This window comes from Malus domestica, chromosome 13 (genome assembly GCF_042453785.1).
Source record: "Malus domestica chromosome 13, GDT2T_hap1".
Taxonomy (NCBI): Eukaryota; Viridiplantae; Streptophyta; class Magnoliopsida; order Rosales; family Rosaceae; genus Malus; species Malus domestica.
This window is the reverse complement of record NC_091673.1, coordinates 43,933,850-44,222,207: the sequence shown is the minus strand read 5'-3', so window position 1 is coordinate 44,222,207 and position 288,358 is coordinate 43,933,850. Positions and strand designations below refer to the sequence as shown.

Genomic DNA, 288,358 nt, shown 5'->3' with positions numbered 1-288,358 from the left:
ATCGAGGCTTAGCATCTTTTTTAGACAACAAATATTTCAAAGCTGCATGATCTGTATAAACAATCACTTTAGCCCCAACTAAATACGAACGAAATTTTTCCAATGCAAAAACAACTGCCAACAATTCTTTCTCTGTGGTTGCATAGTTTAGTTGTGCATCATTAAGGGTTCGACTAGCATAATAAATAACTTGGGGAAGCCTATCTTTCCGCTATCCAAGAACTGCTCCCACTGCATAATCTGATGCGTCACACATCAATTCAAAAGGTAGGCTCCAATTAGAAGCTGCAAGAATGGGTGTTGTAGTGAGGAGTGTCTTTAACTTCTTGAAGGCCTCCAAACAAGCCTCATAAAAAACGAAAAGAGCATCCTTAGCCAATAAATTACACAATGGTCGGCTAATCTTGGAGAAATCCTTGATGAACCGTCTGTAAAACCCGGCATGGCCAAGAAAAGATCGAACACTCTTAACAGTTGTTGGGGGTGGCAACTTCTCAATTGCATCAATTTTAGCCTTATCAACTTCAATACCCCTGTTAGAAATCAAGTGGCCTAGGACAATTCCCTGCTTAACCATGAAATGACACTTTTCCCAATTTAAAACTAGGTTGGTCTTAATGCACCTTTCAAGAACTAGAGATAAATTCTGCAAACATTGGTCAAAAGAATCCCCAAAAACAGAAAAGTCATCCATAAATACCTCAACTACATGTTCAACTGATCGGATCATATTTATACATATTTTTACTTCGAATTCACTCGTCTTTTCTTAGTTAGTTCCTTATATTTTTGAGCTATTTACGTTATTTTTGTGTTTATAGGATTTGTTATGCAAAGAAAATAAAAATAGAACAAGTGAAATTTTATGTAAAAAATTCGTCAAAACTGTCTGTGTAGATCAGCTTTTAAATAAAATTAAAAAAAAAAAGAAAAATAATCATGATTCATGTTTTGTAGAAGAAGAGAGCAACAAATACATTGAGAGCAAGGTAGAGTTGTGATGCAGCAGAACAAATGGAAAGGCCACAGACTGAAAAAGTAGTGGAGGAACGGCAAAGAAATAAAAGAATAAGGGAATAAAATAAAGTAAGGCAGGTGGAAGAAACAAAAGGCATGGGAGACACGGACTGGTGGCATAAAAAGATAAAAAGAAGAATAAGAAGAAGTGGATGGTGCACTGGCGGGGAGAGACTGACAGCGCAGTTTGAGTGGGGAAAGAAAGAAAAATAAGAAAGGAGGATAGAGGGAAGTTAGGTGGGATAGAAAAGAAATAAAATAGGGATAGAAAGGCACGGAAAGGGGGGAATAACGCTGCCCTTTGGCAGCGAGGCCAGGGGAGGTAGGCTGCTTTGGCAGCGAGGAGAAAGGGAAGGCAGCGAGGCTGCCAGAGAAAAAAAAAAGAAGAGAAAAAAAATATAGAAAGAAAGGAGAGGTGAGAGGGAGATAGAAGGGAAGGCGGAAAGGAAGGAGTCCAGGGGGGCAGATGGGTGAGAGAGACTGACGAGGAGCAGAAACCAGAGAAGGGACAGAGCACAGAGGGCAGAAGCACAGAAGCACGGCAAAGAGCAAAACTTCACTCCATTTTTCTTGGTTTTATCCTCTCAAACCCATGTTCTACTTTTGGTTTAATTTGATAATAATGTGTAACTAAATTTATTTTAGCTAGAGGTTAATTCAAAGCCATGAATATATTTGTAATATGAATTGATTACCTTCAGTTGTGATTTTTGAGTTGTGATTTAATTTGCTTAACTGCTTGATTGATAACTTATTTTTGTATGTCGATTAAGAATGCATACTTAATTTACATGTGTTGATGCACAAAATCAGCGAAGACTTTGGTACAACAGAAAGTGTCAGGTTTTGTGACCTTCGCTTGGTTGCTTCGGTCACTAGTGAGGATAAGTACGTAAATGAATAGAGACAGAGAAGCAAACACAGGATGTACGTGGTTCACCCAGATTGGCTACGTCCACGGAGTAGAGGAGTTCTTATTAGTAGTGAAGGGCTTACACAAGTACAAGGGATCAAGCTCTCAATTTAGTGAGTTCTTGTGAATGATTTAACACAAATGGCATTAGGCAATATTGTGGGGGAATGACCCCTATTTATAGAAAAACTTGTAGCTTTGTCACATTGACATGTGTCATGTTATGATTGGTTCTTGATGTCGACACGTGCTGCGCTCTGATTGGCTTCTAATCTTGACACGTGTCGAGTAGTGATTGGCCTCCTGGTCGGAGGGGAACTCTTCTGGGTCCTTGACAGTATAGCGTTGGCCGGTGCTCGGTAGTTTCGGGATTGGTCAAGTATGGTACAAACAGTGCTCCCCTAAGTTCCCGAGTGAGGGAAACTCCTCGGTTGGGGACTTGCAAGATCCAATCCCTTGAGTAATCACGAAACTTCTAAGTACCGAAGTGTGGTCTGATCTTCATCTGCCCTTCTCTGGAAGTACCTTTCCTCCATCCGGGAATGGTGTATTTAGCTGATGTTGACGCACAAGGTAATGTATCAATTTCACTTGAAGCTTAGTTGTAGTTTCGGGCTTAGTCAAGTGTGATACAAACCCTATAGTAGGAGTCCCCCAAGTCGCCGAGCTAGGAGATCTGCCGAAAGAGGTGACAGACAAGGTAAGCAGTCAAACTTCCAAGTAAGCAACCCAGGATCAGAGGTTTGACTTCGGCTTCCGGTTGATTGTTCTCCTTCTCCTTGTCTCTCATTCAACTGCCAGGATAAGGAGAAGCAAATGGATAAGAGATGATATGAGATACTTTTGCTTTTGAAGAAGTAACTTTCCACAGGCTTATTCTTGAACTGTGCTGGAGGGTTTTCTGGTGCCCTTCAGTGTATAAGGCCGACTCAAAAATTTGAGGGTCAAAACAAGTCCATCAAATCTAGAGTACGTTCAACCTTGATGATATGGGATACTTTTGCTGTTGACGGAATAATGAATGTGGTATGGAAAGGTGTCGTGCTGTAGTGATCTGTTTCAGCTCACCGTTGAACCTTCTGCTTCAATCTTTTGCATGGCAGAAGTGGTGTGCAACCTTTGCATTTAAATGGTCCTTCAGAACATTCCTTCATAGTGACTCATCCACGCTTGGCAGCTTCAGTGTAAAGAGCCAATATCTGATCAACTGTCATGAGGTATTTGCCGGTGGAATTCGTGACCTTGACAGCAGTTGAGGATGAGTACTCGAGAGCAATGCTAAGTAAGCAACCAGGCAAAGGCTCCAGGCAGTCAGTTCCAAATTGGAGGTTTGATTTCAGGTTCCGACTGACTGCTCTCTTTCTCCTTGTCCTGCAGGTGTGGACAAGGACAAAGACAAAGATAGGGAGAAAGCATGATATGGGATACTCTTGCTTTCGACCCTGATGATATGAGATACTCTTGTTCTTGGTGTGGCTTATTTGCTGAGGTATTATCGGGGGGAAATAAAGCTGAGTATTTCGAGAGGTTATGTTGAGGGTGCCTTTTCGAATGCGAGAAAGGGTTAAGCATTTTTGCAGGTTTGCCTGTCCGTTGAGGAGGGAGGTCAATGTATATAGGGATTTCCCAATAACAAGTAGTAATGATATTCCTTTACCCTTCTTGGTCACAGCAATGTAGTGGGAGCTGCCAGCTTCACGTGTTTTAATTTTGTCAGAGCACTTTGAAAAAGTGGTATGTGGTATCTGGAAAGCTGATGTTACGTGTGAAGATTACAGACAAGCTTTATCTAAGGAAATCTGGCTCTCGAAGTTCTGAGAGTTGTGCCTCTTCGGTTTTCGAACAAGCAATCCCGTCGATGATCTGACTCTCGAGATTCGGAAAGCGGTGCTACTCCGGTTTTTGAGAAAGTAATTATGTTGGGAGTCTTTTCTCGAATGTGAGTAAAGGTTGGACGTTCTTGCCAACCTGTCTTGCCGCAAAACACGGAGGTCGACACACATAGGGACTTTCCAGTTGTCAAGCAGTGGTGCTGTTCCTTTACCCTTATGGGTAATAGTAGGGTAGCTGGAACTTCGAAATTCTCGTGCCTAAACTTTGTCAGAGATCTTTGACAAAGTTATATGTGGTACCCGAGGAGTTGATGGTGCATATGGAGAGCGGTGATTGAACAGTAAGATTCACGTGCTTTTTACTTCACCAGAAATCTTCGACAGATTGCCCGTAATTTCCGCAAAGCTGATTGTGCATGTGACAGGTGCTGACGAGGCTGAAAAAGCAGGTGCTTCTTCGATTTCTGAGATCGGCCCTCGTGGTCTCTGAGCAGCCCAGCTTTTGAGAAAGCAAACGCCTCTTCGATTTCTGAAGCTCCGTCGAGTGCAGATTTTTATAGAGGCTGGCATTAAGCTCCACAGCACACCTGAATCTCTACCAGTAGAAGCTCATTTCTTGCACTTCTAAGATCTTGATTTGTCTGACCTCTTCCTTCTTCAACACATTTGAAAATGTCTGGACCCTCCGACCGTCGTTTTGACCTGAACCTTGGAGAAGAGACAGCCACGCCTTCTCCAGACAACATATGGCGTCCATCCTTCATATCCCCTACTGGTCCTCTTACCGTTGGGGATTCTGTGATGAAGAATGATATGACCGCTGCAGTGGTGGCCAGGAACCTTCTCACTCCCAAAGATAACAGACTACTTTCCAAACGGTCTGATGAGTTGGCTGTTAAGGACTCTCTGGCTCTTAGTGTTCAGTGTGCAGGTTCTGTGTCTAATATGGCCCAACGCCTATTTGCTAGAACCCGCCAAGTTGAATCATTGGCTGCTGAAGTGATGAGTCTCAAACAGGAGATTAGAGGGCTCAAGCATGAGAATAAGCAGTTGCACCGGCTCGCCCATGACTATGCTACAAACATGAAGAGGAAGCTTGACCAGATGAAGGAATCTGATGGTAAGGTTTTACTTGATCATCAGCGGTTTGTGGGTTTGTTCCAAAGGCATTTATTGCCTTCGTCCTCTGGGGCTGTACCTGGTAATGAAGCTTCAAATGATGAACCTCCAATGCCTCCTCCTTCTGGGGTTTTATCAAGTACTGAGGCTCCGGATAACCACCCTCCGGTGCTTTCTCTTTCTGGGGCTTTACCGACTGCTGAGACTTCCCCTAAGCAACCTTTGTGAAGACTCCCTTTTGTTTGTTTATTTTGACTCATGTATATGTACATATTTGCGGCTTATCGAAAATATTAATAAATAAACTTTGCTTCATTTCAACATATTGTGTTAAATACACCAAAGCCTTCTTCATAAAGTTCTTTGAATTTTTGCTTTTGTTGAAACCTGTATTGTTGAAGCTTTGTGAGTGAAGCATGTAGTTTGAGGTAGTGTTCCCTTAATTTCCCGAGTGAGGAAAACTTCTCGGTTGGAGACTTGAAAAATCCAAGTCACTGAGTAGTCACGAACTTTTGAGTACCAAGGCGTAGTAGCATATGGTGGGAGTCCCCCAAGTCTCTAGTCGAGGGAGTTGACGAATGAGGTGTCTTGCTAATAGTCCATGTCGTAAGTACCAAAACTTCATTCTTTTGTTTTCTAAGTGGTAGCCCCGGACTTTTTCTTCATATATTTTGTTTATGAAGGTTGCTAGGCCCGAATAAGTGGAATTGCAGAAGGTGTAACGGTTGGTAGCTGTTTTATGGAAAGCCATCTGACTACGATAGTCTTGCACATGATGACTATAGGGAGATACACACACATACTGCTATGATAGAGGGTGTAACCGTTGGTGCATTACAATCATAATGGAAGCATCACAATGATGGAAGCATCACAATGATGAAAGCATCATAATGATGAAAACACCATAATGATGAAACATCATAATGATGTTTCTTTGGTGGAATTGTTTTTCATTTCCCCTAACACCCTGAATTGGTTTTCAATATAAGACCATCATCTGTAGCAGGAATCACAAAGTTGTCTGCATGAAAGTTGTTCTTTAATTCCTTAACGACAACATATCCAAATTTGAGAGCCATCAGATCAGTACAACTCTAGAAATTCAGGTACGACGAGTGGTTGTTCATCATTTGTCTGTCAACACGTCAGACCTGTTGTGAGCTTCAAAAACTCCATTTTCTCTTGCTCAGATCAACATACTTGCTTCATCGAAGTTGTTCCTTAACTTGTGAACTACAACATATCCAAATTTGAGATCCCTCGGAGCAGTATAACTCCAGAAATCCAGGTATGATGAATGACTGGTTATTATTTTTCTGTCAACCCGTCAGATTTGTTGTGAGCTTTGAAACTCCATTTTCTCTTGCTCAGATCAGCATGCTTTCTTCATTGAAGTTGTTCCTCAGCTTGTGAACTACAACATATCCAAATTTGAGGTCCCTCGGAGCAGTATAACTCCAGAAATCCAGGTATGATGAGTGACTGGTTATTATTTTTCTGTCAACCCGTCAGATTTGTTGTGAGCTTTGAAACTCCATTTTCTCTTGCTCAGATCAGCATGCTTTCTTCATTGAAGTTGTTCCTCATCGTCTCTTTCATAACATATCAAAAATTCAGAATGAACTAATGGTTAAATATTTCCAGATCTTCGAAACATCACAGCAGCTTCGAAATCTGCAATAATCCGACTGTCATGCTTGGAGCTTCAACACTTTAATTTCCGTGGCTCAAACAGAAATGGTTCCTTCTTGAAAGTTGTTCATCTGCTCAAGAACTAGAGGGTGTCCAAAATTCAGCTCCATTGGAGAAAAGCAGCAGCTGCAAAAATTTGATAGAGAAAAGGAGGCAAAGCTTTGTTGGATTTCTAGGCTGGGGAAGATTCCAGTTTTTGTAGCAACTTCAGTACTGGTGAATTGCTTGTATTTTTGTCCATAACTAAATTTTGGACTTTGAATTATTGTTTGATCTATTATAATATGTTTGGGAACATATATAAGTGAATAAATAAGAAAGAAGATTTTGGGCCCTTGTGGGTGTAAAACAAAAAATGTTTATGTTTACCCAAGTGTTTTTGTACAAGTTCAAGGGCATCTTGGGTTTTGTGAACAAAATTTGTTTATTTGGAGCAAGGTTTTGTGTTGAAGCTTTCTAGGTGAAGCGTTGATGGTGAAGCTTTGTAGATGAAGCTTTGTAGATGAAGCTTCCTAGGTGAAGCTTTGATGGTGAAGCTTGGATGGTGAAAGTATGTAGAGGGAGCTTTCTAGGTGAAGCTTTTTTAGGTGAAGCTTTGTAGGTGAAGCTTTTTTAAGTGAAGCTTTTCGGGTGAAGTTTTTTGGGTGAAGCTTTGTGGGTGAAGCTTTTTAGGTGAAGCTTTGTGGGTGAAGCTTTGGAGGTGAAGCTTTGTAGGTGAAGCTTTTTTTTTAAGTGAAGCTTTTCGGGTGAATTTTTGTTTGGGTGAAGCTTTGTGGGTGAAGCTTTGGAGGTGAAGCTTTTCGGGTGAAGCTTTTCGGATGAAGCTGTTTTTTTTTTTTTTTTTTTTTTTTTTTTTTTTTGGCGCTTGACACGGTCTTCATTTGCTTGTTTTGTAGTGACTGTGGAAGACGGATTGCTTTCTGATTGAGAAGGGTTCCGGCCTCGCTTTGCACCATCTTCATGTGGGTAATATAGGAACTTCCTTATGTTTTGATCATGCATGTAGTGATAGAATTTGTTTCTTCTTATTGTAGATGTCAGAGCCTGGAAGTTCTAGTGATGAGGGCTCTTCTAGCTTTAGCTCTAAGTCTGAGTCTGCAATGTCGGAGTCTTCAGGGTCTTTGTTAGAGTCCGGTACTAGAGAAACATTGGATGATCTTCCCAACCGTCAAACTTTAGCCATTGCTAGTTCTTCCTCCATGGCGTTGGGTGAGGGGGTTGTTTTTTATGCCATACCCATAGTTCGCTCTGAGTTCACAGCAGACCATCTAAAGAATAACTTGTTAGATAATGAGAAGCAGGTTGAGGCGCTAAGGCAGTCATGTAATATCCCTCGTAGTGTAGGGATACGTTTGGTACATGATGAAGAATGGCCTTCTGAGCCTCCCCAGGGTCATGTTATGTTCTACACCCAGATATTACTGACTTTAGGGGTGAGACTACCTTTACATCCGTGGTTGCAAAAGATGTTATCTTTGATCGGATATGCACCTGGGCAACTCAATCCTGGTTTCTGGGATACTTTGATTGGATTTTATATCATTTGGATGGAGTGTGGGTTGTGTGAGCCTTCCTTCCATCAGTGGCGTTACTGTTACAAGATGCGCCCAGCAAAATCATGCACTGGTTATGCCGAGTGTGCATGTCGGAGTGAGAGAGAGCGTATTGTGTATGGTAAGAAAAAGGCATACTACACATGGAAAAACCGTTGGTGCTTTCTGTATAATGATTGGGAGTATGATAAGGGTGTCACGCCTGAGCGACGTGTGCTTACTCACTTCCAGACTGTAGGTTGTAACGTATCAACCGTTCGTACTATTTGCTATTTGTTGTGGTCTTTTCTTGCTTCTAACACTTTGCTTCATGTAGTGACGCGGGGCACCATCAAACTGTTTGGGCAGGAGCTATCTGACATAGAGAAGGTGTTGAGGGTGCCCAAAGAGGATAGACACTTAAGCAAGCTACGACCCTTATTTCGTCGGTACGGTTTCCAACCCTTAGTTTCCGAGAGCCAGGGACGATCGAGTAAGTTGTACCCTTCATGTAAACTTTGCTCTTTTCCTTACTTTATTTGGAAAGTTGTATTTCTTATTTTGATTTTCCTTATGCAGTGGAGAAGGTAAGCAAGAAAACAGGGACTAGCACCCATAAAAGGAAAGCACCAGTGTTAGTTCCTTCGGAAGACATCCTACCGCATAAGAAAATTCATAAGTTCCGAGGGGAACCATCCGTTAGACCTAAGTCCCAAGATGGGGTCCTTAAGGGGCCTGCCTTTAATAAGACTGGAGTCGAGGCCGTTGAAAATGCTGCTGCCGTAGTTGCAGGAGAAGGGAGTCGACTGTTGCCTCCTCCTCTTACTATGGAGCACACTGTCCAGGAAAGTGATCCTGGTTCCCGCCATGAGGGGAAAGGCAAGGAAAGAGCTGGCAGTGTCCCGTGGAAGGACTTGAGGGTTGCCACGCGGCCAAAGGATTTTGGGGATATCAACAATTGCTTGGCAGGGCGTCGATTCGCCTTCGATGAGCTCGGAGAGCCCTTAGCTAAGGATGAATCGGATTGTGACCGGATGTTGAAGCTGTCTTCATATGTGAGTGTTACTTTGTCATTTCCTTACTTTTTCCTCTTTATTATCATTATTTAGGTAGTGATAATCGTCTTGCCATGCAGGTCATGGCCGAGTATCACGACAGACTGCAAGAGGTTGAGCGGTACAAGGCAAAACTGAAGGAGAATAAGCAGCTTGTGGACGAGGCCCGAAGGAATAAGGGACTTTTGACTCAGGCTCTCCAACTGAAGGACGAAACCATGGAGAGCTTGAAAAGGCGAAATGGTGAGAACCTAAGGCTTAAGAAATTGTTTGAGGCAACTAAAAAACAGTTGGAGGTGGCTACCTTGGAGGTATCCAAGGTTAGGGGAGAATTGGATGGTGCCTTAGTTGAGATTTCTGAACTGGAGAAGAGCATTCCAACTGAAAGGGAGGCTGCTGTGCAAGAATACTTAAGTTCTTCGACCTTTCATCTTGCTATTAAACCCCACTGTGCTCAAGAAGCTCGCTTTGAAAAAAGGAAATGGATGGCCGTCCTTGATCGTTATGATGATGGGAGCATTCTTCGAAAATACCACGAAGATATAGATGAGCATCATCGAAAGGGCGAGACATTTGTCCTTGCTGTTGATCCTAGCAGCGAAGATGAGTCTGATAATGAAGGTAGTGCTGATGCACAGACTCAGCATGGTGAAGAGGGTCTTGGGGATGCAGAGGATGATGGTAGGACGCGGAGTGATACTGCCAGGGGGTCGGCTTCAGATGAGAATGAATAGCAGTGTCTTTACTATCTGCATGTATTCTGGATGTAGTAGTCTGATGTGTGTATAACATGTGCCCATGTTATAAGCTTGAGAGTTTTGGATTTTCGGTGTTTATGAGTGTTTGCACTATTATTAATGCATGTTTGGCTATGTATGAATAGATCTATTGTTTGGATATAAGCCCTTGTTTGGTTGTTCCTTTCTTTGTATAGTCTTGTCGATACATACTTAGATTTTGTTTCGTGTTGGATATATCTGCTTTGAGGTTTCAACACTTGAGTGTTCCATTGCTAGGAATGTAAAAGAGTGAGGGCTGAGTTGGCTAAATTACCTCTTTATTGAATTCATTGCCAAATGGCCTTCATTACATAGGATGCCGAACGGCTATAGCTCAACACTTGTACATCGTGAGTTTATTTGTAGTAGTACTTCAAGTGATCAGCGTTCCATGGATGGCCAAGGGTCTTGCCATCGGAGCTTCTAAGTGTGTAAGAGCCAGGGCAACTGATGCCAATAACTTCATACGGTCCATCCCAGTTTGGACTAAGTGTGCCTTCACTCGGGACTCTGTCGCAGAGTAATCTTTTCTTTAAGACCCAGTCTCCTATTTTGAAAGAACGAGGCTTGACCCTAGAGTCATAATAGTTGGAGATGCGCTGCTTGTAGGCGACATTCCTCAGTGAGCTTGGTTTCTGTGTTCCTCGACTAAATCCAAGTTGAGGGTGAGTTGTTTGTCATTTTCACTTTGAATGTAGTTCTGGACTCGGAATGTTGCTTGCTCGAGCTCAACAGGGACAACCGCCTCTGTGCCAAAGGCAAGTGAGAATGGAGTTTCTCCTGTTGAAGTCCGATATGAAGTGCGATATGACCAAAGAACTTGGGGTACAAATTCTGGCCAACAGCCTTTAGCTTTGTCCAAGCTGGTTTTCAAAGTGCGCTTGATTATTTTGTTGATGGCCTCAACTTGTCCATTAGACTGGGGATAAGCTGGAGAGGCAAAGCATAAGTTGATGTTGAACTTAGAGCAGAACAACCTGAACTTCTTGTTGTCAAACTGTCGCCCATTGTCAGTGACTATCACATTGGGAATGCCGAATCTACAAAGGATGTTCTTCCACACGAAGTCTTCTATCTTTGCCTCAGTAATGGTTGCCAAGGGTTCTACTTCGGCCCACTTTGTGAAGTAGTCCACTGCAACGACTGCGTAACAGACTTTGCCCTTCCCTGCCGGCATTGGGCCGATCAAATCAAGTCCCCACTGGGCGAAGGGCCAAGGGCTGATCATAGGAGTAAGAGGCTCTGGAGGGGAATGAGGAATAGTTGCATATCGTTGACATTTGTCACATGAGCGGGATACTTTGATGGCATCCTGGTGGAGTGTTGGCCAGTAATATCCTTGGCGAAAAGTCTTGTGTGCTAGGGACCGAGATCCAGCATGATCTCCACAGACTCCCTCATGTATTTCCCGAAGGACGATTTCCGCCTCGGCAGGCGTAAGACACCTTAAGTATGGCAGGCTAAAACCTCGCTTATAGAGTTGATCATTGATGATCAGGTAGCGGGTAGACTTGTATCGAATTTGCTTAGCCTGGACTTTATCATTTGGGAGGGTGCCATGAGCAAGGAAATTATAGATCGGGGTGATCCAACTATCCCCCTGTTGTAAGTTGCATACTTCTGCGGCCATGGTGCTTGGTGTTGCCAATAGTTCGACATGAATTTTTCTTCCAATCTTGTCTTCCACAGCTGAGGCGAGGCGAGCCAGGGCGTCTGCATGACTGTTTGCCGCTCGAGGAACTTGGGTGATCTGGTAGTGGAAATGCTTGAGCAAAAGTTGTGTTTGCGCAAGATATGCTGCCATGGAGCTGTCCTTAGCATCAAAGTTGTTGGTAACCTGGTTGACCACTAATTGGGAGTCACTGAAAATATCAATTTGTTTAACCCCGAGGTGTTTGGCCAAACGTAATCCTGCTAGAAGGGCTTCATACTCGGCCTCATTGTTTGATGCCTTGAATTTGAAACGAAGAGCATACTCCATTGCTACTTTGTCGGGCGTAGTCAAGACTAGTCCCGCTCCACAGCCCTGTTGGTTGGATGAGCCATCAACATACAAACTCCATGCTGAGGTCGTTGATTCTACTTTCTGAGCTTCCGATGGTAATGAAGCTACTGCTTCAGGTGTAGAAGCAATGTCAACAGGATATGTGAAGTCGGCTATGAAATCTGCTACTGCTTGACCTTTTTCAGCTGGTTTTGGTTGGTAGGAGATGTCAAACTCACCCAATGCTATCGCCCATTTGATCATTCGTCCAGACGTGTCAGGACTCTGGAGTATCTGTCGAAGAGGGTGATTGGTAAGCACGATGATGGCGTGTGCTTGGAAATAAGGGCGAAGTTTCCGAGCAGACATGACCAATGCTAGAGCTAATTTCTCAATGTTGGAGTATCGTGTCTCCGCATCTTGTAGGGCCTTGCTAGCGTAGTAGACGGGCCGTTCGACATCACTGTCCATTCGAATAAGGACAGAACTGACTGCTGAAGCCGAAACCGATAGATAGATGATGAGAGTGTTACCAACTTCTGGTTTGGAGAGCAGAGGGGCTTTACTCATGTACTCTTTGAGATTCCTGAATGCCTTGGCACATTCCTCCGTCCATGTAATGTACTTCTTATTTCCCTTGAGTGCTTTGAAGAAAGGAGCACATCTGTCTGTGGCCTTAGAGATGAATCTGGTTAAGGCTGCCACCTTGCCAGTAAGGCTTTGGATGTCTTTTGAAGTTATTGGCTCTTTCATGTCGAGGATTGCTTTGATCTTTTCAGGGTTAGCTTCAATGCCTCGTTGGCTAATCATGAAGCCTAAGAATTTGCCAGAGCCCACGCCGAAGGCACATTTGTTGGGGTTCAACCTCATTCGATACCTCTTTAGAATGGTGAAAGTTTCAGATAGGTTGGTGATGTGTTGGTCAGCATGTTTGCTCTTGACTAGCATATCATCAACGTAAACTTCCATGATTTTCCCAATCTGTTCGGCGAACATTGAATTGACCAGTCTCTGATAAGTTGCTCCTGCATTCTTTAGGCCGAAAGGCATGACCTTATAGCAATACAGTCCCCTGTCAGTAGTGAAAGCCGTATGTTCTTGGTCTGAGGGGTTCATGAGGATTTGGTTGTATCCTGAATAAGCGTCCATGAAGCTCAAGAGCTCACACCCTGCCGTAGAGTCTATAAGTCTATCAATGAGAGGAAGAGGGAAACTATCCTTCGGGCATCCTTTGTTTAGGTCGGTGTAGTCGACACACATTCTCCACAAGACCTTTTGAAGCAGGAGACTTTCCTTGGTCGGATTTTTCTTAACAAGGACAACATTTGCTACCCATGTTGGGTAATTGACTTCACGGACGAAGCCTATGTCCTTGAGTTTTTCAACTTCTGCTTTCATCGCCTCGTATCGCTCAACATCATAAGATCTTCGCCTCTGTTTTACTGGTTTGGTCTTGGGATCAATACTCAAGTGGTGACAGATGATATCGGGAGAGATGCCCGGCATATCTTTATATGACCAAGCGAAGACCTCGGCGTTCTCTTGCAAAAAGGAGATCAGCGACAACCGAAGGGGTGGTGACAAAGTAGTGCCAATCTTCACCATGCGGTCTGGATGGTCTTTGGAGATAGAGACATTCTCTAACTCTTCAGCGGGTTGTGCTTGCTGGGTGAAGGAGTCATCTCGAGGGTCGTCGGGTTGACTGTTGCTATCAGGAAGATCCAAGTTCGCTTCATCTAGGCTGGTCTTTACGACTTGGTTATGTATAGAGAGAGTCTCCTTGGGGACAGACAGGTGTTGTTGTTTGACTGAAGTGTTGTAACATGATCGTGCACTAAGCTGATCTCCTCTGATGTAGCCGTTGCCATGGGGGGTTGGAAATTTCATCAACAGCATATGCGTGGATACCATAGCCTTGAGATCATTGATGCCTGTGCGCCCAAAGATGACATTGTATGCCGTCGGGCAATTGACCACTAAGAAGTTAGTGGTAATAGTAGCTGTGTAGGGGCCTGTACCAATGGTGAAGGGTAAGTGTATACTCCCTAAAGGTTGCACGATATCGCCAGAGAAGCTTATCAGAGGAGAAATCGAGCGATCTAGCAAGTGTTCAGCTACATTAAGTGCCTTGAAAGCTTCAGCAAACATGATATTGACTGAAGCACCTGTGTCTATCAGGATTCGTTTCACATCAAAATTTGCTATGTGAGCTTCCACGATCAGCGGGTCATTGTGAGGGTAGATTATACCTCTTTCTTCCTCAGGGTAGAAACATATTAGATCCCAGTTAGGCTTTTGATACTTGCCTCCTCTGATGTCTTCCACGTGAAACACTTGATGGCCAGGTCTCAAAGTTCGTTCACTGCTTTTCATGGCCCTATTGGAAGATTCAGATATGGGTGTGCCGCCGCTTATGGAATATATGACATTCACCTGGCGTTGGTTACGGTTATCCCTTTGAGGGTGAAGAAGGAATTGATCAATTTTTCCTTCTCGTGCCAAAGCTTCAATACGATCACGGAGGATGATACATTTCTCGCTATCATGGCCGTTATGCTCATGGTAGCAACAAAACATGCTCGCGTTATTCGGGGGCGTGTAATCTGGGTGCCTCGGCTTTGGCTTTGGTATCAGGTGAGCTATGCTGGGGTAAATGGCCGCGCATGTGGCATTCAAGGGCGTGTATGTCTCATACCTTGGGGTAGGGGGTATCTTGACGCGGGTTTGACCCACTGCATTGACTGCCTGGGGGCGAGCGTTATTGTGGCGATACCCTTGGTTATCGGGATAGTGTCCCTTACTCTTTTTACTGAAAGGAGAGTGGTGAGGATGGAAATCCTTCCTCTTGCCTTGAAATTGATATGTCTGTTGATTCGGTGAAGCATTATGCAAGGCATGGAGAGGTGCCACTGCTGTTTGGGAAATCGAGGTCTTCTCATTTAGGTGAGTCTGGCTTCCACCTCCCACTTGTTGATAAAGGATGGTTGTAGGGGGTTTCTCCTGATATGTCTTTGCCTCGGCGGAGGCATGGTTATAAGCCTGCGCCATTACCTCAGAGTAAGTCTTCCAAGTATTGGCATTGATCATGTATTTAAAGAAACAATCACGTAGGCCTGCCGTGAAGGCTTTGAGGGCAGTCTTGTCGTCTGCCTCGGCACACCGGGAGTATTCATGGCTGAAGCGGCCAGCATACATACGTAATGACTCGTCTGGCTTCTGGCGGATAGTGTACAAGTCATCTGCAGAGTGCAAGCGATCGGTTTGGAAAATGTGTTGGGAAACAAATAGTTTCCTCAATTCCTCAAATGAGTCTACCGTCTCAGGTGTAAGACGACAATACCAATTTAGAGCTCCACCAGAGAGGGTGGAGGGGAAGAGAAGACATCGCTCGTCGTCGGTGTGCATCCGGTATGCCATGGTGGACTCAAAGAGGTTAAGGTGCTCAATCGGGTCCTCTTTTCCAGTATAAAGTTGCAAGCCAAGCTTCTGCTTTGTCTTTGCTTGAAGGGGGTGTTGAGGATCCTCCTTGTAAGAGGGCCAGGCCTGGGTTGGTTCCAGTCAGGTATTTCAGCCTGACGTTCAGCCTTCAACTTGTTTACTTCCTCAAGAAGTTGTAGGACAAGGGGGTCCTCAGCGGAGTTATGTGCCACTGGAGCTTTCTTTCGTAAATCTCCATCTCCTCTTGGAATTAGGAAGGTTTGATCAAGGGCATGTGATTTTTCCCTGGACTCGCTGTATTGGCTTCCAGGGTATGTCTGTCGGAACACCTCTGAGTCCCCTGTACCCTCATGTCTCTCTAGGACTTGTTGCCCCTTCCCCAAATTGGTGGCCGGCTTGGGCCGTGGCAGGGGACCGAGTCTCTCAGAAATCCTTGGGTCATTAATCTTTGAACTTATATGGATGGAATTCTCTCGACGTTGCTTCAGGAAATCCCGACAATCGCGAAAGACGGCTTTCGATCCTTCTGCCCCTTCAGCAAAGAGGTGTCTCCCTCCACTTCTCATGGTTTGGGTCGAAGCAACTGGGTTAAGAGAAGCCTCATGTTGATTATCAAGTCGAGGGGTAATCTGTTCCCTATCAGGGATATCTATGTCGAATGCATGTGACCCTCCATGTTGGAGGGCACCCAGTTGATGGTTGACTTCCACGGGGGCAACAAGCTCGCGTGTCTGAGCTTGCCTAGCTTCGTGGAGTGTCTCGAAGAGCTTCTCATATTGCTCCTGGAGGACCTCATTCCTCATTGTTATCTTGTTGTTCTGAGCTTCCAACTCATCGACTTTAGCTTGAAGAAGAACTCGTTTTCCTTCCTTCTTTCGTTGTTTCGCACTATGTGCAAGGGGGGTGTCATTCTGTGTGCTGTGGCTTCCTTCGCTTCCCATGTTGGAGAGGGATGCCTGATCAAAAGAAAGTGTACAAATGATAGAAACCAGCTTGACACAGCTGAAGAGAGTAGGAATAAGTGTCGCTTCCCACAGACGGCGCCAAATGTTGATGCACAAAATCAGCGAAGACTTTGGTACAACAGAAAGTGTCAGGTTTTGTGACCTTCGCTTGGTTGCTTCGGTCACTAGTGAGGATAAGTACGTAAATGAATAGAGACAGAGAAGCAAACACAGGATGTACGTGGTTCACCCAGATTGGCTACGTCCACGGAGTAGAGGAGTTCTTATTAGTAGTGAAGGGCTTACACAAGTACAAGGGATCAAGCTCTCAATTTAGTGAGTTCTTGTGAATGATTTAACACAAATGGCATTAGGCAATATTGTGGGGGAATGACCCCTATTTATAGAAAAACTTGTAGCTTTGTCACATTGACATGTGTCATGTTATGATTGGTTCTTGATGTCGACACGTGCTGCGCTCTGATTGGCTTCTAATCTTGACACGTGTCGAGTAGTGATTGGCCTCCTGGTCGGAGGGGAACTCTTCTGGGTCCTTGACAGTATAGCGTTGGCCGGTGCTCGGTAGTTTCGGGATTGGTCAAGTATGGTACAAACAACATGCATGAATTTGATGCTAGAATATAAGTGAATTTCACCTAATCGTTATGAACTTATATTCACAAGTAGTGAAGGTTGCTAGTCACAATCACATTAAGTAAATTCTTGGCATAAGTTTCATGCAAATCATAGTAACGAGTGCCTCGTCAATGCTTATGTTTTTCATAGAACTTAATGATTCTTGCTTGTATCTCTATTATGCAATTCATGTAGGGAACTTGTAGGGAATGTTTTGGGTTGTCGTATGCAATCATCCAACCCAATAACTTGTGGAAAAACTGAGGGTTAATTAGTGCAATTCACGGTTAATTTGGGGCGTTGAGATTTACAATTTATTGAAAGAACAACTGAAAATCAATTTAGGTTGCATATGTGTCATGTGTGGAGAAGAACCCTCTAGCTAGTCCGTCACCTATCCTTTCACCTTAATTCATGCTTTTGTCAATTCTGTAATTTATTTAAGTTTATTTTACTTCTCGTCAAAACCAAACCCTCCCCCCCCATTATTAAATTATATTATTTAGTTAGTTTTCATTGTTGCTAGTCTTTTAATTCAATTTCCATCCATTTCAGTTCCTAGTGTCTAATTTGATTGTTTTCATTATTTTGAGTCATTCTAAGTGTGTTTCGAGTTATTAGAGTTTTTAGCCTAGTTTTGTGTCCTTGAGTCTTGTTTAATATTTTTAAATTAATTTAGAATAGATTAGCAATCCCTCCTAATCCCCGGCCTAGAATGATACCCTACTTACATCTATACTACAATTGTCAAAAAGAGGGTTTAATTTGTGTGTCAAGTAATTCTCACATCAAATTTTGGCGCCGTTGCCGGGGATTAGCAACTTTGCTAATCCCTTTATTTTTGTTTTTGTTTATGTTTATATTGGTGTTTGTGTATTTTACTTTTGATATTTGATTTATTTTTCTTTCTTTGATTTTAGGTACAAATGGAGCGAGACATGGCACTTGCGACCATTCAAGCTCAATTGGCACAGCTCACTGCTCAATTGACTCATAATGCCGAACGGACCACAATGCCAAGTGTCCCTACACTTGATGTGCCCTATGGGCAAGGATATCAAAGTCCTCAATTTTCTGTCAATGAAGATGTTTGGGGATATCAAGGCCATAACCAATTAAGGGGCAACATGTTTTCCAACGCTTACAATTCGTATTGGAGAGGTAATTTAGATTATATGTGGGATGAACCTCAACAATTTCAACAAGATGGATATTGGCAGCAATCTGAGGAGTTTTATTTAACGCCTATGCAGCCACCACCGCATACCCCACAACAAATCCAATCAAATTCAAGTATGTCCATGGATAGTGATCAAATTCTTCAAGTACTAACCTCTTTGACGCAAGACCAACAAAATCAAGACAAGAAGTTGGATAAATTGATGAGTCAAATGGGAGATATTATGGAATTCATGGTACAAATTCAAGAGCAAAGTGAACTCTCCAGCTCAACTGTTGAAAATTCGAAGGAAGATTTTGAAATCCACGATGCTATCACTTTGGAAGGTGACATGAAGGATGAAGCTGTCCCAGAACCATCCAAACACAGCCCGAACATGGATGAATTGCTGCTGCAAGCAGAAGAGGAGGAGGACGACCTGGGCAGTTTAGAAGAATTCTTGCTGCAAGCTCCTCAAATCCCTATGTCATCCAACTCAGGTGAGGAAGTTCTAAATCCACTTCATTCTAACATTATTCCACCGAATGTCCTTTGTCCTTACAGGTTTTTGATTCCAAATATCAAAGAGAGTGAAAAAGACATTGTGGAAGCTCTTCCAAAGGTGCAAAGTGATATCCCAATTCTTGGTGCACCAAAACAAATTCCCGATGGTATTGAAACGTTCAAAGAACCTTGCACACCAAGAAAAGGGATTCAAGAGAATGAAGTGGTTGAAGCATATCAAGAGTACATCCAAGAGGCTGTGCATGAGACAATCAAGCCCAAAGCAGTTGAGTTTGATGACACGGGACAAGCCACAACCATCATAGTAAACCTGGCCAAGTTCAAAGTCCCGGAAATGTTCAAAAATGTGGTGTTTGTCATTGAGTTTGTGTCGGAAAAAGAAAGTAAGCCATCTTCTCCAATTTTAATTTTAATTTATACTAACATGTTTCTGATTTTGATGATTCAGGCACCCACTCTTGAATTTAAACCATTGCCGAATCATTTCAAGTATCACCTCCCATTAAAAGATAAATTCCATGCTTTGGAGCCGAGGGGAATTTAAAGGAAAGATTTGTCCGGCTAAAGACGTTAAATCAAGCGCTTCTTGGGAGGCAACCCAAGCATTCAACGAAGGGAGACTTTGGAATCGCTAACCCAATCAGATTTGCATTCTTACACCCTTATCTTTACTGCTTTCATTTTGTTTTGTTTAGTTAGTTGTGTTATTTGGTTGATTTCTGTGAGTTTGTGTTATTTAGTTTAAGTGTGGGGGAAGGTTAACCAAAGTCTTTTTACATTAATTTACATTTAAAACAAAAAAAAAAAAAAAAAAAAAAAAAAACATTAAAGTAAAAATATTTTACAATGATGTGTAAACTAATAGCATTCATTGGTCAGGTGGTGCTTCAGTAGTCGGCGGAGCTTCAGCAGTCGGCGGGGCCACGGAAGGAGGAGGTATCGGAGGTTGATCAGTTGGAGCTTCACTACGCGGTGCCGCCCCAGAAGACAAAGGCAGATGCGGTTGGAACAAACCCACAAACCTTCGGTGATCAAGTAAAATCTGACCATCATTTTCCTGCAGCTGGTCAATTTTCCTCTTCATGTTTGTGGCATAACTGTGTGCAAGCTTATGCAACTGTTTATTTTCATGCTTGAGTCCTCTAATCTCCTCTTTAAGACTCTGTATTTCAGCCACCAACGATTCAACGTGACGGGTTCGGGCAAATAGGCGTTGGGCCATGTTGGACACGGAACCGGCACACTGCACGCTAAGAGCCAGAGACTCTTTAACCGCCAATTCATCAGATCGTCTAGCGAGCAGTCTGTTATCTCTGGGGGTGACAAGGTTCCGGGCCACCACCGCAGCGGTCATGTCATTTTTCATCACCGAATCCCCAACGGTAAGAGGACCGGTAGGGGATATGAAGGATGGGCGCCATATCTTGTCTGGTGAAGGCGGAGCTGCCTCTTCACCAATGTTCAAGTCAAAACGACGATCGGAAAGGCCAGACATTTTTCAAAATGGTAAAGAAAGAAGAGATCAGACAGATTCAGATTTCGGAAGTGCAAGAAGGGAGTTTTTACAGGAGGGAGCTCAAGTGTGTTGTGGAACAAAATTAACGCCTCTATAAAAAGAAGAAGTCAAAGAGGCGCTCCTCAGAGAAGCGTCCTCTCGCAAATCGAAGAGTCGGGGCTCCTTTCTCAAAAGTCGAATTCTTTTCTCAAAAGAGGCGTTTCATTTCTTAAAGGCTGGGCTTGCTCAAAAACCACGAGCCGAACCCCGGATTTCAAAAGATCAAGTTGTCCAGACGTGTCGTCACTCGTCACATGCAACTGGTAGCTTTGCGGAAATTACGGGCAGCTTTGTCAGAAAGTGCGTAATTTATACTATTCATCCATCCACCGGCTGCCGACAATGAGTGAGGGAATAGTTCCGGTTGTGAAGAAAAGTCCTATAAGTATCTACCTTCGCCTTCCACAGCAAAGGCACACCCTCTCAGCACTTCTTCATCTCTGAAATGGCTTTCCAACAAACCTTCTCAAGTCACTCTGTATTTTTCATCCCCTGGGATACCCCTGCAAACAACCCATCCAAAGCAAAAGTATTTCATATCATGAAGGTTGAAAGCAAGAGTATCTCATATCATGCTTTCTCCCTGTCCTTTCTCCAGCCAGCCCTTGCTCTCGAGTACTCATCATCTTATGCTTTCTCTTTGTTTCTCACTTATAAGGGAAGTGAAGATGATACCTCGAAGCATGTGGAGACAACGTGCTGATTCATCCTCAACTAAGGACAAGGAGAAAGAGAGCAAGAGGTGGGCACTTGGAAAGATTGAAGAAAGAAACAGACCAACACCTCTCCCTCGTGCCTGCCCGTCGTGCAGAAGAAACAAGCAGAGAAGAATTGAGCCTGCACAATCATCCCAGCAGAAGGAGTCTGAGATGAAGAACTAGAGAAGCTGCCACATCTGCTTGGAGAACAAATAAGGAACTGCAACATTCCCAAAGAGCAAAGCATCGCCGTACAATATCATCAAATCATCACTTGCAAGTAAAAAGCTAAGTGTCACCCAGTTCAAGAGGAAAGTTGTGGAAAGTCAACAAGCACGACCAATGATCACTTATTAGTTCTATTCCTTGTCTTTTATCGTGATTTTCAATTTTTCGTTTGCAATTTTTTTTTTACATTTTCTTGCGTTACTTAACTGAATTATTTCTTTTCTTTGCAGGAATTTTTGGTTATTTCCACCCTTGAAGTTGATTGCAGAATTTTAGCTTGGGGGGGTCATCGCTTGGTTTTACTGCAAACTAGGGAAGTTTCCAGTCCAATTGCTTTATTTTGTTTCTTATTATTTATTTATTTTATTTTTATTTGCATTATAGTATTTTCTGACATTGGGGACAATGTCCAGTTTAAGTTTGGGGGTAAAGAGTATAAAAAATGACCAAATTGAAATTTTTTTGTACCTTCAACTACGAACGAGTTTCATTTGTTTCCATGTTGTTGCTTTTTGTTTTCTTAATTAGTTTTGTTTTCTTTTAAAAAAAAATAATTTAAAAAAAATCGGAAAATTTAAAAATCCAAAAATATTGTCTTGTTTTCCTTATTGTTTTTTTTATTAGTTTCCCGACCCAATGATATAATTGGATCAAATTTGAACCATGATCATCAAGAACTTAGTTAACATGTGTTTTGTGAAATTCCTAATTCTCTTGTTAGTTTTGTACATGTTTGACCATCTTTGAAAAACCAAATGCACATAGCCTTGTTAATGTGAAACTAAAGTATGAATTAAAGCTTCATATGTAAATTTAGTGACCATATATATCCTATGTGAGTTTTTGAGCCTATTGAAAGTGTGTGCATTTTTCATACACTCCTATTCTTTCATGTGTGATGAACTTATGTGAGATACATCTCTAGAACTTGCGTAACGATCTTTCGAAATGTTTGTCATTGATTGCATGAACTTGGAAATGATAGAGGCATTAGGTTTACCACTATGGCCCAAATAACCATGTTTCCCAAATAAAAATGATATCATTAGATTGCCAATTTGAGCCGTGTTTGTTGAGCCTTTTATTTCTTATCACCAGATATGTCTACCCTTATACCTGAAACATTTTTCCTTACCCTTTCCAAGCAAGCTAGTGAGCAATGTGAGATTGTCTTATAAGAAATGTTTGTGAAGTACTTTGAAGGTGTTTGGCAAAAGAATAAGTGTGGGGGTATTTCATGTTTGTATTTAAAAAAAAAAAAAAAAAAAAAAAAAAAGAAAAAGAAAAATTGTATACTAAGAAAATAAAAAAATTTTCAAGTTTCAGTTAAGGGTGTGGTTGGAGGTGCTAGAAGAATTGTTGGAGAGCTTGAGTTCTTATAAATCTAAAGAAAAGAATTGCTTGCAATGTAGCTTGGAATTTGTGTTTTCCTATTCCTTCGTTTCAATAACCCTATCCCTAAACCTCATTACATCCAATAAAAGTCCTCTTGATTTAAGTTTTGCAATTATGACTGTGGAGAAGTGATCTTTATGCAAGCTTATGGTAGAAATTTCACATTTGATTCTTTGAGCGAAACACATTAAAACTAAACACATGTGTGATTGAGTGCATATCCCGTGAGAAGGTTGCTAGTTTGCATATGATGATTTAAAAAAAAAAAAATATATAAAAATTTTGAAATTGCATTAGCATGGCTATCTCACACACTACACTTCAAGGATGATTCAAAGATTACTGCTAATATTTGAAATAGGAAGATGAACTTGAATTAGTTGGTTTGATGCTAGCTATGGTTCTTGATGATTTGTTTTCTTAAATGAAATTCTATGAGGGTCACATAGGGGGAAGCTAATGTTTTTCTTGTTACTTCTTTTTCTTGTTTTCTTTGTTTTGCTCGAGGACTAGCAAAAGTTAAGTGTGGGGGTATTTGATCGGATCATATTTATATATATTTTTACTTCGAATTCACTCGTCTTTTCTTAGTTAGTTCCTTATATTTTTGAGCTATTTACGTTATTTTTGTGTTTATAGGATTTGTTATGCAAAGAAAATAAAAATAGAACAAGTGAAATTTTATGTAATAAATTCGTCAAAACTGTCTGTGTAGATCAGCTTTTAAATAAAATTAAAAAAAAAAGAAAAATAATCATGATTCATGTTTTGTAGAAGAAGAGAGCAACAAATACATTGAGAGCAAGGTAGAGTTGTGATGCAGCAGAACAAATGGAAAGGCCACAGACTGAAAAAGTAGTGGAGGAACGGCAAAGAAATAAAAGAATAAGGGAATAAAATAAAGTAAGGCAGGTGGAAGAAACAAAAGGCATGGGAGACACGGACTGGTGGCATAAAAAGATAAAAAGAAGAATAAGAAGAAGTGGATGGTGCACTGGCGGGGAGAGACTGACAGCGCAGTTTGAGTGGGGAAAGAAAGAAAAATAAGAAAGGAGGATAGAGGGAAGTTAGGTGGGATAGAAAAGAAATAAAATAGGGATAGAAAGGCACGGAAAGGGGGGAATAACGCTGCCCTTTGGCAGCGAGGCCAGGGGAGGTAGGCTGCTTTGGCAGCGAGGAGAAAGGGAAGGCAGCGAGGCTGCCAGAGAAAAAAAAAAGAAGAGAAAAAAAATATAGAAAGAAAGGAGAGGTGAGAGGGAGATAGAGGGGAAGGCGGAAAGGAAGGAGTCCAGGGGGGCAGATGGGTGAGAGAGACTGACGAGGAGCAGAAACCAGAGAAGGGACAGAGCACAGAGGGCAGAAGCACAGAAGCACGGCAAAGAGCAAAACTTCACTCCATTTTTCTTGGTTTTATCCTCTCAAACCCATGTTCTACTTTTGGTTTAATTTGATAATAATGTGTAACTAAATTTATTTTAGCTAGAGGTTAATTCAAAGCCATGAATATATTTGTAATATGAATTGATTACCTTCAGTTGTGATTTCTGAGTTGTGATTTAATTTGCTTAACTGCTTGATTGATAACTTATTTTTGTATGTCGATTAAGAATGCATACTTAATTTACATGCATGAATTTGATGCTAGAATATAAGTGAATTTCACCTAATCGTTATGAACTTATATTCACAAGTAGTGAAGGTTGCTAGTCACAATCACGTTAAGTAAATTCTTGGCATAAGTTTCATGCAAATCATAGTAACGAGTGCCTCGTCAATGCTTATGTTTTTCATAGAACTTAATGATTCTTGCTTGTATCTCTATTATGCAATTCATGTAGGGAACTTGTAGGGAATGTTTTGGGTTGTCGTATGCAATCATCCAACCCAATAACTTGTGGAAAAACTGAGGGTTAATTAGTGCAATTCACGGTTAATTTGGGGCTTTGAGGTTTACAATTTATTGAAAGAACAACTGAAAATCAATTTAGGTTGCATATGTGTCATGTGTGGAGAAGAACCCTCTAGCTAGTCCGTCACCTATCCTTTCACCTTAATTCATGCTTTTGTCAATTCTGTAATTTATTTAAGTTTAATTTACTTCTCGTCAAAACCAAACCCTCCCCCCCCCCATTATTAAATTATATTATTTAGTTAGTTTTCATTGTTGCTAGTCTTTTAATTCAATTTCCATCCATTTCAGTTCCTAGTGTCTAATTTGATTGTTTTCATTATTTTGAGTCATTCTAAGTGTGTTTCGAGTTATTAGAGTTTTTAGCCTAGTTTTGTGTCCTTGAGTCTTGTTTAATATTTTTAAATTAATTTAGAATAGATTAGCAATCCCTCCTAATCCCCGGCCTAGAACGATACCCTACTTACATCTATACTACAATTGTCAAAAAGAGGGTTTAATTTGTGTGTCAAGTAATTCTCACATCATCAACTAACCCAATAAATATGCTCATCATGCAACGCTGAAACGTGGCAGGCGCATTGCACAAACCAAAAGGCATTCTTCTATATGCAAAAGTCCCAAAAAGACAAGTAAAGGTTGTCTTTTCTTGATCCTCAAGGGCAACTGGAATCTGGTTGTACCCTGAATAGCCATCCAAGAAACAATAGAAAGCACGACCAGCCAACCTTTCCAACATTTGATGAATGAATGGCAATGGAAAATGATCTTTTCTAGTACCTGCATTGATCTTTCTATAATCAACACACATACGCCACCTAATAGTCAAACGAGTAGGCACAAGTTCATTATTATCATTCTGCACAACTGTAATACCAGAACGCTTTGGCACCACTTGAGTTGGACTAATCCACTTACTATCTGAAATGGGATAGATCATCCCAGCATCTAAAAGCTTCATAACTTCATTACGAATAACTTATTTCATAATTGGATTCAAATGACGTTGAGCGTCAATAGCAGGTTTTACTCCATCCTCCATCAAAATTTTGTGCATACAAATTGTAGGGCTGATCCCTTTAATGTCAGCTATAGTCCAGCCAATTGCATCTTGATGACTCCTTAAAATGCGCAACAATTTATCTTCTTCTGTTGATGATAAATCAGCAGCTATAATAACTGGCAGCGAAGAATTTGCACCTAAATAAGCATATTTCAAGTGTTCTGGAAGCACCTTTAACTCCAGTTTAGGTGGCTGTACCTTAGAAGGCTGCAATAGCTTTTTGGGTTCCCCCAAATTCTCAAAAACATACCTCCAACGTGGGGGTTGAAAAGGAACACTTTCCAAAGTTGAAACATACTAAAAAACCTCTTCATCTTCTGTATTTTTATTCTCAAACCCATGCAACACATTTAACAGTGGATCAGATGTCAAACGTGGCATAATTTCAGCATGTAATATGCTGTCAAGCACATCAACACGCATACAGTCTTGCACATCACCTGGCCTTTTAGTAGCTTCAAATAAACTGAACATAACAGATTGATCTTGCACTCTAAGTGTAAGTGTTCCAGCCTCTACATCAATTAACGTTCTAGCTATTGCCATGAAGGGATGTCCAAAATAATCGGTGTTTGCATATGTTCATCCATATCCAAAATTACAAAATCTGTAGGGAGATAGAGATTATCCACTTTAATAATTAGGTCTTCAATAATTCCCCTAGGATAAGCAACTGATTGGTCCGCTAGTTATAGAATAACTGAGGTAGGCTTGATTTCTCCTTGTCCTAGTCTCTGAAAAACAGAAAAAGGCATTAAATTAATACTAGCACCTAAATCAATTAAAGCACATTTAAAATGAGAATTCCCAATTGTGCATGAAATTGTAAAACTCCCAGGATCTTGTTTCTTTGGGGGCAACTTGTGAAGCAGAACAGCGTTGCACTGTTCTGTAAGAATAACTTTCTCAAAATCAACGAGCTTCTTTTTCTTTGTACAAACATCCTTCAAAAACTTGGCATAAGACGGAATGTTCTTGATGGCATCAATTAACGGCAGATTAATCTGAACCTTAGACAAAGTCTTCATAAAATCTGTCAATTGTTGATCTTTAACTTTAGGCTTCAACCTTTCGGGATAAGGCATAGGTGGCTCATACATGCGATCCGCAACAATATTTGCACCATTTTCGGAACTGTTCAATGACTATTCAGAATCTTTCGAATTGGCAGATTTTTCAACATTCCCCGAATCTGTTTTTGGCTGTGAAGCCACCCGTTAATTTTGAACGCAATTTTCATCCCTGTTATCAAAACTTTTGCCAGAACGTAGAACTCTAACTGCCTTGCAATCTGCACCTCCCCTTGGATTTGGTTCGGTTTGGCTGGGAAATGTACCTGGTGCCCTTCCAGAAACCTGCAAAGCAATATGCCCCATCTGTTTTTCCATGTTTTTCATTGTTGCCTGTAGATTTTCAATTTCTTGAGTGGTAGTATTTGCCAATTTTTCAATTGCAACCTCCCAAGCAGCCTTAGGTGCAACAGGTTGCTGTACCTGCTGTTGAAATTGAGGCCTAGTGTGCTGTTCCTTGTCCCACCTTAGATTAGGATGATCTCTCCAACCTGGGTTGTAGAAATTAGAATATGGGTCATATCGGGGGGGCTGGAAATTTTTAAATGCATTAGCCTGCTCTGCTGTAAAATCTGGAGAAACATCTTTATGTGGGCAGCTCATAAAATCGTGAGTTATCATGTTGCAAATGCTGCAGGCAGCTTGTAAGGGCTGCTGTACAGCAACCTGGGAACTTGGTATTCTCTGTAATAACATGTCAAATTTTGCATCAAGCCTTTTCTCTATTTTTTCAATTTGTGCTGTAACATACGGAGAACCAGTAGACATCTCAAAAGCCGACCTAGATTGTGGCTGCTCAACTGCCCACTGCTGTGTATCTGCTGCCATTTTTTCAAATAACAAACAAGCCTCTTGTGCATTTTTGTCTTTGTACGAACCTCCGCATGAAGCGTTGACAAGAGTTTTTGTAGTCATATTCAACCCTCTGAAAAATATATGCATTTGATCAGTAGTGTTAATACCCGAATGTGGACATTTTCTAATCAACTCTTTAAACCGCTCCCACGCCTCATGAAACTCCTCATTTGGTTTTTGGGCAAAAGATAAAATTTGAGTTCTCATGTCAAGAGTCTTAGAAGCCGGATAATACTTGTTTAAAAAATTTTCACTGAGTTGGGCCCAAGTATTAATGCTGCCAGATGGGAGTGTGAGGAGCCATCTCTTTGCTTAATCTTTTAGTGTGTATGGAAAGAAACGCAGCTTAATAGATTCGGCTGAAAATCCCTTCACCAAAATGTTTTTGCACCCCATTAAAAATTCTGCAATGTGCATGTTAGGATCATCAGATGATAACCCATGAAACGTAAGTAGAATATTAAACATGTGCTGCTTTATTTCAAATGCAGACCCTTCCTCCACTGCCGGATAAGTAATGCAAATTGGTATATTTGTGGTATGAGCTGTCAGTGAATCACCCAGGGGCAGACCTGCCTCTGGAATTACAAATGCCATTTTTTCTTTGCTATGCAGGTCTTCAGAATTTAAAGATTGTAGAAAAGTTACCTGCAGAGGAGGAACCCTCTGCAAAGTTTGCTCCCTGTGTTTCCTCCTTAAATTCTGCTCAAGTTCTGGATCAAATGGAATCAATTTCTGCACTGTTGAACGGGTGCTGACCATGCACAGATTTCTGAAATCTGCACTGTTGTACTGTTGTAATCTGTAAAAATAAAATAAAAATAAAAATTAAATTTTTTTATTTATTTTTATATGTATGAACAACAATAACTAATTGAAAATCTGATTAGTAGGGATTATTTTAAATAATCCCCGACAACGGTGCCATTTTCTTGATAGGATTTTTACTACTCATGTGAACGGGCTTAAATCTCCTATTTAACTTGCAAGAATCACAAGGTTATTGTAGTATAAACGGATCTCGCAAGGTCGTCTCCACAGGGACTATTAAATAATTCGAAACTAATCAGATTCCATTTAATTATTGTAAAGTAGAAATTGAGGTGATTGATTTTATAACCTAATTAAAATAAAAATGAAATTAATGAATTAAAATAAACAATCTGCAATATTAGAGCTAGATAGAAAAGAAAACAGTTTTGGGAGAATAAAATTAAGAAAGCACTAGGGTTCCACCATCACCTAGCAATCCTATGAATTTTTACCCATTACTTATGATCTATACATGCCACTTTGAAGGTTAAATTTTCCTAATTCATATTCTACTTGGAACCTCCAATATAAAACGTATATCTAACATGCAACCTGTCCAAACGTTCGGATCAAATCTGAACATGAAAGACTCATTATGCTTTATGAAAATCCTTTGAAAAACCATGCAATCCTTAAGACGTGATATTCATCCTAAGTGAAATTACAATTATTAATCACAAGAAGCTAGCGTTAATTTCAGGGAACCTTCCGACCAAAATTGCATCAAATTACTTTTCTAAAGATCCTAATGGTGATCAGGCATTAAGACAATTAGATAGTTTTTATCCCGGTGATTAACAATTCAAAGTATGCATGCAATCAATCATAAGAAATTAAATAAAAATCACATATTCATGCTAAGGCTCAAGGTTTCGCCCTAGCAAAAGAAATTAGTTCCGTATATTCATAATTGAAATCATAGAAAATATATTCAAGAAAAGGATTGAAAGCACCTTCAAATAAAAAGTCTTCAAAACCCTAACAATTCTCTGTCTCCAAAATTTCATAAAAGAACCGTAAAGAAATATGGTAGACGGCCAAGCAATATATCTGCCAAGCCTCCCACACAAACCCTAGGAAACTAAAATTAATCCAAATCCCCCCAAAAACTTAGGAAACATAACCCTAAATTAAATGATAAAATTCGTCTAAAATCTGAACAGCCACGTTTTGACCCATAAGCTACTCCAAAACTGGCCCAATATAGCTGGATTTAATGTTTGGGATATTCTGAACACTTTTCCAGAAGGCCACGAACCCATCCGAGGTTATCTTGGGCTCCAAAAACGCAATTTAAGCCCAAAAACGTCATATTCCAGCACTGCGCACTGCTTCTTTATTTTATCGCTAGAAAATAACCGCTTGGTGGAAAAATCCCAAATTTTGATACAATCACGCTAAGTGACTAACGAACGTCCTCCAACTAGAATTACTCCAAAATTCGTCCATTTGGTCTTGTTTTGCTCCAGAGGAAGTCGAAAGTCCTATATTGAAAATACAATTCAAAGTATCAAAATTCTTCAAATATATTAACCAAAATATACTAAGATTAGGGTAAAATATATAATATAAAATCTACTCATCAATGTGCCTACCCGGGTGTTTGGAGGATATTGGGGTCGAGCATGTCACTAGAATCCACCAGAGTCCTTCAACTCCTAAATTCCTACAATTTCATTGAATTTTAAATATAACCAGATTTTGAAACATTTTAAAAAACTCGAGATTGAATACCACTAGATTTTGACAGACTCTTTAAAAATAAAGATTGAATACCACTACAGTTTGACATATTCATTTAAAATCTTAATTGAATACACTAGTGTTTGTTAAAGTTAAAAACATCCACAAATAACTGCATGAGATCAACAGGGCATATAAAATTTTCCACATTACTTGTTTACAAAGTTGAACATGATTATCAGATTCTTGCAAGTTATCCAGTTCACCAAACGAGAACTCTGGGATATCTATTTGGCCCTTGACCATCTTTTTCTCCTCTCCAATCATCCACTCCCCTGATTTCATGAAAATACAGATTAAATGTAGTGAAATGAGAATAGAAACTCTTGAAAGCCTGGCTTGAGCCATTTAGCATAGAAACTTTAGGTTGACTAAATGCTATACAGTTATACTGTATTTGGTCGACCTAGATTCATTGTTAAAGATGGCTTGAGCCATTTAGCATAGAAACATTAGGTCGATTGAATGCTATACTCCATAACTGTATTCGGTCGACTCATTGAGGGAAACCTGCAACAAGTCTTTTCACTGCTCTTCCTGCAGTCTTTTTGCAAGCATCATACCTCCTGCAATAGCATGCCGCTGCCCCTTGAAACTAGGGATTTTAGGTGACTTATTGATGTAAATCTTCTTAAATGAAGGAGTGCCTTGTAATCAGTAAAGACTTTTTGGTTTAGTCCTTAAATCAAAGAGAAAGTGGCGTGTCCCTTCTCTCTTGTGTTTTGTTTTGCTGCATTATATTGTGCTTGTTGTAAACACTTTCTATATCATTGAAAATATATCAAAACTCATTTTTCAACATGGTATAAGAGCAGTGTCCTTAGGCCTGACTCTTCAATTTTTTGCCTTGATTTTTTCACTCTTCTCAGCCAACAATATGGCAGAAGAAAATTCAGTCAATCAACAAGCTGAAATCTCTCTTGCCTCCCCGCTACGAATTTCTCTGAGGTTGATATCAACCCAAATCAAAGACTCAATTCAATTTTGCTGAATGAGTTTAATTATCTTCCTGTGTAAGGGCAGTCTCTTTGGCTCTTGGTGGAAGGGCCAAACTTGGCATCATCAATGGAGTCACTAAAGCACCAGAAATTTCGTCTCCAAATTATGAAGCATGGTTATGCAAATATCAGTTTGTTATGTTATGGTTGCTAAATTCTATGGAGAGGAAAATTGCTGAAATTTTCAGCTATTCTAATTCATCACAACATCTATGGAACCAAGTGAAGGAAATGTATGGAAATCAAAACAACTAGGCTCTTGTCTTTCAACTCAAGAGAGATGTTGTAGCTCTTCAAGAAGAAAAAAAGTCCTTCGTGCAACATCTCGGCAACCTTACCACTATGTGGAATGAGCTTGATATCTATCAACCTCACACCACAGATGTGACAGTTTGCTAAAAAGAGCCGAGGAGGACAAAAATTTTCAACTACTAGCAAGCTTGAGCTCGAAGTATGAAGACTTGAGAAGTCACATTTTGATGACTTCAGAGCTTCCATCTTTCTCGAGCATGTGTGCCACCATTCAACGTGAAGAGGTTTGAAGACGGGTCATGGGATTAGATACCAAAGTCGTCACACAAGAATCTTGAGCACATGCCTCGAATTACCAGTCACCTGAGGTGAAGGCTTACAAAGGTAAAGGCCCCGACTTGAAGTGTGATCACTGTCTTGGAATTGGCTATTGCGGGATTGGTCACACCAAGGATCGGTGCTGGATACTTCATCCCGAGCTGAAAACGAAGTTCAACAAAGATAGCAAAGGACCATACAAGGTCGCTGCTAGTTCACCATATAAAGTCAGTCATATGGCAAACCTAGTAGAGTCCACTTCAAATCATGTCGCTACTAATGGGCTATTGGATTTTACTTCAAGTCCAATTGCTCTAATAAATGAATTTGCGGCATTTCTTCAACAAAAGAAAGGGAATGGAAAGGTTGAAGAGGCAGCAGTGACTGAATCCGAGAACCATTTTGCGATGCTTGGCAAGTTTGCTGGGTTTCTAGCAGAGGCTAAAGGTGTACCACACGAAGGTGTCCCAGGTATTTTTCATGCCTTTTCCACTGCTCTAAATAATAGTTGTGTGCATGATTGTTGGATCATAGATTCAGGTGCCACTGATCACATGACAAACCAAAGAACAAACTTGCATGAATTTCAAAATGTGTCATCTCAAGTGTTTGTTGCTAACGGAAAATGAGTCTCCATTATGGGTAGAGGAAAAATTAGGTTAATTTCGAACCACGTTGAGTCCAATGCCCTATATGCCCCAACCTTCCCTTTTCAACTCCTTTCCATTGGAAAAATTACCAAAACTCTAAACTGTCTTGCAATTTTCTCACAAAAAAATGTGATTTTTCAAGATCTAGTCACCGAGAAGGCGATTGGTGAAGGTTTCTTTCTCAATTGTCTTTACTATTTGCCAAGAAACAGCTCTCTGTCCAAAGGTCTCCAAGTTAGTGCAGCCTCAAGTTCAAAACAACCCCAAGATCAACATTTATGGCACCAACGTCTAGCACATCCATCCACGCCTATTTTGTCAAAGTTATTTCCTACTATGTGTCAAACTCCTATCAAGTGTGACACTTGTAATTTCTCCAAATTCGCTAGATTACCTTTCAATTCTTCCTTGTCTAGAGCTAGTAAGCCTTTTGAAATTGTACACTCGGATATTTGGGGTCCAATTAATGAATCATTTGATGGCTACAAATATTTTTGTGGCATTTGTTGATGATTTCACAAGAATTACTTGGATATATTTCTTGAAATTCAAAAGTGAAGTGTTTACTATGTTTAAAGACTTTCACAATCTTATTACTACTCATTTTGAGTCCAACCTTCAAACATTAAGATCGGATAATGGCACCGAATACATGTCTAAAAACATGACACAATATTTGAGCATGCATGGCATATTTCATCAAACAAGTTGTGTTGGGACGCCCCAACAAAATGGTGTGGCCGAGAGGAAAAATAGAGACCTCCTAGAGAAGACACATTCCCTGATGCTTCATATGAACATTCCTAAGAAGTTTTGGTCACAAGGCGTGCTCATTGCCACATATTTGATAAACAGGCTTCCAAGTCAAATTTTGGCGTTTAAATCACCCTATGAAGTTCTTAAAAATCGGCCCATAGATCTGTCACATTAAAAAGTGTTTGGATGTACATGTTTTGTGCATATTCAAGCATCTCATCGTGATAAGTTGGATCCTTGATCTATTAACTGTGCATTTTTGGGCTAGTCTTCAACTCAGAAAGGGTATAAATGTTTTAATCCTGTTACTAACAATATTGTGGTGTCTCGAGATGTAAAATTTGAGGAGTCCATTCCTTATTTTCACAAAGGAACCACAGATTCAAGCAAGGGGGAGACTTGGGAGGATTTGATTCCGCTGCCTAATCATATTAGGGATATTAACTTGGACTATTTTCAAGTTGATGTCATTCATGCTCCTGCCTTTGATGCCTCTAATTCTCCTGATTCTTCAAGTCATCAAGAGGTTGATCAAGTTGATGGCTCTTATGCTCCTGCTTCTGATACATCTCCCAACCATCTAGAGGTTGATCCACTTTCAGTTAGAAGAAATCCTCCAAGAATACGCCAACCCCCACCCAAACTGCTGGATTATGTTACCTATGCAGCACAGCACCCAATCACTCTTGCATATCATCGCTACTCACCTTCCTATGCAGCCTTTCTCAATGTTATCTCAAACCACCATGAACCCAGTACATTTCAGGAAGCCAACCTTCATACCAAATGGAGACAAGCTATGGAAGAGGAACTGCGAGCTCTTAATGACAACCACACTTGGAGTCTTGTTTAACTCCCTTGTGGTAAGAAAGCCATGGGTAGTAGGTGGGTCTACAAGCTCAAATTCCATTCTGATGGCTCTATTGTTTGTTATAAAGCAAGATTGGTGGCTCGAGGTTTTACTCAAACGTATGGGGTGGACTACAAGGAGACTTTTGCGCCTGTGGCCAAGATGAATACAGTTTGGGTCCTTCTTTCTGTGGCAGTCAACCAAGGTTGGTTCTTATTCCAAATGGATGTTAAAAATGCATTCTTGCATGGAGAACTTGAAGAAGAAGTATACATGCAACTACCTCCTGGACATGCTCAAGCCTCCCAAAATGGCCTTGTTTGTAAGCTCCACAAGCCATTTATGGGTTAAAACAGTCCCCTCGAGCATGGTACGCTAAGTTAAGCTCGGTGTTGGAAGAGGTAGGATTCTCGAAGAGTAATGTAGATTCATCCTTGTTTGTTGGCATAGCTTCATTGGGTAAATTGGTGGTATTAATTTACGTCGATGATCTTATCATAACTGGAAACAATATGGACGAGATTGTGTCTCTCAAACAATCTCTTCATCAGAAGTTTGCTATCAAAGATCTTCGTAAGCTAAACTACTTTCTCGGCATTGAGATGGCAACTTCCCATAGTGGACTATTTTTTAACCAAAGAAAGTACGTGTTGTATCTTCTTCGAGAGGTCAATATGCTTGATTATAAACCAGTCACTACTCCCTTGGATTGCAAGCTCAAGTTAGACATGGCTGGGGAACTTCTCACTCACGTAAGTTACTATCAACGATTAGTTGGTAAACTCATTTATCTTACTATTACATGGTCTGATATTACTTATGCTGTGAGTCTTGTTAGCCAGTTTATGCATGCCCCCACTGTTACTCATCTACTTGTTGTAAGTGGATACTACGGTATCTCAAGGGGTCCATTAGGCGTGGTATTCTCATGAGAAATACTGGTTCCACCCAAATACAAGGCTATACGGACACAGGTTGAGCGGGAAATGCTCTCGATCCCAAGTCAACCACGAGTTATTGCACATTAGTGGGTGGAAATTTGGTCACTTGGAAAAGTAAAAATAAAATGTCATTGCTTGATCTAGTGCTGAGGCGGAATATCATGCAATGGCTTCCACTGCGTGTGAACTTATATGGCTCAAGAGTCTTCTTTTTGACTTGGGATTCCCTAGCAATGCACCAATGTCCCTCATGTGTGACAATCAAGCCGCAATGCACATTGCATCCAATCCAGTCTTCCATGAACGTATCAAGCATATTGAGGTGGATTGCCATTATGTGCGAGCTCAAGTTCAATCCAAAGTTATTCAAACTCTCTTTACTCGTAGCCATGATCAATTGCCTTATTTGTTTACCAAGGCGTTGCCAGCTACACATTTTCAGCACCTTCTTGGCAAGCTTGGCTCCATTAATCTTATGGATCTAGCTTGAAGGGGAGTCTTGAAAGCCTGGCTTGAGCTATTTAGCACATAAACTTTAGGTCGACTAAATCCTATACAGTTATACTGTATTTGGTCGACCTAGATTCATTGTTAAAGATGGCTTAAGCCATTTAGCACAGAAACATTAGGTCGACTGAATGCTATACTCCATAACTATATTCGGTCGACTCATTTAGGGAAACTTGCAGCAAGTCTTTTCATTGCTCTTCCTACTGTCTTTCTGCATGAAAGATAAATTTTGTCCTAGCTAAGAACATGTGAGAATATTTGAACACATATGCAAACTATTAAAACATTAAAGTAGGCATGCATTAAAAAACAATTCTAAAACCCATGACTTTCAAAGCCTAGTGAATGGTGAACCAAGAGACTCTTTAACAACATTAAAGAGAAAGAAGGTTTTAGAGATTCATCACCCTTGAAGCTCATACTTGTTTACACAAGGGATTCATCCAAGTGGAGGGCCTTCAAGTCACCTCCTAGCTCCTTGGATCTTCCTTGTGATTTCCTTCCTTTTGATGCTCCTTTGCTCCTTGAGGATGTAAGGAAAGGATCTCCAAAAACACCAAAGATTTGGTGTCTCTAAGTCTCCACACCAAGGATGAAGTGTGAAGATAAAATGGATGACTTAGAGAAGAAAAGATTGCTAGCTAAATCCTCTCTAAGTGGCCGGCCTCCTTGTAGAGAAAAAGAGAGAAAGTGTTTCACCTCTTTGCCTCAAGAAAACCCTAATGAGAAAATAGCTATAAAGTTAACTTTATACTACATTACATTTGAGTGGTAAACTTGTAATTAATTCAAGTTTGCATCCACTCACCCTTATGGCCGGCCTTGTCTTTGTTATTGGGCTAATTGCCCATTTTGTTTTAGTTGTCATACAACTTAAACGTAATGGGCTTTGTGGGCCAAAACACTTTTGGGCCCCGAAACCCAAAACCAACTTAAAAGCCCAATACGAACCTTTCGTAAAATTAATTAACTAATTAATTAATCTTGACCATTCTCAATTAAACCATTTAATTGCTTATCCATCTTATTTATATTTCTTCACTTTCATCCTTACTCGGTGTACGATCCATTAGGTTCCAATTAGCGAGGCAATGCGTGATTGTTACTCTTAACGATCGATTGTGAATTGAAACAACATTTCAATTCTCCCTTTGTTGAAGATTAGTGTTTGCTAATCTTCAGGGCTTCCACAAACGATGAGTGACACCTAGCAGCATGTCATGGCTACCCAAGCTAAATAGAATTGGTTGGAGAACCTATCCAGTTACAATTTCAATGCAATACGGTCCTTCTCTAATACAATACTCCTAATCACATTGTTTGAGTGATAGTTTGTTTCATGTCTACTATCCAATGTAATACTTATCTATATGATTCAATTGAATATGATTTGGAACATACTTCCTAAGTCATATTCGTATGCTTTAGCCAAAGACTCCCGAATCATATCTTAGAGTATTATCCTTCCACTATGGAACGTTAGAGATCCCTTGTTGTGCATTCATATGCCTACATGACTAGATAGCTTGACCCCAACAATGCCGTGGACACTCTCGATGGAATGCCTTTGACATGATCAAAGATCAAGGACCTAACCATTAGACATCTATGATGCCTTAGGTCAAAGGACTACTTTGCTTATTGCAACTTACGAGTTCTTACATGACATGTATGTTCGAACTCTCTTTTGATCGTTGTTCAGTGTACTCGATTACTTTTTCAAGCACCTATGTGTTTGTCTTAGTGTCCAACACTAAATGACTTGAGACTAGTCATACTCACGCTTGAGTTGACATAACACATACTAACCTTAGCGGATTGTCAATGCCCAATTGGCAATCCTAGGGCTAGGAACGTTTTAGGAATGAACATAAGAGAAAGGTCTCGTTAATCTAACTTACTTAAATCACTTCTCTCTTAGATCAAATACATTCCTTGGATTCCCTTATTGCTTAAACACATGATACAATAAATAGTGATTAACAATAAGCTTTGCCCTTCATTAAACATATAATAGTTTAATACATTAAGTATTCCAAAAGCTATTACATCAAATGAGTGGCTTTGTGGGCATACTTCCAACAATCTCCCACTTGCACTCAAAGCCACCTTCCCATGTATCTAATACCCATATTTTCCATATGGCGGTCAAGTTGGATTTCAGACATTGGTTTGTCAGTGGATCTGCTACGTTATCTGCTGAGGCAACCTTGAGGATGTTGACTTTCCCCTCGGCAGCATATCTTCTAATGATATTAAAGCGCCTGTCAAAATGTTTGTTCTTTTGATAAGCCCTGGGTTCCTTGGCTTGAGCTATCGCCCCACTATTATCACAGTACAAAGTTACTGGTGATGTAATGCTTGGAACCACTCCAAGTTCAGTAATGAACTTCTTCATCCATAACGCTTCTTTGTCGGCTTCAGCTGCAGCCACATATTCTGCCTCCGTCTTGGAATCAACAATTACATCTTGTTTCTTGCTTTTCCAGCTAACAGCCTCACCATTTAGAGTGAATACATATCCGGAGTTGCAACTTCTATCATCGACGTCAGATTGGCAATTTGCGTCTGTATAGGCTTCCACTCGCAACTCTGTTGCTCTTCCATAAACGAGGAACATGTCCTTAGTTCTTCTTAAATACTTAAGGACGGTCTTGACAGCTGCCCAGTGTTCTGATCCTGGGTTAGATTGATATTGACTAGTAATGCTCACAGCATATGCGATATCAGGCCTTGTGCATATCATGGCATACATGAGACTTCCTATGGTGGAAGCATAAGGAATAGCACTCATCTGCCGTATCTCTTTAGGAGTCTTAGGTCCCATGGACTTAGACATGTGAATTCCATGTCTCACAGGAAGAAGACCTTTCTTAGATTGTTCCATCTGGAACCTACTTAGCACCTTATCTATGTACATAGATTGGGATAATCCAATTAATTTTTTGGATCTATCGTGATAGAGCTTTATCCCAAGTACATAGGATGCATCTCCTAAATCTTTCATGTGGAAGGTTTTGGACAACCACACTTTTACAGAAGAAAGTACTGCAGTGTCATTCCCGAATAGTAATATGTCATCCACATATAACACTAGGAATACTACTACATCCCCAACGACTTTTTGATAAACACAATTGTTGTCTTCCTTTTGAGTAAAACCAAATGTTTTGATTTCAGTATCGAAACAAATGTTCCAGCTCCTGGAGGCTTGCTTAAGTCCATAAATGGACCTCTGAAGCTTGCATACTTTAGTCTTTTCAGACTTGGACACGAAACCTTCGGGTTGAGTCATATAGAGCTCTTCCTCTAGGTAACTGTTTAGAAAGGCCGTCTTCACGTCCATTTGCCATATCTCATAATCATGGTACGCAGCTATAGCAAGCAAAATCCAAATGGATTTAATCATGGCTATAGGAGAGAAGGTTTCTTCATAGTCAATCCCTTCTCATTGCCTATAACCCTTGGGTACTAGTCTAGCCTTATAAGTCTCCACGTTCCCATCAACGCCTATCTTCCTCTTGAAGACCCATTTGTTTCCAACAGGTATTATACCTTCTGGAGGGTCTACAAGAGTCCAGACCTGATTTTGAGACATGGAATCCATTTCAGATTTCATGGCCTCTTGCCATCTCTTTGAATCAATGTAGGACATTGCTTCAGTGTAGTCTCTAGGGTCTTCCTTTGTGTCATTGTTACCTAGAAGGTGGAATTCCCCAAAGTCATTATCTAAGCCATACCTCTTAGGTGGCTTGCGAACCCTTTCATATCTACGTGGAGCTAGGGGTTCAGGAACAGGGTTGTCAACTTATCGAGTGCTTGTTTGTGGTTCATCATTAATCTCATTAATTTCCATCGTTCTACTTATAGTTCCTTTGAGAACAAATTCGTCCTCTAGAAACTTAGCAGTTCTGGCGACAAAAACTTTTTGGTCGTCAGGATGGTAGAACTCATATCCCATAGTTTCTCTAGGATATCCCACAAAATAGCACCTAACTGATCTTGCTTCAAGCTTCTTAACATATGCTTCACAACCCCAAATCTTAATGTGATTAAGACTTGGCTTTCTTCCATGCCATATCTCATAGGGCGTTTGTGAAACTGACTTGGAAGGTACTCTATTAAGCAAGTAAGATGCTGTATATAGAGCGTATCCCCAGAATGTTACTGGTAGATCGGCAGAACTCATCATAGAACGAACCATGTTCATCAAGGTTCGATTTCTCCTTTCAGAAACTCCATTAAGTTGTGGAGTTCCTGGTGGAGTCCACTGTGATATTATTCCACACTCTTTGAGATAATCTAGGAACTCGCTACTTAGATACTCTCCCCCTCGATCTGATCTTAGGATCTTTATCTGTTTCCCGGTTCGCTTCTCAACTTCATTCTTGAATTCTTTGAACCTTTCAAAGGATTCTGACTTGTACTTCATAAGATACACATAGCCAAACCGAGAGTGATCATCGGTGAATGTGATATAGTAGGAGAAGCCTCCTCTCGACGTAGTAGACATAGATCCACATACGTCAGTGTGGATTAACCCTAGAATTTCAGTGGCACGCTCTCCTTTCCCCGTGAATGGAGATTTGGTCATCTTCCCTTTTAAGCAACACTCACAAGTACCCATTTGGTCATTACCTAATGGGTGGAAATATCTGTCTTTCGACATCTTGCGAATCTTATCAAGGTTCACATGTCCAAGTTTAAGATGCCACATCTTTTCTTGGTTAACTTCTTCTCTAGCCCTTTTGGGTTTTGAGGTATTCCCGCTTTCAATACAGTGCATCCCACTACTTGTCTCTAGGTGAAAAAGTCCCTCTATCATATTACCATGAGAGATAATACAACCGTTCAAGTATAAAGTGCAACTCATTTAGTCAAACAATACTGAGTGCCCATCTCGTAAAAGCTTAGAGATAGAAATCAAATTCTTATACATGAAGGAAAATATAAACAATTTTTAAGTTCCAAGACTTCCCCAAAGGGCAGTTTAAGCATGTAGGTATGATCGGATCATATTTATATATATTTTTACTTCGAATTCACTCGTCTTTTCTTGGTTAGTTCCTTATATTTTTGAGCTATTTACGTTATTTTTGTGTTTATAGGATCTGTTATGCAAATTTACCCTTTATTGTCAAATGATAATACTAATTTACATTTTATAAACAATGTTTGTCCCTCTCTATGTCTATATATTGAAAGAAAAGCAGAAAAAAAAAATAATAAGAAGTGAGGAGAAACGGTGGGAAAGTGAGGGTCAGAGAAATAAAGGGAGCTGCCCTTTTGGGCAGCGTGAAAGTGGAAAGGCAGAAGCAGGAAATAATGAGAAGTGGGGAAAATAATAGAACAAAGGTGAGGAAGGAGACACGGGACCCAGGGAGGACAACACGTGAAAGGATCCAAGAGAGAGACTGGTGAGCAGCTGGCGTGGGAAAGTCAGAAAGGAGAGACAAACCAGCGGAAAAATAATAGAAAATAGAGAAAGCAGAAGAGAGCGGGGGGGGGGAAGAGAGGGCGCTGCCCTTTGGGCAGCGTGAAGCTGCGGAGCGAAAAAGATAGAAAGCGCAGGGAGGATAGGACCGAGAGGAGGCGCTGCCTTTGGGCAGCGTGAGAGAAGAGAAGACAGAGTGAAGACGCGGGGAATTGGAAGGAGGGCAAGTCAGGGACTTGCTAGGCGCAGAAATAAGCACAGGGAAGAAGACTGGCGAGGAAAAAGAGGTCAGAGTGCGACAGCCAGGGAAGAAGAGGAGCACAGAGGCAGAGGGCTTCACTCCGTTCTTATTGGTGTTATCTTCTCAAACTCATGTTTTACGTTTGGTTTAATTTGTTAATAATATGTAACTAATTTATTTTGGCTAGAGGTTAATTCAAAGCCATGAATATATTTGTAATATGAATTGATTACCTTCAGTTGTGATTTCTGGGTTGTGATTTAATTTGCTTAACTGCTTGATTGATAACTTATTTTTGTATGTCGATTAAGGATGCATACTTAATTTACATGCATGAATTTGATGCTAGAATATAAGTGAATTTCACCTAATCGTTATGAACTTATATTCACAAGTAGTGAAGGTTGTTATCCACAATCGTGTTAAGTGAATTCTTGGCAAGAGTATCATGCTTTTCATAGTTACGAATGCCTCGTCAATGCTTATAGTTTTCACAAAGTCTAATGATCTTTGATTGTATCTCTATTGTGCTTTTCACGTAGGGGACTTTTGAAGAATGTTTTGAATTGTTGTATGCGTTTTCCCGTCCAATTCAATAACTTAAGGAAAACTTGAAGATTAAAAAAGTGTTGTTCACGGTTAATCTGAAGTGTTGAGATTCACAACTTATTGAAAGAACAACTGAAAATCAATTTAGGTTGCATATGTGTCATGTGTGGAGAAGAACCCTCTAGCTAATCCATCACCTATCCTTTCACCTTAATTTCATGCTTTTGTCAATTCTGTAATTTATTTAAGTTTAATTTACTTCTCATCAAAACCAAACCCCCCATTATTAAATTATTTTATTTAGTTAGTTTTCTTTGTTGTTAGTCTTTTAATTCAATTTCCGTCCATTGCAGTTCCTAGTGTCTAATTTGATTGTTTTCATTATTTTGAGTTATCCTAAGTGTGTTTCCAGTTATTAGAGTTTTTAGCCTAGTTTTGTGTCCTTGAGTCTTATTTAATATTTTTAAATTAATTTAGAATAGATTAGCAATCCCTCCTAATCCCCGGCCTAGAACGATACCCTACTTGCATCCATACTACAATTGTCAAAAAGAGGGTTTAATTTTGTGTGTCAAGTAATTCTCGCATCAAGGTACCTATTGCTTTAGCAGAGATCTTAGTGCCGTTCCCAACTCGCACAATCATCTCCCCATTGCGCAATGTCCTGCTCCCTGTTAGTCCCTGCAACGAATGGCAGATATGTTGACTAACGCCTGAATCAAATATCCAGGAATTGGAGCTCATTGTAGAAGCACTCTCTATGACAGAAATAGTCCCTTCAAAAGTTCTTGTCATAAGGCTCGCAATGCGCACCTTGTATTTCTTTTTCCAACGTTCATCCTTTCCACAATGAAAGCATGTTCCTTTGGATTTTCTTGCATTCTTCTTATGCAACCCTTTCCTTGTGATTGCATTCTCACTCCCACTGTCCTTTTTGAAACCTTGTTCAAACTTACAGCACATGTCAATCATCTCGGTAAAAGTATGATTGAATCTATTCACTTTATAGTTTACAATAAACTTGGTGAAATCATCCGATAGAGATGCAAGGAAAAAGTCTTGGGCCATTTTCCCATCGATGGAAGTTCCTAAACTTTCAAGATCTTGAAAGATCCTTTCCATCTTTTGTCCATGTTTATGAACCGATGCCCCCTTTGCCATTTTGGCATTCAATAGACTACAAACATTTGAGAATCGTACATTACTAGTCTCAATGTCATGCATCTTATGCAAACTATCAACCATGGCACAAGAAGTGTCCATGTGCTCATGTAGCTTTTTAAGCTCCTCACTAAGTGAAGTGAGGATTAAGCATTTGGCTTGTAAGTCATCCTCATGGTGTCTATCATAATTTTGACACTCATTTGAAGCTAGTTTCGTAGGAGGTACATGAGAAGGGGATTGCTTAAGCACATACAATATGTCTTTCACCTTTGAGACATTCTCAATGTGGTGATACCAAGCAAGGAAACGTTGGCCCCTAAGGCCCCTTTTGTCCAGTATAATGGTGGGTGTAATTTTAGGCATGTCGTTAACTACATAACATAACAGAAATCGTATTAGATTGTTGTTTTTAAAACTACTTGATTGGGTCTTAAATCAAATAGTACCACCCACTATTTTTGGCAAATTCCACCTCACGATGATACGATGTTGGTTAGCAAAAATAATGATGAGAGAATAACACTTTAATCATTTACAACTCTTGTAATTACCCATCTTGTTTGGCCTCTAGAGAATGATGCCTCACAATGATATGATGTTGGCACCATTGCACTTAGTTAAGTTATTCCCACCATGCTAGTTCGTGTAGGGGTTCAAGAATAGCTTCACAATGATATGATGTTAGCCATCCTCGTTGCCTACCTCACTACATCATGTATGTATATATGGACTCCTCCTAAATGTAAGCACATACTTTGAACTCCCCCATGATAGGGTGAAGCCGTTGTAGGAGTCACAAACGATTGGAGCCCATCATGGTGGAAGGCCTACGAAGAGATGTTCAAAACATCTCTCGCTTATCAACTTAATATTCGTTTTGTTGAGGGAGTAGTGTTGGGCTACATCAATTTTATTTTACTCTTATTAAAAGAACTTGGGCCTATCACAACCATTGGTCCAAGTTAATATGAATTAGTAGTATATAATACTCCCACTATTTCGATGAAACAAGCGAGACTATATGGAACTACTAACGAATGCTTTGCATCTTCATATGGACTATATAGTCATATTAGGTCTTAGGATGATTATGAACCGTTTGATTTGATCCAACACGAGCCTTGTGTTGGACCTTGGGTTTAAGGTAGATAGTTGTTGATTTTAGTTACGCGTTTAATCTAATTAAACCGTTATTTCCTATTGGGCGTTGGACCCAACTATTCCAATTTGCATACATATAAACAAAAAGGAATACATGAAATAAAGAGAAGGGCTTATGCCCTTTTACAACACATTTGATGGACTTATGTCCATTTACAACAAATTTGAACTAATCAAATTACATTCAAATCTAAACTACTAAACCCAAACATTCATAATGTAAAGCGGCCAATCACATAGCTCAATTATCGAGGTCTTTGGTTCATAATCATCCTTTTCTTAATCAATCACATTAACTAAGAAAGCAACTTAAACAATTGGTTTTCGGATTCATAGAATTGATTTAAATGGAACTAAATGAAATGAAAATCCAGTTCTCATTAAAGAGACAAAATCATTTTGTTCTCATCTTATTTGGGCCAAAAACAATGACCTCAGCAATTGGGCCATTATTCAATAAACATAAACTTTTGGGGTCACTTTGTAAAAACACAAGAGTCCACAACTTCATGTAATTACAACTAGAACCCAAAATTTTAACAATAATAAAAACAACATTAAAGGAGTAAAACAATTTGTCCTTTAGAGTTTTTTGGCCTTAACGTAAAAACGTAAACTTTTGGGCCAAAATACAAATACACAAAAGTATCAAAACTTTATGTAATTGCATAAAAGGCCCAAAATTACCCCCACTTGGGGTCGGCCGGTTTTAGAAGTGAAAAAGGAGTGTGAAAAGGTTTTGGTGAAAAATCAAAGTTTGAAAGTGTTTTATGCAAGTGGATTATGCAAGTGGAAAGTTAGGTGAGGATAAAGGTGATGGGTATAGGTTGTAAGAAAATGTTTTGTGAAACATTAATGGCATTTATCATCCCTCACCAATAATCCATCACCCATCAAAATTAAACCAAAACTTTATGAAAAACACCAAACATTTTGAATCAAAACTCCAAACCTTTTTGTTCTTGGTAAGAATATCAAGAACATTGAAGAACACACATGAAAACTCATAAGAGCTCCATGAATGTTTTCACTCATTAAAACTCAAATTTTCACAACACAAAAGAGGGTTAATATCCTAGGGTACTTAGGGGTTCCAAAAGTCAGTTTAAAACCATTTTAACAAGACAAACATGAACCCAAAAATCCACCCTTTGGATTTGGCCGAATTTCCCAACATACATGGCACCAAATTTTAGTTCCAATATTCATGCTTAAATGAACTACATCTACAACATTTGAGATGCTAAATTTTCAAGCAAAATTTATATTCAAAAGCAAGAACAAAGGTTGTAACATTTACAACATTTAAATAACAAATCATGAAAATCACAAAACCCAAAAGGATTCACCATAAACTAGACCTAGGCTCTGATACCACTTGAAGGATAAATTTTGTCCTAGCTAAGAACATGTGAGAATATTTGAACACATATGCAAACTATTAACACATTAAAGTAGGCATGCATTCAAAAACAATTCTAAAACCCATGACTTTCAAAGCCTAGTGAATGGTGAACCAAGAGACTCTTTAACAACATTAAAGAGAAAGAAGGTTTTAGAGATTCATTACCCTTGAAGCTCATCCTTGTTTACACAAGGGATTCACCCAAGTGGAGGGCCTTCAAGTCACCTCCTAGCTCCTTGGATCTTCCTTGTGATTTCCTTCCTTTTGATGCTCCTTTACTCCTTGAGGATGTGAGGAAAGGATCTCCAAAAACACCAAAGATTTGGTGTTTCTAAGTCTCCACACCAAGGATGAAGTGTGAAGATAAAATGGATGACTTAGAGAAGAAAAGATTGCTAGCTAAATCCTCTCTAAGTGGCCGGCCTCATTGTAGAGAAAAAGAGAGAAAGTGTTTCACCTCTTTGCCTCAAGAAAACCCTAATGAGAAAATAGCTATAAAGTTAACTTTATACTACATCACATTTGAGTGGCAATCTTGTAATTAATTCAAGTTTGCATCCACTCACCCTTATGGCCGGCCTTGTCTTTGTTATTGGGCTAATTGCCCATTTTGTTTTAGTTGCCATACAACTTAAACATAATGGGCTTTGTGGGCCAAAACACTTTTGGGCCCCGAAACCCAAAACCAACTTAAAAGCCCAATACGAACCTTTCGTAAAATTAATTAACTAATTAATTAATCTTGACCATTCTCAATTAAACAATTTAATTGCTTATCCATCTCATTTATATTTCTTCACTTTCATCCTTACTTGGTGTATGATCCATTAGGTTCCAATTAGTGAGGCAATGGGCGATTGTTACTCTTAACGATCGATTGTGAATTGAAACAACATTTCAATTCTCACTTTGTTGAAGATTAGTGTTTGCTAATCTTCAGGGCTTCCACAAACCATGAGTAACACCTAGCAGAATGTCATGGCTACCCAAGCTAAATAGAATTGGTTGGAGAACCTATCCAGTTACAATTTCAATGCAATACGGTCCGTCTCTAATACAATACTCCTAATCACATTGTTTGAGTGATAGTTTGTTTCATGTCTACTATCCAATGTAATACTTATCTATATGATTCAATTGAATATGATTTGGAACATACTTCCTAAGTCATATTCGTATGCTTTAGCCAAAGACTCCCGAATCATATCTTAGAGTATTCTCCTTCCACTATGGAACGTTAGAGATCCCTTGTTGTGCATTCATATGCCTACATGACTAGATAGCTTGACCCCAACAATGCCGTGGACACTCTCGATGGAATGCCTTTGACATGATCAAAGATCAAGGACCTAACCATTAGACATCTATGATGCCTCAGGTCAAAGGACTACTTTGCATATTGCAACTTACGAGTTCTTACATGACATGTATGTTCGAACTCTCTTTTGATCGTTGTTCAGTGTACTCGATTACTTTTTCAAGCACCTATGTGTTTGTCTTAGTGTCCAACACTAAATGACTTGAGACTAGTCTTACTCACGCTTGAGTTGACATAACACATACTAACCTTAGCGGATTGTCAATGCCCAATTGGCAATCCTATGGCTAGGAACGTTTTAGGAATGAACATAAGAGAAAGGTCTCGTTAATCTAACTTACTTAAATCACTTCTCTCTTAGATCAAATACATTCCTTGGATTCCCTTATTGCTTACAAGAAAAAGTTGTGCACAATTTGTAATCTTGACCAATACTCTTTTGTGTGAATGAAGTTGAAATTATATGAGGCCATGAGTTGTTGGGGAGAGTTTGAAATTTTCCTTCACTAGAGTGTCACAACAATCAATGAACCTTTTCAAATATGAAAGAGAGAAAACATTGGGCAACAAAAAGATAAAAGGCTCACATATCCTAGGCATTTGGAGATGAGGAATCCACTAATACAACTAACTCTTGCAATAGCCGGAGAAATATGGGAGTGTGCAATTGATAGAGAAAGAAGAAAACAAACCATTAATCTATCGGTTGCCCATTTATTCACATTCTTCTCCTCCCAAGTTCTAGCTTGGACAAATCAATCTCGCAACCAAAAAGAATCCTTAGTTAGTCCCAATCACTCAAGCTTCACCCAAATCATATATTATTAGTCTTACATACTTGAAATAAGTACTAGAATTTTTTATACCCGATTCCAGAGATAATCGAGGTCGGAAGGCTTGGATTTGCAAGAGAAAATGTCCTGAGGTGAAAGCTTCTGAGGAACTGGGAGAGGCGTTGCATCCTCCGTCACTTGCCTCACCCAATAGGTGTACGACGTTCCCATGTTGCTCTTCTTCTTTCCTGCTCAACGATGACAACGACGACAACATTGCTCCTATGCCCTCCATCCGGTCTTGCTTGTTATTATTCTTAAAAAAAACACACACGTATATAAGTAAACATAGAATACCAAACACCAAAGGCTCTCCCTTTTTTCTCTTGTCTTCTCTTTCTTCTTCCGGTTTCCACTCGATTGACTAATAAAAATACATCTATTTGATTTAAAACTGTTGTAGGCCTATGATAGACTCATATTTATACAAGTTTTTATTACCTTAGTACTTGGATTATGTATAGTTTTCATCCCTTATTAGTAGTTTACTTGTGGTTTTCTTATTTGTAGGATTAATTGCAAAGAAAGGGATTTTGAAGCAAATAAGAGGAGTTCTGAGAGCCTAAAAATAGTCCGTAAACATTCAAAGGAAGATCACAAGATATCAAAGCGATGCCTAAGACATGGAGGTTGCACAATTTGGAAAATCTAGGATATAGGAGTTTCTGTCCAGTGACTTTGATGGGTTGTCATTTATTCATCCAGATGAATCTTATTGCATACTATATATGGATGAAAGGATATGGAAGTCTTCTTTCAAATGGAGTTCAAATCATGTCAATCCGATATTCCTACAATGAATTATGATCGTCTTAGTGACTGCTATTTGGAATTCCAGGTTCGGTCAACTTTGCATTTTAAGTGATTTGGGCTAAATTTGTGCAGTTCATTTGAGTTGGAGTTTAAAGCCCAACAAGTAAATGAATCTAACCGTTAGAGAAATATAAGTTGCCCTTTTAGGCCCAATAATGCACTTAGTCCTCATCAAAATACAAGTGGAGGGTGGAGATGAAAAGCAAAAAAAATAAAAAAAATAGGGGGGATTGAACAGTTGGGATCGAAGAAGTTGTTGCGGCAGAGCAGGAGAGTAAAAGGGGGAAAATAGCTGGAGACTTGCAAGGCAGCAGAAAAGAAAAAAAATGCAAAAGAGGGGAAAGAAGGCATGCAAGAGTTGAGGAGCTTTTGGAGCGCAAACTTCTCCTTCGGTTCAAGGGTTTCCCATGTTTTTCTTATCTTTAATTATGTTTTTCATGACTATGGGGAGTCTGCAGTGATCGTTATGAGCGTGGGTTGGAGGTTTACCACCTCAACTTTTGTGCTAGACAGTTGGGGTTTAGACAAGCCATCTAGTGCTTTTCTTCGATTCTATGCACTATGGCACCTCCTTCCATGTTCGTTCTCCTTAAGAAACTACATTTCGGGCTGCCCGACACAGCTTGAAGTTATGAGCAAGATTGCCCGAAAGCCCATGACTCTTAACTTTGAGTGTGTTTCATGCTTGTCCACTTGGTGGGAGACCAAGTGGGCCAAGAAGTATGGAGGGGACCTTAGGGTGTCTCACGACCGCATTTTCGGGCAACTCACAATTAAGTCCTATCCCAAGCCTAGTGAGCTTGAAGGCTGGAAGGAGATGATTCACCAAAAGAACCAACTTCTCCTAATACGTACCTTTTACTCTTTTAACTTGTATTTTATCACATTTTATCCTCCTGCCCTCTTTTAATCTTTTCCTTGGTTATTTTGAACTTGCAGCCTAAGGCAACATTAAAGAGGTGGATGTCGGGCTAGATGCAGAGGCTGGGGATGCCTTTGTCCTCTAAGAAGCTGCAGCCAAGGCTGTAGGGCAAGAAGCTGGATCTAGCCATGCTGAAGACCTCTAAGAGCTATTTAGAGACTCTAAGGGCGAGGTTGAGCCTGCGGGGTAGACTTAGGCAACACGGCTGGTAAGGGTGTCAGTGGTAGAGTCTTCAGAGTTTGAGCTCGAAGAGCGACCTCGAGCTCAACCATACCAGGTAGGCGAGCAACCCCCACAAAAGCAAAAAAAAAAAAAAAAAAAAAAAAAAAAGAAAAAAAAAACTAGGGCTCAATCTTCCAGATCCTCCAAGTCTTCTGCTTCTGTGGCTAAAGCAGACATGAAAAAACAAAAAACTTCTAATAAGTTATCCCTTTTTTTCTGTTTAGTTGCAGTTTCAAATTCTCCTGAAGTATGAGCTGATATTTCCTTCTTTATCTTGTCACTAAAGCCTCAAGCAACAAAGAACCCTACTTTTGTATGAAGAGATGAGCCATTGGGTGCAGAGATGTATCAGAAAGACAAGCCTCTCCTTGATGCAATCATTGAGATGTTGGAGGTATGGCCTGCACCCTTTTGAGTTACCACTTCGAGGTTGTATCCTATCTTTCCTTTAGCATTAATTCTTTGCCCGATTGCCTGAAATAGGACATAAGGGAAGAAGGGATCTTTTAGCCCGAGGCCTCTTCTCCTCCAACTCGAACAGTACATACTTCTCCTTCTCGGGCTAAATCTTCAATGGTATACTTTCTCTTACTCTTGGGTTTAAACTTGCAACCTTATCACTTTTAAAATGTCCATTCTTTTATAGGACAAGGTTAGGGAACCTGCACCTTCAATCGGGCAAAGCTCTGCTCCTATCCCTTCGACTTCTTTTCCTGCTCTAGTGGTGACTCTCACTTCCTAGTTCAATCCTTCAACTGGGGAGATGCTACACTTTGTGGAAGACAATAGTAACTCGGTGAGCATTTTTATCTTAAACATTTGTACGTTTAGAGTCCTCTCCTTCTTTTATACTTATCTTCTTTTTTCTTTTCCCAGTCCTCCCCCAGCACAAGAGTCTCATCCACCACCAGTAATTGCATTTGGGAAGCCTATAGTCCCTGAGATCCCCATGGTCTCAGAGGCGACTCACCCGAAGGCATCTCAGGTTGCTGCTCAGGTCAATCTACCCACTTCTTCTCAAGTAACAACGACCACAGAGGTGCCTCTTCTTCCTACTCACTGTACTGCTAAGGTATAGAAGATTTTACACTTCTATTTCTCTTTTCTTCATAAGCTGGTCTGCTTATACTTGCCTTTTCTTGATGTTTATAGGCCTCTGGTGAGGGCTCAGGCATCATTCCTCATTCTCAAGTAAGTGAGAATGATCCCCCTCAGCCATTAAGGGAATCAACTCCTCATCCACCTCTTTCCAAGGCTTCAAGTTCAATTCAGGTATACCAACTCCCTTCTTTTGCTTTCTTTAACTTTATTTGAGGGCTACATTCTTGACTTGTTTTTTCTTGGCTTGTAATAGGGTCTTAGAGAAGATTCGGGCCAATCTCCTTTGCCCTTGGTGCCCAAGGCAGATCTTCCTAGCCTTCTTTAGCTTTTAGGGTCACTGGCATCCCTATCCCTCAGCGCAAGAAGGAAGCCAAGACTACTGCTCTTCCTACCCATTGCGCTTCTCCTTCTACTAAGACGGCTTCCACCATTGCACCCTTTGAAGGAGATGGAGCAATGCCCTATCCTCCGACGGCCATCTCTATAATAACATTTATGCTTGAGCTTTTCAAAGAGTTTAGGCAACTTAAGATAACAACATTTATGCTCGAGCTTTTCAAATAGTTTAGGCAACTTAAGATGAGGCTAAGGTCATTAAGGCACCAAGCCCTAAGGCTTTCACGATCAACGCTGAATCCTCTAAGAATGGTTTAGGATGGACTTCTTAGCCTTTTTCAACCTGAAGGCTCTCCACGATGTAGAGAAGGCGATTACTGAATTGTTCAAAGCTAATCATCTATCCAAAGTTCAGTATGAGTCATTCCTCTCCTACTTTGAGAACTTGAGGGCTCTAAGGGATCAACATCAGCGGGCTAAGAGGCAAGCCAATCGAGTAAGGTGCTTCAAGGAGAAATAATCTAGCACTTTAGCTCATATGCAATAATTGGTAGATAAGGGTTCATCTACAAAAGATAGGATCAAGGTGGTGACTTCTGAGATCCAGAAGTTAGAGGAGCAACTTGCTGTGTTGAAGGCTGAACAAGCAACTCTCTTTAGTAAACTTCAACAACAAATTGAACAAGCAACTCTCTTTAGTAAACTCTATTTTGCTGTGTTGAAGAGGATGTTGAGTCTCAATTTGCCAATAGCAATACTATTTTGGCTGAGCCTACCAGAATCTTTACAATTATGCAAACTTATTATTCCAGAATAATTACTTTGGGCGAAGATGTAAATTTGTTAGGTTAAGGCCATCGTAGTTTCCTTCTTATGAAATTAAATGAATCCTTTCCTTATCTTCACTTGTTTCACTCCTTGCTTTACATTGAAGCTTTTATTGCACCATATATCTTCAATTCTCTTTGAAAATAACTAACCCACCTTAATATAACAATCTTTGGCATCCCACAAAGTTGGATGATACTTCTTTAAAAACTTACCATTAACTGGATGCCTTTGCAAGTTTCCCTCCAAATCTACCAAGTAATATCCTTCATTACCCAGTACTTGGTTGATAATGAAAGAACCCTCCCAAGTAGGGCTCCACTTCCCAAAGCCTCTAACTTGAGCTCCCAAGGGCAAAATTACTTTCCACACTAATTCCCCTTCTTTGAAGGCTTTTAACTTTACCCTTTTATTATAAGCTTGGGCAACAACTCTCTTCCCTTCTTGAATCTTGTTTAAAGCTTCAATTAGGGCTACATCCAGATCTTCAACTCCTTGACACATAGCTTGAATATTCTTCACTATGTAGCCCAAATTGGCTTTGGACCCTAAGAGAACTCACATTAATCTCCATGGGAAGCACAACATCTTGCCGGAAGGTTAGGGCATAAGGAGTAGATCCAATTCCTACCCTCTTCGAGGTTTTATAAGCCCATAAAGTGTCTCCCAACTTCTCATGCCATTTCTCTGGACTATCTACCACCATTCTTTTAAAAATGCACACCAAGATCTTATTGCTGGCTTCTGCTTGACCATTTGTTTGGGGGTAGTAAGGACTAGATTGGATCATCTTTATCTTGAACTTACTTGCAAATTCCTCTACTTCCTTTGAAATAAAAGATGCCCGCGGTCTTATCTCGGGCATTCTATATCTATGTAAGATCTTGGTTTCAATGAATTTCTTGATAGCAGTTGAGGTGATAGTCTTCACAGTTGAAGCTTTTTACCACTTGGTGAAGTAATCTGTTGCCACGATTATGAATGTGTGTCACTTGCTAGATGCTGGGTAAATTTTCCCGATAAAGTCCATTGCCCATCCTCTGAATCGCCAAGGCTTAACCATAGGGTTTAAGGGTATTGAGGGCACATGTTGGAGAGGTCCACGCCTTTGACATTCTTCACAGCCTCAAGCATAAGCCTTGCAATCCTTCTCCATGTCGAGCCAAAAGTAACCATATCTTCTTAACAACCACCTCATCTTTGTTCTAGCTTGATGTGCTCCACAGATTCCTTTGTGTACCTCGGCCATGACTCTCATTGATTGTTCTTAGCCTAAGCATTTTAACAATATCCCATCTGGAGTTTTTCTTAGGATAGACTTATCCCATATGACATACTTAGTTGCTTGTTGTCTATTTTTCTTACTTGTGGGGAAGGAAGGATCCTTCAAGTACTTAGTAGGTGATCTCCAATCTTCTATCTCTAACTTTTTAGTCATTACATCCAGGGTGAATCCTCTTTCAAAGATAGAAGGTAGAGTTCTTCTTTGTACTTCCACATCTACCTCAACTCTTCTCTCTTGGATTTGTGCTCCAGATATCTAAGTGCCCCAATAGCTTAATATTTGTGTAGCTGCCAAATCATAACCAGCCATGGTGATATGTCTGCACTTGTATTCTCCATTCAATTGATTGATCACTAACTCTGAATTACCAAACACCTCAACTTCAGTTGCCCCCAACTCAATCAAGATCTCTAAGCCAATTATCAGTGCTTCGTACTTTGCCTAATCGTTGGTAGTATCTTGATAATCCAGATGGAATGAATAGTAGTGTTAAACCCCCTTGGGATCAATGACAACAATCCCAGCCCTAGTAGCATTTTGAGTACAAGAACCATCAAAATACAATATCCAAAGAGCGATCTAGAGGCCAGTTATCTTTTTTATCTCTTGCTGAATCCATTCTTCTTTGCCTGAGAAGGCTTTACTTGGTGGGATCCATGTACTGGCCACTTCTAGAGTTCTTGGGCTGTTGATAAGTTCATCCTGAGGCTCTTGGTGCTCAGCCCAGAAGTCTACAATTGCTTGACCTTTTATTGCTCTTTGAGGCACATATTGAAAAATGAACTCTAATAGTGCTACAATCCATTTTCCAATCCTTCTAGTTAGCATTGGTTTTGATAGCATGTACCTGATTACATATGTCTTAGCAATAATATGAATGTGGCTAGGCAACATGTTATGCCTTAGTTGGCAAGCAGTGAAGTACAGAGCCAAGCACAACTTCTCTATTGGGGTATATCTTATTTCTACCTCAGTAAAGATTATACTGAGGAAGTATATTGCTTGTTCTTTCCCACCTTCAATGTTTTGAGCCAGCAAGCTTCCCATTGACTTTTCCGAGGCAGAAATATAAAGCTTTAAAGGCTTCCCTCTTTAAGATGCCATAAGGACTGGTGGATAGGCTAAGTAAGTCTTTATTCTGTTAAAAGCCTCTTGGTATGATAGGCCCCACTCGAACTCTTCTTTATCTTTCAATCTTAACAGATGGTCAGTGGCAGAATCTTGCCTGCTAAGTTAGCAATAAATCTCCTCAGGAAGTTGATTTTTCCCAATACCCTCTGTAGTTTTACTTTGTTGGTGGGAGGATGTGATTCCATTATTGCCCGAGCTTTATTTTTGTCAACCTTCACCCCTTTTTTATGGACAAGGAACCCGAGAAATTACCCGACCTTACCCCAAAAGCATATTTCTTAGGATTCATTTTTAGCTTATGGATCCACATTCTTGTTAAGGATTGTCTGAGGTCTACTAGGTGTTGTTCTTCAATTTTAGACTTCACCACGATGTTATCAATGTATACTTCCATGCTATGGCCAATCAAGTCATGAAAAATGGCATTCATTGCTCTTTGATAGATTGCACCAGCATTTTTTAGCCTGGATGGCATGACTAAGTATTCATATGTTCCAACATGTCCTGGGCATCTGAAAGCTGTTTTACATATATCTTATTTAGCCATTTTTATCTGATTATAACCAACATTCCCATCCATGAAAGATAAAACTTTATGCTTTGCAACTACATCTATGGATAGGTCAACCATGGGCATAGGGTATTCATCTTTAGGCGTGGCTCCATTAATGTTTCTATACTTAACACAACATCGAACTACATTAGTTATGGCTTTTAATACAGGCACAATATTGGCCAACCACTCAACATATTTGGCAGGCCTAATAAATCTAGCCTTCAACAGCCTTTCAATCTCTTCTTTGACTTTTCCTTCAATCTCTTTTGACATTCTTCGTGGTGCTTGCTTTACAGGTTTATGTCCCTCCTTAATAGGCATATGTGTTCTACTAAGGTTGAATCTAAACATGGCATTTTAGTGTAATGCCAAGCAAAACAATCTTTAAACTCGTGTAGAAGGCTAACTATTTTTGCCCGATCTTCAGCGTCCAACAGGCCACTGATCTGTATAGGCCTTGGATCCTCCTTAGTTCCAAAATCAATGGTTTCTAAGGGGTCTTGTAGCTCTAACGTTGGTTTGTCAGGTTTTACACACAAAAATTCAACCAGCTTTGGACTCTTCGGCACTTCTTCTGGCCAATCTAAGTCATATATACATTCAGCCATTTGTATGGCTGCTTCTAACTCTTTTAAAAAAAAAAAAACTCTTATTCTCTTTTGTTCTAGCTATTGGAAGCTCATTTCTCCCATTCTTCTCCTTCCTTGGTTAAGCTATCATTTTTTTGTTCTTTCTCTCTCCTATACACCAGCAGTCTTTTGATTAAGGACCTAACTGCAACTACTTGGTCCTTCCTTCTTTCTTCTGACATTACTGGTGTTGGGGAGCTAGGATGATATGGGGTCTATCCCATTCCTCCATTATGAGAAACAATCCTTGCTCCAAGAGCTTTTGGGTTGTCACCTTAGTCAGGTGGCCATTCTCATCTACTCCTAGGCATTGGAGAATCCTAACACTGGATTATAAAAGTTAGCTTCTGCCACATTGGTTGTAGGGAGAAATGGTCGTAATTCGGCCTCTACCATCTCCCAAAATCTCGGTTCTTTGGTTTTGGCTTCATGATAAATTGCAATATGTTGATGTAGTGTAGATGGCACAAACAAAATTTGGTGAATCCAATCCCTGCCAAGTAAAGCTCCATAAGTGGAACTACTATCCACCACAAAGAAAGCTAGCATGATTTTCTTGGATCCCAAGTCAACTTCCAAGGGCAATATCCCATGAGTTCTAGTAATGGCTCTAAAGAAGCTAGAAATTGTCAAGTCAGTATGACTAAGATCTTCCTCACTTATTCCTAACTTCTTCATTTGCTTTAATGGTATTACATTGACCGCAGCTGCTCCATCAATCAAAACCCTCTTGAAAGGTACTCCCTCCAAATGAGCAGTTACATATATAGGCTTAAGATGGTTAGCTGGAGACATACTTAGGCAGCTGAAGACCATTCTATCATAATATACTCTCTCGGGCTCCTTCCTTGAGAGTTTGGGCAAACCTGTCTGGCTAGTTCTTCTTTTCCTGCTTCTTCAACACTAACATGTGCCATCATAGGTTATGCTGCCAAGTAATCACCCTCCATTGTGGCAGGTTGATCAAGCTTGACGCAAAACATGGCAGATAGAACATATGTCATGTTTACATGGAAGTTGCTAGGTTCAGGTAAATCCTCATTTTTTCCCCTAATATGGTCCATGAATTCTTCTAACTAGGCTTGTGCTTCTTTTGGCAACATTAGCTCGGGCAACCCTTCCTCCCGAATTATACCAAAGTTTGGCACTTGCGCTGGAACTTCACAAAGAGCATCAACTAGCAAAGGTGAGGGCATTCTCCTTTTAGGCGAGATAGTTCCAAAACATATTAGTTATGCCTCCATCTTGGGGTTGGCATCATTACCATATCCTCTTGAGCTCTCCTCAAGATTATGTACTTTCTAGGATGAAGGTTTTGTGGCACATGATCTCCCTCTCCTTCAGTCTTGCTATTAGCTATTTTGACATGCTTTTTGCTTCTCCATTTAAGTTGATTTCTTCTCCCATGAGGCACTTTTTCAAACTTCACATTTTCAGAGGTTTCTGATGTAGCAGGGACTTTTAGTGATTTCATATGGGGTTTATGCTACCTCTGGACTCTCCTAATCATAGAAGTTTGCATTTCCTTCACTGGTTTCCCATCCTTCCCTACTACGTACCATTTTTGCCCAAGTTGGGCATAATCTTTCTTAGTGACTAGGGATACTGGGTTCTTTGTTCTTCCTTTCATTTTGACATCATAATAACTTGGTTAGGGAGGCCTTACATCCATCCATTTTGGCATTTTGGCTATGCTCCACTTCCTTTGAGGCTTCATAATTTCTAAACACCTCGAACAACCCTTTTGGTTCAGAATCCTAATCTTTGGAAACCATTTTTGGAGGTCTCTTTCTTAGCTGCTTGCATGATGCTTCAGCGAGCTTCTTGCTCTTCTTTCTATCTTATTCTGATAAACTCTTGATCAATAATAGCTCCCGATGCTAGCACTTCTAATTCACATTCACCTTGACATTTGCTGCACAATACCAGCCCTTTAACTATATCTGCTTTGGGTTTCTCGGGCAACGTGATAACTTCTTCTGTAGGTCTGTCAACTGGCCTTCTTTCTGCATTTACTTCCCAAATGGTTTTTCCCTTCCCTTTCTCAGCCCAAGTCAGGTTGATCATGTTTATTGGGGCCTTTAGGAAAGGATTTGTGTCAATCATCATATTAGCCTGGGGTTTCTCTAAGAGCAACTTTCCCTTGACTATGAGGTCTTGTATCTAGTCCCTGAATTAGACACGATTAGTTATGGAATGGTTGAAGGTATATTGCATCTTGCAATACTTTTTTCCTCTTAATTCTTCTGGTTTCGGCATCTTCTTGGTGCTGTCGGGCACAATTACTCTTGCTCACACCAGTTCTTCATAGATTTATGAGGCTTTGGTTAAATCAAAAGAATAACTCTGGTATTTTAGGGGCTTCATAGGGAAAAATCCATCATCATTCATCACCACTTTCTGATCCTTGACTGGCTAAACTAAACCCTTCACTGTTAAAGGTTTGAATTGGGTGTTCATCTCTGCTGCACACATCTCAATTCCCTTTCTTCCATGACCATCATTTTCTTCTGGCTCTGCTCGTTCAAACTCTACTTGGTGAATTGCATCTTTATTTTTGTGGAAATGAGGCAACTTGGATGAGTGTTTTACTTGTTGTTCTTCAATCAACAGCTAAACATACTTTGTGGCAGCAATTACCAACTTTTATAGCTCATTGAACTGTACATCATAAAACTTTTTTCTCAAAGGCAGCCTCAATGCCTTCTGGGCGATGGATATAATTTGGGCATGATTGATAAGTAATTGACATCTCATCCTTATCTTTCTAAACCTCATCATGAAGTCTTTTGTAGACTCATGCTCATATTGCTTCACCTCTACTAGATCGTTGATTGTCATATCAGGCTCCACCCTATAAAACTGTTCATGGTAAGCCATCTCTATTTGCCCTAGTTAGCAATAAAATTAGGGGGTAACAGGGAGTACCACTGAGATGCTAAGCCAACCAACGAGTTCCCAAACAATCTTAACTTATAAATAGGATTGTCTTCAAATGCCACGTAATGGTTGGAAAACTTGAAGATGTGATCTCTATAAGACACACTGCCATCTTCTCCACTAAAAGTGGGAAACGCAGGCATCTTGAAGTTGAGGGGAAAAGGATTCTGCTTATCAATATACTCGGGATATGGCTTTTGGTAAGTGATCTTAAACAGCGGGTGAGCCTGAGGTTGAGCATCATGGACCCCCATCTTTCTTAGCTCGGCTAACTCTTCTCTAAATTGCTGGTTGGCTGTATTATTATGTGGAGAAAGTGGAGGTTCCCACTTCGGGCTACGATCATTGCCCGAGAAAGTTTCCTTTTTTGTTTTGGGCTTCCTCCATCTAGCCCCTCCTCCCTTATTAGCCAATGGTGGTGGCCTATAAGGGGGAGGTTTGTCTACAATTGTGAGCTCACATTTCCCACTGGATTCTCCAGTTAGTTGGGGCATCCCATACTTCTTTCTTTCTTACCCGCTCTGCCCCCTACTATCTAGTGAAAATAATAGATGGTCGGGCAATTCTGTTTCCAGGATCTCCTCCAATACTGGCTAACTAACTCCATATCCCTCCTTGTTCTTCCCTTTATCCTTATTTTCCTTGAGCAAAGGAAATAGGGGAATAACTGTTTCTTTCTAAGGACTTGCTTCTTTCATCATTTCCCTGGCATAACCATTTTTTGGAGTAGAGTACTCCAGATCTAATCTTCTTTATAGACTCTCTATTAACAAACAGAGTCTACTCACTTCTCCTCTGGTTTCCAAAGTAATCTTCTCCATACTTTTCAACACTTGCACCATAGTGGCTTGTAAGTTTTCATTGGTCACCTTTCCTCCTGTTTTTTTTTTAATCTTAATAGCTTGATCGTAGTGGAATTCAACCTAGCCCGATTGATTGTTTCAAAAAATTCCATGTGAGTAAGCGTAAGAGTGAAGGTGAAGAAACTTGGGCAAGTGAAAAGGCTAAAGAACTTTATGTATGTTATCATAATTTCAATCTTTTTTTTACATGATATTGTGTGTATTACCTATGCTTACATATTACAATTTTATTGAAGGAAAAAATGGACAACAAAAAGAATACTACTATGGAAGAACAAAATGAAGTAAATGATTGGGTTATATACAAGGAGGTGATTGGTGGCCCAAGTCATGGTTGTCTTCTTGGTGTAGGTGCTGGCTTTAGTACTAAAGATGCATATCCCTCAAATAGCCAAAGTTGTAATAAACGTATGTGCTTAGAACGTGAAGAAAGCCATGAGCAATTGAAGGACCAAGTCCACACTTTAACAGATAAGTTGAATTCTTTGCAAGAATTAGTTGAAAGATTGATGCCAAAGAACTCAAATAATTATGCGCGCTCAAGACCATTTGCTTCTATGGTAAATTGTTTTATTTCATTTTTATTGTTTGTCTTACTGTTGAATAATCTATTTTTTCTTTACTTACTCTCTTTATTGTTTGTTTGACAGGAGAATGTTGAAAGTTGGTCAGATGCTCAACATGAAGATTAGTAGTGCATCATACTTTCATTTTGATATTATCAAATATCTGAACTTGTTAGGTTTTATTCGTGGGATATTGTTCTTTTTATTTTTTCCAATTTAACTATTGTCCATTTTCTTTTTTAAATAATTTTATGAATAATCTTGCTTGGATTTGAGAAATTTAATACAATGGTTTGGTTAATTTATTAGTAACGATTACATACCTATTTTTATCATATTTTAATTTCAATATATAATTTAATTATAAATAGAATAATAGCTTTTTTTTATTGTAAATTCCTCTCGTTAATGTGCACATTTCTAACAAAGACGCTCATATAGGAAAAACCCATTTTCAACCAAATATTGGTTATGAAAAAATTTGCGACGACTAAATATGGTCAATAATATTTATTTCCAATGAAGCTTCACCGTCAAAAATATATATTACCGACAAAACTTTACCATTGCAAATATATATATTCGACGATGAAGCAAAGGAAAAGTCAGGGAAAAAGCATGATATGGGATACTTTTGCTTTTGACCCTTATGATATGAGATACTCTTGCTCTGGTGTGGCTGGTTTGCATAGGTATTATTAGGGGGGAAGAAAGCTGAGTATTTTGAGAGGCTTCATTAGGAATGGTTGAGCATTTTTGCCAGTATGCATTGCCACGAAGGATGGAGGACGTCATATATAGGAGTCTCCCTAACAACAAGTAGTAATGCTATTCTTTTACCCTTCTTGGTCGTAGCAATGTAGTGGGAGCTGCAATCTTCACGTATTTTAACTTTGTCAGAGCACTTGGAAAAAGTGGTATGTGGTATCTGGAAAGCTAAGGTTGCGTGTGAAGATTGCAGACAAGCTTTATCCAAGGAAATCTGGCTCTCGAAGTTCGGAGAACGATACCTCTTTAGTTTTCGAACAAGCAATCCTGTCGGGGATCTGGCTTTCGAGATTCGGAGAACAGTGCCTCTTCGATTTTTGAGAAAGCAATCCCGTTGGAAGTCTTGCTCTTGAGATTTGGAAAACGGTGCCTCTTCGATTTTTGAGAAAGTAATCCCGTTAGGAGTCTGGCTCTCAACATTCGGAGGGCGGTCCCTCTTCGATTTTTGAGCAAGTAATAGTGCTATTCCTTTACCTTTCTTGGTCATAGCAATGTAGTGGGAGCTATAAGCTTCACATGTTTTAACTTTGTCAGAGCACTTTGAAAAGTGGTATGTGGTATATGGAAAGCTAATGTTGCGTGTGAAGATTGCAGACAAGCTTTATCCAAGGAAATCTGGCTCTCGAAGTTTGGAGAACGGTGCCTCTTCAGTTTTCGAACAAGCAATCCTGTCGGGGATCTGGCTCTCGAGATTCAGAGAATGGTGCCTCTTCGATTTATGAGAAAGCAATCTTGTTGGGAGTCCGACTCTCAAGATTCAGAGAGCAGTGTCTCTTCGATTTTTGAGAAAGTAATCCTGTTGGGAGTCTACCTCCGAGATTCGGAGAGTGGTTCCTCTTCGATTTTTGAGCAAGCAATCTCGTTGGGAGTGTTTTCTCGAATGTGAGTAAAGGTTGGGCATTTTTGCCAGTCTGCCTTGCCATGGAGCATGGAGGTTGACACACATTGGGACTTTCTAGTTATCAAGCAGTGGTGTTGTTCCTTTACCATTATGGGTAATAGTAGGGTAGCTGGACCTTCAAAATTTATAAGTCTAAACTTTGTCAAAGATCTTTGGCAAAGTTATCTGCGGTACCCTAGGAGCTGATGTTGCGTGTGGAAAGTGGTGCCTCTTTGAAATCCAGAGAGTGGTGCCTCTTCGGAATCCGGAGAGTGTTGCCTCTTCGATTTTTGAATCAACAGCCCTACTGCCCTTTCTATTATAAGGGCACCAATTGTGTGCAAGGAGTACATTTAGAGAGTAATTGCTTGTAGGAATTTTCCCCTTACTTCAGAGATTTATTGCACCTCATTTCTCCTTCATCATTTCTGAGAATGTCTAGCCCATCCGACCATCGTTTTGACTTGAACTTTGGTGAAGAGGCAGCCATGCCTTCTCAAGACAACATATTGCGCCATCCTTCTTATTCTGTACTGGTCCTCTTATCGTTGGGGACTTATATAACCGCTGCGGTGGTGGCCAGGAACCTTCTCGCTCTCAAAGATAACAGACTACTTTCCAAACGGTCTAATGAGTTGGCTGTTAAGGATTATCTAGCTCTCAGTGTTCAGTGTGCAGGTTATGTGTCTAATATGGCCCAACGCCTATTTGCTCAAACCCGCCAAGTTGAATCATTGGCGGCTAAAGTGATAAGTCTCAAACAGGAGATCAGAGGGCTCAAGCATGAGAATAAATAGTTGCACAGGCTCCCACATGACTATTGGGGATGCAAATTTCCGCCTTCTTCTTCTTGGACAAAATTGCACCTACAAAACAATTAACACCTTTGGTCAAGGCCAAGAGCCTCACACGCCTACAATGAATAGGGGGGCTTTGGCCGAAGAACCTCCGATGCCAAAGTTAGAATTTAGAGAGAAAGAGTGTTTAGAGAATTTTGGGATTTTTTGCCAAAGTGTTGGAATTGGCTTTTTTGGTGAGAATGAGAGTATATTTATAGGGATAGGAGGTGGCTAGGGTTTTTTGGGTTTAATTTAAGTTTAATTAGGAGTTACAAAATTGATTATTTGTATAAATGGGGTAATAAAATGGAGAAAATAGTGGAAAGGGTGGAGAATAAGATGGTTTACTTTTCTTGATGGGATTGGCCGGCCACTTTAGTAATTTTAGGTTTGGATGGGTGTTTCAATTGATAATTAAGGGATTGATTAGGTAATTAATCCCTTAATTAGTCAATTATTATGATTTTAGGAAATATGAAAGGAATAAGTATATTATTTAGCTAATTGATTAGCTAAATAATGAAATGGGAAATATATGAATAAATTAGGTTTTAAGTTGATACCTATTTTGGACACTTTTGACTTGGTTGAGGGATAATTGCCTGCTGCTTGCATATAGGAATCCCGGTATGCCTCAACGGTAGTTTTGTCTTATTTTGTTAAAATCCACGTGTCTCCTTGTGATTATTTTTGGCTCTACAAATGCCCCCACACCTGTTGGGCTACTTGTAGGAAAAGGCAACAGGTGTAGAGATTTTCTTGCTTTAGGAAACTTAAGACTGCTTCCTATTTTGATGTTGATTCTCTCTTTAAATGGAAATTAGATTCTTCTAGGAAAGGGAAATAAAATTCTCTCAAAGCCTATTTAAGTCCACCTTAAGTGGGTTATTAAATCAACTTTGGAGAGCGATTTATTCTACCCAACAAGAGAGAGAAAGTTAGAGGATATGTGTTCCCCCTCCTCTAGCAATCTTCTACATCTTGCCCGTGCAAAGGATCGTCTTTTGTTGATTTCTTCGTCTTCTCTGTGCCACACCGATGTAAGAAAAATTTAATTTTTCTTGCCTTCTTCTTGGATAATGCTATTGCAAGGCAACCGTCGGGGTGGTGCGGCACGTCGGCTGGCAGGGGCCAGGAGTTGGCTCGGCATGGGCCGAGGAGATGTCATGGTAGGGACTACTACTTGGGCAGCTTGGCTTGGGTTGAGCCAAGGGCAGCTTGTGCCGCTGGGGTCGCAGATTGTGGCGTTGGGGCGCAGTGCTAGGCGAGTCGTATGGCTCATGTCCTTTGGGCTCTTGGACCTGACTCGGACCAGGCTGGCGATTGAAAGAAATGAGGAGATTGTGGGTCTCATGGGCTACTGGAATGTTGGGTTGAACTCCCCTGCTGGGTACCACGAATGGCGTTGGCTACTTTAACTCTCTTCGTCAGGAGAAACGTGGGCTGCTCCCAAAATAAGAGGTGAATAGGATCAAGGCGGACGCATTGGTTCGTCCAATCACCGTTGTGGATCCTGCTGCAAGTGAAGGTGGGAAAAGGGATCTTCCCTGCCTACTCAAGAGATGCCGGCTGAGCAAAAACCAAAGACTTCTTTCGCTACTTATGCAAAGGATGAAAAGTTGATTGCTGCTTATAATCAAGTGATCCACTTCTAGAGAATCATTGATAAGTTTGAACCCCAAGTGTTGGAACTTCAAAGTGTACTAAAGATCAACGAAAGTTTGAAAAAAGAAGTGGATGAGCTGCAGCACGTCCATGTTGGTATTGGTGAAGTAGTTGGAGAAGTTGGTGCCCAGGCTAGAGTAGTCGGGGGTGATGCTGCTGCTAAGAGCTTCCCGGCTGCTGAAGGTATGGCGACCGAATGGTCGTGGGATGTCCAGGCTGCTAAAGTGTAGTCATTTAGGTAGCCTTTAAGATTTTCTTTGTTTTTCCTTGTAGCTCTTGTTTTGCTTGAACTTATTCGGCCTTTGCTAGTTGTTTATAAACATGTTTTCCTTAGCTTTTCTTCATTTTTGCTTCTTTTGTTCATGCCCTAACCTTTAGACTTGATAGACCAGTGGCAAGCATGCTACTTTTTTATAAGCAGACAAGCTCGCGTATCATATGCAGCCGTAGGTGTTAGTGTAGAACTTTGCAAAGTTGTTAGCCATTAGGTTGGCAGCCGGATGCCTTATTTACAGAAGCAGACAAGTCCGCGTAACCATTAGGATGTTAACCTTGACTTTCTCCAATTCTGTAGGTTGCGTAGCAAGTACCACAACACTTTAGGACTTGGTGTAGGTTGTTCCACACTTGGCAGAGGTGAAGCTTATCGACCACGTAGCATGTTGGCAGTGGATAAAACTTCGTATATACGTGCTAACTTGTTTAACCTTTCATAAGAATGTGCGGTTGTATAAGTCTAGTGCGGCTTTACTGCTCGAGGGGCAAGCCGTAGGCAGTCTTCCGGAATCCGTAGGCTACCTTAGTGCACTCGGTAACAGCTTTAGGATTCCAGGGCAGCCGTCCATCAGATGTACTGCGTAATGTGCCCTCTCCGTCTCTAGGGCCCTGTTCCCCACGGATTAGGCTAAGAGACCAAAAATCTTTCAGTTAGCTAAGCCTTGAAAAAGACCATTGCGACTACTTCTAGGAATCCCGGCGCAAGCCATCATGCATCTAGTTATACTAGGGCAGCCCGGCTCATCCACGTCTGGATATTCGGAGTGTAGAGTTTATCCTCCCGTTCTTGGAGAGCTGACCCATGTGGGTGTCGGGGAATTGGTTTACCCTCTCGCATTGGAGAGCAATTAGTTTACCCTATCGCACTGGTAAGCATGGTTGGTCCCTCGGGGGGCGCAATTCCTGCGGTAAGTCCCTAAGAAGGGTGCGGTCTTCTTTTGAAGTGCAGGAGTGATCAGTTGTTGTAAGCATGCAGCCAAGCCAAGTCATGATTACTTCTAAATTCTTCATTGAAAAATGAGTTAAACGAACGAGAACTTAGATGTAAGGTAAGAACTACATAACAACTGGATAATCCTTGGCTGGTGAGGTAGTGCCCGTCGAGCTGCTTGAGTCTTCGGGCTTTGATGTAGCAAGAGGTCACACATGGTACTTCCTCAGATTGTAGGCGTTCAACTGTTTTTCGATCTTTTTGTCGTTTTATGGTGACGAGGGTGTAATTGTTCTTGCCACCTACTCTGCTGATCTTGTACGGACTTTCCCAAATGGGATCCATATTTTTGGAGCCTTTTCTGCTAGCAGTGATGAAGGTTTTTCTTATGACCAGATCTCCAGGCTGGAACTGCCAGATCTTGGCCCTTTTGTTGTAGCTGGAGAGGAGATGATACTGGTAGGCTGCGATACGAGTAATAGTCTGTTCGCACCTCTCTTCTGCCAGATCTAAGCTTATGGCCATCTCCTTTCGGTTGCTTGTCTTTTGGTTGTGCGATATGCCCATAGACATCCTTGGAGTTCATTTGGCCATTTTCTTTTCTTATTGGTGAAGTAGTCGGTTGCCACGATCACCATGCCTTTGCCCCTAGTAGTCTGGCTGGTGATTAGCTAGGACTCAGAATGAATTGAAAGCTTTTTCACCACCAAGTCTTTTGTCATTCGAAGGCCTGCTAGTGGGGCTTCGTACTCTACTTCGTTGTTAGATGCTTTGAAGCTTAGAGTGATCGCCTGCTTGAGCATTGAAACGTCTGGGGTGGCAAGAACCACGGCTGCTCATGAGCCTTCGTAGTTGGATGCGTCGTCGACATGCAAACGCCAGAAATCTCCACTGAGGGAGCAGGTGTGGCTAAAGTGTGCTTGGCTGCCTTCGGGGCATCGTTGGGTAGACTTGTTACGTTCGTCAAAAAACTTGCATCTGCCAGGGTCTACGCCTTTATCGTCGTTGGTTTGGATTCGGCAGAATAATGCGTCATGATGATGACTGCTTGCGTTTGAAGGTAAAACTTAAACTTTTGGTTACAACAATTATCGCCAAAGTTAGTTTTTGAATTTTTAATAGCATCGAGGAGAACTTTTGAACTGTAGAATACAGGTAGTCTGGCCCCCAACTCTTCTCGCATGATGGTAGAGCTTATTGCTACTTTAGATACCGTCAAACATGCGAATAAGTCCTCCGCTGCTTCTAGGGAGGTGATGTTGGGTACTTCTTCAAGTCCTTGAATGTGCATTGGTGAGCCTCATCCCGAAGTGCATGCTTATTTGCCAAAGCAAAAGAGTCTACCAGAGTTAGATCTTCTTTCATGATCAATTTTCCGAATGGAGGGTGGTCTGCTGGAAGTCCTTTTTAGAAGGCTGCTCTAGCTATCGAGTCGTTGCATCCGACTATTTTTACCTTCTCTACTTTGAACTTCCTCACATAGTCGTGAAGCGACTCCTTTGGGTTCTTCTTGACGTCGAACAAATGGTCAGACTTCTTTTTGATCGAGCGATAGGATGAATATTCTTTGGTGAAAACCAAAGAAAGTTCGTAGAAATTTTGGATGGATTGTGGCGGTAGGGTGTAGAACCAATCTTGCGCCTCGTCTTGTAGAGTGGTGGCGAATATCTTGCACATGAGATCATCGTTGTTTCAATAAAGGATCATTGAGCTTTGGTAGCGCTTTAGGTGTCTCTCCGGATCTTCATCCCCTTTGAAAGATGTGAAATGTGGCATGCTGAACTCGCGTGGAGGCTCTGCCTACTCGATCTAGTCCGTGAAGGGTGACCTGCCTATGTTGGTCATGTTCCGTCGTAGTGCCTCGTCGGTGACCTCGTTGCGTTGGAAATCATGCAATCGCTTGGTCAGAAGTCTCTCTACTTCTTCCTTAATTTGCCTTTATTGGGGTAGCGGAGCTCTCGGCTGCCCCTAACCATGACTTGCTGGTCTAGGCTGCTTTTTCATGTGTTTGGCTCGTCTATGTCGCGGATGTAATGCATGTGGTGCGTTCCTAGCAGGCGAACGAGTTCTTCGCAGGCTGCTGGTTGAACTTGAGTTGGATTAAGTGACTGCCTACTCCGATGTGAGGTGGATGATGCTCCTTGCGGGCTTAGCCACAAATGAAAACTTCGCCTAGAAGGCTGCTCATGTTGACTATCGAAGTGCGACCCTAACCGTGAATGTATGCTCGTCTGTGGGCCTAGTCGAGAGTGCACGCTCGTCCACGCTCTAAGACAGGAGTATACGCTATCACGGGGGCCCAATCGGTAGTGTATACTGCCTAAACGCTCCATTTGTGGCTGGTTGAGTGGCTGCTTACCAGGACGCTGCTGGAGAAGTTCTTTTTCTGGCCTTGTCCTACTTCGGAACACCTCGTCTGGGGCACGTTGCATCTCGGTGCGTTGCAAGAGTCGGTTCACCAAGGTCGTCTACTGTGCGAGGACGCTTGTCAACTCTATGACTTGTAGTGACAAGTGTTGTTCTCCATTTGGGTTGGAAGAGCTTGGAAGGAATGTGCCTCCTTGGGCAATGGAAGAGTGGTAGACTCCGGGCACGAGATTTGAGTTGGGAAATGTCAAATTCGTGAAAAAATATGGTGAGAATGCCCCCGGCTCGATGGTAGGTCTGGATGGTTGAGATAGTCTTGGGCCAACTTGGGCTGCTTGGAAAACCACTAGAGCAGGATGGGCCGTGAGAGTGGGCTGCTCGACGGAAGCAGGCTGGACCGCGGGAGTGCGCTGCTCGTCGGGAGCAGGCTGGGTCACGAGAGCAGGCTGGGCCACGGGAATGGGCTGCTCGACGGAAGTAGGCTGGGCCACGGGAGTGGGCTGCTCGACGGAAACAGGCTGGACTACAAGAGTGGGCTGCTCGTCGGGAGCAGGTTAGGTCACGAGAGCAAGCTGCTTAGTAGGATCAGGCTGGGCCACGGGAGTGGGCTGCTCGACGGAAGCAGGCTGGGCCACGGGAGTAGGCTGCTCGACGGAAACAGGCTGGACCACGGGAGTGAGCTGCTCGTCGGGAGTAGGTTGGGTCACGAGAGCAGGCTGCTTGGTAGGAGCAGGCTGGGCCCCGGGAGTGGGCTGCTTGACGGAAGCAGGCTGGGCCACGGGAGTGGGCTACTCAACGGAGGCAGGCTGGACCACAGGAGTGGGCTGCTCGTCGGGAGCAGGTTGGGTCACGAGAGCAGGCTGCTTGGCAGGAGCAGGCTGGGCCTCGGGAGTGGGCAGCTCGATGGAAGCAGGCTGGACTACGGGAGTGGGCTGCTCGTCGGGAGCAGGCTGGGTCACGAGAGCAGGCTGCTTGGCAGGAGCAGGCTGGGCCACGAGAGCAGGTTGCTTGGCGGGAGCAGGCTGGGTCACGAGAGCAGGCTGCTTGGCAGGAGCAGGCTGGGCCGCGAGAGCAGGTTGCTTGGCGGGAGCAGGCTGGGCCGCGAGAGCAGGTTGCTTGGCAGGAACAGGTTGCTTTGTATGTGATGCATGCGAATGCGAGGCTTGGGCCTGGGCCCATGCAAACTTGGATGGCACAACTTGGGCCGTGGCCTTGATGTCGTAAGCCTTGGATGACACTGCTCGAGCCGTGGTGAAGGCACCATGGACCTCGCCACGGGTGGCTACCGAGGTAGCCACCGTGGTGGTTCCCATGGTGGAAACTCGTGGTGATGGTGCTGCTCCACTTATTGTCGCATTTAGCCTCACTGATCTCCGCAATCCCATTTCTTGAACATTAGAATTTTCACTTGTGGAATTTTCTAAATTTCTTGCCATTATATTTTGCTTATACGTTTTATCAAAGAACCTTTGCAAGTAAAAAATTCTAATAATAAGAATGTATGAAAAATATTCAAATGGACTAGAAAATAAAGAAAAAACCTTTTTGTGCGAGAGTCTTCTACGAGTATGGATTTCAACTCTCAATGAAAGCACCAATTTGTGGATGCAAATTTCCGCCTTCTTCTTCTTGGACAAAATTGCACCTACAAAATAATTAACACCTTAGGTCAAGGCCAAGAGCCTCACGCGCCCACAATGAATGGGGGGGGCTTTGGCCGAAGAACCTCCGATGCCAAATTTAGAATTTAGAGAGAGAGTGTTTAGAGAATTTTGGGATTTTGGGATTTTTTGGCAAAGTGTTGGAATTGGCTTTTTTGGTGAGAATGAGAGTATATTTATAGGGATAGGAGGTGGCTTGGGTTTTTTTTGGTTTAATTTAGGTTTAATTAGAAGTTACAAAATTGATTATTTGTATAAATGGGGTAATAAAATGGAGAAAATAGTGGAAAAGGTGGAGAATAAGATGGTTTACTTTTCTTGATGGGATTGGCCGGCCACTTTAGTAATTTTAGGTTTGGATGGGTGTTTCAATTGATAATTAAGGGTTGGATTAGGTAATTAATCCCTTAATTAGTCAATTATTATGATTTTAGGAAATATGAAAGGAATAAGTATATTATTTCGCTAATTGATTAGCTAAATAATGAAATGGGAAATATATGAATAAATTAGGTTTTAAGTTGATACCTATTTTGGGCACTTTTGACTTGGTTGAGGGATAATTGCATGCTGCTTGCGCGTAGGAATCCCGATATGCCTCAAGGGTAGTTTTGTCTTATTTTGTTAAAAATCCACGTGTCGCCTTGTGATTATTTTTGGCTCCACAACTATGCTACAAACATGAAGAGGGATCTCAACCAGCTGTAGGAATCTGATGGTCAGATTTTATTTGATCATCAGAGGTTTGTGGGTTTCTTCCAATGGCATTTATTACTTTCGTCTTTTGGGGCTGTACCGCGTAATGAAGCTCCAAATGATCAACCTTCGGTGCCTCCTCCTTCTGGGGTTCTGCCTAGTACTGAGGCTCTGAATAATCACCCTCTGGTGCCTCCTCTTTCTGGGGCTCTGCCGACTGCTGAGACTTCTCCTGAGCAACCTTTGTGAAGGCTCCCTCTTGTTTGTTTATTTTGATTCATGTACATGTACATATTTGTAACTTATCGGAGATATCAATAAACAAGCTTTGCTTCATTTCAACGTATTGTGTTAAATACACCAAGGCCTTCTTCACTAAGTTCTTTGAATTTTTCCTTTTGTTGAAGCTTGTAAGCTTTGTGAGTGAAGCATGTAGGTTGAGGTAGTGCTCCCTTAATTTCCCGAGTGAGGAAAACTTCTTGTTTGGAGACTTGAAAAATCCAAGTCACTGAGTAGTCGTGAGACTTTTGAGTATAAAAGTGCAGTAGCATATGGTAGGAGTCCCCCAAGTCTCCGGTCGAGGGAGTTGACGAATGAGGCCTTTCCTTTCTAAATGGTAGCCCAAAACTCCTTATTCATATATATTTGTTATGAAGTTGTTAGGCCTAGAGAAGAGGAGGCCTAGGCAATATTTTATTTTTTTTTGAATTTTTTTTTCGAATTTTCGAATTTTTGAATTTTCGAATTTCCGAATTTTTGAATTTTTGAAATTCCGAAAAAATTAATAAATAAATAAATAAATATATATATATATATATATATTTAAAGTTTTGTAGATGAAACTTTGGTGTTGAAGCTTTGTAGGTGAGGCTTTGAGGTTGAAGCTTTGTTGGGCACCATAAATTGATTTTGCTTCACACTATCTTGATCAAGATAGTGTGAAGCTTTTGTGGGTGAAGCTTTTGTGGGTGAAGCTTTTGTAGGTGAAGCTCTTGTGGGTGAAGCTTTTGTAGGTCAAGCTTTTGTGGGTCAAGCTTTTGTGGTTGAAGCTTTTGTAGGTGAAGCTTTTGTGGGTGAAGCTTTTGTAGGTCAAGCTTTTGTGGGTCAAGCTTTTGTAGGTGAAGCTTTTGTAGGTGAAGCTTTTGTGGGTCAAGCTTTTGTGGGTCAAGCTTTTATGGTTGAAGCTTTTGTAGGTGAAGCTTTTGTGGGTGATACTTTTGTAGGTGAAGCTTTTATGGGTAAAGCTTTTGTGGGTGAAGCTTTTGTAGGTGAAGCTTTTGTGGGTGAAGCTTTTGTGGGTGAAGCTTTTGTAGGTCAAGCTTTTGTAGGTCAAGCTTTTGTGGATCAAGCTTTTGTGGGTCAAGCTTTTGTAGGTCAAGCTTTTGTGGGTAAAGCTTTTGAGTTGAAGCTTTTTTTGGGTACCATGACTTGATTTTGCTTCACACTATCTTGATCAAGATAGTGTGAAGCTTCTGAGAATTTGTAGTTGTCCTCCATTGATGAAGCTTTTGTTGGTGAAGCTTTGGAGTTGAAGCTTTTGTTGGTAAAGCTTTTGTTAGGTACCATGAATTCATTTTGCTTCACACTGTCTTGATCAAGATAGTGTGAAGCTTTTGAGAATTTGTTGTTGTCTTCCAGTGATGAAGCTTTTGTTGGTGAAGCTTTGGAGTTGAAGTTTTTGTTGGGTACCATGACTTGATTTTGCTTCACACTATCTTGATCAAGATAGTGTGAAGCTTTTGAGAATTTGCAGTTGACCTCCATTGATGAAGCTTTGTTGAATTTCCCTTTTTTTTTTTTTTTTTTGGGAAACTATAAATTTGAAAATGTGGGAGAGACAACATATACAAATTTTGCTTCCACACTGTTGAGCAAGAGATTGTGATGCAAGCCACACCTTGTAGTAGTCGAAGGTTTGGATGAACCATATAAATTGAATTTGCTTTGAAGGTCTGAGAATTGTAGTTGCCCTCCATTGATGAAGCTTTTGTTGGCACCGTAAATTGGTTTTGCTTCACACTGTCTTGATCAAAAGTGTGTGAAGCTTTTGAGAATTGTGGTTAAACTCCTTTGATGAAGCTTTTATTGGCACCATAAATTGGTTTTGCTTCACACTGTCTTGATCAAGAGTGTGTGAAGCTTTTGAGAATTGTGGTTGCCCTCTAATGATGAAGCTCTTGTTGACACCATAAATTGGTTTTGCTTCACATTGTCTTAATCAATAGTGTGTGAAACTTTTGAGAATTATGGTTGCCCTCCATTGATGAAGCTCTTGTTGGCACCATAAATTGGTTTTGCTTCACACTGTCTTAATTAGTAGTGTGTGAAGCTTTTGAGAATTGTGGTTGCCCTCCATTGATGAAGCTCTTGTTGGCACCATAAATTGGTTTTGCTTCACACTGTCTTGATCAATAGTGTGTGAAGCTTTTGAGAATTGTGGTTGCCCTCCATTGATGAAGCTCTTGTTGGCACCATAAATTGGTTTTGCTTCACATTGTCTTAATCAAGAGTGTGTGAAGCTTTTGAGAATTGTGGTTGAACTCCTTTGATGAAGCTCTTGTTGGCACCATAAATTGGTTTTGCTTCACACTGTCTTGATCAAGAGTGTGTGAAGCTTTTGAGAATTGTGGTTGCCCTTCATTGATGAAGCTCTTGTTGGCACCATAAATTGGTTTTGCTTGACACTGTCTTGATCAAGAGTGTGTGAATCTTTCTACGAGTTGTAGTGTTTGCATTGTTACAGAGGGGAAATGTTGGAAGCAGATGCAAGAGAGCTGAATAGCTTGATCTTCGTATGCCATGCACTGAAGTTGCTGTTGGCTTGCAATAAGACTTTGTTGGTGACTATAACTCTTGTTGGGCATAAGTGCTCCCCTAGTTGAGTTGTCAACCTTGAGGGTTTTTTATTATTTGTGAATGCTAGGAGTTCACATGTACAAGTTGTACCACTCGTCTTCTGGTAGGTGGAATGAATGGTAAGTTGCTTTCATCACTTGGTTGGTGGTACAAAGGTGAGTTCCTTCTTCCCCTGGTTGGTGGCATGAATGGAAAGTTGCCAAATGGTATTAGAGTACGGGTTGTACATTTCATCACCTGGTTGGTGGCATGAAGGAGAGTACAGGTTGTCCATTTCATTACCTGGTTGGTGGCATGAAGATGGGTTCCTTCTTCACCTGGTTGGTGGCATGAGTGGCAAGCTGCCAAATGATATTAAAGTACGGGTTGTACATTTCATCACCTGGTTGGTGGCATGAAAATGAGTTCCTTCTTCATCTGGTTGGTGGCATGAGTGGCAAGTTGCCAAATGATATTAGAGTACGGGGTGTACATTTCATCACCTGGTTGGTGGCATGAAGGAGAGTACAGGTTGTACATTTCATCGCCTGGTTGGTGGCATGAAGATGAGTTCCTTCTTCACCTGGTTGGTGGCATGAGTGGCAAGTTGCCAAATGATAGTAGAGTATGGGTTGTACATTTCATCACCTGGTTGGTCGCATGAAGGAGAGTACGGGTTATACATTTCATCACCTGGTTGGTGGCATGAAAATGAGTTCCTTCTTCACGTTTCAACACCTGGTTGGTGGGAATAAGGGCAAGGTGTCTAGGCACATTATAGCAAGTGTTGAATGACACAAAATATGTTGAACCCTTTCAAAGCACAATTGGCTTATGTATGAATGTGTTGGAATGTATGATTGAACAAATATACTGTGAAGCTGTTCGTTTATTTATATAGTCTTGTTGACATATACTTAGACTTTGTTTCATGTTGGAAGCATTCATGTTGAAGCTTTAAACCCGAGTGTTTCATTGCTAGGAATGTAAGAGGATTAGGATCAAGTTGTCTAAATAACCTCTTTATTGAATTCCTGCCAAATAGTCTTCGTTACATAGGATGCCGAACGGCTGAAGCTTAACACTTGTACAATGTGAGTTTACTTGTAATAGTACTTCAAGTGATCAGCGTTCAATGGATGGCCAAGGGTCTTGCCATCAGAGCTTCTAAGCTTGTAGGAGCCAGGGCGATTGATGCCAACAACTTCAAACGGTCCATCCCAGTTTGGACTAAGTGTTCCTTCACTCGGGACTTTGTTGCAGAGTAATCTTTTCTTCAATACCCAGTCCCCCAATTTGAAAGAATGAGGTTTGACCCTTGAGTCATAGTAGTTGGAGATGCGCTGCTTGTAGGCGACATTCCTCAAGTGAGCCTGGTTTTTGTGTTCCTCAACTAGATCTAAGTTAAGGGTAAGTTGTTTGTCATTTTCGCTTTGCACGTAGTTCTGGACTCAGAACGTTGCTTGCTCAAGCTCAACTGGGACAACTGCCTCTGTACCAAAGGCAAGTGAGAATGGGGTTTCTCCTATTGATGTCCGATACGAAATGCGGTATGACCAAAGAACTTGGGGTACAAATTCTGGCTAACAACCTTTGGCCTTGTCTAAGCTGGTTTTCAAAGTTCGCTTGATTGTTTTGTTGATGGCTTCAACTTGTCCGTTAGATTGGGGATGAGCTGGGGAGGCAAAACATAAGTTGATGTTGAACTTAGAGCAGAACATCTTGACCTTATTGTTGTCGAACTGTCGCCCGTTGTCAGTGATTATTGCATTGGGAATGCCGAATCTGCAAAGGATGTTCTTCCATATGAAGTCTTCTATTTTTGCCTTAGTAATGGTTGCCAAGGGTTCTACTTCGTCCCACTTTGTGAAGTAGTCAACTACAATGATTGCATAGCGAACCTTGCCCTTCCCTGCAGGCATCGGGCCGATCAAATCAAGTCCCCATTGGGTGAAGGGCCAAGGCCTGATCATAGGAGTGAGCGGCTCGGGAAGGGAGTGAGGAATAGTTGCGTAGCGTTGACACTTATCACATGAGCGGGATATTTTGATGACATCTTGGTGGAGTGTTGGCCAGTAATATCCTTGGTGAAAAGCCTTGTGTGCTAGGGATCGAGATCCAGCATGATCTCCGCAGACTCCTTCATGTATTTCTCGAAGGACAATTTTCGCCTTTGCGGGCGTAAGGCATCTTAGGTATGGTAGGTTAAAACCCCGTTTGTAGAGTTGGTCATTAATGATCAAGTAACAAGTAGCCTTGTATCGAATCTGCTTAGCTTGGACTTTGTCATTTGGAAAGGTGCCATGATCAAGGAATCTATAAATCGGGGTAATCCAACTATCCCTCTGTTGTAAGTTGCACACTTCTGCAGCCATGGTGCTTGGTGCTGCCAACAATTCGACTTGAATTTTTCTCCCAATCTTGTCTTCCACCGCTGAGGGGAGGCGAGCCAAAGCATCTGCATGACTGTTTGCCGCTCGAGGAATTTGGGTGATCTGGTAGTGGAAGTGCTGGAGCAACAATTGTGTTTGTGCCAGATATGTTGCCATAGAGCTATCCTTAGCATCAAAGTTATTGGTGACCTGGTTAACCACCAATTGGGAGTCACTGAAGATATCAATTCCTTCAACCCCAAGGTGTTTGGCCAAACGTAAGCCTGCTAGGAGGGCTTCATATTCGGCCTCATTGTTCGACGCCTTGTATTTGAAACGAATAGCATACACCATCGCCACTTTGTCAAGGGCCGTAAGGATTAGTCTTGCTCCACAACCCTGTTGGTTGGACGAGCCATCAACATATAGACTCCATATTGGGGCTATTGGTTCTATTTTCTGAGTTTCTGAGGGTAATGAAACCACTTCTTTAGGCGTAGAAACAATGTCAACAGGATATGTGAAGTCGGCGATGAAGTCTGCCACTGCTTGGCCCTTCTCAGCTGGCTTTGGTTGGTAAGAGATGTCAAACTCACCCAATGCTATCGCCCATTTGATCATTCGCCCGAAAGTGTCAAGACTTTGGAGTATCTGTCAAAGAGGATGATTAGTAAGAACAATGATGGAGTGTGCTTGGAAGTAAGGGTGAAGTTTTCGAGCAGACATGACCAATGCTAGAGCCAATTTCTCAATGTTGGAGTATCGTGTCTTTGCATCTTGTAAGGCCTTGGTAGCGTAGTACACAGGCCGTTCGACATTACCATCCTTTCAAATGAGAACGAAACTTACTGCGGAAGCCGATACCGACAAATAGATAATGAGAGTGTCACCAACCTCAGGTTTGTCAAGGACCCAGAAGAGTTTCCCTCTAACCAGGAGGCCAATCACAGCGCAACACGTGTCGACATCAGAAGCCAATCATAGTGCGACATATGTCAACATCAGAAGCCAATCACAACACGACACGGGTCAATGTCAGAATGAAACTAGAAACTCTCTTCTATAAATAGAGATCATTCTCTCACAATATTTCCTAATGTCATTTGTACTAAATCATTCACTAGTACTCACTAAAGGAGAGCTTGAACCTATGTACTTGTGTAAACCTTTCACAATTAATGAGAACTCCTCTACTCCGTGGACGTAGCCAATCTAGGTGAACCACATACATCTTGTGTTTGCTTCCCTGTCCCTATCCATTTACTTATCCACACTAGTGACCGAAGCAATCTAGTGAAGGTCACAAACTTAACACTTTCTGTTGTACCAAAGTCCTCGCTGATTTTGTGCATCAACAGAAAGTATCAATTACAAATAAATCATATAATCCCTTCCTATCTAATTACATTGACTTTCTAACACTCCCCCTCAAGTTGGAGAGTGAATGTCAAGAATTCCCAACTTGCACAACATGGATGAAAATTTTTCTTTCCCTAAGGCCTTTGTAAATATGTCTGCCAATTGTTGAGAAGAACTGACATATCGAGTAGCTATAGAGCTGTCTAAAATCTTGTCCCGAACGAAATGACAATCCATCTCTATGTGACGTGTTCTCTCATGAAAGACAGGATTGGCAACAATATGCAATGGTGCCTGGTTATCACAAGACATAATGGCAGGCCTTGAAATGGGTACATGCAAATATGTTAACAAATACCTTAACCAAATGAGCTCGTAACATGTCCCAGCCATGGCCCAATATTCGGCTTCAACACTAGAAAGTGATACCGTTTTCTACCTTTTAGTCCTCCATGAAATCAACGAATTCCCCAAGAATATACAATACCCAGTTGTAGAGCGACGAGTTATCGGACAACCGGCCCAATCCAAATCACAAAAAGCTCACAAAATTAACTTATTATCTGACTGAAAATATAAGCCCTGACCTGGTGCAGACTTCAAATATCACACAATTCGAAGTGCTGCATCCATATGTTGCTGACGCGGTTGATGCATAAAACGGTTAAGTACATGCATGGAGTATGTGATCTTCGGTTTAGTAACAGTAAGATAAATCAAGCGTCCAACCAATCTTCGATACAGAGATGGGTCTTTAAGTAGTTCACCTTTATCTGAAAGTTTGTTTTCCTCCATTGGAAATCCTACTGGTTTTGCACCCTAAAGGTGGCAATCCTTCGCCAAATCTTTGCCTACGAATTGCGAGCCGTTGTCAGTGACAATGGATTGAGGGATGCCAAATTGAAAAATGATGCTCCTCCATATAGAGCATTATATGTTCGTCTGAGTCGTGGTCATCATAGGCTCTACTTTTACCCATTTGGTGAAGTAGTCGGTTGCCACGATCATCATGCCTCTGCCCCAAGTAGCAGGCAGCATAGGTCCTACCAGGTTGATTGCCCACTGCATGAATGGCCAATGACTCGTTTACGAGTGTACCTCGCTGGTAGGCAGTGCTGGTACCAACTTGTAGCATTGGCAACGATCGTACTTTTGTACTAACTCATTAGCATCTTGGTGCATGGTAAGCTAGTAGTAGTTTGCATTAAGAGCCCTATGTGCTAAGGATCAACCTCCGGAGTGGTTTCCACAAATTCCTTTGTGGATTGAGCTTAGAACCTTTAGGTCGTCAGGAGGTGCAGCCGAGATGTGGTCCAGTGTAGGATCTTTGGACGAAAATGTTGTTCTATATGTAGTAGTGTGCTGCCTTTATTTGGAGGTTTCTAGACTCCAACCTTTTCGTGGGGAATGTGCCATTGACCAGGTAGTCTATAATAAAACTTTGCCAGTTTAGAGTTGTACTAACCTATGATACTTCGACCGCTGGCTCCGCCTCAACACTTGGCTTGTCTAAATACTCCACCAGAATAGAGTGTTTAAGTTGGTGGTCGAGAACGAAGCTTAAGCTAGCTAGTACGTCCGCGTGAGCATTGTCTGCCCATTAAACTTAAGTGAGGGTGTAAGTCTGAAACACCTCAAGTAGTCTGGCTAGTGATTAGTTAGGAATCAGAATGAAATGTGAGCTTTTTCACCGCCAAGTCTTTTTCCATTCGGAGGCTGGCTAGTAGGGTCTCTTACTCTGCGTCGTTGTTAGATACTTTAAAGGCTAGAGTGATCGCCTGCTCGAGCATCGAACCGTTTGGGGTGACAAGGACTATGCCTGCTCTCAAACCTTTATAGTTGAATGCACTGTCGACATGCAAATGCCAAAAGTCTCCATCGGATGGAGCAGGTGTGGCTAGGGCGTGCTTGGCTATCTCCATGGCCTCGTTGGGCCGCTTTATTACGTCGTGAATGCATGGTAGGGAGCCGTGGAGCTGGGGCCATGCTACACACAACAAAAGATGCTCAACTATTGGTATTGGGCCACTCTAGAGTTGAATTATGGAGCAAGGGTAGGCTAGGGCCATGAGACACGTAGTAGGAGGTGGTGTTCAACTGTCGGTACATGTTACTCCTATGTAGAATCTCTTGGGGTAATGAGGACAAAACTTACTTCCAAATGTGTCTTTCTAGTGTTCGTCTTCCTTTGGAGCGGCTTTGGGCTGAGTTGTTGCGTTCGTCAGAAAATTTTGCATCCGCCAGTGTCTACGCCTTTATCGTCGTGCATCTGGATTGGGCGAAATAGTGCGTCATAAGGATGATTACGTGTGTCTGAAGGTAAAACTTGAGCTTTCGGGTTGCAAAAACTATTGCCAAAGTTAGCTTTTGAATTTCTGGTAGCATCGAGGAGTACAGGTAGTCGACCCCCAACTCTTCTCGTATGATGGTAAAGCTTATTGCTACTTCAGATACCATCAAACATGTGAATAGGTCCTCCACTGCTTCTGGTTTGGATAATAGGTAGGTGATGTTAGGTTCTTTTTCAAGTCCTTGTATCTTGATCGACAAGCCTTGTCCCAAAATGCATGCTTGTCTGTCAGTGCGAAAGAGTCTGCCAGAGTTAGATGATCAATTTTTTTAATAGTAGGTGGTCTGCCAAAAGTCCTTTTTGGAAGGCTACTCTGCTCAATCTCGCCATGAAGGGTGACCTGCTTATGTTGGTCATGTCCTGTTGTAGTCCATCGTCGGTGACCTCGTTGCTTTGGAAATTGCGTAATTGCTTGGTCAAGAGTCTCTCTACTTTTTTCCTGAATTTGCCTTTGTTAGGGTAGCTGAACTCTCAGCTACCCCCATTCATAACCTGCTGGTCTAAGCTGTTCTTCCATGTGTTTGGCTCGTCTATGCTGCTGTTGCGGTGCATATGGTACATTCCTAGCAGATGAGTGAATTTCTCGTAGGCTGCTGATTAAACTTAAACCGAATTAAGTGACTACTTCTCTCTGTCTGTCGTGCTGCCTACTCCAATGTGAGGTGGATGATGCTCCTTGCAAGCTTAACCGTGAATGAACATTTCGCCTGGAAGGTTGCTCATGTTAACTATTGGAGTGTGACCCCAACTGTGAATATATGCTCATCCGTGGGCCTAGTCGAGAGTGCACACTCCTCCTCGCGCTAAGACAGAAGTATAAACTATCTCGAGGGCCCAATCGGGAGTATACACTGCTCGAACGCTCAGTTTGTGGCTGGTCGAGTGGTTGCTTGCCAGGACGCTGCTGGAGAGGTTCTTCATTTACCATGTCCTACTTCTGGACACCTCATCTAGGGCACGTTGCATCTCGTTGCGCTGCAAGAGCTGGTTCACTAAGGTCATCTGATGTGCGAGGGCGCTCCTCAACTCTATGACTTGTCGAGACAAGTGTTGTTCTCCATGTGGGTTGGAATAGCATGGAATGAATGTATCTCCTTGAGCAGTGGAAGTGTGGTAGACTCCGTGCGCAAGATTTGAGTTGGGAAATGTCAAATCCACAGAAAAATGTGGTCAAAATGCTCCCGGTTCGATCGTCGGTCCGAAAATTTAGAACTGAGATGGTTGAACTAATCTTGGACCAATTGGGGCTGCTTGGAAGGCCACAGGAGCAGGGTGGGCCATAGAAGCAGGCTAGGCCACGAGAGTGAGCTGCTTGGTGGGAGCAAGTTGGGCTATGGGAGCGGGCTACTCGGCGTGTGGGTGTGAGGCTAAGGCTTGGCTTGGCAACGCATTGGGCTCGCGTTAGGTTTAGACGACACAGGCTGGCTCGTCTAGGGGTTAGGCCCTTAAAGGTTAAAGTGGCATGGCTCGGGCCATGGTGGTGGTGCCATGGACCTCGCCGTGGGTGGGCACTGTGGTGGTTGCCATGGTGGAGCCTTGTGGTGGTGGTGCCACTCCACTTATTGTCACGTTTAGCCTCGTGGATCGCCATGGTCCCATCTCTTGAACATTGGAATTTTTGTTCATTGAAGTTTCTAAATTTCTAGCCATTGTACTTTTCTTTTACGTTTTATCAAAAAACTTTTGCAACAAAAAAATTCTAAAAATAAGAATGTACGAAAAATCTACAAATGGACAAGAAAATAGAAAACTTTGGATGCGAGAGTCTTCTACGAGTGTGGGACTCAACTCTCAATGAAAGCACCAATTTGTGGATGCAAATTTCTTCCTCCTTGTTCTTGGACAAAATTACACCTACAAAACAAATAACACCTTACGTCAAGGCCAAGAGCCTCACGCGCCCATCATGAATGAGGGGGCTTTGGCCGAAGAACCTCCGATGCCAAAGTTAAAATTTTGAGAGAAAAGTGTTTGGAGAATTTAGAGAGTTTAGCAAGAGATTTGGAATTGTGTTTTGGAAAGAATGAGCGGCCTTTTATAGGGGTGTGGTCGGCCTCCTTGGGTGAGAGGACCGGCCACTTGGCTTTCTTTGTGGGCTAGGTTCTTGATTTGTGTTAATTGGGTATAATTGAATAATTAACTAATTAATTAGTCAATTAATAGACTAATTGCCTAATTGATTAGCTAATTAATATAATAAAAAGGAAAAGATTTGATAGTTACCTTGTGGAGAGGATTTGATGAGGGTGGATGAAAAAGGTTTTGAATTGTTACTTCTTTTGGGCACTTTTGACTTGATGGATAATTGTCCGCTGCTCGCGCGTAAGAATCCCGATATGCCTAAAGGGTATTTTTGTCCTTTTTATCCAAAAATCCACGTGTCGTCTTGTGATTATTTTTGGCTCCACAAACAGCATCATAAGGCAACAGTAGGTACGGAATGAGTTGATGTTTATCAATTATGCATTTCAATTCAATGGTTGAATCCTTCATAATTGCCTTTCTATGTGAATGAATCTTTGTGATTGAATAGGGTCCCTTCCATCGATGCTTTTGTTTCCCTTGAACTGACTTTAGTCTTGTATTTAATACCCAAAATATCTGTATAAGCCAAATGTCTTGACAAAGAATTAGGCTACTATTAAGCTGCCTCTTCTTTCCTTTGTAGATTTTAGCCTTGTTGTAGGACTCCACATAAATTTCCTCGAGTTTGATTGGCTGTACATGTACACTGTCATTTGATATTCCAGATTCTGATTTGTTGTGAACAACCTTGTCCAATCCATTAATTTTAATGCATACCTGCAGCTTTTGTGGGAAAAGTTCTTGTGGCACAAAAACGTGGGTAGCCATAGGTTCCAAGAGTACTTCAGAATCAGCATGTGTTGCTTCCTCCCTTGGTTATGAATAATTGACAAATTGCTCCTCAATTTTTGCACCAATCTCCTCATGATCATCACAGCTTTTTCCCACAGTTTAATGCTTGGATTTGAAATTGTTGGTTGGTTATTTCAATGTACAACTCAGTTGATTCCAAAAATTTAGAGAGTTTGTCCACCACCGAAAGCTCTTGTGGCACATTAGGCTGCTCAAAATATTGCTCATGATGCTTTTTCAAACTTGGAGTGTAGAACTCTGAATAGGGATTGTTCTAACTCCATTTTGAGTCGTTTCTCATATTGATATGCTACTGGACAAACTCAGGAAAATATTCCGTTTCGGGGCACTACAAAATATCATGGGTCTTCAAACAGCAAAGTGCACAAATTGTAGGTTTAAATCCATAAAAACCCCATTCTGCATATTTGACCCATAAAGGCCTTCTGGATGTATATTGAATCCAAGAGGAGGTATAAATTCCATAGTTGCACAAATTGTAACCCAAAAAATAAAATCAAGTAAATAAAAAGATATATACAAAAATAATTAACTAAAAATATGATTAACACAAATTATTTAAAACAATCCCCGGCAACGGCACCAATGTATTGATAGGATTTTTATCACCTACAAAAGTTGGGATAAAAACACTTAAAAATACTTGCAATAGTACAAGGTAATTGTAGTATAGCAAGGTCGTTCTCCACAAGAATTGAATAAATAAATTGGCAAAGTAAAATTAACTAAAAGAAAGGTTTTTGAAAATTAAATTGTAAAAACACTAGTGTTCCACTGTCACCTTAACAATCGTACGTAGTTCTTCCAATTACTTATTATGCCTTCCACATGCATATTTCGAAAGTTAGGTTTTTCTAAAGTATGCCCACTTAGACCGTATATCAAACATGCAACCCATCTGTGGTATCCAGATCAAATCTAAACATACAAGACTCATTAAACTTTATGAAAAACCATGCAACCCTTAAGATGTGGTATTCATCCTAAGTGTTGCATATATTAACCACAAGAAGCCTTCATCAATTTCAGGGATTGACCTCCGACCAAAATTGCATCAAATTACTTTTCTAATTATCCTCATGGTGATCAAGCATTAAGATAATTAGATAGTTTAAATAGGGTGATTAATAATTCCAAACCTGGATGCATAATATCATAAGGAAATTGAAAAGAAACTACATATTATTGCTAAGGCTCGTTGTCACACCATAATCCCGACATACGTCCAGGATCAACGCGCGACGGTGAACTGTAAGGAAATGTCAGGAATACAACTGAAATACTGAACATAAATTAGGAATATTTATAGTAACTATGCAAGGAAAAGTATAGGGGTAACCAAACACTCCAAGCTCTCTAAACTCTATTTGCTAACCCAAAGCTCCTCGTACTAACTAAAACCTACACAATTGCCCCCCACACCATGGGAATGGTGCACCGAGCAAACAACAACTCGGATAAGCTGCGAAGCTCGTGTGAGAAACAATAATGCGACGTATATAATGATGCTAAAAACCAACCATCAATTTGGTTTATGAATGTCAAATATAAATTCATATTTTATGAATTGATAATCAAGTCACTGAAAATCCTGAATGAGTCACCCAGACATCCAACGGCTCATCTGTAACAAATCACAAAAGCTCACAACCATAAACTCATACAACACAATGAATAGTATGGATAGAGTGACATAGTTTGGCCAAACATGCATCTTTGAAGCTATCTCAATCCGAGGAATCAACAAAGCAATTAATCGGGTTCTAGACCTCTCAACGGGGTTATAATACCAAACAGGATTTCAGACCACTCAACGAAATCGTGGAGTAGAATGGATTCTGGACCTCTCAACAAAATCGTGGAGTACAATGGATATCAGACCACTCAATGAAATCCAAGATGAATACGATTCTTGACCACTCAACAGAATCACGGAGCACGAAGGATTCCGAACCTCTCAACAAAATCCTAACGGAGCAGGGAGCCAGACCACTCAACGGAACCTCAGCGGAAACCTAGCTTCGAATCACTCAACAGAACCGAGCAGAAGTCCAGGAATCCTACCGTCGGTATATTCCATAGAACACATTGGTCGAGTTACGTAGGATTGTGGACCCTACCGTCGACCTTTGACCGATGGTTGAGTTTTGGTCATCTTAGAACGTCATTGGGGATGTGTTCTATGTAAAATTACGTGTTATATCACCAGGCTTCTGAGACGAGATTTGATGTTTGTTCTAAGCAACGAACGGATGTGGACGCATCGATATTTGTGCGAGAAAGTTGTAGCGCGGACTCTAGGTGAGTGACTTTAATATATGTGATATTGGTGATTACCCTGTTTTCGTAATTGTTATCCTATGTGGATATGACTTGGTTTTATAAATATGTTTTCTATTCAATTGTTATTTTTTTTTAATATTTAGCCATCAATGTAGTTTTATGAAATGTTGTTTGACTTGCATATTGGAAATATGGTTTGACTTGTATGTTTGGCCTGATGTGATGAAATGTGAGTGCTAGTAGTGGACCATGAACCCATTGTCATGGGGTTTGTTGCTTCGAGACTTGTTTCACATATTTTATCATTATTTCATTTCTTGTTTCGTTAAGCCGTTCTAATTGTGTACCTTGTGCTTTGTTCCATTTCTTGTTTCATTAAGCTTTTGTATTTTGGGTACTGGTTTCATGTCTTGTTCTTCAAATCATATCAGAGAGTATTCTCCTTCAAGCGACTTGAAGGTTAGAGATCCCTTGTTGCGCATTCACTTGTCTCCATAGCTAAGCGGCTTGACCCCAACGATGCCGTGGACACCCTCCTGATGGAGTGACTTTGACATAATCAAAGATCAAGGTCTTAACCACAAGACAACTATGATGCCTCAGGTCAAAGGACTAATTTGCATTATCCCAACCATGAGTTCTCATGTGACATGGAATATGAGAACCCTTCGTTGATCGCGTTCAGTGAACTCATTCTCTATTGAGCACCTACTGTACTTGTCTTGATGTCACACACACCAATGATTCGAGACTAATCACTCTCCCTGAGAGAAGACATAGTACGTACTGATCTTAACGGACTGTCAATGCCCAATTGGCAATCCTATGATCAGGAACGTTTAGGATGTGTCTACGAAAGAATGGTCTCATGAATCTAACTTCATTAGATTACATTCTCCCAATCACATATTCCTTGGACTTTATCGTTTAAGCATATAACATTTATATGAGACGGCTCAAACAATAATCTTTGCCCTTTATATGTAAAACTAGATTAGTTTAACATGTGAAATGTCCGTAAAGTATCATCACATGATTGGCTTTAGGGCACATTTCCAACAATCTCCCACTTGCACTAGAGCCAATCAGCTTGGTCATCTTGATGATACCTCTTCTGTAGTCATTTCATAAATGGCTGAATAGTAGGCCTAGACAGTGGATATCTATATGTGTTATCCACAGAAGCAACCTTGAGAATAACGACGTCACCATTATACATGATTCTCAATCATGTGGTTCAGTCTCTCATTTGTGTTCGGATCTTGATGAGACCTTGATTCTCAGGCTTGAGCTATCGCCCCATTAGTGTCATACACTTTCTGGTTGGAATCGAATAGAGAGTTCATAAATGAACTTTCCCATCCAAACAACATTGTTGTAAACTTCTATATGGCAATATATCTTGCATTCATAATGGAACACACTAAAGTCATTACTTTAATGTTTCCATCCAAATATCTCTTTAGTCATAATAAAGAGATATTCGTTTATCTCTTCATTCATAATGAAGAAACATCCAATGATGGATTAGATTCATAATCTAATACATTTACGCTTCCATTACGTTACTCTAATTCTTCCTCATTCTTTGAGGAATCTATCCTTTAGTATTTCTTAAATACTTAAGGACTCACTTGACAGTTGCCATGGTTCTGATCCTGGGCTTGCACTGATATCGTCTTGTACCGTTCTAGGTACAACTCATATCAATGTTTTTCATACAATATGAAATACATAAATCACCTTTCTGCGTATGCATAAAGGATTCAATTTACGCATTATTTCTTTGGGAGTCAAAGGGTACGTTCCCTTTGAGAAGGGCAACTTGCTAGTCTCACTAGAATCGTCCTTCTTATTGAAGTTTATCATCATATGAGAAACTTCCTAGCATCCATTGTCTATTATTAGGGATTGATATAATCCAATTATAACATGAAATATATCATTATAGATTTCCATCCCATGTATATAGACTATATCTCCCATATACATTCTATCTTCATATAATGTATTAAAGTCATAACTTTAACGAAGAAGTATTCTTTTCATTTCCAAAATTAATATATCATATATATTTAAATTTTTAGGAACATGATTAACTCCCACTAATCTTTTGTAAAACTCGTAAACAAAAGATTCATTTACAACTTTATGAGAAATCAAACGATTTGATCCTTTTTCCTCATAAAATGCAAATAGCTCCCACTAACTTGCTAAGATCCATGATGGATGGATCTCTACAACTTACATGTCTTGTGATTTATAGTTTTAGACATATATTATCAAGACTATCTTAATAATGGTTTCGGAAACCCATATTATGTCCAAACATTGAATCACCATTTAGTTGTAGCTAGCAATCTTCGAATTAATTGAAACTAAGACTACGTCAAAAATGGTTCCTTTAAAGTCAACCATTCTCTTTGATTGTAGTCACCTTAAGCTACCAATTAGCTTATGAAGGTTTCATTATTTCGAGTCAAATGGTACTTTACCATTTCCTTGAGTATATATCGTATATGCACTCAATGTAGTCATAAAGTTCAAAACCATTCAACTGAGACGGTTTATAAATCCTTATCGACTACCTTGGAGCTTGTGGTATAGGAACTAGGTTGTTATATTTGTTGAATACTATCTTGTCTCTCAAAGAACCCATTCTTCGAGTTCTATCTCTCGTTCATTTGCTTTTAGGCAAATCACATTGTAGAATTACAATGAACTACCCAACAAAACAACATTTGTTAGTTGGTTTATAGAAGCGATATCCAAAAGTTATTTTAAGGATATCCTACCAGATTGTTATCTAACAAATATTGCTTATTAGCACACAACCCCAAATCTTAACATGCTTAAGATTTGTTTTTCTTTCCAACTACATCTTATGGAGTCATGAAAATATTGGAAGATCTTCTCATTGACAATCATATTGTTTTAGAAGTATATATCCTATATATGGGTAATAGATAATATCTAACGAACTAAATCTTATTCAAGTTCGTTCTTCTCCTAATGGAGAAATACATTATCTTATGATGCTTATTTCCTTGATATCTTTCAAGGAAACTCATCTAAAGTGTTACCTTTCCTTGGATCAAATCTAAGGAGGTAATTACTTTAGATGTCTTACTCATCAACTTACATTTCTTGAATTCTTTGAAACATTTTGCAAAGTATTCGGACTTGTGTTTATTCAAAATAAACTATAGTCCAACCGAGAGTGATCTTCGGTGAATGTGATTCAACATGAGTAGTATTTATGTTTGTGGACAAGTGCCACTAACATCTAAGTGAATTGGCCTCAACAACTTTGTGATTCTTTCTTCTTTTCAAAAGAATAAAGATTCGAACATTTCGCCTCTATACAATTTTAACAAGAAGGTATTGGATCCGGATGTAACGATCCAAAGCGTCCATCTATGACCAACTCGTAATTTATGTTTTAGAGGTATCACAACTTTAGTTGGGATTAGTCACTACCTTGCAACCTTTTGGGTTTTAAGCATCATTATTTTCTAAACAGTTAACACTACCATATTATCTCTACTATAGAGATAATTAATTAGATTACCATAATCCAATCATTGATTAATAAAGAACATTGTTTTGTCAAACAAAACATTTATCCATTTCACATAGTGACGGAATTTAGTTCCTTAAAATTGGAATATAAAGACAATCTATGTTTTTCCAATTTCTTTGGTAGTTCATATGAGGAAGTAAGTACCATCTGCTTACACAGAGATCTATATTTGATTCACGTTTCCGAATGTGAAGCACCTTTTCTTCACTCATATATCTTCTACTTCTTATTAGTCACACTTTTACAACGATTTGTAAAACATAGTTACTAATACGGAATCAAGCATTCAAGTAGAAGAACCAACTGTTTTGAACTATTCAAGAACAATTTACAACACCTTCGAAAGGTGTATTCTTGACACTTGCAAGACATTTCTTGCAAATACCCCTTCCAATGTCCATCCTTTCATAAAGAAAGTTTGTTCCCTTGGAGTTATTTATCTTCTTTATTTGACTTTCACCTTTACTACATTAGTCATGGTCCCTAAACTCCCACTATCTCTCTTGAAACCTTTTTCAATTGTGTTATACACATCAAACATTTTGGAGAGAGTGCGGTTATTGTTCACTACACAATTTACAATAAACTTAGTGAATGATTAGGATAGGGAAACAAAGGTGAAGTCCTTGCCTAGTTTCCGTCTCATTAAGTGGTTTTATCACTTCAACACTTAATGATTCAAAATCATTATAAATCCATGTTAATGGACTATTTTTGTCAACCAACCATTATGTTCTAAACATAATTACAAACTTTAAAGAGTTGTACAAGGCAACTCTTATTTCTTCACACAACAAATTGTAAGTGAAGAATCATGGCACATAAAGTGTCCATGCCTTTGTGCTTTCTTCTCAAGTTCCTTGTTCATGTAACAAAGAAACAAGCACTAAGTGTTTGCATTGACTAAGGGTTGTTCAAAGCAACTCCTATTTCTTCATACAACAATTTGTAATTGAAGAATTATGACATTAAAAGTGTTGTCCTCTTTATGATAGACATTTTCTAACATATTCTTCCAATGATACATTACCAATAGAACGATTTTGAGGATGAGACTACTTAGGTACTTATACAATCCATTTAAGACATTCTTTAGGATTGTGGTACCAAGTCCGGAAACTAAAACATTCGGTTTTGTCAAGTGTCGGATAGCGTTTGCAAATATATTGGTAAACAAATACATAACGAATATAAATTGATTGATTTTAAGCCATTTGATTCAGGGTCTTTAAATCAAATAGCACCACCCACTATTTTTGGCAAATTCCATATCCCTCATTGGAATTCGAGAGTTTTGGATGAAACTCCTAGTAGGTTATGGGAGGCTCACTATTACCAAGCCCACCTCACGATGATACGATGTATGGCTAGCAACAATAATAATGAGAGAGTACGCTTACTCATTTGCAACTAATGCAAGTACCCATCTTATTTGGCCTCTAGAGAATGTCACCTCACAATGATATGATGTTGGCTCCATTTCACTTAGTTAAGTCATTCCCACCATGCTTAGTTCGTGAAGGGGTTCAAGAATAGCCTCACGATGATACGATGTCGGCCATCCTCGTTGCCTACACCAACCTCATCATATGTATATGGATTCCTCCTGAGTATAAGCATGCACTTTGTACTCCCCCATGATAGGGTGAAGCCGGTGTACAAGTCATAAACGATTGGATCCCACCACGGTGGAAGGCCACGAAGAGATATTCTAAACATCTCTCGCTTATCAACTTAATATTGATTTGGTTGAGGGTTTTAGGTCTCATCACATATAAATATTCATTTTAATCTCTATTAAAACAATTTTGGTCCTATTACAACTATTGGTCCATCTCATTGTTTTAGTTGTACATAATACTCCCACTATGCTTTTAAAACGATTTTTAAAGCAAGAGTATATGATACTACTAACATAAACTTTGCATTCATTTGATGGACTATATATAGTTGCCTTAGGGCCTTAGGATGATTATGAACCTTTGTTTAGATTCAACACGAGCCTTGTGTTGAATCTCGGTCTAGGGATGGTGATTAATTTTAGTTACGCGTTTAATCACATTATGGCGTGTTGTCTTAGGGGCGTTGGACCCAACTACTTCATTTTCATGCATATCATATAAAGCAAGAAAGAAGTACTTCAAAGTAAAGGTGAGCTTATGCTCATTACAACATTTGCATATAACAAATTACTTTAAAGTAAAGAAGAGCTTAAGCCCTTTTACAACATTTGATCAAATCAAATTACAACCAAAATCTAATCTACACATTCCCATGGTTCAAACAAATTTGAAACGCCTTTCACATAGCTCAATTATATTAGGCTTAAGTTCATAATCACCCTTTAATTAATTAACACTTTAACTAATTAAATGAATGCAACATTTTCATTTGGTTTTTGTATCCATAATATTGATTTAAATGGAGCTAAACAAAATGAAAATCCAATTCTCATTTAAAGAGACAAAACAATTTTGTTATCATCCTATTTGGGCCATCATGCAATTAACCTCAACTTTTGGGCCATATTGCAATAACAAAAACTTTTGGGGTCACTTTGTACAATACACAAAAGTCACTACTTCATGTAAATACAACTAGAACCCAAACTTTTAATAATGCAAAAACTTCATTAAAGGAACAAAACAATTTGTCCTTTAGCGTTTTTGGACCTAAACGTAAAAACGTAAACTTTTGGGCCAAAGTGCAAATACACAAAAGTATCAAAACTTTATGTAATTGCATAAAAGCCCCAAAAGTACTCCCTTTGAGGGAGTGGCTGGTTTTGGGGAGGGATAAGGTTGGTGTGTGTGTTGATTTGTGAGTTTTGTCAAAATTAATCAAGTCGTGTAAGATAAGAAATTCTTATCACCATTATTTCTATCACCTTTCATAAAAGATAATATATGTTTTGATGATAGATTTTTCTATTGCCATTTAATCAAATATTTAACACTTTAAATACATGATAAATCATTTGAAAAACATATCACATAAACTTTATGAAATAAATCAAAACTTTGAATCAAAACACCAAACCTTTTTGTTCTTGGCAAGAACATCAAGAACAATGAAGAACATCCATGAAAAACCCAAATTTTTCCATGAACTTTTTTCACCCAAAAACATTCCAAAACCATTCTTACTTAAGGGAAATAACATCTAACCAAACTAGGGTACTTAGGGGTTCCAAAGAACACATTAAAACACTTTTAACAAGTCAAACAAGAACCCAAAAATTCACCCTTTGGATTTGGCCGAATTTTCCCAAAAGCATGGCACCAAATTTTAGCTCCAATATTCATGCTCATATGAACAACATCTACAACATTTGAGATAGCAAATTTTCCAACAAAATTTACTTTCAAAGAAGCAAGAATAAAGCTTGTAACAATTACAACTTTTAAATCACAAACTTATGAACTACAAAACACAAAAGGATTCACCAACTACTAGACCTAGGCTCTGATACCACTTGAAGGAAATCTTTTGGGAAAACATGTTCATTTGAGCAACATCATATAGCATGCAATTAACAATTAAAGGCGGAATCATGCTTGTATGCACTAAAAAACAAAACATTACCATGAAATTCAAAGCCTAGTAGATTGGTGAACCAATAATCAACTCAAAACAAAGTGAGTTGAAATTAATACCTTTGTAGATTCCTCTTTGCATAAGCAAAGGCTAATCACCCAAAGAGATAGGGCCTTCATTCCTTGCTTCTTAGATCCATGGATTTGGATGGAAGAATAGGTTCTCCAAGTTCCCAAAATTGAGAACCTCTAAGTCTCTTCACCAAGGTTAGATTGTAGAAGAAATGAGTGACCTTGGAGTAGTAGGATTGCTAGATGTACCCTCCAAGGTGTTGGCCTCTTTAGAGAGAAAATGGAGAGACAATTCTCACCCATTTTCCCCAAAAATAAACCCTTTTTAACACTTAATGAATATTTGGCTATAAAGTCATTTATATAGTCACTTCTTTAAGTGACCTAAACAACCAAAAACCCTAATTCATCTTCATATGGCCGGCCACCTAAGGATTTTTGGGCTTTTGGGCTTTAATGAATCTTTATTCATTAAATTCTCATACAACTTAAGTTAATGGGTTTGACGTTCGAAGCCCATTAGGCCTTAAGGTCCAAAACTATCCCCGAGGTCTTTAACGAACTTATTCGTTTGATTAATTAGCATATTAATTAATCCTTGCCATAAATAAATGATTAAACCATTTAATCATTCTTACTCATTTCCGTTTAATCTCCAATCTCTACCTTTTATGGTGTGCGATCCATTAGGTTCCTTTTAGCGAGGTAGTGGGCGATTAAAACCATTTTACATCGATTGTGAATTGAAACTATTTTCAATTCTCTCTTTAGTGATTACACACGTTTAGGGCTTCCACAAACCATGAGTGACACCTAGCAGCATATCATGGTCATCCAAGCTAATCAGAAGAGGTTAGAGAACCTATTCAGTTCGAGATTACAAATGCAATACGGTCCTTCTCTAATCTAATACTCTTGACCACATTGTTTGGTTTGATAGTTTATTTCTCATGTCTACTATCCAATGTGTGTCTTGTGCTTATATGATTACCTTGAATGTGATTAGGAACGCATTCCCAAATCTCATTCATACTCTGGCCAGAGATTCAAATCATATCAGAGAGTATTCTCCTTCAAGCGACTTGAAGGTTAGAGATCCCTTGTTGCGCATTCACTTGTCTCCATAGCTAAGCGGCTTGACCCCAACGATGCCATGGACACCCTCCTGATGGAGTGACTTTGACATAATCAAAGATCAAGGTCTTAACCACAAGACAACTATGATGCCTCAGGTCAAAGGACTAATTTGCATTATCCCAACCATGAGTTCTCATGTGACATGGAATATGAGAACCCTTCGTTGATCGCGTTCAGTGAACTCATTCTCTATTGAGCACCTACTGTACTTGTCTTGATGTCACACACACCAATGATTCGAGACTAATCACTCTCCCTGAGAGAAGACATAGTACGTACTGATCTTAACGGACTGTCAATGCCCAATTGGCAATCCTATGATCAGGAACGTTTAGGATGTGTCTACGAAAGAATGGTCTCATGAATCTAACTTCATTAGATTACATTCTCCCAATCACATATTCCTTGGACTTTATCGTTTAAGCATATAACATTTATATGAGACGGCTCAAACAATAATCTTTGCCCTTTATATGTAAAACTAGATTAGTTTAACATGTGAAATGTCCGTAAAGTATCATCACATGATTGGCTTTAGGGCACATTTCCAACAAATCTAGCGGGAGTCACCACAAGTGACCTATACAGCACTACACTGCACACGAGTCAAAATCACTGTAAAGGTCTGTACGACAAGATTGGGTGTAATATAGTTATGCTCAATGCTACGCTCTCATGATAGCAGTGCGATAAATTGCTAGTCACCTACAAGTCAGAACCACCTATAATGGTCTGTACGACAAGACTGTGCACCTAAATTGGATCTAATGTGAGCATATGGTGCGGGAGGTGACATCATAAATAGGCTTGTACCATATCTCTGACTAAATTACAATCACCTGGGGTGCAGGTTTATAAGCTCTCAATCACTTCTCATGTTATCAATATCTCATATAACAAAACATAACTCACCTGGTACTTACTTGAGCGTCCACAACACCAATTCATATTATGCATCATATACTAATTCATATGTTGAATATAAATTTATATGCATGGCATTTCAAAGCATACTTTCATTTAAACTCATTTTCTGGGAAAATATCAAGTATATAAATATATACTGAAAACCAAAGGCCCACTCACTGGTATGTCGAAGGGTCGTAGCCCCTGAGTCATCCTTGACTACGCTCGTCCTCGGGATAGGTCTCACCTATATGCGAAATAACTGAATAAACGTTATTTAAAGCACATAGACAAAACTAGTTAATAACTTCTCATACATTGCTCAAATGGGATGTTTGAATATACCAATGTGATCTACACAACCTCACGAACATCCCCATATTTTTAGAAAAAATTTTCGACGTCCCACACGCCGCCACGCGCAGGGAATCCTAACGGAATCCCTAACCACTGTTAGGAATATTCCGCTAAAAAGCAACAGAAACCGTTAAATTTACCTGACGGCATCAGAATATTCCGTCAACTTTGACAAAATATTCTATCTTCTTCTCCGATTAGCTTAGCCAGTCGCTGTTGCCGTCGCCGTCCGCCGAAAACTGGAAAAATATGTAAAACCTCATATCTCTCTCATTTATGCACCAAATTCCACGAAATCTTCACCAAAATGAAGCTTACAACATATGGAACAAAACCTTACCAATTTTGGGACCTGAAATCCTCGAGAATTCGTTGGAGATCCTTCGATAATTCGGCCAAACTTTGAACTCGTTGATCTCGACTTCCCGACGTCCAAATCATGTCATTTTTCTTCTTCGAGCTTCGTGGAGAGGTCCCTAAGCTTCCTATAAGCTTGAAATCCTCTAAAAATCATGCATTTAGGACTGCATGAACAGTACACTAATCGGAGATCTTGGTTCTTGGGTTTTCCGAGCTTCCACGTCTAACCAAAGCTATGGTTGTGATCCAGAGCTTGCAAGGAATTTAAACCTGGTCTCCAAAAGGTTGATCTGTGAAGAAAAGTCTTAGTTTGGTGTTTGTCCGTACACTTGTATGGAAAAACTGAAAAATCCAAGAGAGAGAGAATCAACGGGAGAGAGAGAGAAAGGGTATGGGTGTTTGTGTGTGTGGTCCTAGTTGGTCACAAACCAAACAAAACGAAGTCTTTTTTAGTTCCCTTAGTTCTAAGAACTTAAGAAAATAATGGATGGATCCAAAAACCTAAGTACACAATACACACAACACAATTTAACGTCCAAGGGTATTTTAGTAACTTCCACGTTGGAGACCAATAATATTACAAAATTCTGGGACGGGCTGTCACAGTTTTCATCATTTTACTTATCGAAAAAAAAATTATACACCACATATACAAACGCTTCGAAACTACAAATAAGAATATGAAATACGATATACGTAATTTTAAGCAATGAAATTTGAGGATGGGATTTCACACTCGTGGCCTCACCCTAGCAAAAAGAGAATTAGTTACAAACAATCATAAAACAAAAGGAATTTTATTAATAAAAAAAATAAAAAAGGATGGAAAACACCTTGAAATACAAATCATCAAAGCCTAACAAGTACCTTAGAACTCTTTTCCTAGCATTCCAGTGTGCTTCTCCTGCATCAGAATGGAATTTCCCTAAAAACCTGATGGTAAAAGATAGGTCTGGCTTAGTGCAAACCTGAGCATTCATTAAGCTCCTTACTATTGATTCGTAATGATTATCCTTCATCGTTTCCTTTTCCAAATTATTTCTGGGACATTGCTTCTTGCTTAGCTTATCACTCTTCAATATAGGCATTCGAGTTGTGCCGCATGCTGACATGTTGAATCTCTTTAAAACTTTCTCAATGTAACTTCTTTGTGACAACCGTAATAATCCCTTCTTTCTCTCTCTCTCTCTCTCTCTCTCTCTCTCTCTCTCTCTCTCTCTCTCTCTCTCTCTCTCTCTCTTTAATCTCGATGGCGATCACATAAGAGGGCTCACCGACTTGGTATCATCTAAGAAAATCATACTATTTGTTGGCAATAATATGTCATCAACATTGAGTACCAAAATAATGAAGTTGCTCCCACTGACTTTCAAGTAAATGCAGACATCATAAGGGTTTTCCACAAGGCCATGATCCTTAACAACACGATGGAATTTTAAATACCACTGTCTTGACGCCTGTTTTAAACTATAGATTGGTTTTTTCAATAAACAAACTAAATGCTTTCTCCCTTTCTCCTTCAAACTTTTTGGTTGTGTCCGTGTGTGTGTGTGTATATATATATATATTCTTTCCTCAAAATGTGACACCATAGTCATGATTACTCTGAATGCATCTTTCGTGATTACTCTGAATGCATCTTTCGTTGGTACTAAACTGGAAGTTTCTTTATAATCGGTACCTTCTCTTTGAATGAGTCCCTTGACCACCAATCTGACCTTATGTCCCTTTATATTTCCCTTTGAGTCTCTCTTGGTCTTAAACACCCGATTACAACCTTTCGGTTTCATACCTTCTCTTGGTTCAACTAGTTCCCATACTTTGTTTTCTTCCATTGATGACAATTCAGACTCCATAGCTTCTAATTGTTTGCTTGCTTTTGGACTCGAGATGGCTAGTTTGAAATTCCCAGGATCATCGAACTCTGATAAATTAAAATCTGGTTCTGCCAGATACACAAAATCTGTTGAGAAGGTTGACTTTCTTACCCTATTTGATTTCCTCAAAAGCGGTTGAGCATCACCGACTGCCAAAACTGGTTTGTATAGTCAGTGGTTGCTGCCGTTGGCAGTGCTGCCTCCACGTGTGCTTTCTGATTTCCTGCATGTTGTTCATCATTCAACAACACGCCAATTTCAGTGCCATGCTTCAGTCGGTTGTTATTGCCACTTGGAGCTGCCACCTCCACGTAATCTCTCCACTTAATTTCTTCCATTTAATTTGGAAGTTGAACCAAAGCTGCTGCAGTTAGTGAATGTTTAAAATCATTCCCCATTTGACCATCTTCTTCAAATATAAAAGTGTCAGTTCTTGTGCTTGCATGATCGTCCATCTCTAGCTCCATAAGGAACATGGTAGATTAGTCCTACAATCATACTCCTTATCATGTCCATTAGAGTTCTATTTCTTCTCTCAGCCACTTCGTTTTGCTCGGGTGTACCAAGGGTCGTATATTGAGCTACAATTCCATGTTCTTGTAAAAATAAAGGAAAGGGTCCAGGGTATCTGCCAATTTGTATGTATCTTCCATAGTATAAATCTTGAAAACTTCTAAGGCTTTTGATTTTTCAGAAAACAAATAAATGTAACAGTAGCGTGAAAAGCATCTATCAAGATTATGAAGTATTTATTTTCTTCAATTGTTTGTGTGTGAAAAGTACCACAAATATATGTATGGATTATTTCTAAGAGTGGTTTGCTCCTAGTTGAACCCTCCTTTCTTTTATTTGTCATTTTTTTCCTTGACACAATCAATACAAAATTCAAAACCATTAAAATTCAATGAGGCAAGATTTGGTTTTTAATCAAAAGTTCCATTCTAGTTTTTGAAATATGACCAAGTCTCTTCCCAAAGATTTGAAGAGTTCTTTGGTCGTGTGGTTTCTTTATCAACATTGAAAATATTTTCAGTTTTATTTAAATGGAATTTGAACATACCATGACACACCCCGATCCTAGAATCAAGGCGTGCTGGCCGTCACGTGAGTGTGACGTAACCAAAAGTGCGACGCAGAAGCAATAGGTAAGAGAAATACGAAGAAATAAAAACCAAATACTAGCAATAATATCCAACTAGCATGCTAGAGTAGTGAAACACACATATTCAGAGCATAAGTACTAGGTGCAGTCAAGTAGGAACATTACTAAATTACAACACCCGAAGGTGAGTCCTACATGAGTAGTCTGTCAGAATGCCGTGGGAATCCTCGTGGGCCACCAACACTGATAACTAGAACCTGGAGGGGCGCAAAACAAAGTTGAGTGGGTCAGTAAAACAAAGCTTTTTGAAAACATTTCAATTAATAACATTTCTAACCCCTCGCTGTAAAACCTGTATACTTTCCCAGAAAATAACATAATATGCATATAAATCTTCCTATATCTCAAATCACAATTCTTTATCAAAAATCAAAAAGTATGCCATGCATAAATGTCAATAACATAATAAGGATGCATCAATATAACAGGTGAAATAGGGAATCAACCGGAGACCCTGTAGTTGGTCCTGTACGGTTAATTCTAAAGCTCAATATCCCATCCAACCGGAGTCACCGCAGTGACCTATACGGCGCTACTCTGCACATAAATCGGAACTACCTGAAGTAGTCTGTACGATAAGAAAGGTGTAAGAATACGTTCTAGTGCTTCTCTCATCAACAGCTGTATAATAATCTAAAATCACCTACAGTCGGAACCACTCTATGGTCTGTACGACATGTCGGAACCCTCTCATAGTCTGTACGACATGCACCTACTTGGATCCAAGGTGAGCATGTGGTGCGGGATGAATAATATAAGTACTAACACCAAGGGTGCAGGTTATGAGCTCTCAACACAATTCACATCATCAATAAATCATATGAATAATATAAACTCACCTGATACTCACCTGTGCGTCCACAACACCATTTAACATATATATGCATCAATTACTAATTCATATAATTCATAATATGCATGCATGGCATTTTAAAAACATACTTTCATTTAAATTCAATTTCTGGGAAATTCAGTAGTATATAGGTAATAACAGAAAATAACTGCCCACTCATTGATAAGTGGCAACCCCCGTGACGTTCTTGAATGCGCTCGTCCTCGGGATAGGTATCACCTATATGCGAAACAACTATAAAAACGTTAATTAAAGCACATAACCGACAATTCGAAATAACTTCTCATACGATGCTCAATATGGGTATATAAATATACCACAGTGACCTACTCGACGTCACGGATGTCGAGGTAGTTTTAGAAAAAAAATTTCGAGGCCGCACGCGCTGGGAGGGGCACAGACCCACGCGCCCCCACGCACGTCACCTTCTTCCTCCAGTCGCCGGACTGGTTTCGCCGGCGACGAAAAAGTCGCCGGTTTCTGGGAAATTTTTAAATCACCATAACTTACTTATTTCTTCACTATTTTCAACTCTCTTTATATCAAAATGAAGATCTTGACGAGATGAACACATCCATACCTGCCTCGACCCCTAACTCGCCAGAGATTCACAGGAAAAAGCTTCGAAAGTTCCGGCTGAAATTGAAAAGCTCCGTTCTTCGTCCTCCGACGTCCAAATTTTACTAACGAAGTACCCCGAAGGTTGTGAGGACCTCCTTAAGCTCACTGTGAGCTTAAAATTCCCTGAAACACATCATTTACATGTGCATGAATAGTGCACATTTTCGGGGTTATGGTTTCACGATGATATCGAAGGTTTTAAGTTCTAAAATTAGTATATTTGAACTCAGGGACTCAAGAGGAGTTCGATTCTTACCTTAGAACCTTGGATCTGTGAAGATTTGAGGGCTTTGTTCTTTGTCTGTACGGTTTCGAGAGGGAGAGAGTGAGAGAACTGAGAAGGAGGAAGAGGGCACGGGATGAGTATGCTTGTCCCGTGTATGTGTGGTCCAGCCAAAACAATCCCGATCCAATTTTCTTAAGTCCCTAACCACACAAAATACATACAACCTTTAATCCAACGTAAATTTTCCAAAACTTAGGAAAGTATGCATTATTCAATAACATGTCACACACATAGCTTAATCACCTTAAGGGTAATTTCATCTTTTCACATCAACGATAAGGTAATTTCCGAGACGGGTTGTGACATACCATCACATAAAGAACCGGTGCATTAATGAGAAGAAATGTTAAAAAAAATGTTCAAGCCTTTATTATTCAAAGTAAAATAAAAAACTAACAAAACCAACTTCGAAATGAAACTAATTTCATTCTAATATAAGGCACATAAACCTCAAAGCTTCACCTACAAAGCCTCAACACCAAAGCTTCGCCTACAAAGCTTAAATATATATATATATATATATATATACATACATATATTTTTTTTTTCGGAAATTCGTAAATTCAAAAATTCAAAAAACAAATAATAATAATTGCCTAAGCCTCCTCTTCTTTGGGCCTAACAACTTTCATAACAAATATATATGAAGGAGGAGTTTTGGGCTACCACTTAGAAAGGAAATGTCTCATTCGTCAACTCCCTCGACCGGAGACTTGGGGGACACCTACCATAAGCTACTGCACCTTGATACTCAGAAGTCTCACGACCACTCAATGACTTGGATTTTTCAAGTCTCCAACCGAGAAGTTTTCCTCACTCGGGAAATTAAGAGAGCACTACCTCAACATACATGTTTCACTCTCAAAGGTTCAACATACAAGCTTCAACAAAAGAAAAAATTCAAAGAACTTAGTGAAGAAGGCCTTGGTGTATTTAACACAATACGTTGAAATGAAGCAAAGCTTGTTTATTGATATCTCCGATAAGTTACAAATATGTACATATACATGAATCAAAATAAACAAACAAGAGGGAGCCTTCACAAAGGTTGCTCGTGAGAAGTCTCAGCAGTCGGCAGAGCCCCAAAAAGAGTAGGCACCGGAGGGTGATCATTCAGAGCCTCAGTACTGGGCAGAACCCCAAAAGGAGGAGGCACCGAAGGTTGATCATTCGGAGCTTCATTACGCGGTACAGCCCCAGAAGATGAAGGCAATAAATGCCTTTGGAACAAACCCACAAATCTCTGATAATCAAGCAAAATCTGACCATCAGATTCCTGCAGCTGGTCAAGCTTCCTCTTCATATTTGTAGCATAGTCATGTACGAACCTGTGCAACTGTTTATTCTCATGCTTGAGCCCTCTGATCTCTTGTTTGAGACTTATCACTTCAGCCGCCAATGATTCAACTTGGCGGGTTCGAGCAGATCGACGTTGGGCCATATTAGACACAGAACCTGCACACTGAACACTGAGAGCCAGAGAATCCTTAACAACCAACTCATCAGACTGTTTGGAAAGTAGTCTGTTATCTTTGGGAGTGAGAAGGTTCCTGGCCACCACCGCAGCGGCCATATCATTCTTCATCACAGAGTCCCTAACAGTAAGATGACGAGTAGGGGATAAGAAAGAGGGGCGCCATATGTTTTCTTGAGAAGGCATGGCTGCCTCTTCACCAAAGTTCAAGTCAAAACGACGGTCGGATAGGCCAGACATTCTCAGAAATGATGAAGAAGAAATGAGGTGCAATAAATCTATGAAGTAAAGGGAAAATTCCTACAAGCAATAACTCTCTGAATGTACTTCTTGCACACAATTGGTGCCTTTATAAAAGAAAGGGCAACAGGGCTGTTGGTTCAAAAATCGAAGAGGCACCACTCTTCGGATTCCGAAGAGGCATTACTTTCCACACGCAATATCAGCTCATCGAGTACCATAGATAACTTTGCCAAAGATCTCTGACAAAGTTTAGACACATAAATTTTGAAGGTCCAACTACCCTACTATTACCCACAAGGGTAAAGGAATAGCACCACTGCTTGATAACTAGAAAGTCCCAATGTGTGTCAACCTTCGTGCTCCGGGGCAAGGCAGACTGGCAAAAATGCCCAACCTTTACTCACATTCGAGAAAACACTCCTAACAAGATTGCTTGCTCAAAAATCGAAGAGGAATCACTCTCCGAATCTCGAGAGCTAGACTCCCAACATGATTACTTTCTCAAAAATCGAAGAGACACTACTCTCCGAATCTCAAGAGTCAGACTCCCAATAGGATTGCTTTCTCAAAAATCGAAGAGGCACCGTTCTCTGAATCTTGAAAGCCAGATCCCCGACAGGATTACTTGTTCGAAAACCAAAGAGGCACCGCTCTCCGAGCTTCGAGAGCCAGATTTCCTTGGATAAAGCTTGTTTGCAATCTTCACACGCAACATCAGCTTTCCAGATACCACAGACCACTTTTTCAAAGCGCTCTGACAAAGTTAAAACATGTGAAGCTTGCAGCTCCCACTACATTTCTATGACCAAGAAGGGTAAAGGAATAACATTATTACTTGCTCAAAAATCGAAGAGGCACCGCCCTCCGAATCTCGAGAGCCAGACTCCCAACAGGATTACTTTCTCAAAAATCGAATAGGCACCGCTCTTCGAATCTCAAGAGCCAGACTCCTAACAGGATTGCTTTCTCAAAAATAGAAGAGGTACTGCTCTCCGAATCTCGAGAGCCAGATCCCCGACATGATTGCTTGTTAGAAAAACAAAAAGGCATCGCTCTCCGAACTTCGAGAGCCAGATTTCCTTGGATAAAGCTTATCTCCAATCTTCACACACAACATCAGCTTTCTAGATACCACATACCACTTTTTCAAAGTGCTCTGACAAAGTTAAAACATGTGAAGCTTGCAGCTCCCACTACATTGCTACGACCAAGAAGGGTAAAGGAATAGCATTACTACTTGTTGTTAGGGAGACTCCTATATATGTCGACCTCCATCCTCTACGGACAGGCAAACCTGTAAAAATGCTCCATCCTTATTTTTGTATCGCAATTGACCAAGCCCGAAACTACAAGTAAGCTTCAAGTGAAATTGATACATTACCTTGTGCATCTTCATCGGTTAAAGATACCACCCCTGGATGGAGGAAAAGTACTTCTAGAGAAGATGCCACATCTACGTATGAGACATATAAGGCAAGTGAAAATGATTGCACACTTCGATACTTAGAAGTTTCGTGATTACTCTATGGCTTGGATCTTGCAAGTCCCCAACCGAGGAGCTTCCTTCACTCGAGAACTTAGAGGAGCACTGTTTGTACCATACTTGACCAATCCCGAAACTACTGAGCACCGGTCAACGTTATACCGTCAAGGACCCAGAAGAGTTTCCCTCTAACTATGAGGCTAATCATAGCGCGACACGTGTCGATATCAGAAGCCAATCATAGCGCGACACGTGTCAACATCAGAAGCCAATCACAACACGACACATGTCAATGTCAAAATGAAACTAGAAACTCTCTTCTATAAATAGAGATCATTCTCTCACAATATTTCCTAATGTCATTTGTACTAAATCATCCACTAGTACTCACTAAAGGAGAGCTTGAACCTATGTACTTGTGTAAACCCTTCACAATTAATGAGAACTCCTCTACCCCATGGACGTAGCCAATCTGGGTGAACCACGTATATCTTGTGTTTGCTTCCCTGTCCCTATCCATTTACATAATTATCCACACTAGTGACCGGAGCAATCTAGCGAAGGTTACAAACTTAACACTTTCTGTTGTACCAAAGTCCTCGCTGATTTTGTGCATCAACAACATGGACCAAAAAGGTTTCAGAAATTGGTACCTCAAAATTTCTGAGTTTCCAAGCAATGTTGATGACTTTAAGAATATATTCGCGCACACTTCCTTCACCATCATACTTGATTGAAGTGAATGAATTCATGAGGTTGCCAGTTTCAGTTTTCTCGGACTCTTTGTACTTTTCCTCAATAGATTTCATTAACTCTTCTGCATTTGTTGCCTCTGGGAATCCTCCACAAACATCAGTCATTGTTCGTTGATTATTATCAGCGAGATCCGATTCAATTTTTGCCACTTTTCATACTTTGATCTTTGGCTGGAAGTGCTTCCATTGATAGTCAGTGGGGTTCCTCAATTCTCAATGCTAAATCCATATCCATGACACCCAAAACAATTTCCTAAGTCTTGTTTCCATTTCTTATAGTTGACACCAGTGATGGTTCAACTGTGTTAAGGTTCATGGAACTAGGGTTCATGGCTGCAACATGAAAAGTATTAATCTTTAATCCCCATTCTTTATATCATAAACTCAAGAACCTTTGGATTAACAAGTTATATGAAGGTTTTTCTTTAATCATAGCACCTTCACAGCCAACATATGTTTTTCCATAGTCATTATTACAACCCCTTGTGGATTGCAAGAAGTAACTGTGTTCATACCTTGGATTGTAAAGTGCCATGCCACTTGAGATCAAAACATAGGCTACTGAACATCTTTAGATTATTAGTGACGATGCGTCAATCCTAGTGCCAATACTAATTTCGTATTCTTAATGAGAATCATATGTATTGTACAGATAGCTTTAGTTATCATATGCATACACATGTTCTCCCTGTATAATACGTAATTAGTCTTTAACCTAAAAACTTATAAAACAATTCTTTATGCTTTCCTCTTAGGGTTAATTGGTATGTGAAAGCTCTGATACCAAATGTAAGATCAATATATGCGGAATAAGTAAATCACAATACGAAATTAACCACTAACCTTGTGACGCCATTGCTGCAATGAACTAAGGGTTCTTCTACTCTCAACACAGACCGAATGCACTGTTACAATCAAAGGGGCTTGATATCTTTTGTGCGTAATTAGTGTGATAGCAGGGGACCCTATTATATATCCTAAATGGTGGTGTTTGATAAGGATACTTCCCATCATATAATCTTTATCAAACTATCAAACTAATAAACCGTATCACCACGAAACCATACTATTCATATCAATATAGATATATCTACTCATATCAGAATTACTTTAACTATATATAAGTCCACATACATTCCTTGATAGCTTACAAGTCAATCCTAATCTCTTATGATCTCTGTTTGTACCATACTTAGGGCCTCTGTATTTAGATCTCGTATAAATACTCAAGGGACTCAAATGTAATTATGTAATAAAGGAATGGGCAAATATGTAATAAGTAAGGAGCCCTTATTCTATAAAAGGGACTCCTCACCCTCACAATGAGAGCAAGCCTCCTCACCCCTAGAGAGTCTCACTCTTACTCACATTAAAGAGGCTCTCTCCCTCACAATCTTCTCAGAGAAATACAATAATCAGTGTTGACGTAGCCCAAACATTGGGGTGAACCACGATACATCTTGTGTTATTTACTTTCTTGCAGATTCACAGTCAGATTTACGTTGTTCCAAGACCCTTCCGGTTTTGTGCATCAATATTTGGTGTCGTCTGTGGGAATCGACATGAAAAGCTATGTCGGTTCTCTCTCAAATTTTCATCTCACCACCGTGAAACCTCACCACAATATCCATCGAGAATCTGCAAAACCCAAGAAATCTCTCTCTCTTCTCCTTTTCCTTTCTGACCTTTTTTTTTCTCTCTCTCTCTATCTGAGATTCTGAGTACACAAAACAAAACAAAACTGATTAATTAAGATTAGTCCAAGAAGAAAATCCAGTAAAAAGATATCAGACGAGAGAGAAAGCGGGAAAGTAAGCGGTCAAATGTGTCCGGAGTCAAGCTTATCAGGCGGAGGCGAAGGAAGAGGAGGAAGTGGTGGCGGCCCAGAGATAGAATCTTCATCATCTGCAAATGCATCCGCTGCATCAACTTCATCGTCTTCTTCACCATCTCCCTCTGGGAAGCGGAGCAGAGATCCTGAAGATGAGGTTTACCTCGACAATTTCCACTCTCATAAGCGTTATCTCAGCGAGATTATGGCATCTAGTTTGAGTCAAGTTTACATATTGGGTCAGGTCAAAATCCTCAAGTGAAGAAATCCCCAAAACAGCGCCGACTCAGCCGCCACAAAAGCAGAATCCCAAGCCCCAAGCTCCAAATCTCGGAAACACGAACCCGACGAACTCGGAAATGAAACGGGTTCCTAAGCTGAGCAAATAGGCAGATCCAAATCGGACTGCCGGTTTCTACGCCATCCTCTACCTCTGCCATCATTTTTCACCAAGAAGGGCGCTACCACAAGCACCGAAGTTGCGGCAAGCAAGCTACTGAAGCTTATATGGCTAAATTCGTAGTTGGGCCGGCTAGTTTATTAGATCTCTCCGGCGTTGTCTCACGGTTTCCTCACGTCTTTCCCATAGGGACGGTAATAGAGAGCTCCAGTGCTACCAGGATGGCTGCCCCAACATAGAACCTCTCCTAGGCCATCTCCTAAAGACCAATGATTCCTAGGGGTAGATTCGTGAAAACACGTAGTCAGCCATGGACATTCCCTATGACGACGTCGTCGTGATCCAGCCGGGGAAGACTCCCGATGAGCCATCTGTCTTCACCCTCAAACTGCCCCGACACATTCTTTCGACGACAATTTCAGTATAATGTGGTCTAAGAACCATTTTACAACTTCAGCAGGAATGCAGATTGGAAGCACTGACAGAAGCAATGATATTGGCAAATTTAAATCAAAATCCACTACGCCTATGCAGAAAAAGAAAAAGAAAGTGAAAAGAGAAAGCAAAAGCAAGTACAGGTGAGTATGTCTGGAGGTGGAGAGACAGAGAGAGGTGCAGCAGAAAAGAAAAAAGAAGAAAAGCAAAAGCAAAGCACAAAAATCCGAGAAAAAGCAGAAAGCAAAAGGGAGGCACATGGGGACACTGCAAAAGCAAGGAATAATCACCCCCCAGAAAGATGTGATTTACTTTTTTTATTTTTGAATGATGTGGTTTATTTTTCTTACATTTCAGAAACATCTGTATAACCCCATCAGAGGGTAAAAAAAAAGGCTAAGCCCAAAGTAATGGGCTAAAATGTTATGTGGAGGGCGAAGGCCCATAACCCCAACCCCAAAATAGCACCAACCAGGTGATCAAAAGTACGTCCAGTACTACCAAAATTGTTCAGCACCCTGCCGCTATTACCACCAACCAAGTGATCAAAAATACGCTCAGTACTCCAAAATTATTTGGCACCCTACCACTATTATCACCAACCAGGTGATCAAAAGTACGTCCAGTACTTCAAAATTATACATAAGCATTACTCATGTCAATCATACATAAACATTCATGAGCATCACTCATGTCAATCATACATAAACATTCATGACCATCATTCATGTCAACATTCATGAGCATCACTCATGTCAACATTCATGAGCATCACTCATGTCAACATCCATGAGCATCACTCATGTCAATCAACATAAACATTCATGAGCATCGCTCATGTCAATCAGCTTCAAAAGCTTCATTTACAAAAGCTCTAGCTTCATTTACAGAGCTCTAGCTTTGAAAGCTTCATTTACAGAGCTCTAGCTTCAAAAGCTTCATTTACAGAGCTCTAGCTTCAAAAGCTTCATTTACAGAGCTCTAACTTCAAAAGCTTCATTTACAAAAGCTCCAGCTTCAAAAGCTTCATTTACAAAGCTCCAGCTTCAAAAGCTTCACTTGCAAAGTTTCACCTACAAAGTTTCAGTGCAGGGTATACAAATACCGCCTCCGAACAACCACCACTTCGACCCATACATGGATTCAATTTGAAGTCTCCAGCCAACAGACTCTATTGACCGAAGACTTGGGGGACTACATTATGTACCATAAATTGGGCCTCAACTGGACCTCATGAAAAATACTTGGGGAACTTAGCCCATTATTTATGTATTGAGGAGCGAGCCCTTATTCTATAAAAGGGACTCCCTCACTTTCATTAGAGAGCACCCATTATTCATGTACTGAGGAGCGAGCCCTTATGTTATAAAAGGGACTCCCTCACCTTCATTTGAGAGCATCACCGTTAGCTAAGCAACCGCCTCGCCGCAAGCATCACTCCTAACCCATTATTCATGTACTGAGAAGCGAGCCCTTATTTTATAAAAGGGACTCCCTCACCATCATTAGAAAGTATCGCCGCCTATTGAGCAATCGCTTCACCGCGAGCATCACTCTAGCCCATCATTTATGTATTGAGGAGCGAGCCCTTATTCTATAAAAGGGACTCCCTCACCTTCAAACGCCACAGGCCGAGCCAACCAAGGTAACATAAGCCACAAGCAGAGCAGCTTCGCAACATGTGCTACTTTTAGTTGAGCATCATTTCAAATTGGGCACCGCCTCATATCGAGTATCAGTTCTAGATGACATCTAGTTACTTCGGCCCACACATGGACTGAATTTCAAGTCTCCAGCCAAAAAACTCTCTTGACTGAAGACTTGGGGGACTACTATTTGTACCATATTTAGGGTCTTCGTATTTAGATCTCATATAAATACTCGAGGGACTCAAATGTAATTATGTAATAAAGGAAGGGGCAAATATGTAATAAGTTAGGAGCCCTTATTCTATTAAAGGGACTCCTCACCCTCACAATGAGGGCAAGCCTCCTCACCCCCAGAGAGCCTCACTCTCACTCACATTACAGAGGCTCTCTCCCTCACAATCTTCTTAGAGAAATACAATAATCAATGTTGACGTAGCCCAAACATTAGGGTGAACCACGATACAGCTTGTGTTATTTACTTTCTATATATTTATGGTTCAAACCACTGCTCTTACGATATCAGCTTATGTTGTTCTAAGTCCTATTGATTAGATAAGCTATTGTGATCGTAAAAGAGGAGAAGGTTTCGAACACAGAGGCTGCAATGGCTTCTTCATCGGGATCAAACAATGCAGAACTAGGTTTGAGTTCCTGTCTCCTTAGAAATCAAGGATATAAAGGTACGATCCTATAGAACAGATCATGTTCAGGTATGTACTGGTGCAATTGTTTCTGTTTTCACATTCACATTACATACACGATCAAAGGGTTGTGATTTAGTTGATTAGTCCTTATGTTCTTGGCTGATGAGTTAGTCTATAAGTTTATATGTCTTCTTACATGTGGTATCAGAGCCAATGGATTTTTCATCTAAATTCAATCTTAAAATCGTTCTTTAAAATCTGCAAAACAAACTGACTTGAAGGATAAAGTCTGTTTAAATTTGAATTGCAGAATACGACGTCATTTTTTATAGTATTCTTAAAAATTATGACCGTTGGCTTCGAAAAACCAAAATGGGTTTTTAAAATTACTTTTAAAATTTTTTACCGTTGTCGAAGCAAAGAAGGAAAACAACTCTCGATCTTCAATCTCTGGAGGAAAGATCCATTATCTGATATGGCAATTTTGTCTTTCCTAAACATCATAAAATCAAATTTCTTGTATATCTACTGTTTCTGCTACGTTGATTATGATGTCTGCAAATTAAGGTAATTTTTGTTTCCTCATAATCCATCTTGTGTTAATTCAGTAATACATAAAGATATATTCTGGAATTTCTACCATGATTAATTAAAAACGTTGATATCGCTGTATTCTAAAAGGGGTATGCACTACGGAGCTTTGTCTGTTTAGGATAGAATGGAAAGAGTAGGAGTTAGCCCTGATATGGTGACGTACAATTCTCTTATGTATGCGTCTTGTAGAAAAGGTAGGATGAGGGAGGCTGTAAGACTTTTCCGTGAAATCAAAGGTTCTTCACATTGACAGCAGACCCTGTATCTCTTATCTTACAATAAGCATTAATCAATGTGTTACATGTGACATTGTCAGGTTCAATGTTCCTTTCCCTTATCTCATTCAATGCGTTTAATTCCATATCTGCAATTAATTGACATGTTGTTCTTTTGTTGTCTTGTCACAATTGGAATTATGATTGGTGTGATGATTGAGTTTCTGTATACACAAATGGGTTGTCTCCCCTAATCTATATACGCTTTTCATGTTCATGAGAAATTTGTATATATGACTAAATTGATTCATAAGCATTGTGTGTTAAGTGAAAATGGATGGAAATCAAGAACCTTTTGGTTCTTCTGTTGAGATTTCATTTTAAATTTGTTTGGTTTCACTTAAGACGCTTAACCTTGCTAGTGTGCCTATTCTTTTTTGGTAATTGGTGCCGACAGGATTCTGGCCGATAACTTTGGTGATGGCAATCCATATGGATGGGTCTCGAGCATTGATGGATAATTTATTTCGTTGATTTGAAGCCAAGGAATTGCAATCGGGTTGACGAATACGGGTCCAATGATGCATTCAGGTAACTCACTTCACTGTTTCATGCATGATTAATTGTTCTCTTATATGCATTATTATAGTGTGATGAGTTGGAGCATAATGAATTAGGGCTTTTGCTATTTCGAGTATGCTTGTTTAAATATATTGTGAAGGCATGATTAAACTCGAAATCCCTATAAATGCCAACTTGTGATTTATGTGAGATGTCAGGAATCATCCTTTGCTGCATAAATAAATTAGTGTAGGTCTAGATATACTCTTCTATATTGAATTAAAGAGTCTATGTGCATGCTAATGGTATGTACCGTCTTCATTATGAGAGCATATCTTGCAAAGCAATTCTTAATATTTCCTTGATCCTCTTAATTCTTAGCAAGATTAACCTTAAATCTTCGACTGCATGATTAATTTTTACAAAGTTGGACTTTAAATGTGGGAGGTTTAAGTAGACGGAATACAAGATATGCTTGTTTGGTTTGGAGTGGATTCGACTGAATATATAAAGTGGAGCCTATTGTTTTGTGATAGCATATATGAATGAAATTTGTATGCATATGGAGATAGCATTTGTGCATAGATGTTGTAATTATGGGCATGCGGTTTTATCTATATCAAATAGAACTTGCATAAGTTTCTCTGCATATTGATGCTTTCATACAAGAAAATATATGAACAAATGAATATATAAGGTAGATGTTTTATTGACCGCCTACAATGAGTCTTGCGACAATAAACTTTTAGCCATTTACAAAATGTATATTCTATTATGAATCGGAAAGCAAATAATTACTTTGTCATCTTATTGGAAATTCATAAGATTAATGATATGTGGATGTCATTATTTTCTCCATTGACTTGCTTACGAATCTGTATATGATTGATGATGGTGTTGACAATGAATTAAAGGCATGAAGATTTTTTAATTTGGATTATTGTCCACTAAACTTATCATGTATATATCAGTGCATGCTTATTGTATATGTACTAGTTAAGACAATAGTGGTCTTGATTATCTTGTTTTAATCAAGACATATTGTTGTGATATATATCCAGACATTATCAAATTTTAATTGATCTTGCTTGATGGATATTGAACTAGTTAAGATCAAATTGAATGCAAAAATATTGTGCTTGCTATTCTGATTTTGATCATTGTTGAAAATGGTGATTTTGGGTTTATGTGAGATAAGTTTTTCTGAATGGATTGTGACTATCTTTTGATACATAGACTATTTGCCTAATGGTTTAGGTGTATATGACTAAACTGAGATTATACAATTGGTGAGGAATCGGGAATCAATTGGTTCATATCTCTGATTTCTTTATTGGCTGTGTAGTACATTCTGCTTATGCTTAAGTAGGAGAATCATATGTTCGAATGTAAGCATAAGGCTAAGAGTATTTAGGCCGGCTATTATAATTCATTTGAATGCTTAAAAACCAGTTTATGGTTTTATTGAAGCAATTGGTTGAATTAGTTGTGTTATTTAATTTGTTTAAGTAATGAGATAAAAGGAAACGAATTTGGTTTCCATATGAATTCTGATTAGTCATTCATTGTATTGGAATGATTTTGAGTTAATATGGTTGATATTAACTTGTACTTAACTTGGTTATGTTAAGTATGGCCTAGATTAGTGGGAGCAAATTGATTTGATTTGCTATATTGGTTCACATAATTACAAAGTGCAAATTAAGTATGTTGTGACTTTTGAGTTAATTTTGTGATGTAACAGAAAAGATTCTTAAGTTCAATACTTTAAAATGCATAGGTAAGTTGTATGTGAGGATAAGCTTTTGTTATCCAAAAGATTTGGTGATATTATAAAGTTATTGATTGATATAACTGTGCTATTCATATGATTATGAATAATTTTAAGATGACAACCTACTGTCCAGGATGTTTGGTAATTTTTATATCAATTTGGGCTATATGAGTGGGAGTAGACATCTTGTTTTACTCTTGAGCTTAGATACATTGCTATGAACATGAACTGGACATTGTGATTTGTAAGTTAAATCTGTATTTTGTGTTGCAGAGGCAATTATAGATTCATTGTTTTGGTTTATGTAAGTTGGTTGTGTCCATGTACTAGTGTGATGGTGAATGACTTATGTGATCACCTTTATAATAATTTGAGATGATTATCTTTGTGATGAATCATACTCAAGTGGGAGAATGTAAGAGTATGAGTATGATTCTTACAAGTCTTGGGTTAATTGATATTATAAAGAAGTCTAAATCTGATAAGGAATGCAGTCTTGAGAGAAGTTCCAATTGGTTTTGGAAAAGAACTTTGTGTTGGAACTTTATAAGGTCTCATGAATCTTTATGGTTTGTATGTCTTTGAATCCTAGTCCAATTCTGATAGGGAATGGACAGAGGAGCACTATATATTTATGGTTCAAACCACTGCTCTTGCGATATCAGCTTATGTTGTTCTAAGTCCTATTGATTAGAGAAGCTATTGTGATCGTAAAAGAGGAGAAGGTTTCGAACATAGAGGCTGCAATGGCTTCTTCATCGGGATCGAACAATGCAGAACCAGGTTTGAGTTCCTGTCTCCTTAGAAATCAAGGATATAAAGGTACGATCCTATAGAACAGATCATGTTCAGGTATGTACTGGTGCAATTGTTTCTATTTTCACATTCACATTACATACACGATCAAAGGGTTGTGATTTAGTTGATTAGTCCTAATGTTCTTGGCTGATGAGTTAGTCTATAAGTTTATATTTCTTCTTACAGACCGAAGCCAAAAATCAATTGAAAATCTGCAAATGTGATTTATGGTAAGATTGGCTAAGGATTGTGGAAACGCTGTTGGGGAGAGTGGTTTCTAACATATCCTCTTGGCTAGTTTGCGGCAGTGCACCTATGTCCAAGGGATGAGTGGAGCAGATATTATTAAAACAGCGACTGGCTCTGATATCTATAGCTAGTCGTAGCCTATATAACCACTTGGTCTTTGAGCTCTAAATTTGTATCTTTAGAGGTTGTGCGATACAAGAAAATTGAACATGTTTTACGGTCGGAAAAAAGATTGATTGACTTATGAAAAGGAAATATATTTGTGATTAAAGCTCATTTCTTTCTTTTGTTTTATATAGAAAAGATAATACTATCATAAATAAGGTATAATTTGTGGGATTGAGCAATACCTTCACTTGCGTTTTACATGAAATGTAAAAAGGGTCCATTGACGGGAGAAAAATGATAAAAGTGAGCAGAAAGTAGAGGTGGCTTTAGTTAATTGGTTGCAATCCTAAATTGCATGGGCTAAAGAGTGGAAGAGATAGATTGTAGCTAGCTGAGTTAGGCCTTTGTGGTGTGGGCCAAGGAAAGAATATTTGGATGGAGTTGGGTTTTTGGATTTTTTTTTTTGTCATGGCAAAATGCTAGTGTAAGCGTTGAACGTGAATCCTACATCGGAGAAAGAATGGACTTAGAATGTGCATATAAGAAGTTGTGATGCTTTTCATATTGCTATTGGCGATTAGTTTTCTATAAGAACCTCACTTTTACTCAATAAGTGCTCTAATGAGCATGAATGACCATCTGACGACTTTTTAAGTATATTTGTCAAACCAACCCCTTCACTTAACGAAAATATTACAAACTTTGTATGGAATGACCAAAATGATTTACGACGGACAAACTCAGGGACCACACCTATCGATTTTCATTGTCTTCGATCAAAGTGAGTAGTTATGTCAATCTCAGAAGCCATTTTTGCTAAAAAGCCAATATTAATTTTTAGAGGACTAAAATGTAGCCAAGGGCTAAGTTTAGTCCTCCATTATGGAGATGGCAGAAGACCATCTACAACAATTTTGTTTAACTTTTACTAGTTTAGCGGGTGAACAGTGTCGAAAAACTACTCTAATGACACACCTTGATTTGAAATATCCACGTGTCAAGGCGTGTTAGCCGACACCTAGAAGGTGAAGAATCCATAAAGTGTAGTTGATGTGGAAAGTACGAATAAATTAAAACTTGGACTAAAAGAACCAATAGTGCGTAAGTGAGATGGTCATAACATTTATTACAAAATATCAGTGTCTGAGCATAAGTGTAGCAAAAGTAGAAAGTATTCACATCCTAAAAGGATGTATATTGGTGTTTGGTTATGAAAATTGCAATAGTTTGAAAGAATATTAAATAAATAGGTGTTATAATTCTATTGGGCCACACATGATCAACAAATTAGGTACTTCCCGATGAGTAACCCAATATTTTTTCTTAAAAAGTTACAAACAACCAAATACGGACATGATCATATATTAGGGTTTTTATCATAAATGGTCTCCGAAATTGACCTACCCAATCAAGCTGGTCCATGAAATTGAAAATCAATCAATATTGTTGATGCGCAAAATCAGTGAGGACTTTGGTACAACAAAAAATGTTAAATTTGTGACCTTCGATAGATTGCTCCGGTCATTAGTGTGGATAAGTATGTAAATGGATAGGGACAGGGAAGCAAACACGAGATGTACGTGGTTCACCCACAGATTGGCTACGTCCACGGAGTAGAGGAGTTCTCATTAATTGTGAAGGGTTTACATAAGTACATAGGTTCAAGCTCTCCTTTAGTGAGTACTAGTAAATGATTTAGTACAAATGACATTAGGAAATATTGTGAGAGAATAATCTCTATTTATAGAAGAGAGTTTCTAGTTTCATTCTGACATTAACACGTGTCGTGTTGTGATTGGCTTCTGATGTTGACACGTGTCGCGCTTTGACTAGCTTCTGATGTCGACACGTGTTGCGCTGTGATTGGCCTCCTGGTTGGAGGAAACGTTTCTGGGTCCTTGACGGTATAACGTTGACCAGTGCTCAGTAGTTTCGGGATTGGTCAAGTATGGTGTAAACAGTGCTCCCCTAAGTTCCCGAGTGAGGGAAGCTCTTCGGTTGGGGACTTGCAAGATCCAAGCCATTGAGTAATCACGAAACTCCTAACTACCGAAGTGCGGTATCATTTTCACTTGCCTTATATGTCTTATATGTAGATGTGGCATCTTCTCTAGAAGTACTTTTCCTCCATCCAAGGGTGGTATCTTTAACTGATGAAGATGCACAAGGTAATGTATCAATTTCACTTGAAGCTTACTTGTAGTTTTAGGCTTGGTCAAGTGTGATACAAACCCTATAGTAAGAGTCCCTCAAGTCGCCGACCTAGGAGATTTGCTGAATGAGGTAACATACAAGGTAAGCAATCAGACTTCCAAGCAAACAACCTGGATCGGAGGTTCAACTTCGGCTTCCGGTTGATTGTTCTCCTCCTCCTTGTGTCGTAAACAGCAACAAGGATAAAGAAAAGCAAATGGATAAGAGATGATATAAGATACTTTTGCTTTTGAAGAAGTAACTTTCCACAGGCTTATTCTTGAATTGGGCTGGAGGGTTTTCTGGTTTCCTCCAGAGTATAAGGCCGACTCAAGAATTTGAGGGTCAAAACAAATCCATCAAATCTATAGTACATTCGACCCTGGTGATATGGGATACTTTTGCCATTGATAAAGTAGTGGATGTATTGGCACGTGTTCTGTTACGCTTGTCTCCACATGCTTCCTTGTATCCTTCTCACTTTCCCTATCTATTCCTCAGGCAGATGTGGTATCTTCTCTGGAAGCATAAGATGTTGAAGATGAGTACTCGAGAGCAATGCCAGGTAAGTAATCAGGCAAGGGGTTTCAGGCAGTCAGTTCCTAGCTGGAAGCTTGATTTCAAGTGCTGACTGATTGCTCTCTTTCTCATTGTCTTGCAGGTAAGAACAAGGCCAAAGGAAAAGACAGGGAAAAAGCATGATATGGGATACTCTTGCTTTTAACCCTGATAATATAAGATACTCTTACTCTGGTGTGGCTTGTTTGCAGAGGTATTATCGGGAGGAAAAGAAGCTGAGTATTTTGAGAAACTCTGTTGAGAGTGCCCTCTCGGATGTGAAGAAAAGTTGAGCATTTTTTTTTATTTGCAGGTCTGCCTGGTTGTGGAGGATGAAGGTCGACATATATAGGAGTCTCCCTAACAACAAGTAGCAGTGCTATTCCTTTACGCTTCTTGGTCATAGCAATGTAGTGGGAGCTGCAAGCTTCACGTGTTTTAATTTTGTCAGAGCACTTTGAAAAAGTGGTCTGTGGTATCTGGAAAGCTGATGTTGCATGTAAAGATGGCAAACAAGCTTTATCCAAGGAAATCTGGCTCTCAAAGTTCGGAAAGCGGTGCCTCTTCGGTTTTCGAACAAGCAATCTTGTCGGGGATCTAGCTCTCGAGATTCAGAGAACGGTGCCTCTTCATTTTTTGAGAAAGCAATCTTGTTAGGAGTCTGACTCTTGAGATTCGGAGAGCAGTGTCTCTTCGATTTTTGAGAAAGTAATCCTATTGGGAGTTTGGCTCTAGAGATTCGAAGGGCAGTGCCTCTTCGATTTTTTAGCACGTAATCCTCTTGGAAGTCTGGCTCTCGAGATTCGGAGAGTTGTGCCTCTTCGATTTTTGAGAAAGCAATCATGTTGGGAGTCTGACTCTTGAGATCCGGAGAGCAGTGTCTCTTCGATTTTTGAGAAAGTAATCCTATTGGGAGTCTGGCTCTCGAGATTCAGAGGGCGGTGCCTCTTCGATTTTTGAGCACGTAATCCTATTGGGAGTCTGGCATTCGAGATTCAGAGAGTTGTGCCTCTTCGATTTTTGAGCAAGCAATCTTGTTGGGAGTGTTTTCTCGAATGTGAGTAAAGGTTGGGCATTTTTGCCAATCTACTTTGCCACAGAGCACGGAAATTGACACATATTGGGACTTTCTACTTATCAAGCAATGGTGCTGTTCCTTTACCCTTGTGGGTAATAGTAGGGTAGTTGGACCTTCAAAATTTATGTGTCTAAACTTTGTCAGAGATCTTTGGCAAAGTTATCTATAGTACTCGATGAGCTGATATTGCGTGTGGAAAATAGTGCCTCTTCGATTTTTGAACCAACAACCATGTTGCCCTTTCTTTTACAAAGGCACCAATTGTGTGCAAGAAGTACATTCAGAGAGTTATTGCTTATAGGAATTTTCCCTTTACTTCAGAGATTTATTGCACCTCATTTCTCCTTCATCATTTCTGAGAATGTTTGGCCCATTCGACCGTCGTTTTGACTTGAACTTTGGTGAAGAGGCAACCATGCCTTCTCAAGACAACATATGGCGCCTATCCTTCTTATCCCCTATTGGTCCTCTTACTATTGGGGACTCTGTGATGAAGAATGATATGACCGCTGCGGTGGTGGCTAGGAACCTTCTCACTCCCAAAGATAATAGACTACTTTCCAAACGGTCTGATGAGTTGGCTGTTAAGGATTCTCTAGCTCTCAGTGTTCAGTGTGTAAGTTCTGTGTCTAATATGGCCCACGCCTATTTGCTCGAACCTGCCAAGTTGAATCATTGGCAGCTGAAGTGATAAGTCTCAAACAGGAGATTAGAGGGCTCAAGCATGAGAATAAACAGTTGCACAGGCTCGCACATGACTATGCTACAAACATGAAGAGAAAGCTCGACCAGCTGCAGGAATCTGATGGTCAAATTTTATTTGATCATTAGAGGTTTGTGGGTTTGTTCTAAAAGCATTTATTGTCTTCGTCTTCTAGGGTTGTACAGCGTGATGAAGCTCCAAATGATCAACCTTCGGTACCTCCTCCTCCTGGGGTTCTGCCTAGTACTGAGGCTCCGAATAATCACCCTATGGTGCCTCCTCTTTCTGGGGCTCTGCCAACTGCTGCGACTTCTCCTGAGCAACCTTTATGAAGGCTCCCTCTTGTTTGTTTATTTTGATTCATGTATATGTACATATTTGTAACTTATCGGAGATATCAATAAACAAGCTTTGCTTCATTTCAATGTATTGTGTTAAATATACCAAGGCCTTCTTCACTAAGTTCTTTGAAATTTTTCTTTTGTTGAAGCTTGTATGTTGAAGCATTGTGAGTGAAGCATGTAGGTTGAGGTAGTGCTCCCTTAATTTCCCGAGTGAGGAAAACTTTTCATTTGGAGACTTGAAAATTCCAAGTCACTGAGTGGTCGTGAGACTTCCGAGAATCAAGGTGCAGTAGCATATGGTAGGAGTCCCCTAAGTCTCCGGTCGAGGGAGTTAATGAATGAGGCATTTCCTTTCTAAGTGGTAGCCCAAAACTTTTCCTCATATATATTTGTGATGAAAGTTGTTAGGCCCAAAGAAGAAGAGGCCTAGGCAATTTTTTTTTTCAAATTTTTTTTTTCTAAATTCTTTTTTCAATTTTTTTTTTTTTTTGAATTTTCGAATTTTCGAATTTCCGAAAAAAAAATATATATATATTTTAAAGCTTTATAGGTGAAGCTTTGGTGTTGAAGCTTTGTTGGGTACCATGAATTGATTTTGCTTCACACTATCTTGATCAAGATAGTGTGAAGCTTTTGTGTTGAAGCTTTGTAGGTGAAGCTTTTGTGGGTGAAGCTTTTGTAGTGGGTGAAGCTTTTGTTGGTGAAACTTTTATGGGTGAAGCTTTTGTGGGTGAAGTTTTTGTAGTGGGGGAAGCTAGATAGTGTGAAGCTTTTGTAGGTGAAGCTTTTGTGTTGAAGCTTTTGTTCGTGAAGCTTTTATGGGTGAAGCTTTTGTGGTGGGGGAAGCTTTTGTTGGTGAAGCTTTTATGGGTGAAGCTTTTGTAAGTGATGCTTTTGTGGTAGTTGAAGCTTTTGTGGGTGAAGCTTTTGTGGTGGGTGAAGCTTTTGTTGGTAAAGCTTTTATGGGTGAAGCTTTTGTAGGTGAAGCTATTGTGGGTGAAGCTTTTGTAGGTGAAGCTTTGGAGTTGAAGCTTTTGTTGGGTACCATGAATTGATTTTGCTTCACACTATCTTGATTAAGATAGTGTGAAGCTTTTGAGAATTTGTAGTTGTCATCCATTGATGAAGCTTTGGAGTTGAAGCTTTTGTTGGGTACCATGAATTGATTTTGCTTCACACTATCTTGATCAAGATAGTGTGAAGCTTTTGAAAATTTGTAGTTGTCCTCCATTGATGAAGCTTTTGTTGGTGAAGCTTTTGTGTTGAAGCTTTGTAGGTGAAGCTTTGGAGTTGAAGCTTTTGTTGGGTACCATGAATTGATTTTGCTTCACACTATCTTGATCAAGATAGTGTGAAGCTTTTGAAAATTTGTAGTTGTCCTCCATTGATGAAGCTTTTGTTCGTGAAGCTTTCGTGTTGAAGCTTTGTAGGTGAAGCTTTGGAGTTGAAGCTTTTGTTGGGTACCATGAATTGATTTTGCTTCACACTATCTTGATCAAGATAGTGTGAAGCTTTTGAGACTTTGGGGACTCCTACTATAGGGCTTTGTATCGCACTTGACCAAGCCCGAAACTAAAAGTAAGCTTCAAGTGAAATTGATACATTACCTTGTGCATTTTCATCGGTTAAAGATAGCACCCTTGGATGGATGAAAAGTACTTCCAGAGAAGATGCCACAACTACATATGAGACAGATAAGGTAAGTGAAAATGATACCACACTTCGATACTAAGAAGTTTCGTGATTACTCAATGGCTTGGATCTTGCAAGTCCCTAACCGAGGAGCTTCCCACACTCGGGAACTTAGGGGAGCACTGTTTGTACCATACTTGACCAATCCCGAAACTACTGAGCACTGGTCAACATTATACCGTCAAGGACCCAGAAGAGTTTCCCTCAAACCAGAAGGCCAATCACAGCGCGACATGTGTCGACATCAGAAGCCAATCATAGCACAACACGTGTCAATATCAGAAGCCAATCACAACACGACACGTGTCAATGTCAGAATGAAACTAGAAACTCTCTTCTATAAATAGAGATCATTCTCTCACAATATTTCCTAATGTCATTTGTACTAAATCATTCACTAGTACTTACAAAAGGAGAGCTTGAACCTATGTACTTGTGTAAACCCTTCATAATTAATGAGAACTCCTCTACTCCATGGACGTAGCCAATCTGGGTGAACCACACACATCTTGTGTTTACATACTTATCTACACTAGTGATCGGAGCCATCTAGCGAAGGTCGCAAACTTAACACTTTATGTTGTACCAAAGTCCTCGCTGATTTTGTGCATCAACAAGTTGTACCACTCGTCTTCTGGTAGGTGGAATGAATCGTGAGTTGCTTTCATCACTTGGTTGGTGGTATGAAGGTGAGTTCATTCATCACCTTTCATCACATTTCGTCACCTGGTTGGTGGCACGAGGATGAGTTCCTTCTTCACCTAGTTGGTGGTATGAATGGCAAGTTGCCAAATGATATTAGAGTACGGGTTGTACATTTCATCACCTGGTTGGTGGCATGAAGATGAGTTCCTTCTTCACCTGGTTGGTGGCATGAGTGGCAAGTTGCCAAATGATATTAGAGTACTGGTTGTACATTTCATCACCTGGTTGGTGGCATGAATGAGAGTACGGGTTGTATATTTCATCACATTTCATCACCTGGTTGGTGGCATGAAGAAGAGTACAGGTTGTACATTTAATCACCTGGTTGGCGGCACGAAGATGAGTTCTTTCTTCACCTGGTTGGTGGCATGAGTGGCAAGTTGCCAAATGATATTAGAGTACGAGTTGTACAGTTTATCACCTGGTTGGTGGCATGAAAAAGAGTACGGGTTGTACATTTCATCACCTGGTTGGTGGCATGAAGATGAGTTCCTTCTTCACCTAGTTGGTGGCATGAGTGGTAAGTTGCCAAATGATATTAGAGTACGGGTTGTACATTTCATCACCTGGTTGGTGGCATGAAGGAGAGTACGGGTTGTACATTTCATCACCTGATTGGTGGCATGAAGATGGTTCCTTCTTCATATTTCATCACCTGGTTGGTGAGAATAAGGGCAAGGTGTCAAGGCACATTGTAGCAGGTGTCGAAGACACAAAGTATGTTGAACCCTTTCAAAGCAGAATTGGCTTATGTATGGATGTGTTGGAATGTATGATGTTTATGTATGAATGTGTTGGAATGTATGATGTTTATGTATGAATGTGTTGGAATGTATAATGTTTATGTTGATTGATATGAGTGATGCTTATGAATGTTTTGCTATGCATGAAGGGATCCATGCTTTTGATATGTGAACCATGTTGGTTGTAACACTTAGTATCACATACTTTGTGTCAAAGTACGCATGTTGAAGCTCTAAGTTGGAGTATAAGGGTAGGTCAGCGTAGACCAAGTGTTCCAGTGCTAGGAATGCAAAAGACTCAGAAGAAGTTATCTGAATTCCCTCTTCTTTAAATATTTGCCGAATGGCTTGTGTGACAAAAGATCTCAAGCGATTGAGAGTCAAAACATTTGTAATTTGTATGCCTTCTCATAATAGCATTTCCTTCAGTACCTAGTCCTCCACTTTGAAAGAGTGAGGCTTGGCCCTGTTGGAAATGTGCCCTAAAACCAATCATATGATGATACTTTACAGACATTTCACATGTTAAACTAATCTAGTTTAACTATAAAGGGCAAAGATTATTGTTTGAGCCGTCTCATATAAATGTTATATGCTTAAACAATAAAGTCCAAGGAATATGTGATTGGGAGAATGCAATCTAAAGAAATTAGATTCATGAGACCATTCTTTCGTAGGCACACCCTAAACGTTCCTAATCATAGGATTGCCAATTGGGCATTGACAGTCCGTTAAGATCAGTACGTGCTGTGTCTTCTCTCAGGGAGAGTGACTAGTCTCGAGTCATTGGTGTGTGTGACATCAAGACAAGTACGTAGGTGCTCAATAGAGAATGAGTTCATTGAACACGATCAACGAAGAGTTCTCATATTCATGTCACATGAGAACTCATGGTTGGGATAATGCAAAGTAGTCCTTTGACCTGAGGCATCACAATTGTCTTGTGGTTAAGTCCTTGATCTTTGATTATGTCAAAGTCACCCCATCGGGGTGTCCACAGCATCGTTGAGGTTAAGCCACTTAGTCATGAAGGCAAGTGAATGCGCAACAAGGGATCTCTAACCTTCAAACCGTTTGAGGGAGAATACTCTATCATATGATTTAGAACCTCTGATCAGAGTATGAATGAGATTTAGGAAAGCGTTCCAAATCACATTCAAGGTAATCATATAAGCACACGAATCACATTGGATAGTAGACATGAATAAATAAACTATCAAACCAAACAATGTGGTCAAGAGTATAAGATTAGAGAAAGACCGTATTGCATTTGTAATCCTAAACTGAATAGGTTCTCCACCTCTTCTGATTAGCTTGGGTAACCATGATATGCTGCTAGGTGTCACTCATAGTTTGTGGAAGCCCTAAACGTGTGTAATCACTAAAGGAAGAATTGAAAGTAAGTTTCAATTCACAATTGATGTAAAATGGTTTTAATCGCCCACTGCCTCGCTAAAAGGAACCTAATGGATCGTACACCGTGTAAGGTGAAGATTGAAGAAACAATGGAGATGAGAAAGAATAATTAAATGGTTTAATTATTTATGGCAAGGATTAATTAATATGTTAATTAATCAAACGAATAAGTTCGTTAAAGACCTCGGGGATAGTTTTGGACCTTAAGGCCCAATGGGCTTCGAACGTCAAGCCCATTGACTTAAGTTGTATGACAACTTAATTCACAAAGGCCCAAAAGCCCAAACAAAACCCTAGGGCCGGCCATTTAGAGAAGGGTAGTGAACTTGGACTTATTTACAAGTTTGCCACTCCAATGAATTAAGGTATAAATATGACTTTATAGCTAAAATTCATAAAGGGGTTTGTTTTGGAGAAAATTGGAGAGAACATGTCTCTCCATTTCTCTCTAAAGAGGCCGGCCCCTTGGAGGGTGTATCTAGCCATACTACTACTCCAAGGTCACTCTTTTTCTTCTCCAATCTCTCCTTGGTGTGGAGACTTAGAGGTTCTCAATTTTGGGAACTTGGAGAAACCTATTCTTCCATCCAAATCCATAGATTTTAGATGCAAGGAATGAAGACCCTCTCTTTGGGTGATTAGCCTTTGCTTATGCAAAGAGGAATCTACAAAGTTATATATTTTTCAACTCACTTTGATTTGAGTTGAGTCTTGGTTCACCAATCTACTAGGCTTTGAATTTCATGGATAATGTTTTGTTTTTGAATGCATGCAAGCATGATTCCGCCTTTTAATTGTTAATTGCATGCTATAGATGTTATTCAAATGAACATGTTTTCACAAAATCATCCTTCGGGCCCATAGTCATAATAGTCGATGGTACGTTCACCCCTGGTTGTCTTAATACGAACTTTTATCCCTCTTGTTGTAATGGGCTTGCTGAGAGTAAAAATCCTTCCTCTTACCAAGAAACAAATACGTTTGGTGACTTAGCGAGTAGCTAAATGAGGCAGGAGATGATGCAATGGGTGTCTAAATGGCCAATATCTCCGCACTTGATAGAACTTGACTTCCACTTCCCATTTGTTGATAGGGGCTAACCATATGGGGGTTCCCTTGGTATATCCTTGCTTCGGTGGAAGCGTGGTTGTAAGCATGTGCCATCACCTTAGAGTAAGTCTTCTAAGTGTTAGCATTGATCATGTACTTGAAGAAACAATCACGTAGGCCTGCCGTGAAGGTTTTGAGGGCGGTCTTGTCATCTACCTCAGCGCAGCGAGAATACTCATGGCTGAAGCAACCGGCATACTCTCGTAGTGATTCGTCCGGCTTCTGGCGAATAGTGTACAAGTCATCTGCAGAATGCAAGTGATCGGTCTGGAAGATGTGTTAAGAGACAAATAGTTTCCTCAATTCCTCAAATGAGTCTACTGTCTCAGGTGGAAGACGGCAATACCAGTTTAGAGCTCCGCCAGAGAGGGTGGAAAGGAAGAGAAAACATCGCTCTTCGTCGGTGTGCATCCAATATGCCATGGTGGACTTAAAGAGGTTAAGGTGTTCAATTGGGTCCTCCCTTCCAGTATAAAGTTGTAAACCAAACTTTTGTTTTGTCTTCACTTGAATGGGGTGTCGAGGATCCTTCTTGTGAGAGGGCCAGGCCTGGGTTGGTTCCAGTCAGGTATCTCGACCTGATGTTCGGCCTTCAACTTGTTTACTTCCTTAAGGAGCTGTAGGACAAGGGGGTCCTGAGTGAAGTCATTTACCACTGGAATTTTCTTTCGTAAGTCTCCATCGCCTCTTGGAAGTAGGAAAGTTTGAGCAAAGGCGTTTGGCTTTTTCTTGGACTCATCGTACTGACTTCTAGGGCGAGTATGTCAGAATACCTCAGAGTCCCCCGTACCTTCATGTTCCTCTGGGACCTATCGTTCCTTCCCTAGATTGGCAGCTGGCCTCGGTCGTGGGAGGGGACCGAGTCTTTCAGAAACCCTTGGGTCATTGATCTTCAAGCATATATGGAGGGGATTGTCTCGACGTTGCTTTAGGAAATCTCGATAGTCGCGAAAGACGACTTTCGATCCTTCCACTCCTTCTGTAAGGAGGTGTCTTCCTCCACTTCTCCTACTTCGGGTCGAAGCAGCTGGGTTGAGAGAAGTCTCATGTTGATCAATGTTTTGATGATTAGCTCGCTCTTCATCAGGGATACCCATGTCGAAGGAAGGCGACCCTCCGTGTTGGGGGGCACCCAGATGATGGTTGATGTCCACATGGGTAATGAGCTTGCATGTTTGAGTACGCCTAGCTTCGTGGAGCGTCTCAAAGAGCTTCTTATACTGCTCCTGGAGGACCTCATTCTTCATTACTATCTTGTTGTTATGAGCTTTTAGCTCATCGACTTTAGCTTGAAGAGCAACCCTCTTTCCTTCCTTCTTTCGTTGCCTCGCACCAAGTGCAAGAGAGGTGTCATTCTGCGTGCTATGGCTTCCTTTGCTCCCCATGTTGGAGAGGGATGCCTGGTCAAAAGAGAGCGTATGAATGGTGGAAACTAGCTTGGCAAAGCTGAAGAAGGTGGGAATAAGTGTCGTTCCCATAGACAGCGCCAAATGTTGATGCACAAAATCAACGAGGACTTTGGTACAACAGAAAATGTTAAGTTTGTGACCTTCGCTAGATTGCTCCGGTCATTAGTGTGGATAAGTATGTAAATGGATAGGGACAGGAAAGCAAACACGAGATGTACGTGGTTCACCCAGATTGGCTATGTCCACGGAGTAGAGGAGTTCTCATTAATTGTGAAGGGTTTACACAAGTACATAGGCTTAAGCTCTAGTGAATGATTTACTACAAATGACATTAGGAAATATTGTGAGAGAATGATCTCTATTTATAGAAGAGAGTTTCTAGTTTCATTCTGACATTGACACGTGTTGTGATTGGCTTCCGATGTTGACACATGTCGCGCTATGATTGGCTTCTGATGTCGACACGTGTCGCGTTGTGATTGGTCTCCTGGTTGGAGGGAAGCTCTTCTGAGTCCTTGACAGTATAACGTTGACCGGTGCTCAGTAGTTTCGGGATTGGTCAAGTATGGTGTAAACAAATATTATTCATGAAATTGGGTGATGTAAATCAATATCGTCTTTCTGTTTGAATTCTATTAAAAAATCCGTTAGTATGTTGACGTGGCATATTGTTGTAGGTACCCCTCTCCAATACTATGATGCCATGTAAATTAGAATAACAAAATTTTAATTTTAATTAGTCCTTGTATTAATTAAATAGAAAAAATAAAAAATGAAAAAAATAAAATAAAAGCTTGATCCCTTCCTTTCTTGCTGGGCATCGTCTCGAGTCGCCGGAAAGCTAGGCACAAGAATTTCAGTCTCTCTCTATTAACTGATGCCATGGTTGTTGACCGGTTCAATCCATCTAAGCCACTAAAACTTTAATGACTGACAACAAAGCCTCACGGGCTCATCCCGACCACCTCCCTCCTATACTCGTGGCTCATGCGGCCGGCCCTCTCCTTCCACCGAGGCGACCCCTTTACCCCCTAACAAAACCCACCCTCTCTCTATTCCCACCGACTCCCCAATTTTCCCACACCCAAAACCCATTGTTCCAGATGGGCGACCTAACAGACATTTAAACGACGCCGATCAATGCCACGACCACCACCTCCCCCGCCCTCCTCCGACCATCTCTCCGTTCGCTAAGATAACTGGAGCGAGGACGCAACGTCGACTGTCGTCGACGCTTGAAGCTGCCGTTACCTCAAGCTCAACCGCTAGAATCTCTGCCAGAAGGACTGGCAGTGGCAGGAGGTTGCTAGCAAGACCACGACTCTTTTATTTTTAATTTTTTTTAATTTTTTTGAAACAAATTTATTTATTTTTAATTAAAAATAAACTTTTATCTAATCTACATGCCATCATAATATTGAAGTCTGTGCCACATTAGTACACTAACAGATTTTTTAATGAAATTCAAATAGAATGACAACATTGATTTACACCATTCAATTTCAAGGACGACATTTACTTATTTTCAACTTCCAAAATCATCTTGATTGAATAAGTCAATTTCAATAACTATTTGTAATAAAAAACATTATATTTATGACCTATATTAGCCATCAGCTATCATATGGATTTTTTTTAGCAGTTTTTATAGGAATTAAGAGAGGGAACTTATTGAAGAAAATATGTTACAAGCACGGAGGGAGGGAGGGAGGGAGGGAGGGAGGGGGACGGCTCACATGCAAGCCAACTCTCTTGTAATAAAATGTAAAAATAAAAATAAAAAAAAGAATAAAAAGAAAAAAGAAAAACATTATTATTGAAAAATAGAAAAAAAAGGAGGTGAGAGAGAGAAGATAGGACGACTTGGGAGACTGAGAAGAAGAAGAGGTCTTTGCTTCCTGCGTGCACGATTCCATTTGATCTTCCTCAATCCGACTGCTGCCCTCGTTTTTATTGATTGAGGTACGTGTTTGTCTTTGCTCGTCATCTATCAATGGAATTACCTAATTACCCAGCTTCTGAATCACTTCCCCATTTTCTTAAATACTTTTGATCTCTGTGATTTCCTCTCACTCCTTGTCATTTGAATGATATGGCGATTTGTTCAGATTCTTTCTTTAAATTGATTGTTTGATTTCGCATTTGTTGGCGTATTTTTCTTAATAATTAGTTAATTTTCATTAATGTTTTCTTGATAGAGTTGATTTTGTGGTGTTAATCAACCTAGAACATACCATTCCCGGTCCCCTTAAATAACGGGATTTTATCCTTATTAGATGCTTAGTCCCAGGGAATACTGTCCTGTCTTCTGCAGTTTCCACACACACACACACATATATATCTATTTATGATATTGAATTGGGCATTACAGTAATCATCATAGAATTCTGCATTTCTACTTCCAAAACAAAACCCTAGGATGGTCTCTTTGCTCCACATTTGATTCAACTTGGAGAACTGTCTACTTACTATTTTCTGTTGGTCGATTTGGTTTCAGGGTTCCGAAAGAGAGAAGGTAGTATTCCGTTAGAAATTTGATATTTTCTATGCGGAACAAGTAGGGCAACTTTGAGGAATTCGCTTTTCTCCGAGAAGAAAATGTTGGAGGGCGGTGCCAAATTCACTGGAATTATTGGTCTAAATAACCATGATATTAACTATGACGATTTGTCGCAAGGCTTCTACCTCAAACTCCATGAGGGTGAAGGTACCAACATGTCCATCGACAGTATGCAAACAAGCAATGATGGAGGCTCTGTAGCCATGTCTATAGACAACAGCAGTGTTGGTTCAAATACTAATGATTCGCACACTCGCATCTTGAACCACCAAGGCCTGCGGCGACGTGCAAATGACAACTACTCTGTGCAACATAGTGTTAACCACCGAGGAAGAGTCACACATGCTCTGAGTAATGATCAGCTTGCTCAAGCTCTACTGGACAGCCATTCCTTGACGGAGGGGCTTGAGAATTATGAGGAGTGGACAATTGACTTAAGAAAGCTAAACATGGGTGAAGCTTTTGCACAAGGTGCTTTTGGGAAGCTATATAGAGGTACCTACAATGGTGAAGATGTTGCCATCAAACTTTTGGAAAGTCCGGTAAATGACCTAGAAAAGGCTCAGGTGATGGAGCAGCAGTTTCAACAAGAAGTCAAGATGCTGGCTACATTAAAGCATCCAAACATAGTTCGTTTCATTGGTGCCTGCCGTAAACCAATGGTTTGGTGCATCGTAACTGAGTATGCTAAGGGGGGTTCAGTTCGGCAGTTCTTGGCGAAGCGGCAGAGCCGATCAGTTCCATTGAAATTAGCTGTCAAACAAGCTTTGGATGTTGCGAGGGGGTTTGCGTATGTTCATGGGCTCGGTCTGATTCACAGGGACTTGAAATCTGACAACCTGTTGATTTCTTCAGACAAATCTATAAAAATTGCTGATTTTGGAGTTGCCCGTATTGAGGTGCAGACAGAAGGAATGACGCCGGAGACTGGGACATACCGCTGGATGGCGCCGTAAGACTTCTAACTCTTTAGCTGAAATATGTTATCCATTGTTGCTATCATTGGCTCATCTTCTTTATTTTATCTGTGGGCTCATTTCATGGCTTTATAGGCTTTATAAGTCTGGTCTTTCTTAGACAAGTTTTATTGCAGTATGTGAGAGTTGTATGAATTTCTTACAGCTATGTATACTTGCTTTTTTTCAGATATAAATGTGCATTAACTTTCCGTTACTAATATTTGGTGTCCTCTCCAGTGGCGGATCCAGGATTTTAATATAGGGTGGTCCCAATATAAAAACTCCAAAAAAAAAAAAAAATGGACGAAAATATCATTGAACAAATAAATCACAAACTACAACTTTTCATTTATAATCTTTGTGCTAAACAAGTTAGAAATACTAAATTTGTCCACGATGGGATTTCATACTTCGAAAACATGTCATGATAGTTTCATTGTCAATACAAGAAAAAACTTATTTCTCAATGTAAACAACTAAGCTATCATTTAACCATTGATCCTCCATTCTGTAACACAATCTTCAACAAAAAAATCTGTATCAACTAACACTAAAAATAAGTAAGAGCTAACACTAAATTAGAAAACTTACAGAAATTCTAAAGTTGATGCTGATGGCATTCGGCGAATCGGGTGGCTTGAGCTTGGTCTCAGAGGAAGTATTTTCTGCTGGCAGTCCACCCATTTCTCAAAGTTCTTGAAGACCTAATAGAAGTATGCTATTAAAAACAAAGAAAAAAAAAACAAAGAACATCAGCTTCAGCTCGGTCTTAGACCAGTCTTGATGTTAAACATATATCATTAAGGACGGATGCACCATATGTTACCCAAACAGAGATAATGGAAAAGAGGGATATGGCGTCTTACTTTATAAAAAACACATCCAAAAATTCATTAATCACATATTAGCCTAATCGCTAGGCACTAGCTCATTTAAATAAAGGAATTCACTGTAAAGGAAACCCGTTTATTTAAGCATGCAATGAGTTCAGATCAACTAAAAACGACGCCTCTAAATTCCAGTAAATACATGAAATCAATAAACTGAGACCAACTCTTTCATATCATAGCAAAGGTGAACCAATTTCAATACTGAAGCAATTCAACCAATCTCCCAAAGTAATAATAAGAGCCTATTTACTAGCTTCTTTCAGCTTCAAAAGGGAAACCCATTTTCCTACTATTTACTTGAATTAAAACATCCTCCAAACGGGAAATAATCCACAGAAGGAACTCGAAGCAAAAAGCCCAGATGAAGAAATAAACTTCTTCACACTGATTCCAGATTTCAATCAATATTCAAGACACGCCCTTTATCCGATACCCACTCTAGCATTCCTTCAAGCACATGGTGGGCACTTTGTTACTACAATCAACTCCTTCATACTTCATACATGCTATGTATTTACCAGAACCATTAGAAAGCACCAATACAAAGGCAAAACAGAACACCCATAAGAAAATTAAAGCAACCCATCTAATCAAACACGAAGATAGCCTACAAAAATTCTAAAGTTGATGGTGATGGCCTTCGGCGAATCGGCTGGCTTGGGTAGCGTGAGGAACAGGAGCGGCAGATAATTAGTGACTTTGGCCAAGTCATTTTTTTTTTATAAAAATGGCTTTCTTCTTCCTCCCCTGTTTTGCACAGCGTGCAGCAGCCATGGCTGCTGTTCTTCTCCACCACTGCCTAGACTTGGGTGATCCTTGAGGATCCTCACGACCATTTATCCGAGCTTCCGGGTGGTCCTGGGACCACCCTGGTCCCTTAATAGATCCGCCCCTAGTCCTCTCTGCTTTGCTATTTTGTCGTTGCTTGCTGTAGACATATACCCCGTATCTGATTTTGCGTTAAACTTTATTTTATCAATATTCCGGTCTGAGAAACAAAGCATGTGGTGTAAAGCATTTCAAAAAACTTCATTCAAAAAGATTTACCTATAACGTTTGTATTATTGACTGAAATGGTTTTGTCTACGAAAATCATGCTAGGATCCTAGGAACTCTCCTCACATCCATGATCTAGTTTCGGTTTCAAATCCAATTGGTGTTATGAGTAGTTTTCCCTGTAAACGCTAGAAAAAGGAAAAAAAATCTAAGCAGATGGAAATTTTCATATATTCATCTATCATGTTGGTATTGCTCTTATACCCTTTGATAATGAGGGGTTCATTTGGTGTCTACCGTTTTGTCATTCCCCCAACTAACCTTAACCTCTTATACGTTGCAAATCTTAATTATGAGGATAATCTGTTTTTTTCCATACCTAAAAAGAACACAGTACTGTAGTTTGATAATTTCGGTAATTAATTTGATTTACCCCCACAAAGTGTTATCCCTTTTTGGTTACTGTATATTTACTATTCCCTGTTGCATGAAACAAGAAAAGTCACAAGTGTATCCACTCTTTCCTTCCCTTGGTGGTGGATGAATGTTTAATACTTTGCTTGCATTTGTTGAGATTTAGTTCTGTCTATGTCTATGTTGCTCTTGAATTTGCTTATATTAGAGAGTATTTGTCCAAATGAGTAAAATCAGCATTGAACTATTTTTGGAATGTTTGTAAGGAACATACCTTGATAATAACCAAGAGAATTTCACTCAGCCCATGATTCATTGCTGTCTGTTATCAATGGAAATTGAACCATTATTTGGTTACAGTACAAGGAAGAATAATATTGGGGCATGGGTTTAGTAATTTGACTCTGTAGCCTATACGCAGATGTTGGAAAAGTAATTCGACTCTGGAGTCTATTGGATAATATGAGATGCACCGTGTGAAATATTTAGATATTGATTTTAGAATCGGAAGGTAGACCATGTGCTCCAAGTCGTCTTGTGTTTGCATATGATGCAATCTACAATTGATGTCAAATTCCATAATGCTTTATTCTTATAATCTTTTTCACTTCTTTCTAATAATTTTGTTACCTCCATATTTTAATTAAGATAAGTCATTGTCCTGCAGGCTAAAAGCATCTCCTATATGAAAACGTTGGTAGTAGCCATTAGTGTCTATAGAACTAGCATGTATTAACTTTCTACTTCATTTTTTTCTTTGTTCGGCTTGTTGTATGCCCTTAAAGTGTATCATATGAACTATAGGTACAATTTCATCACTGATTACATTGTTGGCATGGATGCACCTATAAGTATTTAGGCGTGGGGTACTTAATTGCCTTGTTTGATCGTTTGGCTGTGAGCAGGGAGATGATCCAGCACAGGCATTACACACAGAAAGTTGACGTTTATAGCTTTGGGATAGTTCTTTGGGAACTTATAACAGGGATGCTTCCATTCCAGAACATGACAGCGGTACAGGCAGCATTTGCAGTTGTCAATAAGGGTGTCCGCCCTATCATTCCAAATGACTGCTTACCTGTTCTTTGTGAGATCATGACGAGATGTTGGGATGCAAACCCTGATGTCAGGCCACCCTTCACTGAAGTCGTGAGAATGCTCGAGCATGCAGAGACTGAGATCATGACGACTGTTCGGAAGGCTCGGTTCAGGTGTTGCATTACCCAACCAATGACAGCGGACTGATCCCAGAAGAAAGATTGGAAAAGAAAACAGGTATGAATAACAAGATAACAGAGGAAAAAGGAAACGGAAAGGAGAAAAAGAGGTAAGAGAGAGAAGGTAATCATATTGGAAGCCTTGTGTATTTATTAGGTTTCATTTCTTTGTTAAGATAGATAAAGAATTGGTGTCGAAAAAACATTTTGGTTTTGTGGTTTCTATTTGGTTGAATTTCTGACGCTGAAGAGTGAGTAATAGCAGAGGAGAATTGAATCTGATGATGTGTATGATTATGGCATGCATTGCATCCCCGGGTTCATATCAATTAATGTTTCCAGACACATCACAGTTCCTCTCAGGTCGAGCCCGGCCACTCGGCCCTAACACGTTTATTTGCGCTGTGCGCCTCATCTTATCAAGCTGAGTAATTAAAACTTGTGGGAGCTAAAGCTAATAGAACAACTAGAAACAATATCATCTTCTCTTCTTTGTCAACTTGCGGCCATCAAGCCATGGACTCTGCTTGGGCATCCCAACATTCTTAAGAGCTTTCCAGACGACGCTGTTACACTTGAACCTGAGCCGAAGGCGAGCTGCCAAACCCAATCGCCCCTCTTGATTTTTCAAGTTGCCTATAAGTGAGTTCATTCCAAACGCTACCACTAGAAGTGTTTCCAAATCGCTCCAGGGTTTTTCCCGGATGCCTCCATGTACTCCTCCCTAAGCTCTAGGTCTGTATTTTGTCGAGCACCTTCTTGCTGGTAGCTAATATGCACGCGTGCTCAAGGGCGAGCTTGTAGTCGGGGAAGTAAGGCTTGTAATCGATTGATCGGGCGCCACATTGTGTTAAGATTAAATCATTTAAATCTTAATAATGCAAATGAATCAACGAGTCTAGACCTGCTTGAGTACATATTTGGCATGCCATCGGAGCTAGGGAGCAGAATGGAGGCAGCCCCTATTCGAAAGAAACAATTAGGAAGGAGCATATCGAAATCGTTGCCTTTGTACCATGTATAGCACACAGCCTCTGCTGACCACCAGTGCATATGTGCCAGGATAAGCATTTAAAAGGGATCTTTGGCCAGATCAAGGGCTACGATTCCTGCAGCACAACCCATTCCAACAAGGTTGAAGTCTGAACGTTAGGCCTCAGCTCGAAATGTTTATCACCGTGGATGACAGCGATGGAGTTGCATTTAGAACTCCGCAGTTCACCACCAAGATCCTAATGTCCTTTGCCCGGACTATGGTGGCTCCGAAAAGGTCATTTATGGCCCCAAACATAGCCATAGCTGCCTCTTGGCTGCCTCTTCTCTCCATCTTTTAGCTGTTGGAAATTATATATTATGTTGATGCACAAAACCGGAGGTCTTGGAACAACGTAAATCCGACCGTGAATATGCAAGAAATGTAAATAACACAAGATGTATCGTGGTTCATCCCAAGGTTTGGGCTACATCCACACTGATTATGTATTTATCTGAGGGTGAGAGAGCTCTGAGAGTGAGAGCTTTGAGAGGGGGTGAGAGGGCCTAGTGTCACGGGATGACTCTTTAAGCCTTCCGCCCGTGCGGCACTTAGACTTGAATACCTCGATGAACAAGCTAAGTAAGCCTTCGAAGCCTCGCTTCCCCGGATCGAATCACAAAGAAAGCTAAGATAGCTTGGAGAATGCTAAAATCACTTAGAAGATGGGAGAAAGGAAGCTTTGTATTGAAACTTAAGAGAACTTTACAATTGCTTACAATTCTTGGATCCTTTGGCCAAATGGCCTTGCCTCCTATTTATAGGCCTAAGTCACCTCCTCAATGGAGGGTTCTAGAATTCCCTACTTTCATCCAAAAATATCTAGCATAGTTCTAGATACAACTTGCCTAATCTAGATTGTTCTAGGTGAGGCTTAAATTTGTACACTTGTGTGGAATGTTCCGGAATGCCCTAGATTATCTTGAACGCTCCGCCATGTTCTTGATTTTTCCGGGATGTTCCAGAAGCTTCCATGAAGACAAGGCTTTATGGGCTTAGATATATGATGTCTTGGGCGGTTTCTTTGTTTTTAACATATGGCCCGTGACACTAGGAATTAGCTTCCTCTAATTGTGAGGTTGAGGGGTCCTTTTATAGAATAAGGACTCATCACTTATTACATATTTGCCCATTCCTTTATTACATAATTACATTTAAGTCCCCCGAGTATTTATACGAGGCCCTAAATATGGTATAAACAGTAGTCCACCAAATCATCAGTCAAGAAAGTCTTTTGGCTGGAGACTTGAAAATTAGTCCATGTGCAGGCCGAAGTAACTAGATGTTGTCTTGAACTGATGCTCGATATGAGGCGGTGCTCAATCTGAAATGATGCTCAACTTGAAGTAGCACATGATGCGGGGCTGCGAGGCTCGTGACTTATGTTACCTTGGTTGGCTCGGCTTGTGACGTTTTGACGGTGAGGGAGTCCCTTTTATAGAATAAGGGCTCGCTCCTCAATACATGAATGATGGGCTAGAGTTGATGCTTGCGTCCTCAAATATGGTAGACGGCCAAGCAATATATCTGCTAAGCCCCCACACAAACCCTAGGAAACTAAAATTAATTCCAATAAAATAGGAAACATAACCCTAATTTAAATGGTAAAATTCGTCTAAAATCTGAACAGCCACGTTTTGGACCCATAAGCTAATCCAAAACTGGCCCAATATAGCTGGATTTAATGTTTGGAATATTCTGAACACTTCTCCAGAAGGCCACGAACCCATCCGAGGTCATGTTGGGCTTCAAAAATGCAATTTAAACCCAAAAACGTCATTTTCCGGCACTGCACACTGCTTCTTTTTTTTATCGGCAGAAAATAACCGCTTGATGGAAAAATCCAAAATTTTGATACGATCAAGCTAAGTGAATTGTGAACGTCCTCCAACTGGAATCACTCCAAAATTCGTCCATTTGGTCCTATTTTGCTCCAGAGGAAGTCGAAAGTCCTATATTGAAAATACAATTCAAAGTATCAAAATTCTTCCAATATATTAACCAAAATATACTAAGCTTAGGGTAAAATATATAATATAAAATCTACTCATCAAATACCCCCAAACTTAGCTTTTTGCTTGTTCTCAAGCAAAACAAGACTCAAACAAAAATAAAAACTTAACAAACTAGACAACTAGCTAAAGCTCAACCAAGACAAAACTTCCACCTTCAAGTTGCAATCCATAGCAAATTTTAAAAACTAGAACATCTTTTCAAAAGTTCCAACTAATCCCACCACAGAGTCTAAGCCATTTAGAATCAATTAGAAAAGAATTCACAAACTTCCTTTGGTGTAAAGTGAACCACATAGTTAAGGAGACTCGACTAAAACCCTTACCTCTTGTCCTTCTTTATTTCACACATACTAACTTTAAATATAACTTTTTTTTTCATTTTCTTTTTCTCTTCAATTTTTTTTTTTTTTCATATATAACAATTTTTTTTTTCAGTAACAGTAATGGTCGTGCAATGTCAATTCACTTAAACTTTCGATCCAACCCATGTAGCGAGCTTTAGGTCAATGACTCCCAAACCACTAGGGCTTTAGGGCACTAGGTGTAGAACACCCCTAAGGACTTATTAACTCGAGCTGAAAAGGCTACGAAACCAGCTAACCACCCTGCCTCATGCCAAAACTCTACCGTTTGACGCGAGAATCACTACTGATTAGGCAGGAATGGCCCGGTTACTTGGCAAAACCTCGGGTGAGACAATTATTACTTTTTTCACAATAATAACTGACTAAACTTAAAACAAAAATTAAAAATAAACTTAGACTAAAAGCAAGTGTTTCAATCTCACTCCCCACAAACCATGTTTGACACACCCCGTCCCGAAGGAGGGCATGCTGGCCGTCACGTGAGAGTGACGTAACCATTTGCACAGTACGGAAGCTTTAATTATACAATTTATAAGTTGATACACCCGAAGGTGAGTCCTAATTTTGTCCAATCTGTCAGAACACCGTCGAATTCCTCGTAGTCACCACACCTTTGTGATTCCTGAACCTGGAGGGGCGCAAAACCAAAATTGAGTGGGTCAGTAAAACAATTCTTTTCCAAATCCAAACATTTCTCAAAACGTTGTAACCCCTCTCCGTAAAACCTGTATACTTTCCCAGAAATGTAAAATATAAATATACATATATATTCTCAAAACTTCATTTTTACTATCTCAACATTATCTCTTTATCAATCATGCCATGCCATGTCATCTCAACATTTCTCATATTAATTATGCCATGCCACATCATCTCAACAGTAATAAGGTATGAATGCATCAACATAATCATATCAGGTGCAAGAAAGTAATCAACCGTAGGCCCTCTAATAGCCCTATACGGTTGAACCTAGAGCTCAAAATCTATCATTATCACTCTACCGGAGTCACCTCTGTGACCCGTCCGGCCTTCTGCACACAAGTTACGCTCTAGTGCTTCTCATAAATCATCTGTGCACATAATCTAAGGTCACCCACCAGTCGGAATCTCACTAACACTCTCGCGACTGGTCTGTCGTACCCACTCCGCGTGGACTGTACGACTAGCATCTACTTGGATCCAAGGCGAGCGTGCGATGCGGTGAATACTATAAGCACTAAACCATGGTGCAGGATTTGAGCTCAATATATATCATCATCATCATAACAGTAATTAAATACTCATCTGTGCGTCCACCGCACCATTTCATACATATGCATCATAAATCAATTCTTACCTGTGCGTCCACCGCACCAATTCATACATATGCATCATAAATCAATTCTTACATGTGCGTCCACCGCACCAATTCATACATATGCATCATATATTAATTCATGCATGGCATTTCAACTCACATTTCTATATACTTTTCATATCAATTCTATGCATGGTATTTCACTTCCCGTTTTTCCACATAACTCATATGCATTTCATTTTAAACATAATTTCATGCATTTTCAATTTCTGGGAAAACGTTAAGTATATATATATATACGGAAAACAAAACTGCCCACTCACCTGGAGTTCATCCAACAACTCCCTAGCACCACACATCAAGGCGTCACGACGATCGCCGCCTAGAATAGTAATCAAATCCAACCTCAGAATTCATATCGATAGAATATTTAACTTATATAAAATACGTCACTACGTAGTTCGATCCGGAAGATCTGCCACTCAGATTTTAAATCCATAACTTCCAGAGGTCCACAATATATCTCTAGGACAACATCCTAAAATTTCATTACCATCCAACGGTCGGATCTCCGTCAATTTCCAAAACTAAGTGACGGTTAACATTTTATATTATGGACTTACAATTCCAATTCCGGAAGATCCGTAACTCGGATTCCCAATCCGTAAGTTCCAATAATCCTCAAATATTACGTACTATAACGTATCAAAGTTTGGTGATGATCCAACGGTCGGATCATCAATTCACATTTTCACCTAAATGTGAAAACTATAAAACGTTATTTGAACACCTAACCAACAATCTTCAATAACTTTCTCATACGGTGTTCAATTTAGGTATATGAATATACCACAGTGATCTACTCGACGTCACGGACGTCGACATATTTTTAAAATAATTTTATTTTTATTTTTTATTTTTACTGTAGCACCTTCTTCTTCCTTGGGTCGCCGGACTGGTTTTTCCGGCGGCCGTTTTCTGAACAGTTTTTCAAATTGCCATAACTTTGTCATTTCTCAACGAAATCAAGTGATTCAAAAACGAAAGTTGTATCCCTTGAAGAGACAAAGAGAATGGTACCTTGCACAACACCTAGTTCGCCGTGGTTTGGCCGGAAACTGCCTCGAAAGCCTCGGAGGTCGCCGGAAACTGGGTATTTTTCAAATGAGTATAACTTCTTCAATACTCAACGAAATTGAGTGAAACAAAAAGGAAAGTTGTAGTACTTGACGAGACGAAGAGATTGATACCTACCTCGACTCCTAACTCGCCGGAGATTCGCCGGAAAACGCCTCGAAAGCTCCGGCCAAATTTTGAACTTGTCGATCTCCGTGTTCTTACGTCCAAAAACTTCCAACGAAGCACTCCGAGCTTCCTTGGGACCTCACTAAGCTCACTATGAGCTTGGATTGTCCTAAAAATCAACCAATTCAAAGCTCATGAACAGTACACTTTCATGGGGAGTTTAGAATCTAGGTTTTCCGAAGTAAAACTTACCTGAAATGGATACCAACGTGATCGTGAAGTCCTCAGGATTCCAATGGTGGTCTCAAACTTGACGTTGGTATAGATTTAGGGTGGTTTTGGTGGTGGTCCGTGTGAGTTCGAAGGAGAGAGAGAGAGAGAGTGAGAAATCGTGAAGGAGGAGAGAGAAAGACAGTGAACGGGAAATGAGGAGGGTTTTGAGGGATGTGGGGATCCCACGTGGTCCTTATTCCAATCTCCAAACACCAAACTTTAACATTTTAACCTAAAAATCTAAGTTCCATCCTTATTAAATTCCATTTTATTTTCAAACTTAGGAACCTAGATAATTAGCAACCTGAGCTTCACAAATTTAGTATTTCTTAAGGGCAATTTCGTTCATTCACAGCCACGAATATAATAATTTGGAACGGGCTGTGACAATGTTAGTGTGATGTGCAAAGTTCAAAGTATAATTCATGAATTAGTGTCTAAGCAACGATAAATAGCAAAGACTCTAATGTGGGATTAACCTTCCCCATGTCCATTTGTTCTAACGTTTAAAATAATCTATGGATATTAACTTAACAAGAATGAAAATTTTTAAACTGACACAATAATAAAAAAAACTAAAATTTACTTTCCCACCCCCAAACTTATTTCACACTTTGTCCTCAAGGTGTGGAAACTAGAATAAAAGAAACTAAAAGAACAAGAAAATAAAACACCAAAAACTCTAGTGGACAACACTATAAAAAGAAATAAAAAATTAATAAAAATAATGATAAAATAAAATAACAAAAAATAACAAACAAAACAAAAATCAAAGAGCAACGAACACCTGGCTTGTATGCGAAACCAGCAGGGCATGCCAAATTGTGGATTCCTTTGCTTGAAAGGCATGCAGCTGGCATGCAAGTGGAAAGGATGTCAGTCAGGCAGACCACGCGCCAAGCCCATGTGCACAATAGGCGTGCACCAAAAATTTAAAACATTGGATGCCCTTCTTTGAAAGGTATGCAGCTAGCATGCAAGTGGAAATTGGCGTCAGGCATCAGTACATGTCAGTCATCAAACCCAGAGCCCAAACGGCTCTCTCCCCTTGTAAATTCAAACCGTGTCCTAGGGAAGCAGAAAAAATTGATGATGCGCACCCGTGTCATACATCAGGAAGGGTAGCTCCATAGGATTCCAAATCAAGGGTTAAGATCAACCCCAAGTGCCCATCTAGCTCTCTTTAGAAATTCTGACAATACTTTTACTCTCTCCATTTCACAGCAAGTCCTTCTTCCTCCCATTTTTTTTTTCATTTCTCTCAGACCCCATTTCTCTGCTCTCTCTCCTTCATGGCGTCTCAAAAACGCAAGATCAGTCTCTCTCAGTAAACAAACGGAAGAGAAGCTCTGTGTGCTTTCATCCCTCTTCATACAACCATTCCATTTTATTTTATTTTTTTATTTTTCAGCCCTCTCTCAGTTTCCTCTCAGACCCCATTTCTCTGTAAAATGAAAAATATCTCTTTCCCCCACATTTATCCCTCCTTCTTTGTTTCTTCATCCTCGCGAAATGTTGCATCCGTGCTGCAACCAATAGCCTAGCTATCTACACACCTCCGTGTTTCTCGAACGCAACCATGACAACATGAGTGGAAAAGCTGATGTTCAGGAAGGTAAATCCCTGCTCAAATCTTGTGGTTTCATTTTCAGATTTATGTGTATGAGTGAAAGACAGCGAGATCTAACACATGCATGACGTTTTATCGGTGTGAGGATCCCCAATAGTTGCAAATCCGAGCCGATCTACACCACGCGCTTGTCTCTGCGGAAACCTGAAACCCTTCAGCTTTTATGTGTAATTTGTGTGTGGGCACATGTTCTCGATCTGTCGATATTGAAGGTATAACACGCATCCCTGCACTTGTTTGAATGTCAGTAGTAATTTCATCAAAAGTTCTTCCAAAAAAATGTTAGCAAAAATCCAAAAAAATGTTAGCAAAAACCCTATCATGTATGTGGAGCCAAAAATATTCACAGGGCGACACGTGGATTTTTGGACAAAAATGACAAAAATACCCTTGCAGTACAACGAGGTTCCTACGCGCAAGCAGCGGGCAACCCTCTTTCAACCAAGACAGAAGTGCCCAAAATAGGTAACAATTCAAAGTCCATCTCATCAAATCCTTTCTACAAGGTAATTCCCAAACACATTCCTTTTAAATTATGTTAATTGGCTAATTAATGGGTTTATTGCCTAATTAACCCATTAATTGTCAATTAAACCATCCATTATATCCAAATAACTACAAAATACATCCAATTCAACCCTAAAACACCACATGGCCGGCTATCCCCATTTCAAAACCTAATCCATCACTTTTTTCTACCTTTTTCACCATTTCTTCCTTTTTATTACCCAATAAATTCAAAAACCACCAAAACATTCATCTTATGTTTAATAGCCAAATAAATTGGCTAATTAAACCTAAATTAAACCTAAAAACCCTAGCCACCTCCTATCCCTATAAATATACTCCCATTCTCACCAAAAAGCTAATTCCAACACTTTGGCAAAAATCCCAAAATTCTCTAAACACTCTTTCTCTCTAAATTCTAACTTTGGCATCGGAGGTTCTTCGGCCAAACCCCCCCCCCATTCATCGTGGGCGCGTGAGGATGTTGGCCTTAACCTAAGGTGTTAATTGTTTTGTAGGTGCAAAATCGTCCAAGATCGAGGAGGAAGAAATTTGCATCCACAAATTGGTGCTTTCATTGAGAGTTGAAATCCATACTCGTAGAAGACTCTCGCACAAAAAAGGTTTTTTCTTTATTTTCTAGTCCATTTGAATATTTTTCATACGTTCTTATTATTAGAATTTTTTATTTGCAAAGGTTCTTTGATAAAACGTATAAGCAAAATATAATGGCTAGAAATTTAGAAAATTCCATAAGTGAAAATTCTAGTGTTCAAGAAATGGGAGTGCGGAGATCCGTGAGGCAAAATGCGACAATAAGGGGAGTAGCATCACCACCACGAGTTTCCACCATGGGAACCACCGCGGTGGCTACCTCGGTAGCCACCCACGGCGAGGTCCATGGTGCCTTCACCACGGCCACCATGGGAACCACCGCGGTGGCTACTTCGGTAGCCATTCGTGGCGAGGTCCATGGAGCTTTCACCACGGCCCGAGCCGTGCCATCCAAGGCTCACGGTATCAAGACCACGACCCAAGCCGTGCCATCCAAGTTTACATGGACCCAAGCCCAAGCCTCGCATTCACATGCACCGCGCATTGAGCAGCCTGCTTCCATCGAGCAGCCCACTCCCGTAGCCCAGCCTGCTCTCGTGACCCAGCCTGCTCCCAACGAGCAGCCCACTCCCGTGGTCCAGCCTGCTTCCGTCGAGCAGCCCACTCCCGTGGCCCAGCCTGCACCTGCCAAGCAACCTGCTCTCGTGACCCAGCCTGCTCTCGACGAGCAGCCCACTCCCGTAGTCCAGCCTGCTTCCGTCGAGCAGCCCACTCCTGTGGCCCAGCCTGCTCCTGCCAAGCAGCCTGCTCTCGTGACCCAGCCTGCTCCCGACGAGCAGCTCACTCCCGTGGTCCAGCCTGCTTCCGTCGAGCAGCCCACTCTCACGGCCCAACCTGCTCCTGCCGAGCAGCCTGCTCTCGTGACCCAGCCTGCTCCCGACGAGCAGCCCACTCTCACGGCCCATCATGCTCCAGTGGCTTTCCAAGCAGCCCAAGTCGAACCAAGACTATCTCAACCATCCGGACCTACCATCGAGCCGGGGGCATTCTCACCATATTTTTTCGCGGATTTGACATTTCCCAATTCAAATCTCGCGCCCGGAGTCTACCACATTTCCACTGCCCAAGGAGGCGCATTCCTTCCAAGCTCTTCCAATCCAAATGGCGAACAACACTTGTCTCGACAAGTCATAGAGTTGACGAGCGCCCTTGCACAACAGACAACTTTGGTGAATCAACTTTTGCAACGCATCGGGATCCAACGTGCCCCAGACGAGGTATCCCGAAGTAGGACAAGGGCAGACGAACCTTTCCAGCAGCGTCCCGGCAAGCAGCCATTCGACCAACCATGAGCCGAACGTTCAGGCAGTGTACATTCCCGATTGGGTCCCCGAGATAGCGTATACTTCCGTCTTAGCGCGCGGAGGAGCGTGTACTCTCGACTAGGCCCACGGATGAGCATACATTCACGGTTGGGGTCACACTCCGATAGTCAACATGAGCAACCTTCCGGACAAAGTGTTCATTCGCAGCTAAGCCCACAAGGAGCATCATCCACCTTACATCAGAGTAGGCAGCACGACGGACGGAGAGAAGCAGTCACTCAATCCAGCTCAAGTTCAACCAGCAGCCTGTGAAGAACTCGCTCGCCTGCTAGCAACGCACCACATGCACTGCATCTGCGGCGTAGACGAGCCAAACACATGGAAGAGCAGCCTAAACCAGCAAGTCATGGCTAGGGGCAGCCGAGAGCTCCGCTACCCCAACAAAGGCAAATTCAGGAAGAAGTAGAGAGACTCTTGACCAAGCGATTGCATGATTTCCAACGCAACGAGGTCACCGACGAGGCATTACGACGGAACATGACCAACATAAGCAGGTCACCCTTCACGGACGAGATCGAGCAGGCAGAGCCTCCACGAGAGTTCAGCATGCCACATTTCACATCTTTCAAAAGGGATGAAGACCCGGAGAGACACTTAAAGCGCTACCGAAGCGCAATGATCCTTTATCGAAACAACGATGAGCTTATGTGCAAGATATTCGCCACCACTCTACAAGGCGAGGTGCAAGATTGGTTCTACACCCTGCCGCCACAATCCATTCGGAATTTCTACGAACTTTCTTTGGTTTTCACCAAAGAATATTCATCCTATCGCTCGATCAAAAAGAAATCTGATCATTTGTTCAACGTCAAGAAGAACCCAAAGGAGTCACTTCGCGACTATGTGAGGAGGTTCAAAGTAGAGAAGGCAAAAATAGTCGGATGCAACGACTCGATAGCTAGAGCAGCCTTCCAAAAAGGACCTCCAGCAGACCACCCGCTATTCGGAAAATTGATCATGAAAGAAGATCTAACTCTGGCAGACTCTTTTGCTTTAGCAGAGAAGTATGCACTTTGGGATGAGGCTCGCCAATGCACATTCAAGGACTTGAAGAAGTACCCGACATCACCTCCCTAGAAGCAGCGGAGGACTTATTCACATGTTTGACGGTATCTAAAGTAGCAATAAGCTCTACCATCATGCGAGAAGAGATGGGGGCCCGACTACCTGTATTCTACAGTTCAAAAGCTCTCCTCGATGTTATTAAAAATTCAAAAGCTAACTTTGGGGATAGTTGTTGCAACCCAGAAGCACAAGTTTTACTTTCAAACGCATGCAATCATCCTAATGACGTACTATTCTACCCAATCCAGACGCGCGACGATAAAGGCGTAGACCCTGGCGGATGTAAAGTTTTCTGACGAACGCAACACTGGAAGGACACACTCGAAAGAAAGTTTTGTCCTCGTCACCCTAAAAGATTCTACATAGGAGTAACATGTACCGGCAGTTGAGTACCATTTCTTGCTGCGCATCACACGGCCCTAGCCAACCCTTGCTCAATGATTCAACTCTAGAGTGGCCCAATACCGGCAGTTGAGCATCTCCTGTTGCGTATGACATGGCCCCATCTTCACAGCTCCCTACTGCGTCTTCACACCGAGCCTAGGTGACGCAACAGAGCGGCCCAACGATGCCTCAGAAGTAGCCGAGCACATTCTAGCTGCGCCTACTCCACCCGATGGAGACTTCTGGCATTTGCATGTCGACGACGCAGAAAAGCCTTCATCACTGCCGGCAGAGAAGGCTCCAAAAAGATGGATCCCATCTGGGAAGGTCCGTACAAGATCAGCAGAGTAGGGGGCAAGAGTAATTACACCCTCACCACCATGAAGCGGCAAAAAGATTGAAAAGAAATGGATGGCCTACAATTTGAAGAAGTACCATGTGTGACCTCCTGCTACATCAAAACCCGAAGACTCAATAAGCTCGACGGGCACCACCTCACAAGCTGAGGACTATCCAGTTGTTATGCAGTTCCTACCTTATAGCTAAAGTTCTCGTTCGTTTCACTCGTTTTTCAATGAGGAATTTAGAAGTAATCACAACTTGGCTTGGCTGCATGCTTACAACAACTAATCACTCTTGCACTTCAAAAGAAGACTGCGCCCTTCTTAGGGACTCATCGCAGGAATTGCGCCCCCCGAGGGATCAACCATGCTCTCCAGTGCGAGAGGGTAAACCAATTTTCCGACACCCATATGGGTCAGCTCTCCAAGACAGGAGGATAAACTTTACACTCCGAATATCCCGACGTGGATGAGCCTGGCTGCCCTAGTATAACTAGATGCACGATGGCTTGCGCCGGGATTCCTAGAAGTAGCCGCAAAGGTCTTTTTCAAGGCTTAGCTAACTGAAGGATTTTGGGTCTCTTGGCCTAATCCGTGGGGAACCAGGCCCTAGAGACGGAGAGGGCACATTACGCAGTACATCCGATGGACGGCTGCCCTGGAATCCTAAAGCTGCTACCGAGTGCACTAAGGTAGCCTACGGATTCCGCAAGACTGCCTACGGCTTGCCCTTCTAGCAGTGAAGCCGCACTAGACTTATACAACCGCACATTCTTATGAAAGGTTAAACAAGCTAGCGCGCATATACGAAGTTTTATCCACTGCCGACATGCAACGTAGTCGATAAGCTTCACCTCTGCCAAGCGCGGAACAACCTACACCAAGTCCTAAAGTGTTGTGATACTTGCTACGCAACCTACGGAATTGAAGAAAGTCAAGGTTAACAGCCTAGTGGTTACGCGGACTTGTCTGCTTCTGTAAGTAAGGCATCCGGCTACCAACTCTATGGCTAACAACTTTGCAAAGTTCTACACCAACACCTATGGCTGCATAGGCTACGCGAGTTTGTCTGCTTATAAAAAAGTAGCATGCCTGCCACTGGTCTATCAAGTCTAAAGGTTAGGGCATTGATGCGTAAAATAAGTTAACACACAAATTAAACCCTCTTTTTGACAATTGTAGTATAGATGTAAGTAGGGTATCGTTCTAGACCGGGGATTAGGAGGGATTGCTAATCTATTCTAAATTAATTTAAAAATATTAAACAAGACTCAAGGACACGAAACTAGGCTAAAAAAAACTCTAATAACTCGAAACACACTTAGAATGACTCAAAATAATGAAAACAATCAAATTAGACACTAGGAACTGAAATGGACGGAAATTGAATTAAAAGACTAACAACAATGAAAACTAACTAAATAGTATAATTTAATAATGGGGGGTTTGGTTTTGATGAGAAGTAAATTACACTTAAATAAATTACAGAATTGACAAAAGCATGAAATTAAGGTGAAAGGATAGGTGACAGACTAGCTAGAGGGTTCTTCTCCACACATGACACATATGCAACCTAAATTGATTTTCAGTTGTTCTTTCAATAAATTGTGAATGACAATGTTCCAAGTTAATTAGGTCCGCTTAAATTAACTCTTAGATTTCCCTAGATTCATTGGATTGAATGGAATACGCATTACAACCAAATTATTCCTCATCAAAGTCCCTAACTATGGAATACGCATGATAGAGACATTCAACAAAGATCATTAAGTTCAACGGAAATCATAAACATTGACTAGGCATTCATAACTATGGAATACGCATGTTAATCCAGCCTAGAATTCACTTAACACGATTGTGGATAACAACCTTCACTACTTGTGAATATAAGTTCATAACGATTAGGTGAAATTCACTTATATTCTAGCATCAAATTCATGCATGTAAATTAAGTATGCATTCTTAATCGACATACAAAAATAAGTTATCAATCAAGCAGTTAAGCAAATTAAATCACAACTCAGAAATCACAACTGAAGGTAATCAATTCATATTACAAATATATTCATGGCTTTGAATTAACCTCTAGCCAAAATAAATTTAGTTACACATTATTCTCAAATTAAACCAAAAGTTAAACATGAGTTTGAGAAGATAAAACCAAGAAAAATGGAGTGAAGCCTCTTCTTTTCTCCTTCTGCTCCCTGCCGTGCCTGTCCCTTCTTTCTTTGCCTTCCGTCAGTCTCTCCTATCTCTCTGCCTTCTGCGCCTTCTGTGCTCCCTCTCTCCCGCACGTCTTCTCTACCTTGGTTCCCCCCTGATCTACCTTTCACGCTGCCAAAGGCAGCTTTTATTCTCCTCCCGTCACTCCTCTCTCTCTGCTGTCCTTCTTTTTTTTTCTGTCCCGCACTGACTTTCCTTTTTCATGCTTGCTGTTCTCCTGACCTCTGACCTTGCCTTATTTTTCTATTTTATTATTTTCTTTTCAAACCACCCTCCACTCTCTCCACTCACTTCCTTTCTTTTTGCTTTACTTCCATCCCATTATTTGCTGTCTGCCGTGTCTCTCTTCTTCTACAAAACATGAATCATGATGATGTTTCAAACATCATCATGACTTATCATTATTATTTTTCTTTTTTTAATTTTATTTAAAAGCTGATCTACACAGACAGTTTTGACGAATTTATTACATAAAATTTCATTTGTTCTATTTTTATTTTCTTTGCATAACAAATCCTACAAACACAAAAATAACGTAAATAGCTCAAAAATATAAGGAACTAACTCAGAAAAGACGAGTGAATTCGAAGTAAAAATATATATAAATATGATCCGATCAAATACCCCCACACTTAACTTTTGCTAGTCCTCGAGCAAAACAAAGAAAACAAGAACAAGAAGTAACAAGAAAAACATGAGCTTCCCCCTATGTGACCCTCATAGAATTTCCTTTAAGAAAACAAATCATCAAGAACCATAGTTAGCACCAAACAAGCTAATCTAAGTGCATCTTCCTTATTAAAATATTAGCAGTAATCTTTGAATCATCCATGAAGTGTAGTGTGTGAGATAGCCATGCTAATGCAATTTCAAGTTTTTTATTTTTAAAATCATCATATGCAAACTAGCGACCATCTCACGGGATATGCACTCAATCACACATGTGTTTAGTTTTAATGTGTTTCGCTCAAAGAATCAAATGTGAAATTTCTACCATAAGCTTGCATAAAGATCACTTCTCCACAGTCATAATTGCAAAACTTAAATCAAGAGGACTTTTATTGGATGTAATGAGGTTTAGGGATAGGGTTATTGAAACGATAGAATAGGTAAACACAAGTTCCAAGCTACATTGTGATGCGAAAAATTACTTGACACACAAATTAAACCCTCTTTTTGACAATTGTAGTATGGATGTAAGTAGGGTATCGTTCTAGGCCGGGGATTAGGAGGGATTGCTAATCTATTCTAAATTAATTTAAAAATATTAAACAAGACTCAAGGACACAAAACTAGGCTAAAAACTCTAATAACTCGAAACACACTTAGAATGACTCAAAATAATGAAAACAATCAAATTAGACACTAGGAACTGAAATGGACGGAAATTGCATTAGAAGACTAACAACAATGAAAACTAACTAAATAATATAATTTAATAATGGGGGGGGTTTGGTTTTGACGAGAAGTAAATTAAACTTAAATAAATTACATAATTGACAAAAACATAAAATTAAGGTAAAATGATAAATGACGGACTAGCTAGAGGGTTCTTCTCCACACATGTTATACTTGCATACAAAATGATTTTCAGTTGTTCTTTCAATAAATTGTAAATCTCAACGCCCCAAATTAACCGTGAATTGCACTAATTAACCCTTAGTTTTTCCACAAGTTATTGGGTTGGATGATTGCATACGACAACCCAAAACATTCCCTACAAGTTCCCTACATGAATTGCATAATAGAGATACAAGCAAGAATCATTAAGTTCTATGAAAAACATAAGCATTGACGAGGCACTCGTTACTATGATTTGCATGAAACTTATGCCAAGAATTTACTTAACGTGATTGTGACTAGCAACCTTTACTACTTGTGAATATAAGTTCATAACGATTAGGTGAAATTCACTTATATTCTAGCATCAAATTCATGCATGTAAATTAAGCGTGCACTCTCAACCAACATACACAAATCAGTTTTTATACGAACGGATAAGTAAATTGAATTCACAACTTATGAAATCACAACCGAAGGTAATTAATTCATATTACAAATATATTCATGGTTTTGAATTAACCTCTAGCCAACATAAATTTAATTACACATTATTAAAAAAACAGAAATAAAATAGAAGTTTGAAAAGATTTGGAGAGAATTAACCAAAAGATAAGTGCTTCTGTTTTGCTCTTCCAGTCGCTGCGCAAGGGCCGACTGCTCCTCTGCCTTGCTGCCATGCCTCTGACCTCCTGTCCTTCTCAACGCTGCCAAAGGCAGCTTTGCTTCTCTGTTTTCTCCCCGCAGCTAAGCTGCTTTCTTCTTCTGATTTTTTTTAATCTTTTTCAAGGCTGCAAAGGCAGCCTTTCTCTCTCTGACCTCCCTGTCCTTCTATTTCTTTCTGGCAGCCCTCTGCTTTTCCTGCACGCTCTGGTTCCTGCTGCCGCAAGGCAGCATTTGCTTCCTATCCTTCACGCTCCGCGTTCCTCTCCTCTCCCGCTGCCTTTTTCTGCTTGTTTTTGTTTTTCTCGCTGCCTAAGGCAGCTTTCACCTGGCACCTGTCTCTCACTCCTTCTCTCACCTCTCGCCCCGCGTCTCACTCTGTCCACCCCTCCTGGTTCACGCTGCCCAAAGGCAGCCTTCTATTATTTTCTTTCCTATCAGCTGCCAAAGGCAGCTCCCCCCCTTCCGCGCCTTCTGCTTCTTCTTCTTTTATTCCTGTCCACCTACCACGATTCAAGTGGTTCTATTCTTTTTGTTTCTTATTTGTTTCACCAACCCACCAAAGCAGCCTTCCACTAGCTGCAAATGCAGCTGTTATTCCCACTTTTCTTGGTTTTTCTTGACCACGTTCCCACCAGCTGCTCCTCTTAATTTATTCTCCACCTACCACAACAAAATATATAACAAAATACAAAATATATGTCAGAAAATATCGGTCCATGATTTTTTTGTTTATTATTTAAAACTCATTTGTGCTATTTTTATTTTCTTTGCATAACAAATCCTATAAACACAAAAATAACGTAAATAACTCAAAAATATGAGGAACTAACTAAGAAAAGACGAGTGAATTTGAAGTAAAAATATATATAAATATGATCCGATCAAATACCCCCATACTTAGCTTTTGCTAGTCCTCGAGCAAAACAAAGAAAACATGAAAAAGTACTAACATGAAAAACATTAGTTTCCCCCTATGTGACTGTGAACACGGAAAATTCCTGAAACGAAAGAGACAAGAACGACGTGCACAAACAAATATTTGTGTTTGATGATGGTTTTGGGTTACAATCTCTCTCAAATTTGATCCTCTGATTCGATCTCCGTAAGGTGTTGATTGGTGGGTGTTTCGTTGATCCAAGGGCCGTCGAGGCTTGATCTTAGATGAACAGTTGGAAGTTTCTTCAAAGGGTCGTGGGCTTGTTCTTTGAAGGTGGGTTTGAGCGGATCTTCAAGGAGCCGTTGGGGCTTGATCTTGAGGATGAATGTTTGTTCAAGGGCCGTTTGAGGCTTGATCTTGAATAACGATGATGAGCGGATCTTCAAGGGCGTTTGGGCTTGATCTTGAAGAACAGTGATGAACGGATCTTCAAGGGCTTTTGGGCTTGATCTTGAAGAAACAGTGATGAACAGATCTTCAAGGACTTTTGGGCTTAATCTTGAAGAACGGTTGGATGTGTGTGGATTTGTCGACGTTTGTTGATCCCAAGGGCCGTTGGGGCTTGATCTTGGATGAACGGATGATGAACGATGGTGCTTTCTTCAAGGGCCGTCGGGGCTTGATCTTGAATTGGTGGATGGTTGATCCAAGGGCCGTCGGGGCTTGATCTTGGAAGAACGATGAACGAAGAACACTTTCTTCAAGGGCCGTCGGGGCTTGATCTTGAATTGGTGGATGATTGTTGATCCAAAGGGCCGTTGAGGCTTGATCTTGGAAGAACGATGAACGAAGAACGAAGAAGGCTTTCTTGATTCTTCGGGAACCTAGATGCTTGAGAGCTTCGGGGTTTCAGAGCTTCAGAGCTTCAAGGTGTAATATGAAAATGGTTCTCTTAAATGAATGAAATAGGCTTGTATTTATAGAAATTTCCAAGGCCTAATTTTGAATATAATATTCCAGATGAAATAAGTCGTTTCTGCCAAATGTTGACACGTGTCCTATTCGATGACTTTTCCAACTCATTTCAATTTTCGTTGAGTCACACGCTACCAAGCTCACTTGAGGAATGTCGCCTACAAGCAGCGCATCTCCAACTATTATGACTCTAGGGTCAAGCCTCGTTCTTTCAAAATAGGAGACTGGGTCTTAAAGAAAAGATTACTCTGCGACAGAGTCCCGAGTGAAGGCACACTTAGTCCAAACTGGGATGGACCGTATGAAGTCATTGGCATCAGTCGCCCTGGCTCTTACACACTTAGAAGCTCCGATGGCAAGACCCTTGGCCATCCATGGAACGCTGATCACTTGAAGTACTACTACAAATAGACTCACGATGTACAAGTGTTGAGCTATAGCCGTTCGGCATCCTATGTAATGAAGGCCATTTGGCAATGAATTCAATAAAGAGGTAATTTAGCCAACTCAGCCCTCACTCTTTTACATTCATAGCAAGCGATGCCGGAACCCTTCTCAATCAGAAAGCAATCCGTCTTCCACAGTCACTACAAAACAAGCAAATGAAGACCGTGTCAAGCGCCAAAAAAAAAAAAAAAAAAAAAAAAAAAAAAAAACAGCTTCATCCAAAAAGCTTCACCCGAAAAGCTTCACCTCCAAAGCTTCACCCACAAAGCTTCACCTAAAAAGCTTCACCCAAAAAGCTTCACCTCCAAAGCTTCACCCACAAAGCTTCACCCAAAAAACTTCACCCGAAAAGCTTCATTTAAAAAAGCTTCACCTACACAGCTTCACCTAAAAAAGCTTCACCTAGAAAGCTCCCTCTACATACTTTCACCATCAAAGCTTCACCATCAAAGCTTCACCTAGAAGACTTCATCTACAAAGCTTCATCTACAAAGCTTCACCATCAAAGCTTCACCTAGAAAGCTTCAACACCAAAGCTTCACCTACAAAGCTTCAACACAAAACCTTGCTCCAAATAAACAAATTTTGTTCACAAAACCCAAGATGCCCTTGAACTTGTACAAAAACACTTGGGTAAACATAAACATTTTTTGTTTTACACCCACAAGGGCCCAAAATTTTCCTTCTTATTTATTCACTTATATATGTTCCCAAACATATTATAATAGATCCAACAACAAGCCAAAGTCCCAAGTTTCATAATGGACAAAAGTACAAGCAATTCATCAATAATGAAGGTGCTACAAAAATTGGAATCTGCCCCAAAATAGAAATCCAACCCAAGAGACTTTTTCTCTCTCTCCCTCTTCCGCCTCCTTTCATCTATCAAATTTCTGCAACCTCTGCTCTTCTCCAATGGAGCTGAATTTTGGACACCCTATAGTTCTTGAGCATATGAACAACTTTCAAGAAGGAACCATTTCTGTTTGAGCGACGGAAATTAAAGTGTTGAAGCTCCAAACATGATAGTCGGCTTCTTGCAGATTTCGAAGCTGTTGTGATGTTTCGAAGATCTGGAAATATTTAACCGTTAGTTCATCCTGAATTTTTGATATGTTATGAAAGAGTCGATGAGGAACAACGGCCATGAAGAAAGCATACCGATCTGAACAAGAGAAAATGGAGTTTCGAAGCTCACAACAAATCTGACGGGTTGACAGAAAAATAATAACCCGTCATTCATCATACCTGGATTTCTGGAGTTATACTGCTCCGAGGGATCTCAAATTTGGATATGTTCTAGTTCACAAGCTGAGGAACAACTTCAATGAAGAAAGCATGCTGATCTGAGCAAGAGAAAATAGAGTTTCAAAGCTCACAACAAATCTGACGGGTTGACAGACAAATGATAAACAGTCACTCATCATACCTGGATTTCTGGAGTTATACTGCTCCGAGGGACCTCAAATTTGGATATGTTGTAGTTCACAAGTTAAGGAACAACTTCGATGAAGAAAGTATGTTGATCTGAACAAGAGAAAATGGAGTTTCGAAGCTCACAACAAGTCTGACGGATTAACAGAACATTGATGAACAGTTACTCATCATACTTGAATTTCTGAAGTTGTACTACTCCGATGGATCTCAAATTTGGATATGTTGTAGTTCACAAGATAAGGAAAAACTTTCATGAAGACGACTTTGCAATCTGAGCTATAGAGAAAGGTGTTATCTTGCATCCACTCAGGCTGATTAGTGGAAACGAAAAGCAATTCCACCAAAGAAAAGATGAAAAAGAGAAAAAAGCCACTAATTGCACTTGATCTTGTCTAGTCAATAGCATGCAGCATCAAACACACAAAAGTTGGAAATATTTTTAGATAAAGCATATACGAATGTGTGACATCGAAATAAGAATTCGTTACTTTGACAAATTAGTAACACGCGAGACACCTCATTCGGCAACTCTCTTCGCCTGAAGACTTGGGGGACTCCCACCATATGCTACCGCACCTTGATACTCGGCAGTCTCACAACCACTCAGTGACTTGGATTTTTCAAGTCTCCAACCGAGAAGTTTTCCTCACTCGGGAAATTAAGGGAACACTACCTCAAACTACATGCTTCACTCACAAAGCTTCAACAATACAGGTTTCAACAAAAGCAAAAATTCAAAGAACTTTATGAAGAAGGCTTTGGTGTATTTAACACAATATGTTGAAATGAAGCAAAGCTTATTTATTAATATTTTCGATAAGCCACAAATATGTACATATACATGAGTCAAAATAAACAAACAAAAGGGAGCCTTCACAAAGGTTGCTTAGGGGAAGTCTCAGCAGTCGGTAGAGCCCCAGAAAGAGAAAGCACCGGAGGGTGGTTATCCGGAGCCTCAGTACTTGACAAAACCCTAGAAGGAGGAGGCATTGGAGGTTCATCATTTGAAGCTTCATTACCAGGTACAGCCCCAGAGGACGAAGGCAATAAATGCCTTTGGAACAAACCCACAAACCGCTGATGATCAAGTAAAACCTTACCATCAGATTCCTTCATCTGGTCAAGCTTCCTCTTCATGTTTGTAGCATAGTCATGGGCGAGCCGGTGCAACTGCTTATTCTCATGCTTGAGCCCTCTAATCTCCTGTTTGAGACTCATCACTTCAGCAGCCAATGATTCAACTTGGCGGGTTCTAGCAAATAGGCGTTGGGCCATATTAGACACAGAACCTGCACACTGAACACTAAGAGCCAAAGAGTCCTTAACAGCCAACTCATCAGACCGTTTGGAAAGTAGTCTGTTATCTTTGGGAGTGAGAAGGTTCCTGGCCACCACTGCAGCGGTCATATCATTCTTCATCACAGAATCCCCAACGGTAAGAGGACCAGTAGGGGATATGAAGGATGGGCGCCATATGTTGTCTGGAGAAGGCGTGGCTGTCTCTTCTCCAAGGTTCAAGTCAAAACGACGGTCGGAGGGTCCAGACATTTTCAAATGTGTTGAAGAGGGAAGAGGTCAGACAAATCAAGATCTTAGAAGTGCAAGAAATGAGCTTCTACTGGTAGAGATTCAAGTGTGCTGTGGAACTTAATGCCAGCCTCTATAAAAATCTGCACTCGACGGAGCTTCAGAAATCGAAGAGGCATTTGCTTTCTCAAAAGCTGGACTGCTCAGAGACCACGAGGGCCGATCTCAGAAATCGAAGAGGCGTTTGCTTTCTCAAAAGCTGGGCTGCTCAGAGACCACGAGGGCCGATCTCAGAAATCGAAGAAGCACCTGCTTTTTCAGCCTCGTCAGCACCTGTCACATGCACAATCAGCTTTGCGGAAATTACGGGCACTCTGTCGAAGATTTCTGGTGAAGTAGAAAGCACTTGAATCTTACTGATCAATCACCGCTCTCCATATGCACCATCAACTCCTTGGGTACCACATATAACTTTGTCAAAGATCTCTGACAAAGTTTAGGCACGAGAATTTCGAAGTTCCAGCTACCCTACTATTACCCATAAGGGTAAAGGAACAGCACCACTGCTTGACAACTGGAAAGTCCCTATGTGTGTCGACCTCCGTGTTTTGCGGCAGGACAGGTTGGCAAGAACGTCCAACCTTTACTCACATTCGAGAAAAGACTCCCAACATAATTACTTTCTCAAAAACCGGAGTAGCACCGCTTTCCGAATCTCGAGAGTCAGATCCTCGACGGGATTGCTTGTTCGAAAACCGAAGAGGCACAACTCTCAGAACTTCGAGAGCCAGATTTCCTTAGATAAAGCTTGTCTGTAATCTTCACACGTAACATCAGCTTTCCAGATACCACATACCACTTTTTCAAAGTGCTCTGACAAAATTAAAACACGTGAAGCTGGCAGCTCCCACTACATTGCTGTGACCAAGAAGGGTAAAGGAATAGCATTACTACTTGTTATTGGGAAATCCCTATATACATTGACCTCCCTCCTCAACGGACAGGCAAACCTGCAAAAATGCTCAACCCTTTCTCGCATTCGAAAAGGCACCCTCAACATTTGGCGCCGTCTGTGGGAAACGACACGAAAAGCTATGTCGGTTCTCTTTCATTTTTTTCATTTCCGCCGTGAATCTGCAAAACCTACAAAATCTGCAGAAACCAAGAACTTGCAACTTTCAGTCTTCCATCTCTCAGGCTGGCGATTATCGACAAATTTCGCCAAACCCGCCACCCATGTCTACCACTACCACAGCAACAGCTGGTTCCACGAATGCGCCAAGTGGTATGATCTCAACCGTCGCTTCATTGTCTCCTCCATAGACAGCGGAAGACAACGCAGTTTGTGCCCAATCATCACAAGCCGTATGATCAAATCCCCCGACTCTTCTCGGCCCTCTAGAAGTTCGGCAAACCTGCACAGACCACCCCACCGTCTCAACCCGAACCCAAATGCGAGCCCAAACCCGCAACTGGCAAACCCTTCAATCGACTCCTTGTTCGATCAGGCCACTCTGATCTGCAAGAGCATCGCGAGGAAGGTGTTCCTGCACGAATCATATCAGGAATACAATTTCTGTACGAAACTATGCCACATCAATTCGAAACCATGAGTTTTGCTGCAACCACCAAACTCCTCTTCAAAGTCCTCTGCTATGGCGATTATATCATTGTGGTCGGAGGTGGAGGGCCAAAGGTTCGACTCGGCAACCACAAAACTGACCAATCCCGACGCCCCCTGCCTCTCCGAGCTCGTCCACCACTTCCTCCAAGACGACGAGTCGTCCGCCGCTGGTTTTCCCGATAACGAGTCTGACTCGGACCAAGTCGACTCGGCCTCCGACGCGGACGCAATCAACTCCATCCTTAGGTCAGTGGCATCTTCTGAAGCGCAAGATTAGAGAACAAGGATGTGATCGACTCTATCCTTAGGTCCGTGGCACCTTCACGTTCGGGAAGAAGGACACGTCGACGGATCTGTACTCGATCTGTTCAGTCAAACAGAACAAGATTAGGAGCCATGCAATCGGGAATCAGGAAGTTGCTAGTGGAATCGATGACGGACTTCGTTTCGAACATGGTGAACAAGTCAGCGTACGCGCTGAGCGTCCCCGTATCGGTATTGGAGGCCTGCACGGCGTTGGTAGAGGAAGGCAGAATTCCGGTGCAGGTGGAGATCATAGAGGCGGGGTCGCAGCGGCAGAAGGAGATATCAGTTGCGATATATTGTTGCAGATTTGTGAGAATAGTGCTCCCAAAATTTACTGGCACGTAACCTTCGATTTTGTTAAAACCCAAATCAAGGGCGACGAGCTCTCCACCGCCATTGCGCTCCGGGATCTCGACACCTGTCAGGTTGTTATTCACCAAGTCAACTTGCTGGATAGACGGGAGGAGAAAGAACTAGAGCATCTGAAGTCTGAACTCTCTCTCTCCCTCCGCTGTCAACTCTCTTAGTCTCGCAGTCAACTCGGACAAGGGAAACAGCTAAGAAGCTTGTGGGCATTTCATTGCATCCATAACTAGCAAGAATGATGATGTTGAAAATAGAGCAAGCTTGTGCGAATACTATTGTTTTATGCGCTGGATCCCATTGTTTTTTATGAAGGAGAGAAACCGCCTGGTAGAGAGATTCTAGAAACATCTGCAAGAAATCTCCTTCTCAGTGATGGGACTAAAGTTGCTGTCAAGAACAAAGAAGGAGTGGAGACAGCGCAGGAGCCAGCATTACACACCACTTGGCCTTACGGATCAAGGACAGAGAATGAGTGGAGAGATAAAGAATAGCAAATGGTCATTGAGGTGGGGTTTCTGAAGACAAAGACATGGAGTGGGAGGCCACGTTCTTTACGTTATTTACATTTTTTACAGCTGGAGTACACCAGCTTGTGTTCAAACAGCAGAAACCAGGCTGAAAGAGAAAGGCAGTGGCGGACAAAGCAAAAAGAAAAGAGAAAGAAAAGGGAAAGTAAAAACAAAAGCAAGTGAGTGTGTCTGGAGGTGGAGAGATCAAAGAAAGGAACAGAAAAGAAAAAGATCATGTTGTTGGGAGAATATTTCGGAAAGCAGAAAAGGAGAAAGCAAAAGGAAAAGCAGAAAATGAAAAGAGAAAAGAAGAAAAGCAAAAGATCTTCCTATTATTATGATTCCTTATGTCTGCCAGATAAAGAACCAAAGAGAGTGCAGCAGAAAAACACTGCAAAAGCATGGAATAAGCACCCCACCAGAATGATGTAATTTATTTTCCTTATCTTTCGGACACATCTGTATAAACCCCATCAGAGGGTAAAAAAAAAAAAAAAAAAAAAAAAAAAAAAAAAAAAAAAAAAGAAGAACAACGACAAGCCCAAAGTAAATGGGCTGGAATGTTGTGTAGAGGGCGAAAACCCATAAGCCCAAAATAGCTCCAACCAGACGATCAAAAGTACGCCCAGTACTCCAAATTATACATGAGCACTACTCATGTCATTCATACATAAACATTCATGAGCATCACTCATGACAATCATACATAAACATTCATGACCATCATTCATGACAACATTCATGAGCATCACTCATGTTAACATTCATGAGCATCACTCATGACAACATCCATGAGCATCACTCATGTCAATCAACATAAACATTCATGAGCATCACTCATGTCAAACAGCTTCAAAAGATTCATTTACAGAGCCCTAGCTTCAAAAGCTTCATTTACAAAAGCTCTAGCTTTAAAAGCTTCATTTACAGAGCTCTAGCTTCAAAGACTTCATTTACAGAGCTCTAGCTTCAAAGACTTCATTTACAGAGCTCTAGATTTAAAAGCTTCATTTACAAAAGCTCCAGTTTCGAAAGCTTCATTTACAGAGCTCTAGCTTCAAAGCTTCACTTGCAAAGCTTCACTTACAAAGCTTCAGTGCAGGGTATACAAATACCACATCCGAACAACCGCCACTTCGGCCCATACATGGATTCAATTTGAAGTCTTCAGCCAACAGACTCTATTGACCGAAGACTTGGGGGACTACATTATGTACCATATATTGGGCCTCAACTGGGCCTCATGAAAAATACTTGGGGGACTCTAACCCATTACTTATGTATTAAGGAGCGAACCCTTATTTTATAAAAGGGACTCCCTCACCTTCAAACGCCACAAGCCAAGCCAACCAAGGCAACATAAGCTACAAGCAAAGCGGCCTCACAACATGTGCTACTTCTAGTTGAGCATCATTTCAGATTGGGCACCGCCTCATATCAAGCATCAGTTCTAGACGATATTTAGTTACTTCGGCCCACACATGGACTGAATTTCAAGTCTCCAGCCAAAAGACTCTCTTGACTGAAGACTTGGGGGACTACTGTTTATACCATATTTAGGGCCTCGTATATTTGGGCCTTGGGCCTTGTATTTGGGCCTCACACTAAAGCCCATACTTTGTAAAAGAGGAGGAGCCCCTTATTCTATAAAAGGGGACTCCTCCCCTCATTCTAGGAGGAGGCAAAAGAACCAAGCCTAAGAAGGCTAAGAGAAGCTATCATTACATTCAGGAGAGACCTCACACCACCGAGGCTCTCCTCTCCCTTCTCTTCTTTCTCCTCCGGGGACTTCCCCCAAACACTTGTATCCATACAATTACAGAGAAACAGAATCAGTGTGCACGTAGCCCAAACATTGGGGTGAACCACGATAAAATCCTTGTGTTCTTTGTGTCATTTACATTTCATGCAGATTCACGGTCGGATTTACGTTGTTCCAAGACCATCCGGTTTTGTGCATCAACAAATTGCATAATAGAGATACAAGCAAGAATCATTAAGTTCTATGAAAAACATAAGCATTGACGAGGCCCTCGTTACTATGATTTGCATGAAACTTATGCCAAGAATTTACTTAACGTGATTGTGACTAGCAACCTTTACTACTTGTGAATATAAGTTCATAACGATTAGGTGAAATTCACTTATATTCTAGCATCAAATTCATGCATGTAAATTAAGCGTGCACTCTCAACCAACATACACAAATCAGTTTTTATACGAACGGATAAGTAAATTGAATTCACAACTTATGAAATCACAACCGAAGGTAATTAATTCATATTACAAATATATTCATGGTTTTGAATTAACCTCTAGCCAACATAAATTTAATTACACATTATTAAAAAAACAGAAATAAAATAGAAGTTTGAAAAGATTTGGAGAGAATTAACCAAAAGATAAGTGCTTCTGTTTTGCTCTTCCAGTCGCTGCGCAAGGGCCGACTGCTCCTCTGCCTTGCTGCCATGCCTCTGACCTCCTGTCCTTCCCAACGCTGCCAAAGGCAGCTTTGCTTCTCTGTTTTCTCCCCGCAGCTAAGCTGCTTTCTTCTTCTGATTTTTTTTTATCTTTTTCAAGGCTGCAAAGGCAGCCTTTCTCTCTCTGACCTCCCTGTCCTTCTATTTCTTTCTGGCAGCCCTCTGCTTTTCCTGCACGCTCTGGTTCCTGCTGCCGCAAGGCAGCATTTGCTTCCTATCCTTCACGCTCCGCGTTCCTCTCCTCTCCCGCTGCCTTTTTCTGCTTGTTTTTGTTTTTCTCGCTGCCTAAGGTAGCTTTCACCTGGCACCTGTCTCTCACTCCTTCTCTCACCTCTCGCCCCGTATCTCACTCTGTCCACCCCTCCTGGTTCACGCTGCCCAAAGGCAGCCTTCTATTATTTTCTTTCCTATCAGCTGCCAAAGGCAGCTCCCCCCCCTTCCGCGCCTTCTGCTTCTTCTTCTTTTATTCCTGTCCACCTACCACGATTCAAGTGGTTCTATTCTTTTTGTTTCTTATTTGTTTCACCAACCCACCAAAGCAGCCTTCCACTAGCTGCAAATGCAGCTGTTATTCCCACTTTTCTTGGTTTTTCTTGACCACGTTCCCACCAGCTGCTCCTCTTAATTTATTCTCCACCTACCACAACAAAATATATAACAAAATACAAAATATATGTCAGAAAATATCGGTCCATGATTTTTTTGTTTATTATTTAAAACTCATTTGTGCTATTTTTATTTTCTTTGCATAACAAATCCTATAAACACAAAAATAACGTAAATAACTCAAAAATATGAGGAACTAACTAAGAAAAGACGAGTGAATTTGAAGTAAAAATATATATAAATATGATCCGATCAAATACCCCCATACTTAGCTTTTGCTAGTCCTCGAGCAAAACAAAGAAAACATGAAAAAGTACTAACATGAAAAACATTAGTTTCCCCCTATGTGACTGTGAACACGGAAAATTCCTGAAACGAAAGAGACAAGAACGACGTGCACAAACAAATATTTGTGTTTGATGATGGTTTTGGGTTACAATCTCTCTCAAATTTGATCCTCTGATTCGATCTCCGTAAGGTGTTGATTGGTGGGTGTTTCGTTGATCCAAGGGCCGTCGAGGCTTGATCTTAGATGAACAGTTGGAAGTTTCTTCAAAGGGTCGTGGGCTTGTTCTTTGAAGGTGGGTTTGAGCGGATCTTCAAGGAGCCGTTGGGGCTTGATCTTGAGGATGAATGTTTGTTCAAGGGCCGTTTGAGGCTTGATCTTGAATAACGATGATGAGCGGATCTTCAAGGGCGTTTGGGCTTGATCTTGAAGAACAGTGATGAACGAATCTTCAAGGGCTTTTGGGCTTGATCTTGAAGAAACAGTGATGAACAGATCTTCAAGGACTTTTGGGCTTAATCTTGAAGAACGGTTGGATGTGTGTGGATTTGTCGACGTTTGTTGATCCCAAGGGCCGTTGGGGCTTGATCTTGGATGAACGGATGATGAACGATGGTGCTTTCTTCAAGGGCCGTCGGGGCTTGATCTTGAATTGGTGGATGGTTGATCCAAGGGCCGTCGGGGCTTGATCTTGGAAGAACGATGAACGAAGAACACTTTCTTCAAGGGCCGTCGGGGCTTGATCTTGAATTGGTGGATGATTGTTGATCCAAAGGGCCGTTGAGGCTTGATCTTGGAAGAACGATGAACGAAGAACGAAGAAGGCTTTCTTGATTCTTCGGGAACCTAGATGCTTGAGAGCTTCGGGGTTTCAGAGCTTCAGAGCTTCAAGGTGTAATATGAAAATGGTTCTCTTAAATGAATGAAATAGGCTTGTATTTATAGAAATTTCCAAGGCCTAATTTTGAATATAATATTCCAGATGAAATAAGTCGTTTCTGCCAAATGTTGACACGTGTCCTATTCGATGACTTTTCCAACTCATTTCAATTTTCGTTGAGTCACACGCTACGTGTAAAATTTATGTAATACATGAGCGTTGACACTTTGATTTACCGGTCAACATTTATTTACGAAATTTCGATGTCTACAAATGCCCCGACTTCAAGGCACGTCGTATACATGTGCTTGTCACGTGTAGGAGATGCGTTTTGAAGTCCCTTACTGTAGATGTCGATCCAAGGGCCATCGAGGCTTGATCTTGAATTGGGCTGGAGATTGTTTCAAGGGCCGTTGAGGCTTGATCTTGAATTGGGCTTGAGATTTCTTCAAGGGCCGTTGAGGCTTGTTCTTGAACTTTTGTTTGAAATTTCTTCAAGGGCCGTCGATGCTTGATCTTGAAGGTTGAAATTGGACCACAAGGAGCTTCGTGTGGTAGATGATCTTTGGCTTTGGTAGTGGGTGAATCGGCACGTATTTTGTTGCGCTTGTTGACTTTCCACAGCTTTGATCTTGAACTGGGTTGAAGGATTTTCTGGATTCCTTCAATTGTTGATTTTCCACAGCTTATTCTTGAACTAGGTTTTGATTCAAGGGTGGTAGACACTTAATCTTAAATCGGACTTGTGATTTCTTCCAGGGCCGTCGAGGCTTGATTTTGAATTTGGCTGGAAGCTTCTTCAATGGCCATTGGGGCTTGATTCTTGAAGGCTGACTCGAACACATGGCAAGCAGGCACGAGGTGAAGGTGACGACTTGTTGCTTTGTTCAATCTTTCTAATTCACACCTGAGCAGTTTGGTCAACGGTATGATCTTCAAGATTGATGGGCTCTTCTTCCAGTTGGTGACTTGGTCTTTAAGGATTTGATTCAAGGGTGGTGAATCGGCACGTGCAGCCCACAACGCCTAGTAAGTCGACCCAAGAATTTGAGGGTCAAAACGAGTTCACCGTCCTCAGGCAGATGCGGCATCTTCTCGAGTTCTTCATCTCAGACTCTTTCTGCTGAGTTGACTGTGCATGCTGCATTCTTCTCTGCTTGTTTCTTCAGGCAGATGTGGCAGCTTCTTGAGTTCCTCAGTTCAGACTCCTTCTGCTGAGTTGACCGTGCAGACCGCATTCTTCTCTGCTTGCTCCTTCTGCACCTTGTCTCCACATGCTGCAAGGTATCATTTTCACTTGCCTTATCTGTCCTCCAGGCAGATGTGGCAGCTTCTTTGAAAGTACAGCAGCAGTGGAAGACGAGTACTTGAGAGCAGTGCTAGGTAGGCAATCAGGGAAGGGTTCCAAGCAGTCGGTTCCTTACCCGAGTTTGAGTGGAAGTTCCGGCATATTGTTTTCTTTATTCTTGTCTTTGTAGGTAAGAACAAGGACAAAGGAAATGATAGGGAGAACGCATGATATGAGATACTCTTGCTTTCTACCCTGGTGATATGAGATACTTTTGCTTTGGAGTCATTGGCTTGTAGAGGTACCCCAAGGAATAAGGAACGCTGAATGACTCGAGAGGTTTCGTTGGGAAAGCATTTTTGGAGATGAAGAAAGGCTCTGTATGTCTGCCTTGCTATGGAAGGTGAAGGTGGACAGTTATAGGAGGTCCCTTAATACCTGTAGAGGTACTATTCTTTCACTCGTGTCGGCAACTAACGCGTGATTGAACAGTAAACTTCACGTGCTTTCTCCTTCACCGAAAATCTTCGACAAATTGCCCGTGATTTACGCAAAGTTGAATGCGCATATGACAGGTGATGACGCGGCTGAAAAAGACTGGCGCCTCTTCGATATCTGGGATCGGCGCTTCGACAAATTACCCGTGATTTCCGTAAAGCTGAGTTTGCGTGTGACGGGTGCCGACGCGTCTGGAAAAGCAAGATGCTTCTCCGATTTCTGAGCTTGCCTCTTCGATTTTTGAATGGCCTCTTCGAATTCTGAGCTCGCCTCTTCGATCTCTGAAATCCCGTCGAGTGTTGATCTTTTATAGAGGCAGGCAGTTCATTTCAAAGCACACTTGAATTTTTTTGCTTGTACCTTCTTGCACTTCTAAGATCTCGATTTGTCCGACCTCTTCTTTCTTTAACACCTTTGAAAATGTCTGGCCCCTCCGATCGTCGTTTTGACTTGAATCTTCATGAAGAGGCAGTCCCTTCTTCTCCAGACAACATATGGCGCCCATCCTTCATATCCCCCACTGGTCCTCTTACCGTTGGTGATTCAGTGGTGAAGAATGATATGACCGCTGCGGTGGTGGCCCGGAACCTTGTCACTCCCAGAGATAACAGACTTCTTTCCAAACGGTCTGATGAGTTGGCTGTTAAGGATTCTCTGGCTCTCAGTGTGCAGTGTGCAGGTTCTGTGTCTAATATGGCCCAACGCCTATTTGCTCGAACCCGTCAAGTTGAATCATTGGCGGCTGAAGTGATGAGTCTCAAACAGGAGATTAGAGGGCTCAAGCAGGAGAACAAACAGTTGCATAAGCTCGCACATAGCTATGCGACAAACATGAAGAGGAAGATTGACCAGATGCAGGAATCTGATGGTGAGATTTTACTTGATCATCAGAGGTTTGTGGGTTTGTTCCAGCAGCATTTGCCTTCGTCTTCTGAGGCTCTGCCTATTGCTGAGGCTTCAAGCAGTCAACCTCCGGCACCTACTCTTCCTGGAGCTCCGCCGAGTTGTGAGGCGCCACCTGATCGTCCTTGAATATCCCCTGTTGTAAATTTGATTTGATTTGATTTTTTTTTTTTTTAATTATGTATAATGCAAATTTATGTAAAATTTCCAGAAAAATAAATAAAATGAACCTTCTATTTCTCTCTATGCTTTTTTTTTATATATAATTATTATTTATTTATTTATTTATTTTTTCTCGGTGCTGGATGCATCCACCATTTCTTTTTCTTTTGTCACATGGTGCCAGATGCACCATCATCATTTTTTTTATTATATGGGCACCATCAGAAACTTTTGATCCACCATCCTCCTGTGTCGTGCATCCAGCAAGCTTCCATCATTTATCCTCTTTTTTTTTTTTTCACGTGGTGCCAGCACCACTTTGCTCCACCATCCATTTTTTTCATATTTTTTTTTTGTATAAATTTGGGTGATGGGTAGGGGATTTTGCAGGCAGCGGAGCGGATGAACTTGAGCTGGAGCTTGAGGAAGAGCTTCTCGGCCGGCTAGACGTTTGACAGCGGTCTTTGAAGTTGCTGGCAGTTGCGAGGCAAGAGACGGAGGAGGTAGAGGTGACGACGGCGTTGCGGAGAGGGGTAAGCACCGGGAAAGATAAAGCTCCCACGAGAGTGCCTCACAGATTTCACAGCTAGAGAGAGGGAGTCAGCCAGCTCCAACCTCCTTGCCAAATTGCAGTACTGTCAAGGTCTGGTCTTGGATAATCAACGCAAACCACCTTCAAAGGGCAAACACCATTCCTGGGCCTTCTATAAACAGCTTGTGGGCTTGAAAGTTTACAGCTCTGAGCCATAAATTCACTGCCTCTGAAAGAAAAGGCATCGCATCCGAGACTGTTTCGTTGCTTTTGAGTGTGTACGATGGTAGCTTGGCAGCTCAAGTTAGCAGCGGAGACACAAGCCCACTGCGCCATTTTATCAAACAGGTTGCGCGCAAATCAAGAGTCTCAGCCCCCGCCAAGAAATGGAGCTCTTTTTTTTTTTTTTTTTTTTAGCTCCAAATTTGGGTGAGGGAGAGGAGGAAAGGTGTGCGAGTGCGATGGAGTTGACCTCCTGGGTCAGTGAAGAAGAGGAGGGCGAGCCTGAGGAGGAAGAGCAGGATGGGCGAGAAGCTGCTCGGTCTACTGCGGCGGAGCGTGGCCCAGGCTGTGCTGGACTCTCGTCGTCATCGACGGTCGCATTAGCGCGTCGGCAGAGTCAAATGGCATTGTGAATGTGGTCATTTGGAGATCGAATGCGTCTTTGAGCTCAGCGGCGCCGCTGTCCTTGGAGCCGGAGACCCAGAAGGCATTGAACTCGTCGAGGCAAAATGAAGTCATCGTTGTCGGTGTCGTGATTGACCATGACGCGCTTGAGCTTTGATCTGACTCGTGCTATCGTTGAAGAAGATGAGGTCGGCGCGCTTTATGGCATCGAGTAAGGCAGCGGGTAAGCCGTGATTGGTAACGTGGAAGGCGCCCCAATCTCTGCAAGTGGGTGCTTCGAACCGGCGCTGAATCGACGTTTCGCTTCTCCGACTTCCGACGAAACGTTTACTCGTCTTCCTTGACGGGCAACAACGGATACAAACTCGTGAGCAAGCAGATTTTGCAGCGGGTCAAATCGAACGGAAATCAAAATAACAAGAGAAGAGGTTGTTGGCCAGACTTCTGATCGGATCATATTTACATATATTTTTACTTCAAATTCACTCGTCTTTTCTTAGTTAGTTTCTTATATTTTCGAGCTATTTACGTTATTTTCGTGTTTATAGGATTTGTTATGCAAAGAAAATAAAAATGGCACAAATTAGTTTTAAATAGTAAACAGAAAATTGTGGAACACGGGTGGACCACGAGAAAAATAATGGAGAGCATAAAATATATATATATATATATATATATAATATATATACATTTATAATATATAGATATATATATAAATATAATATATAAATATAATATATATATTTATATTTATAATGGGATGTTGAAATGGAATAGGGTTGGTGAGCACTGACGGGAAGAATAAAAGAGGGAGGTAGGGGAGCGCAGGAAAGGGGGAGGGAGACAAAAGGCTGCCTTGCGCAGCCTGAAGGCAGAGAGAAAAACGTGAAGAGGAGAGGAAAAAGGCTGCCTTTGGCAGCGTGAAAGAAAGTCAGCTGGGAAAGAAAAAGCTGCCCTTGGCAGCGCACGGGAAGAAGCAGAGAAACCGAGAGGCTGTGGGCGCGGGAGAGAGGAGAAGACGGGACAGATTCCACGAGGAGGTGGTGACGCGGGGAAGAACAGGAGCTGCCCTTTGGCAGCAACTGACGCAGTTCAGGGAATTGTCAGCGAGAGGAAGACAGGCAGATGCAGCAGATCACCTTCTTTCGGTTTACTCTCTCTAAATTTTTATTTTATTTCTGTTTTTAATAATGTGTAATTAATTTTATTTTGGCTAGAGGTTAATTCGAAACCATGAATATATTTGTAATATGAATTGATTACCTTCAGTTGTGATTTCTGAGTTGTGATTTAATTTGCTTAACTGCTTGATAGATAACTTATTTTTGTATGTCGATTAAGGATGCATACTTAATTTACATGCATGAATTTGATGCTAGAATATAAGTGAATTTCATCTAATCGTTATGAACTTATATTCACAAGTAGTAAAGGTTGCTAGTCACAATCATGTTAAGTAAATTCTTGGCATAAGTTTCATGCAAATCATAGTAACGAGTGCCTCGTCAATGCTTATGTTTTTCATAGAACTTAATGATTCTTGCTTGTATCTCTATTATGCAATTCATGTAGGGAACTTGTAGGGAATGTTTTGGGTTGTCGTATGCAATCATCCAACCCAATAACTTGTGGAAAAACTGAAGGTTAATTAGTGCAATTCACGGTTAATTTGGGGCGTTGAGATTTACAATTTATTGAAAGAACAACTGAAAATCAATTTAGGTTGCATATATGTCATGTGTGGAGAAGAACCCTCTAGCTAGTCTGTCATTTATCATTTTACCTTAATTTTATGTTTTTGTCAATTCTGTAATTTAATTAAGTTTAATTTACTTTTCGTCAAAACCAAACCAAACCCCCCATTATTAAATTATATTATTTAATTAGTTTTCATTGTTGTTAGTCTTTTAATTCAATTTCCGTCCATTTCAATTCCTAGTGTCTATTTTGATTGTTTTTATTATTTTGAGTCATTTTAAGTGTGTTTCGAATTATTAGAGTTTTTAGCCTAGTTTTGTGTCCTTGAGTCTTGTTTAATATTTTTAACTTTGTTTTTTTATGTTTTTAAGAGGTTTTAGCAAGCCCTCCTAATCCCCGGCCTAGAACGATACCCTACTTATACTTATACTACAATTGTCAAAAGAGGGTTTAATTTGTGTGTCAAGTAATTCTCGCATCAAATTTTGGCGCCGTTGCCGGGGATTAGCAACTTTGCTAATCCCTTTATTTTTGTTTTTTTTTGTTTATGTTTATATTGGTGTTTGTGTATTTTACTTTTGATATTTGATTTATTTTTCTTTCTTTGATTTTAGGTACAAATGGAGCGAGACATGGCACTTGCGACCATTCAAGCTCAATTGGCACAACTCACTGCTCAATTGACTCATAATGCCGAACGAACCACAATGTCAAGTGTCCCTACACTTGATGTGCCCTATGGGCAAGGATATCAAAGTCCTCAATTTTCTGCAAATGAAGATGTTTGGGGATATCAAGGCTATAACCAATCAAGGGGCAACATGTTTTCCAACGCTTGCAATTCAGATTGGAGAGGTAATTCAGATTATATGTGGGATGAACCTCAACAATTTCAACAAGGTGGATATTGGCAGCAAGACGAGTTCTATTCAAGACCTATGCAGCCACCACAGCATCCCCCACAACAATTCCAATCAAATCAAAATATGCCCATGAATTATAATGAAATTCTGGAAGGACTAATTTCTGTGGCGCAGGGTTTACGAAAAGAAGAACAATTGCCGCCATCGGAAGAGTTCTATCAGTGGCCATATGAACCATCACAGCCACCACAACAATCAACCCAATTCAATTCAGGTACATCCTTGGATAATGATACACTGAATAATTTACTCGCCTCTTTGAATCAGGGAGTAGAAAATCAAAACCAGGAGATGCAAGACCGAGTCAAAAGAGTAGACGAATTGGATATGCATGTTGGGCAAATTATGGAATTCATGGCACAGATTCAAGAGCAAAGTGAAGTCTCCAACTCAACTCTTGAAAATTCAAAGGCAGAAGTTGAAATCGATGAAGCCATCACCTTGGAAGGTGACAGGGAGGATGAAGCTGTCCCAGAACCATCCACACACAGCCCGAACTTGGATGAATTGCTGCTGCAAGCAGAAGGGGAGGAGGACGACCTGGGCAGTTTAGAAGAATTCTTGCTGCAAGCTCCTCAAATCCCTCTGTCATCCAACTCAGGTGAGGAAGTTCCCATTTCATTTCATTCTAATGATATTCCTATTCTTGGTGCAACAAAGCAGGTCCTAGATCGTGTTGAATATTTCAAAGGCCTTTGTTTCCCAAGAAATATGATTCAAGAGAATGAAGTGGTGGAAGCATGTCAAGAATACATCCAAGGGGCTGTGCATGAGACAATCAAGCCCAAAGCCGTTGAGTTTGATGACCCGGGACAAGCCACAACCATCATAGTAAATCTGGCCAAGTTCAAAGTCCCGGAAATGTTCAAAAATGTGGTGTTTATCATTGAGTTTGTGTCGAACAAAGCAAGTAAGCCATATTCTCCAATTTTAATTTTAATTTTTACTAACATGTTTCTAATTTTGATGATTCAGGCACCCACTCGTGAATTCAGACCATTGCCGAATCATTTCAAGTATCACCTCCCATTAAAAGATAAATTCCATGCTTTGGAGCCGAGGGGGGTTTAAAGGAAAGATTCGTCCGGCTAAAGACGTTAAATCAAGCGCTTCTTGGGAGGCAACCCAAACATTCAACGAAGGGAGACTTTGAAATTGCTCAACAAATCTTTTTCCGATCAGATTTGCATTCCTAAGCCCTTCTCTTTACTGCATTTATTTTACCTTGTTTAAGTTCATTAACTATTAGTTTACTTGCGTGTGAATCTTGTTTAGGGTAGATAAAGTCTCTTTACATTAATTTACATATATAAAAAAAAAATATAAAAAAAATAAAAAATAAAAATAAAAAATAAAAAAAAAAAAAAAAAAAAAAAAACATAAAAGTACAAATATTTTACAATGATGTAAACTAATAGCATTCATTGGTCAGGTGGTGCTTCAGTAGTCGGCAGGGCTTCAGTAGTCGGCGGGGCCACAGAAGGAGGAGGCAGCAGAGGTTGATCAGTTGGAGCTTCACTACGCGGTGCCGCTCCTGAAGACGAAGGCAGATGCGGTTGGAACAAACCCACAAACCTCCGATGATCAAGTAAAATTTGACCATCGGTGTCCTGCATCTGGTCAATCATCCTCTTCATGCTGGTGGCATAGCTGTGTGCGAGCTTGTGCAATTCCTTATTCTCATGCTTGAGCCCTTTAATCTCTTGCTTGAGACTCTGTATTTCAGCCACCAAGGATTCAACGTGACGGGTTCGGGCATATAGGCGTTGGGCCATGTTGGATACGGAACCCGCACACTGCACACTGAGAGCCAGAGACTCCTTAACCGCCAATTCATCGGACCGTCTAGCGAGCAGTCTGTTATCTCTGGGAGTGACAAGGTTTCGGGCCACCACCGCAGCGGTCATGTCATTTTTTATCACCGAATCCCCCACGGTAAGAGGACCGGTAGGGGATATGAAGGTTGGCCGCCATATGTTGTCTGGTGAAGGCGGAGCTGCCTCTTCACCACGGTTCAAGTCAAAACGGCGATCGGAAGGGCCAGACATTTTCTGAAAGTGTTGAGAAAGAAGAGATCAGACAGATTAAGATTTCGGAAGTGCAAGAAGGGAGTGTTTACAAGAGGGAGCTCAAGTGTGTTGTGGAACAAAATTAACGCCTCTATAAAAAGAAGAATTCAAAGAGGCGCTCCTCAGAAATTGAAGAGGCGTCCTCTCGCAAATCGAAGAGTCGGGCACCTTTCTCAAAAGCCGGATTCTTTTCTCAAAAGAGGAGTTTCCGTTCTCAAAAAACTGGATTCTTTTCTCAAAAGAGGCGTTCATTTCTTAAAAGTTGGGCTTGCTCAGAAACCACGAGCCGAACCCCGGATTTCGCAAGATCAATTCGTCCAGACGTGTTGTCACCCGTCACACGCAAACTCAGCTCTGCGAAAATCACGGGCAGTCTGTCGAAGTGCCGATTCCAACCATCTGTCTCTCTCAGCCTAGTCAGCATTTGTCACATGCAACTGGCAGCTTTGCGGAAATTACGGGCAGCTTTGTCAGAAAGCGCGTAATTTGTATTCTTCACCCATCCACCGGCTGCCGACACTAAGTGAGAGAACAGTTCCGGTTGTGAAGACAAGTCCTATAAGTTTCTACCTTCGCCTTCCACAGCAAAAGCACACTCTCTCAGCACACCCTCTCAACACCTCTTCATCTCCGAAAATGCATTCCCAAAGAATCCTCTCGAGTCACTCTGTGTTCCTCATTCCTTGGGATACTCCTGCGAACAACCCATTCAAAGCAAAAGTATTTCATATCATAAAGGTTGAAAGCAAGAGTATCTCATATCATGCTTTCTCCATGTCCTTCTCCTTGTCTTTGTTTTCCGACAAGGAGAAAGAGAGCAATCAGCCAGCATTTGGTATCAATCTTCCGATCTGGAGTCAACTGCCTGGAACCCCTTCCTGATTGCTTACCTAGCCTTGCTCTCGAGTACTCATCTTCATCATTTTATGCTTTCTCTTCGTCTACCACATCTGCCTGGGGGACAGTAAGGGAAGTGAAAATGATACCTCGAAGCATGTGGAGACAATTCAGCTAGGGACAAGGAGAAAGAAAGCAAGAGGTGGGCACTTGGAAAGATTGAAGAAAGAAATAAGGACCAACACCTTTCCCTCGTGCCTGCCCGTTGTGCAGAAGAAACAAGCAGAGAAGAATGCAGCTTGCACAATCATCCCAGCGGAAGGAGTCCGAACTGAGGAACTAGAGAAGCTGCCACATCTGCTTGGAGAACAAATAAGGAACTGCAACATAACCAAAGAGCAAAGCTTCGCCGTACAATATCATAAAATCATCACTTGCAAGTGAAAAGCTAAGTGTCACCCTGTTCAAGAGGAAAGCTGTGGAAAGTCAACAAGCACGACCAATGATCACCTATTAGTTCTATTCATTATCTTTTATTTTCATTTTCAATTTTTCGTTTGCATTTTTCTACATTTTCTTGTGTCCTTAACTGAATTATTTCTTTTCTTTGCAGGAACTTTTGGTTATTTCCACCCTTGAAGTTGATTGCAGAATTTTAGCTTGGGGGGTCATCGCTTGATTTTACTGCAAATTAGGGAAGTTTTCAGTCCAATTTTTTTATTTTGTTTTTTATTATTTTGTTTATTTTTCTTTATTTTTGCATTATAGTGTTTTCTGACATTGGGGACAATGTCCAGTTTAAGTATGGGGGTAAAGGGTAAAAATGACCAAATTGAAATTTTTTGTACCTTCAACTTCGAACTGGTTTCATTTGTTTCTGTGTTGTTTTTTTTTTTTTTTTTTTTTTAGTTTTGTTTTCTCTATTAAAAAAAAAAATCGGAAAATTTAAAAATCCAAAAATATTGTTTTGTTTTCCTTATTGTTTTGAATTAGATTTTTGTTAGTTTCCCGACCCAATGATATAATTGGATAAAATTTGAACCATGATCATCAAGAACTTAGTTAACATGTGTTTTGTGAAATTCCTAATTCTCGTATTAGTTTTGTACATGTTTGATCATCTTTGAAAAACCAAATGCACATAGCCTTGTTGATGTGAAACTAAAGCATGACTTAAAGCTTCATATGTGAATTTAGTGACCATATACATCCTATGTGAGTTTTTGAGCCTATTGAAAGTGTGTGCATTTTTCATACACTCCTATTCTTTCATGTGTGATGAACTTATGTGAGATACATCTCTAGAACTTGCGTAACGATCTTTTGAAATGTTTGTCATTGATTGCATGAACTTGGAAATGATAGAGGCATTAGGTTTACCACCATGGCCCAAATAACCATGTTTCCCAAAGAAAAATGATATCATTAGATTGCCAATTTGAGCCGTATATGTTGAACCTTTTGTTTCTTATCACCAGATATGTCTACCCTTATACCTGAAACATTTTTCCTTACCCTTTTCCAAGCGAGCAATGCGAGATTGTCTTATGAGAAACGTTTGTTAAGTACTGTGAAGGTGTTTGGCAAAAAAATAAGTGTGGGGGTATTTCATGTTTGTATAAAAAATAAAAAAAAAAAAAAAGAGAAAAGAAAAAGAAAAAGAAAGATTGTATACGAAGAAAAGAAAAGAAAAGAAAAGAAAAAAAAAAAAAATGTTTTTAAAGTTTCAGTTTAAGGGTGTGATTGGAGGTTTCAGAAGAATCGTTGGAAAGCTTGAGTTCTTATAAATTTAAACAAAAGAATTGCTTGCAATGTAGCTTGGAATTTGTGTTTTCCTATTCTTTCGTTTCAATAACCCTATCCCTAAGCCTCATTACATCCAATAAAAGTCCTCTTGATTTAAGTTTTGCAATTATGACTGTGGAGAAGTGATCTTTATGCAAGCTTATGGTAGAAATTTCACATTTGTTTCTTTGAGCGAAACACATTAAAACTAAACACATGTGTGATTGAGTGCATATCCAGTGAGAAGGTCGCTAGTTTGCATATGATGATTTTAAAAATAAAACTTGAAATTGCATTAGCATGGCTATCTCACACACTACACTTCAAGGATGATTTAAAGATTACTGCTAATATTTGAATAAGGAAGATGAACTTGGATTAACTTCTTTGGTGCTAGCTATGGTTCTTGATGATTTATGTTCTCAAATGAAATTCTATGAGGGTCACATCGGGGGAAACTAATGTTTTTCATGTTAGTATTTTTTCATGTTTTCTTTGTTTTGCTCGAGGACTAGCAAAAGCTAAGTGTGGGGGTATTTGATCGGATCATATTTACATATATTTTTACTTCAAATTCACTCGTCTTTTCTTAGTTAGTTTCTTATATTTTCGAGCTATTTACGTTATTTTCGTGTTTATAGGATTTGTTATGCAAAGAAAATAAAAATGGCACAAATTAGTTTTAAATAGTAAACAGAAAATTGTGGAACACGGGTGGACCACGAGAAAAATAATGGAGAGCATAAAATATATATATATATATATATATATATAATATATATACATTTATAATATATAGATATATATATAAATATAATATATAAATATAATATATATATTTATATTTATAATGGGATGTTGAAATGGAATAGGGTTGGTGAGCACTGACGGGAAGAATAAAAGAGGGAGGTAGGGGAGCGCAGGAAAGGGGGAGGGAGACAAAAGGCTGCCTTGCGCAGCCTGAAGGCAGAGAGAAAAACGTGAAGAGGAGAGGAAAAAGGCTGCCTTTGGCAGCGTGAAAGAAAGTCAGCTGGGAAAGAAAAAGCTGCCCTTGGCAGCGCACGGGAAGAAGCAGAGAAACCGAGAGGCTGTGGGCGCGGGAGAGAGGAGAAGACGGGACAGATTCCACGAGGAGGTGGTGACGCGGGGAAGAACAGGAGCTGCCCTTTGGCAGCAACTGACGCAGTTCAGGGAATTGTCAGCGAGAGGAAGACAGGCAGATGCAGCAGATCACCTTCTTTCGGTTTACTCTCTCTAAATTTTTATTTTATTTCTGTTTTTAATAATGTGTAATTAATTTTATTTTGGCTAGAGGTTAATTCGAAACCATGAATATATTTGTAATATGAATTGATTACCTTCAGTTGTGATTTCTGAGTTGTGATTTAATTTGCTTAACTGCTTGATAGATAACTTATTTTTGTATGTCGATTAAGGATGCATACTTAATTTACATGCATGAATTTGATGCTAGAATATAAGTGAATTTCATCTAATCGTTATGAACTTATATTCACAAGTAGTAAAGGTTGCTAGTCACAATCACGTTAAGTAAATTCTTGGCATAAGTTTCATGCAAATCATAGTAACGAGTGCCTCGTCAATGCTTATGTTTTTCATAGAACTTAATGATTCTTGCTTGTATCTCTATTATGCAATTCATGTAGGGAACTTGTAGGGAATGTTTTGGGTTGTCGTATGCAATCATCCAACCCAATAACTTGTGGAAAAACTGAAGGTTAATTAGTGCAATTCACGGTTAATTTGGGGCGTTGAGATTTACAATTTATTGAAAGAACAACTGAAAATCAATTTAGGTTGCATATATGTCATGTGTGGAGAAGAACCCTCTAGCTAGTCTGTCATTTATCATTTTACCTTAATTTTATGTTTTTGTCAATTCTGTAATTTAATTAAGTTTAATTTACTTTTCGTCAAAACCAAACCAAACCCCCCATTATTAAATTATATTATTTAATTAGTTTTCATTGTTGTTAGTCTTTTAATTCAATTTCCGTCCATTTCAATTCCTAGTGTCTATTTTGATTGTTTTTATTATTTTGAGTCATTTTAAGTGTGTTTCGAATTATTAGAGTTTTTAGCCTAGTTTTGTGTCCTTGAGTCTTGTTTAATATTTTTAACTTTGTTTTTTTATGTTTTTAAGAGGTTTTAGCAAGCCCTCCTAATCCCCGGCCTAGAACGATACCCTACTTATACTTATACTACAATTGTCAAAAGAGGGTTTAATTTGTGTGTCAAGTAATTCTCGCATCAACTTCACACGCAGCCATGGTACCCTTCTTCTCCACCCCTGCACAGCTCAGTCTCCTCGCAGAGGCAAGCTCTTCTTCGTCTCCCAAACCGTCATCTCTGAAGCTCTAGCTCGTCGCTTGCTCAATTTTCTGACGTCGAACGGCGTCGCTTTCGACCTCGTTGACCCCAGCAACTACGAGCCCGAGGACCTGCCAAAGGAAACCCTAGTTCTGATCGTCGCGTCAACGTGGGATGACGGGAAGCCACCTCCGAACGCTAGATTCTTCTCCAATTGTCATGCCGAGAACGCGAAGGACTTCAGGGTGGGATCGTTGTTGCTCTCCAATTGCAGATTCGCCGTCTTCGGCGTCGGGAGTCAAGCCTATGGCGCTACGCTCAATGCAATGGGGAAGGACTTGGCTAGGAGGTTGAGGGCGAGATAGATGGTTCTGTTGTGGTTGAGTTGAGATGCCAAAAAGAACTGATTTGGGTCTGAAGATTTGGCTCTGCATTTGTACACCCAAATTCTGTCGTAATTGTTTGATTCCCCTTCAAAGGAAGACCTGTAATGCCTTGATTCAATCCTGAAGGAAGAAATGAGCCGTATCTGACAGTCAGGTATTGTCACCTGCACTGCTCAGTCTAAATTTTGACTGTAAAATTGCTTGCCCATAAATTGATGAAGGATCCATAGGCAAACTTTTCTGAGTTGCACCTAAGCTAACAGTTCGTGCTTGGATTTGCTGCAAAGCAGCAGGCATGTTCCCAGAATTGTCTTGTACCAACGGGCCTTGTGGATTTGCAACTGATTTGAGCAGGGCATTGGACTTGACCGCGAATTGGGCTTGGAGGCTGCCACTTGGGCTGGATGGCCTCCTTTTGAGAGGCTTGCTGCTGACGGATATACATACACACACATATATATATATATATATATGTATGTATGAATATGTTCTTTTTCTCTCTTTTTTTTTTTAATACATAAAACATATATATATATATATATATATTTTGTAAATACATAAAACATGTATCTCTTTTTTTTTTTTTTTTTTTTTTTTTTTTTTTTTTGGTACAAAGAAATTGTAATACCATCAAAACTTTTAATTAAATCTTTATTCCTTATTTTGGTGTGATTGAACTCAAATTTTGAATATTCGAGCTGCCTACGTACCCCTCCAAAGAAGAGATCAAGTCGTAACGTAGTTCAAATACATACATATTTTATTTTATTTTTTGGTATTTTATTTTTTGTGCCGTTTGCAATTTTAACTCATGCAGGCAAGGAGTGTTGGTGTCGTTTGCAGTTTCAACTCGTGCAGACAAGGAGCATTTGGTGCCGTGTTGCAGTTTCGGCTCGTGCAGGCAAGGAGCGTTGGTGTTGCCTTTTATGCTCGTGCAGACCAGGAGCATTGTGCCATGCAGTTTAGGCTCGTGCAGGCGAGGAGCTTTGTGTCCTACAGTTTAGGCTCGTGCGGACAAGGAGCTTCGGTTGGTTCGTCAAGCGATCTGAGAGAGTCGCTCCTCGCAATCTTCATAGCAAGGAGCCTTGACTGAGTAGTTGAAGAAGTCTTCAGGAAAGATGTCACGCATTGTGATGGGGATGGATGAACTTCGTGTCAAAGTTTCATTATCTCCAACACTTTCACATTGTTCTAGAGGTGAATAGGAGTTGTTTTGCCCCCTTTCCCATTGGTGAGCTTGTGGAGAGGACATATGCTTCTTGTGCAATTTCTTCGGAGTGACATAAGTCCATCCTTCAACTTCACTCGGCTTGACTGGCATGTTTTTGGAGCATGCCCCCAGCGATTGAAGTGAAAATTTTGAGTTGACAGAGCCGGAAGTGACGTCTTTTTCCAGGATTTTGTCTTTTTTGTCTTCTTGGGCCTTCTCTTCAGTGCGGTCCTCTTGGGTTTGTTGCCGTGAAGATTGGCCGGTGTAGATGATGGTGCGCCTCCTTACCTTCAGTGGTCCTTTTGTGTCGACTTCCAAAGTTGCTTGGCGCTTCATCCTTAAAGGAATCAAGCTTTGAACATCGTCTTTTCCTGCTAGACTGTCGAGCTTCTCTCCCTTTGGCGTTGTCTTCCTGTTTCTAGAAGGCTTCTTAGTTTCTTTAAGTCTGTCCAAAGTCGACCGTTGCGGAAGAGATCTAGCTGTGCCGCTTTGTTTCTTGGGTTTTGATAACCTTTCAAAGACTGATCTTTGCGGTGTTGGCGTCTCAAGCCTTTTGAAGACGGAATTTTGGTCTCGACCACTGATGCGATCAAGTGCTGCAATTCTAGGTTTTGAATAATTCAGCCTTTCGAAGACTGAAGTTCGAGGGGCGGGTTTAGGCTCCTCTTTTGGCCTTGTGGCTTGTGGTCTTGGCTTCCTCGTTTTTTTGTAGGTCACCGATGTCCACCCTTCCTTATCACCAGTAGATGCATCTTGGTTGCTCGCCCTCGGTGATGGTTGTGTAGGAGGTGCCATGTGACTTGAACATTGACGGGAATGGTCATGCATGCCTCGGAGATGCACAGGATCGAGTGATTCAAACACGATAGTAGTAGTGTGTGCCGCAGCCGTGTCTTCGAGGTCAAGCTTGATTTCCCCTTGCTGTGCTAGCTTCAGGATTAGATCTTTCAGTACGAAGCACTTTTCCGTTGGATGACTGATGAAGCGGTGGAATTTACAGTATCTTGGGTTGTCGGTTCGATTCATCTCTTCCGGCCGTCTGCACTCAGGCAAATTGATCACCTTCTTGTCCAACAGGTCATCCAGCATGGCAACTACATCAGAGTCGGGGAATGGATAAATCTTCTCCTCAAGCTCCTTCAAAGTGCGTCTACGCATCTCTTGATCACGAAAAGCTTCTGTTTGACTCGCCTTGCCTCGTGTGGAGATTTTGACGGGAGCTGTGTTGACCGTCATCGCTTCCTTGGTGGGTTTCCATGCAGCCTTTTCCACCTTTGTCCCAAGAACTTTGTTGTTCTTGTAGTCGGCGATCGGTTCTTTCTTCCCATGATGGGCGATGCTCAACTCCATGTCATGGGCGCGAGTGGCCAATTCCTCGAAGGTCCGTGGTTTAATGCCTTGAAGGATGTATTGCAAACCCCATTGCATGCCTTGGATGCACATCTCGATTGAAGAGGTTTCCGAGAGCCTATCTTTACAGTCGAGGCTTAGAGTGCGCCATCTGTTGATGTAGTCAATGACTGGCTCGTCCTTCCACTGCTTTGTGCTTGTTAGCTCTAGCATGCTCACAGTGCGGCGGGTACTATAGAAGCGGTTGAGGAATTCCCGCTCTAATTGCTCCCAACTGTTGATGGACTCAGGCTCTAGATCCGTGTACCACTCAAAGGCGTTTCCTTTCAGCGAGCGCACAAACTGCTTGGCGAGGTAATCTCCTTCGGTTCCTGCGTTGTTGCAGGTTTCAACGAAGTGGGCAACGTGCTGTTTCGGGTTTCCCTTTCCATCAAATTGCATGAACTTTGGTGGTTGATAACCCCTCGGCATCCTTAAGGCGTCGATCTTCTTTGAATACGGCTTTGAGTACAACCCGAAGGTATTTGAGCTCCCTTCGTACTGTGCCTTGATGGTGTTGGTGATCATCTCTTGCAGCTGCTGGATAGAAAGAGATCCCATGAGTGCCGCTGCTTGGTCTGGCTCGGGCTTTGCATCGTTTTTCTCCACCTGAGGCTCATCTTCTGGGTTAGGGTTCTCGTCGTCCTGTGGCTCCAGTCGGCTGATGAGTGCAGCGATTTGCAAGTCTTTTTCTTCCACAGTTCGGGTTAGCCTTGCGATTGCTTCATTCATCTGAGCCAGTTGTTCTTCAACGGAGGTAACGCCGATAGTCATGACTTGTGCGACCAATAGACGTGACTTTCCTTTAGACATCCAGGATGCTGATGAAGAACGTTGTTGGCTACTTTGAGATGTCATCTTATGTGCCTCAGCATCATGCTTCGGTGCCCCCAACGAGGTCAGGTTGATGACAGACTCACACCTTGGATGCTCCCCTTGCTCTTTTAGCGGCACCAATTTTGAAGTGGCATGTTGAGGAGCGGTTGTGGCGCCAATGGATTGTCCGTTTGCGGCAGAAGTGCTTAGGATCCTTCCCTTAGTGGTTGCAAGAACGGCTTGTCCCTTGCTTGATGCCATTGACTTTGAGGTGTGCTTGGATTCCTTGAACGGAGAAAGAGATGAGAGGTAGAGATTGTCCCACTGGGCGTGCCAATTTGTGAACACGGAAAATTCCTGAAACGAAAGAGACAAGAACGACGTGCACAAACAAATATTTGTGTTTGATGATGGTTTTGGGTTACAATCTCTCTCAAATTTGATCCTCTGATTCGATCTCCGTAAGGTGTTGATTGGTGGGTGTTTCGTTGATCCAAGGGCCGTCGAGGCTTGATCTTAGATGAACAGTTGGAAGTTTCTTCAAAGGGTCGTGGGCTTGTTCTTTGAAGGTGGGTTTGAGCGGATCTTCAAGGAGCCGTTGGGGCTTGATCTTGAGGATGAATGTTTGTTCAAGGGCCGTTTGAGGCTTGATCTTGAATAACGATGATGAGCGGATCTTCAAGGGCGTTTGGGCTTGATCTTGAAGAACAGTGATGAACGGATCTTCAAGGGCTTTTGGGCTTGATCTTGAAGAAACAGTGATGAACAGATCTTCAAGGGCTTTTGGGCTTAATCTTGAAGAACGGTTGGATGTGTGTGGATTTGTCGACGTTTGTTGATCCCAAGGGCCGTTGGGGCTTGATCTTGGATGAACGGATGATGAACGATGGTGCTTTCTTCAAGGGCCGTCGGGGCTTGATCTTGAATTGGTGGATGGTTGATCCAAGGGCCGTCGGGGCTTGATCTTGGAAGAACGATGAACGAAGAACACTTTCTTCAAGGGCCGTCGGGGCTTGATCTTGAATTGGTGGATGATTGTTGATCCAAAGGGCCGTTGAGGCTTGATCTTGGAAGAACGATGAACGAAGAACGAAGAAGGCTTTCTTGATTCTTCGGGAACCTAGATGCTTGAGAGCTTCGGGGTTTCAGAGCTTCAGAGCTTCAAGGTGTAATATGAAAATGGTTCTCTTAAATGAATGAAATAGGCTTGTATTTATAGAAATTTCCAAGGCCTAATTTTGAATATAATATTCCAGATGAAATAAGTCGTTTCTGCCAAATGTTGACACGTGTCCTATTCGATGACTTTTCCAACTCATTTCAATTTTCGTTGAGTCACACGCTACGTGTAAAATTTATGTAATACATGAGCGTTGACACTTTGATTTACCGGTCAACATTTATTTACGAAATTTCGATGTCTACAGTGACCCTCATAGAATTTCATTCGAGAAAACAAATCATCAAGAACCATAGCTAGCACCAACAAACTAATCCAAGTTCATCTTCCTTATTCAAATATTAGCAGTAATCTTTGAATCATCCTTGAAGTGTAGTGTGTGAGATAGCCATGCTTATGCAATTTCAAGTTTTTATTTTTAAAATCATCATATGCAAACTAGCGACCTTCTCACTGGATATGCACTCAATCACACATGTGTTTAGTTTTAATGTGTTTCGCGCAAAGAATCAAATGTGAAATTTCTACCATAAGCTTGCATAAAGATCACTTCTCCACAGTCATAATTGCAAAACTTAAATCAAGAGGATTTTTATTGGATGTAATGAGGCTTAGGGATAGGGTTATTGAAATGAAAGAATAGGAAAACACAAGTTCCAAGCTACATTGCAAGCAATTCTTTTGTCTAGATTTATAAGAACTCAAGCTCTCCAACGATTCTTCTGAAACCTCCAATCACACCCTTAAACTGAAACTTTAAAAACATTTTTTTTTTCTTTTCTTCGTATACAATCTTTCTTTTTCTTTTTCTTCTCTTTTTTTTTTTTTTTTTTTTTTTTTTTTTTTTTTTTTAATACAAACATGAAATACCCCCACACTTATTCTTTTGCCCAACACCCTCAAAGTACTTCACAAACATTTCTCATAAGACAATCTCACATTGCTCACTAGCTTGCTTGGAAAGGGTAAGGAAAAATGTTTCAGGTATAAGGGTAGACATATCTGGTGATAAGAAATAAAAGGCTCAACATACACGGCTCAAATTGGCAATCTAATGATATCATTTTTTCTTTGGGATACATGGTTATTTGGGCCATGGTGGTAAACCTAATGCCTCTATCATTTCCAAGTTCATGCAATCAATGACAAACATTTCAAAAGATCGTTACGCAAGTTCTAGAGATGTATTTCACATAAGTTCATCACACATGAAAGAATAGGAGTGTATGAAAAATGCACACACTTTCAATAGGCTCAAAAACTCACATAGGATGTATATGGTCACTAAATTCACATATGAAGCTTTAAGTCATACTTTAGTTTCACATTAACAAGGCTATGTGCATTTGGTTTTTCAAAGATGATCAAACATGTACAAAACTAACAAGAGAATTAGGAATTTCACAAAACACATGTTAACTAAGTTCTTGATAATCATGATTCAATTTGATCTAATTATATCATTGGGTCGGGAAACTAACAAAAATCTAATTCAAAACAATAAGGGAAACAAGACAATATTTTTGAATTTTTTTAAATTTTCCGATTTTTAAATATTTTTTTTTTTTTAAATATTTTTTTTTTTTTTTATGAAAACAAAAAGCAACAACATGGAAACAAATGAAACTCGTTCGTAGTTGAAGGTACAAAAAATTTCAATTTGGTCATTTTTTATACTCTTTACCCCCAAACTTAAACTGGACATTGTCCCCAATGTCAGAAAACACTATAATGCAAATAAAAATAAAATAAATAATAAGAAACAAAATAAAACAAGTGGACTGAAAACTTCCCTAATTTGCAGTAAAATCAAGCGATGACCCCCAAGCTAAAATTCTGCAATCAACTTCAAGGGTGGAAATAACCAAATTTTCCTGCAAAGAAAAGAAATAATTCAGTTAAGTAACACAAGAAAATATATATAAAGAAAAGAATTGCAAACGAAAAATTGAAAATCACGATAAAAGACAATGAATAGAACTAATAAGTGATCATTGGTCGTGCTTGTTGACTTTCCACAGATTTCCTCTTGAACTGGGTGACACTTAGCTTTTTACTTGCAAGTGATGATTTGATGATATTGTACGGCGAAGCTTTGCTCTTTGGTTATGTTGCAGTTCCTTATTTGTTCTCCAAGCAGATGTGGCAGCTTCTCTAGTTCTTCAGCTCGGACTCCTTCCGCTGGGATGATTGTGCAAGCTGCATTCTTCTCTGCTTGTTTCTTCTGTACGTTGTCTCCACATGCTGTTGGTATCATTTTCGCTTGCCTTATCTGTTCTTCAGGTAGATGTGGCAGCTTCTTTGGAAGTACATCAGCAGTGGAAGACGAGTACTCGAGAGCAATTTCTCCATGTCCTGCAGGTTAGAACAAAGACAAGGAAAAGGACATGGAGAATGCATGATATGAGATACTCTTGCTTTCAACCTTTATGATATGAAATACTTTTGCTTTGAATGGGTTGTTCACAGGAGTATCCCAAGGAATGAGGAACACAGAGTAACTTAGGAGGATTCTTTGGGAATGCATTTTCAAAGATGAAGAAGTGCTGAGAGAGAAGTGCTGAGAGGGTGTGCCTCTGCTGTGGAAGGCGAAGGTAGAAACTTATAGGACTTCTCTTCACAACCGGAACTGTTATCTCACTCATTGTCGGTAGCCGGTGGATGGATGAATAGTACAAATTACGCGCTTTCTGACAAAGCTGCCCGTAATTTCCGCAAAGCAGATTCCTCATTGATATCTGGAATCGGCGCTTCGAGCTCTGAGCATCGTCGATTGTAGAGGTAGCATGTGACACGTGCGGATAAATCTGGAAAAGAAGATTTGCCCGTGGGTTGAAGCCCAGCTTTTGAGAAAGCTAGCGTGTCTTTAACTGTTGAATTTCCCTCTTCGATTTCTGAATTGGTGCTTCGACAAACTGCCCGAGATTTTCGCAAAGCAATTTGCGTGTGACAAGTGACGACACGTCTGGACAAATTGATCTTTTGAAATCCGGGATTCGGCTCGTGGTTTTTGAGCAAGCCCAACTTTTAAGAAATTAAATGCCTCTTTTGAGAAAAGAATCCGGCCTTTGAGAACGGAGCCCCGACTCTTCGATTTGCGAGAGGACGCCTCTTCAATTTCTGAGGAGCGCCTCTTTGATTTCTTCTTTTTATAGAGGCGCTAATTTTGTTCCACAACACACTTGAGCTCCCTCCTGTAAACACTCCCTTCTTGCACTTGTTTAATCTTGATCAGTCTAACTCTCTTCTTTCTTCACCACCTCTGAAAAATGTCTGGCCCTTCCGATCGTCGTTTTGACTTGAATCGTGGTGAAGAGGCAGCTCCGCCTTCACCAGACAACATATGGCGCCCATCTTTCATATCCCCTACCGGTCCTCTTACCGTTGGGGATTCAGTGATGAAAAATGACATGACTGCTGCGGTGGTGGCCCGGAACCTTGTCACCCCCAGAGATAACAGACTGCTCGCTAGACGATCTGATGAATTGGCGGTTAAGGAGTCTCTGGCTCTTAGCATGCAGTGTGCCGGTTCCGTGTCCAACATGGCCCAACGCCTATTTGCCAGAACCCGTCACGTTGAATCGTTGGTGGCTGAAATACAGAGTCTCAAAGAGGAGATTAAAGGACTTAAGCATGAAAATAAACAATTGCACAAGCTCGCACACAGCTATGCCACCAGCATGAAGAGGAAGATTGACCAGATGCAGGACACCGATGGTCAAATTTTACTTGATCATCGGAGGTTTGTGGGTTTGTTCCAACAACATCTGCCTTCGTCTTCTGGAGCGGCATCGCGTAGTGAAGCTCCAACTGATCAACCTCTGCTGCCTCCTCCTTCCGTGGCCCCGCCGACTGCTGAAGCCCCGCCTACTACTGAAGCACCACCCGACCAATGAATACTATTAGTTTACATCATTGTAAAATATTTGTACTTTTTTTTTTTTATGTAAATTTTTTTTTTTTAAGTGTTTATTTATTTATTTTTTTTATCATTAATTTTAAATTTTATCTTTTTTTAATTTTTTTTTATATGTAAATTAAAGTAGAAAGACTTTGGTTAACCTTCCCCCACACTTAAACTAAATAACACAAACTCACAGAAATCAAACAAATAACACAACTAACTAAACAAAACAAAATGAAAGCAGTAAAGATAAGGGTGTAAAAATGCAAATCTGATTGGGTTAGCGATTCCAAAGTCTCCCTTCGTTGAATGCTTGGGTTGCCTCCCAAGAAGCGCTTGATTTAACGTCTTTAGCGGGACGCATCTTTCCTTTAAATTTCCCTCGGCTCCATTTGAACCTAAAATCAAAGAAAGAAAAATAAATCAAATATCAAAAGTAAAATACACAAACACCAATATAAACATAAACAAAAAAAACAAAAATAAAAGGATTAGCAAAGTTGCTAATCCCCGGCAACGGCGCCAAAATTTGATGCGAAAAATTACTTGACACACAAATTAAACCCTCTTTTTGACAATTGTAGTATGGATGTAAGTAGGGTATCGTTCTAGGCCGGGGATTAGGAGGGATTGCTAATCTATTCTAAATTAATTTAAAAATATTAAACAAGACTCAAGGACACAAAACTAGGCTAAAAACTCTAATAACTCGAAACACACTTAGAATGACTCAAAATAATGAAAACAATCAAATTAGACACTAGGAACTGAAATGGACGGAAATTGCATTAGAAGACTAACAACAATGAAAACTAACTAAATAATATAATTTAATAATGGGGGGGGGTTTGGTTTTGACGAGAAGTAAATTAAACTTAAATAAATTACATAATTGACAAAAACATAAAATTAAGGTAAAATGATAAATGACGGACTAGCTAGAGGGTTCTTCTCCGCACATGTTATACTTGCATACAAAATGATTTTCAGTTGTTCTTTCAATAAATTGTAAATCTCAACGCCCCAAATTAACCGTGAATTGCACTAATTAACCCTTAGTTTTTCCACAAGTTATTGGGTTGGATGATTGCATACGACAACCCAAAACATTCCCTACAAGTTCCCTACATCAATTGCATAATAGAGATACAAGCAAGAATCATTAAGTTCTATGAAAAACATAAGCATTGACGAGGCACTCGTTACTATGATTTGCATGAAACTTATGCCAAGAATTTACTTAACGTGATTGTGACTAGCAACCTTTACTACTTGTGAATATAAGTTCATAACGATTAGGTGAAATTCACTTATATTCTAGCATCAAATTCATGCATGTAAATTAAGCGTGCACTCTCAACCAACATACACAAATCAGTTTTTATACGAACGGATAAGTAAATTGAATTCACAACTTATGAAATCACAACCGAAGGTAATTAATTCATATTACAAATATATTCATGGTTTTGAATTAACCTCTAGCCAACATAAATTTAATTACACATTATTAAAAAAACAGAAATAAAATAGAAGTTTGAAAAGATTTGGAGAGAATTAACCAAAAGATAAGTGCTTCTGTTTTGCTCTTCCAGTCGCTGCGCAAGGGCCGACTGCTCCTCTGCCTTGCTGCCATGCCTCTGACCTCCTGTCCTTCCCAACGCTGCCAAAGGCAGCTTTGCTTCTCTGTTTTCTCCCCGCAGCTAAGCTGCTTTCTTCTTCTGATTTTTTTTTATCTTTTTCAAGGCTGCAAAGGCAGCCTTTCTCTCTCTGACCTCCCTGTCCTTCTATTTCTTTCTGGCAGCCCTCTGCTTTTCCTGCACGCTCTGGTTCCTGCTGCCGCAAGGCAGCATTTGCTTCCTATCCTTCACGCTCCGCGTTCCTCTCCTCTCACGCTGCCTTTTTCTGCTTGTTTTTGTTTTTCTCGCTGCCTAAGGCAGCTTTCTCCTGGCACCTGTCTCTCACTCCTTCTCTCACCTCTCGCCCCGCGTCTCACTCTGTTCACCCCTCCTGGTTCACGCTGCCCAAAGGCAGCCTTCTATTATTTTCTTTCCTATCAGCTGCCAAAGGCAGCTCCCCCCCCTTCCGCGCCTTCTGCTTCTTCTTCTTTTATTCCTGTCCACCTACCACGATTCAAGTGGTTCTATTCTTTTTGTTTCTTATTTGTTTCACCAACCCACCAAAGCAGCCTTCCACTAGCTGCAAATGCAGCTGTTATTCCCACTTTTCTTGGTTTTTCTTGACCACGTTCCCACCAGCTGCTCCTCTTAATTTATTCTCCACCTACCACAACAAAATATATAACAAAATACAAAATATATGTCAGAAAATATCGGTCCATGATTTTTTTGTTTATTATTTAAAACTCATTTGTGCTATTTTTATTTTCTTTGCATAACAAATCCTATAAACACAAAAATAACGTAAATAACTCAAAAATATGAGGAACTAACTAAGAAAAGACGAGTGAATTTGAAGTAAAAATATATATAAATATGATCCGATCACATTGCAAGCAATTCTTTTGTTTAGATTTATAAGAACTCAATCTTTCCAGCGATTCTTCTAGCACCTCCAACCACACCCTTAAACTGAAACTTTAAAAACTTTTTATTTCATTTGTATACAATCTTTCTTTTTCTTTTTCTTTTCTTCTCTTTTCTCTTTTTTTTTTTTTTTTTTTTAATACAAACATGAAATACCCCCACACTTATTCTTTTGCCAAACACCTTCAAAGTACCTCACAAACATTTCTCATAAAACAATCTCACATTGCTCACTAGCTCGCCTTGGAAAGGGTAAGGAAAAATGTTTCAGGTATAAGGGTAGACATATCTGGTGATAAGAAATAAAAGGCTCAACATACACGGCTCAAATTGGCAATCTAATGATATCATTTTTCTTTGGGAAACATGGTTATTTGGGCCATAGTGGTAAACCTAATGCCTCTATCATTTCCAAGTTCATGCAATCAATGACAAACATTTCGAAAGATCGTTACGCAAGTTCTAGAGATGTATCTCACATAAGTTCATCACACATGAAAGAATAGGAGTGTATGAAAAATGCACACACTTTCAATCGGCTCAAAAACTCACATAGGATGTATATGGTCACTAAATTCACATATGAAGCTTTAAGTCATACTTTAGTTTCACATTAACAAGGCTATGTGCATTTGGTTTTTCAAAGATGGTCAAACATGTACAAAACTAACAAGAGAATTAGGAATTTCACAAAACACATGTTAACTAAGTTCTTGATGATCATGGTTCAAATTTGATCCAATTATATCATTGGGTCGGGAAACTAACAAAAATCTAATTCAAAACAATAAGGGAAACAAGACAATATTTTTGGATTTTTAAATTTTCCGATTTTTTTTAAATTTTTTTTTTAAAAGAAAACAAAACTAATTAAGAAAACAAAAAGCAACAACACAGAAACAAATGAAACCAGTTCGTAGTCGAAGGTACAAAAAATTTCAATTTGGTCATTTTTTTATACTCTTTACCCCCAAACTTAAACTGGACATTGTCCCCAATGTAAGAAAACACTATAATGCAAATAAAAATAAAATAAATAAATAAAAAAAAAACAAAATAAAGCAATTGGACTGAAAACTTCCCTAGTTTGCAGTAAAACCAAGCGATGACCCCCCCAAGCTAAAATTCTGCAATCAACTTCAAGGGTGGAAATAACCAAAAATTCCTGCAAAGAAAAGAAATAATTCAGTTAAGTAACGCAAGAAAATGTAAAAAAAATTGCAAACGAAAAATTGAAAATCACGATAAAAGACAATGAATAGAACTAATAAGTGATCATTGGTCGTGCTTGTTGACTTTCCACAGCTTTCCTCTTGAACGGGGTGACACTTAGCTTTTTACTTGCAAGTGATGATTTGATGATATTGTACGGCGAAGCTTTGCTCTTTGGTGATGTTGCAGTTCCTTATTTGTTCTCCAAGCAGATGTGGCAGCTTCTCTAGTTCTTCATCTCAGACTCCTTCTGCTGGGATGATTGTGCAAGCTGCATTCTTCTCTGCTTGTTTCTTCTGCACGACGGGCAGGCACGAGGGAGAGGTGTTGGTCTGTTTCTTTCTTCAATCTTTCCAAGTGCCCACCTCTTGCTTTCTTTCTCCTTGTCCTTAGTTGAGGATGAATCAGCACGTTGTCTCCACATGCTTCGAGGTATCATCTTCACTTCCCTTATACGTGAGAGACGAAGAGAAAGCATAAGATGATGAGTACTCGAGAGCAGGTGCTGACTGGAGAAAGGACAGGGAGAAAGCATGATATGAGATACTCGTGCTCTCAACCTTTATGATATGAAATACTTGTGCTCTGGATGGGTTGTTTGCAGGGGTATCCCAGGGGATGAAAAATACAGAGTGACTTGAGAGGGTTTGTTGGAAAGCCATTTCAGAGATGAAGAAGTGCTGAGAGGGTGTGCCTTTGCTGTGGAAGGCGAAGGTAGATACTTATAGGACTTTTCTTCACAACCGGAACTATTCCCTCTCTCATTGTCGGCAGCCGGTGGATGGATGAATAGTACAAATTACGCGCTTTCTGACAAAGCTGCCCGTAATTTCCGCAAAGCTGCCAGTTGCATGTGACGAGTGACGACACGTCTGGACAAATTGATCTTTTGAAATCCGGGGTTCGGCTCGTGATTTCTGAGCAAGCCCATTTTTTGAGAAATGAAACGCCTCTTTTGAGAAAAGAATCCGGCTTTTGAGAAAGGAGCCCCGACTCTTCGATTTGCGAGAGGACGCTTCTTCGATTTCTGAGGAGCGCCTCTTTGATTTCTTCTTTTTATAGAGGCGTTAATTTTGTTCCACAACACAATTGAGCTCCCTCCTGTAAACACTCCCTTCTTGCACTTCCGAAATCTTAATCTGTCCGATCTCTTCTTTCTTTACCACCTCTGAAAAATGTCTGGCCCTTCCGATCGTCGTTTTGACTTGAACATTGATGAAGGAGCAGCCCCTCCTTCTCCAGACAACATATGGCGCCCCTCCCTCATATCCCCTACTGGTCCTCTTACCGTTGGGGATTCGGTGATGAAAAATGACATGACCGCTGCGGTGGTGGCCCGAAACCTTGTCACCCCCAGAGATAACAGACTGCTCGCTAGACGGTCTGATGAATTGGCGGTTAAGGAGTCTCTGGCTCTTAGCGTGCAGTGTGCGGGTTCTGTGTCCAACATGGCCCAACGCCTATTTGCTCGAACCCGTCACGTTGAATCGTTGGTGGCTGAAATACAGAGTCTCAAAGAGGAGATTAGAGGACTCAAGCATGAAAATAAACAATTGCACAAGCTTGCACACAATTATGCCACCAACATGAAGAGGAAAATTGACCAGCTGCAGGAAAATGATGGTCAGATTTTACTTGATCACCGGAGGTTTGTGGGTTTGTTCCAACCGCATATGCCTTCGTCTTCTGGGGCGGCACCGCGTAGTGAAGCTCCAACTGATCAACCTCCGATACCTCCTCCTTCCGTGGCCCCGCCGACTGCTGAAGCTCCGCCGACTACTGAAGCACCACCTGACCAATGAATGCTATTAGTTTACACATCATTGTAAAATATTTTTACTTTTATGTTTTTTTTGTTTTTTTTTTTAAGTGTTTTTTTTTTTTTTTTTAAATGTAAATTAATGTAAAAAGACTTTGTTTAACCTTCCCCCACACTTAAACTAAATAACACAAACTCACAGAAATCAACCAAATAACATAACTAACTAAACAAAACAAAATGAAAGCAGTAAAGATAAGGGTGTAAGTTGAATGCTTGGGTTGCCTCTCAAGAAGCGCTTGCTTTAACGTCCGCAGTCGAACAAATCTTTCCTTTAAACTCCCCTCGGCTCCAAAGCATGGAATTTATCTTTTAATGGGAGATGATACTTGAAATGATTCGGCAATGGTTTAAATTCAAGAGTGGGTGCCTGAATCATCAAAATCAGAAACATGTTAGTATAAATTAAAATTAAAATTGGAGAAGATGGCTTACTTTCTTTTTCCGACACAAACTCAATGACAAACACCACATCTTTGAACATTTCTGGGACTTTGAACTTGGCCAGGTTTACTATGATGGTTGTGGCTTGTCCCGTGTCATCAAACTCAACTGCTTTGGGCTTGATTGTCTCATGCACAACCTCTTGGATGTATTCTTGATATGCTTCAACCACTTCATTTTCTTGAATCCCTTTTCTTGGTGTGCAAGGTTCTTTGAACGTTTCAATACCATCGGGAACTTGTTTTGGTGCACCAAGAATTGGGATATCACTTTGAACCTTTGGAAGAGCTTCCACAATGTCTTTTTCACTCTCTTTGATATTTGGAATCAAAAACCTGCAAGGACAAAGGACATTCGGTGGAATAATGTTAGAATGAAGTGAATTTAGAACTTCCTCACCTGAGTTGGATGACATAGGGATTTGAGGAGCTTGCAGCAAGAATTCTTCTAAACTGCCCAGGTCGTCCTCCTCCTCTTCTGCTTGCAGCAGCAATTCATCCATGTTCGGGCTGTGTTTGGATGGTTCTGGGACAGCTTCATCCTTCATGTCACCTTCCAAAGTGATGGCTTCATCGATTTCACTTTCTGCCTTTGAATTTGCAATGTTTGAGTTGGAAAGTTCACTTTGATCTCGAATCTGTGCCATGAATTCCACAATCTGCCCAACTTGCATATCCAATTCGTCCACTCTTTTGACTCAGTCTTGCATCTCCTGGTTTTGATTTTCTACTCCCTGATTCAAAGAGGTGAGTAACTTATTAAGTGTATCATTATCCAAGGACGTACCTGAATTGAATTGGGTTGATTGTTGTGGTGGCTGTGACTGTTCATATGGCCACTGATAGAACTCTTCCGATGGTGGCAATTGTTCTTCTTTTTGTGAACCCTGCGCCAAAGAAATTAGTCCTTCAAGAATTTCATTATAATTCACGGGCATACTTTGATTTGATTGGAATTGTTGTGGGGGATGCTGTGGTGGCTGTATAGGTGTGGTGTAGAACTCCTCATATGGCTGCCAATATGCATCTTGTTGAGCCTCCTTGGCTTGATTTTGTGAGCCCTGCACCAAACAATTTAATTCATTAAGAATTTGATTATAATTTATTGACGAACCTGAGTTTGATTGAGCATATTGCATAGGTTTTGAATAGAACTCCTCCTCTTGCTGCCAATATCCCTCTTGTTGGAATTGTTGAGGTACCCCCCACATATAATTTGAATGATCTTTCCAAGCCGAATTGTAAGCGTTGGAAAACATGTTGTTGCTTGGTTGATCATAGCCTTGATAACCCCAAGCATCTTCGTTCACAGTGAATTGAGGATGTTGATGAGTTTGATATCCGTGCCCATAAGGCACACCACATGTCGGGACACTTTGCATTGTGGTCCTTTCGGCAATCTGTGACAATTGAGAAGTAAGATTCGCCAATTGAGCTTGAATGCTAGCAAAATCCATCTCTTACTTTTCTAGTATCTGAAATCAAACAAAGAGAACTAAATCAAATATCAAAAGTAACACAAAACAAGGAAAACAAAATTAAGTCAGAAACTAAAACAAAAACAAACTAAACAAAAAGAAAAGAACCAAGGGATTAGCAAAGTTGCTAATCCCCGGCAACGGCGCCAAAATTTGATGCGTAAAATAAGTTAACACACAAATTAAACCCTCTTTTTGACAATTGTAGTATAGATGTAAGTAGGGTATCGTTCTAGGCCGGGGATTAGGAGGGAATGCTAATCTATTCTAAATTAATTTAAAAATATTAAACAAGACTCAAGGACACGAAACTAGGCTAAAAAAAACTCTAATAACTCGAAACACACTTAGAATGACTCAAAATAATGAAAACAATCAAATTAGACACTAGGAACTGAAATGGACGGAAATTGAATTAAAAGACTAACAACAATGAAAACTAACTAAATAGTATAATTTAATAATGGGGGGTTTGGTTTTGATGAGAAGTAAATTACACTTAAATAAATTACAGAATTGACAAAAGCATGAAATTAAGGTGAAAGGATAGGTGACAGACTAGCTAGAGGGTTCTTCTCCACACATGACACATATGCAACCTAAATTGATTTTCAGTTGTTCTTTCAATAAATTGTGAATGACAATGTTCCAAGTTAATTAGGTCCGCTTAAATTAACTCTTAGATTTCCCTAGATTCATTGGATTGAATGGAATACGCATTACAACCAAATTATTCCTCATCAAAGTCCCTAACTATGGAATACGCATGATAGAGACATTCAACAAAGATCATTAAGTTCAACGGAAATCATAAACATTGACTAGGCATTCATAACTATGGAATACGCATGTTAATCCAGCCTAGAATTCACTTAACACGATTGTGGATAACAACCTTCACTACTTGTGAATATAAGTTCATAACGATTAGGTGAAATTCACTTATATTCTAGCATCAAATTCATGCATGTAAATTAAGTATGCATTCTTAATCGACATACAAAAATAAGTTATCAATCAAGCAGTTAAGCAAATTAAATCACAACTCAGAAATCACAACTGAAGGTAATCAATTCATATTACAAATATATTCATGGCTTTGAATTAACCTCTAGCCAAAATAAATTTAGTTACACATTATTCTCAAATTAAACCAAAAGTTAAACATGAGTTTGAGAAGATAAAACCAAGAAAAATGGAGTGAAGCCTCTTCTTTTCTCCTTCTGCTCCCGGCCGTGCCTGTCCCTTCTTTCTCTGCCTTCCGTCAGTCTCTCCTATCTCTCTGCCTTCTGCGCCTTCTGTGCTCCCTCTCTCCCGCACGTCTTCTCTACCTTGGTTCCCCCCTGATCTACCTCTCACGCTGCCAAAGGCAGCTTTTATTCTCCTCCCGTCACTCCTCTCTCTCTGCTGTCCTTTTTTTTTTTTGTCCCGCACTGACTTTCCTTTTTCATGCTTGCTGTTCTCCTGACCTCTGACCTTGCCTTGTTTTTCTATTTTATTATTTTCTTTTCAAACCACCCTCCACTCTCTCCACTCACTTCCTTTCTTTTTGCCTTACTTCCATCCCATTATTTTCTGTCTGCCGTGTCTCTCTTCTTCTACAAAACATGAATCATGATGATGTTTCAAACATCATCATGACTTATCATTATTATTTTTCTTTTTTTAATTTTATTTAAAAGCTGATCTACACAGACAGTTTTGACGAATTTATTACATAAAATTTCATTTGTTCTATTTTTATTTTCTTTGCATAACAAATCCTATAAACACAAAAATAACGTAAATAGCTAAAAAATATAAGGAACTAACTCAGAAAAGACGAGTAAATTCGAAGTAAAAATATATATAAATATGATCCGATCAGGCATGAACAAAAGAAGTGAAGATGACGAAAAACGAAGGAAAACATGTTTATAAACAACTAGTAAAGGCCGAAGGAGTTCAAGCAAAACAAAAGCTACAAGGAAAAACAAAGAAAATCCTAAAGGCTACCTAAAATACTACACTACAGCAGCTTGGACATCCCACGACTACTCGGTCGCCACACCTTCAAGAGCCGTAACGCTCTTAGCAGCGGCATCATCCGACGCTTCACCCCTGGCTGCCCCAGTCTGGGCACTAACTTCTCCAACTACTTCACCAATGGAAGCCTTAAAAGTAAAAGCAAGCAAGTCTTCCAGAGAAATAGAGAAGGTCTTAAAACCTCAAGCCCATCCTTCTCACCCTTCAATTGCTCATTCTTCTTAAGCAGACTAACACGGACGCGCTGCAGCTCATCCACTCTCTTCTTAGCATAAGTAGCGAAACGAAGCTTAGAAATTGCAAGCTTAAGATCTTGAATCTGAGGCGAATCAATCTCAGCAGCAAAGGGAGCAGGCTTTGGCGCCACTTTATCAGCAGAGTCCACCTTACCACTCTTCATAATAGCAAGTCTCTACAAAGGTGAACCGGACTTGGCTCCCAAAGAACGTCCTGGTACAGACTTCGGCACTGGGGGCATGATAAAACCTTTACGCTAAGTAATCTTATCCACAATTGTACTAGCCATTCTCAACATGGAATACGCCACATGCTCAGATCTAGTAGCCTTACATTTCTTCCCATTGGAAGAAGTCATGTCAATCACATACCTCTTGGTAGCAAGCGGACCCTCATGAGCAGCGAAAGAAGTCTTTGGTTTTTTCTCAGCCGGCATCTCTTGAGCAAGCAGAGAAGATCCATTTTCCCACCTTCACTTGCAACAGGATCCACAACAGTGATTGGACGAGCCAGTGCATCCGCTTTGATCTTATTCCCCTCATCTTTTGGGAACAGCCCACGTTTCTCCTGACGAAAAGAGTTAAAGTAGCCAACGTCATTCGTGGTACCTAGCAGGGAAGTTCAACCCAACATTCCAGCAGTTCATAAGGTTCGCAACCTCTTCATTTCTCTCAATCACTAGCCTAGCTCGAGTCATGTCCAAAAGCCTAAAAAGACATGAGCCATGTGACTTGCCTAACACTGCGCCCCAGTGCCATAATCTGAGGTCCCAGCCACACAAGCTGCCCTTGGTTCTAGCCAAGTCGAGCAGCTTAAAGCAGTGGTCCCTACCACAATACCTCATCAGCCCATGCCGAGTCGACTCCTGGCCCATGCCAGCCTACGTGCCGCACCACCCCGACGGCTGCCCCGCGGTAGCACTATCCACGAAGAAGACGAAGAAATCAACGAAAGACGGTCCTTTGCACGGGCAAGATGTAGAAGATTGCTAGAGGAGGGGGAACAAATATCCTCTAAGCTATCTCTCTCTTGTAGGGTAGAATAAATCGCTCTCCAAAGTTGATTTAATAACCCACTTAAGTTGGATTTAAATAGGCTTTGAGAGAAATTTATTTCCCTTTCCTAGAAGGATCTAATTTCCTATTAAAGAGAGAATCTACATCAAAATAGGAAGCAGTCCTAAGTTTCCTAAAGCAAGAAGATCTCTACACCTGCTGACCTTTTCTGCGAGCAGCCCAACAGGTGTGGGGGCATTTGTGGAGCCAAAAATATTCACAGGGCGACACGTGGATTTTTGGACAAAAATGACAAAAATACCCTTGCAGTACAACGAGGTTCCTACGCGCAAGCAGCGGGCAACCCATTTTCAACCAAGACAGAAGTGCCCAAAATAGGTAACAATTCAAAGTCCATCTCATCAAATCCTTTCTACAAGGTAATTCCCAAACACATTCCTTTTAAATTATGTTAATTGGCTAATTAATGGGTTTATTGCCTAATTAACCCATTAATTGTCAATTAAACCATCCATTATATCCAAATAACTACAAAATACATCCAATTCAACCCTAAAACACCACATGGTCGGCTATCCCCATTTCAAAACCTAATCCATCACTTTTTTCTACCTTTTTCACCATTTCTTCCTTTTTATTACCCAATAAATTCAAAAACCACCAAAACATTCATCTTATGTTTAATAGCCAAATAAATTGGCTAATTAAACCTAAATTAAACCTAAAAACCCTAGCCACCTCCTATCCCTATAAATATACTCCCATTCTCACCAAAAAGCTAATTCCAACACTTTGGCAAAAATCCCAAAATTCTCTAAACACTATTTCTCTCTAAATTCTAACTTTGGCATCGGAGGTTCTTCGGCCAAAGCCCCCCCCCAATTCATCGTGGGCGCGTGAGGCTCTTGGCCTTAACCTAAGGTGTTAATTGTTTTGTAGGTGCAAAATCGTCCAAGATCGAGGAGGAAGAAATTTGCATCCACAATGTATATTCTTGTTTTACCATGGATTAGACTAACAACATACGGACTAAAATTAATATGACAAAGGTGGACTTAAAGGAATAAGAAATAAAAACAATTCATATGACCAAGAAAAAGGGAAAACATAAAACGTGGAGGTCTCCAGATTTGATGAACAAATAAACAAAAAGGATAATACCTGCAGACCTAGAATGACTTTCACAATGTTGTGTGTTTTAAGTGATACATAACCTGGATCATAAAAATCAAAGTGTCATTAATCTTTCTGTTGTGAACTGTGCAGGACAACAATCTGGTCCCGGAACAAAGGGAGAAAACAGGACAGCTCGGACATCACAAATCCACCTCCCATACGAAGGTAAAACTAGTCCGGGTTGTGATGTGTCTTGATATGTAAAAATGATATTTATGTCCCAACATGGTTTCATTGTGTTGCTCTGTGCAGTAAAGGTGGATCACTGATAAATCCACGGGAAGTAAAGTGGATGGACAAACATCAGCTTCAATAGACAAAAACGACACAAGCTTCCAAGAGCCCAGATCGGTGAATCTGGGAGGTAAAATTCCATATCCTTGCAAGTTGAATTGTTGTAGATCTGGTAATAATTACTGTACTCAGTTCTGTGGTGTATGGATCTGTCATTTAACTGTGCTTCTCCTCCATGCATCGCAAAACTGAGCTGCAGAAAATTAACTGCTCAAAATTATGTCTCTGTGCTGGATCTGCAACAATCTCCCCCAAACTTGCATCTGTGAATGACTGTTTGTGTTGACTGCTTAAATTTCCAGCATAGTGTAGATGTGGTTGATGTAACGGTAGACTTGCTGCTGGGTGCAGGATTCCAGCTTAGGACGCGCTTTATTTTCCACGTTCGCAACCTGCAATTAACCAAGATGCGTATATTAAAAACGGAGCTAAAATCAACTGCGTGAATAAAGAAAAAAAAATTTGGATTTTTCACGTTTATTTTTATTTTTTATTTTTTTAATAAAACTTAGGTATGGAAATGCATCTAGAAAAAAAAAATCAAATGAAAAATAAAATAAGGAAAGAATTTAGAAAAATTGGGTTGCCTCCCAACAAGCGCTTTATTTTAAGTCTGTAGCTAGACGTTGCAGAACTCCGATGGCTAGATCACTGGTTCATTCAGAGTTGATGACTCACCTACACCATGTTTCTCTATGCATGGTTTTAGTTGATGTTTGGTAACCTTCAATGAGAAATTTGTGCCCTTAGCCTTAATGTCCACATTACCATTCTGAAAAACTTTAGTAACTAGAAAAGGGCCTTTCCATCAAGACTCTTGTTTCCCTGGAAATGACTTGAAATCTGAACTTAATAACCATACTTTTTTACCAGGCTGTATTTTCTTAAAATTTGGGCTGCTTGGCAAATTTTCATGTTTTTTCATAGTGTTAATTGGCTGGTCATCATGTAGCACCCTTTGCTGCTGTGGTTTAGGACTTGTACAATCACGAGTTAAATTCGGGGGCTTTATGGACGAATGATCAGTTGATGATCTGTTCATAAACTTGGCACTTGGTAAACCATCCAATGCATCAACACGCATGCATTCTTGCTTGTCACCTGAATGTACGCTTGCTTTAAACAACTTGAAAACAACAATTTGATCTTCAACCCGGAATGTTAATGTTCCGGCTTCAACGTCAATAAGAGTCCGGGTTGTTTCCAGAAATGGGCGTCCCAAAATAATAGGCGTTGTCAAATCCTTATCCATGTCCAACACCATAAAATCAGCCGGTAAATATAAATTGTCAACCTTCACAATAACATCTTCAATGACTCCTCTAGGGTAGGTAATTGAACGGTCAGCCAATTGAATAATACTGGAGGTTGGCTTCAGCTCACCTTCACCTAAACGTTTGAAAACAGAATAAGGCATTAAGTTTACACTAGCACCTAAATCAATTAAAGCACTACTAAAGTCACAATTTCCAATGGTGTAAGAGATAGTAAAACTCCCTGGATCTTTTTTCTTTGGAGGTAATTTATGCAATAAGACCGCACTGCACTGTTCTGTTAGAATCACTTTTTCGGAATCCACAAGCTTCTTTTTCTTTGTACAAACGTCCTTAAAAAACTTGGCATAAGATGGAATGTTCTTGATTGCATCAATTAATGGAAGATTAATTTGAACTTTAGCCAACGTTTTCATGAAATCTGTCAACTGTTGATCTTTAACTTTAGGCTTCAACCTTTCTGGATAAGGAATAGGAGGCTCATAAACACGTTCTGCAGTTTTTGTGGTAGCTTTTGCAGTATTTTCGGATTTGTCTTGGGACTGACCAGAATTTGCAGAATTTTAAGAATCTGCAAAAATTGCAGATTTAGTTTGGGGCTGTTCTGCTACCTGCGAATTTCCAACAGAATTTTCATGTCTGTTGTAACTTTTGCCAGACCGTAGAGTTCGTATAGCATTGCATTCTTCTTGTCCTCTTAGATTAGGTACTGTTTGACTAGGAAATGTACCCGGAGCTCTTTCTGAAACCTGCACAGCAATCTGCCCAATTTGTTTTTCCATATTTTTCATTGATGCATGCAGATTTTGGATTTCGTGAGTGGTAGTATTTGCTAATTTTTCAATTGCAACCTCCCAAGCTGCCTTAGGTGCAGCAGGTTGATGTACCTGCTGTTGAAATTGAGGCCTTGAGTGCAGATCTTTGTCCCACTTTAAATTAGGATGATCTCTCCAACCTGGGTTGTAGAAATTTGAATACGGGTCATATCTGGGACGTTGAAAATTATTAAATGAATTAACCTGCTCCGCTATAAACTTCGAATAAGCATCTTTATGTGGACAGTTCAAAAAATCATGATTTGTCAAGCTGCAAATGCTGCAGGCAGCTTGTAAAGGCTGCTGTACAGCAACCTGTGAATCTGAAATTCTTTGTAATAACATGTCAAATTTTGCATCAAATCTTTCAAGCTTTTTCTCCATTTTTTCAATTTGTGCCGACACGTATGGTGAACCATTTGACATCTCAAAAACGGATCTAGATTGTGGCTGCTCAGCTGCCCATTGTTGTGTATCTGCTGCCATTTTTTTCAAATAATAAACAAGCCTTTTGTGCATTTTTATCTTTGTACGAACCTCCGCATGAAGCGTTGACAAGAGTTTTTGTAGTCACATTTAACCATCTGAAATATATATGCAATTGATCAGTAGTGTTAATACCCGAATGTGGACATTTTCTAATCAACTCTTTGAACTGCTCCCACGCCTCATGAAACTCTTCATTTGGCTTTTGGGCAAATGATAAAATCTGAGTTCTCATGTCAAGAGTCTTCGAAGCTGGATAATACTTGTTTAAAAAATTTTCACTGAGTTGGGCCCAAGTTGTAATGCTTCCAGATGGGAGTGTGAGAAGCCATCTCCTTGCTTGATCTTTTAGAGTGTATGGAAATAAACGAAGCTTAATAGATTCGGCTGAAAATCCCCTCACCAAAATATTTTTGCACCCCATTAAAAATTCTGCAATGTGCATGTTAGGATCATCAGATGATAACCCATGAAACATAGGTAGAATATTCAACATGTGCTATTTTATTTCAAATGCAGACCTTTCCTCCACTGCCGGATTAGTAATGCAACTTGGTATATTTGTGGTATGGGCTGTCAATGAATCTCCGAGGGGCAGACCAGCTTCTGGAATTACAAATGCCATTTTTTCTTTGCTGTGCAGGTCTTCAGAATTTAAAGATTGTAGACAAGTTACCTACTGAGGAGGAACCCTCTGCAAAGTTCGCTCCCTGCGTTTCCTCCTTAAATTCAGCTCAAGTTCTGGATCAAATGGAATCAATTTCTGCACTGTTGAACGGGTGCTGACCATGCACAGATTTATGAAATCTGCACTGTTGTACTGTTGTAAACTGTAAAAATAAAATAAAAACGAAAATTAAAATTTTTTTTATATGTATAAACAGCAATAACTAATTGAAAATATGATTCGTAGGGATTATTTTAAATAATCCCCGGCAACGGCGCCATTTTCTTGATAGGATTTTCACTACTCATGTGAACGGGCTTAAATCTCCTATTTTACTTGCAAGAATCACAAGATTATTGTAGTATAAACGGATCTCGCAAGGTCGTCTCCACAGGGATTATTAAATAATTCGAAATTAATCAGATTCCATTTAATTATTGTAAAGTAGAAGTTCAGGTGATTGATTTTATAACCTAATTAAAATAAAAATGAAATTAAAGAATTAAAATAAACAATCTTCAATATTAGAGCTAGAGAAAAAAAAAACAGTTTTGGGAGAATCAAATTAAGAAAGCACTGGGTTCCACCATCACCTAGCAATCCTATGAATTTTTACCCATTACTTATGATCTATACATGTCACTTTGAAGGTTAGATTTTCCTAATTCATATTGTACTTGGAACCTCCAACATAGAACGTATATCTAACATGCAACCCGTCCGGACGTTCGGATCAAATCTGAACATGAAAGACTCATTATGCTTTATGAAAATCCTTTGAAAAACCATGCAATCCTTAAGACGTGATATTCATCCTAAGTGAAATTACAATTATTAATCATAAGAAGCCAGCGTCAATTTCAGGGAACCTTCCGACCAAAATTGCATCAAATTACTTTTCTAAAGATCCTAATGGTGATCAGGCATTAAGACAATTAGATAGTTTTTATCCTAGAGATTAACAATTCAAAGTATGCATGCAATCAATCATAAGCAATTAACTAAAAATCACATATTCATGCTGAGGCTCAAGGCTTCGCCCTAGCAAAAGAAATTAGTTCCGCATATTCATAATTGAAATCATAGAAAATATTATTAAGAAAATGATTGAAAACACCTTCAAGTAGAAAATCTCCAAAACCCTAGCCCTTCTCTCTGTCTCCAAAAATTGCATAAAATAGAGCGTCCTCAAATATGGTAGACGACCAAGCAATATATCTGCTAAGCCCCCACACAAACCCTAGGAAACTAAAATTAATTCCAATAAAATAGGAAACATAACCCTAATTTAAATGGTAAAATTCGTCTAAAATCTGAACAGCCACGTTTTGGACCCATAATCTGCTCCAAAACTGGCCCAATATAGCTGGATTTAATGTTTGGAATATTCTGAACACTTCTCCAGAAGGCCACGAACCCATCCGAGGTCATTTTGGGCTCCAAAAACGCAATTTAAGCCCAAAAACGTCATTTTCCAGCACTGCGCACTGCTTCTTTCTTTTATCGCCAGAAAATAACCGCTTGATGGAAAAATCCCAAATTTTGATAAGATTAAGCTAAGTGACTCATGAACGTCCTCCAACTAGAATCACTCCAAAATTCGTCCATTTGATCCTATTTTGCTCCAGAGGAAGTCGAAAGTCCTATATTGAAAATACAATTCAAAGTATCAAAATTCTTCCAATATATTAACCAAAATATACTAAGCTTAGGGTAAAATATATAATATAAAATCTACTCAACAGGCTCGCTCCTCAATACATGAATGATGGGCTAGAGTTGATGCTCGCGGCGAGGCGGTTGCTTAGCTGGCGGCGATGCTCTTCTAATGATGGTGAGGAAGTCTCTTTTATAAAATAAGGGCTTGCTCGTCAGTACATAAATGATGGGTTAGGAGTGATGCTCGCGGCGAGGCGGTTGCTCAGCTGGTGGTGTTGCTCTCTAATGAAGGTGAGGGAGTCCCTTTTTATAAAATAAGGGTTCGCTCCTCAATACATAAGTGATGGGTTAGGAGTGATGCTCGCGGCGAGGCGGTTGCTCAGCTGGTGGCGTTGCTCTCTAATGAAGGTGAGGGAGTCCCTTTTTATAAAATAAGGGTTCGCTCCTCAATACATAAGTGATGAACTAGGAGTTATGCTCGCGGCGAGGCGGTTGCTCAGCTGGCGGCGTTGCTCTCTAATGAAGGTGAGGAAGTCCCTTTTATAGAATAAGGGCTTGCTCCTCAATACATAAGTGATGGGCTAGGAGTGATGCTAGCGGCGAGGCGGTTGCTCAGCTGGCAGCGTTTCTCTCTAATGAAGGTGAGGGAGTCCCTTTTATAAAATAAGGGTTTGCTCCTCAGTACATGAATAATGAGTGCTTTCTAATGAAAGTGAGGGAGTCCCTTTTATAGAATAAGGGCTCGCTCCTTAATACATAAATAATGGGCTAAGTCCCTCAAGTATTTTTCATGAGGCCCAGTTGAGGCCCAATATATGGTACATAATGTAGTTCCCCAAGTCTTCGGAGGCAATATTTTTCTACCTTGCACTAAAGCTTTGTAGGTGAAGCTTTGCAAGTGAAACTTTAAAGCTGGAACTCTGTAAATGAAGTTTTCGAAGTTGATGCTTTTGTAAGTTAAGCTTTTGAAGCTAATTGACATGAGTGATGCTCATGAATGTTTATGTTGATTGACATGAGTGATGCTCATGGATGTTGACATGAGTGATGCTCATGAATGTTTATGTATGATTGGATGAGTGATGCTCATGAATGTTTATGTATGATTGACATGAGTAATGCTCAGATTTCTTTTGTAAAACTTTGATCTGATTTGTTTTCTGGGAATTGGGCTCCTTTTATACAGACTCCACCCCTTAAAATGCTAGCTAGCATATTTAACACTCCTTACTAATGAAAACTAAGTGATAAAACCTTCAATTAACTCTCTAAATCACCAATTAAGACAATCACAATTGAGACCTATTTTGGGTTCATAACAAAGTGAGTGCCCAAGGGTTCCGGCATAGGTGAAGAGACGTGCATCCCCCGATTTGTGTACCACCTTGATTACAAAATAAAGCTAATGTTGGAGCAATATTAGAAAATATGAAAATAACAATATAATTCCAATAATAATAATAATAAAGGAAATTAACAACATCTAGTATACAAGATTAATATAAACAACTAGAGATAGAGTTAGAAAACTGACAAACTTAGAGATTGAGGTTTGCATAAATGCAATGTCCTAAAGATAGAATTTCGCCCCTACTCTTGTGCTTGTAGTTCGATAGGCGTCCATCTCCCAGAATTCAACAATCTATAATCCGAAGTCAAAGCACTTCAATCTTCGGACTCTGGTGAACTTTATATATTTCGTACTCTCAAGACACGACTCAGAATTTGACACATGGATCATTTGAGAAACAAAGTAGGGAAACCCTATTTCTCAAGAGTAAAAATTAACTCTAATTTTCAATCTTTAATACCAATGGTTTCATGGGTTTATATATGAACGAAATTTTGTGAAAAACATGTTCATTTGAGCAACATCTATAACATGCAATTAACAAATTAAAGGCGGAATCATGCTTGCATGCACTCAAAACAAAACATTACCCATGAAATTCAAAGCCTAGTAGTTAGGTGAACCAAGACTCAACTCAAAAGAAAGTGAGTTGAGAAATTTATACCTTTGTAGATTCCTCTTTGCAAAAGCAAATGATAATCACCCAAGAGATAGGGCCTTTATTCCTTGCTTCTTAGATCCATGGATTTGGATGGAAGAATAGGTTTCTCCAAGTTCCCAAAATTGAGAACCTCTAAGTCTCCACACCAAGGTAAGATGTGAAGAAGAGATGAGTGAACTTGGAGGAGAAAGATTACTAGCTAATCCCTCCAAGGGTGGCCGGCCTCTTTAGAGAGAAAGGAGAGCTTTGTGTTCTCTCCAATTTCCTCAAAAAACCCTAAATGAATTTTGGCTATAAAGTCATATTTATACCTTTATTCATTGGAGTGGCAAACTTGTAATTAAAGCAAGTTCACTACCCTTCCTCTAAATGGCCGGCCTTAGGGTATTATTGGGCTATTTTGGCCTTTGTGAATCATTATTCATTAAGTTGTCATACAACTTAAGTCAATGGACTTGACGTTCAAAGCCCATTGGGCCTTAAGGTCCAATACTATCCCGAGGTCTTTAACGAACTTATTCGTTTGATTAATTAACATATTAATTAATCCTTGCCATAAATAATTAAACCATTTAATTATTCTTACTCATATCCGTTGTTTCTTCAATCTCTACCTTACACGGTGTACGATCCATTAGGTTCCTTTTAGCGAGGCAGTGGGCGATTAAAACTCTTTCAAATCGATTGTGAATTGAAACTTACTTTCAATTCTCCCTTTAGTGTTTATACACGTTTAGGGCTTCCACAAACCACGAGTGACACCTAGCAGCATATCATGGTTACCCAAGCTAATCAGAAGAGGTGGAGAACCTATTCAGTTTAGGATTACAATGAAATACGGTCTTTCTCTAATACAATACTCTTGACCACATTGTTTGGTTTGATAGTTTATTCATGTCTACTATCCAATGTGATTCATTTACTTATATGATTATCTTGAATGTGATTTGGAACGACTTCCTAAATCTCATTCATACTCTGGCCAGAGATTCTTAATCATATCATAGAGTATTCTCCCTTAAACAGTTTGAAGGTTAGAGATCCCTTGTTGCACATTCACTTGCCTCCATGGCTAAGTGGCTTAACCCCAACTATGCCGTGGACACCCGCGAATGGAGTGACTTTGACATAATCAAAGATCAAGGACCTAACCACAAGACAACTATGATGCCTCAGGTCAAAGGACTACTTTGCATTATCCCAACCATGAGATCTCATGTGACATGAGTATGAGAACTCTTCGTTGATCGTGTTCAGTGAACTCATTCCTTATTGAGCACCTACGTACTTGTCTTGGTGTCAGTCACACCAATGACTTGAGACCAGTCACTCTCACTAAGAGAAGACATAGCACATGCTGATCTTAACGGATTGTCTATTCCCCATTTTCTGTTTTCTCTCTCTGCCTTTCGCCGTTTGTGAAGCAGAAACCACATACAAAGCTCAAAAGCAGCAAAGGGTTAAAAACTGGCGTATTGTATCCGACGGGAAGATCCCTCTCATTCCCGCGTGCTGGCGTATTGTATCCGACGGGAACATCCCTTTGAAACCAAGGCAGAGCATTCCCGCGTAACGCCGCCTTCGGTTTGAGGTATGGAAGTCTCCAACTAGCTCAGATACTTCCGTTTTACACCATCAATCCAGTTTTTATTTTTCACTCTTTTAATTTTCTTTGTTCCTTGCTGCCTTCTTAATTCTCATTCTCCTATTGTATACAATGCAGTTGATCTTTTGTGTTATTTGATACTTTTATTAGTGGTTCTTGACAGCTTGCATGATGCTTATTGTTGAATGGTTTCTTATTCTCATGCGATTTTTTTCCTCTCTTCGTCCAGCATTCACCAATAAGCGAAAGTTTCTATGATTATATGTTGTTTTACTCTGTCAATTATGGGGTAAAAAGGACACACCTTTAACAATTTTGTGATTGAATTTATATTGCAGTGGGACAACCATATCACACGCCTGCCTTTCTCGGACCCGTCTACTTTTGAATTTGGAATTTGGGTTCGATCGGAAGATTGCTTCTTTCTTCCGGATTAATTTCGTGAATAAATGGTAAGTTTTCCTCTCACAATTCATATGTACATTAGAGTCAATATCATTCATTCTATATTCCTTATTTAATAATAACTTGATTTATGCAACCCTCAAGTTTATTTAGCCATGTCAAATGAACTTTTTCCTGCTTTAATGTAGGGGCAGTTCGATCCGCTGATGGGTCAGCATTAGCAAAGGTTGGTTCAATTGTAATATAAATTCTGTTTATGTGCAGTTTTTAAGTTACTTATATTCTGAACGTAAATTTTTTTCATTTAGTCTGCAATTTCTGTATTTTTCATTGGCTTAGGTATTGCATCGACTACTGTTAAACTGCTTCCCTGTGGAACTGCTTCTTAGTCTAGGGAGTTTTTGTGTGACAGGAGACGTATTCACTTTTAAGATTCCCAAAGGACTTCAACATATCAAGTATGGAGGGAAATGATAGAACCAATATGTCAGAGGTTCTTACCTTTTCTGCATTATTCCTCTAATGTAGAGATGATTTATTTTTTCTTTTTCAAAAATAAAATAAAATTCATTCTTTTTGGCAATTTCTCAATGTAGGTCGGCAATGAAGAAGTTCACTTCGGACAAACAAATGTTCACAATTCTCAACAGTCAAACCAAAGGTATCGTAGGAGCAATCAACAAAGGCAAAGACGACAATCTATGAATTCATCACAGCGGGCTCGAATTTCACTGCGACGACGTGCTAATTATCAAGCCCGATTGAACTCGGTAAATATAGTACAAAATCAAACGGAAGTAAACCAAGATGACATAGGACCAACATCAGCGGGTAACTATATTTTTTTTTGTCTCTATTAATTATATATATATTTGTAAATCCATATGTTGTATGAATATTTTTTGTACAAATTATTAAGACACATCCATTAAGATTGAACGATTAGTTATTTTACATTGTCATTGCCTTTCGTACTATCAATGGAAACATCCATTTAATAATTCTGTTATGTCTATAACAATTCCAACATTTGGATTGTATATATTTACCACAGTGACCAACGTTTTAACAAGTACTCCAAAAATAATAATAATAATAAGGAAAGGAATATGTCAGGAACGGTAAGTGATAAATTTTTTATGTAAACATGGAATAAAAGTTCAACTATAATAATCAAGGGAAAACATAATCATATTATTAGTTCTATAACAACACTAGACCCCCAATGGTTGATTCACGACATGGGGATAAAACAAAATAGTTCTATAAGTTAGAAACCATTCCTTTGTCCTCCTCCTCTCTTCCCGTGACACTATGTGCTAAATTGTCTGCTTTAAACTAATTTTATTTTACCACTATTATTGTATTTACTCTTTAATAAACTAAGTCTACGTAAACTTTTTTTTTATTTTTATTTTCCAATCAAACGAAGAAAAAAAACGTAATGTATACCACTGATTCAATTACAAAAACAAAAGGAAAAATAATAATAAACTAAGTCTACCGTAAACTTTTTTTTATTTTTATTTTCCAATCAAACGAAGAAAAAAAACGTAATGTATACCACTGATTCAATTACAAAAACAAAAGGAAAAATAATAGTAAACTAAGTCTACCGTAAACTTTTTTTTATTTTTATTTTCCAATCAAACGAAGAAAAAAAACGTAATGTATACCACTGATTCAATTACAAAAACAAAAGGAAAAAAAATAAGTATGTAGGTACTTAAATAATATTATATACTTACTAATATTTTTCGTGCATCATTACGTTTCTTGGTTTAGAGCAACAAGATGCATATGTTACTAATGAGAGACAAAGCCAACGAGAGCAATGGCGGGATCAACAACGTATGAGGCGGAATTCAATGAGTTCAAGGCAAAGGCACGATTACTTAGCACAACGACGATCCAATTATCGTGATCAACAAATTCAATGCTCAAACATAATGTTATTTGGTGGCAATACCGATCAAGTTCAACACCCTAACATAGTGCAATTCGATGAAGGCAGTAGCAATCATGTTGAACGACTCAACATAGTGCCGTTTGGAGAAGGCAGCAGCAATCAAGTTCCAAGAACAATGCGCTTAACTCATATAAGGCAAATTGCTCGATCGAATAGGGCACGCTTGCCTCAGGATGGACTTATTCAAAGTTTAACTAATAGTGGTAATCGCACAAACTACCATACTACAACTTTGAAAAAGATAAATATCAATATCATCATTATTGTAAACACCACTTATTACCTTACTTCTATTCCATTTCATTAATACAGAAAACACAACAAGGCAATCATTCCGTTCGAATACTCCAATGAATCATTCTTATCCACCCATCATCAATGAAGGTATCGGTTTTGGAATATTAATACCTACAATTTTAACTATGCTCTCTAAATCATAAAACATTTTTAATGTTTCCTTTTGAAGCAGATGATTTTAATCTCATTAATGAAAATGAGATCCAGCCTAACGAGGACGTACCACCTCGACAGCATACGATGGGAACAAGGCCAATTCATAATTGTGCTAGAAACTTCAATGAAAACATGGGAATCCCAAGATTTCACATGCCAAATCCAACCACATGTCCAGATTGTCATGCCCGTTTGTTCTCTCATGAAACATTTGAAATGTGTTGCTTACGTGGAAAGCTTGCTCTACCATTGACACCATCCCCTCCTGAAATGACTGAGCTTTTTTGCAACCAATCTGCCCAGGGAAGACATTTTAGGCAGAATATACGAGCTTACAACCACATTTTTGCCTTCACATCAATGGGAGTTCATGTTGACGAAAACCTAGCAACAGGAAGACGTGGTATTTACACATTTCGTGCTCAAGGTTCCATATACCATAAGATTGGAAGTCTCTTGCCTATTGGAGATAGTAGACCAAGATTCCTACAAATGTATATATATGACACTGCTCATGAAATAGACAATCGGATGAGAGAAAGTGAAGCACTAAACAGAGATGTGGTTGAAAAAATCCAACAAATCTTGAATCAATATAATCCATTTGTGCAAACATTTCACCACCTTGCACAACGTCAAGATTTGCAAAGTTGTAGATTGATTATCAAGGAGCAGCCCGCGAATCAACGACAATATTGTCTACCGTCTGCATCTCAGGTTGCTGCAATCATAGTAGGTGGTGAAGGATCAGAAAACATTAGAGGTCGAGATATTGTTGTGCAAACTACGGATGGTCAACTTAAGAGTATCAAAGATTGTGTCGGCTACTATGACCCTTTACAATATCCATTGTTGTTACCTTATGGAACGTACGGATGGGATGTGAATACTCAAAATAATACCAACAGAAAAGTGACATGTTGTGACTATTATTTGTATGTTCTTCAGGTAACCTAAGACCTTCATCTCTGTCAATAAATATTAATTTTTAAAACTTATATTGTGTTGAACAATGAATTTTATCATTTTAGATCCGTCAACATGATGAATCGCTTCTACTTCGTGGTGGCCGCCTATTGCAGCAATATGTAGTTGACAACTACGTAAAGATCGAATCACAAAAGCTTAGATGGATGCGTGATAATCAACACACAATTCGATCTGAATTTTATCGAGGACTACAAGACTCATTAATTGCAGGACAAAATAATGCAGGTATGAGGCTAATTAGTTTATAATAAAAAAAATATATTCTTCATGTTCATGTTTTGTCACATTAAATGAGACTTATTAATGGGTTGAAACAAAACAAACATATTTAGACTTATTAACGACTTTTAACAAAACAAATACAGGAAACATTGGTCGTCGTAGGACTATATTACCATCATCTTTTGTTGGTAGTCCCCGTGACATGTATCAAAGGTGTCAAGATGCAATGACTTTGGTGCAAAAATATGGAAGACCAGATATTTTCCTCACAATGACATGTAATCCAAATTGGGAAGAAATAAGTGATGAGCTACTACCTGGCCAAGCACCACAAGATCGACCAGATTTGCTTACAAGGGTTTTTCGTGCAAAATTCGAACAGTTGAAGAATGATGTTATAAAAAAAAGTGTTTTAGGCAGAGTTCTTGCGTATGTATATGTCATTGAGTTTCAAAAGCGCGGTCTCCCCCATGTTCACATGCTTCTCATGTTAGAAGAAAATGATAAGCTTAATAGTCCAGATGATTATGATCAAATGGTACGTGCTGAAATACCAATTCCAAATGAAGAGCCTGAATTGTATGGTGCCGTGTTAAGGCATATGATACATGGTCCATGTGGAATACACAATTCACGATCACCCTGTATGAAACGTGGTAGTTGTAAACGAAATTATCCTAAGCCATTTGCACCAACTACAGTTCAAGGAAATGATTCTTATCCAGTCTATCGTAGAAGAGACAATCATAATCCAGTCCCATTAGATCAAAATGCACGTATAATGGTGGATAATCGGTGGGTCATTCCGTATAACTCATGGTTACTCCTCAGATATGATTGTCATATTAATGTTGAGATTTGTTGCAGCATTAAGAGTGTTAAGTATCTGTACAAATATGTTTATAAAGGTCCTGACCGAGTAGCTTTTGAAGTCCATCCTGAACCTATTCAAGATGAAATAAAGCAGTTTGTTGATGCAAGATGGGTTTGTGCACCTGAAGCTTTATGGAGAATATTCAAATTTGTAACTAATCGACTTTATCCATCGGTGGAACGATTACAAATTCATCTCCCTGAAGGACAAACTGTTCATTTTTACCCTCACCAAAGAGTATCAGATATTTTGGCAGATGACACAAACTCGATGACTATGTTGACAGAGTTTTTTACCAAGAATACCACTTGCCCGGAAGCACGACGATACTTATACCGGGAGTTCCCTGAACGGTTCAGATGGAGTCAAAGAGATAAAGTCTGGAGTGAGAGGATGAATAACCATAAAGTTATTGGCCGAATATATGCAGTTTCGCCAAATGAGGGTGAAAAATTCTACTTACGCATCCTTCTTAATCATGTTAGAGGACCAACATCATTTGACGATTTAAGAACAGTCAATGACATTGTACAACCAACATTTAAAAAGGCAGTGGAACAACGAGGTTTGCTAGAAGATGATGATAGCATCACACAATGTCTTCGTGAGGCCTCTAACATTCGAATGCCACCAGTTTTACGAAGGTTGTTTGTTACCATCTTGGTTTACTGTGAACCGCATGGAGTAAGAAGATTGTGGGATGAATTTCATTCATTTATGGTAGAAGATTATTCTGTCTCAAGTACCATAAATAATACTTCTATCTTAAACAAGCTTTTTCAAGACTTGAATGGGCTATTAGTGCAACATAGTAAGTCTGTATCTGATTACGATCTACCACAAATAACACAAGATTGTGTTAGACACAACACACTTCCAAGGATAATACAAGATGAAGTTTCACTTGACATCTCTGAAGCAAACCTCAATGCGGTACAAAATCTAAATGAAGACCAAATGGTAGCGTATAATTCGATTGTGTCTGCTATTGAACGCCGAGACAATGCCATATTTTTTGTGGATGGTCCTGGAGGGACGGGAAAGACATACTTATATTGTGCTTTGCTAGCAACGTTAAGGAGCAAAGGTCATATTATTCTGGCAACAGCAACATCTGGAATTGCAGCAACCATATTGCCAGGCGGAAGGACAGCACACTCTAGATTTAAAATTCCCCTAAGTCCAGATGCATCTTCCACGTGTTCTATTAGTATCCAGTCAGATTTGGCAGAATTGATAAGAAAAACATCAGCTGTTGTTTGGGATGAAGCACCAATGGCACACAGGTTTGCATTTGAGACACTCGATCGAACGTTCAAAGATATAATAGGTGTTGACCTGCCATTTGGAGGAAAGGTCATGATTCTTGGAGGAGATTTTCGACAAGTTCTTCCAGTTGTTCCAAAAGGTACAAGGTCTGAATTGATGCAAGCAAGTATGATTAATGCTTCATTTTGGGGACATGTGAAAATCATTCGTCTTAGGCACAACATGAGATCCATCAATGATCAAGATTTTTCAGAGTTCTTACTTCATGTCGGCAATGGGGAACAAGAAACTATGATAGACGACATGATGCAATTACCATCATCTATGGTCATTCCATGGAATGGTGAAGAATCCATTGTCCAATTTGTTAATGAAGTTTTCCCTGATTTGGAATGTCATGTATGTGATTCAAGATACTTGGTGGAAAGGGCAATTATAACTCCAAAAAATGAGGATGCTGACAAGCTTAATAAAATGATCATCGATAAATTTCCAGGGACTGAACATATCTTATACTCTTTCGATTCAGTTGAGGACGATGTGAGAAATTTGTATCAACAAGAGTTCTTGAATTCAATCTCACCTGGTGGAATGCCCCCTCATCAGTTAACTTTGAAAAAAGGTGCCCCAATAATGCTTTTGAGAAATATCGATCCGAAGATGGGGTTGTGCAATGGTACAAGACTGGCTTGCCATGGAGCTTACAATAATCTAATTGATGCCGAAATCTTATCTGGACAATTTGCTGGAACTAGAGTATTTTTACCAAGAATCTCTTTAAAGACCACAGAAAGCGCTGGACTCCCATTTGAAATGATAAGAAAACAGTTTCCAGTGAAATTGAGTTTTGCACTAACCATAAATAAATCACAAGGGCAGACAATACCAAATGTGGGTATTTATCTACCAGATCACGTATTCAGTCATGGACAATTGTACGTGGCTTTATCAAGAGGAGTATCAGCGTCTACAACAAAAGTCTTGGTAAAGAAAGGAGAATTACACGGTCATGAAGGAGTCTTCACAAAGAATGTTGTGTACAAAGATATTTTGCTTCCCTCGAATTCAACATAAGGTTATATTTTTTTCTTTTAATGTTTAATTCCCGTTTTCAAATTTTAATACAATTCAATTACAAATAATGCTAATATTTGATTCTAACCGAACGCATTAAATTTTCAACAGAACGGCGATATGAGTTCATGATATGAAGAACCGTCAAGTGTATCAAGGCCATTTGAAGTTCTTGGATTGTTTTTATACTTTTTACTTAGCTTTTAGTTGCAACTAAATTATAAGGATCTTCTATGTTATTTATTACTTTTTTTTTTTTTACAAATTCTAGATAAATACTTTAAATTACTACCTGTATTATTAGAGATGATAATCGTCTTTATTTTATGTTTCTATACATTGAACCAATCCTCGCATATAAATACATCTAAAATGTGTAAGTCGCGCGTAGCGCGCCGTGATGAAAAAAGTGTCTTTCGCACGCGCGTGAGGACACTGTAATAGGCACTGAACAAATTGAAAACGACTGGAAGAACTTGTCGAAAATCTCCTCCAAGAATCATGACCTTTCCTCCAAATGGCAGGTCAACACCTATTATATCTTTGAACGTTCGATCGAGTGTCTCAAATGCAAACCTGTGTGCCATTGGTGCTTCATCCCAAACAACAGCTGATGTTTTTCTTATCAATTCTGCCAAATCTGACTGGATACTAATAGAACACGTGGAAGATGCATCTGGACTGAGGGGAATTTTAAATCTAGAGTGTGCTGTCCTTCCGCCTGGCAATATGGTTGCTGCAATTCCAGATGTTGCTGTTGCCAGAATAATATGACCTTTGCTCCTTAACGTTGCTAGCAAAGCACAATCTAAGTATGTCTTTCCCGTCCCTCCAGGACCATCCACAAAAAATATGGCATTGTCTCGGCGTTCAATAGCAGACACAATCGAATTATACGCTACCATTTGGTCTTCATTTAGATTTTGTACCGCATTGAGGTCTGCTTCAGAGATGTCAAGTGAAACTTCATCTTATATTATCCTTGGAAGTGTGTTGTGTCTAACACAATCTTGTGTTATTTGTGGTAGATCGTAATCAGATACAGACTTACTATGTTGCACTAATAGCCCATTCAAGTCTTGCAAAAGCTTGTTTAAGATAGAAGTATTATTTATGGTACTTGAGACAGAATAATCTTCTACCATAAATGAATGAAATTCATCCCACAATCTTCTTACTCCATGCGGTTCACAGTAAACCAAGATGGTAACAAACAACCTTCGTAAAACTGGCGGCATTCGAATGTTAGAGGCCTCACGAAGACATTGTGTGATGCTATCATCATCTTCTAGCAAACCTCGTTGTTCCACTGCCTTTTTAAATGTTGGTTGTACAATGTCATTGACTGTTCTTAAATCGTCAAATGATGTTGGTCCTCTAACATGATTAAGAAGGATGCGTAAGTAGAATTTTTCACCCTCATTTGGCGAAACTGCATATATTCGGCCAATAACTTTATGGTTATTCATCCTCTCACTCCAGACTTTATCTCTTTGACTCCATCTGAACCGTTCAGGGAACTCCCGGTATAAGTATCGTCGTGCTTCCGGGCAAGTGGTATTCTTGGTAAAAAACTCTGTCAACATAGTCATCGAGTTTGTGTCATCTGCCAAAATATCTGATACTCTTTGGTGAGGGTAAAAATGAACAGTTTGTCCTTCAGGGAGATGAATTTGTAATCGTTCCACCGATGGATAAAGTCGATTAGTTACAAATTTGAATATTCTCCATAAAGCTTCAGGTGCACAAACCCATCTTGCATCAACAAACTGCTTTATTTCATCTTGAATAGGTTCAGGATGGACTTCAAAAGCTACTCGGTCAGGACCTTTATAAACATATTTGTACAGATACTTAACACTCTTAATGCTGCAACAAATCTCAACATTAATATGACAATCATATCTGAGGAGTAACCATGAATTATACGGAATGACCCACCGATTATCCACCATTATACGTGCATTTTGATCTAATGGGACTGGATTATGATTGTCTCTTCTACGATAGACTGGATAAGAATCATTTCCTTGAACTGTAGTTGGTGCAAATGGCTTAGGATAATTTCGTTTACAACTACCACGTTTCATACAAGGTGATCGTGAATTGTGTATTCCACATAGACCATGTATCATATGCCTTAACACGGCACCATACAATTCAGGCTCTTCATTTGGAATTGGTATTTCAGCACGTACCATTTGATCATAATCATCTGGACTATTAAGCTTATCATTTTCTTCTAACATGAGAAGCATGTGAACATGGGGGAGACCGCGCTTTTGAAACTCAATGACATATACATACGCAAGAACTCTGCCTAAAACACTTTTTTTTATAACATCATTCTTCAACTGTTCGAATTTTGCACGAAAAACCCTTGTAAGCAAATCTGGTCGATCTTGTGGTGCTTGGCCAGGTAGTAGCTCATCACTTATTTCTTCCCAATTTGGATTACATGTCATTGTTAGGAAAATATCTGGTCTTCCATATTTTTGCACCAAAGTCATTGCATCTTGATACCTTTGATACATGTCACGGGGACTACCAACAAAAGATGATGGTAATATAGTCCTACGACGACCAATGTTTCCTGTATTTGTTTTGTTAAAAGTCGTTAATAAGTCTAAATATGTTTGTTTTGTTTCAACCCATTAATAAGTCTCATTTAATGTGACAAAACATGAACATGAAGAATATATTTTTTTTATTATAAACTAATTAGCCTCATACCTGCATTATTTTGTCCTGCAATTAATGAGTCTTGTAGTCCTCGATAAAATTCAGATCGAATTGTGTGTTGATTATCACGCATCCATCTAAGCTTTTGTGATTCGATCTTTACGTAGTTGTCAACTACATATTGCTGCAATACGCGGCCACCACGAAGTAGAAGCGATTCATCATGTTGACGGATCTAAAATGATAAAATTCATTGTTCAACACAATATAAGTTTTAAAAATTAATATTTATTGACAGAGATGAAGGTCTTAGGTTACCTGAAGAACATACGAATAATAGTCACAGCATGTCACTTTTCTGTTGGTATTATTTCGAGTATTCACATCCCATCCGTACGTTCCATAAGGTAACAACAATGGATATTGTAAAGGGTCATAGTAGCCGACACAATCTTTGATACTCTTAAGTTGACCATCCGTAGTTTGCACAACAATATCTCGACCTCTAATGTTTTCTGATCCTTCACCACCTACTATGATTGCAGCAACCTGAGATGCAGACGGTAGACAATATTGTCGTTGATTCGTGGGCTGCTCCTTGATAATCAATCTACAACTTTGCAAATCTTGACATTGTGCAAGGTGGTGAAATGTTTGCACAAATGGATTATATTGATTCAAGATTTGTTGGATTTTTTCAACCACATCTCTGTTTAGTGCTTCACTTTCTCTCATCCGATTGTCTATTTCATGAGCAGTGTCATATATATACATTTGTAGGAATCTTGGTCTACTATCTCCAATAGGCAAGAGACTTCCAATCTTATGGTATATGGAACCTTGAGCACGAAATGTGTAAATACCACGTCTTCCTGTTGCTAGGTTTTCGTCAACATGAACTCCCATTGATGTGAAGGCAAAAATGTGGTTGTAAGCTCGTATATTCTGCCTAAAATGTCTTCCCTGGGCAGATTGGTTGCAAAAAAGCTCAGTCATTTCAGGAGGGGATGGTGTCAATGGTAGAGCAAGCTTTCCACGTAAGCAACACATTTCAAATGTTTCATGAGAGAACAAACGGGCATGACAATCTGGACATGTGGTTGGATTTGGCATGTGAAATCTTGGGATTCCCATGTTTTCATTGAAGTTTCTAGCACAATTATGAATTGGCCTTGTTCCCATCGTATGCTGTCGAGGTGGTACGTCCTCGTTAGGCTGGATCTCATTTTCATTAATGAGATTAAAATCATCTGCTTCAAAAGGAAACATTAAAAATGTTTTATGATTTAGAGAGCATAGTTAAAATTGTAGGTATTAATATTCCAAAACCGATACCTTCATTGATGATGGGTGGATAAGAATGATTCATTGGAGTATTCGAACGGAATGATTGCCTTGTTGTGTTTTCTGTATTAATGAAATGGAATAGAAGTAAGGTAATAAGTGGTGTTTACAATAATGATGATATTGATATTTATCTTTTTCAAAGTTGTAGTATGGTAGTTTGTGCGATTACCACTATTAGTTAAACTTTGAATAAGTCCATCCTGAGGCAAGCGTGCCCTATTCGATCGAGCAATTTGCCTTATATGAGTTAAGCGCATTGTTCTTGGAACTTGATTGATGCTGCCTTCTCCAAACGGCACTATGTTGAGTCGTTCAACATGATTGCTACTGCCTTCATCGAATTGCACTATGTTAGGGTGTTGAACTTGATCGGTATTGCCACCAAATAACATTATGTTTGAGCATTGAATTTGTTGATCACGATAATTGGATCGTCGTTGTGCTAAGTAATCGTGCCTTTGCCTTGAACTCATTGAATTCCGCCTCATACGTTGTTGATCCCGCCATTGCTCTCGTTGGCTTTGTCTCTCATTAGTAACATATGCATCTTGTTGCTCTAAACCAAGAAACGTAATGATGCACGAAAAATATTAGTAAGTATATAATATTATTTAAGTACCTACATACTTATTTTTTTTCCTTTTGTTTTTGTAATTGAATCAGTGGTATACATTACGTTTTTTTTCTTCGTTTGATTGGAAAATAAAAATAAAAAAAAGTTTACGGTAGACTTAGTTTACTATTATTTTTCCTTTTGTTTTTGTAATTGAATCAGTGGTATACATTACGTTTTTTTTCTTCGTTTGATTGGAAAATAAAAATAAAAAAAAGTTTACGGTAGACTTAGTTTATTATTATTTTTCCTTTTGTTTTTGTAATTGAATCAGTGGTATACATTACGTTTTTTTTCTTCGTTTGATTGGAAAATAAAAATAAAAAAAAAGTTTACGTAGACTTAGTTTATTAAAGAGTAAATACAATAATAGTGGTAAAATAAAATTAGTTTAAAGCAGACAATTTAGCACATAGTGTCACGGGAAGAGAGGAGGAGGACAAAGGAATGGTTTCTAACTTATAGAACTATTTTGTTTTATCCCCATGTCGTGAATCAACCATTGGGGGTCTAGTGTTGTTATAGAACTAATAATATGATTATGTTTTCCCTTGATTATTATAGTTGAACTTTTATTCCATGTTTACATAAAAAATTTATCACTTACCGTTCCAGACATATTCCTTTCCTTATTATTATTATTATTTTTGGAGTACTTGTTAAAACGTTGGTCACTGTGGTAAATATATACAATCCAAATGTTGGAATTGTTATAGACATAACAGAATTATTAAATGGATGTTTCCATTGATAGTACGAAAGGCAATGACAATGTAAAATAACTAATCGTTCAATCTTAATGGATGTGTCTTAATAATTTGTACAAAAAATATTCATACAACATATGGATTTACAAATATATATATAATTAATAGAGACAAAAAAAAATATAGTTACCCGCTGATGTTGGTCCTATGTCATCTTGGTTTACTTCCGTTTGATTTTGTACTATATTTACCGAGTTCAATCGGGCTTGATAATTAGCACGTCGTCGCAGTGAAATTCGAGCCCGCTGTGATGAATTCATAGATTGTCGTCTTTGCCTTTGTTGATTGCTCCTACGATACCTTTGGTTTGACTGTTGAGAATTGTGAACATTTGTTTGTCCGAAGTGAACTTCTTCATTGCCGACCTACATTGAGAAATTGCCAAAAAGAATGAATTTTATTTTATTTTTGAAAAAGAAAAAATAAATCATCTCTACATTAGAGGAATAATGCAGAAAAGGTAAGAACCTCTGACATATTGGTTCTATCATTTCCCTCCATACTTGATATGTTGAAGTCCTTTGGGAATCTTAAAAGTGAATACGTCTCCTGTCACACAAAAACTCCCTAGACTAAGAAGCAGTTCCACAGGGAAGCAGTTTAACAGTAGTCGATGCAATACCTAAGCCAATGAAAAATACAGAAATTGCAGACTAAATGAAAAAAATTTACATTCAGAATATAAGTAACTTAAAAACTGCACATAAACAGAATTTATATTACAATTGAACCAACCTTTGCTAATGCTGACCCGTCAGCGGATCGAACTGCCCCTACATTAAAGCAGGAAAAAGTTCATTTGACATGGCTAAATAAACTTGAGGGTTGCATAAATCAAGTTATTATTAAATAAGGAATATAGAATGAATGATATTGACTCTAATGTACATATGAATTGTGAGAGGAAAACTTACCATTTATTCACGAAATTAATCCGGAAGAAAGAAGCAATCTTCCGATCGAACCCAAATTCCAAATTCAAAAGTAGACGGGTCCGAGAAAGGCAGGCGTGTGATATGGTTGTCCCACTGCAATATAAATTCAATCACAAAATTGTTAAAGGTGTGTCCTTTTTACCCCATAATTGACAGAGTAAAACAACATATAATCATAGAAACTTTCGCTTATTGGTGAATGCTGGACGAAGAGAGGAAAAAAATCGCATGAGAATAAGAAACCATTCAACAATAAGCATCATGCAAGCTGTCAAGAACCACTAATAAAAGTATCAAATAACACAAAAGATCAACTGCATTGTATACAATAGGAGAATGAGAATTAAGAAGGCAGCAAGGAACAAAGAAAATTAAAAGAGTGAAAAATAAAAACTGGATTGATGGTGTAAAATGGAAGTAAATTATGAACGTTCTTCAAGGGCCGTGGACTTGATCTTGAAGGTGGATTTGAGCGGATCTTCAAAGGGGTTTTTGGGCTTGATCTTTGAAGAACAGTGATGAACGGGTCTCCAAGGGCTTTTGGGCTTGATCTTGAAGAACAGTGATGAACGGATCTTCAAGGGCTTTTGGGCTTGCTCTTGAAGAACGGTTGGATGTGTGGATTTGTCGACGTTGTTGATCCAAAGGGCCGTTGGGGCTTGATCTTGGATGAACGGATGATGAACGATGGTGCTTTCTTCAAGGGCCGTCGGGGCTTGATCTTGAATTGGTGGATGATTGTTGATCCAAAGGGCCGTTGGGGCTTGATCTTGGAAGAACGATGAACGAAGAACGAAGAACGCTTTCTTCAAGGGCCGTCGGGGCTTGATCTTGAAGGTGGATGATTGTTGATCCAAGGGCCGTCGAGGCTTGATCTTGGAAGAACGATGAACGAAGAACGAAGAACACTTTCTTGATTCTTCGGGAACCTGGATGCTTGAGAGCTTCGGAGTTTCAGAGCTTCAGAGCTTCAAGGTGTAATATGAATTGGTCCCCTTTTAAATGAATGAAATGGGCTTGTATTTATAGAATTTTCCAATGCCTAATTTTGAATATAATATCCCAGATGAAATAAGTCGTTTCTGCCAGGTGTTGACACGTGTCCTATTTGATGACTTTTCCAACTCATTTCAATTTTCGTTGAGTCACACGCTACGTGTAAAATTTATGTAATACATGAGCGTTGACACTTTGATTTATCGGTCAACATTTATTTACGAAATTTCGATGTCTACAGGTTCTTCCATGCTTGAAAATATAGACGGATTACTTCCAAACAGAAATACATTGGCATCAGATACGTGTGAAATCAAAGCCATGCTTGCCACCCATTTGCTTGCACTTGATGCTTTAGATTTTCATGGTTAATCTGCAAGTAATGATGATAAAATAAGAAGTCTAACTATAATGCACAATCCCAAATATAAAGGTTGTAAGCAATTTAACCTAAATACCTTTAACTTTGACAATTTTCTGATGACAATACTTTTACTCCAGATACTTTTAGAATACTGAAAGATAAATAATTTGTCAAATTTGAGGTAACAAATTGTAATCATGTTTACAAAATTAAATAGTAAGAAATGTTACCTTAATCTTGTACTTCAACCTTTGTACTTTGCGACGGGTGCGATGCTTGTAAAACTGACAAAAAAATGCAATTTTATTTCTATTTGAAAATTGAATGCAATTTGAATTTCCAGTATACTTCCGTATGAAAATAAGAGAATACTTACCGTATTTAGAAAAGTTGTTTGGTCACTATTAATCTTTTTCCTGCACCCATAATTTTTTTTTTTATAATTCGAGATAATTACTTTTTAGATTTTTTTTAATTTTATAATTTGAGATAATTAATTTGTAGAATGATATAGACAATGCCATTAAAAATAAATAGGTAAGAAATGGTGTTGTACCTAATTTGTTGGACTTTATTCCAAATTCGTATGATGCGAGGAGTTGTTGAAGGTTTTAATTCTTCTACAGCCTTTTTCATGCGCCACCTATATATTGAAGGTACATATAATGTTAGAATTTTTTGTAACAAATTTAATAAAGAATTTAGAATACATATTGCTCATGCTTCTTTTTTTTCCACTCTTTGAGAATCAGTTGGCTTAGATCAGTAGTTTTTACTCCAACAGATATCTCCCACCCAGGTGTAAAAATAGAGACACGTCTGTTTGTGATCTTATCAATAGGTAGTTCCTTCTCCATTTTTTTGTGGGTGTTCTTGTAAATATCCTGAGAATGAAAACAAATAATTTTTTTAATTTCCATAGCACACGTATAGGACATCAAGATAATCAAAATTGAAACTCATAATCTAACCAAAATTTAAAAATCACACAATGGAAATTTCAAAGGAAGAAGTTTAAAAAACTAAAATTGACTTAGAAATACTAAATACAAACTCATATATACATCCTGAAAGCTGCAGTAGACCGCATCAAATTCATCACCTAAAAGATAAACCGTAAAAAAAACCTAAAAACTGAAAAGGTAAATTTAGATTGAGATTTACCCAAAGTTACTCAAACCTTTGAACTTTGGAGCCTAATAGAATCGTCTTGACCCTATAGCAAAAAGGAGAGAGAAAGAATAAGAAAATTGAAATAAAAAGCACCAAGATTTTAACCACAAAAGCTATAGCATATACGTTTCAAAGGCGAAAACCCGTGGAAGTGAAAAGAAAGAAGCTTACACCCAGATTAATTCCCTTTTTACGCCTGGGGAGAGGGAGAGGGAGAGACAGAAGAATGGCAAAGCAAAAAAAGCGAAAAATTTGAAAAAAAAAGAAGAATGATGACTCGAACATTGCTTAAACCCGTTTTATCCCACGTTGGAGTGTGAGAGTCTGTAATACCAAGCAACAACTCTTGATAGCAGTTACATAACTGAGGGGAAAAAGTTGGAATGTAATGTAATGTGATTTTGTTCACATTTTATGCAATTGATCGCTGGGCATTTGAAGACGAACATGGAGGAAAAGTTGGATAATTATCCTCCTAAACTGAGCAGCTATAATTATAACACGTTGAAAAAAAAATGGAGCTCAAATTTGAAACTGCAATTAGCAGTTGCAATTGGTTTTATTCCTTTCCCACAAAAACTAAATGTCTTCACTCTCAGGTATGTTACTTTGATGTTTGATTTATTTTTAATTTCCATTTTTATCATTAACTCCATATTTGATCAAATATATAGGATGATTGGTGAATCCCCAGTGATCGATGCGTTTTCAATATATGAGTTGGTGGTTTCGTTCTTTTGGGTAACTTCGTTTAATTCTTTTTTTCTCCTGTCCATGAAATTTTAATTAATTTAGTAAAAATGTTCAATTTTGGTTTCTGGGAAATTAAAAGTTTGAACCTTTTTTATTTGTGTAATCAATTTTGAAGTTTGTTTCACAGGGAAAATATGGAAGAAGGAAGAGAAATAGCGGAAGAAGAGGGAACAAAAATAGTTTTGAGTCATCCTATTCTGTTTTAGGTAACATATTTTCATCCCTTTTCGTTTTTCCTTCTGTCCATGATTTTGTTTTTAACTAATTTAAACAAAATGATCATTAAAGTTTGAATCTTTTCTATTTCTTATAGATTTGGGCCTCAAGAGCGGAGCAGAAGAGGACTTGATCATGTTTTTTTTCTTCATTTAGATGGTTGATCTACTCTCTTATTTGGCGCTCTGACTTTTTTATCTGCTTCTATTTCCTAGGTGTATTTTTTTATAGACAATTGGTGGACGATGGTTTGACGGGACGGCGTGCTCTGAGAGGCTACGTGAAGGGTATATTTCTATTTTCTTTTTCTTCCATGTTTTATTTATTTATTGGTGATCAAATGATACTTTGTTCTTCTTCCATTTTGGAAGAAAAATGTTATAATTGCTCTATTCTGTAATGGTTTTAAGGCTTTACAGATGTCCTTAATTGTTTATGTCATGTTTAGTTTATCGTAATACTGTAATCTACGATCAAACCTATATATGTAGTATGAACGCTATATCATAGAAGGTGTTTGTACCATACTTGACCAATCCCGAAACTACCGAGCACCGGCCAACGCTATACTGTCAAGGACCCAGAAGAGTTCCCCTCCGACCAGGAGGCCAATCACTACTCGACACGTGTCAAGATTAGAAGCCAATCAGAGCGCAGCACGTGTCGACATCAAGAACCAATCACAACATGACACATGTCAATGTGACAAAGCTACAAGTTTTTCTATAAATAGGGGTCATTCCCCCACAATATTGGCTAATGCCATTTGTGTTAAATCATTCACAAGAACTCACTAAATTGAGAGCTTGATCCTTTGTACTTGTGTAAGCCCTTCACTACTAATAAGAACTCCTCTACTCCGTGGACGTAGCCAATCTGGGTGAACCACGTACATCCTGTGTTTGCTTCTCTGTCTCTATTCATTTACGTACTTATCCTCACTAATGACCGAAGCAACCAAGCGAAGGTCACAAAACCTGACACTTTCTGTTGTACCAAAGTCTTCGCTTATTTTGTGCATCAACATTTGGCGCCGTCTGTGGGAAACGACACTTATTCCTACTCTCTTTAGCTGTGTCAAGCTGGTTTCTATCATTCGTACACTTTCTTTTGATCAGGCATCCCTCTCCAGCATGGGAAGCGAAGGAAGCCACAGCACACAGAATGACACCCCCCTTGCACATAGTGCGAAACAACGAAAGAAGGAAGGAAAACGAGTTCTTCTTCAAGCTAAAGTCGATGAGTTGGAAGCTCAGAACAACAAGATAGCAATGAGGAATGAGGTCCTCCAGGAGCAATATGAGAAGCTCTTCGAGACACTTCACGAACCTAGGCAAGCTCAGACACGCGAGCTTGTTGCCCCCGTGGAAGTCAACCATCAACTGGGTGCCCTCCAACATGGAGGGTCACATGCATTCGACATAGATATCCCTGATAGGGAACAAATTACCCCTCAATTTGATAATCAACATGAGGCTTCTCTTAACCCAGTTGCTTCGACCCGAACCATGAGAAGCGGAGGGAGACACCTCTTTGCTGAAGGGGCAGAAGGATCGAAAGCCGTCTTTCGCGATTGTCGGGATTTCCTGAAGCAACGTCGAGAGAATTCCATCCATATAAGCTCAAAGATCAATGACCCAAGGATTTCTGAGAGACTCGGTCCCCTGCCACGGCCCGAGCCGGCCACCAACTTGGGGAAGGGGCAACAAGTCCTAGAGAGACATGAGGGTACAGGGGACTCAGAGGTGTTCCGACAGACATACCCTGGAAGCCAGTACAGCGAGTCCAGGGAAAAATCACATGCCCTTGATCAAACCTTCCTAATTCCAGGAGGAGATGGAGATTTACGAAAGAAAGCTCCAGTGGCACATAACTCCGCTCAGGACCCCCTTGTCCTACAACTTCTTGAGGAAGTAAACAAGTTGAAGGCTGAACGTCAGGCTGAAATACCTGACTGGAACCAACCCAGGCCTGGCCCTCTTACAAGGAGGATCCTCAACACCCCCCTTCAAGCAAAGACAAAGCAGAAGCTTGGCTTGCAACTTTATACTGGGAAAGAGGACCCGATTGAGCACCTTAACCTCTTTGAGTCCACCATGGCATACCGGATGCACACCGACGAAGAGCGATGTCTTCTCTTCCCCTCCACCCTCTCTGGCGGAGCTCTAAATTGGTATTGTCGTCTTACACCTGAGACGGTAGACTCATTTGAGGAATTGAGGAAACTATTTGTTTCCCAACACATTTTCCAAACCGATCGCTTGCACTCTGCAGATGACCTGTACACTATCCGCCAGAAGCCAGACGAGTCATTACGTATGTATGCTGGCCACTTCAGCCATGAATACTCCCGGTGTGCCGAGGCAGACGACAAGACTGCCCTCAAAGCCTTCACGGCAAGCCTACGTGATTGTTTCTTTAAATACATGATCAATGCCAATACTTGGAAGACTTACTCTGAGGTGATGGCGCAGGCTTATAACCATGCCTCCGCCGAGGCAAAGACATATCAGGAGAAACCCCCTCACCCAACGCCATGGAGGAAGAACTAGCAATAGCTAAAGTTTTACGGTTGGGAAGATCATCCAATGTTTCTCTAGTACAGGACTCTAACAAAGACCCTGAAGACTCCGACATTGCAGACTCAGACTTAGAGCTAAAGCTAGAAGAGCCCTCATCACTAGAACTTCCAGGCTCTGACATCTACAATAAGAAGAAACAAATTCTATCACTACATGCATGATCAAAACATAAGGAAGTTCCTATATTACCCACATGAAGATGGTGCAAAGCGATGCCGGAACCCTTCTCAATCAGAAAGCAATCCGTCTTCCACAGTCACTACAAAACAAGCAAATGAAGACCGTGTCAAGCGCCAAAAAAAAAAAAAAAAAAAAAAAAAAAAAAAAAAAAACAGCTTCATCCAAAAATCTTCACCCGAAAAGCTTCACCTCCAAAACTTCACCCAAAAAGCTTCATCCAAAAAGTTTCACCCAAAAAGCTTCACCTAAAAAAGCTTCACCCAAAAAAAAAACTTCACCTCCAAAAAGCTTCACCCAAACAGCTTCACCTAAAAAAGCTTCACCCACAAAGCTCACCTAAAAAGCTTCACCCACAAAGCTTCACCCAAAAAGCTTCACCTCCAAAACTTCACCCAAAAAGCTTCATCCAAAAAGTTTCACCCAAAAAGCTTCACCTAAAAAAGCTTCACCCAAAAAAAAAAAAAAAAAAAAAAAAAAACTTCACCTCCAAAAAGCTTCACCCAAACAGCTTCACCTAAAAAAGCTTCACCCACAAAGCTTCACCTAAAAAGCTTCACCCACAAAGCTTCACCCAAAAAACTTCACCCGAAAAGCTTCACTTAAAAAAGCTTCACCTACACAGCTTCACCTAAAAAAAACTTCACCTAGAAAGCTCCCTCTACATACTTTCACCTACAAAGCTTCACCATCAAAGCTTCACCTCGAAAGCTTCATCTACAAAGCTTTATCTACAAAGCTTCACCATCAAAGCTTCACCCAAAAAGCTTCACCTAAAAAAGCTTCACCCAAAAAAAAACTTCACCTCCAAAAAGCTTCACCCAAACAGCTTCACCTAAAAAAGCTTCACCCACAAAGCTTCACCTAAAAAGCTTCACCCACAAAGCTTCACCCAAAAAACTTCACCCGAAAAGCTTCACTTAAAAAAGCTTCACCTACAAAGCTTCACCTAAAAAAGCTTCACCTACAAAGCTTCACCTACATAGCTTCACCCAGAAAGCTTCATCTACAAAGCTTCACCATCAAAGCTTCACCTCCAAAGCTTCACCTACAAAGCTTCAACACAAAACCTTGCTCCAAATAAACAAATTTTGTTCACAAAACCCAAGATGCCCTTGAACTTGTACAAAAACACTTGGGTAAACATAAACATTTTTTGTTTTACACCCACAAGGGCCCAAAATTTTCCTTCTTATTTATTCACTTATATATGTTCCCAAACATATTATAATAGATCCAACAACAAGCCAAAGTCCCAAGTTTCATAATGGACAAAAGTACAAGCAATTCATCAATAATGAAGGTGCTACAAAAATTGGAATCTGCCCCAAAATAGAAATCCAACCCAAGAGACTTTTTCTCTCTCTCCCTCTTCCGCCTCCTTTCATCTATCAAATTTCTGCAACCTCTGCTCTTCTCCAATGGAGCTGAATTTTAGACACCCTATAGTTCTTGAGCATATGAACAACTTTCAAGAAGGAACCATTTCTGTTTGAGCGACGGAAATTACAGTGTTGAAGCTCCAAACATGATAGTCGGCTTCTTGCAGATTTCGAAGCTGTTGTGATGTTTCGAAGATCTGGAAATATTTAACCGTTAGTTCATCCTGAATTTTTGATATGTTATGAAAGAGTTGATGAGGAACAACTTCAATGAAGAAAGCATGCCGATCTGCTCAATAGAAAATGGAGTTTCGAAGCTCACAACAAATCTGACGGGTTGACAGAAAAATAATAACCAGTCATTCATCATACCTGGATTTCTGGAGTTATACTGCTCCGAGGGATCTCAAATTTGGATATGTTGTAGTTCACGAGCTGAGGAACAACTTCAATGAAGAAAGCATACCGATCTGAACAAGAGAAAATGGAGTTTCGAAGCTCACAACAAATCTGACGGGTTGACAGAAAAATAATAACCAGTCATTCATCATACCTGGATTTCTGGAGTTATACTGCTCCGAGGGATCTCAAATTTGGATATGTTGTAGTTCACAAGCTGAGGAACAACTTCAATGAAGAAAGCATGCTGATCTGAGCAAGAGAAAATAGAGTTTCAAAGCTCACAACAAATCTGACGGGTTGACAGACAAATGATAAACAGTCACTCATCATACCTGGATTTCTGGAGTTATACTGCTCCGAGGGACCTCAAATTTGGATATGTTGTAGTTCACAAGTTAAGGAACAACTTCGATGAAGAAAGTATGTTGATCTGAACAAGAGAAAATGGAGTTTCGAAGCTCACAACAAGTCTGACGGATTAACAGAACATTGATGAACAGTTACTCATCATACTTGAATTTCTGAAGTTGTACTACTCCGATGGATCTCAAATTTGGATATGTTGTAGTTCACAAGATAAGGAAAAACTTTCATGAAGACGACTTTGCAATCTGAGCTATAGAGAAAGGTGTTATCTTGCATCCACTCAGGCTGATTAGTGGAAACGAAAAGCAATTCCACCAAAGAAAAGATGAAAAAGAGAGAAAAGCTACTAATTGCACTTGATCTTGTCTAGTCAATAGCATGCAGCATCAAACACACAAAAGTTGGAAATATTTTTAGATAAAGCATATACGAATGTGTGACATCGAAATAAGGATTCGTTACTTTGACAAATTAGTAACACGCGAGACACCTCATTCGGCAACTCTCTTCGCCTGAAGACTTGGGGGACTCCCACCATATGCTACTGCACCTTGATACTCGGCAGTCTCACAACCACTCAGTGACTTGGATTTTTCAAGTCTCCAACCGAGAAGTTTTCCTCACTCGGGAAATTAAGGGAACACTACCTCAAACTACATGCTTCACTCACAAAGCTTCAACAATACAGGTTTCAACAAAAGCAAAAATTCAAAGAACTTTATGAAGAAGGTTTTGGTGTATTTAACACAATATGTTGAAATGAAGCAAAGCTTATTTATTAATATTTTCGATAAGCCACAAATATGTACATATACATGAGTCAAAATAAACAAACAAAAGGGAGCCTTCACAAAAGTTGCTTAGGGGAAGTCTCAGCAGTCGGTAGAGCCCCAGAAAGAGAAAGCACCGGAGGGTGGTTATCCGGAGCCTCAGTACTTGACAAAACCCCAGAAGGGGGAGGCATTGGAGGTTCATCATTTGAAGCTTCATTACCAGGTACAGTCCCAGAGGACGAAGGCAATAAATGCCTTTGGAACAAACCCACAAACCGCTGATGATCAAGTAAAACCTTACCATCAGATTCCTTCATCTGGTCAAGCTTCCTCTTCATGTTTGTAGCATAGTCATGGGCGAGCCGGTGCAACTGCTTATTCTCATGCTTGAGCCCTCTAATCTCCTGTTTGAGACTCATCACTTCAGCAGCCAATGATTCAACTTGGCGGGTTCTAGCAAATAGGCGTTGGGCCATATTAGACACAGAACCTGCACACTGAACACTAAGAGCCAGAGAGTCCTTAACAGCCAACTCATCAGACCGTTTGGAAAGTAGTCTGTTATCTTTGGGAGTGAGAAGGTTCCTGGCCACCACTGCAGCGGTCATATCATTCTTCATCACAGAATCCCCAACGGTAAGAGGACCAGTAGGGGATATGAAGGATGGGCGCCATATGTTGTCTGGAGAAGGCGTGGCTGTCTCTTCTCCAAGGTTCAAGTCAAAACGACGGTCGGAGGGTCCAGACATTTTCAAATGTGTTGAAGAAGGAAGAGGTCAGACAAATCAAGATCTTAGAAGTGCAAGAAATGAGCTTCCACTGGTAGAGATTCAAGTGTGCTGTGGAACTTAATGCCAGCCTCTATAAAAATCTGCACTCGACGGAGCTTCAGAAATCGAAGAGGCGTTTGCTTTCTCAAAAGCTGGGCTGCTCAGAGACCACGAGGGCCGATCTCAGAAATCGAAGAGGCGTTTGCTTTCTCAAAAGCTGGGCTGCTCAGAGACCACGAGGGCCGATCTCAGAAATCGAAGAAGCACCTGCTTTTTCAGCCTCGTCAGCACCTGTCACATGCACAATCAGCTTTGCGGAAATTACGGGCACTCTGTCGAAGATTTCTGGTGAAGTAGAAAGCACGTGAATCTTACTGTTCAATCACCGCTCTCCATATGCACCATCAACTCCTCGGGTACCACATATAACTTTGTCAAAGATCTCTGACAAAGTTTAGGCACGAGAATTTCGAAGTTCCAGCTACCCTACTATTACCCATAAGGGTAAAGGAACAGCACCACTGCTTGACAACTGGAAAGTCCCTATGTGTGTCGACCTCCGTGTTTTGCGGCAAGACAGGTTGGCAAGAACGTCCAACCTTTACTCACATTCGAGAAAAGACTCCCAACATAATTACTTTCTCAAAAACCGGAGTAGCACCGCTTTCCGAATCTGGAGAGTCAGATCCTCGACGAGATTGCTTGTTCGAAAACCGAAGAGGCACAACTCTCAGAACTTCGAAAGCCAGATTTCCTTAGATAAAGCTTGTCTGTAATCTTCACACGTAATATCAGCTTTCCAGATACCACATACCACTTTTTCAAAGTGCTCTGACAAAATTAAAACACGTGAAGCTGGCAGCTCCCACTACATTGCTGTGACCAAGAAGGGTAAAGGAATAGCATTACTACTTGTTATTGGGAAATCCCTATATACATTGACCTCCCTCCTCAACGGACAGGCAAACCTGCAAAAATGCTCAACCCTTTCTCGCATTCGAAAAGGCACCCTCAACATAACCTCTCGAAATACTCAGCTTTATTTCCCCCCGATAATACCTCAGCAAATAAGCCACACCAAGAACAAGAGTATCTCATATCATCAGGGTCGAAAGCAAGAGTATCCCATATCATGCTTTCTCCCTGTCTTTGTCTTTGTCCTTGTCCACACCTGCAGGACAAAGAGAAAGAGAGCAGTCAGTCGGAACCTGAAATCAAACCTCCAATTTGGAACTGACTGCCTGGAGCCTTTGCCTGGTTGCTTACTTAGCATTGCTCTCGAGTACCCATCCTCAACTGCTGTCAAGGTCACGAATTCCACCGGCAAATACCTCATGACAGTTGATCAGATATTGGCTCTTTACACTGAAGCTGCCAAGCGGGGATGAGTCACTATGAAGGAATGTTCTGAAGGACCATTTAAATGCAAAGGTTGCACACCACTTCTGCCATGCAAAAGATTGAAGCAGAAGGTTCAACGGTGGGCTGAAACAGATCACTACAGCACGACACCTTTCCAGACCACATTCATTATTCCGTCAACAGCAAAAGTATCCCATATCATCAAGGTCGAACGTACTCTAGATTTGATGGACTTGTTTTGACCCTCAAATTTTTGAGTCGGCCTTATACTCTGAAGGGCACCAGAAAACCCTCCAGCACAGTTCAAGAATAAGCCTGTGGAAAGTTACTTCTTCAAAAGCAAAAGTATCTCATATCATCTCTTATCCATTTGCTTCTCCTTATCCTGACAGTTGAATGAGAGACAAGGAGAAGAAGAACAATCAACCGGAAGCCGAAGTCAAATCTCTGATCCTGGGTTGCTTACTTGGAAGTTTGACTGCTTACCTTGTCTGTCACCTCTTTCGGCAGATCTCCTAGCTCGGCGACTTGGGGGACTCCTACTATAGGGTTTGTATCACACTTGACTAAGCCCGAAACTACAACTAAGCTTCAAGTGAAATTGATACATTACCTTGTGCGTCAACATCAGCTAAATACACCATTCCCGGATGGAGGAAAGGTACTTCCAGAGAAGGGCAGATGAAGATCAGACCACACTTCGGTACTTAGAAGTTTCGTGATTACTCAAGGGATCGGATCTTGCAAGTCCCCAACCGAGGAGTTTCCCTCACTCGGGAACTTAGGGGAGCACTGTTTGTACCATACTTGACCAATCCCGAAACTACCGAGCACCGGCCAACGCTATACTGTCAAGGACCCAGAAGAGTTCCCCTCCGACCAGGAGGCCAATCACTACTCGACACGTGTCAAGATTAGAAGCCAATCAGAGCGCAGCACGTGTCGACATCAAGAACCAATCACAACATGACACATGTCAATGTGACAAAGCTACAAGTTTTTCTATAAATAGGGGTCATTCCCCCACAATATTGGCTAATGCCATTTGTGTTAAATCATTCACAAGAACTCACTAAATTGAGAGCTTGATCCTTTGTACTTGTGTAAGCCCTTCACTACTAATAAGAACTCCTCTACTCCGTGGACGTAGCCAATCTGGGTGAACCACGTACATCCTGTGTTTGCTTCTCTGTCTCTATTCATTTACGTACTTATCCTCACTAATGACCGAAGCAACCAAGCGAAGGTCACAAAACCTGACACTTTCTGTTGTACCAAAGTCTTCGCTTATTTTGTGCATCAACAGAAGGGATTTTATTTTCTTACTTTGTATTCAGAGGAAACAAAGAAAAACCATGGGAAGACATCTACAGTCGGTCCAGGAACAATGATTATAGAATTTGGTTCAACTTCTTATTTCCTGTAATCAGTTCAACTTCTTAATTCTTTATATTCAGTTGGATTTCCTCTTCGTTGGGGTTGATTATAGAATTTGGGATTGTTCATTTGGTGTTTCAAGTATTCGTAAGAGTGTTTGCTTAGTTTTTAGGGTGATATCCTTATTGCGTTGCTCTTTACTTGGACCAAAATAAAGAAACACACTTGAAACCCTTGCTTTCTGTAAGTTTTTTTAGGAAAGGGGAAAAGTACGGGTAGCACTACTTCTCCTTTTATTTGAATAGGAGTGAGGAGACAAGAATGCATATACACTGCAAAAAAAAAAAAGGTCTAAGAACACAATTCATTGGTGCCCTTTTATCTCGAATTGATGAAGTAAAGATGTTCTTTATCTGCGTATGCTTTGTCTATTGTTGTTACTTCGTGTTTCGATCAATTTTTCTTTGCATAAATAAGATGCCATGCAAGCAAGTAAAGCTTTCTGGGTTTTACATGTCTACTGATTCTGAAGCTGGAGTGCCAAACCATGAAAATGGTCGTCAGATTGAGGTTTAAGAGTTGCTTGACTATTAAATATTTTACGTTGTTTAAAATATTGTTCAACGAAGAGTTGCTTGGCTATGAATTAGTGTAAGATTCAGAGGAATGTAGTTTATCATACTCAAGAGTGCAGGTACGCATAATTTTATATGTAATTGATTCTTCTTCGCTAATAATCTTCCCCTATTTCCTTTTGTTCTGTATATAATGGATCGTCTTAAATTTACAGGTTCATGGCTCATTCAGGCTGCAAAGGATTTGATTACTTTCTTTTTAGGAATATGAACTGAAACAACTTCATAGTTCGGGTGTAATTATTTGTCTTATCAAGTAAATAACTGTATCTTATGATCTGTTTGTTTTTTTCATGCATGGGATTGTATTTTTGATTGGAAGGTTATAAAAATGAACACCTTTTACAGTGCTCCAAAATACGATAGATATACATGTTTTGCACTAATAAAACAAGATTATTACTACTTTATGTATTCAATTTTATATTAAGGTACAATATCTATACCAAATAAAATAGGGTTGGCATATACACATTAAGAAAACAACCTCCATTTTCACTTTTAATAGAACAAGGCTCGGGTTTGATTGTAAAAACAAAAACAAAATTGTTACACTAATTTTTCTTAAGAATAAAAACATGCTAAGGCGATCTACAAATAAAGAGATTGGAAACTAATGTAATAAACTTTCATCTTCTATAGAAAAATAGAAACAAGTTAAGCATGAGCAATTAAGAAAACACCATTTTTAAACACATAAAATTCAGCTCTCAACGGATAAGAATGTTGATAGACAAATGAACACCTATGCCTCCTAAAAAAGGCTGTTTTAATCCTCTCACACGCAAGTGTTGTTTCCCTATTGCATGAAAACAATTGACACAGTATATAATTAAAACCAAGTAGCGCTGGTAATTAAAAAAATGCCTCTTGCGGGACCATGATGAAAGAGACCATGATTTAGTAATGGCATCATCATGTTACAAGTAGACTTTATGTTTTTATATGTACATATTGTTCATCGTTTTGTTTTGGATCAATGTATCAAAACATACCATCATTGATCATGATATATAGCTCGAAAAATGTGACATAAGCCGTACAATTAAACATTAATGTCATTTTCATTTACATAAGTTATCAAACAAATTTCTCGCGCCCTTAAAGATGTTGTCCGTTAGTCGTTTTCAATTTGTTCAGTGAGCCATTTTGACAATTACAATGAAAAAAAATAAAGCAAGACATATTTAGGGGTGCGTAGCGCCCGTGATTGAAAAAATGCCTCTCGCACGCACGTGAGTGCGTGCAGAGAGGCTAGTACTTATAATGCACAAAATAACGATGCATTATAAAATATTCAGTATAATCGTCTAACTAAGACAATTCTCGCAACAAATAATACCAAATATAAGTCTTATTTGGATGTGCTTTAAACTAACTGAAAACGCTTTTGATGAAATTGACTTTGGGTTCCAAAAGCATTTGAAGTATTTTTGGAAGAAGTACCTTATTACATGAAGCACTTAAAATGTTTTTTTTTTTATAAAGGAAAACTAATGAAAAGGGCTTGAAAACTTTGAGTTTTAATGATAAGGACAAAATAAAGGGTAAAGTGAATAGTAACAGGATTGATTTTTTAGTGTAAAAATGTGGTTTTTCATTAAAGTGAACAGTACCGGGTGCTTTTCGTTAAAGTTCCCTTTTTATAATTCACTTGGATGTTTAACAAGTATTGATTTTTAAAATATTTTCACTAAAAACGATTTCAATCATTTTAAAATCACTTTCAGATGAGTCCGCAAACGATGGAATCAATAAACAAGTGCCTACGAACATGGTTGAAATATCATTAACACTCTATTTCCCAACCATATAGTAGCCTCATTTCCTCACGTCATCAATCCCCGCACAGAGAAGGAACAGCACACAGTACAATGATCCTATGAACTATTGGCACACGTGTGGGATGATCCGGCGGGGCCCCGTCCGAGCTGGCGACACATCTCCTGCTTGGTTTAACCAGTCAAAGACAGGGACAGCTGAAATCGAAAGGGAAAAATGGAAGTTACGAGGAAGATTGCCGGAAAATGGAAAACAATTCGTGGAAAAAAGCCAGAGGGTTTGATTAGGGCATGGTGGGGGCCCAGGTGGCAGTTGGGTACTTGCAGTCTCGGACAAGCGACGACGGAATCATATTTTCAACGCCGTGAGCTGCGGTTGCGGTTTAAAGACTCTTGACTCCAGGTTTTCTACGTAATTTTATTTTTCTCTGTTTTGTAAGCATGACGTTTATTTTTGTTTGAAAACTTTGAGTTTTATCAAAATTGACTTTTTAGTGTTAAAATATAGTTTTTCGTTAAAGTGAACAGTACCGAGAGCTTTTCGTTAAAGTTCTTTTTTTTTTACAGCTAAAAAATAAATAAATAAAATTGTTCCATTTGGTGATATATTTACAATTTAATAAATAAATAAATCTGGCATAGGCAAAATGTCACAGCCCGTCCCAATTTATAATACTCGGGATTGTGAAAAGACGAAATTGCCCTTAAACGGGATTAAGGTGCGTCACTTTGGCATTGGTTTTTACATAATTTCCCTATACTATTGTTAACTGGGATATTATATAGGGTTACAAACTTAAATTTGGACTTAGGTTTAAGTTTGTATGTTAAAAGGTTGTATTATGGATTTAAAAAGACCACGTGGATCCCATATTCCCCAATTATTTCCCTAAAACCCGTAACCCACTCTCTCTCTTTATCTCTCTTCCCTCACGACTCTCTCTCACTCTCAGTTCTCTCTCTCTTCCTCTCCGACGCTCAACCTCACCCAAAACCACCTAAAACATAAACAAACGTCCAAGATAAGACCACATTTGGACTCCTGGAACTTCCACGATCACGTAGACATCAATTTCAGGTAAGTTTTGCTTCGGAAAACCCTAGTTTCAAAGTTCCCGTGAAATGGTATTGTTCATGATCTTCTAAATGACTACGTTTTAGGCTAAAACAAGATCACAGCGAGCTTAGTGAGGTCCCAAGGAAGCTCGGAGTGCTTCGTTGGAAGTTTTTGGACGTAAGAACACGGAGATCGACAAGTTCAAAGTTTGGCCGGAGCTTTCGAGGCATTTTCCGGCGAATCCCCGGCGAGTTAGGAGTCGAGGTAGGTATCAATCCCTTCGTCTCGTCAAATACTACAACTTTCCTTTTTTTTCACTCAATTTCGTTGAGTATTGAAGAAGTTATACTCATTTGAAAAATACCCAGTTTCCGGCGACCTCCGAGGCTTTCGAGGCCGTTTCCGGCCAAACCACGGCGAACTAGGTGTTGTACAAGGTACCATTCTCTTTGTCTCTTCAAGGGCTACAACTTTCGTTTTTGAATCACTTGATTTCGTTGAGAAATGACAAAGTTATGGCAATTTGAAAAACGGCCGCCGGAAAAACCAGTCCGGCGACCCAAGGAAGAAGAAGGTGCGCGTGGGGGCGCGTAGGTCCGTGCCTTCCTTGGCGCGTGGGGGCGCGTGCTACAGTAAAAAAATATTTTAAAAATATGTCGACGTCCGTGACGTCGAGTAGATCACTGTGGTATATTCATATACCCAATTTGAGCACCGTATGAGAAAGTTATTAAGGATTGTTGGTTAGGTGTTCGAATAACGTTTTATAGTTTTGGTGAAAATGTGAATTGATGATCCGACCGTTGGATCGTCACCAAAATTTGATACTTTGTAATACGTAATATTTGAGGATTATAGGAACTTACAGATTGGGAATCCGATTTGCGGATCTTCCGAAATTGGAGTTGTAAGTCCATAATATAGAATGTTAACCGTCACTTAGTTTTGGAAATTGACGGAGATCCAACCGTTGGATGGTAATGAAATTTTAGGATGTTATCCTAGAGATATATTGTGGACCTCTGGAAGTTATGGATTTAAAATCTGAGTGGCAGATCTTCCGGATCGAACTACGTAGTGACGTATTTTATATAAGTTATATATTCTATCGATATGAATTCTGAGGTTGGATTTGATTACTATTCTAGGCGGCGATCGTCGTGACGCCTTGATGTGTGGTGCTAGGGAGTTGTTGGACGAACTCCAGGTGAGTGGGCAGTTTTGTTTTCCGTATATATATATACTTGACGTTTCCCAGAAATTGAATTGAAATGAAAATATGTTTAAAATGAAATGCATATGAGTTATGTGGAAAAACGGGAAGTGAAATACCATGCATAGAATTGATATGAAAAGTATATAGAAATGTGAGTTGAAATGCCATGCATGAATTAATATATGATGCATATGTATGAATTGGTGCGGTGGACGCACAGGTAAGAATTGATTTATGATGCATATGTATGAAATGGTGCGGTGGACGCACAGGTGAGTATTTATTTCTGTTATGATGATGTTGATGTATATTGAGCTCAAATCCTGAACCATAGTTTAGTGCTTATAGTATTCACCGCATCGCACGCTCGCCTTGGATCCAAGTAGATACTAGTCGTACAGTCCACGCGGAGTGGGTACGACAGGCCAGTCGCGAGAGTGTTAGTGAGATTCCGACTGGTGGGTGACCTTAGATTATGTGCACAGATGATTTATGAGAAGCACTAGAGCGTAACTTATGTGCAGAAGGCCGGACAGGTCACGCGGAGTGACTCCGGCAGAGTGTGAGAGTGATAGATTTTGAGCTCTAGGTTCAACCGTACAGGGCTATTAGAGGGCCTCCGGTTGATTACTTTCTTGCACCTGATATGATTATTGCTGATGCATCCATACTTAACTGTTGAATTAGACATGACATGGCATGATTGATAAAGAAAAAATGTTGAGTTAATGAATTAAAGTATTGAGAATATATATGTATATTTATATTTTACATTTCTGGGAAAGTATACAGGTTTTACGGAGAGGGGTTACAACGTTTTGAGAAATGTTTGGATTTGGAAAAGAATTGTTTTACTGACCCACTCAATTTTGGTTTTGCGCCCCTCCAGGTTCATGAATCACAAAGGTGTGGTGACTACGAGGAATTTGACGGTGTTCTGACAGATTGGACAAAATTAGGACTCACCTTCGGGTGTATCAACTTATAAATTGTATCTTAAAGCTTCCGTACTGTGCAAATGGTTACGTCACTCTCACGTGACGGCCAGCATGCCCTCCTTCGGGACGGGGTGTGTCACAAAACTAGGAGTCTCTTTTTTTGTTTTCGTGTTCTAAATAAGACCATGAGATGTTAAATTAAGTTATGAAAACGCTTGATTTGACTCACTATATTATATTATGAAACGTTATGAGAAAATAAAGTATTTACGATATATATAATGTTAGCTTACGTTGTTTAGTAGGATGTTAAATCTTGAAATTTGGTAATGATTATGGGGAGGTTGTCTGGAAATTGGTTCAAAATTGAAAGGTGATCAAACAGTGGCCCAGAATAAATGAAAAGTGTTTGAAATTGCATGGCGTTTAATTAAAACCAATAAAGTCCATTAGAAAGTCACACTAATTAAAAACATATTGCGTGACTTGACAGAAATATACAATAGCTTTCAAAAGTATAAATTCGGTACGACTGCATGCTATATACTATACAGTGCCCTTTTATGACACGAAAGGTTACATCTAAAGTGCACCAAACAAGTGCAAAACATGTCCCCAAATGGCACCTTCGTCCACACCTCCCGGCTAAATGCAACAAACGAGTCGAATAACCGCCCGCCTCTTCTGCTCATCTTAGCTCAACGACGACCTCATTTCGGTTAGGATAATACTATGGAGATTGAATTTGTAGATAAAATTTTGTAAACTAAATAACATAGAAGTTGATGATTGAATTATTAAGTGTTGATTAATGTGCTGATTTCTTATTTGTGACATAACATTTAGTTTGCAAATTTGGTTTACAAATTTAGTCTGCCTATATCATTATTCTTCCGATTAATTCCACTACAATCCCACCGCTACATGCACGGCACTCCAATGAAGCTTCGTGACGAGAGGTCAGGCTGCAGCTGTGACCTCATTATCTTAAATGGGTTAACAGAGGTTAAATGACTAATTTAGTCTCTTGCATATTGAGGGAGACTTAACAAAAAATTCAATTTCAATTTAATGCATATTGAGGGAGACTTAACAAAAAATTCAATTTCAATTTGAGGGAGGCAAAAAGTTCAATTTCAATTTAATGCATATTGAGGGAGGCTTAACAAAAAATTCAATTTCAATTTAATGCTTATTGAGGGAGACTTAACAAAAAATTCAATTTCAATTTAATGCTTATTGAGGGAGACTTAACAAAAAAATTCAATTTCAATTTAATGCATATTGAGGGAGGCTTAACAAAAAATTCAATTTCAATTTAATGCATAACAAATTTTACCTCAAAGATTTATTTCCTAATTTTTTACTACGGAATCTAATTTTTAAATACTTCAGACCAACTCCAACCCTAGGCTAAAAGTCAAATTTTTAGCCCAAAATTCCCCCCAAACACCCTCCAACCCAAGCTAAAATATTGGGCTAAAGGGGGAATGCTAAAGTTGGGCCAAATTCCCCCCCCCCCCAACCGCGTGGACTCGCCCAGTTTTGGGCCACTCTTGGCCCGTGGACTTGCGCACGCGCCCCACGCCCCCAACTTGAATTGTTGTAGATCTGGTAATAATTACTGTACTCAGTTCTGTGGTGTATGGATCTGTCATTTAACTGTGCTTCTCCTCCATGCATCGCAAAACTGAGCTGCAGAAAATTAACTGCTCAAAATTATGTCTCTGTGCTGGATCTGCAACAATCTCCCCCAAACTTGCATCTGTGAATGACTGTTTGTGTTGACTGCTTAAATTTCCAGCATAGTGTAGATGTGGTTGATGTAACGGTAGACTTGCTGCTGGGTGCAGGATTCCAGCTTAGGACGCGCTTTATTTTCCACGTTCGCAACCTGCAATTAACCAAGATGCGTATATTAAAAACGGAGCTAAAATCAACTGCGTGAATAAAGAAAAAAAAAATTTGGATTTTTCACGTTTATTTTTATTTTTTATTTTTTTAATAAAACTTAGGTATGGAAATGCATCTAGAAAAAAAAAATCAAATGAAAAATAAAATAAGGAAAGAATTTAGAAAAATTGGGTTGCCTCCCAACAAGCGCTTTATTTTAAGTCTGTAGCTAGACGTTGCAGAACTCCGATGGCTAGATCACTGGTTCATTCAGAGTTGATGACTCACCTACACCATGTTTCTCTATGCATGGTTTTAGTTGATGTTTGGTAACCTTCAATGAGAAATTTGTGCCCTTAGCCTTAATGTCCACATTACCATTCTGAAAAACTTTAGTAACTAGAAAAGGGCCTTTCCATCGAGACTCTTGTTTCCCTGGAAATGACTTGAAATCTGAACTTAATAACCATACTTTTTTACCAGGATGTATTTTCTTAAAATTTGGGCTGCTTGGCAAATTTTCATGTTTTTTCATAGTGTTAATTGGTTGGTCATCATGTAGCACCCTTTGCTGCTGTGGTTTAGGACTTGTACAATCACGAGTTAAATTCGGGGGCTTTATGGACGAATGATCAGTTGATGATCTGTTCATAAACTTGGCACTTGGTAAACCATCCAATGCATCAACACGCATGCATTCTTGCTTGTCACCTGAATGTACGCTTGCTTTAAACAACTTGAAAACAACAATTTGATCTTCAACCCGGAATGTTAATGTTCCGGCTTCAACGTCAATAAGAGTCCGGGCTGTTGCCAGAAATGGGCGTCCCAAAATAATAGGCGTTGTCAAATCCTTATCCATGTCCAACACCATAAAATCAGCCGGTAAATATAAATTGTCAACCTTCACAATAACATCTTCAATGACTCCTCTAGGGTAGGTAATTGAACGGTCAGCCAATTGAATAATACTGGAGGTTGGCTTCAGCTCACCTTCACCTAAACGTTTGAAAACAAAATAAGGCATTAAGTTTACACTAGCACCTAAATCAATTAAAGCACTACTAAAGTCACAATTTCCAATGGTGTAAGAGATAGTAAAACTCCCTGGATCTTTTTTCTTTGGAGGTAATTTATGCAATAAGACCGCACTGCACTGTTCTGTTAGAATCACTTTTTCGGAATCCACAAGCTTCTTTTTCTTTGTACAAACGTCCTTAAAAAACTTGGCATAAGATGGAATGTTCTTGATTGCATCAATTAATGGAAGATTAATTTGAACTTTAGCCAACGTTTTCATGAAATCTGTCAACTGTTGATCTTTAACTTTAGGCTTCAACCTTTCTGGATAAGGAATAGGAGGCTCATAAACACGTTCTGCAGTTTTTGTGGTAGCTTTTGCAGTATTTTCGGATTTGTCTTGGGACTGACCAGAATTTGCAGAATTTTAAGAATCTGCAAAAATTGCAGATTTAGTTTGGGGCTGTTCTGCTACCTGCGAATTTCCAACAGAATTTTCATGTCTGTTGTAACTTTTGCCAGACCGTAGAGTTCGTATAGCATTGCATTCTTCTTGTCCTCTTAGATTAGGTACTGTTTGACTAGGAAATGTACCCGGAGCTCTTTCTGAAACCTGCACAGCAATCTGCCCAATTTGTTTTTCCATATTTTTCATTGATGCATGCAGATTTTGGATTTCGTGAGTGGTAGTATTTGCTAATTTTTCAATTGCAACCTCCCAAGCTGCCTTAGGTGCAGCAGGTTGATGTACCTGCTGTTGAAATTGAGGCCTTGAGTGCAGATCTTTGTCCCACTTTAAATTAGGATGATCTCTCCAACCTGGGTTGTAGAAATTTGAATACGGGTCATATCTGGGACGTTGAAAATTATTAAATGAATTAACCTGCTCCGCTATAAACTTCGAATAAGCATCTTTATGTGGACAGTTCAAAAAATCATGATTTGTCAAGCTGCAAATGCTGCAGGCAGCTTGTAAAGGCTGCTGTACAGCAACCTGTGAATCTGAAATTCTTTGTAATAACATGTCAAATTTTGCATCAAATCTTTCAAGCTTTTTCTCCATTTTTTCAATTTGTGCCGACACGTATGGTGAACCATTTGACATCTCAAAAACGGATCTAGATTGTGGCTGCTCAGCTGCCCATTGTTGTGTATCTGCTGCCATTTTTTTCAAATAATAAACAAGCCTTTTGTGCATTTTTATCTTTGTACGAACCTCCGCATGAAGCGTTGACAAGAGTTTTTGTAGTCACATTTAACCATCTGAAAAATATATGCAATTGATCAGTAGTGTTAATACCCGAATGTGGACATTTTCTAATCAACTCTTTGAACTGCTCCCACGCCTCATGAAACTCTTCATTTGGCTTTTGGGCAAATGATAAAATCTGAGTTCTCATGTCAAGAGTCTTCGAAGCTGGATAATACTTGTTTAAAAAATTTTCACTGAGTTGGGCCCAAGTTGTAATGCTTCCAGATGGGAGTGTGAGAAGCCATCTCCTTGCTTGATCTTTTAGAGTGTATGGAAATAAACGAAGCTTAATAGATTCGGCTGAAAATCCCCTCACCAAAATATTTTTGCACCCCATTAAAAATTCTGCAATGTGCATGTTAGGATCATCAGATGATAACCCATGAAACATAGGTAGAATATTCAACATGTGCTATTTTATTTCAAATGCAGACCTTTCCTCCACTGCCGGATTAGTAATGCAACTTGGTATATTTGTGGTATGGGCTGTCAATGAATCTCCGAGGGGCAGACCAGCTTCTGGAATTACAAATGCCATTTTTTCTTTGCTGTGCAGGTCTTCAGAATTTAAAGATTGTAGACAAGTTACCTACTGAGGAGGAACCCTCTGCAAAGTTCGCTCCCTGCGTTTCCTCCTTAAATTCAGCTCAAGTTCTGGATCAAATGGAATCAATTTCTGCACTGTTGAACGGGTGCTGACCATGCACAGATTTATGAAATCTGCACTGTTGTACTGTTGTAAACTGTAAAAATAAAATAAAAACGAAAATTAAAATTTTTTTTATATGTATAAACAGCAATAACTAATTGAAAATATGATTCGTAGGGATTATTTTAAATAATCCCCGGCAACGGCGCCATTTTCTTGATAGGATTTTCACTACTCATGTGAACGGGCTTAAATCTCCTATTTTACTTGCAAGAATCACAAGATTATTGTAGTATAAACGGATCTCGCAAGGTCGTCTCCACAGGGATTATTAAATAATTCGAAATTAATCAGATTCCATTTAATTATTGTAAAGTAGAAGTTCAGGTGATTGATTTTATAACCTAATTAAAATAAAAATGAAATTAAAGAATTAAAATAAACAATCTTCAATATTAGAGCTAGAGAAAAAAAAAACAGTTTTGGGAGAATCAAATTAAGAAAGCACTGGGTTCCACCATCACCTAGCAATCCTATGAATTTTTACCCATTACTTATGATCTATACATGTCACTTTGAAGGTTAGATTTTCCTAATTCATATTGTACTTGGAACCTCCAACATAGAACGTATATCTAACATGCAACCCGTCCGGACGTTCGGATCAAATCTGAACATGAAAGACTCATTATGCTTTATGAAAATCCTTTGAAAAACCATGCAATCCTTAAGACGTGATATTCATCCTAAGTGAAATTACAATTATTAATCATAAGAAGCCAGCGTCAATTTCAGGGAACCTTCCGACCAAAATTGCATCAAATTACTTTTCTAAAGATCCTAATGGTGATCAGGCATTAAGACAATTAGATAGTTTTTATCCTGGAGATTAACAATTCAAAGTATGCATGCAATCAATCATAAGCAATTAACTAAAAATCACATATTCATGCTGAGGCTCAAGGCTTCGCCCTAGCAAAAGAAATTAGTTCCGCATATTCATAATTGAAATCATAGAAAATATTATTAAGAAAAGGATTGAAAACACCTTCAAGTAGAAAATCTCCAAAACCCTAGCCCTTCTCTCTGTCTCCAAAAATTGCATAAAATAGAGCGTCCTCAAATATGGTAGACGACCAAGCAATATATCTGCTAAGCCCCCACACAAACCCTAGGAAACTAAAATTAATTCCAATAAAATAGGAAACATAACCCTAATTTAAATGGTAAAATTCGTCTAAAATCTGAACAGCCACGTTTTGGACCCATAATCTGCTCCAAAACTGGCCCAATATAGCTGGATTTAATGTTTGGAATATTCTGAACACTTCTTCAGAAGGCCACGAACCCATCCGAGGTCATTTTGGGCTCCAAAAACGCAATTTAAGCCCAAAAACGTCATTTTCCAGCACTGCGCACTGCTTCTTTCTTTTATCGCCAGAAAATAACCGCTTGATGGAAAAATCCCAAATTTTGATACGATTAAGCTAAGTGACTCATGAACGTCCTCCAACTAGAATCACTCCAAAATTCGTCCATTTGATCCTATTTTGCTCCAGAGGAAGTCGAAAGTCCTATATTGAAAATACAATTCAAAGTATCAAAATTCTTCCAATATATTAACCAAAATATACTAAGCTTAGGGTAAAATATATAATATAAAATCTACTCAACAGGCTCGCTCCTCAATACATGAATGATGGGCTAGAGTTGATGCTCGCGGCGAGGCGGTTGCTTAGCTGGCGGCGATGCTCTTCTAATGATGGTGAGGAAGTCTCTTTTATAAAATAAGGGCTTGCTCGTCAGTACATAAATGATGGGTTAGGAGTGATGCTCGCGGCGAGGCGGTTGCTCAGCTGGTGGTGTTGCTCTCTAATGAAGGTGAGGGAGTCCCTTTTTATAAAATAAGGGTTCGCTCCTCAATACATAAGTGATGGGTTAGGAGTGATGCTCGCGGCGAGGCGGTTGCTCAGCTGGTGGCGTTGCTCTCTAATGAAGGTGAGGGAGTCCCTTTTTATAAAATAAGGGTTCGCTCCTCAATACATAAGTGATGAACTAGGAGTTATGCTCGCGGCGAGGCGGTTGCTCAGCTGGCGGCGTTGCTCTCTAATGAAGGTGAGGAAGTCCCTTTTATAGAATAAGGGCTTGCTCCTCAATACATAAGTGATGGGCTAGGAGTGATGCTAGCGGCGAGGCGGTTGCTCAGCTGGCAGCGTTTCTCTCTAATGAAGGTGAGGGAGTCCCTTTTATAAAATAAGGGTTTGCTCTTCAGTACATGAATAATGAGTGCTTTCTAATGAAAGTGAGGGAGTCCCTTTTATAGAATAAGGGCTCGCTCCTTAATACATAAATAATGGGCTAAGTCCCTCAAGTATTTTTCATGAGGCCCAGTTGAGGCCCAATATATGGTACATAATGTAGTCCCCCAAGTCTTCGGAGGCAATATTTTTCTACCTTGCACTAAAGCTTTGTAGGTGAAGCTTTGCAAGTGAAACTTTAAAGCTGGAACTCTGTAAATGAAGTTTTCGAAGTTGATGCTTTTGTAAGTTAAGCTTTTGAAGCTAATTGACATGAGTGATGCTCATGAATGTTTATGTTGATTGACATGAGTGATGCTCATGGATGTTGACATGAGTGATGCTCATGAATGTTTATGTATGATTGGATGAGTGATGCTCATGAATGTTTATGTATGATTGACATGAGTAATGCTCAGATTTCTTTTGTAAAACTTTGATCTGATTTGTTTTCTGGGAATTGGGCTCCTTTTATACAGACTCCACCCCTTAAAATGCTAGCTAGCATATTTAACACTCCTTACTAATGAAAACTAAGTGATAAAACCTTCAATTAACTCTCTAAATCACCAATTAAGACAATCACAATTGAGACCTATTTTGGGTTCATAACAAAGTGAGTGCCCAAGGGTTCCGGCATAGGTGAAGAGACGTGCATCCCCCGATTTGTGTACCACCTTGATTACAAAATAAAGCTAATGTTGGAGCAATATTAGAAAATATGAAAATAACAATATAATTCCAATAATAATAATAATAAAGGAAATTAACAACATCTAGTATACAAGATTAATATAAACAACTAGAGATAGAGTTAGAAAACTGACAAACTTAGAGATTGAGGTTTGCATAAATGCAATGTCCTAAAGATAGAATTTCGCCCCTACTCTTGTGCTTGTAGTTCGATAGGCGTCCATCTCCCAGAATTCAACAATCTATAATCCGAAGTCAAAGCACTTCAATCTTCGGACTCTGGTGAACTTTATATATTTCGTACTCTCAAGACACGACTCAGAATTTGACACATGGATCATTTGAGAAACAAAGTAGGGAAACCCTATTTCTCAAGAGTAAAAATTAACTCTAATTTTCAATCTTTAATACCAATGGTTTCATGGGTTTATATATGAACGAAATTTTGTGAAAAACATGTTCATTTGAGCAACATCTATAACATGCAATTAACAAATTAAAGGCGGAATCATGCTTGCATGCACTCAAAACAAAACATTACCCATGAAATTCAAAGCCTAGTAGTTAGGTGAACCAAGACTCAACTCAAAAGAAAGTGAGTTGAGAAATTTATACCTTTGTAGATTCCTCTTTGCAAAAGCAAATGATAATCACCCAAGAGATAGGGCCTTTATTCCTTGCTTCTTAGATCCATGGATTTGGATGGAAGAATAGGTTTCTCCAAGTTCCCAAAATTGAGAACCTCTAAGTCTCCACACCAAGGTAAGATGTGAAGAAGAGATGAGTGAACTTGGAGGAGAAAGATTACTAGCTAATCCCTCCAAGGGTGGCCGGCCTCTTTAGAGAGAAAGGAGAGCTTTGTGTTCTCTCCAATTTCCTCAAAAAACCCTAAATGAATTTTGGCTATAAAGTCATATTTATACCTTTATTCATTGGAGTGGCAAACTTGTAATTAAAGCAAGTTCACTACCCTTCCTCTAAATGGCCGGCCTTAGGGTATTATTGGGCTATTTTGGCCTTTGTGAATCATTATTCATTAAGTTGTCATACAACTTAAGTCAATGGACTTGACGTTCAAAGCCCATTGGGCCTTAAGGTCCAATACTATCCCGAGGTCTTTAACGAACTTATTCTTTTGATTAATTAACATATTAATTAATCCTTGCCATAAATAATTAAACCATTTAATTATTCTTACTCATATCCGTTGTTTCTTCAATCTCTACCTTACACGGTGTACGATCCATTAGGTTCTTTTTAGCGAGGCAGTGGGCGATTAAAACTCTTTCAAATCGATTGTGAATTGAAACTTACTTTCAATTCTCCCTTTAGTGTTTATACACGTTTAGGGCTTCCACAAACCACGAGTGACACCTAGCAGCATATCATGGTTACCCAAGCTAATCAGAAGAGGTGGAGAACCTATTCAGTTTAGGATTACAATGAAATACGGTCTTTCTCTAATACAATACTCTTGACCACATTGTTTGGTTTGATAGTTTATTCATGTCTACTATCCAATGTGATTCATTTACTTATATGATTATCTTGAATGTGATTTGGAACGACTTCCTAAATCTCATTCATACTCTGGCCAGAGATTCTTAATCATATCATAGAGTATTCTCCCTTAAACAGTTTGAAGGTTAGAGATCCCTTGTTGCACATTCACTTGCCTCCATCGCTAAGTGGCTTAACCCCAACTATGCCGTGGACACCCGCGAATGGAGTGACTTTGACATAATCAAAGATCAAGGACCTAACCACAAGACAACTATGATGCCTCAGGTCAAAGGACTACTTTGCATTATCCCAACCATGAGATCTCATGTGACATGAGTATGAGAACTCTTCGTTGATCGTGTTCAGTGAACTCATTCCTTATTGAGCACCTACGTACTTGTCTTGGTGTCAGTCACACCAATGACTCGAGACTAGTCACTCTCACTAAGAGAAGACATAGCACATGCTGATCTTAACGGATTGTCAATGCCCAATTGGCAATCCTATGATCATGAACGTTTAGGATATGTATACGAAAGAGAATGGTCTCATGAATCTAACTTCTTTAAATTACATTCTCCTAATTACATATTCCTTGGACTCATCGTTTAAGCATATAACATTTATATGAGACGGCTTAAAACAATAATCTATGCCCTTGATATTAAACTAGATTAGTTTAACATGTGAAATGTCCGTAAAGTATCATCATATGATTGGTTTTAGGGCACATTTCCAACAATATAGAATCCAACTTCAACTTATTAAAGAGATGTAACTTTTCATCTATAAGTATACATCACTTATCAAGGGAATATCACCTAAACAACATAACCTTTCTAAGAAATTGATTAACACTTTTTTTCATTTAATTATTAAAATTATATATTACAATATTTCATATTATAATATATAATTTCCAACAATCCCCCACATGAATGAAAAATTAGGAAGAATTTGAGAGTACAGGCGGACAAGAGATGCATCGGGAAAGGTGTCTTTTGGACTTGAATCTACCCTAGTGAATACTTATCGGATTTACTTGGTGATGCAGTGAATATAGAATCTTGAACTGTTCACCGCAGCAGTAAACCGAGATAATAAGCAACACACATCACTAATCCTAATATATTACGGTTCATACGGTTGTGTTCATTTTGGTCCTGAATAATTCCCAGATTCATGAGAGCTTTAGAGAATTTAGCCATCTCATACTCATAGAAGCGACCCACTTCTACTCTCACATAAGTGACCACTGATTAAGAATAGTCTGCTCTATTCCTCTTATTTATAAGATATCAATGTCATTAAGTATAAATATACAACCTAAAATTTCTGTAGACAACACACTTCTTCCATCATAGGAATGAGGTATATAGTGTGTTAACTTCTTTGAATCATGCCCAACCAGTTTGCCTATTGAACTTAGACCATGGGATCTCCAATCAACTAAGTTAGGTTTTCGCTCAACTGATTCATTTGTTATGTTGGTTTTAGCCTCATTCCCGTCGATGACCAACTTACTCTCCAGTCTAACCTTTAATAATTGGATCCACTACTAGGTTGACTATTTTTAATGGTGTGCACAATCCATCTCATGAAATTATATTTTATATGAGAGTAGTTGTTTCTCAATTTTAAGTCCTCAAAAGTATATATATGTCGGGACTTTTCTAAGTAATTTTCCTATGCTTGGGTAAACTCCCCCCCACATTTAAGGTATACATTGACACGTCTTTAACCTTTCAATACCTTAAAATACCATTGCAAGAGATATTCTTTATCTCTTTCTACAAGCAAATTACTTTTTCATTCTACTTAAGTTGACATATAATCCAAAGATAACTATGTCACTCCCCCACGATTCACTCACATTGTGGTTGCTCTTTAATGCTATCAGTTACTCTTCATGATACTTAAGAAGTATGAACCAGTGAAGATATTTTCTCTTTATCTATCTTCACTTCTAAGCTTCCAAGCCTCACAAGTCCTTTTTATGTCTATCTTCAATTGTTAGGGGTTTGTCTGTAGAACGTACACAGTTTCCATGGTAAGCCTAACCCTACATTGCTTAAACCTTTCAAAGAAGACTTTGGTCCCCACAATTGAAGCGTCATCTTCAAGACGAATAACTCAAACAAAATGAGTTCATGATTTACAATTTAACTACGGACAACATCACTACTGATTGTCACAACATCACGACTAATTGTCACTACTCAAAGTCAAATTTCAATGTCTTACCATGACGAACATGGTTCCTGTGGAGCCAAAAATATTCACAGGGCGACACGTGGATTTTTGGACAAAAATGACAAAAATACCCTTGCAGTACAACGAGGTTCCTACGCGCAAGCAGCGGGCAACCCTCTTTCAACCAAGACAGAAGTGCCCAAAATAGGTAACAATTCAAAGTCCATCTCATCAAATCCTTTCTACAAGGTAATTCCCAAACACATTCCTTTTAAATTATGTTAATTGGCTAATTAATGGGTTTATTGCCTAATTAACCAATTAATTGTCAATTAAACCATCCATTATATCCAAATAACTACAAAATACATCCCATTCAACCCTAAAACACCACATGGCCGGCTATCCCCATTTCAAAACCTAATCCATCACTTTTTTCTACCTTTTTCACCATTTATTCCTTTTTATTACCCAATAAATTCAAAAACCACCAAAACATTCATCTTATGTTTAATAGCCAAATAAATAGGCTAATTAAACCTAAATTAAACCTCAAAACCCTAGCCACCTCCTATCCCTATAAATATACTCCCATTCTCACCAAAAAGCTAATTCCAACACTTTGGCAAAAATCCCAAAATTCTCTAAACACTCATTCTCTCTAAATTCTAACTTTGGCATCGGAGGTTCTTCGGCCAAAGCCCCCCCCATTCATCGTGGGCGCGTGAGGCTCTTGGCCTTAACCTAAGGTGTTAATTGTTTTGTAGGTGCAAAATCGTCCAAGATCGAGGAGGAAGAAATTTGCATCCACAAATTGGTGTTCATTGAGAGTTGAAATCCATACTCGTAGAAGACTCTCGCACAAAAAAGGTTTTTTCTTTATTTTCTAGCCCATTTGAATATTTTTCATACGTTCTTATTACTAGCCTCTCTGCACGCACTAACGTGCGTGCGAGAGGCATTTTTGCATCACGGGCGCTACGCGCCCCTAAATGTGTATTGTGTTAGTTTTTTTCCATTGTAATTGTTAATGTATATGGTATAGAAAGTATGATATGGCTGCACATAACAGGAAGCAATAAATTTGAAGTTGTTGACGTGGATACTCTCTCACACACAGCAGTGCCTATTACAGTGTCCTCACGCGCGTGCGAAAGACACTTTTTTCATCACGGCGCGCTACGCGCGACTTACACATTTTAGATGTATTTATATGCGAGGATTGGTTCAATGTATAGAAACATAAAATAAAGACGATTATCATCTCTAATAATACAGGTAGTAATTTAAAGTATTTATCTAGAATTTGTAAAAAAAAAAAAAGTAATAAATAACATAGAAGATCCTTATAATTTAGTTGCAACTAAAAGCTAAGTAAAAAGTATAAAAACAATCCAAGAACTTCAAATGGCCTTGATACACTTGACGGTTCTTCATATCATGAACTCATATCGCCGTTCTGTTGAAAATTTAATGCGTTCGGTTAGAATCAAATATTAGCATTATTTGTAATTGAATTGTATTAAAATTTGAAAACGGGAATTAAACATTAAAAGAAAAAAATATAACCTTATGTTGAATTCGAGGGAAGCAAAATATCTTTGTACACAACATTCTTTGTGAAGACTCCTTCATGACCGTGTAATTCTCCTTTCTTTACCAAGACTTTTGTTGTAGACGCTGATACTCCTCTTGATAAAGCCACGTACAATTGTCCATGACTGAATACGTGATCTGGTAGATAAATACCCACATTTGGTATTGTCTGCCCTTGTGATTTATTTATGGTTAGTGCAAAACTCAATTTCACTGGAAACTGTTTTCTTATCATTTCAAATGGGAGTCCAGCGCTTTCTGTGGTCTTTAAAGAGATTCTTGGTAAAAATACTCTAGTTCCAGCAAATTGTCCAGATAAGATTTCGGCATCAATTAGATTATTGTAAGCTCCATGGCAAGCCAGTCTTGTACCATTGCACAACCCCATCTTCGGATCGATATTTCTCAAAAGCATTATTGGGGCACCTTTTTTCAAAGTTAACTGATGAGGGGGCATTCCACCAGGTGAGATTGAATTCAAGAACTCTTGTTGATACAAATTTCTCACATCGTCCTCAACTGAATCGAAAGAGTATAAGATATGTTCAGTCCCTGGAAATTTATCGATGATCATTTTATTAAGCTTGTCAGCATCCTCATTTTTTGGAGTTATAATTGCCCTTTCCACCAAGTATCTTGAATCACATACATGACATTCCAAATCAGGGAAAACTTCATTAACAAATTGGACAATGGATTCTTCACCATTCCATGGAATGACCATAGATGATGGTAATTGCATCATGTCGTCTATCATAGTTTCTTGTTCCCCATTGCCGACATGAAGTAAGAACTCTGAAAAATCTTGATCATTGATGGATCTCATGTTGTGCCTAAGACGAATGATTTTCACATGTCCCCAAAATGAAGCATTAATCATACTTGCTTGCATCAATTCAGACCTTGTACCTTTTGGAACAACTGGAAGAACTTGTCGAAAATCTCCTCCAAAAATCATGACCTTTCCTCCAAATGGCAGGTCAACACCTATTATATCTTTGAACGTTCGATCGAGTGTCTCAAATGCAAACCTGTGTGCCATTGGTGCTTCATCCCAAACAATAGCTGATGTTTTTCTTATCAATTCTGCCAAATCTGACTGGATACTAATAGAACACGTGGAAGATGCATCTGGACTGAGGGGAATTTTAAATCTAGAGTGTGCTGTCCTTCCGCCTGGCAATATGGTTGCTGCAATTCCAGATGTTGCTGTTGCCAGAATAATATGACCTTTGCTCCTTAACGTTGCTAGCAAAGCACAATATAAGTATGTCTTTCCCGTCCCTCCAGCACCATCCACAAAAAATATGGCATTGTCTCGACGTTCAATAGCAGACACAATCGAATTATACGCTACCATTTGGTCTTCATTTAGATTTTGTACCGCATTGAGGTCTGCTTCAGAGATGTCAAGTGAAACTTCATCTTGTATTATCCTTGGAAGTGTGTTGTGTCTAACACAATCTTGTGTTATTTGTGGTAGATCGTAATCAGATACAGACTTACTATGTTGCACTAATAGCCCATTCAAGTCTTGCAAAAGCTTGTTTAAGATAGAAGTATTATTTATGGTACTTGAGACAGAATAATCTTCTACCATAAATGAATGAAATTCATCCCACAATCTTCTTACTCCATGCGGTTCACAGTAAACCAAGATGGTAACAAACAACCTTCGTAAAGCTGGCGGCATTCGAATGTTAGAGGCCTCACGAAGACATTGTGTGATGCTATCATCATCTTCTAGCAAACCTCGTTGTTCCACTGCCTTTTTAAATGTTGGTTGTACAATGTCATTGACTGTTCTTAAATCGTCAAATGATGTTGGTCCTCTAACATGATTAAGAAGGATGCGTAAGTAGAATTTTTCACCCTCATTTGGCGAAACTGCATATATTCGGCCAATAACTTTATGGTTATTCATCCTCTCACTCCAGACTTTATCTCTTTGACTCCATCTGAACCGTTCAGGGAACTCCCGGTATAAGTATCGTCGTGCTTCCGGGCAAGTGGTATTCTTGGTAAAAAACTCTGTCAACATAGTCATCGAGTTTGTGTCATCTGCTAAAATATCTGATACTCTTTGGTGAGGGTAAAAATGAACAGTTTGTCCTTCAGGGAGATGAATTTGTAATCGTTCCACCGATGGATAAAGTCGATTAGTTACAAATTTGAATATTCTCCATAAAGCTTCAGGTGCACAAACCCATCTTGCATCAACAAACTGCTTTATTTCATCTTGAATAGGTTCAGGATGGACTTCAAAAGCTACTTGGTCAGGACCTTTATAAACATATTTGTACAGATACTTAACACTCTTAATGCTGCAACAAATCTCAACATTAATATGACAATCATATCTGAGGAGTAACCATGAGTTATACGGAATGACCCACCGATTATCCACCATTATACGTGCATTTTGATCTAATGGGACTGGATTATGATTGTCTCTTCTACGATAGACTGGATAAGAATCATTTCCTTGAACTGTAGTTGGTGCAAATGGCTTAGGATAATTTCGTTTACAACTACCACGTTTCATACAGGGTGATCGTGAATTGTGTATTCCACATGGACCATGTATCATATTCCTTAACACGGCACCATACAATTCAGGCTCTTCATTTGGAATTGGTATTTCAGCACGTACCATCTGATCATAATCATCTGGACTATTAAGCTTATCATTTTCTTCTAACATGAGAAGCATGTGAACATGGGGGAGACCGCGCTTTTGAAACTCAATGACATATACATACGCAAGAACTCTGCCTAAAACACTTTTTTTATAACATCATTCTTCAACTGTTCGAATTTTGCACGAAAAACCCTTGTAAGCAAATCTGGTCGATCTTGTGGTGCTTGGCCAGGTAGTAGCTCATCACTTATTTCTTCCCAATTTGGATTACATGTCATTGTTAGGAAAATATCTGGTCTTCCATATTTTTGCACCAAAGTCATTGCATCTTGATACCTTTGATACATGTCACGGGGACTACCAACAAAAGATGATGGTAATATAGTCCTACGACGACCAATGTTTCCTGTATTTGTTTTGTTAAAAGTCGTTAATAAGTCTAAATATGTTTGTTTTGTTTCAACCCATTAATAAGTCTCATTTAATGTGACAAAACATGAACATGAAGAATATATTTTTTTTATTATAAAATGATTAGCCTTATACCTGCATTATTTTGTCCTGCAATTAATGAGTCTTGTAGTCCTCGATAAAATTCAGATCGAATTGTGTGTTGATTATCACGCATCCATCTAAGCTTTTGTGATTCGATCTTTACGTAGTTGTCAACTACATATTGCTGCAATAGGCGGCCACCACGAAGTAGAAGCGATTCATCATGTTGACGGATCTAAAATGATAAAATTCATTGTTCAACACAATATAAGTTTTAAAAATTAATATTTATTGACAAAGATGAAGGTCTTAGGTTACCTGAAAAACATACGAATAATAGTCACAGCATGTCACTTTTCTGTTGGTATTATTTCGAGTATTCACATCCCATCCGTACGTTCCTTAAGGTAACAACAATGGATATTGTAAAGGGTCATAGTAGCCGACACAATCTTTGATACTCTTAAGTTGACCATCCGTAGTTTGCACAACAATATCTCGACCTCTAATGTTTTCTGATCCTTCACCACCTACTATGATTGCAGCAACCTGAGATGCATACGGTAGACAATATTGTCGTTGATTCGCGGGCTGCTCCTTGATAATCAATCTACAACTTTGCAAATCTTGACGTTGTGCAAGGTGGTGAAATGTTTGCACAAATGGATTATATTGATTCAAGATTTGTTGGATTTTTTCAACCACATCTCTGTTTAGTGCTTCACTTTCTCTCATCCGATTGTCTATTTCATGAGCAGTGTCATATATATACATTTGTAGGAATCTTGGTCTACTATCTCCAATAGGCAAGAGACTTCCAATCTTATGGTATATGGAACCTTGAGCACGAAATGTGTAAATACCACGTCTTCCTGTTGCTAGGTTTTCGTCAACATGAACTCCCATTGATGTGAAGGCAAAAATGTGGTTGTAAGCTCGTATATTCTGCCTAAAATGTCTTCCCTGGGCAGATTGGTTGCAAAAAAGCTCAGTCATTTCAGGAGGGGATGGTGTCAATGGTAGAGCAAGCTTTCCACGTAAGCAACACATTTCAAATGTTTCATGAGAGAACAAACGGGCATGACAATCTGGACATGTGGTTGGATTTGGCATGTGAAATCTTGGGATTCCCATGTTTTCATTGAAGTTTCTAGCACAATTATGAATTGGCCTTGTTCCCATCGTATGCTGTCGAGGTGGTACGTCCTCGTTAGGCTGGATCTCATTTTCATTAATGAGATTAAAATCATCTGCTTCAAAAGGAAACATTAAAAGTGTTTTATGATTTAGAGAGCATAGTTAAAATTGTAGGTATTAATATTCCAAAACCGATACCTTCATTGATGATGGGTGGATAAGAATGATTCATTGGAGTATTCGAACGGAATGATTGCCTTGTTGTGTTTTCTGTATTAATGAAATGGAATAGAAGTAAGGTAATAAGTGGTGTTTACAATAATGATGATATTGATATTTATCTTTTTCAAAGTTGTAGTATGGTAGTTTGTGCGATTACCACTATTAGTTAAACTTTGAATAAGTCCATCCTGAGGCAAGCGTGCCCTATTCGATCGAGCAATTTGCCTTATATGAGTTAAGCGCATTGTTCTTGGAACTTGATTGCTGCTGCCTTCTCCAAACGGCACTATGTTGAGTCGTTCAACATGATTGCTACTGCCTTCATCGAATTGCACTATGTTAGGGTGTTGAACTTGATCGGTATTGCCACCAAATAACATTATGTTTGAGCATTGAATTTGTTGATCACGATAATTGGATCGTCGTTGTGCTAAGTAATCGTGCCTTTGCCTTGAACTCATTGAATTCTGCATCATACGTTGTTGATCCCGCCATTGCTCTCGTTGGCTTTGTCTCTCATTAGTAACATATGCATCTTGTTGCTCTAAACCAAGAAACGTAATGATGCACGAAAAATATTAGTAAGTATATAATATTATTTAAGTACCTACATACTTATTTTTTTTCCTTTTGTTTTTGTAATTGAATCAGTGGTATACATTACGTTTTTTTTCTTCGTTTGATTGGAAAATAAAAATAAAAAAAAGTTTACGGTAGACTTAGTTTATTATTATTTTTCCTTTTGTTTTTGTAATTGAATTAGTGGTATACATTACGTTTTTTTTCTTCGTTTGATTGGAAAATAAAAATAAAAATAAAGTTTACGTAGACTTAGTTTATTAAAGAGTAAATACAATAATAGTGGTAAAATAAAATTAGTTTAAAGTAGACAATTTAGCACATAGTGTCACGGGAAGAGAGGAGGAGGACAAAGGAATGGTTTCTAACTTATAGAACTATTTTGTTTTATCCCCATGTCGTGAATCAACCATTGGGGGTCTAGTGTTGTTATAGAACTAATAATATGATATGTTTTCCCTTGATTATTATAGTTGAACTTTTATTCCATGTTTACATTAAAAATTTATCACTTACCGTTCCAGACATATTCCTTTCCTTATTATTATTATTATTTTTGGAGTACTTGTTAAAACGTTGGTCACTGTGGTAAATATATACAATCCAAATGTTGGAATTGTTATAGACATAACAGAATTATTAAATGGATGTTTCCATTGATAGTACGAAAGGCAATGACAATGTAAAATAACTAATCGTTCAATCTTAATGGATGTGTCTTAATAATTTGTACAAAAAATATTCATACAACATATGGATTTACAAATATATATATAATTAATAGAGACAAAAAAAAATATAGTTACCCGCTGATGTTGGTCCTATGTCATCTTGGTTTACTTCCGTTTGATTTTGTACTATATTTACCGAGTTCAATCGGGCTTGATAATTAGCACGTCGTCGCAGTGAAATTCATAGATTGTCGTCTTTGCCTTTGTTGATTGCTCCTACGATACCTTTGGTTTGACTGTTGAGAATTGTGAACATTTGTTTGTCCGAAGTGAACTTCTTCATTGCCGACCTACATTGAGAAATTGCCAAAAAGAATGAATTTTATTTTATTTTTGAAAAAGAAAAAATAAATCATCTCTACATTAGAGGAATAATGCAGAAAAGGTAAGAACCTCTGACATATTGGTTCTATCATTTCCCTCCATACTTGATATGTTGAAGTCCTTTGGGAATCTTAAAAGTGAATACGTCTCCTGTCACACAAAAACTCCCTAGACTAAGAAGCAGTTCCACATGGAAGCAGTTTAACAGTAGTCGATGCAATACCTAAGCCAATGAAAAATACAGAAATTGCAGACTAAATGAAAAAAATTTACGTTCAGAATATAAGTAACTTAAAAACTGCACATAAACAGAATTTTATATTACAATTGAACCAACCTTTGCTAATGCTGACCCGTCAGCGGATCGAACTGCCCCTACATTAAAGCAGGAAAAAGTTCATTTGACATGGCTAAATAAACTTGAGGGTTGCATAAATCAAGTTATTATTAAATAAGGAATATAGAATGAATGATATTGACTCTAATGTACATATGAATTGTGAGAGGAAAACTTACCATTTATTCACGAAATTAATCCGGAAGAAAGAAGCAATCTTCCGATCGAACCCAAATTCCAAATTCAAAAGTAGACGGGTCCGAGAAAGGCAGGCGTGTGATATGGTTGTCCCACTGCAATATAAATTCAATCACAAAATTGTTAAAGGTGTGTCCTTTTTACCCCATAATTGACAGAGTAAAACAACATATAATCATAGAAACTTTCGCTTATTGGTGAATGCTGGACGAAGAGAGGAAAAAAATCGCATGAGAATAAGAAACCATTCAACAATAAGCATCATGCAAGCTGTCAAGAACCACTAATAAAAGTATCAAATAACACAAAAGATCAACTGCATTGTATACAATAGGAGAATGAGAATTAAGAAGGCAGCAAGGAACAAAGAAAATTAAAAGAGTGAAAAATAAAAACTGGATTGATGGTGTAAAACGGAAGTATCTGAGCTAGTTGGAGACTTCCATACCTCAAACCGAAGGCGGCGTGCTGTCTAGTAGTCCAAACCTTGATCCTTGATAAATTGAACTTCCTTCTTTCATCTAACAATCGATAAATAAGGCAGTATGTCATCGCAATACAACACCCCTATACGTACACACACATACCAAAACAGCCTACATTCAGATTTGCATCATATCCTTGTTTCTAGCTCTCTGGGGAATTTTCACAAACACCTAGTAGTCCAATACAATCGTTCATTCTATCATGTTTCCTGCGAAAGATGGTAGCACCTAAACCAAATGCAGCTATATAATACCATGACTTGAAGGTACTTAAGATTATAAAGTCACACCAAAGAGATATTTTTAGATACAAATCCCCCACATCTATTAAGAAAGCAACCATAATTTGGGAAAGGAAAACGCGCAGCTATCCTAATTTTTCAAAAATAAAAGGATTAATAGGAAGATCAACCTGGAAAACACATAACCCAATGTAATTAGACAGACCCTTTTGCAAAAATCAAATCTCGGTATCTCTGTCTCTCTCTTTACAGCAACCTTAATTCACTGGATTACTGATTAAACACACAAATAGATTACAACAACCTTAATTCACTCGATTTACACATTCAAACTATCGATTAGTCTCTGGGGAATTTTCACAAACACCTAATATGCAAGATTGCAGACACCAAATTAATCTTAAAAAGTAAAAATTACCAGGAAAAATGAGAAAGATGGATAAAAGCTATAGAGAAAAAATAAACCTGGATTTGGAAGAGAGTTACAATGCTGGCAGCATTACGCGGGAATGCTCTTGCCTTGGTTTCAAAGGGATGTTCCCGTCGGATACAATACGCCAGCACGCGGGAATGAGAGGGATCTTCCCGTCGGATACAATACGCCAGTTTTTAACCCTTTGCTGCTTTTGAGCTTTGTATGTGGTTTCTGCTTCACAAACGGCGAAAGGCAGAGAGAGAAAACAGAAAGAAAAGAGTTGTCCGTGGAATCGTGGGAGGTTACAGAGTCTGTGTGAGGAAGAAGTTTCATCAGAAAATGGGGAATAGAGGAGAGACGTGGGTGGGTGGGTTGGTTTCCGCTGGTAATCAGTGAGTTTGAAAACTGTACGAAAACTATGCAGTTTGAAAACTAAAAGTGCTAATCCCACGTTTGAAATTCTTCCTTTTTTTTGTCAATTTTTTTTCTGTTTTATTTACACAAATGCCCATGAAACATTTAGTTTCATAATTTACTTCAGTTTTAATTTTTTTTGTTTCAAGGGCTTTTGTGTCCAGTTTTTTTTGGTGAAGCCTTAAGACACCAAAATAGACTTCTGGCATTCTATTAGTAGAGATTAGAATTTTTTATTTGCAAAGGTTCTTTGATAAAACGTATAAGCAAAATATAATGGCTAGAAATTTAGAAAATTCCATAAGTGAAAATTCTAGTGTTCAAGAAATGGGAGTGCGGAGATCCGTGAGGCAAAATGCGACAATAAGGGGAGCAGCATCACCACCATGAGTTTCCACCATGGGAACCACCGCGGTGGCTACCTCGGTAGCCACCCACGACGAGGTCCATGGTGCCTTCACCACGGCCACCATGGGAACCACCGCGGTGGCTACTTCGGTAGCCATTCGTGGCGAGGTCCATGGAGCTTTCACCACGGCCCGAGCCGTGCCATCCAAGGCTCACGGTACCAAGACCACGACCCAAGCCGTGCCATCCAAGTTTACATGGACCCAAGCCCAAGCCTCGCATTCATATGCACCGCGCGTTGAGCAGCCTGCTTCCGTCAAGCAGCCTGCTCTCGTGACCCAGCCTGTTCCCAACGAGCAGCCCACTCCCGTGGTCCAGCCTGCTTCCGTCGAGCAGCCCACTCCCGTGGCCCAGCCTGCACCTGCCAAGCAGCCTGCTCCCGTGACCCAGCCTGCTCCCGACGAGCAGCCCACTCCCGTGGTCCAGCCTGCTTCCGTCGAGCAGCCCACTCTTGTGGCGCAACCTGCACCTACCAAGCAGCCTGCTCTCCTGACCCAGCCTGCTCCCCACGAGCAGCCCACTCCCGTGGTCCAGCCTGCTTCCGTCGAGCAGCCCATTCCTGTGGCCCAGCCTGCTCCTGCCAAGCAGCCTGCTCTCGTGACCCAGCCTGCTCCCGACGAGCAGCTCACTCCTATGGTCCAGCCTGCTTCCGTCGAACCTTTCCAGCAGCGTCCCGGTAAGCAGCCATTCGACCAGCCACGAGCCGAACGTTCAGGCAGTGTACATTCCCGATTGGGCCCCCGATATAGCGTATACTCCCGTCTTAGCGCGCGGAGGAGCGTGTACTCTCGACTAGGCCCACGGATGAGCATACATTCACGGTTGGGGTCACACTCCGATAGTCAACATGAGCAACCTTCCGGACGAAGTGTTCATTCGCAGCTAAGCCCACAAGGAGCATCATCCACCTCACATCAGAGTAGGCAGCACGACGGACGGAGAGAAGCAGTCACTCAATCTAGCTCAAGTTCAACCAGCAGCTTGCGAAGAACTCGCTCGCCTGCTAGGAACGCACCACATGCACTGCATCTGCGGCGTAGACGAGCCAAACACATGGAAGAGCAGCCTAGATCAGCAAGTCATGGCTGGGGGCAGCCGAGAGCTCCGCTACCCCAACAAAGGCAAATTCAGGAAGAAGTAGAGAGACTCTTGACCAAGCGATTGCATGATTTCCAACGCAACGAGGTCACCGACGAGGCATTACGACGGAACATGACCAACATAAGCAGGTCACCCTTCACGGACGAGATCGAGCAGGCAGAGCCTCCACGAGAGTTCAGCATGCCACATTTCACATCTTTCAAAGGGGATGAAGACCCGGAGAGACACTTAAAGCGCTACCGAAGCGCAATGATCCTTTATCGAAACAACGATGAGCTTATGTGCAAGATATTCGCCACCACTCTACAAGGCGAGGCGCAAGATTGGTTCTACACCCTGCCGCCATAATCCATCCGGAATTTCTACGAACTTTCTTTGGTTTTCACCAAAGAATATTCATCCTATCGCTCGATAAAAAAGAAATCTGATCATTTGTTCAACGTCAAGAAGAACCCAAATGAGTCACTTCGCGACTATGTGAGGAGGTTCAAAGTAGAGAAGGCAAAAATAGTCGGATGCAACGACTCGATAGCTAGAGCAGCCTTCCAAAAAGGACTTCCAGCAGACCACCCGCTATTCGGAAAATTGATCATGAAAGAAGATCTAACTCTGGCAGACTCTTTTGCTTTGGCAGAGAAGTACGCACTTTGGGATGAGGCTTGCCAATGCACATTCAAGGACTTGAAGAAGTACCCGACATCACCTCCCTAGAAGCAGCGGAGGACTTATTCACATGTTTGACGGTATCTAAAGTAGCAATAAGCTCTACCATCATGCGAGAAGAGATGGGGGCCCGACTACCTGTATTCCACAGTTACCTGTATTCTACAGTTCAAAAGCTCTCCTCGATGTTATTAAAAATTCAAAAGCTAACTTTGGCGATAGTTGTTGCAACCCAGAAGCACAAGTTTTACTTTCAAATGCATGCAATCATCCTAATGACGTACTATTCTGCCAATCCAGACGCGCGACGATAAAGGCGTAGACCCTGGCGGATGTAAAGTTTTTTGACGAACGTAACACTGGAAGGACACACTCGAAAGCAAGTTTTGTCCTCGTCACCCTAAAAGATTCTACATAGGAGCAACATGTACCGGCAGTTGAGTACCATTTCTTGCTGCGCAACACACGGCCTTAGCCGACCCTTGCTCAATGATTCAACTCTAGAGTGGCCCAATACCGACAGTTGAGCATCTCCTGTTGCGTATGACATGGCCCCATCTCCACAGCTCCCTACTGCGTCTTCACGCCGAGCCTAGGTGACGCAACGGAGCGGCCCAATGATGCCTCAGAAGTAGCCGAGCACACTTTAGCTGCGCCTACTCCACCCGATGGAGACTTCTGGCATTTGCATGTCGACGAAGCAGAAAAGCCTTCATCACTGCCGACAGAGAAGGCTCCAAAAAGATGGATCCCATCTGGGAAGGTCCGTACAAGATCATCAGAGTAGGGGGCAAGAGTAATTACACCCTCACCACCATGAAGCGGCAAAAAGATTGAAAAGAAATGGATGGCCTACAATCTGAAGAAGTACCATGTGTGACCTCCCGCTACATCAAAACCCGAAGACTCAATAAGCTCGACGGGCACCACCTCACAAGCTGAGGACTATCCAATTGTTATGCAGTTCCTACCTTACAGCTAAAGTTCTCGTTCGTTTCACTCGTTTTTCAATGAGGAATTTAGAAGTAATCACAACTTGGCTTGGCTGCATGCTTACAACAACTAATCACTCTTGCACTTCAAAAGAAGACTACACCCTTCTTAGGGACTCATCGCAGGAATTGCGCCCCCCGAGGGACCAACCATGCTCTCCAGTGCGAGAGGGTAAACCAATTCTCCGACACCCATATGGGTCAGCTCTCCAAGACAGGAGGATAAACTTTACACTCCGAATATCCCGACGTGGATGAGCCTGGCTGCCCTAGTATAACTAGATGCACGATGGCTTGCGCCGGGATTCCTAGAAGTAGCCGCAATGGTCTTTTTCAAGGCTTAGCTAACTGAAGGATTTTGGGTCTCTTGGCCTAATCCGTGGGGAACCGGGCCCTAGAGACGGAGAGGGCACATTACGCAGTACATCCGATGGATGGCTGCCCTGGAATCCTAAAGCTGCTACCGAGTGCACTAAGGTAGCCTACGGATTCCGGAAGACTGCCTACGGCTTGCCCTTCGAGCAGTGAAGCCGCACTAGACTTATACAACCGCACATTCTTGTGAAAGGTTAAACAAGCTAGCGCGCATATACGAAGTTTTATCCACTGCCGACATGCTACGTAGTCGATAAGCTTCACCTCTGCCAAGCGCGGAACAACCTACACCAAGTCCTAAAGTGTTGTGATACTTGCTACGCAACCTACGAAATTGAAGAAAGTCAAGGTTAACAGCCTAGTGGTTACGCGGACTTGTCTGCTTCTGTAAGTAAGGCATCCGGCTGCCAACCCTATGGCTAACAACTTTGCAAAGTTCTACACCAACACCTACGGCTGCATAGGCTACGCGAGTTTGTCTGCTTATAAAAAAGTAGCATGCCTGCCACTGGTCTATCAAGTCTAAAGGTTAGGGCATGAACAAAATAAGTGAAGATGAAGAAAAACGAAGGAAAACAAGTTTATAAACAACTAGCAAAGGCCGAAGGAGTTCAAGCAAAACAAAAGCTACAAGGAAAAACAAAGAAAATCCTAAAGGCTACCTAAAATACTACACTACAGCAGCTTGGACATCCCACGACTACTCGGTCGCCACACCTTCAACAGCCGTAACGCTCTTAGCAGCGGCATCATCCGACGCTTCACCCCTGGCTGCCCCAGTCTGGGCACTAACTTCTCCAACTACTTCACCAATGGAAGCCTTAAAAGTAAAAGCAAGCAAGTCTTCCGGAGAAATAGAGAAGGTCTTAAAACCTCAAGCCCATCCTTCTCACCCTTCAGTTGCTCATTCTTCTTAAGCAGACTAACACGGACGTGCTGCAGCTCATCCACTCTCTTCTTAGCATAAGTAGCGAAACGAAGCTCAGAAATTGCAAGCTTAAGATCTTGAATCTGAGGCGAATCAATCTCAGCAGTAAAGGGAGCAGGCTTTGGCGCCACTTTAGCAGCAGAGTCCACCTTACCACTCTTCATAATAGCAAGTCTTTACAAAGGTGAACCGGACTTGGCTCCTAAAGAACGTCCTGGTACAGAGTTCGGCACTGGGGGCATGATAAAACCTTTACGCTGAGTAATCTTATCCACAATTGTACTAGCCATTCTCAACATGGAAGACACCACATGCTCAGATCTAGCAGCCTTACATTTCTTCCCATTGGAAGAAGTCATGTCAATCACATACCTCTTGGTAGCAAGCGGACCCTCATGAGCAGCGAAAGAAGTCTTTGGTTTTTTTCTCAGCCGGCATCTCTTGAGCAAGCAGAGAAGATCCATTTTCCCACCTTCACTTGCAACAGGATCCACAACAGTGATTGGACGAGCCAGTGCATCCGCTTTGATCCTATTCCCCTCATCTTTTGGGAACAGCCCACGTTTCTCCTGACGAAAAGAGTTAAAGTAGCCAACGTCATTCGTGGTACCTAGCAGGGAAGTTCAACCCAACATTCCAGCAGTTCATGAGGTTCGCAACCTCTTCATTTCTCTCAATCACCAGCCTAGCTTGAGTCATGTCCAAAAGCCTAAAAAGACATGAGCCATGTGACTTGCCTAACACTGCGCCCCAGTGCCACAATCCGAGGTCCCAGCCACACGAGCTGCCCTTGGTTCTAGCCAAGTTGAGCAGCTTAAAGCAGTGGTCCCTGCCACAATACCTCATCGGCCCATGCCGAGTTGACTCCTGGCCCATGCCAGCCGACGTGCCGCACCACCCCGATGGCTGCCCCGCGGTAGCACTATGCACGAAGAAGACGAAGAAATCAACGAAAGACAGTCCTTTGCACGGGCAAGATGTAGAAGATTGCTAGAGGAGGGGGAACAAATATCCTCTAAGCTATCTCTCTCTTGTAGGGTAGAATAAATCGCTCTCCAAAGTTGATTTAATAACCCACTTAAGGTGGATTTAAATAGGCTTTGAGAGAAATTTATTTCCCTTTCCTAGAAGGATCTAATTTCCTATTAAAGAGAGAATCTACATCAAAATAGGAAGCAGTCCTAAGTTTCCTAAAGCAAGAAGATCTCTACACCTGCTGCCCTTTTTCTGCGAGCAGCCCAACAGGTGTGGGGGCATTTGTGGAGCCAAAAATATTCATAAGGCGACACGTGGATTTTTGGACAAAAATGACAAAAATACCCTTGCAGTACAACGAGGTTCCTACGCGCAAGCAGCGGGCAACCCTCTTTCAACCAAGACAGAAGTGCCCAAAATAGGTAACAATTCAAAGTCCATCTCATCAAATCCTTTCTACAAGGTAATTCCCAAACACATTCCTTTTAAATTATGTTAATTGGCTAATTAATGGGTTTATTGCCTAATTAACCCATTAATTGTCAATTAAACCATCCATTATATCCAAATAACTACAAAATACATCCAATTCAACCCTAAAACACCACATGGCCGGCTATCCCCATTTCAAAACCTAATCCATCACTTTTTTCTACCTTTTTCACCATTTCTTCCTTTTTATTACCCAATAAATTCAAAAACCACCAAAACATTCATCTTATGTTTAATAGCCAAATAAATTGGCTAATTAAACCTAAATTAAACCTCAAAACCCTAGCCACCTCCTATCCCTATAAATATACTCCCATTCTCACCAAAAAGCTAATTCCAACACTTTGGCAAAAATCCCAAAATTTTCTAAACACTCTTTCTCTCTAAATTCTAACTTTGGCATCGGAGGTTCTTCGGCCAAAGCCCCCCCATTCATCGTGGGCGCGTGAGGCTCTTGGCCTTAACCTAAGGTGTTAATTGTTTTGTAGGTGCAAAATCGTCCAAGATCGAGGAGGAAGAAATTTGCATCCACAGTTCCCATTACATTACTCCTCTTTCGAGAAAGTACTCATAATTCTCCATAGTACGACACTTGATATACACTGGAGAAATACAAATCTGCAATTATGATATGACAAACGATAATAAATGCATTTCTATATACCTTGTATTGTAGACATGGATAGCCTTTTATGAATACGCACATAAATCTGATAAATATATGCATATTACTAGTACATTTCCTTATTAACCAATAAACATTTGGTATGCACCTATATGAAATAGGCAGTTTGGTCACTCACCCAGGATCCGTCTTAATTTTTCCCTCTGAAAAGATTTTAGAAGTATAATCTTCTAAATATTCCCATCATGCTCAAGTTCCAACCCAGAATTGGATTGGCATTATATCATTCATTATATGCATATCTTCTAATACATGTATATATGCATTCGAAACATTCCAAATCCTTTTGATCAGTCTTGAAGGAAAATTTTGGTTTCATAAAATTATTTCCGAATCTGACAATAATGAAACCCATGCGAAAATCAAAATCTTCGATCATCTGTATCATACATATCTAGTCCATGTAGGAATGAATTGAAAGTTTATAATACAGACATTTTGCTCGGCAACCGCCAACCAAACTAATTAACCAAGGCATCTGTTGAGAAAAGTCATTTGGGGATGCCCAAATATCCACTGGTCTGATCACAAACCATCTGACCCTTGCAGTCAACCAATATGACTTTCTATTGCAATGTGGCAATGCCCATACAAATTTTCGTCCAGGAAATTCATCTATTCGACTTACGGTTGAATGCATTTTCTGAGACATATTTGTATCGAATCCTTTTCAATTATGAGATAACATGTTTGATACAAACCTAGATTTACACTGTTGCATACAATCCACAGAAACATATATTTAGTTCTCACCTAAATCAGAAACTAACGAGAGTAAACTCACAGTATAATGCCAGGAAACATTCAGTTCTTGGCTTCACATCAAATACGACACCATATGTTGTCCATCACTTTTAAAGCCACAGCTTTAAACTCTGAATATGAGAATCACGAACATTCGTATTTTTCTGATTGTTCCATAGAGATAAAATTTCTATTTTTAGATTGTTAGATTAGAAAATATGAAAATAACAATATAATTCCAATGATAATAATAATAATAAAGGAAATTAACAACATCTATAGTATACAAGATTAATATAAACAACTAGAGATAGAGTTAGAAAAACTGACAAACTTGGAGATTGAGGCTTGCATAAATGCAATGTCCTAAAAATAGAATTTCGCCCCTACTCTTGTGCTTGTAGTTTGATAGGCATCCATCTCCAAGGATTCAATAATCTATAATCCGAAGTTAGAGCACTTCAATCTTCGGACTTTGATGAACTTTATATATTTCGTACTCTCATGACACGACTCAGAATTTGACACATGAATCATTTGAGAAACAAGGTGGGGAAACGCTATTTCTCAAGAGTAAAAATTAACTCTAATTTTCAATCTTTAATACCAATGGTTTCATGGGTTTATATAGAATCCAACTTCTACTTATTAAAGAGATGTAACTTTTCATCTATAAGTATACATCACTTATCAAGGGAATATCACCTAAACAACATAACCTTTCTAAGAAATTGGTTAACACTATTTTTCATTCAATTATTAAAATTATATATTACAATATTTCATAGTATAATATGTTTATACCATATTTAGGGCCTCGTATTTAGACCTCGTATAAATACTCAGGGGACTTAAATATAATTATGTAATAAAGGAAGGGGCAAATATGTAAGAAGTGAGGAGTCCTTATTCTATAAAAGGACCCCTCACCCTCACAATTAGAGGAGGCCAATTCCTAGGCCCTCTCACCCCCTCTCAAAGCTCTCACTCTCAGAGCTCTCTCTCCCTCAGATAAATACATAATTAGTGTGGACGTAGCCCAAACCTTGGGGTGAACCACGATACATCTTGTGTTATTTACATTTCTTGCAGATTCACGGTCGGATTTACGTTGTTCCAAGACCTCCGGTTTTGTGCATCAAGATTTGGTGCCGTCTGTGGGAATCAACACAAAAACTATGTCGGTTCTCTTTCATTTTTTCACCTCCATTGTGAATTTGCAAAAAATCCAACAACCCAAAACTTTCCCAAAAAAAACCCAGAAACCAAATACTCCATCTCTCACTCTCCTAATCCTTTTACAGAGGAGTCACAAAAAAAAAACTCTCTCTCTGTCTCTAAAAATCCAGTCTTTCTCTCCCCGAAAAACAAGAAAAGCAGAGAAGAAGAAAAAAGGAGCATCAGAAATAGACTCCGCCAAGTCCTTCAAGGGTGACGGCAAAGTCGATGAGTTCGAAGAACAGGCTTTCAAATGCAAGACCCGGAAGCGTCTCATCATCCACTCAGTCTCCACAGTGGTCCTGTTGGCGGTGATCATTCAGAGATGGGATCCACACTCCGATTCGGGCGCCTCGTGTTTCGGTTTCGACCGTACCCAGTATATTAGGAGCTGGGCTTATCAGCTTTGGGCTTTCATTGATACCTAGACCCGTATTCCGAACCAGCGTGTCCATACTCGGGTTTCTGACCATAACTCGATTTAGGCCTCTCAGATCCAAACTCAGGTCTCTCTTCCCCACCAGGATGGAACCCATAGGCCGGCTGGAGCCTGCCTTCGTACTCTCCCTCTGGATGTCCCCCGCCAGGATTGAACCCGACAGCTGGTTTGGGTCGGTGCGCAGGTCAGGTGTATTATGTGTACTCGTCTTCGAAAGCCTCGTCGGAATAGGCGGAGGGCTCAGAGTACGACGAGAACTAGGGGCGCTCGTAATCGAAATCATCAGACGACGATGAGTTGGGGTAGCAGGTCCCGTAGGGTGACGGATTGGTTCTCGGTCTTCAAGCTCTCTTCCCGATATTTGGGTGGGTGAGGGAGTACAACCTTTCTAAACTCGGAGGAGACGTCGTCTCTGGACTTACCATTGCAAGCCTCTGTATTCCCCAGGATCTTGGATATGCAAAGCTTGCCAATCTACGTGAGAATGGCTTATACAGTAGTTTCATACCGCCGTTTATTTATGCGTTCATGGGTAGCTCAAGGGACATTGCGATTGGATCGGTGGCCGTGGTGTCTCTGTTGCTTGGGAGTTAGGTGCAGAATGAGGTTGATTATAAAACGGATGCAGATGACTATTTGCGCCTGATGTTAACTGCTACATTCTTTGCAGGAGTCACATAACTTACTTTAGGATTTAAATCTGATCTCCACTTTCCAAGCGTGAAGGCGGTGCTTTCTTGCCAAGCTAAGGGAATATAAATCTGATCTCCACTTTCCAAGCTATTTGCTTTTCCTTGGTTATGCTTCCATCTATTTCAGATTCCACCACAAAAGCATATGGGTAGAGGATGGGTACCTCAAATTCGAAGCCACTAATGCAATTTGACTCCACCACTTGTCCTGCACACCTCAGATTCCACTGCAAAAGCAAGGAGTAAAAGGAAGTCCCAAGACGTAAAGCTTGTTTTCGAGGATGAGTAGCACATGGGTGTGTTTGCTGTAAAGCAAAAGCTACTTTTGGTTTTGGCGACCATCCACAGAAAAACACTGCAAAAGTAAGGAATAAACACCCCACCAAAATGATGTAATTTATTTTCCTTATCTTTCAGAAACATCTGTATAAACCCCATCAGAGGGTAATCATAAAAAATAAAAAAAAATAAAAAATAAAAAAAACTGCAAGCCCAAAATAAATGGGCTGGAATGTTGTGTGGAGGGCGAAAACCCGTAAGCCTAAAATAGCACCAACCAGGTGATCAAAAGTACGCCCAGTACTCCAAAATTATTTGGCAACCTGCCACTATTACCACCAACCAGGTGATCAAAAGTACACCAAGTACTTCCAAAATTATTCGGCAACCCGCCGCTATTATCACCAACTAGGTGACAAAAAGTACGCCCAGTACTCCAAAAATTATTCGGCAACCTGCCGCTATTACCACCAACCAGGTGATAAAATGTACAACCTGTACTCTAATATCATTTGGCAACTCGCCATTCATGCCACCAACCAGGTGATGAAATGTACAACCCATACTCTCCTTCATGCCACCAACCAGGTGATCAAAAGTGCACCCAGTACTTTAAATCATACATGAGCATTACTTATGTTAATCATACATAAACATTCATGAGCATCACTCATCCAATCATACATAAACATTCATGAGCATCACTCATGTCAACATCCATGAGCATCACTCATGTCAATCAACATAAACATTCATGAGCATCATTCATGTCAATCAGCTTTAAAAGCTTCATTTACAAAAGCTCCAGCTTTGAAAGCTTCATTTATAGAGTTCCAGCTTCAAAGCTTCACTTGCAAAGCTTCACCTACAAAGCTTCAGTGCAGGGTAGACAAATACCGTCTCCGAACAATCGCCACTTCGGCCCATACATGGATTCAATTTGAAGTTTCCAAGCCAATAGACTCTATTGACCGAAGACTTAGGGGACTACATTATATACCATATATTGGGCCTCAACTGGGCCTCATGAAAAATACTTGAGGGACTTAGCCCATTATTTATGTATTAAGGAGCTAGCCCTTATTCTATAAAAGGGACTCCCTCACTTTCATTAGAGAGCACTCATTATTCATGTACTGAGGAGCGAGCCCTTATTTTATAAAAAGGACTCTCTCACCTTCATTAGAGAGCAACGTCGGCATCTGAGCAACCGCCTTGCCTCGAGCATCACTCTTAGCCCATCACTTATGTATTGAGGAGCAAGCCCTTATTCTATAAAAGGGATTCCCTCACCTTCATTAGAGAGCAACGCCGCCAGCTGAGCAACCGCCTCGCCGCGAGCATAACTCCTAGTCCATCACTTATGTAATGAGGAGCGAACCCTTATTTTATAAAAAGGGATTCGTTAGCCCAGTCGAGAATGAACGCTTCTCTACACATCTAGGTTGTAGAAGACGTTTTCCCGAGGGCCTAAACGAGAGTGCACACTAACCACCTGCCCCAGCAGGTTGCCAATTTGACGAGCACCCTCGCGTAGCAGACCACCTTGGTGAACCAACTTCTCAAGCACATTGAGATGCAGTGCGCCCCAGAAAATGTGTCTCGAAGCAGGATAAGGGCAGTAAAACACAACTTATTCCAGTGACGTCTTGACAAATAGCTGCTTAGCTCGCCATAAACCGTGCTTTCGGGTATTTTCCATTTGGATTGGAAGAGTTTGGGAAATAGGCATTTCCATGTGTGGTGGAAGTATAGTGGACTACAGGTACAAAACTTGAGCCCTGCAGAAAAGTGGGATGAAAATAACCCTGAGTCGATCGTGGGATTGGTGGTCAGAATCTGGATCGCCAGAGGTGGCCTTAGATTAGATTGGGCTGCAGGCCAAATTGCTGGAGTAAGTCACGAGACACGCTAGACCAACACTTGCTCGCCTTGGGCTGTATGCCTATGGGCCCTCTTAGCCGTTGGGCTGCCACATCGTGGCCTGCTGGCTGGGTGGCTTGGGTTCGTTGAGCTACCATGCTAGCAACAACTGCCGCGTTATGGGTTCAGGTATGGGCCTGCTATGCAGCAAGGCCTACTGCTGTGGTGGGCTGGGCCTCCTGCCTCGGGCTTGCTGTGCAGTTGCCAGGTTTTAGGCCTCCTGCCCATGGGCTTGGAAGTGGACCTAGGCTTCCTGCCCAGGGTTTGGTTGGGTACGGCACTACGAAGGCAGCAGTAGTGGAAGTTGTGTTGTGGCCTGGTGCCCTTGCTGCGGCGGTGAAGGTGCGGCCCCGCAACGGTGGGACTCCTCATACTGTCATGTTAAGCCTTAAGAATCACCGTCATGGGGCTACATCTTCATCTCCACTCTCCGATCCAAATCCTTGTACATACGGAGTTCCGTTCATCGTAGTTTCTGAATTTCCTACCATTGTATCCTTTCTCTAGGGATTGATCAAGAAACTTTTCTAAGAAAAATTAAATGATACGACGTGTGAGAAATTCAACGTAATAGAAAATTCAAGAAACAAATACAAGAGGCCTCTTTGAGTATTTGAATCAGCTCTCAGAGAAAGCATCAATTTGTCGATGCAAATTTTCGCCGTCTTCAACCTTGACGAAAATGCAGCTGCAAAACAATCAACACTTTTGATCGAAGACTTAAGCCTCACGCGCCCACCAAGTTGGGGGGGCTTAGGCCAATGGATCTTCGATGCCTAAGTCAGTTTCTCTGAGAGAGTAAAGTGTTTAGGGCTTTTTTAGGTGTAGCAAAAGCTCAAAAAATTTGGTAGAATATGGGGTATTTATAGCGATAGGGTCGGCCATAGTGTTAAGGTTTTACCCTACACATGGTAGCCTCTTATTGGTCAATGCGTTTATGGAGAAATATTCTCAAGATATTAAATAGGAAATAATATCTTGAGATAATGGTATAATTATCCCTAATTTATTTGAATTGGGATTACTTACTTGATTGGAGTCAATCTTCAATTAGGAATGTATTAAAGATAGGATTTGGGTAATTAATCCTTATCTTTAATACTTTGTCTTTTCCTTGCCAAAGGTAGGTAAGCTATGGGTAGTCGTATTCAGCTGCTGTAACCTTCAGGGGTGTGAGTTGTGCGTGGGAGTATCTGAGAAGCCTGCCCATTTATAGAGGGCAATCTTGTCTTTCTTGAATAAAAGTCCACGTGTCTCCTCTAGAATTTTTGGGATTATTTTAGGCTCCACACATACCATTGTCAATGATTAACTTCACATTTGGTGTGTTTCTATTGGAACACATATTAGGCTAAGGATTAGCTTAACATTTGTTGTTTTTCTATTGGACCACATTTCATGGCTAATGGTTAGGGCAACACTTGTTGCCTTGTTATTGGAAGACATTTTATGTCTAAAGATTGGCACAACACTTGGTCTCTTTCTATTGGCACACTTGGGAGATTTTTTGTAGAAGAAGATGTCATGCAATCTCTATAAAGTAAGGAGTAAGAACCAATAGAAGGGACATGGAGAAAAGATAGAGGAAGAAGAAGAAAAAAAGAAAAAATGTGGCTCACACCCTAGCTCGTGAACAGTCCTTATTTGCGGGGCAGGACAATAACATAGAACAATACTTTGACGGAACAGTAAAAATCAACTTCAACCCTCCAACTAGAAAATCAAGTGTCCATCTACACGAGTTAAGCCAATCAAACAATTGAGAGAACCAGTCAGAAATTCATTTCTAAATCCACATTAGCCGACATGGTGAATCTAGACCAAGACTTAATCAATTCTCTAGCCAATAAGAAACTAAAGTCAGTAGAAACTAACTCAGTAGTCACCCAGCAAGAGTTTATTAATGATTTTATCAACATAAAGTTTAAATCAGTAGAAACTACCTCTCAAGTTACACACCCACAGTACCAAACCCAACACCAAGAAGAACAAACTTCCCTAACAACATCTAATTTCGAAGCAAGCTGAGTACATCACCAATGACTAGTCCTAAACAAATCATTTAAAATCCATTGGAAAAAACTCAATGCGGATATTGAGGCAACAGAAAACATTCCTAGGAGAAACATCTTTAGGAACAAATATACGAAAGAACAAAACTTGGACATTTACGATAAATGGACCAATTTCATGAAAAAAAAGATAGATTTGAAGTATTTTTCTTCGATTTTGTTGAAAAATATTATGAATCTGAAAAGAAATTAGAAGTCATCACCAAATAAAATTGGGTTAAAGAAGATAAGACCATAGTCTCTTCAAGTCACTCACCACAAGAAACAATCTTGATTACAACTGCAAACACACAAATCCCAACCACTCCTTTCAAGCTTCCCAAAGAAGATGCAGGAGTCAAACCTGTCATTGAACAAAACAATTTCACAAATCAGTATCTACACACCATAGGAAAATAGTTAGACAAGATTGAAACCAAAATAGAAAGACTTTCACATCCAAAACCCACAATTAAGGAAAAGTCCTTAGTCAACTTTCTAGATACCTCGTCTAGCACAATAACTCTAAAGACAATTTTCACTAGTGAAAAAATTGATCAGTTGTTAAGAGAATTAAAACAAGAGAAAACAATCAATGTCTTACAACACCCAGATGAATCTCAACTAGAAACAACTTTTGTAAGGTGAGATTGAGAAGGAGTAAGTGAAACAAGTTCAATCGGGAAAGTAGAAGAAGATTTCCAAAATCATGAACTAAAACAATCACAAACTAAAGAGTCAACCCAACAACTCTTACCAAGAATTGGTATCCATGACCAACACCTCCGGATATCCTGTTTGAGGGGAGAAACTTGCAAAACGAATTCTCAGTCTAAACAAATAAACTCTATGAATAAAATATAGATGGTTTATCAGAACAAGAATTATTAAACAAATTACAACACATCTCCATGGTTGCTAATAGTTATGTTGCCAACCATAATCTCAATTAAACCCAAGTTGTCGACCTTTTGGTCATTGGATTTACAGGAATGCTTCATTCTTGGTGGGAAAAACATCTCACTAAACAATCCTATTTTTGATGAACGAATGGGAATGGGAGTCCCAGACGCGGTAAACACATTACTTTTCACAATCATAGAACATTTCATAGGATCATCCAGTAATGTGACCTCAAGAATTTATGACCAACTTAATAACTTAAGGTGTCTGACCTTAAGTGATTTTAGATGGTACAAAGATGTTTTCATGTCTAGAATTATGCTTAGAGAAGATAGTAATCAACCATTTTGGAAAGAAAAATTCATTAATGGTTTGCCAAACTTGTTTGCCCACAAATCTGACAAGTTTTAATCAATGAAGAAGGTATCATAACATATAATACCCTTACTTATGAAAATATTTTTAATAATATCCAGAAGGAAGGATTAAAAATGTGCATTGATATGAAAATCACAAAACAAGTTAACAAAGACAAGTCAATAGCCAAATATGAATTAGGAACATTCTATGAACAATATGGATTACCCCCTATTGCTCCATTTAACAAAAAGAAGAAATCAGAAACCTACAATAGGTACCCAAGTAGGAGACACCTTAAATACAACAAATACAAATTCAAAAAATAAGAATTTTGAAACAAACAATTTTTACTAGAAACCCAAGTCTAGCTAGAAGTGGAAGAGGAAGCCCTCAAGAAAATTCCACTCCAAAAACCAAGAACAAAAAGGAAATTGCTACAAGTGTGGCAAATTCGGTTACTACGCAAACAAATGTAGAGTCAAGAAAACAATCAACCAGTTAATGATCTCTGAAGACAAGAAAGTTCAATTTATCCAAGTCTTAGAATTAAGACACACATACCATAGTCAATCTAAAGATGGTTTAGAGTTTAATTCATCTTCTTCCAGTCACTCCTCAAGTAGCCTTTCATCCCCTAACATCAAGATAGGATGCACGGATACTTGCTGTAAGAGAATTTTAGTCCTTAATAAACAAGAAGAACAAGTAGATCTTCTTATCAAGTTAATCGGTAAAATGGATGACCCTGAGTTAAAATCATTTTACTTTAAAAACCTTAAGAAGTTAGTTTCCCAAGGAGAGGCCAGTAGTAGTCAACCACAGGTAACTCCAAAAATCTATCTTAGTACAACCCTGGAAAGGTTTAGTAAAACTAAGAAAGAAATTACAGTCAAGGATTTACAAAGAGAAGTCAATAAGATCAAAGAAGAAATTAAGTTTGTAAAATCAGAAAACTTAGAAATTTGTTCACATCTCAGTAGCATTCAAACACAAGAATTTCTTAGGAACAATGAAATCCAATCCCCATCGGATGAAGAACAAAATAATTCTTCATCCAATCAAGAATCAGAATCCAAGCCCGTAGATAATCCATCACATAACTTAGTATTAGGATTACTACAAAAGATTAGAATTCTAAAATGGTATTCAAAAATAAAAATAATAATTGAAGATTTCCATATTAAAACAATTGCCTTAATCGATTCAGGTGCAGATTTAAATTGTATCAAGGAATGTTTAATTCCTACTAAATATTTTCATATATCAACAGAAATCCTTAGTGCAGCAAACCAGTCAGCAATGCAGTTGAAATATGAAATTCCCAAAGAACATGTTTGTCAAAACAATGTTTGCTTTAAAACACCATTCGTTCTGATAAAAAATATATTAGATCCAGTCATCTTAGGGCTACCCTTCATAGCTGTATTGTACACCACAATTGTAACATCCCACTTCAACCAGGGGAGTGGATCATGTAAGCCTTATATGTATATTCCCATCTCTACCTAGCACGAGGCCTTTTGGGAGCTCACTGGCTTCGGGTTCCATCGGAACTCCGAAGTTAAGCGAGTTTGCGTGAGAGCAATCCCATGATGGGTGACCCTTGGGAAGTTCTCATGTGAGTTCCCAGAAATAAAACTGTGAGGGCGTGGTCGGGGCCCAAAGCGGACAATATCGTGCTACGGCAGAGTCAAGCTTGGGATATGGTGGGGCCCAGGGCCGGTATGTGACAATTTGGTATCAGAGCCAATCCCTGGCTAGAAGTGTGCCGACGAGGACATCAGACCCCTAAGGGGGGTGGATTGTAACATCCCACATTGCCCAGGGGAGTGGATCCTGTAAGCCTTATATGTATATTCTCATCTTCACCTAGTAAGAGGCATTTTGGGAGCTCACTGGCTTCGGGTTACATTAACTCCGAAGTTAAGTGAGTTTGCGCGAGAGCAATCTTATGATGGGTGACCCACTAGGAAGTTCTCGTGTGAGTTCCCAGAAACAAAATCGTAAGGGCGTGGTTGGGGCCCAAAGCGGACAATATCGTGCTACGGTGGAGTCGAGCCCTGAATGTGGTGGGGGCTCGGGCCGGGATGTGACAACAATTGCATAGCCACGAAAAATGCGAAGCCAAAAAATCACATTTGAATTCTGCACGGAGACAGATCTCAAAAAATTAAGACAACTACAAAAAGATAGTATTTCAAAAACCATCAATCTAATTACCAAAAAAGCACAACAATTAATTTCTTAAAAGAAGAAATTAATTACAAACGAATTGAAGAACAATTAACAAATAAATATTTGTTACAAAACATTGACAACTTTCAAAAGAAATTTGTTAATGAAATTTGTTCCGACATTCCCAATGCTTTTTGGCACAGAAACAACACATTGTTAAACTTCCTTACAATAAGGAGTTTGATGAAAAGAAAGTACCAACGAAAGCCAGGCTAATTCAAATGAGTCAAGAAGTTATGGAATTTTGCAAAACAGAAATTCAAGAACTTCTCAATAAAGGAATAATTAGAAACAGTAAATCACCATGGACTTGCCCTGCCTTCTTTGTCCGGAAAACATTGAATTTGAAAGAGGAACGCCTAGGTTAGTCATTAATTACAAACCTCTTAATGAAGTCTTGGAATGGATACAGTATCCAATTCCTAACAAAAGAGATTTAATTAAGAGACTTAGTCAACCAGCAATCTTCTAAAAATTCAACATGAATTCTGGATTTTGGCAAATTCAAATTCATGAGGATAATAAATACCAAACAACATTTGTCACTCCTTTTGGTCATTATGAATGGAATGCAATGTCATTCAGTCTTAAGAATGCACCCAGCGAATTTCAAAATATCATGAATGAAATATTTAATCAATACATTTATTTCTCAATTGTTTACATCGACGATGTTCTCATTTATTCCATGATAGATAAGCATTGAAAACACTTAAATATGTTTGCTAGGATAATTAAGTCAAATTGATTAGTTGTCTCAACAACCAAATTTAAGTTATTCCAAACCAAAATTAGGTTTTTAGGATACAATATCCACTAGTCAACCATTCAACCAATAGATAGAGTAATTCAATTTGCGGAAAAGTTCCCAGATGAAATCACTGACAAAACCCAATTATAAAGATTTCTAGGATCTTTAAATTATGTTGTAGAATTTTATCCACATCTTAGGCAACAATGCAAACCTTTGTTTGATCATCTAAAAGAAAATCCTTCACCATGGTTTAATACTCATACATCCATAGTCAAATAGATCAAGTCACATGTTAAGACATTGCCCTGTCTTGGCATTTCAACTCCTAATTCATTCAAAATCGTTGAAACTGATGCCTCTGAAATTGGTTATGGAGGTATTCTCAAGCAATCAACTTCTTATAAATCTCCTAAACAAATTTTCGTTTCCATTTAGGAGTGTGGACTCCAGCATAAAGTAATTATAGTATTATTATGAAGGAGATATTATCTATAATACTATGCATTAGTAAATTTGAAGATGATTTATTAAATTAAAAATTTTTAGTCAGAGTCGATTGCAAATCTGCAAAGCATGTTTTACAAAAGGATGTTCAAAACATTGCATCAAAATAGATTTTTGCATGATGGCAACCTATATTAAGTATTTTTTATTTTGAAATTGAATACATCAAAGGTAGTCAAAATTGCATGCCTGATTTCCTAACCAAAGAATTTCTACAAGGAAAGAATGACAAACCGAAAATCTAATCGAAGAAGGCTTCCAGCCTTTCTACCACCACCACCAGTAAAACAAGAATCAAACCCAGATTCCTCATCAGCCCTAGCCATAACCAACCTTTTCACTCCCTTAGGTTCCACAGTAGGAAACCTCAGGCCAAACTACCAATCACCACGTCCCAATTACCAATCAACCCTAGTCAATCAATATCACCCATACTCAACTCCTACAAACCCATCATCATCTTCATCTCAACCAGTTAGTTATACCAAAACATCACCATATGTCAAAAAATATCCTAGTGAATACCTTTTCTGTATCCATTTTAATCTTAGTAATGAACAAGCACCAGAAAAACTAGTTGAACATGTCTTTCCTCCCGACTTCCATTATCGTCCCACAGAGTCATACAAAACATTGAAATTCTACCACATCATTCTTAGTGAAACCAAGTCAATTTCCATCAAACCACTTTACAGTAAAACTCATGAAAATAAAATCCTCTACCATTCCCTTTACATTGGTAGATTTTTAATTGAGTCAGATTGGGGAATACCTTTTTACAAGAGTAAACCCCTTCGCACCCAATACATCCAGTTACCCAATATTCATTACAATTATTTTGATTACATTGATGCCTGGACTAATATCATTCTTCACCGGACAAAAGATTTCAATCATTCATGGTTCATTAAGTTTGACAAAAATTTTAAGTTAAAGTTTTCTGCATGGTTCTCAAAATAGTGGTCAATTTATGGCTCAACAGTCAATCTCTTACGAGAAGAATTTATGCAAAAAATGTACACCATTTTCCAATCAAAATTCAATAGAAGCATAATCAACTACAAAATTACACTTCTACCAATACTCATGGCCAAGTACAAAGTCCCATGGATCTCGAAGTGGTATTATGAAGTTGTTACCGTTGAAGCCTATAGGGTAAGATCAGTCAAGTGGTGGGATTAAATCAAAATCAACAGAGGGTTACCAGTCAAGTCCTCTATAAATTTCCAATTACTCCACCTCCAATCATTCCAACCCAACCATTGTTGCCAGTCATTCCGGCACTATCATTATCGAATATTAGTCCATCCTCATCCCTTAAAGGAATAATCAAGTCATCCAAGTCTTCATCATTCTTTTGAATTCATTATTTTCTTAATTTTACGTTTTTATTAATTTTAAAAGTGTGAATATACGAAAAATGCCCTAGAGGCAAGGACTTTGACTTCCATTTACCATCGTCTAGAGGAGTGTATGACTTATTCTTTTAGTGTATCCTTGTAGTACTCGTTGGTATCAACGCATAGGCGAAAGCCGTTTGCAAGTCCGGATTGTAACGGTATAGTTACGGACGTTCGAAATTGGTTATTCAAAGTTTATTTTTAATTAAATTAAACTCCCACCTTGTGGGAAGACTGACCAATCAAGTTAAAAGGTTAAAGGTCCAAGAAAATTAAAGGATAAGCAACCAATCAAAATTGGAGAAAGAAGGCAGAAACCAATTAGGGAAAAGAAGGATTTCTCCCCTCCATTCCCGTCAGCCTTTCAACCCAAAACAACTTGCGCGATCACCCATTTTCCAAGGCTGATTTTGACCAACTCCGACAGAATTTTTCGACACCACCACCACCATCTTGAAGCTCTCATTCCCCTCTACAAAACCCACAAAAGAACAACCTTGATTAACCATAGTATGTGGTGGTTTGAGGCCATGAAAGTCGACGGCTATCGCGGTGTTTCGGCCACCCTTTTCAATTTTCCTGCTAATCGATAAAGCGATGGCCGATGCCACCACTTGGGCTTTGTAGCCCATCATCCCAGGAGAAAATCCTTACCAACCTTGACCCCGTTGGATCACCATAGATGACGAATCAACGCCATGAAACTTTAGGCACCCGCCGGCTTCATGGGCAAAATTGACCACCTTCCGTCCATTTTTTGGACTTTGTGGCAGGTATGAAAGTTTTTCCTCTCTTTGAGATCTTCATTCCTGTAAATTTTGGTAATTTTTAGAAATAGTTGAATTTTTCGGCAAGTCGGGGCTGCGGCGCGTGGGCCGAGGTACCCCTTCACATTCCTAGGCTAAATTTGATACTCCAATTCCATGTGTGAAGTCCGATTGATGAAATTCAGTCATTTGAGCCTAGTTCCATTAAGGTCCGCCACTTGAATTTTATATTAACCGACGATCTGACCGTTGGATCGTCACCAAACTTTATTACATTATAGTACGTAATATTTGAGGACCATAGAAACTTACGTATTGGGAATCCAATGTATGGATCTTCCCGCATTCGATTTGTAAGTTCGTAAAATAAAACATCAGCCTCCATTTAATTTTAGCAATTGGAGGAGATCCGACCGTTGGATCGTTCCGAAACTTTAGGATGTTGTTCTAGAAGCTTAATGTGGATCTTTGGAGGTTATGGATCAGAAATCCAAGGTATGGATCTTCAAGATCAAATTACGTAGGGTTGTGGACCCTACCGGCAATCTTTGACCAATGGTTGGCTTTTAATCAATGGGTTTCAAATCATTCTAGAACGTCCTTGTGGATGTGTTTTATGTCAGTTGTGTGTTCTATCGATAAGAATCCTGAGTTGTGATTTGATAATTGTTCTAGGCAACGATCATTCGTGACGTCTCGATATTCATGTTAGGGAGTCGTAGCGCGGACATCAGGTGAGTGGGTCTTCTCCTTTTAATTGTATATATATAATTGATAGTTCCACAAATGCTTTTAAATTGATTTATGCATTTTATGTCATGTCTTATATATATATATATATGTATATATATATATATATATATACATATATATATATATATGTATATTCTAAAATACTATGATATGGTTGGATTTTAGATTGCATCATGGGATATCCATATGCATATTACCTACATATAATTGTTGTGAATGCTTTGAAGTGCTAAGGTGAACGTGGGATGTGCAGGTAAGTTCAGGTGAGTTTATGGTGTTATTTGAAATGATTGAGTTATGGCATGACTATATTTGTGTTTTATGCAACTCCGACATTGTCATACATGTTGCAATAATAGGCAGCTCCTACATTATTACACAGGTTGCAATAGGCAACTCCGACACTGTCGTACAGGTTGCCTATGAGTCGTACAGGTTGCATTAGGCAACTCCGACCCATGTGTTATCATAGATTTATGAGCACCTGATTTTATTATGCGGCTGCCGATATGTAGTGATTTGGAATATTCCTTGATTTACTGTTGATTTACATTTGATTTCATACTTTTACGTAGTATGATTTCCTGGAAACTATACAAGTATTACAGCGAGGGGTTATAAAATTTAAGGTCTTGATTAAAGCTTTATTTTCAGGCCCACTTACACTTGTTTTTTTATCCCTCCAGGTTCTAGTAGTAGAGTTTTCGAATTGACGAGGATTCGTGGTAAATCTAGGTATTGGAGATTACCTTCGATGTTATGATTTTCAATCCATTATACTGTACTTTACTCATGCTCTGACTGAGGGGAAATAATAAGATTTATGTGGGATTTCTAGTGACTAGCATGCATATACAATTCTAAATTTATATACATAAGCAACGGAAGCATATTATCACATATTATCAAAGCTATAGTCATGCGAATCCCCTTCAAGAAGCATAGGTTCATATATGATGCATCAAACAAAATATTGAAGAACAAAGTGAAGGTTGAGTTTTGTACCTCTTGATCTAGACTTTAGACCAAGGATGGACCACCTCCAAGCTCTTTGTTCTTGGAACTCCTTGAGTCTAGCCTCCCTCCTTGCTTCCTTCACCTTGATAGATTTTGAACTCCTTTGATTCTCCTTTAGTCTCCAAGGTAGAAGACCTCTAAAGATCCACACCCACTAGTGTAGTGAGATGGATGTTGGAATAACCAAAAGGGAGAAAAGATGATTAGTTAATTTTCCCTTTTGGTGGCTGGCCTTCAATGTGTGAAGAGAGAGAGACTTGTTTTATCTTTTGTTGAAAAGTACACACAAAACCCTAATGAAACCTTTTTCATTAAACTTCCTTTATAAATGTCAAAGAAGTGAGTCAACAAATTGACTTCTTCTCTCTCTCCTTTCTTTAGTAATGGCCAGCCCCTTAGTGTGGGTTTGGACTTTGGGCTTTTATCATCTCAAGTCATTCTATGCTTAAATAAAAGGACCCAATGGGTTTGCGCCCAATGGGCCCGAATGAACCCGAACTTTTCTTTTAAGTCCTAAACAATCTTTCATCGTTTCTATGATTTCTTTAGACTTTCTAATTAATCATAACACTTAATTAATTCCATCATCCTTTAGTTGGCTCACCACAAGAGTGTATCGGTGTACAATTATTTTAGGTTCTAATTAGCAAGGCAATGAAGTGATTGGCACTAACCCAATTGATTAGTATTAATCCAATCACTTAGTGAATTAAAACTTACTTTTAATTCTCCTTCTTCTTTGATGACTACTTATTTAATCATCTAGAAGAACTCACAAACCATGGGTGACATCTAATCATATATCATGGCTACCCAAGCTAATGTAGAATTTGTTTGGAGAACCTATTCAGTTGGAATTACAATGTAATTCGATCCTTCTCTAATACAATACTCACAATCACATTACTAGGGTATGGATACTTAATGTCAAACCCCTAATGTGATTATACCATGTTATATGATTATATTGAATCATATAGGAACGTCTTCCATCATTACGCTCGATACTTCGGCCGAAGATTCCCGAATCATACCTAAGAGTATTCTTCCTCTCATAATAAGGATTAGAGATCCCTTGTTAATCATTCACATGCCTCTAAGAATAAATCACTGACCCAAACAATGCATAGAACACATCCAAGATGAGATGTGATCACGTCTCATTTTCAAATGATTAGCAACGTATCCCCAAGACAACTATGATGTCTGAAGTCAACGGATTACTTACATTATTCCAACTAGTAGAGTTACCTACTTGACATGTGAGTAGACCTCCATTTAAGTACTCTCATTTGATTGTGTTCAGTGAACTCATTCCCTTAAGGAGCACCTACATACTTGTCTTAGTGTTACTATATGAATGGCATGAGACTTTCCATCCTTCCACTTGAAGGGGACATAGTATGTACTGGTCTATGTATTATTAGTATCCGTCTGACAATCCTATGACTAGGAACCTTTTGGACATTATGGTTATGTGAAGAAAGTCTCTGCAGTCTAACATCATTAGATTACTTCTTCCATCGATCCATTGTCCATGGATTCACTATTTAGGACGTATATCGTTTATTGAGATAGTCTTAATGAGTGACTTTGCCTTTTGCTGTAATAGAGTCATCTATACATACAGACATTGTCCTGAAAGGTTTCTTCCAAAGATTGACTTTCAGGCATATCTCCAACAATCTCCCACTTGCGCTAAAGTCAATCACTAGTCAATCACTAGGGATTAATACATAACCTAGTTAACTTGAGCTCGTAGGTTAACTAGGTTATGTATTAATCCCTTTTAACTTAAAAGGATTTACTTATTAAATGTTTCCAAAACATTTGATGTTGTCTCTTTCTTGTGTTCAAATACTTTGATGAGGCCTTGATTCCATGGCTTGAGCTATCGCCCCATTACATTGCAGTATCTTACTAACGACATTATGGTTTGGATTCAATCATTGGTTCAAAATGAACCCCGTCTATTCGAAACACCTTTTGAAGCAGTTTCTAAAACTTTAATATATATTGACATATATTTCGTTTGTATACTTTATACACACCTTGCTCCAACCTTGAGACCATTGTAGTACCATACTAACAATACATTGTTATGATTAGTACTTCATCCACCATGAAGTTTGTTAAAATGGGTTATTGTCACTTTGGTTTATAACCTAAGTGAATGGACGCTTCCAGAGTCTCACTCTGATATTTCTTTCTCAAAGCTAATAATACTCTATCAGTTGCTACGGTTCTGATCCTGGGCTATAGTAATATCTTAAAGTGACAACCTTGATGGTTTTTCACCTTTGGATATCATGTCAGAAGTCCATACATGTGTCCTTTTTGTGATTTTGTGACATATTCTTTATAAGGGTCACGAAAGTAATTTTTCTATCATATGTAGAAATACTTTCTCAAATCTTCAACGTTTGGGATTCAATTTCCCTATATAACATTCTTGAGATAGCCTTACTGTATCATTAAGTCCATTTTTAAGTCTGTACTTCAAAATTGACCATGTCACAATTTGTCATTTTGACTAACATCTATTTTTCATTAAGTCTATCAAATAGACTTCATTCATAACATGTTGCTCAAAAATATGACATCACTCCCAATGACCATATTGTAACTAAGCATTCATTCGAGACTTTCAGAAAAAACATAACACTTATATTTGGGTAAATTACATAGTAGCCCCTCAGGTTTGAGGTCTATTACAACTCCATACAACATCTTTAAAACATTTCATTTTCATACCTCAAGTACTATTTTATTTCAAAATAATACAACTGTTACATTTTCCATCCATTGATCCGTTAAGCGCTGACGTGGCTACCACATTTGTGTCACGTGGCTGCCAAATGTGTGCCACGTGGCAAAAAAATAATTTTTTCTTTTCTTTTTTTAAAAAGCCTGAATAAAAAAAAAATTTAAAAAAAAAACTTGAAAACGCAGAAACCCACCCCACCTCTCTTTTTCCTCTCTGTTTCTTCTTCTCCGCCCACTCTTTCTTTTCTCCCTTTCTGCTCTCTGCTATCCTTTTTCACTTTTTCTTCAGCCTTCCTCCCCTCTCTCTCTCTCTCTCTCTTCTCGGTGCGGCATCGTTCCGTGGTTTGAGATTAACCATTCAAAAATCAGAACTTTGACCGCATTCGTAAGCACCCCAAACCCACCAACCAAGCACTGAAAAAATTCAAAATTTGAATACATACCTCGTTGTTAGAGCCGACCGACGAGCCGACGAGGGGAACACTGGGTCTAGGTTTTTTGGGGGGGGGGAGAGGGGAGAGGTTTCGGATCTGGGTTTGTTTGGGGGGGGGGAAGTTTTCTGGGTTTGGTTGCAGATTTTTTGGGGGTGGATGTTTCCAGGTTTGCTTGCGGCGTCGGGGGGGGAAGAAGAGAGGTTGCGGCGCATGGGGGGGGGTATGTGGGTTTGTATGCAGAGAGCAGAGAGGGAGAAAAGAAAGAGTGGTTGGTGTTTTTCTGTGTTGGGCGGAGAAGAAGAAACAGATAGAGGGAGAAGAGGGGTGGGGTGGGTTTCTGCGATTTCAAGTTTTTTTTTTTTTTTTTTTTTAATTCAAGTTTTTTAAAAAAAGAAAATCAAAATTTTTTTTTTTGCCACGTGGCACACATTTGGAGCCACGTGGCACAAATGTGGTAGCCACGTCAGCGCTTAACGGATCAATGGATGGAAAATGTAACGGTTGTATTATTTTGAAATAAAATAGTACTTGAGGTATGAAAGTGAAATCTTTTAAAGATGTTGTACGGAGTTGTAATAGACCTCAAACCTGAGGGGCTACTATGTAATTTACCCCTTATATTTTCTTGATTTGAATGGATATAGCTCCCACTAACTTGTCTTGGATCTATTGATAATCTTTAAGATCCATTAGCTTATTGATGATGTCTCAACAATTTTTGGGACAATCAACAACTCTAGTTAACACAAGTTATTTAAACAAACATACACAAAAGAATTCCTCCTCAAGTAATCCCATTTGAAAAGTGTGACTTGTTTTATCAAATCCATTCATTTAAATTATATGGTGTCATACACCATACTTCAAGTTTTAGTCATACTAAGACTTTTAAAGTAGTCATATAAGAATTATCCAAATCATTAGTGGAAACATGGTTCCTACTAACGATACAAAAATTCAACCATACCTCCTAGGTGGTTGATTTAATTCTTTATCAAAACTACATAGAGCATTATAGTTACATGAGGTGCCGAAATCGGATTGTCTTGTAGTTAATCTATATGTTGTAACTCATTTTGAAACTTATCCGTTTTATTTCATCAACTTGTCCATTTGCTTTGTTCTTAGCTTGTTCTCATAAAAGAGAAGGATGGAAAACTCCCAACATATAACCATTTTATGCTAGGTTGGTGAAACCAGCATTCATAGGTTATTCTTAGAATGTTACACAACATAGAATTTTAACTCTTCGAGAGCTTGAGACCTGTAACAATTAAAATTACAAGCTCATTAATAATAATGTTGTACTATTAATTTTAGACAACTATAAACCAATCATATTCAAGTTTATATCCTTTTCTCACCTCCCACTATTTCTCATGACCTTAATGAGAAATCGCATTAAACATTCAAAGTGTATAATTCTGAAGTATATGGGTAGAGGACATTGTGGTGTAGCTTAAAACCTTTTAAACTTATTGTTCTAATTCCACTAAGTTGATGTCTTGTTATTAAGTGACTAAAGTCTTTAAACGTTTTATAGATTTAGACACTTCATCCTTTGGTTTGATCACTAACACATTTGACATTTCTTAAAACAATTTAAGAATGTCCAATTAGTTGTTCAAAACTTCTAATTGAACCAAGAGTGATCTTGGTTATTGTGGTTAAGTAAGTGATAACCATATAAGAAATGTTTTTCTTATGTATTATTCAAGTCATTATAATGTGATCTTCCTTTTCTTCAAGAAAGGAATCTCTAGACTTTCTTAATTCATATAGAACTCATATGTAGGCAATTGGAACCAAATCTAAAGATTCATTGTATCCATCTATGGCCAACATGTAAGATCTATCCTTAATTGATAGATCCAAAGTTTGGATATCGCATTATATAAGTGATACATTTCTTGTATCTCAACTAGAATAAAACAAGACAATATTCAATTCATAACACTACTTTGAGGAACAAATATAGTAGAAGGCATTCATCACAATACATTGTTATGATAAGTTAAACATTCATAATGTTTAATACAAAAGAATTAGCTCTTACATTAGAGACTAATTATATACCTTCATATAGGCACCAAAAGTGGGTCTTCCATCATATGAAGCCACATAATAAGTTCTTAGCAAAATAAGAAAGTTTAAAGACTATCTTCAAGTGCCTAACAAACTTCCTAAGTAGTTAGCAAAAAAAATAATGGCCGAACTCTTCACTCCATCCTTTCTTTGCTCATCCATCTTCTACTTGGCTCCTTCACCTATATACAATTGCATAAGTGATTAGCATTTTATATCAAATATAAAGATTAGAAGATCTAACAATTTGAATTGAAGATAAGAACAAAAACCATACCTTGTGGTTTGTCCTTCAGAGATGCAAGGTATAGCCTGCAATTCCTCTTCCAATGCCCATCCTTTCCACAGTGGTGGTAGGTCCTCTTGGGCTCCTTTGCCTTTTTTTTTCACTCCTCCTTGGGCCTTAGGAGTGGATGACTTCTTCTCCTTTCCTTTGCCTTTGCCTTTCGGCTTGGCCTTGGAAGTGGATGGCTTGTTGTAGGCTACTGTTGTAGTCCCCACAACGTTCTCTTTCTTCATAGTCTTCTCATCGGTTACTAACATGTTTAGTAACTCAGAGAGAGTGCTATCCGTCTTGTTCATGTTGTAGTTCATAACGAACTATGAGAAAGAATCAGAAAGAGAAGCCACGATGAAGTCCTGGGCCAATTCCCCATCAAATGGAGTACCTAGGTTCTCCAGTTGTTTAATGAGTCCAATCATCTTCAATACATGTTGATGCACTGGGGCTCTCTTGACCATTTTGGTCTTCACAAGTTCACTAACAGTGCTGAAGCAACTGTTGCGCGTCCCTTTACCATATAACTCCGTAAGATGGAGTATGATGGAAGATGCACTGTCCATACCCTCATGCTGTCTCTGTAGCTCCTCATTCATGGAAGCCAACAGATAGCGCTTGTGTATCATCCTCAACATGCTTGTCATACTTAGCACGCTTATCCTCAGTGGCCTCAGGGCCAAGAGGTATGTGAGGTGGAGCCTTGTCTAGTACGAAACAATTTTCTCCAAGGCTAGGAGAATCTTGACATTACGGTACCAAGATGGGAAATTGTGCCCCTCAAGGCAATGCTTGTCGAGTATCTTTGATAGTGTGCTTCCAACCATATCTAAATACATAACAATAAAATAAATTAGTTTGATTGTTGATTAAGTCAAACGATTCGTGTCTTTAAACCGAATGACACTACCCACTATTTTTGGCAAATCCCATATCCCTCAAGATGGAATTCAGGAGATTTCAAAGAAAGCTCCTAGCGGGTTATGAGAGGCTCACTATTACCAAGCCCACCTCACGATGATACAATGTTGGCTAGCAAAAATAATAATGAGTGGGTAGAGCTACCCATTCACAACAACCTCTTGTGATTACCCATCTAGTTGGCCTCTAGAGAATAGTGCTTCACAATGATATGATGTTGGCACCATTTCTCTTAGTTAAGTTTTGACCCACCATGTTGGTTCGGATAGGGGTCCAAGTATGACCTCACGATGATACGATGTTGGCCATACTCGTTGCCTACCTTCACCACATCAAATGTTGAAATAGACTCCTCTGAGTATAAGCACATACTTTGAACTCCCCCATGATAGGGTGAAGGCGGTGTATGAGTCATAAACGATTGGAGCCTACCATGGTGGAAGGCCACGAAGAAGTGTTCAAAGCACCTCTCCACTTTCAACTTAATATTGGATGTTGGTTGAGGGATTTTAAGGTCTCATCATTTTATTTATTTAATCACATTATAATAAATTATGTGCTATTATAACTACTAGTCCAAAATAAATGAAATTAGTAGCATATGATATCTCCACTATTCATTTTCGCAAAAACAAATCAATATCAAAACAATTTTCAAAATATTGGAGATAAATATTACTACTAACTGTGTTCATTTTAGTTTAGTAGCGTATGATACTCCCACTATTTGTTTTGAGAAAAACAAATCAATATCAAAAACGAATTTTTCAAATATTGGAAGTAACTACTACTACCAAGGTTTTTGCATTCCTTTGAATTTGGACTTTATAGTTATCTTAGGCTCTTTGGATGACTATGGACTTATTAGGTTGATTCAACAACAAGCCAACATTGTTGAATAAGATCTAGGGAAGAATGTATCGTTTTAATTACTTGCTTTCAATCCAATTAAAACATTTTTCATTGAGCTATTAGAAACAAAAGACAATCATTCATTGCTAATTAGGGTGTTGGACCCAACAAATCTTTAATCTTATGAAAACCCCTTTTAATATTTCTCCTTACCAATAGTTAAAGAAACTTTAGTCTAGTACTAGAGGGAATCAACTAATTGAAAAAGATAAAGAAGTAATAAGAATTACAAACCGATTTGTACAAATTCCTACAAATTACATATACTAAGAGGGAGAGAAAGATTAACGTCTAATGTGTTGAGGTCCAATTGAAATAGCAATTAAAACACATTCCCAAGGTTTAAACCATTTGAATTTAGCGGCCTTTCTCATAGGTCAATTATCGTTTAAGGCACAAGTCCATAGTCAACTATTTTTCTAACTACTTAATCACATTAAATAATTAAATTGGAATGCAACATAATCAATTAGATTTAGTACATATGGGCTTAATTGTATGATGAATTTAAACTACAAACAAAATTAAAATAAAAAAATTTTGACCTCTTAGAGAGGTGGGGTTGAAATGCAAATATAGAAAGTTATGGGTCAAACCGCAAATACTAGAAAGTATAATCAACTTTTAAAATTGCAAAAGAGCCCATAAAGGACTCATCATTAGGGTAGGCCGGTTATTTTGATGGGGACAGGGAGAAGGTCAAACTTGGTGACTTTTCTAAAACACCCAAATTCAAAAACAAAGTATGAACACAAGAACATAGGTTTGAACACCAAGAATAAAACCATGAACACCAAGAACAAAACCATGAAAACAATTTCAAGATTTGCACATTCTTGGTGACTTTTCAAACCAAAACAAAAGTGACAAGGTGTCACAGCCAGTCCCTGAACTTATTGTATTGTATTCTCGATGATGTGAATTGACGGAATTACCCTGAGGGATGGATCGAGTCGTTGGAATTGGGCAAAATTTTAGATTTATTTTATTGCCCTAATTTATTTTGGTCAAGTTTAGACCTAGATATTTTGTATGGTTGGTGTTGTAAAAAGGTTGTTTGGTGATGTGTTAGTGTGAGGACCACACACACACACCCAAAGATCTATCTCCCTCTCGTGCTCTCTCTCTCTCTCTCTCTCTCTCTCTCTCTCTCTCTCTCTCTCTCTCTCCCCTCCATTACCGTACCATCGTACGGTCAAACTCCAAACCAACCCAAATTTTTATAGATCGAGCCTATGGTGACTGTCTTCGAGTTCTAGATAGCCCTAGGATCTTAACTATACCATTTTTAGGTCGTGGAACCATCAGAAAACCCAAAAACCGTAACCCTCGATCGTGGTACTATTCATGCACACTTAAATGTGAAGGTTTCAGTGGTTTTTGAGCTTCTAGGGAGCTTTAGATTATCTCCACGAAGCTTGGAGAAGAAAAACAAGGTGGAATGGACGTCGGGAAGCCCAGTTTCAATGAGTTACAGAGGTGACTAAAAATTCGAGATTTCTTCGACGAGATTCCGTGATTTTTGGAGCTTAAAATTGGTAAAGTTGTGTTCTTCATGTTTAGAGCTTCATTTTGGTGAAAATTTCATGAAATTTGGTTGAGAATTGAAGAAGAAATGACGATTTAAAGTTTTTCCAGTTTTTCCGACAATGGCGACGGTCCGACGAACCAAGGAAGGAGACGATGGAATATTTCGTCAAGTTTGACGGAATATTCCAACGGCGTTAGGTTGTTTTAACGATATATGCTACTTTTTCAAGAACTCATAACTGGAATTTATCAAATCATATTGCACACATAATCATGGCTTTGAAATCACCCCTAGCCAAGAGGGGTTTAGCCACTCATGCTCATAACAAAACGAAAGAAAATGAATTTAAACATTGTAAGTATAGAACGAATTACACCTCGAATGCTTTAACAATGAAGCTGAACATCCAAGAGTTCTTCCTTCTTTCTTCACTCACGGCACAAGGTTTGGTGTAAGGTTTGGGTGGTGATTTGTATGGAAGAATGGCTGAGAAGATGAATGGATGTTTATGGGTGAAGGTTGTGTTTAAATTGTGGTGAATGATGGATCAAAATTTGAACTCTTATGGTTGTTACACACACTTCTTTTATAGAGGGAATGCACGGCGTTTGGAAGGAATATGGAGTGGTGTGTGTAACAATGATTCAATGAAGTGGTGCTGAAATGATTCAAAGGTGAAAGTGAAGTAATGATGCACGGCATGGGAGGGTAA

General features: G+C 39.7%; 9 protein-coding genes, 8 long non-coding RNA genes and 3 other non-coding genes across 23 annotated transcripts; 12 read left to right on the top strand and 8 right to left on the bottom strand.

Annotated features, from left to right (window-relative positions):
* The first annotated feature begins 6,015 nt into the window (after positions 1 to 6,015).
* LOC139190710 (uncharacterized) lies at positions 6,016 to 6,652 on the top strand. Its single transcript, XR_011575059.1, has 3 exons — positions 6,016 to 6,172; positions 6,256 to 6,353; positions 6,529 to 6,652. It is a non-coding gene; the product is annotated as an uncharacterized lncRNA (long non-coding RNA).
* A 1,791-nt stretch (positions 6,653 to 8,443) lies between these two features.
* Positions 8,444 to 8,780, top strand: LOC139190583 (uncharacterized). Its single transcript, XR_011574893.1, has 2 exons — positions 8,444 to 8,601; positions 8,688 to 8,780. It is a non-coding gene; the product is annotated as an uncharacterized lncRNA (long non-coding RNA).
* Positions 8,781 to 8,918: 138 nt separating this feature from the next.
* Positions 8,919 to 10,466, top strand: LOC139191005 (uncharacterized). The gene is made up of 3 exons (XM_070811504.1): positions 8,919 to 9,163; positions 9,244 to 9,851; positions 10,328 to 10,466. The coding sequence occupies exons 1-3, from the start codon at positions 8,936 to 8,938 to the stop codon at positions 10,464 to 10,466; spliced, it is 975 nt and encodes a 324-aa protein (XP_070667605.1). The 5' UTR covers positions 8,919 to 8,935.
* Positions 10,467 to 27,506: 17,040 nt separating this feature from the next.
* LOC114820780 (small nucleolar RNA R71) lies at positions 27,507 to 27,611 on the top strand. The gene has a single exon (XR_003768258.1). It is a non-coding gene; the product is annotated as a small nucleolar RNA R71 (small nucleolar RNA).
* Positions 27,612 to 125,346: 97,735 nt separating this feature from the next.
* On the top strand, positions 125,347 to 130,941 carry LOC103443520 (serine/threonine-protein kinase STY13-like). Its single transcript, XM_008382392.4, has 3 exons — positions 125,347 to 125,585; positions 126,121 to 127,135; positions 130,348 to 130,941. The coding sequence occupies exons 2-3, from the start codon at positions 126,222 to 126,224 to the stop codon at positions 130,685 to 130,687; spliced, it is 1,254 nt and encodes a 417-aa protein (XP_008380614.1). The 5' UTR covers positions 125,347 to 125,585; positions 126,121 to 126,221; the 3' UTR covers positions 130,688 to 130,941.
* A 3,511-nt stretch (positions 130,942 to 134,452) lies between these two features.
* LOC139190342 (uncharacterized) lies at positions 134,453 to 137,268 on the bottom strand. The gene is made up of 5 exons (XR_011574494.1): positions 136,867 to 137,268; positions 136,624 to 136,783; positions 136,450 to 136,518; positions 135,693 to 135,751; positions 134,453 to 134,700 (listed from the first exon to the last, which is right to left on the bottom strand). It is a non-coding gene; the product is annotated as an uncharacterized lncRNA (long non-coding RNA).
* Positions 137,269 to 150,170: 12,902 nt separating this feature from the next.
* Positions 150,171 to 225,712, bottom strand: LOC139190340 (uncharacterized). Of its 2 annotated transcripts, XR_011574491.1 has the most exons (5): positions 224,804 to 225,712; positions 224,623 to 224,720; positions 224,442 to 224,539; positions 150,751 to 150,848; positions 150,171 to 150,575 (listed from the first exon to the last, which is right to left on the bottom strand). It is a non-coding gene; the product is annotated as an uncharacterized lncRNA (long non-coding RNA). The 2 variants fall into 2 exon arrangements; XR_011574492.1 differs by lacking the exon at positions 150,751 to 150,848 and having other exon boundaries at positions 224,804 to 225,709.
* Positions 164,014 to 167,461, top strand: LOC139190338 (uncharacterized). The gene is made up of 2 exons (XM_070810405.1): positions 164,014 to 164,681; positions 165,846 to 167,461. Exon 2 carries the CDS (start codon positions 165,852 to 165,854, stop codon positions 167,223 to 167,225), a length of 1,374 nt encoding a protein of 457 aa, XP_070666506.1. The 5' UTR covers positions 164,014 to 164,681; positions 165,846 to 165,851; the 3' UTR covers positions 167,226 to 167,461.
* LOC114820785 (small nucleolar RNA R71) lies at positions 197,016 to 197,120 on the top strand. Its single transcript, XR_003768263.1, has one exon. It is a non-coding gene; the product is annotated as a small nucleolar RNA R71 (small nucleolar RNA).
* Positions 197,428 to 206,610, top strand: LOC114820425 (uncharacterized). Its single transcript, XM_070810680.1, has 9 exons — positions 197,428 to 197,437; positions 197,526 to 197,661; positions 199,678 to 199,733; positions 203,420 to 203,457; positions 203,644 to 203,724; positions 203,828 to 204,062; positions 205,017 to 205,403; positions 205,513 to 205,584; positions 205,670 to 206,610. Exons 1-9 carry the CDS (start codon positions 197,428 to 197,430, stop codon positions 206,608 to 206,610), a joined length of 1,956 nt encoding a protein of 651 aa, XP_070666781.1.
* LOC139190341 (uncharacterized) lies at positions 209,839 to 210,387 on the top strand. The gene is made up of 2 exons (XR_011574493.1): positions 209,839 to 210,083; positions 210,194 to 210,387. It is a non-coding gene; the product is annotated as an uncharacterized lncRNA (long non-coding RNA).
* Positions 210,474 to 217,419, bottom strand: LOC108172896 (uncharacterized). 3 transcript variants are annotated; one of them, XM_070810404.1, is made up of 9 exons: positions 216,406 to 217,419; positions 216,227 to 216,264; positions 215,995 to 216,040; positions 215,622 to 215,856; positions 214,281 to 214,667; positions 214,100 to 214,171; positions 213,083 to 214,014; positions 212,816 to 212,999; positions 210,474 to 212,675 (listed from the first exon to the last, which is right to left on the bottom strand). In XM_070810404.1, the coding sequence occupies exons 4-9, from the start codon at positions 215,749 to 215,751 to the stop codon at positions 211,054 to 211,056; spliced, it is 3,327 nt and encodes a 1,108-aa protein (XP_070666505.1). In that variant the 5' UTR covers positions 215,752 to 215,856; positions 215,995 to 216,040; positions 216,227 to 216,264; positions 216,406 to 217,419; the 3' UTR covers positions 210,474 to 211,053. The 3 variants fall into 3 exon arrangements, with proteins under 3 accessions (XP_070666505.1, XP_070666504.1, XP_070666503.1); XM_070810403.1 differs by having other exon boundaries at positions 215,967 to 216,040; positions 216,406 to 217,418; XM_070810402.1 differs by having other exon boundaries at positions 211,039 to 212,675; positions 215,960 to 216,040; positions 216,406 to 216,555.
* Positions 219,361 to 230,112, top strand: LOC103455038 (uncharacterized). Its single transcript, XM_070810406.1, has 5 exons — positions 219,361 to 219,558; positions 219,634 to 219,700; positions 219,840 to 219,918; positions 220,026 to 220,441; positions 229,052 to 230,112. The coding sequence occupies exons 1-4, from the start codon at positions 219,374 to 219,376 to the stop codon at positions 220,082 to 220,084; spliced, it is 390 nt and encodes a 129-aa protein (XP_070666507.1). The 5' UTR covers positions 219,361 to 219,373; the 3' UTR covers positions 220,085 to 220,441; positions 229,052 to 230,112.
* A 2,233-nt stretch (positions 230,113 to 232,345) lies between these two features.
* LOC139190337 (uncharacterized) lies at positions 232,346 to 235,047 on the top strand. Its single transcript, XR_011574490.1, has 5 exons — positions 232,346 to 232,613; positions 232,697 to 232,856; positions 232,961 to 233,029; positions 233,741 to 233,799; positions 234,698 to 235,047. It is a non-coding gene; the product is annotated as an uncharacterized lncRNA (long non-coding RNA).
* A 1,491-nt stretch (positions 235,048 to 236,538) lies between these two features.
* Positions 236,539 to 238,824, bottom strand: LOC114822939 (uncharacterized). Its single transcript, XM_029098127.2, has 3 exons — positions 238,135 to 238,824; positions 236,974 to 238,065; positions 236,539 to 236,640 (listed from the first exon to the last, which is right to left on the bottom strand). The coding sequence occupies exons 1-3, from the start codon at positions 238,822 to 238,824 to the stop codon at positions 236,539 to 236,541; spliced, it is 1,884 nt and encodes a 627-aa protein (XP_028953960.2).
* A 133-nt stretch (positions 238,825 to 238,957) lies between these two features.
* On the top strand, positions 238,958 to 239,062 carry LOC114822941 (small nucleolar RNA R71). Its single transcript, XR_003771090.1, has one exon. It is a non-coding gene; the product is annotated as a small nucleolar RNA R71 (small nucleolar RNA).
* An 8,427-nt stretch (positions 239,063 to 247,489) lies between these two features.
* Positions 247,490 to 248,024, bottom strand: LOC139190276 (uncharacterized). The gene is made up of 2 exons (XR_011574377.1): positions 247,816 to 248,024; positions 247,490 to 247,705 (listed from the first exon to the last, which is right to left on the bottom strand). It is a non-coding gene; the product is annotated as an uncharacterized lncRNA (long non-coding RNA).
* An 85-nt stretch (positions 248,025 to 248,109) lies between these two features.
* On the bottom strand, positions 248,110 to 250,498 carry LOC108171309 (uncharacterized). Its single transcript, XM_070811503.1, has 2 exons — positions 248,215 to 250,498; positions 248,110 to 248,135 (listed from the first exon to the last, which is right to left on the bottom strand). Exons 1-2 carry the CDS (start codon positions 250,496 to 250,498, stop codon positions 248,110 to 248,112), a joined length of 2,310 nt encoding a protein of 769 aa, XP_070667604.1.
* Positions 250,499 to 251,302: 804 nt separating this feature from the next.
* On the bottom strand, positions 251,303 to 252,875 carry LOC114822938 (uncharacterized). Its single transcript, XM_029098126.2, has 3 exons — positions 252,495 to 252,875; positions 252,314 to 252,385; positions 251,303 to 252,228 (listed from the first exon to the last, which is right to left on the bottom strand). Exons 1-3 carry the CDS (start codon positions 252,811 to 252,813, stop codon positions 251,381 to 251,383), a joined length of 1,239 nt encoding a protein of 412 aa, XP_028953959.1. The 5' UTR covers positions 252,814 to 252,875; the 3' UTR covers positions 251,303 to 251,380.
* Positions 252,876 to 253,552: 677 nt separating this feature from the next.
* LOC103423234 (uncharacterized) lies at positions 253,553 to 256,057 on the bottom strand. Its single transcript, XR_011575006.1, has 6 exons — positions 255,699 to 256,057; positions 254,955 to 255,027; positions 254,488 to 254,601; positions 254,309 to 254,346; positions 254,041 to 254,121; positions 253,553 to 253,937 (listed from the first exon to the last, which is right to left on the bottom strand). It is a non-coding gene; the product is annotated as an uncharacterized lncRNA (long non-coding RNA).
* Between the last annotated feature and the right edge of the window lie 32,301 nt (positions 256,058 to 288,358).

Excerpts from the sequence above, each read along its gene's own strand:
- LOC139191005 (XM_070811504.1), top strand. The coding sequence starts at position 8,936 with ATGGAGCACACTGTCCAGGAAAGTGATCCTGGTTCCCGCCATGAGGGG. Across the intron at positions 9,164-9,243 it reads TGTTGAAGCTGTCTTCATAT|GTCATGGCCGAGTATCACGA; the intron begins GTGAGTGTTACT and ends CTTGCCATGCAG. Across the intron at positions 9,852-10,327 it reads GCAGAGGATGATGGTAGGAC|CGTTCCATGGATGGCCAAGG; the intron begins GCGGAGTGATAC and ends TCAAGTGATCAG.
- LOC103443520 (XM_008382392.4), top strand. The coding sequence starts at position 126,222 with ATGTTGGAGGGCGGTGCCAAATTCACTGGAATTATTGGTCTAAATAAC. Across the intron at positions 127,136-130,347 it reads ACATACCGCTGGATGGCGCC|GGAGATGATCCAGCACAGGC; the intron begins GTAAGACTTCTA and ends GGCTGTGAGCAG.
- LOC139190338 (XM_070810405.1), top strand. The coding sequence starts at position 165,852 with ATGGAGCGAGACATGGCACTTGCGACCATTCAAGCTCAATTGGCACAA.
- LOC114820425 (XM_070810680.1), top strand. Across the intron at positions 197,662-199,677 it reads ATTTCTGCACTGTTGAACGG|GAGTTATGCTCGCGGCGAGG; the intron begins GTGCTGACCATG and ends GTGATGAACTAG. Across the intron at positions 199,734-203,419 it reads GGCGTTGCTCTCTAATGAAG|GGGCAGTTCGATCCGCTGAT; the intron begins GTGAGGAAGTCC and ends GCTTTAATGTAG.
- LOC108172896 (XM_070810402.1), bottom strand. The coding sequence starts at position 215,992 with ATGGAGGGAAATGATAGAACCAATATGTCAGAG. Across the intron at positions 215,857-215,959 it reads ATAGAACCAATATGTCAGAG|GTCGGCAATGAAGAAGTTCA; the intron begins GTTCTTACCTTT and ends TTCTCAATGTAG. Across the intron at positions 212,676-212,815 it reads TGCAGGACAAAATAATGCAG|GAAACATTGGTCGTCGTAGG; the intron begins GTATGAGGCTAA and ends AAACAAATACAG.
- LOC103455038 (XM_070810406.1), top strand. The coding sequence starts at position 219,374 with ATGCAATTGATCGCTGGGCATTTGAAGACGAACATGGAGGAAAAGTTG. Across the intron at positions 219,559-219,633 it reads CTAAATGTCTTCACTCTCAG|GATGATTGGTGAATCCCCAG; the intron begins GTATGTTACTTT and ends TCAAATATATAG. Across the intron at positions 219,919-220,025 it reads GTCATCCTATTCTGTTTTAG|ATTTGGGCCTCAAGAGCGGA; the intron begins GTAACATATTTT and ends TATTTCTTATAG.
- LOC114822939 (XM_029098127.2), bottom strand. The coding sequence starts at position 238,824 with ATGGCAGCAGATACACAACAATGGGCAGCTGAGCAGCCACAATCTAGA. Across the intron at positions 238,066-238,134 it reads ATTCTGTTGGAAATTCGCAG|TCCCAAGACAAATCCGAAAA; the intron begins GTAGCAGAACAG and ends AATTCTGGTCAG. Across the intron at positions 236,641-236,973 it reads GCACAAATTTCTCATTGAAG|GTTGCGAACGTGGAAAATAA; the intron begins GTTACCAAACAT and ends GGTTAATTGCAG.
- LOC108171309 (XM_070811503.1), bottom strand. The coding sequence starts at position 250,498 with ATGGTACGTGCTGAAATACCAATTCCAAATGAAGAGCCTGAATTGTAT. Across the intron at positions 248,136-248,214 it reads GAAGATGGGGTTGTGCAATG|AGTATTTTTACCAAGAATCT; the intron begins GTACAAGACTGG and ends TGCTGGAACTAG.
- LOC114822938 (XM_029098126.2), bottom strand. The coding sequence starts at position 252,813 with ATGATGCAGAATTCAATGAGTTCAAGGCAAAGGCACGATTACTTAGCA. Across the intron at positions 252,386-252,494 it reads TCAAAGTTTAACTAATAGTG|AAAACACAACAAGGCAATCA; the intron begins GTAATCGCACAA and ends TCATTAATACAG. Across the intron at positions 252,229-252,313 it reads TCCACCCATCATCAATGAAG|ATGATTTTAATCTCATTAAT; the intron begins GTATCGGTTTTG and ends CTTTTGAAGCAG.